The sequence below is a fragment of the Festucalex cinctus genome, chromosome 1 (genome assembly GCF_051991245.1).
Source record: "Festucalex cinctus isolate MCC-2025b chromosome 1, RoL_Fcin_1.0, whole genome shotgun sequence".
NCBI lineage: Eukaryota > Metazoa > Chordata > Actinopteri > Syngnathiformes > Syngnathidae > Festucalex > Festucalex cinctus.
Genome location: NC_135411.1, coordinates 6,145,793 through 6,367,697, shown reverse-complemented (window position 1 = coordinate 6,367,697; position 221,905 = coordinate 6,145,793). Strand labels below are relative to the sequence as shown.

The 221,905-nt window shown below is 38.3% G+C and overlaps 9 protein-coding genes and 1 long non-coding RNA gene across 19 annotated transcripts; 4 read left to right on the top strand and 6 right to left on the bottom strand.

Moving 5' to 3' along the window:
• Window positions 1-240: 240 nt before the first annotated feature.
• LOC144013850 (protein unc-13 homolog A) lies at window positions 241-58,427 on the bottom strand. 3 transcript variants are annotated; one of them, XM_077513168.1, is made up of 41 exons: window positions 57,949-58,427; window positions 49,024-49,053; window positions 48,808-48,907; window positions 45,215-45,332; window positions 44,956-45,079; window positions 42,867-42,937; window positions 41,200-41,254; window positions 40,803-40,832; window positions 37,752-37,965; window positions 32,449-33,504; window positions 31,179-31,281; window positions 28,899-28,942; window positions 27,831-27,909; window positions 25,618-25,692; window positions 25,319-25,538; window positions 23,443-23,670; window positions 23,218-23,359; window positions 22,968-23,137; window positions 22,735-22,850; window positions 21,099-21,262; window positions 20,852-21,005; window positions 20,585-20,653; window positions 18,886-18,975; window positions 17,904-18,038; window positions 17,689-17,816; window positions 16,521-16,606; window positions 16,282-16,408; window positions 16,107-16,203; window positions 13,843-13,926; window positions 13,657-13,734; window positions 10,647-10,724; window positions 10,474-10,562; window positions 7,849-7,992; window positions 7,647-7,770; window positions 7,439-7,495; window positions 7,292-7,372; window positions 7,047-7,194; window positions 5,659-5,715; window positions 5,489-5,575; window positions 5,262-5,418; window positions 241-2,034 (listed from the first exon to the last, which is right to left on the bottom strand). In XM_077513168.1, exons 1-41 carry the CDS (start codon window positions 57,968-57,970, stop codon window positions 1,746-1,748), a joined length of 5,520 nt encoding a protein of 1,839 aa, XP_077369294.1. In that variant the 5' UTR covers window positions 57,971-58,427; the 3' UTR covers window positions 241-1,745. The 3 variants fall into 3 exon arrangements, with proteins under 3 accessions (XP_077369294.1, XP_077369286.1, XP_077369276.1); XM_077513160.1 differs by having other exon boundaries at window positions 13,843-13,986; window positions 57,949-58,426; XM_077513150.1 differs by having other exon boundaries at window positions 10,474-10,724; window positions 13,843-13,986.
• A 2,468-nt stretch (window positions 58,428-60,895) lies between these two features.
• On the top strand, window positions 60,896-73,941 carry btbd2b (BTB (POZ) domain containing 2b). The gene is made up of 9 exons (XM_077513029.1): window positions 60,896-61,780; window positions 61,860-61,979; window positions 64,759-64,915; window positions 66,923-67,028; window positions 68,738-68,935; window positions 69,030-69,222; window positions 69,422-69,509; window positions 69,585-69,731; window positions 71,428-73,941. The coding sequence occupies exons 1-9, from the start codon at window positions 61,239-61,241 to the stop codon at window positions 71,587-71,589; spliced, it is 1,713 nt and encodes a 570-aa protein (XP_077369155.1). The 5' UTR covers window positions 60,896-61,238; the 3' UTR covers window positions 71,590-73,941.
• On the bottom strand, window positions 73,938-98,386 carry LOC144013842 (elongation factor 2b). The gene is made up of 15 exons (XM_077513113.1): window positions 98,264-98,386; window positions 93,828-94,042; window positions 93,384-93,395; window positions 92,135-92,304; window positions 91,850-92,066; window positions 89,532-89,705; window positions 87,696-87,801; window positions 87,383-87,635; window positions 85,243-85,438; window positions 84,244-84,367; window positions 80,399-80,641; window positions 78,227-78,580; window positions 76,474-76,656; window positions 76,156-76,288; window positions 73,938-74,544 (listed from the first exon to the last, which is right to left on the bottom strand). The coding sequence occupies exons 1-15, from the start codon at window positions 98,264-98,266 to the stop codon at window positions 74,351-74,353; spliced, it is 2,577 nt and encodes an 858-aa protein (XP_077369239.1). The 5' UTR covers window positions 98,267-98,386; the 3' UTR covers window positions 73,938-74,350.
• Window positions 98,387-100,492: 2,106 nt separating this feature from the next.
• LOC144013810 (cyclic AMP-responsive element-binding protein 3-like protein 3-A) lies at window positions 100,493-119,219 on the top strand. Of its 3 annotated transcripts, none has more exons than XM_077513040.1 (12): window positions 100,493-100,522; window positions 100,780-100,867; window positions 105,558-105,742; window positions 107,897-107,995; window positions 108,080-108,350; window positions 109,426-109,556; window positions 110,658-110,762; window positions 110,845-110,951; window positions 113,826-113,894; window positions 116,059-116,143; window positions 116,306-116,399; window positions 118,638-119,219. In XM_077513040.1, the coding sequence occupies exons 4-12, from the start codon at window positions 107,909-107,911 to the stop codon at window positions 118,826-118,828; spliced, it is 1,140 nt and encodes a 379-aa protein (XP_077369166.1). In that variant the 5' UTR covers window positions 100,493-100,522; window positions 100,780-100,867; window positions 105,558-105,742; window positions 107,897-107,908; the 3' UTR covers window positions 118,829-119,219. The 3 variants fall into 3 exon arrangements, with proteins under 3 accessions (XP_077369166.1, XP_077369185.1, XP_077369176.1); XM_077513059.1 differs by having other exon boundaries at window positions 100,501-100,522; window positions 105,647-105,742; XM_077513050.1 differs by lacking the exons at window positions 100,493-100,522; window positions 100,780-100,867 and having other exon boundaries at window positions 105,281-105,742.
• Window positions 105,353-111,277, bottom strand: LOC144013847 (uncharacterized). The gene is made up of 2 exons (XR_013282350.1): window positions 108,068-111,277; window positions 105,353-105,700 (listed from the first exon to the last, which is right to left on the bottom strand). It is a non-coding gene; the product is annotated as an uncharacterized LOC144013847 (long non-coding RNA).
• Window positions 119,220-124,558: 5,339 nt separating the features above from the next.
• On the top strand, window positions 124,559-130,173 carry LOC144013844 (relaxin-3 receptor 1-like). Its single transcript, XM_077513128.1, has 3 exons — window positions 124,559-124,997; window positions 127,694-128,143; window positions 129,500-130,173. The coding sequence occupies exons 1-3, from the start codon at window positions 124,800-124,802 to the stop codon at window positions 130,094-130,096; spliced, it is 1,245 nt and encodes a 414-aa protein (XP_077369254.1). The 5' UTR covers window positions 124,559-124,799; the 3' UTR covers window positions 130,097-130,173.
• sirt6 (sirtuin 6) lies at window positions 129,776-167,065 on the bottom strand. Of its 5 annotated transcripts, none has more exons than XR_013282332.1 (11): window positions 166,891-167,064; window positions 166,443-166,570; window positions 161,517-161,699; window positions 157,062-157,121; window positions 156,672-156,767; window positions 156,505-156,585; window positions 142,193-142,316; window positions 139,329-139,622; window positions 132,912-132,993; window positions 131,856-132,542; window positions 129,776-130,030 (listed from the first exon to the last, which is right to left on the bottom strand). XR_013282332.1 is itself a non-coding variant. In XM_077513082.1 (8 exons), exons 1-8 carry the CDS (start codon window positions 166,954-166,956, stop codon window positions 139,335-139,337), a joined length of 1,026 nt encoding a protein of 341 aa, XP_077369208.1. In that variant the 5' UTR covers window positions 166,957-167,064; the 3' UTR covers window positions 137,920-139,334. The 5 variants fall into 5 exon arrangements, 1 of the variants encoding a protein (XP_077369208.1); XR_013282333.1 differs by having other exon boundaries at window positions 132,912-132,976; XR_013282340.1 differs by lacking the exon at window positions 157,062-157,121 and having other exon boundaries at window positions 166,891-167,065.
• Window positions 167,066-167,130: 65 nt separating this feature from the next.
• On the bottom strand, window positions 167,131-178,155 carry cdc34b (cell division cycle 34 homolog (S. cerevisiae) b). The gene is made up of 5 exons (XM_077513100.1): window positions 177,133-178,155; window positions 176,949-177,035; window positions 172,856-172,953; window positions 170,355-170,489; window positions 167,131-168,814 (listed from the first exon to the last, which is right to left on the bottom strand). The coding sequence occupies exons 1-5, from the start codon at window positions 177,316-177,318 to the stop codon at window positions 168,604-168,606; spliced, it is 717 nt and encodes a 238-aa protein (XP_077369226.1). The 5' UTR covers window positions 177,319-178,155; the 3' UTR covers window positions 167,131-168,603.
• Window positions 178,061-191,691, top strand: cactin. Its single transcript, XM_077513016.1, has 10 exons — window positions 178,061-178,875; window positions 179,545-180,064; window positions 180,155-180,250; window positions 181,407-181,552; window positions 181,644-181,806; window positions 183,571-183,685; window positions 183,764-183,956; window positions 186,870-186,989; window positions 188,629-188,966; window positions 191,031-191,691. Exons 1-10 carry the CDS (start codon window positions 178,571-178,573, stop codon window positions 191,519-191,521), a joined length of 2,487 nt encoding a protein of 828 aa, XP_077369142.1. The 5' UTR covers window positions 178,061-178,570; the 3' UTR covers window positions 191,522-191,691.
• A 5,173-nt stretch (window positions 191,692-196,864) lies between these two features.
• LOC144013789 (semaphorin-4E-like) lies at window positions 196,865-217,523 on the bottom strand. Of its 2 annotated transcripts, none has more exons than XM_077513002.1 (15): window positions 217,023-217,523; window positions 209,917-210,176; window positions 208,011-208,156; window positions 206,532-206,594; window positions 206,349-206,447; window positions 206,150-206,249; window positions 205,133-205,240; window positions 204,871-205,031; window positions 203,169-203,347; window positions 202,920-203,073; window positions 202,627-202,822; window positions 200,186-200,301; window positions 199,901-200,058; window positions 199,760-199,812; window positions 196,865-198,766 (listed from the first exon to the last, which is right to left on the bottom strand). In XM_077513002.1, exons 2-15 carry the CDS (start codon window positions 210,017-210,019, stop codon window positions 198,294-198,296), a joined length of 2,109 nt encoding a protein of 702 aa, XP_077369128.1. In that variant the 5' UTR covers window positions 210,020-210,176; window positions 217,023-217,523; the 3' UTR covers window positions 196,865-198,293. The 2 variants fall into 2 exon arrangements, with proteins under 2 accessions (XP_077369128.1, XP_077369118.1); XM_077512992.1 differs by lacking the exon at window positions 217,023-217,523 and adding an exon at window positions 214,637-214,871.
• Between the last annotated feature and the right edge of the window lie 4,382 nt (window positions 217,524-221,905).

Genomic DNA, 221,905 nt, shown 5'->3' with positions numbered 1-221,905 from the left:
CTGTCACAAGGCAGGAGTAACGATTGAAACACAATGTAATGGGCTGCATACAAAAAAAAAATTACTGCTCCTTTTATTATCGTCTTTTAGCTTTTTATTTCGCTACCTTTTAGCTCAGTGTGGATTAGTGCTGTCACTATCGAATATTTATTAGAGATCGATTATTGATTATTCAATTGATTAATTGGATTCATTTTAATTTCACAGTAAAGTGTATTACCAAATCACCCCCCCCCCCCCCCCCCCGGATTACTGTTTATTAATCAGTGATTGGTGTTTATTTCATACTTCATATTCATTATTGTGATCAATAAAAAAAGGGAGATTGATGTTGTACTATGTTACCGCTTTGGTGATTGTTTTCCAAAGAATAAACAGATGCTTGCAAATGTCTTATTTTGATTAAACACAGAAGATAATTATTTATTATTTCACGAAAGACTTGCAGAAATCAGTGAACAATTACTGTTGATATGCTGAAATCAGAGGATTTGGGAAATTTTTAATAAAAAAAAATGTCTCCAAACAATTACTTGATTATTAAAATAGTTGCGAATTAATTTGATAATTGATTACTTGTTGGTTAATCGATTCATTTTGACAGCTCTAGTGTGGATGAGCACCTCTCGGGTGTTTTAAATTAATCAATGAACTTTTTTTTTTTTTTTTTTACACTTATTTTAAATTTTTCGCCTACTAGTCACCAATTAAAGCTAACTAAGTAAACATTTATGTCATGCCCTATGTAGCCTCCTGGAAAGTACTAGTAGCACCAAAATGCCCACTCGTAGTAAGTAGTAACATGTAGCTGTCCAACTAGTACACACAAGTACGTCTAGTGTACAAAAATGTCATACAGTAGCTTGTACAATTCAGAATCGATATTAAATGCACAAAAATATTTATTTAAATTATTTTATACTGTCTTGCCCTTGTTTGTGTACTGGGAACGCTGTATATGTTGTACCAGATTTGGCCACTTAGGGGCAGTGTGGTTCCGTGCGTTCTGATACACAGTTAAGTTGGAACCACATTAGAGAGTAGAAGAAGGAAATAGTCACGATCAATTTATGCCAATAAAAGTTGATTTTTTTGTTTCCCCATAAGCTGGTGATTAATGTGAAGATGCGTCTCTGTAAACATTCCTGAAGCATTTTGTACGAATAGCCGTTCTTTCTTTTGAGGGATAAAAGTGCCGCGAGTAGCGCGCTAATTAGCATTAGCGAGCCAGGCTGGAGGAGATCATGACAATTATTGAACTTGAGTTGAGTTGAGTATGGTTTGGACACCCCTGTTTAAGTGAGAAGCTGATCTCAGATCTGCGCCTGAGATCCACCGGACACGAGACGGGCAGACGCGGAAGAACGACAACGCACGTACACAAAGACAGACGTAGCGTAGCCTAGCCTAGCGTAGCGTAGCGACGCTCTCCTGAATATACGAACAGGGGAGGTCAAAGTGCAAAAGTGGTCATCCTCCAACTCTTCCACGTGTTTCTCGTCATTATTTCACATCCAAGTAGAAAAAAGTGAGACGTTAGTATCATGTGCGGCTAAACCTGAAGCGACGAGTCAAAACGCCTCAAAAAAAAAATAAAAAATAAAGAAATATGAATTTGTAGAAAGATATTCTGCCCTCAATGTTTGCCAAAATGTATTTACAAGCGGCGCGTTCGCAGGCGTGTGTGTGCTTGTGTACCGCACGCGGCGGGGCCCCTCCCCCCCACGGGGATGGGGGGGGGGCCCTCAGCTGCGGCCCTCCTCGGCCGAGCGCTGGTCCGACTTGAGCTTGACGAACTCTTTGGCCACGTCGTCGTTGTTGCGCTGCGACAGGATGCGCAGCACCGTCAGGCCCGTCTCGTCCATGTGCACGCGGCGGCCCAGCGGCAGCCAGCAGGTGGCGCCGCTCCGGCTGGCCATGTCCTTCACCTGCAGCACGGCCACGCCCACCGTGCGGTCCTCGCGGGCGAAGCAGTAGTCCTTCACGCACACCTGCAGCTCGTAACTCTCGGGGCCCACCTCCGTGCCCAGCGAGCTGGAAAAAGAAAAAAAAGAAAAAAGAAAAAAACGCCAGCGCAGTTGAAATTAGGGCGTGGACAGGAAGTAACATGCTAACGGGCAACTCGGCTCCACGTTTATGGAATATTGTTGAAGCATTAAGTGACTTTTAAAGTACTATTACATGTTTAATGTATGTGTGAACGAAATGGTAGTTATATCGTTTGTTTTTATGAAGTGAATGTTAAATATTTCTTGACAATAATATGTTATATGTGACCTCACTAGTCTAAACACGACATTCTGATTCATACATTTTTGCTATACGAGTTATGAAGCAAAATCCAGCCGTTTTTATCCATCTCAGGCGGGGCGGCCATTTTGCCACTTACTGTCGATGGAAGATGACATCACAGTTGCTCAGGCAACAACCAATCAGGGCTTATCTGTTAGCTGAAGCTGACCTGTGATTGGTTGTTACCCTGTGATGTCACTTTCAGGCAAAATGGCCGCCCCACCTGAGATGGATATAAAAAAATAAAAAAATAAAAAAATAAAAAATTAAAAAATAAAACACGACTGGATTTTGCTGCTTAACTCATATTTCATTAACGCAATATTAACCAGAATACCATATTTAGACTAGTGGGGCAGCATAGAACATATTATTGTCCCAAAAAAATTGGGGGGGGGGTTGACTTCCTCTTTAAATGGTAATCATTAGCGTGCTAATGCTAATTTTGATTGCTAACCGTTTAGCATAGGCTAATTTGGCTTGTTTTCAATAATGCAGCAATGCTCATGCACAAAAGATAAATTAGTAGTTATATCCACTCAATTCAACTCGCGTTCAACCTTAGTGGATTAAAAAAATTAAAATAAAATTAAGTACATTTTATGGCCAGGCGGAGGCGGTAGTTAATTATTAGATCAATCAATAGAACAATCATTTTAAAAAGATGAACGAGTGAAATCCTCAAATGGTGTATACACGCCTTCACCATTCGATATACGTCCGAACCTCCATTTAATGAATCCAGAACCAACTGACATAAAAAAAATGAGTAAAGTACTTTTTACAAAGTCTGCTCGAACTGGAATTGTCCGCATCGGACAGACAGACAGACACTGGCCGCATGTTTCCGAGCAGCACTGCACTTTTGTCACAAGATAAACAGACTGACAGTAAACTAGAACAGGCTAAAATACGTGTCAATATGGCGGCCATGTTGGCAGGGGCGACTTTCTCATCAAAGGTCATGGAAATCATTAGCTTAGCATCACTGTAAGGACGTAACTCAAAACGAGCGTTTTGTCGTATCTATCTACTCATATCTCTTCTTTTTTTCTTTTTTTTTTTAATCAGGCGCTAGTTGGGTACACACGTGTTGTAAACGTGCTATTTTTGGCACAGAACACCGTTGTTGTTTTTTTGTATCTGTGGCTCCTAATCATAACAGAAGTAAATATGAATATGAAAATGAATGTTGCCATTCATGTAACAGAATAATTCTTTTGTGTTCAACTGAACATTTTACACGACATACTGTATACTTAAAATGAGATGATCTCGCCGTGACGACGAGGCACTCTAAGGTGGCCACTTATTTCAGTATGTATCCTTTTTGTGACATGTTCGTTTGGCGTTGTGAGATTTTTTTCAAACACTAGCTGCTATACAGGAATGTGTATAAGTCTTAGTTGGCATTCTTAGTTATTTTAACAGTTCTATCATAACCATATTACTTGGCATGGGCAAACGTTTGTGCTCAATTTAATTAATAACCACACAGATGGGCTTGCTCATTCAAAGATGAAGTACAGTTCGCCCCCTGACTACGGTAAGCCGTACTTAACCAATATTGATCCACATATGAGGCGCATCTGATTAACTCATTCACTCCCAAAGACGTATTTATACGTTTTTTAGGTTTTCGTTTGCTAGAGTTTTTGTATGAAGGCTTTGATGCAGTTTCTGAAGTGGAAGCTGAAAGCGATGGTAATTATTACAAAAAAAAAGTGTGCTTCATCTGTTTCATAATAAAACAGATGAAGCACACTTTTTTTTTTTTGTTGTTGTAATAACTACTATCACTTTAAGCGACCACTTCAGGTCAGAAACTGCATCAAAGCCTTCATACAAAAACTCTAGCAAACAAAAACCAAAAAAAGGTATACGTTTTTGGGAGTGAATGAGTTAAAAGGCACACTGTCGGTTTTTGAAAAATAAATAAATAAATAACAGCCTTTAGGTACGCCTTATAGTGCGGAAAATACGGTAATGGGTTTTATTTGGTAAAAAAAACAACAACATAAATATATATTATTTATAGACCAAACCTCGGTTTTCGAACGCTTCTGTTCTCAACCAAATCGTTTTTCGACCAGAAAGTTCGAGAATTTTACGTCTCAGAACTCGTCCAAAAATTCGTCTCTCAACCAAACTGAAAAAAAGCCGAGCGTACCTGAACGCGACTCACTCGGGAGCCGAGCTAACTGGAATGCCCAGGATGCTTCCTCCGTAGCACATTCGTGTTCAAAGTTCGTTCGGAGCAGACCTGTTCATTGTTATTTACGCAAATCTTTTTTTTTAGTTTTGCATCGTGTATTAGCCCCTAATCATGGATCCAAAAAAAGCAAGTGCAAGTGGTAAAACTGGTGAAGAAAAGAGGAAAGTAGTGCACAGAACTATTGAATGTGTTTGCACAAATGTTTGCATTTTTTTTTTCATCATTTTAGATAAGATATCTAAATAAAACAGTGTCTATTTCTACCCTTTTCTATTTATGGTAAACAGTATACAGTGCAGTTTATGGTGTAAAATAGTAAAAAAAAAAAAAAAAACACTTGGAAAAAGTTTTTTTTAGACTTGGAACGGATTAAAATTATTTACATTAATTATAATGGGAGAAATTGTTTCGGATTTCGAACAAATCACTTTTAGAACAGCCGTCTGGAACGGATTATGTTCGAAAACCGAGGTTTGACTGTACTTTGTTTTAAATATACTTTTTTGTGATTCCTTTTAGCTGGCGGCAAAGCACTACTTTTCTAATAGGAAGGCTGACCTGACTAAATGAAGCTCCCTGCCTCACTTCAACATAGTTCCGTGGTGACATGATGCCACAAGATGGCAATACTTTTTTGAACTTGCAAATTTATGACTAGAGAATCCAAACCATGCTGGGAAATGATGCCGAGTATATCATAAAAGGAAGAAAAGAACAACTTTTTTTTTTTTTCTGCCATCAAGCAGATACTCACTACTGGAAGCTCTCGTTGAATTTCGGGGACCAGCTGTTGTTCTTGGATTTGGTCGCAAACTTCCTCTTCTTGTCACTAAGATGGGGGCCGATGATGTAGACCTCCACGAAGGGCCGAAAACCCTGCGCCTTCCATTTCAGGTCGTTCGCGGCCACCACTGGAGGAGGAGGAACATCGGTTTGCAATCGAGGAACGTTTGGCAACAACGAGACGGGCCGCTCTTGTACCTTTGATGCTGATCTTGTGCTCGCCGTTAGGCTGAGGTAGAATGTCCACATGCATGACCACCTCTCCCACCGCGTCCACTCCCGATGCTGCAAAAAACATGTTTCCGACTTTGTTCTAGTCCAAAGTTGTGGACAGTTCCCAATGACGAGAAAGGAGGAATGGCACGTACGTTTTTCTGGTGGCGTGTCTTCATTTGTCGTGTAGCGGATCCCTTTGCCTCCGTGGACTGAGAGGACACAGTTGAGGGACAGGTTAGAATGGAATATCCTTGACTAAAAATAGATCTCACTTTTATTTTCTGATATTATAAACCCATTCCCCGCCCCTATTTTTTTTTATTCCTCCATTTTTTGACATGCATCTCCTGCCAGATAATTCATCCCATTCACATCATTCCAATTTCAGCATATTCCAAAAATTCATGCCATGGGGGCTTGTATTTTTCTCATTCCAAATATTCACACTTTTTCCAATATTCAGGTTTTTCACCCCCCCAAAAAATCACCATTCATTTCCAATGAGGCCCAATTTCCCTCAAAAGTTGTTACCGGTATTACCATTCATTCCCAATGGAACAATTAGTTAACTCATTCACTCCCAAAGACGTATTTATACGTTTTTTAGGTTTTTGTTTGCTAGAGTTTTTGTATGATGGCTTTGATGCAGTTTCTGACCTGAAGTGGTCACTTAAAGTGATAGTAGTTATAAAAAAAAAAAAAAAAAAGTGTGCTTCATCTGTTTCATTCATTTTTATTTTTTTTCTAACAACTACCATCACTTTAAGCTTCCACTTCAGGTCAGAAACTGCATCAAAGCCTTCATACAAAAACTCTAGCAAAAAAAAACAACTAAAAAACGTATAAATACGTCTTTGGGAGTGAATGAGTTAAGTGGAAATTCAAATTATTCAGCTCATTCAGTTCAACTTGGGAACAATTTTGAAATTGTCCAAATTTCCCATTGACCGACAATTCCACATTTTCACTTTGAAAATACCCACAATAAATTCCCGATTCATTCTCAAAGGGATATTCAACAAAAAAGGGGTTCACATCACTAGGGCTGGGTCTAAAAGCCCAACATCTATTCATAAAACCATGAATCGATACTTTTAATACGTTTTATTCCCCTCCGTAAATTAATGTGCCAAATGCCGCTCAAAAGAAGCAAGGTAAGAATTGGACATAAAAGGATTCAAACCAGTCAAACTTCAACATGGTCACATCATTCAAGCTATCCCGTTTATTATTCCTATTCACAAAGCCCAAATATTTACCCAAATATTTACATATTCGCCTCCAGTTTCCACATATATTGACCGATTCAAACCATACCAACTTCAACATGAAGTGATGATGTCATTTAATATCATTCCACTTCCAAATCATTTGAAATAATTCCACATGCTACAATATTTTCGTTCATTTTCATTTCAAATATCTCGTCATTTTCCATCCCATAACTAATCAGCTGCGTGGACTGTAAGCACGCATCGAACGCATGCTGCAGTGATTACGTCATGTGGATGTACGAGTGCAGTGCACGCGTACGTCGTACCCTGAGCGTGCTGGGACAGGACAAACTTGCGGATGAGTTTGTCCGTGGCCTGCGTGTACAGAGACAAGGCGTAACGCAGAGATGCGAGATCCGGACTCTTTTCCAAGAAGGTCTTCTTCAAGCCCACGCCTCCGGCATGGAAGTATTGCTGCAAAAAATCAAAAATAAGGACGCTTCAGTCACAAAGGGAGCAGTTTTTTTTTGTTTTTAGCATTTGAGCTTTGGACTTGTTAGTTGCGTTTTACCTTAATGGTGTCCAGTGCCAGCTCGATGACGGCGCACTGTTTGGGAGTCAGCGCTTTGGCCTCCTCTCGGCCCATGTGCTCCTGCGAGAGCGCAAATGTTAGACTTGCTTCCAACTGTCGACTGCGTTCCGGATGTCACCCGATTACCTTGAGCTTCGACAGTTGGCCTAATTCCTTAGCAGCGTTGAAGATCATCTGAGTGCCCTGGGAAGACAAACGATAGGCGAATTCACAATTCAAAAATGCGGGAGGTATTTATTTAGTGTCATTCCTTTTAAACGTATACAAAATGTCTTCTTAACAGAGGGCACTTTCTGTCAACAAATTTGCGTGTATTTGACTTTGACTCACACACCGTTTGGTCAGTCAGCGTCGGAAGCACGATCGTTTTCTCCATCGTGTTCATCACCAGCTTCCACAGCTCCTTCAGCACTCTCTTCAAAACCGTCTTCTCGCAGATCTTAGCAAACAGCGACAGGCTGAAAGAAGCGGCAACGCACTTCACGTTAGGATCGTGACGCCGGCAAAATACGCTTTCCACCCGACGACGGACTCACTTGCTGTCCAGAAAGTCCATGATGGGCTGCAGAACATTGTCCGCTTCCTGAACCACGCTGCCGTTCGCCGGCACGGTCTGACCTTTGACCTGGGCCAGGATGTCCCCCATCTGTCTGACGTTGTCCTCAATTTGGGGCTGGAAACTGCGGCAAACAAAGAACACGTTGAGATCAGATTGTCGCGGCTCGGCCAGCAGCTGCTCTGAGTTATGAGCATCAACAAATGTATTCACGTTCTGGACTTAAAGGGGAAGTCAAGCTAAGCATTTTCTTTCCAATAAGATATTCTATGCAGCTTCTAAATCTAAAAGTATTATGATTCATATTGCACTTGCGGAATATGAATGAAGCAAACGAAATTTGTATCTATCTCATAGTTTGCCACATTTGCTGTCGACTGAAAATGACATCACAGTGCCTAAGACGTTAAAGTCATGCTGCATTTGAGGAACGTGGGAAGTTGGACGAATCCCAGTTGCAACTTCATAAGCATTTGAGGTCAATGTAAACAACAAAGATGGCTGGTCTGATAAATTGTTGGTGTTCTGCTTAACACAGGACAAATCATGCTGTGGTTGCATGTAGTAGGTACTTACTTTGAAACACTAAATTAATGAACTAAATTAACTAAATTTACTAAAATAATGTCGTATAGTAATAAATGAGATAAATATGTGTAAATAACGCGTTTGTGTCTCCATAGATATCACTTTTGTCAAGTGATGACAGATTGAAGCCGCTCCTTTTTTTAATGCAGCATCAGCTTGTGAATGTCATGTGACCAAATCAGGAAAACGAGGTGAGCCGTGATTGGCCTGAGCCACTTCGGCACCATGATGACATTTTCAGTCGACAGCAAGTGGCAAAATGGCTGCCCCCTGAGATGGACGCAGACTTATAAATGTAATTGGACTACCAATGGCGTTTACTCAACATTGGGAGGAAATGAAGCCACTGGCGGCCATCTTATGTTGCCACTCTGTCAGGCCGACTAACTTGAATACGTCGATTTCTCCGCCGTGTTTTCACGTTTTCTGTTTCTATGGCGAAATCGCCGGCGTGCATGACATACAGTTGTACCAGGAAGTCTGGGAGAAGCGCTACATCGCTAAGATTATGATTTTTAATTTTCTCTAATGTGGTATAACTCCGAGTGCTACAAAAAATTTGGTCTGCATCATACGGTCAGAAACATGAACAATTAAATGAAGTAAAAACCCATCCATCCATCCATACATACATTTTTCTATCCATCATCCATCCGTCTGTCCGTCCATCCATCCATCCATCCATTTTTCTATCCATCATCCATCCGTCTGTCCATCCATCCATCCATCCATTTTTCTATCCATCATCCATCCGTCTGTCCGTCCATCCATCCATCCATTTTTCTATCCATCATCCATCCGTCTGTCCGTCCATCCATCCATCCATCCATCCATTTTTCTATCCATCATCCATCCGTCTGTCCGTCCATCCATCCATCCATTTTTCTATCCATCATCCATCCGTCTGTCCGTCCGTCCATCCATCCATCCATCCATCCATCCATCCATCCATTTTTCTATCCATCATCCATCCGTCTGTCCGTCCATCCATCCATCCATTTTTCTATCCATCATCCATCCGTCTGTCCGTCCATCCATCCATCCATCCTTTTTTCTATCCATCATCCATCCGTCTGTCCGTCCATCCATCCATCCATTTTTCTATCCATCATCCATCCGTCTGTCCGTCCATCCATCCATCCATCCATTTTTCTATCCATCATCCATCCGTCTGTCCGTCCATCCATCCATCCATCCATCCATTTTTCTATCCATCATCCATCCGTCTGTCCGTCCATCCATCCATCCATTTTTCTATCCATCATCCATCCGTCTGTCCGTCCATCCATCCATCCATCCATCCATCCATCCATTTTTCTATCCATCATCCATCCGTCTGTCCGTCCATCCATCCATCCATTTTTCTATCCATCATCCATCCGTCTGTCCGTCCATCCATCCATCCATCCATTTTTCTATCCATCATCCATCCGTCTGTCCGTCCATCCATCCATCCATTTTTCTATCCATCATCCATCCGTCTGTCCTTCCATCCATCCATCCATCCATCCATTTTTCTATCCATCATCCATCCGTCTGTCCGTCCATCCATCCATCCATCCATCCATCCATTTTTCTATCCATCATCCATCCGTCTGTCCGTCCATCCATCCATCCATCCATCCATTTTTCTATCCATCATCCATCCGTCTGTCCGTCCATCCATCCATCCATCCATCCATTTCTTAACCGCTTGCTTGGTCCTCACAAGGGTCACGGGGATGCTGGAGCCTATCCCAGCCGGCACACACAGACGAACAACCATCCACACTCACAAGCACACTTATGGACAATTCGGAGCACCCAATTAACCTGCCATGCATGTCTTTGGAATGTGGGAGGAGACCGGAGTACCCGGAGAAGACCCACGGCACCGTGATGCCACAAAAGTAAAACTGATTAGAAAAAAAAAAAACAGAAATACAGATCATATAATGTGAATGGTCGATGCAAACAGTAATGCTTGTACTTTGTTAGGTCCCACCGCTGTGAAGAAAATGAGACGGGCGCAACCAACCTGACGGCAAAGATGCGGCTCAGGTCGTCCATGACGCTGTTGAGTTTATTCTGCAGTTCTTTCAGGAAGTCGCTTGCCTCCACATTGAGCTGGAAGAATTTGTTCAGGTGAATAATGAGGCACCATATCATCATGGTGTCATTATCAGAAGCAGATGATGATTTGCTACTCACATCTTTCCCTCCCATCGCTTCAAACATCTTCTCCAGCTGAACTCGGAGCTGCTGGATATTGTTGATGATGATACATGGCTGCGGGGGGAAAAAAATCATTCCATACACGTCTGAGTTTGACTTTTTTTTTTTTTTTTTTTCATCTGCCTGCTGCCAACGTTCGGCTGCAATCAGTCCACTCTAGCCCCTTGCGAAAACAGTCGTCGAGGCAGGAAAAGCTGGACTTCGCACTAATGAAATCCTCCTCTGAGGCGCTGGTCTCTCTGCGAGTGCCGCCCGCTTTCCCTCATCTTATGCAACATTCGGCTGACTTAATTCACGTTGGAAAAAAAAAAAAAACCGCAACCTGGCCATGTCAATTGCACTCACAAGTTGGGGGACGTCTGATGAGAAGTAATGCAGTGCTTCAAACTATAATTGTCATCATCCATCATCAAGCAGAATTTATGAGCAACTCTCAAACATTTTACACCAAGTACCACCATCATGACCAACATTAACTTGTGCAGTAGTAGTAGACCTTAACGTTCATCAAAAATGATAAGAGGTGTACCCAATGTTGTGGCCTGCATGTGACATCACAATATTTTTGTAGTCAACCTTTAAGGTGATGATAGTTGGGTCGACTTGGACTAATGTTGCATTCGAGGACGGTTGGAAGTCGGACTTTTCCGAGTTGAAACCAGGAAGTATGTACGCGAATGCCCCCTTGAACTTGGAAATTCCACTTGCAAAGTTGGAAAAAAAAACGACTATAAATATAAATATTGTAGTGATCAGAACATAATTCACCCACGGAACGTTGGGACGAAGGGGGAGTTTGTTGGGATGAAAGGATGAAAGGATGAAAGGATAAAAGAACAAAATGTTGGTAGGTCTGTGAGTTGTTGTTGCTGTTAAACGATGAGAAGCTGATATCAATAAACCGCCGGTCTTTGGCTCCGGACTTCAACACTCTGCCTCCGACTCCCGTCACTACTCGCTACAATATAAATAAATAATTCTAATTATCTCCGCCTGTCTTCTCAACCCTGTTAAATATTTTTTTATGGTGTCACTTGAGGGTCTGCTACACTTCATGGCTACACTTCATACTCATAGTTTTCCGTGCTGTGTGCAAAAACCCCTACACCACCGAGCTCTGCCAATGAGAGTGCCACTGCCCCCTAATGTAGTGGAGGTGCAATTGCACTTTATTGTAAGACAGTAAAAAAAATAAAAATTAAAAATAAAAGTAAAAAAGCATGTTCCCCGAGGTCAAACGCCGAAGCCTCAGGGGCTATTTGAGAAGCACTGCACTAACGCAACGTACGTGACAGTATGTCGCCATCTATGCATGAAATCATACGGTGAACTAATGAACTGTATGGAATGCTTATGAAATAAGACAAAAAACAATAAATGAAGCAAAATTAAGAGAAGGTAAGTTTGCTGGAGGTCAAAATGAGTTTTAAGAACCAAAATAAAAAACAATTTACCAGTATCCGCCATTTTGGTTGTTTACTATTGCCTCAAACGCTTTCAGGTCGAAACTGGTAAAAACAACTCGGATATATCCGACTTCCGACCATCCTCGAATGCAGCATAATAGATGACGTCATTGCTATTTTTTTCCCCCCCAAAGAGTTTTAAAGAGCTGACTGCTTGATCTGTGAATGGATGAGTGAGTCGGTGGGCGGGGCCAAGCAGAAGAAGGAAAAGGATAGCGAGCTGACGAATGCTGACGGCGGAGAGAAATGCGAGTTGGATTCTTCCGTTGGCAACAAGAAGCGTTTATCCTTACAATGAAAGAGGTTATTGATCCACCATCGTTTGTCTCCATTTTGATTGTGTCAGCGGACGTCAGGCTTTCTCTCACTGCTAAGCGAGGGCGTTTGGTGGATTTGCTGACGGCTGACGTGAAGATTTAAGGCCGCCTGCGTCAGGTGAATTGCGCTTTTGGCAGATTTGAGGCTGAGCCGGTGAGCAAGCGGCCACGCAAGCCCAAAGATTTGATATGATATTACCTCCTCCACCATCGTGCTTCACAGATGACATCGTGTGTTTTGGATCATTTCTTTCGCCATAATTTGGTCTTTCCACCACTTTGGTAGAGGTTCGTTTTGGTCCCATCAGTCCATAAACTTTGTTCCAAAACATTTTTGTTTTTGCCGATGAGTGTTTTGCATCTTGTGGTACAGCCTGTGTAAGTCTTCAAACACTGGATTATCTTTTTTTTTTTTTTTTCCTTTTCAGGACATTTTAAATTGTACTGGCTATGCTGGATGTTTGTGCAAAATCTCTGATCAATTTTCCCTCGTCCCTCGGCGTCAAAATGGTTTGCTTTTTCTCCCATCGACACCTCTTGGGGTCTTCATGGTTGCTTAACAGCAAATGCAGTTTTCACAAGTAGAAATTAAAGTTAAAATCAAGCACTTTCTAATGTTTGAGCAATCAATCTTTCAGGCAACACCTGAGCAACCGAAATAAATACTCATCAATCACATGTTCCAATACTTTTGCACACTTGAACAGAGGCTGGGTTAAAAAAAAATTAAATAAAAAAAAAAAAGAATAAAGTGCTGTTCTGAGTTGTTTAACACACACTTGACTTAAGTCATTCAGTGCCATTGACGGCTATAGACGTCAAAAATCTATTTTAACAGGACTGGCAATGAGTGAGTTAAATAAAAGCTGAAGTTCTTAACTAAGCAAACCCCCTTCGCTCCTGGCTGTTTTACTGCACTTTGACTGATTGTGCAAGGACCATAGACTATTGTGTTCTATTGCTCTAAAAACATGGAACCCACCAAAAGAAATATTTTCCTGTTGAGGAGTTTCGTAACTCGGAAATTTCGTATGAAGGGACGTTCGGAAGTAGAGGTACCACTGTACTACAAAAGCCAAAGAATTGACCTTTCCGTTACAATACTTTTGGAGGAGATTGCGTAAGAGTCATTGCGGAGTGGTACACGTCAACTGGTTGACTAGTTGACTAGTTTCGACCCCGAGCGTCTGTCTTGACACTTACCACCTTCTCCTTCTTCACATGATTTGGAAATTCCTTGGCTATGATGTCAGCGTAAGACAGCAGAACATTGCCAATGGTCTAAGGAAGAGAAACAGGAATGAGGATAGTGAAGTGGTAAAACACAAAAAAAAAATCTGTGGTGTTATCGAAGATGTCTGCAGAGAGCTTTCAGACGGCGAAGGTCACCTTGGCGAATCTCTTCATGTAGTTGCCAACAATCTGGGGGTCGGGACACTCCAGTTTGCGGATGATTTCGAAGCTCTGATTGAGCTGAGAGAACACATCCACCACCGAGCAGGAGAACAAAGCGTGTTCGGAAGTGACCTGGAACTGCACCACAAGAGCGAAGAGCAAAGCGCTTAACATGACCGGGTCCAATCCTCAATTAAAGCCGACGCTTGAGCGAGCGTCGCTCTCACGCGTCATCATTCTCCTCAATGCTGCACGTGGCCTCAATCCAAGAGGTTATCAGAAGGTCGTGATGGGGGGAGGGGCCCATTTTAGCAGTCCCGCCCGCCGTATGTGACGAGGGCCACCGATTGCTTTTTTTTTTTTCTCGCTGACGCGGCAATGCAGAAGCTGCCGCAGGCAACGGTAATTGGACCCAAAGGATTCCTGACATACGAGATGGAACAATCTTCAGCTGTTTCGTATCGACCTTTTTGCGGTGTGACCCGTATTGCGAAATGGAGTGAAGCCGCGCGTGTGTCATCTGTGTGCGTTTTTCTCATGTTTGCGTGCAGGAGAATCGGCGCTTCTCTGCTAGGGCTGTGCAATTAATTGACATTCAATTATAATTTCAATTACTACACTCTAAAATTACAAAATCAGCATAATCATTACAAAAAATATATATTAATACTAATTTTGATTTGCATCTTTTTTTTTTTACAATTTAAAATAACTCATTTAATACATTTAGTTTCATCTAAAAAGCAACTTGCATAATTAGAGTGTTTCATAGAATTTTATTTAATTCAATTTCATTTTTCAATAAAAAAATTTTATTATAATTTTTTTTATTTCATTCTTAAAAAAAGAAATGAAAGTGGACAGGAAGGTAAAAATTGAGTAAATAAATACTAAATAATACATATATATATATATACATATATATATATATATATATATATATATATATATATACTTATATATATATATATATATATATATATATATATATATATATATATATATATATATATATATATATATATATAATTATTTTTTTTTTTTCTAGTAATTTTATACATAAAAAAAAAAGAAAAAAGGAATGGAGTAAGATGATTTAGTTATATGATCCAGATTATTCCACAAACGTTTTATGTTTTTGTCTTAAGAATTTTGACAATTAAACATTTTCTAGTTTTGTACCAAAAAATAAATGTTCGTCCCAATCATGATTTCAATTATTACCAGAGATGGGCAAAGTAATGACATTCTGTGCTTGAATAAAAGTACAATTACTTGCATAAAAAATGACTTTGGTAAAAATAAAAGTACTCATTCAAATAATTACTCAAGTAAACGTAAAAAAGTACAGGCTCTAAAATGTACTTCACGAGTAAAAGCAAAAAGTATTTTTACCGGATGTTTCCTCCTGGTGTCAATTTAAAAAATCATCACTTAACAAACCCTTAAAACTGACTAAATCGCCTCGTGAAGTCCTTGCAGCATTTTTTTTTTACTCCTCTAGATGGTGCCCTTGTTTTACAGATGCAATGGAAATGACGTTTCCACAACTTGCCTTAAAAACACGTATAAATTATATGCTTAATGATGCCTACAGGAGGAAACTTGTCTATTTTTTAAATTAAATAATTATAACTGTAATTCAACAAAAGATGCCTCTGCCAAATCTAATTTTGGGGTTTAACGAACTGAGCAATAAACGGAAAAGGGGGTCTTCAAAGCAGCACATACCGTCCACTTTTAATTTAATTTATTTATTTTTTTCATGTTAAAAAATAGTGACCACTCAGCCACAACAAAATTACAAAGTACTGGGGAAAAAAAAAAACTACTCAAGTACAGTAACAAAGTATTTGTACTTTGTTACTTCCCATCACTGATTATTACCAAAATAACCGCGATTAATATTTTCTCCAAAATCGAGCAGCCCTCCTCTGTGCGGTGATGTTCTCGTTTCCCATTCGCCACTGGTGCCGACTCATCATTGAATCTTCTTCAGTCTAAGCATCAATTGTGCCGAGTCAGCTATGAATTTCCCGAATTACCACGAGACTCGCATGAATACATTATCGGGGGTCAAATCTGAATCACGTCCACATTTTGTTGCTGACGATTTAAAATTTTCCAGGACAGTTTTTGAGGAAAAAAAAAAAAAATCATATTTTTAAGTTTCTAATATGAGGTGTACAGTCGTGTTGTTTTTTTGTTTTGTTTTTAACGTTTGCAGAGATGAAATGATTCAAGAATGAAGTGCTTACGCCGTCTTTCTTGTCCCTCTCCAGAGCGCCATGCAGAAAATCTCTGGATACTTCCTCGTTTTCATCCAGCCACATGATGACAAATGGCTCAAACCATCTGCACAGGAAATATAACAGAAGGGGGGGGAGAGATTTGTTGCCTGACGCTACTCAAGGTCTGGATAAAAATACTCACGCTGGATATTCAGGTACGTGTTTCTGGAAGGTGGGCAGTTCCTTGCAGTACTCGTTATAAAGCCACTTCACCTTGAAGTGCAAGTTCATATAATCGGCGCTTTTACACAGACGATGCTTCTCGTGTTCTAAACAGACAGAAGAAGAAGATGGGATTTTTTTGTTGTTGTTGTTTCCCTGAACAGGCACAAATGTCAAATGTCACAATTTATGATATCATGTTATTCAAGCGGCGCTGACCTTCCATGGCGTATTTCATGTCTTGCGCAAACATATTCCACATCACCTCAGCACTGATCTTACCCACATTCAGTTCTTGTGGAAACCTGCAAGATGAAACGAGTTATTCAGACTAAATACAACAGTTCAAAGGGAATAGTTACTAAAAAAAAAAATAATAAAAAATAGGGATGTCAAAATTAGGGCATTAATTTTGAATTAATTAAAAAGTTCCTTTAACGCCACTTTTTTTTTTAACGCGCGATTGATATATTAAAGATATTTTATTGTACATGTTATTATACGTTTAGAACAGATATAAAATTTAAGATTAATTGTGAGTTAGCTATTGAAGTCATGCGATTAATTACAATTAAAAATGTCAAAATTCCTGCCACCCCTAGTTTATGGTAATAATAAATGTTAATTCATTTAATAATACAACAAACAATTCATATGAAAAGAAAAATGCACTGAGCTGCCACCAACATCTTACAAATGAAATTATGCCATCTAGTGGCAGAAAAATTACATCAACACAAATCAATATCACGCTCATTTTTTACAGTACATCTTTTTTATTTTAACTCAATTTTATGACTTATGAATGCATTAATTAAATATTATATTGTACATTTAGAACAGATATAAAATTTGACAGTAATTGTGAGTTAACTATTGAAGTCATGTGATTAATTATGACTAAAAATGTTAATCGCCTGCCACCCCTCGTTTATAGTAATAATACATCTTAATTAATTTAATACAACAATTAATATGAAAAGAAAAATGCACTGAGCTGTCACCATAATCTTACAAATGCAATTATGCCATCTAGTGGCAGAAAAATTACATCAGCACAAATCAATATCACACTTGTTTTTTTTTTTTACAGTACATCTTTTTTTATTTTAAATCAATTTTATGAATTATTAATTAATTAAATAAAGATTTTATTGTATATTTAGAATAGATATAACATTTGAGATTAATGGTGAGTCAACGATTTAAGTCATGTGACTACGATTAAAAATTTTAATCGCCCGACACCTCTAAAAAAAAAAAAAACCAACAACAACAAACATGCCTTATTTTCTGTATCACATACTGTAAAAATAAGACTGCCACAAATGAAGAGAAAATTTTCTGAGCCATGAACAAAATTCAAACACATGATACAGAGACTCACTGATTAAGGCAAGGCGTGTAGGAGTTTTTGTCCTCCTCTATAATGGACACGATGAGCGTGATCAGTTTGGACCAGAAGTCCAGGTTCTTGACACTTGGACCCTGCTCATCCGGAGGAACCGCCTTTGACTGGGGCGGGGACAACAAAAAGGTCACGACCTTTTCTTTCAACACGTTGCAAGGTGAAAAATGATTTGAGTGTTGACAGTAACTTACAGGATCCGTCTGATATTCCCTGTTGTAGAGGTCGTGACAGTTGTTGAAGATGTACTCGTAGGTGGAATTGAGACAGGCTTTGACGCAGTCCTTCACAACCTGGCTCGCTCTGGGGGGGCTTTGCAGTTCCTGGACCTAAAAGGGGGAGGAGCTCAATGGAAAAACTTCAGAATGTACTCAGAGCCAGCGTGAGCCAAGGTTATTTTAGTTCGGGAAAAAATAAAATTCCCCAAATTTCGTTAACGAAATAAAATAAAAACGAAAATGTTTCTTTAAAAAACGACGACTGAAACTACATTTACTATAATTATAGCAAAAATGTCCGTTCGTTTATAGTCTTTGCTAATTTAATTTAATGCATGAGCATGTGGGGATGATTTGAAATGTGATTTGAAGTCGATTTATTTTGATATTAACCGGAAAAAGGACGTTTGAAAGTGTGCCACAAAGAAGTGACATCATCTAGCAGCAGCCAATAGAAAAGCACCTTCAGATGATGTCACGCCCATGGTGTTTTTTTTTGTTTTTTTTTAAATATTGTGCACAAGTAATACACATTAAAAAATAAAAATAAAACTAATAAAAAACTAGCCACCCTGAAAATTACATACAACTAACTAAATTTAAAAAACAATACTCAAAATGAAATCAAAACCAACTCAAATGAAAATTTCCCAAACTGTAACAACCCTAGTGTGAGCTGAGTGAAAATATGTCATCGTGCACATGATGCAACAGACAAAAACAGCAAATGTGTTAACTCATTTCTACAACATGTTTGCTTCACTCGCTAACAGTTTCCATTTGGATAGGCTAATAATGTAAGCGGGTTATCAGAATGGCCCTCAGGCTTCTTGACAGAAGGGCTGGAAATTTGCGCGCATGTCTTGTTGAGTTGTATTTTATTTTTATTTTTTTATGCTTGCGTCAAGTAAATCCCAATTGAAATGAAACTTTTCCTTCATATTGCATTCCTTCTTACTTTCATCCTGAAGAATGTGATGCTGGTAAGCAGGTCCACAGTCGACTTGAGGTCTTGGAGTCTTTCAGGACTGCTGGCAGGAAAATTATTCTGAAAGTATCATTAATTAATTACATTTCTAACATCAAGAACATATTTATTAAGACGTCAATCACTGCACAGGTGCCAGCTCAATACATTAAAATGATGCGGGAAAACTCCATCTATGTCAAACCATATAGACTAACTTCAATTCACACCACATGAATTATTTTCCGACTCCTTGTATACTTTTGATGATTATTGCTGACCGCTATCAAAAACCCACAATTGATTGGTTGAAGAAATTTTAATATTACATAAGAAACAATCTAAAAAATTATTGTTAACTCATTGACTCCCAGCCATTTTCACTGAAGCAACCCCCTTCACGCTGGATTTTGACTGATTTTGCAAGGCCCACAGAATATTGTGTATTAAAAAAAACTATACTCATACTGCTATCAAAACATGGAACCTACGAAAAGAAAGATTAGAGTCTCTTCTTTCATCTGAAAAAAGAAGTATATTTCTGTTCTGTTTCCGTTTTGCAGCAATTAGTACTAGAATATAGCAAAGTTTTATCATTATTCACAAATCTGCTTCAAATTGTGGGCAAACAGCTTGTTTTCATCATGGCCCTGGTTGATCTCTTATACACTGCTGTCACCTGTTGGCCGTTTTTGTAATTACTACCATTTTTTTCCACCCGTTCTCTGCAGTTGAGAGGCTGCATTAAAGCCTTCTGTATGCTCTAGCATAACAAAAAACACACAAACACTGAATACATTTATAATAGAACGTATTTATACGTTTTTGGGAGCAATTGGGTTCCTGACATTCTCTAAAAAGTACTTCGCTGTGTATGTAATGAAACTATAAAATAAAAGGACTTACTCAATGACTTTGCCTTAAGTATCAGTGGCTGGTATCCAATCTGGTACCCAATCTTAACTCATTTGCTCCCAAAAACGTATAAATATGTTTTTTTTTGTTTTAAGTGCCCCAAAGACGTTTTTATTTTTTATTTTTGTCTAGTACATACAGAAGGATTTGATGCAGGCTCTCAACTGTAAAAAAAATGGGTGCAGAAATGACAGTTATTACACAAACGGGCAGCAGGTGGCAGCAGAGCAAAGGAGATCAACCAGGGACAGGTTGAAAAAAAAAAACCCTCAATTACTCACAATTCTAAATAGATTTCTGAATAATGACAAAACGTAGCTATATTCTAATGCTAATTGCTGCAAAATGGAAACAGATAGAAATATACTTTTTCTCCTGATGAAAGAAGAGACTCTATTCTTTCTTTTGGTAGATTCCATGTTTTTATAACAATAGAATACAATATTCTGTGGGTCTTTCAAAATGATTCAAAACCAGTAAACCAGCCAAGAGTGAACGGGATTGCTTCTGCGAAAATGGCTTAGAGCAAATGAGTTAATAGAAGGCTGGTATCGGCCTGATACTGATACTCAGTATCGGTACTCACCCAACCCTAATAGAATGTATACACTTTTTGAATTAAACTAATAAAGATCTTTTCTCCGACATGATATTCTACTAATTTGAGATGCACCCGTATCGAAGAAGGAACTTGCCCAACACTCGTGACAAACAAGTAAACAAAAAAAAAAAAAAACAAAAAAAAAAAAAAAAAAGAGTAGAGAGAATTCGATACCCGGTACATGGAGAGGTCAATCCTAAGGGAGTTGTGCAGCTGATCCAGTAACTTGACAAACCTCTCCTTCTGAAAATGTCAACGACAAAAAGCGCTGAGTAAGAAAAACACAGCTGACAGCAAGCAGTTGGTACCATTTCACGTCAGCGAGCCATGTTTGTCCAAGTGGGCCGGGCCACATTTTTTTTTATTTGTCTTCGCACACTCGCCCAGAGGGCGTTTTGATGCGCACGGACTGAAGATCATCGCAAAAGAACTGTGACTCACGCCAAAGTTGGATGCAGCAAATCTGTCGGAGGCGGAAACATTGTTGGAGGACTGGGTGGTGTGCGCGTAGTAAGCGTTGATGTTGGCCAGCAGGGTGCTCATCACGGCGGGCACTCCCGGGCACATGTATTTCGATGACAAGCAGGCAAAGTGGCTGTGGATTGAAAGCGGGGGAGAAAAAAAAAGAAAATTCATCAAATCAGTTTATGTGTGTTGAAGTTGAACGTGGATGCCGGGCGGCGCTGACGTCATGGCCTGGTAGATGGACTCCACGCCGTAACGCATGGCAAACTCGTCCACTATCTCCTGCGCCGTCTCCTCAAAATACACCTTCCAGGCATCGTCCCCTTTGGCGTCGGGAATCTTCACCACGCCGCCGTTCTGTTCCTCGGTGGTGTATTGGAACAGATGCTGAAGAACAGAGGCGCAATACAATCCGTTTGTTACAGAACAGATCCATTTTGGAGGGAGGGTTAACTTAATACTGCTCATAAACATCATTTCAGAATGAGTCTATTTCTGCTCTCAATGCAATAAAGCTTGCTTGATTTTACAAGCTATGCAAACAAAACAAAAATGCAACATAAACAGAGTAGAGTACATTTCTGCCCTGTCCTTGAATTTAAAAAAAAAAAAAGAAAGAAAAATAAACAACAATATGGATTTATTTTGTGGAGTCCTTTTGTCAGGCAATGAAGCATATTTAACTAAGGCTGGGAGGGTTACTTTTAAAATGTAGTCTGATACAGTTAGTAGTTACTTGTAAAAAAAATAAATAAAAAATGAAGCTAGTAATGTCATCCAAAAACCACAATATTCAAGTAGTATTATATAACATGATTATTTTAATTACTTTTAGCTTACTCCAATACCAAATACGTTAATGAGGACAAAATAAAAATTGTTATAATATCTACCGTAATTGTTTACAGTGGACCCAATTGACATGCAATTATGTAGGATGGATGGATGGATGGATGGATGGACAGATAGAGAGATGGATAGAGAGAGATGGATAGATGGATGGATGGATGGATGAAGAGATGGAGAGCTTGATGGAGAGCTTGATGGATGGATGGATGGACAGATAGAGAGATGGATAGAGAGAGATGGATAGATGGATGGATGGATGGATGAAGAGATGGAGAGCTTGATGGATGGATGGATGGATGGACAGATAGAGAGATGGATAGAGAGAGATGGATAGTTGGATAGATGGATGGCTGGATGAAGAGATGGAGAGCTTGATGGATGGATGGATGGATGGATGGAGAGAGATGGACAGATAGAGAGATGGATAGAGAGACATGGATAGATGGATGGAGAGATGGATGGATGGATGGATGGATGGACAGATAGAGAGATGGATAGAGAGAGATGGATAGATGGATGGATGGATGGATGAAGAGATGGAGAGCTTGATGGATGGATGGATAGATGGACAGATAGAGAGATGGATAGAGAGAGATGGATAGTTGGATAGATGGATGGATGGATGGATGAAGAGATGGAGAGCTTGATGGATGGATGGATGGATGGATGGAGAGAGATGGACAGATAGAGAGATAGATAGATGGATGGAGAGATGGAGAGATGGATGGATGGATGGATGGATGATGAAGAGATGGAAACCTAGATAGATAGATAGATAGATAGAGAGATGGAGAGACGGATGATGGATGAAGAACTGGAGAGCTGGATAGATGGATAAATAGATGGATGGACAGATAGAGAGATGGATTGATGGATGGATGGACGGACGGACGGACGGACGGACGGACAGGTAGGTAGATAGATAGATATTTTTTTCAAGCTACATGAAACTACGCCTGTTGATGTGTCATGTATTTGATGATGTATAAATGCAAACATTTCCTCCTGACCTCATGAAGACAAGTGTACTGGACATGATACGGAGCCACAGTCTCCTCCCCTTTAATCTCCACGCTGATGTGCATGCGGATGGCTCCCGACACCGCAGATTTATCCGTCCTCTTGTCTGTCGGATGCAAGAAAAGATAAGACAGCATCACCGACTGACAAAACGCGACGATCCGACTCACGTTTTCATATCCGTGTTATTTATTCGAAAAACAAATAAACATGGGAAACTCACCGAGGTTGTACCAGACGTCCATCTCGCCACTCAGCGTGCGCACTTCGATGATGGTCTGACCGAGGAAGTCGTCGCTCTCACGTTTGAAGCGCTGCTTCACGCGCGACTTGATGTCGTCGTCCTCGTCCCACACTCGCACCTTGATGCGATCCGAAGAGTTGTGGCATTCGCTGGATCCGGACCCCCAAAAAGGATTTTCGTGAGCGCGCGGACGCGGAGGCCTTTCAAAACGTGCCGTCGCGTTACTCACAAGTGGAAGTTCTCTTCCCACACCGGGTTGAGGTTGCCGTAGATTGTCTTGGTTCTTTTTTTGGTCTTCCCCACCTGAACCGTCACGTATGGATCACTGGAACCGGTTTTGTCTTTAGCCTGGAGTCCCTGCGCGCATACCACTGCGGAAAAGGGCGTTAAACGCCGACGTCAGGTGAGACGTCGCGAAGCGGAAACCAAACGGGGAACGCGCGACCGATCTCACCGGTGATGCTGATCTTTGCCGACCACTTGGACGTCCCGTCAAGCACGCTCTGCTTGATCTGTTTCATCTGGGTGCCGTGTGTCGACTTGTCGAGGCCGAAGACTTCCTGGATTTGCTCAAAGATCTCCGGCTTGTTCCGCTCCCTGATCTTCATGCGGTCCTTTAGGACCATGATGATGTTCTGGGTTCGGTCTTCCGCTCCGTGCTTGGAACTTTTCTCAGCAGCCCCTTGAATGAAAAGAAGAGAATGGGAGGAAAATAGAATTTAAAGGGATACTTGACTCATTGAGCCTTTTTCAGCAGTAAAAAAGTTCATATTTTGTCTATAATGAATGTGGTAACTTCATTATTTTTCATGTTCAATTAATACTTTAAAAAAAGTAATTGTTGGACTTGCTGTCGACTGATGATGACATCACCTGTGCTGAGGAAGTAGGTAACGACCAATCATGGCTCAGTTTACTGATCAAACTCAGAAAACAGGTGAGCCATGATTGGCCGTTACCTACTTCCTCAGCAAAAAAAAAAAAAAAAAAAAGTTATCAAATTCATTCTGAACAAAATATTCACGTTTCACTGCTGAAAATTGTGCAATGAGTCAAGTATCCCTTTAAAATAGTGATAGACTAATATGTTTTTTTTTTCAAGGCAGATACCAATACCGATTATTAGGGTTTGGTTTTAAAAAAATAATTAAATAATCAATTTCAAATCAATTTTTCTTTTCGAGCCCAATATCAATTCATAAACCGATTATTTAAAAGGATACTTTACTTATTTAGTCATTTTTGGCAGTCAAACATTAATATTTTATCTATAATAAATTTGATACTTTCATTATTTTTCTTGTACAATTAGTAGCTTTAAAAACACATTTTGCAGCTTGCTGTCGACTGAAAATAACATCACAAGGGCTGAGGTGACCAATCACAGCTCAGCTTGTGAATGTCACATGACCAAACCTAGAAAACAGGAGAGCTGTGATTGGTTAGCTGAGTCGAATTGAAAAAAAAAATCGAAATCAAATTGAACTGAACTCCTGTGAATCGAAATGGAATCAATTGAGGAAATTAGAATTGATACCTACCAATTATTAGTAGTCAAGGAGACCAATAACCGATATTTCAAGCCAATATTCATTTGCAGTAAAAAAGAAAATATTAGCGTCAAAATTAAAAAACAAACAAACAAAAAAACAAAAAAAACCTTATTCTTTTAAACAAACAAATAAAGAATTGACAACTTTGTTTAAAAATTCCAATAAAAATTGCAGGGATCTTCCAAGGTCATCAGCATGTGTTAAGCTAAATTAAAAAAAAAAAATGCAAGTAAATGGTTCCCCTAAAGTTTTCTATTATAAGTAAAGTTTTCCAAAATTTCAACATAATTTCTTAATTTTATTTTATTTTGTGATATTTTTAAAAGTAAAAAACTCTTAAGGACTTCCAGTGTCGTCATCATTTTATTTATTTTTTTTATAAAGTGGAAATTTAAATAAACCCGTACATGAAAGGTTTGCCACAAGTGAATGTAAGCTAATCTAGGGGTTTTGTCAGGGTTCGTAAAATATTCGCAGAAAGTAAAAAATTGTCTGAATATGTTCGAAATGTCTTTGGAACAAATAAATACTATCTGTGAACGTCTTGATGAAAAATTCGCTATGTTCGCAAGCACTTACCGCCCAGTGAGATACCAAATTTATCGGCCTCTGGATTCGTAAAAAGGCAGATGCCGACATTTGTCAAAATTCCAAATATCGGCACCGATAATTGGCCCGGCCGATAAACGGTCAATTTGTTAGGTTAATGGCACAATATGTCGACGAGCTTTTGTTAAGGTGCTTTTTTGCACGTCGGCGACCGAGCCAGCGACGTACTTTGCAGGCAGTCGGCGTTGAGCAGGTCTTGGCACTTGTCGTGACATTTGACGCCGCACTCGGAGCAGCGCATGCCTTGTCGGGCGATGCCCCACAGCAGGCCTTCGCATTCGTAGCAGTAGGTGGGGGTGGTGGCCGTCCACACTTCAAAATTGTGCGGCGTGGTGGAGGAGATGGGGTAGATGAGCGCCTGCAGGGTTTTCTTGTAAACGTGACTTTTCTGCAGAACGGGGACGGGGGAGAAGAATATTAAGAATGGCGCCGACGTCGGACAAGCGGAAACCAACATCGAAACCCACCAACTCCTCGTTGCCGAGAGTTGTTGAGGCCATCGCAGAGGTGATTCCCGCCTTCCGAGAGTTCTGCACGAGCGACTGAGGAAAATAGTAAAAGGGAAGGTTATTTCAGGAGAATCAGGGTGTGCCATTTCAAAAATCCATATTGGATGGAAAGAGTACTTACCATCGCCTGATGTAATAAAGCAGTGGGAATGATTTAAAAAAAAAAAAAAAAAAAAAAAAGAAAAAAAAGTCAGAAAAAATATATATTGTGGTCATTTCTGTCAGTATTACCGCAGTCTTTTGAATGTTAATGTGGGTATTATTTGTCTCTTATCTTTCCTTTCATCCCCTGTTATAACGACCGATGGACTTTAATTAATTAAGTATGATGCACGTGTGCTCACATACCAGTATAGACCCTTCTAGCGGACGTCACTGCTTAGTTCCTGCTCCGACTCCCCCAATAACAAATGAATTTAGAGAACTTGATTTTCAGTGAGCGTTTTTTTTAAACGGTGGGAAATGTGTCACGTGTCACAAAAAAAAAAAAAAAAAAAGTCCCGAGTAGGACACTACATGACTACGATTCATTGAAACCAGCCGTTTGGCCCACTAGCTACAAAGAAATTGAGTTGGTTGGAGGGCAAAGTGCAAGCGGAAGCTTAAGGTATGTTGTTTTTGGTTGAAACTAGGGATGTCCCGATCCGATATCAATAGGGATGTAACAATAAGGGCAACATCGTGATATTAAAACTGCCACAATATCGTCGTCAACATGTTCATGATACTTAAAAGCAACGCATCTGTTAAAAAAAAAAGTCAGGTCGATTTCCATTTGTGCAATTGTCGCACCCGCTGGTGGCTAGTTTGTTGGGTTTTTTTTTTTTTTTTGAGTGCAATTTAATTTTCATTAGGGATGTTTTGGCCCTCCTGTGTTTAAAATCTATGCTAATTGTCAGGCGAATATGCCACAATATTGTGCTTTTTTTTTAGTGCAATTTAATTTTCATTAGGGATGTTTTGGCCCTCCTGTGTTTAAAATCTATGATAATTGCCAGGCGAATATGCCACAATATTGTGCTTTTTTTTTTTTGAGTGCAATTTAATTTTCATTAGGGATGTTTTGGCCTTCCTGTGTTTAAAATCTATAATAATTGTCAGGCGAATATGCCACAATATTGTGCTTTTTTTATATGAGCTCTTTTTTTTTTTTTTTTTTTTTTTTTTACAATATCGGGACCTTTTTTAAATATCGCCAACCTCCCCACAATATCGTGATAATTCTCGTATCGTGAGCTTCATATCGTGACGATATCGTATCGTGATGTTTGGATATTGTTACATCCCTTCCGTGATCGGAAGTCGGGGTCAATCACGTGGTTGCTGGCTCGATCGGTATCGGATGGATGTTGTCTCACGATCAGGGACTCAGATAAATATATGAGGATACAATTTTTTTTTTTTTTATAACTAACTTTTTTATTCAATTTGGAGTTGGCCGTTGCCACAGAGTGATACTTCATTTTCCCACACAGCGCGTGCGGCATGGCGTCACTCTACTACAGTGACACGAGACATCGAGCGACGGGGCTAAACAAGGAAATGGCACCGAGGTATTTGGAAGTGAAGATACTAAAATGGAGGCGGTGCGACTTGCACTGTATGCAATGTGTTGCTAACCGCTGCGCCTCACTGACGAGCGGCCAAGCAGATGTTATTGATATGACCCACTGTATATGAAAAAGAGAAAAACTACCTGATATCAAATGATCTGAGCATATCCTCGTGCTATATTGTGGGAGCCGAAAGAATGATGTCATCTCCCTTTGCGCCATTTGAGCATCCGTAGGCCGCGCACAAGTTCACCATAGCATTGCTCGCCGATTTATCAACTGTTTGACCGATTTTCTGGGTCACACTGATTGTTTTCTAATTCACTCGTATTGACGCCCTGCCCTCCACCGCAAGTTGCGCACTTAAATGTGACGTCACACTGGAAGGGTCTATTGACTGAAAAAATCACATAAAATAAAACTTTTTCAGAAGGGGCGTAAAAACAACTGAAATAATGTGGTTGCACAAGTGTGCACACCCTCGAAGGGTCTATATTAGAAAGGTCATCATGGAAAGAACTCATCCTAAGTTTCGTTGTCCTGGAAGTGAACTCTGATTGAGAGGCCGATATTTCTCCAAACGAACGTGTGCGTGCGTGTGCACGTGCGTTTTCTTACCAGGTCCCTGACAAGAGGAATGGCTTTTCTCTTCCGAAGGTCTGGCATGCTGTCAATACTATAGAGTGCACCTCCCATTCTGCATACAAAAGGGAAGACCCATCATCGCATTTTCCACAAGCAGTGCAACGCCAGAGTGGAGACAACACTGAAGGTCTTTGCAAAAAAAAAAAAAATCTAATCTTCTCCCAAAAGTAATGGATTCCTGCTCCGCTGTTCCATCTGGTTCAATTCAGCCAAGTGTTCTTCTGCTTGAGAATACCAAGTAAATTGTATCATAAATATTCATCAAAGGTGTAGCCAATTTAGCACTGACTTGCCACACGTACATTAGTGTGAGTGTTTGTGCTCATTTGTCAACATTATATCAGTAAGCTCACTTCTACTCATCAATTATTTTTGCTAAAAACCCAAAACAGAAACTTTTACAAGCGCATTTTAAAGCTGCCGGCATGTCCTTGATGCTGTGCGATGATTCGAGTGGGTCTTGTGATTAACTCATTCAAACCCAAAAATGTGTAAATTCATTAATACTTTGTCCTTCACTCCCAAAAATGTATTTAGTTTTTTTTTTTATTTTATTTTTTGTTTTTTGTTTTTTATGCAAAAGCAAACAGAAGGCTTTGATGCAGCTTCTGACATGAAGAGGCGGCTTAAAGCGATGGTAGTTACAAAAAAATGGCCAGCAGGTGGCAGAAGAGTATAAGAGATCAGCCAGGGCCATGTTGCAACAAGCTCTTTTTGCCAGTGTTTTCAACAGGAATGTGAATAATAATGAAACTTAGCTATGTTATAATGCTAATTTCTGCAAAATGGAAACAGAAATACACTTCTTTGTTTCTGATGAAATAAGAGACTCTAAGCTTTCTTTTGGTAGGTTCCATGTTATTATAGCAATAGAACACAATATTCTGCAGGACTTGCAAGATCCAGTAAAACAGCCGGGAGCGAAGGGGGGTTGCTTCAGTGAAAATGGCTGCCGGTGAATGAGTTAACAGTTACATTAACTGCAATACAATACAATAAAAACAAAATTGTGTTATTTTGCATTTTGTAACAGACACTCACCCTCCTTTACCAAACCACAGTGAGCTGGAGGTTTCTCCTCGCGCCTGCAAAGAAAGAATTGAACAAGAGTTTTTTTTTTTTGGAAGACAATTCAATGCCTTACTAGCTATTTATTTCGGTTTACATAAACAACAATGACTATTTAAATAAGGTTTGAAATTTAATGGAACAATAATTGCTTCTTATTTGTGTGAAAAGGTACGTTAACTGACTAACTATGAGAGCTGTCAAAAGACAACATGATAAATTTTTTAGGTTTACATAAACAACAATGACTATTTACATAAGGTTGGAAAATGTTATCATTTAAGGCAGGGGTGTCAAACTCATGTTAGCTCAGGGGAGGTAAATATATTACCAAGTGGGCCGCATCGGGAAAATAACGGTATATAACTTAGAAACAATTCCCGTCATTTATACGCAGATTTGTGGACCAGCCCGAAATTACGGAGCTCAACTGTAATCATGTTCCGAAGAATAACACAAATGCAAATGGAACGCGGCGACGCTTTGCCGGTATACGTTCCGGACGTGTTAAATCGACCTGTTTTGCATATATGTTGTTCCCAGAATGCATTGCGTGACGCTGTTAATGACGTTATAAGGACGCTAAACCTTGTCATATCTATTTTTGTTAACAGTAAATGAATTTGTGTCGTATTTAACACGTTTATGTCGGTCTATGATTTAAAAAAAAATAAGAAGAAGAATTAAACAAACTGTAACTTTTAAGTTGTGTGTAAAATAATAACATCCAGGATGATTCCCCCGTACAAGTTGTATTGCTCATCTGAGGACTGCTTGTGAAATTACAAAATTATACATTATATATACAATTTTTTTTATTATTTTTTTTTAACTTTGCAAAATCATCTCGCGGCCCGGATTAAACCCCTTTACGGCCCTGATCCGGCCCGCGGGCCGTATGTTTGACACCCTGATTTAAGGGAACAGTAATTGCTTCTTATTTGTGTTGAAAAGTACGTTAACTCTGACTAACTATGAGAGCTGTCAAAAAACATTGACTATTATTAGATCTATCCAGAATTTACCTAAGGTGACATGGTAGCAAAAAAAACAAAACAAAAAAACAACTTTGCGTTCCCTCGCAAACATCTTTGCGTTCGCAAAGATTGCGTGCCCTCGCAAAAAAAGTTTGCGTTCTCTCGCAAAGATTGCGTTCTCTGGCAAAACAACTTTGCATTCCCTCGCAGTCTTCGCGAGAGAACGCAAAATAGTTTTGCGAGGAAACGCAAAGTTGTTGTTTTTTCGCCTACCATGTCACCTTAGCTGCGCCGTAAACACTTCCGGGTCATCTTCCATGTGAACAAAAGCGACGAGGATGGAACGTTTGTAAACATGAAACAAAGCAGTGGGAAATCTTTCCCAAAGCGACTAGGATGGAGCATGTATTTTTCCACTGCTTTGTTTACACGTCGCTTTTGGTCACATGGAAGATGACCCGGAAGTGTTTACGGCGCAGCTAAGGTGGGTTCTTCGCAAGAGAACGTAAAGTTGTTTTTTTTTCTACCAAGAGAACGTAAAGTTGTTTTTTTTTCTACCATGTCACCTTAGGGGCTCCGTAAGAATTGACATGGAGTAATTCTCTAAAGCCACCATCTGATTGGACCTACCTGTCAGCATGCTCCAATGATGGCCAAGAAAAGTGCATGCGAGTATCGCTATGGCAATGACATGAAACTGGAACAAAAACAAAGTGGGCCGACACATAAACAAAACAAGAAAAGACAAAAAAAAAAAAAAAAAAAAAAGGGGGAGGCCAAGTGTCGAAAAAAAAAACACAGTGACATACGCACATCAACATAAACATTGAAGCAAGTGATTAATACTGTGCACAACTCAATTTAAAAAACAATGAATAGCAACCAAATATGTGAGCAATGCAAGTGCAAACTGATAAAGCAAACCAAATATTTAGCAGCGATAATAATCAGGCAAGTCATACGGCAATCTGGTGTTCCATGGTGAACTAAAAAGTTTGTCTGCCAGGTCACGATATCGTGTTTTAAGACAACTAAAATATTTCTTTTATAAACACTTTTATTCATCCTTTCTGACATCTCGCTGCAAACACTTTCAAAATAGAACCTCAGAACCTTTTGGACTGTGTTTTTTTTGCATATAAATAAACAATGTACTTCACATACATATTTCAAAGACTTGGTAGAAAGCTTTAGAGTCTTATATTTTTTTAATTGAATAGATGAATAAATAAATAAATCAGATTTGAGCACCCCCCCGCAGCGTGTGTGCACTTACCTCTCGAAGCTGGTCTAAGACCTTGTTGTAGAGTCTCAGCCAGTTCTCTTTGGCTCGGACTGCAGGATCCACCGGCTCTTTGGGCTCCTCTGCAACTGGAGGACTGAAAAACGACATTACGGATGTGACACGTTGAACTTGTGATTGTGTATTTTTTTTTTTGTGTGTGCTGGTGACAAGATACTGAGATCGACAGGGTGTCCGAAAAGTCACTATATGCTTACTTTTTTTTTTTTTGTGTCTAGTTTGTTTCAGGTATCATTCAGACAGATGTGAGGCAAGCATCCGATACTTGATTACCACTTGACATTAGAACAAAATTTGAAAAAAAAAAATGCTGCCTGGCAAGAGGTTTTCCTGTCCCCAACTGTAGCTCAGCGCCGGTTTTTAGGATCTTAATGATGGAGGACCAAAATGAAAACTAAATAAATAACTAACTAAATAATTAAATAGAAAAATAAATAAATACATGACTAAAAGTGAAAATAACAATGGATATAAAAAAAACTATAATTCAAAAATTATATATAAAAAAAGAAATATAAATGGAAATAAAAAGAGCTATATATACATTTTTTTTTTTGCTCTTTTTATTTCCATTTATATTTATTTCTATGGATATAATTTTCAAATTATATTTGTTTATATCCATTTTTATTTTCACTTTTATTTATTTATTTATTTGGTCCAGTACTTCCTTCATGGGTGGAGTTTGCATATTCTCCCCGTGCCCGCGTGGGTCTTCTCCGGGTACTCCGGGTACTCTCCTCCCACATTCCAAAGACATGCATGGCAGGTTAATTGGGCGCTCCCAATTGTCCCTCGGTGTCTCTGTGTGCCCTGCAATTGTCTGGCAACCAGTTCAGATATATGTCCATCTTAACTGCTTCCTCCTCACAAGGGTTGCGGGGGTGCTGGAGCCTATCCCAGCTGGCTTCGGGCAGTAGGCGGGGTATTGGATGTATTAAGTGTATTTTATACATACTGTTTTATATTCATTTCTGTATTGAATATGTGTACTCAATATGCAGATTATGTATGAGGTGAGATCTTTTTATAAACCCGATATTGGTTTCCTGATCTATCTTGCACACTTTAATGTTACAACTGTTTTCATGTTGTCTTTTTGCCGTTGTGCGAATAAAATCTAAACCAACTATCATGGGTGGGCCAAAATGAAAGATGTGCTTAGAAAAACTGCAAAGCCTGGAAAAAAAAAAAAAAAACGGAAAGGGACACCATGTGCATGTGATTATTTTGTCTCTCCTACCTCTCAGGTGGCATCTCTTTTTCCTCAGGGGTCGGCGGCCTGCTCGTTTCAACTTCCTCCTTCTGCTCCACGCTGAGCTTCTCCTCTGGTGGCGTGGGGGACACCTCGGCCTCCTCCAGTACCCCTTCCTCCTCCAACCAAGGCTCCTCTTTCATTTGCGAACCCTCGTCCATCGAGTCCGCTGACTGCACAGCGGCCGACCCGTTGAGCAGAGTCGCGGGCTGAGCGGAATTTGCAACCTGCTGGGATGTGGCGGCGGAGGAGGAGGAAGGTTGTTGAGTCGCAGCTAAGGTGGCCGGGTGGGACGGCGGAAGATTGTTGGCTGCCGCCGATTGGTGTTGCTCGGATGCAGCTGGCGGCGGCAGCGGCTGCGACGGCTGAGGCTGGTGGGCAGGTTGGGCAGCGGGGACGGAAGACAGGAAGGTGGAGGCTAAGCCCGTGACTGCGGCTGTTAGGGGCTTGGCCATTGAGAAGAAGGAAGTGGCAGACGGCGCCGTCTGCGCTTGGGGCTGTTTCGCCGCTTGGGAAGTTTGATGAGCAGCAGGGGGACCCTGTCCGGATGTTTGAGTTGCGGGTTGTGCAGGGGCCACCTTCTCATGTACTGACGGTTGTTTCTCCAGCGGAGGCCTGGAGGCGTTTGGCACGTCGAGAGCCGGCGGCGCGGTTGACGTCGGCGTGGGCGTGAACGGCAGTTCCAAATCCTCGCTGAGGTTCCCATCCAAATTGTACGACTCGTCGTCGTCGTACATCAAGTCTTCGTCCTCGTAAAGGCCCTCCTCTTCCGCCTCGTACAAGCCGCCATCCTCTTCCTCATACAGCGCCGCCTCCTCGCCTCCATCTTTGCTGTAGCCGCCCTCGTCGCTGTACGCCCCCTGGGTCTCGTCGGGGTCCCAGTCCGGGGAACCCTTGCTGTAGCTCACCGAGGAGTGGCACGAGTGGTACGAGTCGTTCTCGTCGTAGGGGTCCCGCTCCCCGTATTCGCCGCCGTAGTCCTCTTCGCTCAGCTGGCTGCTGCATCGACTCAACTCTGCAGATGATGCATAGCTTCCGGTGGGACTGCAAGAAAAAAAAAAAGGGGAATAAGAGAGGGGAGAATGCACGGGATGAATACTGTCGGCAGGAAATAGACCGGAACAGAGAGCTGAAGGGCCTCAAGAGATGACAAAACATCAAGCATATAGAAACAACAAAATACAGGAAATGTATTTGCACTAGGATGAATGGGGCTCATAAAAACCGAATCAGCGAGTTTGGGTGGGCTGAGAAAGTGAGTGATAGTGTTCATTTTGTCTGCCATATTTTAGGGATGTAACGATCGTGATATCACGATATTAAATCTCCCACAAAATATCGTCGTTGTCATGTCATGATATTAAAAGCAGCATATCTGTTAAAAAAAAAAAAAAAAGTCAGGTTGATTTCCATTTGTGCAGTTCTAGTACTCTCTGGTGGCTGTTTTTTTTTTTAGTGCAGCTTAATTTTCACAAGGCATGTTTTGGCCCTTCTACGCTTCAAATCCACGCTAATGGTCAGATGAAGTGGAAACATCATACGCTTGTGAACCAAGTCAAGTATGTGGAGGAACTCAATGTGTGCGTGCATTAGCAATAAGTGCCTCAATATATATATTTATATATTTTGTATATATAGTATTTATGATATTTTTATAATGTTTTTCATTGCTGTATTGTACAAAAGCACAATATTGTATTTTTTGTAACAATATTGTAACTTTTGTATCGGCATCAATATCGAGATAATTTTCGTATCGTGGCCTTCATATCGTGATAATATCGTATCGTGATTTTTGGATATCGTTACATCCCTTCCATTTTTAAATGTAGTCTCAGTTTTTGTCCTATTTCAGTCACGCTTTTTAGTTTTTAATCACAGTTCGTCAATCTCATCCCATTTTTATTTAGTCAATTTTAGTCGAGTATAAATATAGCATTTTAGTCTTTATATTTTTTGCAAGAAAACGTAATTTTATTTGTCTAGTTTTAGTTAACAAAAACTGTCAACGTTTTAGTCTAGTTTTGGTCAGGACAGACATTTTATCTCTGTATTTTATTTTTTATTTTTTTGTCAGCAGATTATATTGAACCATTTTGGATTTAAAACTATTTGACATAACATTTTCTCAATCTTTTTGATGAAAAACAATTACAGTGGCTACTACAGTATGTGAAGGACATTTTTCTTCATTAGTCGTCAAAAATACATACTGATTTAGTCCCAGTTATTGTTTATTAGTAAGGTTTTAGTCTAAGTCTAGTTTTCGTCCGGTGAAAAATGTGTGTTGACGAAATGATTTTTGTTGACGAAATTAACACCAGTGAGTGGCGACAGAAAGGGAGGCGTGGCGACTGAGGCCCACGTAGCAGATGAGGAATGAAGAAGAATGTGGCAGGGTTGCCCCGTCCGATACACTCACGCAAGCAGCTCATCTTTTGTGCAGTATTGACCACGAGATTGCATTTTGAATTATTCATAAAGGGAGAGGCGGAGGGCGGCACACTTTCACTGCCAGTCTGCGCGGGAATACGTCAATACGCTGTGAGAAATGTAACCGTGGAGGAAACAACAATGAAAGACAAATCGCATTGAGTCCATTGAGGGGCTCACAATAAGCACATTTTGGATGGCAGAAATTCATTGACTATTTCACTGGTCGAACTGACATTCTGATTTGTTGTGTCCGTCACTCATATGTGTACTGCAGCTGAAAGTTGTTGAACTATGCAATGGTCAATGATCAATATTAGAAGGGATGGGTACTGTTTACATTCCAATCGGTTCGGCTCAGATTCCCGGCACCTGGGAATCAATAAACGGTACCAATTTTTGGTACTGTTGTGTTTATTATAGTAGGGGTGTCAAAATTAGTGCTTTAATTTTGAGTTAAGTTTCTTTACTGTCACTAATTGTATTTTTTAACACGAGCAGAGCACCAACAACTGGAATATTTATTTATTTATTTTTTTATTTATTTTTTCTCCTATTTTTCTGAGTAATCTTTCCTCCTGCTTTTCTGAATATTTTTTTCCCTGTTTTTTTTTTAATATTTTGTTTATGACAGAAAAAAAATATTCAGTATAAAAGAAAAAAATCAGAAAAGCAGAAGAATAAAAAAATACTCAAAAAACAAAACAAAGCTCCCCAAAAATTTGTCAGAAAAACAGTTTTGTTTTGTTTTTTCCCCAAGTGAATACAATACGGTTAGTTCAAAATTAGTGCTTTAATTTTGAGTTAATGTCAAGTTCCTTTAATATCACAATTATTTTTTTTTTAACGCAAGCAACGCACCAACAACTGGAATAATTTTTTTTCTGTTTGTTTTTTTTGTTTTTTTTAAATATTTTTTTTCTCCTATTTTTCTGAGTAGTTTTCCTCCTTTTTTTCTGAATATTTTTTTCCCTGTTTTTTTTTTTTATATTTTGTTTATCACAGAAAAAAATATTCAGTAAAAAAGAAAAAAAATTCAGAAAAGCAGACGAATAAAAAAAATACTCAAAAAAGAAAACAAAGCTCCCCCAAAAATTAGTCCGAAAAACAGTTTTTTTTTTTTTTGTTTTCCTCAAGTGAATGCAATATGGTTACTTCAAAATTAGTGCTTTAATTTTGCGTTAATGTCAAGTTCCTTTAATATCACTTTTTTTTTTAACGCGAGCAACGCACCAACAACTGGAATAATTTTTTTCTGTTTTTTTTCTTTTTTAAATATTTTTTTCTCCTATTTTTCTGAGTATTTGTTCCTCCTGTTTTTCTGAATATTTTTTCCCTGTTATTTTTTTAATATTTTGTTTATGAAAGAAAAAAATATTCAGTAAAAAAGAAAAAAATCAGAAAAACAGAAGAATAAAAAAAATACTCAAAAAACAAAACAAAGCTCCCCAAAAATTTGTCAGAAAAACAGTTTTGTTTTGTTTTTTCCCCAAGTGAATACAATACGGTTAGTTCAAAATTAGTGCTTTAATTTTGAGTTAATGTCAAGTTCCTTTAATATCACAATTATTTTTTTTTTAACGCAAGCAACGCACCAACAACTGGAATAATTTTTTTTCTGTTTGTTTTTTTTGTTTTTTTTAAATATTTTTTTTCTCCTATTTTTCTGAGTAGTTTTCCTCCTTTTTTTCTGAATATTTTTTTCCCTGTTTTTTTTTTTATATTTTGTTTATCACAGAAAAAAATATTCAGTAAAAAAGAAAAAAAATTCAGAAAAGCAGACGAATAAAAAAAATACTCAAAAAAGAAAACAAAGCTCCCCCAAAAATTAGTCCGAAAAACAGTTTTGTTTTTTTTTTTTTTTTCCTCAAGTGAATGCAATATGGTTACTTCAAAATTAGTGCTTTAATTTTGCGTTAATGTCAAGTTCCTTTAATATCACTTTTTTTTTTAACGCGAGCAACGCACCAACAACTGGAATAATTTTTTTCTGTTTTTTTTCTTTTTTAAATATTTTTTTCTCCTATTTTTCTGAGTATTTGTTCCTCCTGTTTTTCTGAATATTTTTTCCCTGTTATTTTTTTAATATTTTGTTTATGAAAGAAAAAAATATTCAGTAAAAAAGAAAAAAATCAGAAAAACAGAAGAATAAAAAAAATACTCAAAAAAGAAAACAAAGCTCCCCCAAAAATTAGTCAGAAAAACAGTTGGGGTTTTTTTGTTTTTGTTTTTTCCCCCCAAGTGAATGCAATATGGTTAGCTCAAAATTAGTGCTTTAATTTTGAGTTAATGTCAAGTTCCTTTAATATCACTATTTTTTTTTAATGCGAGCAGAGAACCAACAACTGGAATTATTTTTTTTCTGTTTTTTTCTTTTTTATATTTTTTTTCTCCTATTTTTCTGAGTATTTTTTCCTCCTGTTTTTCTGAAAATTTATCCCTGTTTTTTTTTTTTTTTTTTTATAATTTGTTTATGACAGAAAAAAATATTCAGTAAAAAAGAAAAAAAATCAGAAAAGCAGAAGAATAAAAAAAATACTCCAAAAAACAAAGGTCCCCCCAAAAATTAGTCAGAAAAACAGTTTTGTTTTGGTTTTTTGGGGTTTTTTTCCCCCCCAAGTGAATGCAATACGGTTCTGTAGGAACGTGAAGAAATAATCAAATTGCAATTAATTATCTAAAAAAAATAATTCTGCTGAGTTTTAACTGGCCTGGATGGGACATTTCGAAGAAGTAAATGTTGATTTTTGTCAACTGTGAGCTTGTGAAGTCCTTTTGATGATGATGGGTTTTATCAATCAACTTGACTGGACATTTCAAATGAGCAGGTTCCAACACAAGCCAGCGCAGGCACCCACCTAACAGTCCGCTGATGGTGGTAGTCAAGGTCATGGCTGTTGTTGGAGTGCGGGTACGAGACGCCTCTGGAGTTCCGGTGCTGGTGGCTGATTGGATACTGGTGGACGGAGGCGTTGGGCTGGGACGTGCTGTAGTATGGCGGCGGGATGCTGTTACTGGTTTCGCTGCGGTAGTCGCTGTCCCTGTCATCCACTGCGCTGTCTGGGTCGTCATCTGACACACGCACAGATACAAACAATGGCGTGACGATGTGGCACAAGAAACACGCAGGAGTAAAAAATATACAAAACGATTTCAGAGTTCGGTGACCTTGCTTTAGGATGAAAATGAAAACTTTAACAGGAAAGTGATGAGGGACCTTAATAGTGCTAATTTGGTTACAATTGGCAAACATTATCTATTAGTGATAGACAGATATGTTGTTGTTGTTTTTTCAGGGCCGGTACCCATTATTAGTAGTCAAGGAGGCCGATAACCGATATTTCAAGCCGTAAAAGAGAAAATACGTGTCACAATTTGAAAAAATTGAAAAATTTGTTAAAATGCCATTAAGTTTGTTTGTTCAAACAACTTTTCAAATTGTCAACACTTTGAAGGTTTCTCTTTTCATTTTAACCATATATAATAGACAAAAAAAATAGACAGCTTTGTTTAAAAATAACAAAATTATGATAACAATAATTTCGAATTCATAAAAAAATAATTAAAATTCTAACAAAATTCCAGGGTCATCAGCATGTGTTAAGCTACATTAAAAACTAAGCAAATAAATAGCTCCCTAAAGTTTTCAATTGTAAATAACGTTTTCAACGAAATTTCTTAATTAAAAAAAAATTAAGAATTTTTTAAAATAAAAAGTTGCAGGGAGTTCTCAGTATCAGTATTATTTTTTATAAAGTGGAAATTTAAATGAATTCATAAATGAAAAGTTCCCTGTGTTTCACTGGGCGACAAATGCATGCAATAGTAGCTAATTTGACGGTTTTCATCAGGGTTCCTAAAAGGTTTCTAAAGAAAAACTGTCTGAACATCTTCTAAGTTTCTTTTCGACAAGTAAAATGTGTCTGTGAAGTGTGAACATCTTAAGAATCCTGATGAAAACCCCAAATTTGCTACGTTTGCAAGCATTCACCGCTCAGTGAGATACCAGCTATATCGATGGTATAGGCCGATGGTAAAAGATGGTAAAGGCCGATGCCGATATTTGTCAAAATGCCAAATATCGGCACTGATAATCGGCCCGGCTGATAACCAGCTTATTCCTAGTATCGATTAATCATTCATCACTGTAAAAGAGTCTCTTGAACGCTGAAGAAGGCAGAAGATGAACTTCTTTGACAGTCTGGGCTAGGGGTGTTAAAAAAAAATCGATTCGGCGATATATCGCAATACTACATCGCGCGATTCTCGAATCGATTAAAAAAAAAACATCGATTTTTTTTTTTTTTTTTTTTTTTAAGAGCTCAGAATTGTTCATTCGGTAGTCTTACCGATTCAACGTCTTATCATCATTGCCTTTTTTTTTTTTTTTTTTTTTTTTGTGTGTGTGTGAATCGATTTTTAAACTTCCATTTTTAATGGAAAAATATTCAACAAAACGTCTGACTTCGGGTTAGGATTCACACCTTGAGCATGGAAGAATGTTATATGAACGGAACATTAAGCCTTAATATTTTATTTTAATGCTGTTCAAACATGAAACAGATTACAACCTCTATAAGACTGAAATTTCAGATAAATAAATAATAAATTTTCATATAAATCTTACACTCTACAAGCTTACTGATTAGTATTTTCTAAATTTGAATGAAAAAAAATCGCAACAATCGACTTATAAATTCGTATCGGGATTAATCGGTATCGAATCGAATCGTGACCTGTGAATCGTGATACGAATCGAATCGTCAGGTACTAGGCAATTCACACCCCTACTCTGGGCACGTAAAGACTATTTTAAGACCAGAAGAGATTTTTTTTTTCTGGCTCACTTTTCTGTTCCCACTCATCTCTCTTTCCTCTCTCTCTCTCTCTCTCTCTCTCTCCCACTCTTTCACACTCTCTCTCTATATCACTCTTTCTCTCTATCACACTCGCTCTCTCTCTCTAGCACGCTCTCTCTATCACACGCAGTCTCTCTCTCTCTATCATGCTCGCTCTCTCTATCACTCTCTCACACTATTATGCTCTCTCTCTCTCTCTCTCTCTCTCTCTCAACCTCTATATCACTCTTTCTCTCTCTATCACACTCGCTCTCTCTCTATCAAGACTCTCATACTCTTGCTCTCGCCCTCTCTTTATCACTCTCTTTTACGCTCTTTCTCTATCATGCTCTCTCTCTCTCTCTCTCTCTCTCTCTATCACTCTCTTAATCACGCTCGGTCTCTCTATCATGCTCGCTCACACTCTCTCACTCTCTCTATCACGCTCGCTCTCTCTATCACTCTCACTCTCTCTCCCTCTCTCACCCTCTATATTACGCTTTCTCTCTCTATCACACTCACTCTCTTTCTATCACGCTTTCTCACACTCTCTTGCTCTCGCTCTCTCTTTATCACTCTCTTTTACGCTCTTTCTCTATCACGCTCTTTCTCTCTATCACACTCTCTCTCTCTCGCTTGCTCCCCCTCTCTCTCCTTCTCCTGCCCTCTCTCTCACTCCTAATCTTATAAGATGTGCATCATCTTCCTTATTTGGGCAGTCATTTTTTTTTTTTTTATGTTCGTACGTCTCATCTCATATCTGCTGTTGGGCTTCTGTTTGAAAACTGACCTTGCAAGTGTGCACGAGATTTTTCTCTGCGTAGTCTCAATTGTTTGACATGATCCCTTCCGAGATGTTCATTTCGAAAGACATCCAAGAGGAAACGCTTTGTAAAAAACCACAAAGGACTGAAGAAAGGGCTCGCTTGTCTTTTTGTCTATTTTCAGTCTTGAATACATTTATAGAAACGTCAAGTCAAATTCCAGCTCAGATTCTGCTGACCGACTCAACGTCTCACTAAAGATGTGAGGAGTGTGTGTGCGTGTGTCATATGCTGCATGCACACTCACTCTGTTGATCTCCCCATAAACTCCAATTACCTGAAATGAAAGAGAATGTGGTGAGACGCATTTGTGAATGAACGGCCAAGTTATCCAAACGTAAGCAGACGTTCCATTCCAGCTTTTCTCTGGCAAAGCGAGCGAGCGCCGACACTGGAAGCCTTCGCAGACTGTTGCCTCAGCAGATTTAGTCGACTGAGACGATGACGGCGGAAGCCGAGCTTGCCTCCAGACACCCGATCCCCGCTATTGATCCCTTACGGTGCGGCGACGCCGACCGTTTTCACTCCACCGCACAACAACTCGCGCGTGTGGTTGCGAAAGCAATCGAATCACATGTCCACGGATAAACGCATAATTCTCTGGTTTACGAATGACTCATGACACAAACAATGAATGAACTTACAGCATTGGGTGCTTGGAACCCGGAGCGGGCGCTCCTGTTCTTCTTGGTATGCGTACTGAAACAAACGATACGTAACGTATGTGAGAGTCCCGACGAATCATGTTGCCATGCTCTCAAAATGCAAACTTGTATGGCTGGGTATCGATTCTAACTTCCCCAACCGTTTCGATTCACTTCAGTTCAGTCCAATATTGATTAATTATGGAACATCAATTCTTCTTTACTCATTTGCTCCCAAAAACGTATAAATACGTTTTTGTTTTTTAATGATTTAAGTGTCTCAAAAATGTATTTATACTTTTTTTTTTTTTTTTTTTATGCTCGAGCATACAGAAGGCTTTGATGCAGCTTCTCAACTGCAAAGAACGGTTGCAGAAATGGTAGTTATTACACAAACGGCCAGCATGTGGCAGCAGAGCAAACATCAACCACGACATCAACCAGGGCCATGTTGAAAAAAACCCTCAATTACTCACAATTCTAAATAGATTTGTGAAAATTGATTAAACTTAGCTATATTCTCATGCTAATTGCTGCAAAACGGAAACAGATATATACTTTTTTTTTTTCCTGATGAAAGAAGAGACTTTAATCTTTCTTTTGTTTTTAAAGCAATAGAACACGATATTCTGTGGGCCTTGCAAAATCACTCCAAATCCAGTAAAACAGCCGGGAGCGAACGGGATTGCGAAATGTGAAAATGGCTGGGAGCGAATGAGTTAAACGTCAAGGACATGATAAAAACTCCACAAATATTACATTTTAATAACAAAGTAAATTTTGCAGAGGCAGTAACTGGTCAAATTATTTATTTTATTCACAAATGTAACACGTGTTATAATCCACTTAGCTCATTGACTTCACTGAAGCAACCCCCTTCGCTCCCGGCTGTTTTACTGGATTTTGACTGATTTTGCAAGGCCCACAGAATATTGTGTTCTATTGCTATAAAAGCATAGAACCTACCAAAAGAAAGATTTTAAAGTCTCTTCTTTCATCAGGAAAAAAAAAAGCATATTTCTATCCACTTCTGTTTTGCAGCAATTAGCATTAGAATATAGCTAAGTTTCATCCTTACTCACAAATTGTTTAAAACTGTGGGGAAAAAAACGTGACCCTGGTTGATCTCTTACACTCTGCTGCCACCTACTGGCCATTTTTTGTAACAACTACCATCGCTTCAAGCATTCTCTTCAGTTCAGAGGCTGCATCAAAGCCTTCTTTATCCTCTAGTATAAAAAACAAACACGTATAAATACGGCTTTGGGAGCATGGTAATATTTAAAATAGAACATATTTTTTTGAGAGCAAATGAGTTAAGTGTTACACATACATTGACATCAGCAAGGATGATATGAAAATATTTTTATAATTCTAATTCAATCATTGTAAATCTAAACTAAAAAGATTCTGAATTGTCTTAAAGTGCAACAGGTCAGGTCTTCCATAAATGTAAGAAAATACTTTTGAAATTTCAAGAAAACAGTAAGATACAAAAGAAAAATGGCTTTTAAAATGAGATTTTCTGAAGAATTGATGGGGGGAAAAAAGGATATTTAAAAAGAAAAGGAAAAACGGTTTGATATCGATTATTCGATTTTTTTTTTCAAACCCAGCCCTACAAACTTGCGGGAATGTTGGGATGATAAACGCAGTGAAAGGCTTACATCTTGTTCCCTCATTGCATTAAGTTGCTCCAGTTTTTTGGCCCAGTACCTCGCCTCATCTTCTGGGATGTCTGCAAAGGGAAAATCAAACCCAGGTGAGACAACAAAACTGACGGACCTTCCACTGTATCGTCTTATCTAACCTAAAAATAGCAGCTCTCCTCTACATTATGTTTTTTTTTTTTGCTGATGTGCTCAAGCTAAAACAAGCCTTTCGTTTGAGCAGAAAATAAATAAAAAAAAATGATGGAAATTGCTCAAAGCCATAGAAGCTATAAATAGGCGCGCTCTGAAAACGAAGGAGTCAGATGTTCAATATCGCCTGGAGGAAAGGGAAACAGTAGGAAAATAAACACCTAATCAATGTTCAAAAGGAACACAGTGTGATCGATGAGAGGGAAAGGACACACAAGGAACAGTAAAAAGTAGGTCATGCTGATTGATTGGTCTTGTGATTTACAGTATCATTGCTTTAGTTTGGATGAGGTACCGGATGTAGTATGGACAAAATACACGCATACATGCAAAATACATGTTCTTAATACATTTCATTTTGATTTTACATTTCTCAATGCATGTACAGTTGTGCTCATGCAGTAAGTGTACATACACAATATGTAAACTTATGAGCACAACTGTGCATGTACAAAAGCTAAATGTTGCTTAATGTCACAAAAATGCTACCAAAATTCACATGCACATCATTTACCCATGTCAACTTGAACCTCTGAAAATATCAAAACAATTGCCACAGTATTTTTGGATTTATGGGAATTAATATTAAAGGGATACTTGAACATACATTGAACCAAGTTCATATTTTGTCCAGAATTAATTTGATAATTTCATTATTTTTCATGTACAATTAATACCTGTAAAAACTACTTTTTTTTTGCCTCTTGCTGTCGACTGATGATGACATCACCTGTGCTGAGGAAGTAGGTAACGACCAATCATGGCTCACCTGTTTTCTGGGGTCTTTGCCTACTTCCTCAGCACAGGTGATGTCATCATCAGTCGACAGCAAGTAGAAAAAATACTTTTTAAAAGCAGCACATTGTTAAAACAAAAAAAAAACAAAAAACGTCAGGTTGGTTTTCATTTGTGCAGTTCTAGCACCCTCTGGTGGCTAGTTTTTTAGTGCAGTTTAATTTCCACAAGGCATGATTTGTCCCTTATATGTTTAAAATCCAAATGAAGGGCAACGTAATATGCTTGTGAGTCAATATGTGGAGGAACTCAATGTGAGCTTGCATTAGCAAGTAAGTGCCTCTTTATATATTTTGTATATATAATATTTGTATAATATTTTTCATTGCTGTAATATACAAAAGCACAATATTGTGTGTGTTTTTTCTTTCGTATGAACTCGTTTTTTTTTTACAATGTTGTGACCTTTTTTTTTTTTTGTATCGCCAACTTCCCCACAATATTGTGATAATTATCTTATCATGACCTTTATATTGTGATATTGTATCGTGATGTTTGGATATCGTTACACCCCTGGTAAAACAGCCCGTAAAAAGGCAGAACTGGATGCACTTACCAATAGGGATGTAACGATATCCAAACATCACGAAAGGATATTATCACGATATGAAGGTCACAATACGATAATTATCACAATATTGTGGGGAAGTTGGTGATATTTAAAAAGGATCACAATATTGTAAAAACGCGAGCTCATACTAAAAAAAAAAAAAAAAAAAAAAAAAAAAGCACAATATTGTGCTTTTGTACAAAACAGCAATGCATATAAACCACCTACAATCTCTAATAACAATATTGAGGCACGTACTTGCTAATGCAAGTACACATTGATCGCTTCACAAGCAAATTAGGTGCCCCTTCATCTGACAATTAGCGTAGATTTTAAACATAGAAGGCCAAAACATCCCTAATAAAAATTAAATAGCACTAATAAACTAGCCACTAGAGGGTGCTAGAACTGCAAAAATGGAAATCAACCTGACTTTTTTTTTAACAGATGTGTTCCTTTTAAATATTGTGAACATGACGACGACGACGTTGTGGCAGTTTTAACATCACGATATTGCGATATTGCCCTTATCGTGACATCCCTACTTACCAAGTGGCAGCTCAAACCGCGTGTCGAGCAGCACCAGGTGAAGCGTCGGATCTTTGGTGCCGCAGATCTCATTGTCAGTCATGATGACCTGAGAGTCCAACGTGAGCCACTCACCTGGCCCTTCCTGCGTGCCACAATGGAGAGAGGAAAGAGTTGAATATGGAGATGATGAGCATCAAAAAAATAAATAAATTGCTCAAGCAAACTAGATACTGATCATCAACAACGGTTTGGGAGTGAGGGGTCGTTGGTAGCCAACCTCGTTTGACTGTCTGATGCTGTGGAGGGGAATCCACACTGTGCCAACCATAGTATCCCATATTAGCCCTTTGTTCCACACCTCGACGGTGAGACCCAAGTCTAAGCGGTTGATTTCACTACAGTGACAGAGAGACAGGGAGGGTGAGAGGAATTATTTGAAAGGAACACACATGGAGCCTTTACTGCAGGGGTGTCAAACATAAGGCCCGCGGGCCGGATAAGGCCCGCAAAGGGGTTTAATCCGGCCCGCGAGATGATTTTGTAAAGTTAAAAAAAATAAAAATAAATAAATAACATTGTAATGTCGGACTAATTAATCAGCCGGCCACAATCAAAATATATAAAATTTGTAATTTCACAAGCAGTTCTCAGACGAGCAATGCAACGTACGGGGAATTGTCCTGGATGTCATTTTTTTCACACAACTTAAAGTTATGGTTTGTCTAATTGTTATTATTATTATTTTAAATCATAGACCAACATAAATGTGTTAAATACGACACAAATTCAATTACTGTTAACACAAATCGATATGACAAGGATTAGCGTCCTTATAACGTCATTAAATACGCCAGGCAATGCATTCTGGGAATGCATACAATATATATGCAAAACAGGTCGATTTAACACGTCCGGAACGTATACCGGGAAAGTGTTGCCGCGTTCCATTAGCATTTGTGTTATTCTTCGGAACAACATAATTACACTTGAGTTCTGTAATTTAGGGCTGGTCCACGAAAATATGCGTATAAATGACGGTAATCGTATATAAGTTATATACCGTTATTTTACCGATGTGGCCCACTTGGTAATATATTTTCTTCCATATTTTCTGCCCCTGAGCTAATATGAGTTTGACACCCCTGCTTTACTGGAAGGAAAAATAGAAGTGTAGCTAATCGTGCTATAAGCTATTCAGCTAGGAGAGAAGAGGAAGACGCTGATGAATGAAAGCATGAAGGAGCATGGGCGAAGGCGTCGGCGATGCTATCGCACGCTTGGAGGGAACCCTAATGAAGACGTAGTAGGGCTGGTGGCCGTCCAGCCCAGAGTCACTTTAAGTCAGTTTGAAGGACAGGCGAGCGTCTCTCTGTGACCAAAACATTACGTAAGAGAGCTTCAGTGATGCAAACCTCACAACAATGCTGAACGCCTCCAAAGCATGGAGTAATGAGATGATTCTCACCAATCCGCCACGTGACCCATGCGCTCGAATGCCAATGCTACGCTAAACCGCACGTCGTGTTGTGCTGTAGTGATTGGAATTATTCTGATTGCTATTGAGGAACAAGCGCTAATAAACTCATTTAAAAGGATGCCAATAATGCATAAAAAAAAAAAACAATATTATCTCGTCATTAGTATTAATTTTGACAAGAAATTTTAACTTAGTTTTAAGTTATAGACTTGACTAAAGTTAATTGAGATCGACCGGCCGATAACCATTATTTGAAGCCTAGATTCATTTTTAGTAAGAAAACAAAAAATAAAATAAAAATTGAAGCCTTTTTTCATCCATCCATTTTCTTGACCGCTTATTCCTCACAAGGGTCGCGGGGGCTGCTGGCGCCTATCTCAGCTGGCTTCTGGGCAGTAGGCGGGGGACACCCTGGACTGGTTGCCAACCAATCGCAGGGCACACAGAGACGAACAACCATCCACACTCACAAGCACACCTAGGGACAATTCGGAGCGCCCAATTAACCTGCCATGCATGTCTTTGGAATGTGGGAGGAGACCGGAGTACCCGGAGAAGACCCACGCGGGCACTGTGAGAACATGCAAACTCCACCCAGGAAGGCCGAAGCCTGGACTCGAACCGGAGTCCTCAGAACTGGGAGGCGGACGTGCTAACCACTCATCATCATGCTGCCAAGCCTATATTCATTTTTAGTACAAAAAAAAAAAAGGGGGAGTCATCGGTAGGAGTGTGACGATATATCGATATCTCGATAAATCGTAATACCTTGTCTCCGAATGGATTATCGATACGCCTGCGCAAGTATCGCGATATTTGTCGTTAGTATTCAGCCACTATAACGGCTCCATTGTTCATGACTTATCGAGCAATTACTTGGCGGGCCACTAGGGGGAGCACCTCATAAGAGTGGCGGGGAAATGGACGGAAGTCTTCAGGCAAAGAAGACTCATGAGCTTAGTTTTATTTTTATATATATATATATATATATATATATATATATATATATATATATATATATATATATTCATATTATATTATATATTATATTTATATATTTTATTATTATTATTATAATATTATGATTTGTTTTTTAATTTTTTATTATCTATTTATTGATGATTGATTATCAGTCTAGCCCTAAAAATAAAAGTTTTAGTTATCATTTAGTCACCTGATTTTATTTTATTTTTAATACAATTCGATTTGACGAAATAAAAAGCAATTTTAGTGTAAAGTTTTCCTTCAGCATACATTTCAACTTTTACACAGAAAATTCAAACACATGTTTGTAAATGTCGTTTAACCCGCAAGACACATTTAACTCAACGGCATCTTTATTACATTTTTGTTTCAATGAAACGTGTTGAACTGACAATAATACATCATCTTAAATCTTAGTTTAGACCTAAAAAAAAAAATCATAAAAATACGCATAATTGCCTGAGATTAATTTTACAGTTAACTTTGGCTGCACAATGAATGGAAACGTTTGAAAATTGAAAGTGCAGTGACCAATTTCTGAGTGGTTCTTTTCTCCCACCCAAGTTTCATTCCTTCTTCGAGTTGGATTTTGTGAATTTTTGTCATTGTTGTTTTCGTTTAGTCATTGACAAAACTGTCGGTCAATTTACTTATCGTCATTGTCTCAATGAATGGCTTCTATTTTAGTTTTTGTTTTATTTTCATCTGAAAAAAAAAAAAAAAAAAAAATTGTGACAAAAATATGACAAAAAATTTTCCGGCGATGAATTTATCACTTTTTGTCATGATAGTTTTTCGGACTATGTATCTTTCTAAGAACTGTACCGTATTTTCCGCACTATAAGGCGCACCTAAAAGCCTTCAATTTTTTCAAAAGCTGACCCTGCGTCTTATAATCCGGTGCGCCTTATATATGGATCAATATTGACGCGCATGCGCAGGAGATCCCGCGCCATTTTGGATCGCTAGCTAATACTAATACTTTACCTCAGAGAAAATAATAAAACAGCAGTTTATTCATTTTGGGAGTGGATGGAGTTGTCAGAAAGCTGGTTTGTAATCTATTAATAAAGTTTGACTGACCTATCTGACTGTTTTGTTGACATTCCCTTTAGCGCAGCACCATCTAATGGATGCATAACGTAACCCCAGCCTCTACTGCAGCGCCTTATAAATGGAAAAAGTTTTAAAATATGTCATTCATTGAAGGTGCGCCTTATAATCCGGTGCACCTTATAGTGCGGAAAATAGGGTAATTGGGACATGCCTAGGAATGATGAAACTTAAAGTGGAGGAGTTCAAAGAAAAAAAAAAAGATGCAAGTGAGAGGGAGGGGAAAAAAAAATCTAGCATCTGCAATACAGTTAAGTAGTGAACTGAAGACAGACAAGAGACAGCGAAGAACTCACAACATGAAGTCTTGCTCCCAGCTGGGCAGGTTGCCCCTGACAGCGATAGTTGTGCTCTTCACATTTTGCACCTTCAGAGTCACGTAGGTGTTGAACTTCTCTGCCAGAAACAAAAGAAAACGTTGCGGAACCATTACGCTTGGATACGCTACCTACAATCTTGCCATGCCGTCCAGCAGCTCAATCTGTCTGCGTGCGATGGACCTGATGACTTACCTTGGGGCCCATCCAGCTTGGCTTTCTTCACTGTGGAACCACACAGAGGGACAGAATCACAAACAAGAACACCATCTGCTTTCGGTTGCAAAACAACGCACGGCAACTTATGTTCTGGAATTGGCAAATATCATACCACAACCCCACATACAGGAGTATAAAGTATAGTATAGTAAATATTTGTATTTCTTGCTTGCTCAAGGGTTTCTTCTATGGAGGATCAAAACTGCCAAAATTCAAATAAATAAATGACTAAATAAATGACTAAAAGTGAAAATAAAAATGGATTATATATAAAAAAATATAATTCGAAAATTATATCCTAAAAAAATAAATATAAATGGAAATAAAAAGAGAAAAATATATATAAATAAATATATTTATATTGAATTTATTTATTTACTTGGTTATTTATTCATGTAGTAATTTATTTATTTATTTAGTCATTTATTTCGTTTGAATTTTGGCAGTTTTGGGCCGTACTGTCAAGTCGAAATGTTATTCAAACGAGGGGGCGGTCCTGAGTGTGTCTTGGGTTGGATTCCGTCGTTGCAAACTGCCCGTCATTGGTCGAGTGAGCGGCTCGGCGAACAAGGAAGTCTCGCCGGCTTGCAATGGAGAGCGCCAGCAATGGACGACTTTCTTGTCCACTGTCCACTACAAAGCTACAGACATAAAGTTGAAACTTTGCACTTTGAAAAATATTTGTTGCTGTTGCATTTAATTTATGACCGAAAATGTCAAAACTTGATTTTTTATGCCTTATAAAAATGTGTAGGCTGCTGTGCCTCCTTTGTTTACATTTATTATTTTATATTGCAGCACTACTGGATTCATTTGTGACATTCTGTTTAATGTTACTTACAAATAAAGTGTGAAAATGTAAGCAAAGTATGTTGTATAATTTTTCATGGAAGAACTGCAAATATATCTATATCGTTGTTAGGGATGTAACGATATCCAAACATCACGATACGATATTATCACGATATGAAGGTCACGATACGATAATTATCACGATATTAGCGATATTTTCTAAAGATCACAATATTGTAAAAAAGAGAGCTAACACTTAAAAAAAAAAAAAAAAAAAAAAAAAAAAAAAAAAAAACATTGTACTTTTGTAGATAACAGCAATGCATATAAACCACCTACAATCTCTAATAACAATATTGAGGCACTTGCTTGGTAATGCAAGCACACATTGATCGCTTCACAAGCAAATTTGGTTCCCCTTCATCTGACAATTAGCATAGATTTTAAACATAGAAGGCCAAAACATCCCTAATGAAAATTAAATTGCACTAATAAAATAGCCACTAGAGGGTGTTAGAAGTGCACAAATGGAAATCAACCTGACTTTTTTTAACAAATGTGTTCCTTTTAAATATTGTGAACATGACGACGACGATATTGTGGCAGTTTTACGATATTGCCCTTATTGTGACATCCCTAATTGTGGTATATAGTAGGGCTGCACGATATTGGAAAACATGCGATATGCGATATACTTGCTGAACATAGCGATATCGATATTATTGCGATATTTAACATGTACCTAAAGAAATTACATTTTTATTACCTAATGAAAAAAAATCATTTTTCATGGGTCAAAATAAGCAACCTTCATGTAATCTTAGTTAATTAATTGTAATTATGTCTTGATCATTTTCAACTATTGAATGGCGATGCACATTTTAGTTAGCGTCTGACTGGTCAAATTCATATAAAAAGCATAAAATTCCATATAAAACTTATTGCGTGCCTTTGCGATATGCATATTGCAAGGGCCAATATCGCGATATCGATATTTTTTCGATATATTGTGCAGCCCTAGTATATAGTTATCGTGATATAAAATGGCCCATATCGTGATAGAACATTTTTTTCCCATATTGCCCAGCATTACATTTAAGCATTGAATGTAATAAAATATGAAAGGCGGTAGATGATCCCCCCATGTTGAAATCATGTAACAGTGTTCTGAAAAATGCAAACAGCCTGAAAGGGAGCATCAAATATTATGATTTCTTTATCCTTGTCAAGCATATTGTTTGACTTTTCCGTTTATAGTGACAGTCCTCACTGCAGCACCGCTTTACCAGCTTCGACCAAGCGTACGCATACATTTTTAATGCTCCGCTATTTTTAATGCCGCACTCTTGTTCTGTCCAATCTGCACATCACTCTCACTGTCAGTTCGCGCGACATGCGCACCAGCGCGCGCATACAAACGACATCCAACCTGAGTGTTATGAACTAAAACGTTTACTTCTATCACCTACTGGGATACGTGCTGTGAACACCAATATCACCTTCTCTAATAGTGGCCTGCCACATCACTACCTGTCGCCATAGTAACCGGAAAAAATGAAACGTTTATGTAAAAAAATCGCCCTGAGTCAGCAAAGACCTTTTTTGTGTTAAGTGTTACTGTTCCTGCTACGTTAGTGAGAGAACATCCATTTTACATACATATACATACATATATATATACACATATATATATATATATATATATATATATATATATATATATATATATATATATATATATATATATAAATGACTCAGACAATAATAATAATAATAATAATAATAATAATAATAATAATCCATAACATTTGGAAGCGCCTTTCAAGACTCTCGAGGATGCTGTGCAACAGTTAAAAAACTCAATTTAAAACAAAAATTCTACAGATTAGACAGAATTAAGACCAAAAAAATATATATATATGCTCGTGGGAGACTTTCAATCAATCAATCAATCAACTTTATTTGTATAGCACATTTAAAAATCCACAATGGAACCAAAGTGCTGCACATAAAATAAGATAATAAAACCAGATAAAATATAAAAACATACTTAGAAATCACAAAACACATCAAATAATATAAACAAATTCATGCCAGTCACAGATCGGATCGGCAGCTATTTTGAATTTTATGCAAAATCATAATCATCACTAAATGGGTTGTGTTTGACTTTGGACGTTTTACCGTATTGAGTCTCAAAACAGACGCATCAACAACGCACGGGGACGAGGATCAATATGAAGCAAAATTGGATTTTCGACCGCGAAAGGCTGAAGCTTAATTAAGGCTGTGATGATCATAAATCTCGATGACAGGGTGGGTTGTCACAAGAAATGTCCTCAAGACTCCATGAAGAATATTTTTGTCACGTGACGTCGTCATGCAGCGAGCACAACGGACAACGCATACGTTGCGCATGCCTTGAACGCAAACACTTGCCTGTGCAGGGTTGGAACATATCGATCAATTTACTAGAAGCAGGTTATGGTTAGGTAGCTTAGATTCAGAAGACGGGTCAAAGTCATGGCTGTTCAGTGCATAGAAAAAGTCTACACACCCCTGCTCGAATGCCGGGTTGTTGAGATATAAAAAAAAAATGAGCTCATGATAATTAATGTCAAAACTTTTTCCAGTGATAATTCCGTCCGTTGACAAAAATTTTCGTCAAGTAATTTTGAACAAAAAGTTAACGATTTAACACGATTATCACAATTAACACTTTAACTCAGGCTTGATCTCTGCTGAGGAATGTGTTGTAAGCAAAGTGCGGTCTGTTTGTTAGCAGCTAGCAAGCTAAGATAGCTTGAAGACTTTGATATATAGCAAAACGAGTATATCCGTACAAACGATTTAATGAACGACAATTTACACCATGTTTCAACCAAAAACAACATACCTTAAGCTTTCACGTCCACTTTGCCCATTTTTTTGGAGCTAGCGGCTCCAAACGACTGGTTTCATAGGGCTGGGAATCTTTGACGGTCTCACGATTTGATTCGATTACGATTTTTGGGCCGACGATTCGATTCGGAATCGATTTTCGATTCAAACGATTTTCGATTCAAAATTATTTGATTGACAAATGATTTCTGCTTCAATTTACAGATATGCACAACATTGTCATGATCGACTCCAGTAGGGGTGTTAAAAACAATCGATTCGGCAATATATCGCGCTACCACATCACGCAATTCTCGAATCGATTCAATAGGCGGCTGAATCGATTTTTAAACTTCCATTTTTAATGGAAAAATATTCAACAAAACGTCTTACTTTGGGTTACGGTTCACACCTTAAGCATGGAAGAATGTTATATGAACGGAACATTAAGCCTTAATATTTTATTTGAATGCTGTTCAAGCATCAAACAGATTACAACCTCTATAAGACTGAAATTTCAGATAAATAAATAATACATTTTCATACAAATCTTATACTCTACAAGTTTACTAGTTTACTATTAGTATTTTCTGAATTTGAATGAAAAAAATCGCAACAATCGACTTTAAGTTCGTATCGGGATTAATCGGTATCGAATCGAATCGTGACCTGTGAATCGTGATACGAATCGAATCGTCAGGTACTAGGCAATTCACACCCCTAGACTCCAGTCTGCTTTGCAAGACAAAATGACAAATAGAGACATTAAAGTGTTTTTTTGTGTTTTTTTGTTTAAACATTTATTAATTTTGTATTGTAAGTGCCTTTTTCCACAAAAACAGCATGTGGGCTTCAACTGCCTTTTCCCCTTCTTCTTCATTTCTAATTTAAATAAAATAGATTTTTGGATATTAAAACTCATTCACTGCCTTTGACAAGTATACTTGTCAATTGTATTTTTTAGAGTGGTGCTAAATGGGGGCGAATCTGAGCATGCTCCACTGTAAATATCAAACTTGGAAACAACTTTACTGATGCCCAACCACCGGTAGATGACATCATTGCCCCATTTTATAGGAAATAAACACAGTTTCAGAGTCCATGGGAGAAATGGCTGTATTTTGGCAAACCTACATTTTTCTGCTGTCAATTATAAAAGAACGGGACGGGACAAAAAGTAGGGAGTCTATTCTGTTATTTGGTAGATTCGGTTTATATATAATTATTGAATGTAATATCACGTGAGTATTGGAAATGTAAAAATTTTCTATAATGACTGGCAGTGAATGAGTTAATATCGATTCGATTCGATTAATAAATGAGAATCTCGATTCTTTTATGAATCGATTTTTTGGCACACCCCTAGTTTCAATGAGTCGCAGTAATGTAGTGTCCTACTCGGGACGTTTTTTTTTTTTGTGACACTTGACATATTTCCCACCTTGTAACGGAAATCAAGCTCTCTACATTCATTTGTTATTGGAGACCAGAGATGTGTCGACTTTTCACATCCACTGTGCTTCACCATCTTATTTGCATGCAAACCCATTTTATATGCCGGGCTTTCATTCATTAAATACCTGACACAGCAATCTTTGCCATCCGAGAATTGAGCGCCATGCCAAGTCAACAGCAAGCAAAACTACGAACTCTTGAGGAATATCAAATAGGGAGACCGTGATTTTGGGACCAGCAACGAAAATCAAACCCAACAAAGTGTCAAAATGTGTTGAAGTGATTTACCACAATCAATTCAAGAGCCTCAATCAGAAGTGCTTCACGAGCTTTGACGAGGGTTAAGTTAAGCGGCAAACCAAGAGCAAAGGGATTTGATTTTCGATTTCAAAGTTGGCCGGCGAGCAAGTCGGGTGTTCTCAAGCGTAATCCGTCTGCGCGTCTGCTTTTCTGCCTCGTCGACAGATAACTGTGAAGAAACGCGGCCTCTTGAAGGAGCGCAAAGTGCTGCGCGGGCCAGAAATAGCTCCAGTCAGGTAAGCATGAATGATGTAAGAGGAACAAAAAAGCCGGGCACTCCGCCAAGTCTCGTAGTCTACGGCTCCGACGGCCGCCGCGGCCGGCCTTTATGAATGGATCAAGACCGAGGGGCTTTAACGACACCCGGGGACTGACTCAGTGCAGCAGGGGGAAGTCAGTGGGCGGTCCCTCCCCGGTTAGAACGAGATGAGGTGGGCAGGCGTCGTCAACGGTGACGCACAAGAGGTGACTTTCAAGCCGTTACCTATCCTTGCCTCCCTGTTTGGCCGCCATTGCACGTCGACGGCAGACGCCGCGCGGGGCTCTGACACGCGGCCGCGATTACTCACATTGAGGGCGAGCGGGGAGACCTGTAGGGCGGTCGATAATGAACAGGAAACATTTCCGGTGATTCACGCGCACGTCCGTTCCATTCAGCCATTTTCTATACCGCTTGTCGTGTTCGGGGGGGCGTTTATCCGAGCTGACGTTGGGTGAAAGGCAGATGACACACTGGACTGGTCGCAGTCAATCACGGGTAGGGCTGAACAATTACTTGAATTCAAATTGACATTTGAAAAAACTGTCTTTCATATTCATTCATGGTTCATTTGTCTTAATTTTAGCGTAAGCCTAACATATAAAAGCAAAAAATTTACAGTTGTTATTGTAATATTTATTAATTTATTGCTCGTATTTGTTGGGGGAAAAAAAAAGACTTGGGGAGAGGACCTTGAAAAAATAATAATCTCATGCTAAATCGCACTATTGATAGGTGGGGTCAGGGAGTATCACATTAAAATTATTTCCTCAAAATTATTCAGCCACAGTCAGACCACATTTAGAGAGACAAATATATATATATATATATATATATATATATATTAGGGGTGTGAATTGCCTAGTACCTGACGATTCGATTCGTATCACGATTCACAGGTCACGATTCGATTCGATGCCGATTAATCCCGATACGAATTTATAAGTCGATTGTTGTGATTTTTTTTCATTAAAATTTAGAAAATACTAATCAGTAAGCTTGTAGAGTGTAAGATTTATATGAAAATGTATTATTTATTTATCTGAAATTTCAGTCTTATAGAGGTTGTAATCTGTTTCATGTTTGAACAGCATTAAAATAAAATATTAAGGCTTAACGTTCCGTTCATATAACATTCTTCCATGCTCAAGGTGTGAATCCTAACCCGAAGTCAGACGTTTTGTTGAATATTTTTCCATTGAAAATGGAAGTTTAAAAATCGATTCACACACAAAAAAACAAAAACAAAAAAAGGCAATGATGATAAGACGTTGAATCGGTAAGACTAACGAATGAACAATTCTGAGCTCTTAAAAAAAAAAAAAAAAAAAAAATTTATTGAATCGATTCGAGAATCGCGCGATGTAGTATCGCGATATATCGCTGAATCGATTTTTTAACACCCCTAATATATATATATATATATATATATATATATATATATATATACATTTTCTTGACCGCTTATTCCTCACAAGGGTCGCGGGGGCTGCTGGAGCCTATCTCAGCTGGCTTCTGGGCAGTTGGCGGGGGACACCCTGGACTGGTTGCCAACCAATCGCAGGGCACACAGAGACGAACAACCATCCACACTCACAAGCACACCTATCGACAATTCGGAGCGCCCAATTAACCTGCCATGCATGTCTTTGGAACGTGGGAGGAGACCGGAGTACCCGGAGAAGACCCACGCGGGCACGGGGAGAACATGCAAACTCCACCCAGGAAGGTCCGAGCCTGGACTCGAACCGGAGACATATATATATATATATATATATATATATATATATATATATATATATATATATATATATATATATATATTAGGGGTGTTAAAAAAAATCGATTCGGCGATATATCGCGATACTACATCGCGCGATTCTCGAATCGATTCAATAATCGGCAGAATCGATTTTTTTTTTTTTTTTTTTTTTAAGGATTCACACCTTGAGCATGGAAGAATGTTATATGAACGGAACATTAAGCCTTAATATTTTATTTTAATGCTGTTCAAACATGAAACAGATTACAACCTCTATAAGACTGAAATTTCAGATAAATAAATAATACATTTTCATATAAATCTTACACTCTACAAGCTTACTGATTAGTATTTTCTAAATTTGAATGAAAAAAAATCGCAACAATCGACTTATAAATTCGTATCGGGATTAATCGGCATCGAATCGAATCGTGACCTGTGAATCGTGATACGAATCGAATCGTCAGGTACTAGGCAATTCACACCCCTAATGTATATATAGGTGGGTGGGTAGGTAGATAGATAGATACGGACCCAAGGAAAACCATCTAAGGTGGACGTATATCAAAAATCAAAAGTTTGAAGATTGTACCCTCCAGTGTTGACTTTTTCATTTTCTTTTCTGGTGGCATCATAATCATACACTCGCCCGAATGCATCAACTGTCATATGCACACAAAACATGTCCAAGCAGTTTCGGCTGCAATGCCTTGCTCAAGGATCCAACTACCAATACGTCATTAAAGTATTTCTGTAGCACTTCATAAAATCAATGAGAGAGGCGGGAGGAGGAGTGTGTGTGTTTGGGGGGAATCACTTGAATCATTCTAGCTATAGCGGGGTTTTTTTTTAAATGGGCAATTGTAGCAGATGCTTATTCATGACTCTGAGGAGCACCAGCATCAGGTGCCTTTTTTTTTTTTTTTTTTTTTTTTTTCGGGAAGTCGGGTGGGAGGAGATGACGCATCGCTTCGGGGTGGTGGTGGGGGGGTCGTTGAGAAGTGACGCGCACCTCCCTCCAGCAGGCGAGTATTCCCTCACGACTACATCCGAGCGGCGGAAGGAGGGAGGCGGCAGCGGCACCGACACCGACGCGGCAACGGACGGCAAGGGGGCTTTTCCACTTTCCTGTCTCAACCCCGTACACGTCTGCCCACGCGCGTTACATTACACACTGAAGACAACCTTGTCAGTCACGTGATAAGGCCAGTCATACAATACACGTTTGCTCAACTCTATCTTTAAAGGTACTTTTGACGACATAGTCCGGTCATGACCGCCCCCCACCACCACCACCACCACACCAAAGCAGCTCCCAAACGTGTTTCGGCGACGCCACAAGAGTAAAGAGTTTGTCACACAGCTTGGTGCAGTACTAAAAAATAAATAAATACAACAACACACATACACGAGCAAGTGCGAAGCCAAAATAAACGCTTCATTTCCATCTTACCTCCCACGCATAGTAGGGACATCTCTGTTGCGTGGCCGTGAGGGTTCCCGGCTGTCCTCCGCTGAGCAGCCGCTTTACTTGCCTGGCCGAACCGTGATTTGCAGTCTCGCTCCGTCTGACTGCTGAAAGGCGAATTTGTAGAGAGGGGGGGGGGCAGGAAACCGAAGTGTTCTCTCAAATCAAAGCTCCTCGCCTGGCTACGCGCGGCTGTCGTCTGCTGCTCGGCACAGGGGTAGTAGAAGTACCCTGTGTCCACTTTTGGTAGCTCCCCTGCATTGCCTCAGCTCGCCGCCGCTCCTCCCGCCCGCACAGCCATCTTGTTTCAGCAGGACAGCTCCCCTCGCCGCTGTGACGTCACTGGCGGGATGGGCAACGTGATGGGACGTCAATGCGCTGTAAAAAGAAAAAAAAAAAAAATGCTGTTTTTACGGTAAAATACCGGCAGCTGTGGTTGCCGAAAAAGGAAAGTGGACCGTTAAATTACGGTAACACATTTTATACGTTTACTGTTTACAAAAAAAAAATGTGTTGACACTGTTGATTTTACAATTACTTAATCCAATATTTTACTGTTTGGAAAAAAAAAAAAGTTTTAACATTTAAAAAATAATAATGTTATACTGGAAAATTTACATTTGAAAAATGCTATTTCTATGGTAAAATAGTGCTTTCCTATCTTTCCCTCAAAGAGCTTTGCATTTTGACTACAGTGTTCCCTGGTTTTCCGCTGGGGTTAGGTTCCAAAAAATACCCGCAATAAATGAAATCCGCGAAGTAGTTAGCTTTATGTTTTACAACTCTTATAAATGTTTTAAGGCTCTAAAATCCCCGACCGCACAATTTATACACTTTTCTCATTGAGGCATTTACATGTTCTCACATTTCTCTCTTGTTCAAACATTGACAATGTTCAAACCTTCATAAATTTTATAAAATGGGTATATTACTGTAAAAAAAAAAAAAGCAAAATTGCACTTAAAAAAAAATCCGCGATACAGCGAGACCGCGAAAAGTGAACCGCGTTATAGCGAGGGAAGACTGTACTCCTTCCACATACTGATTACACAGCATTAGGAACAACTGTACTTTCATTACCTTGCTCAAGAATCTTTGATAGTAGGGGTGTTAAAAAAAAAATCGATTCGGCAATATATCGCGATATTACATCTCACAATTCTCGAATCGATTCAATAGGCGGCCGAATCGATTTTTAAACCTCCATTTTTGATGGGAAAAACATTCAACAAAACGTCTTATTAGGGTTAGGGTTCACACCTTTAATCATGGAAAAATGTTATATTAATTAATGGAACATTTAGCCTTAATATTTTATTTCAAAGCTGTTCAAATATGAAACAGATTGCAACATGTTTGTTAAATACAGTGGCTCACAGCTATAAGACTGACGTTTCAGATAAATAAATAATAAATAAAAACATTTGCATACAAATCTTACAGTGCACATGTACAAATTTACTGGTTAGTACTTTCTAAATTTGAGTTAAAAAAAAAATCGCAACAATCGACTTATAAATTCGTATTGGGATTAATTGGTAGCGAATCAAATCGTGACCTATGAATCGTGATACGGATCGAATCGTCAGGTACTGGGCAATTCACACCCCTATTTGATAGCATCACACGGCACTAGGATCGAACCAACAACCTCACAGTTGTAAGACAACCTCTACCACTGAGCCATCCTAAATTGTAGTTCAAGTACTCAGTAAAGGACTGTTGGATCTACAAGTTTAAGATTTAGAGGATATATAATATGCAAGTTGTTCTGTAGATTTGTTTATATTTGCACCATTAGTTTCTTTTTAAAAAATGATTCTGGTATCCACAGCTTCCAGTTTGTTTCTGTTCAAATAAACAGTATTTTTACACATGGATTTACTGTAATATGAATTTGTAAAATGCATGCTTTTTATGCGAGTATGTTAAAAAATGTTGGTTTGACTTTCAACATTGGATTTGTTCTAAAGGGACACAGATTGGTAATCTTACCATCACGGATATTAAATGTTTTTTTTTTTTTAGAGAATAATTATAACTTTTGCATAAACAATATTATTTTACTAGGTAAGCACTATATACACAAATGTCATTTCTTTAGAACAAAACTAAATATTGCTCATTGGAAAAAGGAATTGAAATCTTATAATAATTTGCTGTTACTTATTAATACCAAGAATGCAGCCAGACTGGCGTCATTTAGTGAAAAACTGTATAAAAATAACATTTGGTGTGGCTCACGTAGTTAAAAAAACAAACAAAAAAAAAACATGTTGAAAAAATAGTTTCCACTACGAATAATAAATTAGTTTATGTACTGTAGAGCTTTTTCTAGATATGCAAAGATATAAATAAACGCTTTACAACTAAAGAAACACAATTTCTCTTCATAATAATGGTGAATAAATATTTTTTGGGGGGCGATGTTATTACATGTCATGACAAAAGCTACAGTACCCTATCAAATCAAATTGTATCATACGCCAGTATATCAAGATGGATATGTATCAAATTGTCTTTCTTTTCATTGAAAGATACACACCCCGATTTAAAAATTATTTTGAGATTATTTTTTTTCCCCTGCAATTGGCTGGCAACCAGTTCAAGGTGTACGCCTACTGTCCGAAAACGCCAGCGACTCTCGGTTCATATAACGGATGGATTACAGTCTTCCCTCGCTACAACGCGGTTCACTTTTCGCGGTCTCGTTGTATCGCAGATTTTTTTTTTAAGTGCAATTTTGCATTTTTTTTTTTTTGCAGTAATATACCCATTTTATAAAATTTCTGAAGGTTTGAACATTGTCAATGTTTGAACAAGAGAGAAATGTGAGAACATGTAAATGCCTCAATGAGAAAAGTGTATAAATTGTGCGGTCGGGGATTTTAGAGCCTTAAAACATTTATAAGAGTTGTAAAACATAAAGCTAACTACTTCGCGGATTTCATTTATTGCGGGTATTTTTTGGAACCTCACCCCAGCGGAAAACGAGGGAACACTGTATTTCATTATACAGTGTACAATGGATGAGTGTCTACAAATCAGACAAAATTACAAAATATAAAATGAAGAAAAGGACAAAAAATAGCCAGCAGAAGTTTACATTTGACATTTGACTTTTAACCATGCACGGTGATCTTAAAATGTATTTATTTTTTTGAAATTATTGCATCGTCAAAGTTAGAGCTCGGCTGTAGGGGGCGCTGCAATAACGTGTTGACGTCGATATCAACAAGAAGAAGCGCGTTGTTTACGCCTATGCTACATGTAAGATGGCTGCTGGTGAGAACAGTGGCAGGCCTCCGTGCCTCAACTTCGCCGGCCCGGGTCCACTGGGCAACAGCCAACCCAGCAACAGCGTTTTCTCGATGCCGGCGTCCAACGGAGGAGCGATGGGTTCGGCTGGCGGTGCGCAGGGAGCTACTCGGCGCTCCAACCCGCAGCTGGGGCCTGGCGGCCTCGACGGCAACGGCGTCCTGACCTCCGGAGCTCCACCGAGCGCCCAGGGCTCCCTTCAGGCGCCGACCGCGAGTGCGGCGGCCACCGGGGGCATGGCCACCCCGGCGTCCAACATGGCAGCTATCGCGGCGTCGAACGCGACCCCGGCGGCGGCGGCGGCGGCAGCACCCGCCGCCGCCGCCGCCGCTCCGGCCGCCGCGTCCGTGCTGGTGTACCGTGAGCCGGTGTACAACTGGCAGGCGACAAAGAGCACCGTGAAGGAGAGGTTTGCGTTTCTGTTCAACAACGAAGTGCTCAGTGACGTTCACTTCTTGGTGGGCAAAGGGATGGGCGTTCAGAGGATACCTGCACACAGGTAAGCTGGAAGTTGACCGCAAAGCTTTCACGATGACACTTTTCGTCTGATCGGCCGGTTCTCACTTCGCACCGTTTAGGTTTGTTCTGGCAGTCGGAAGCGCCGTGTTTGACGCGATGTTCAACGGCGGAATGGCGACGACGTCGACGGAAATCGAGCTTCCCGACGTGGAGCCAGCCGCCTTTCTGGCGCTGTTAAAGTAAGAAGGACGTGTGCGTGTGCCACAAGGGTCGCAAAATAAAATCTGATTTGTTGAAATAGTTCCATTGCTATTATAGTTTAAGTAACACGGAGCAGCAGGACTGATTAAATTGACATGTAAACAAATCCTTGTTGGCCCTGTGCTGATGAAAATGTGATTCAGTAAAACAATTGGGTTATAGGATGCTGGAAATTAGTGTTCATTTCGTCAACGGAAACTACACAAAAATAATTTCGTCAACACATTTTTCAACTCACTAAAAGTAGACTAAAACCCTCATTAATAAACAATAAGTGGGACTAAATCAGTGTGCGTTTTCGTCGACTAATGAAGACGAGACGAAAATGTCCTTCACTTAATAAAAACTGGACTAAAATCTATGGACATTTTAGTTCATGAACAAAGACGAGACGGAAATTACATGATTTTGTAAAATCTTGCCTGTGCTAATCTGTCACTATTATCATCAAAAAGATGAGAGAAAATTTGATGTGAAATAGTTTTAGATCTGAAATGTTCAACATAATCTGCTGACAAAAAAAATACAAGAGTTAAGTGATTGTCCTGGCAAAAAGTAGACTAAAATGTTGACAGTTTTTGTTCCGATGGCATATTAGTGCCACGTAGAAATCTATATATTTTTTTAGAGAGCGGGGGCAATATGATGAAAAAAAAAAAAAGTTTTTAAAAGTGGCAACTTTTAACACATTCATTGCCAGACCAGAAAAAAAATGCATCATTTGACGTCTTTTCCCGTCAATGGCAGTGAATGAGTTAAACATGGTAAAAATCAATAAAGCAATTATAAATTGTTGATATAATGTACAGCAGGGGTGTCCAAAATTTTTCCTCTGAGGGCCACATACAGAAAAATAGAAAGCTGCAAGGGCCACTTTGATATTTTTTTTTAAGTTATTTATTAACACATTCATTGCCAGACCAGAAAAAAAAATGCATCATTTGACGTCTTTTTCCGTCAATGGCAGTGAATGAGTTAATATGATGAGGAAAAAAGTGGCAAATTTGCCACTTTTTAATAAGACGAGAAAAAGAGTGGCAAATTTGCCAATATTTAACTCATTCACTCGCCGCCATTTTCACATTTCGCAATCCCGTTCGCTCCCGGCTGTTTTACTGGATTTTGACTGATTTTGCAAGTCCCAAAGAATATTGTGTTCTATTGCTATAAAAGCATGGAACCTATCAAAAGAAAGATTAAAGTCTCTTCTTTCATCAGGAAAAAAAAGTATGTTTCTATCTGTTTCCGTTTTGCAGCAATTATCATTAGAAGAGAGCTAAGTTTCATCAGTTTTCACAAATCTATTCAAAATTGTAAGTAATTTTGCTTTTTTTTTTTTTTTCTACATGGCTCTGGTTGATCTCCTTTGCTCTGCTGCCACCTGCTGGCCGTTTGTGTAATAACTACCATTTCTGCAAACGTTCTTTGCAGTTGAGAGGCTGCATCAAAGCCTTCTGCATGCTCTAGCATAAAAAAAACAAAAATAATAAAACGTATAAATACGTCTTTGGGACACTTAAAACAAATTAAAAAAACGTATTTACACGTTATTGGGAGCAAATGAATTAATATGACTAGAAAAAAAGTGGCAAATTTGCCAATCAATAAACTGGCAACTATGATATTGTTAATCTCTGCTAAAGCAATTAGTATTTCCTTGTTTGAAGACCCGACCGAAAAGTACATTTTAATGAGTTCTTCTTTTGCAAACTGTGACTTGTGTAGCGTGACACATGCGTTTAATTTCTGCCGGCCGGCACCACACTTGACACAAACAGCCGCGCGACGAGAAAAAAAGTGGCAAATTTGCTAATTTATAAAGTGGCAAATTTGCCACTTTTGTTCTCATCATATTGCCCCCCGCCCTCTAAAAAAAAAATATATATATATATATATATTTGTACGTGGCCCTAATACGCCGTCGTATTTTGTTGTTTAAAACTAGACAAATAAATTTGTTTTCTTGGACTAAAATAAAGACTAAAATGCTAGCTTTATAGTCGACTAAAAATGGACTAAATAAAAACGGGATGAGGTTGACTAACTATGATTAAAAAACAACAAAAAAACACTAACAAGCATGATTGAACATGATTGAACATGAGACTAAATTTAAAAATGGCGGATAAAATGAACACTACTGGAAATGCTTGTGGCGTCGGAAAACCTTGTTCAATCAAAAATATGTTATAGAGAAAAAAATCCACATTTGAAGGCAATGAGTCGGGATGTTCGATACCACTTTTTTCAGACCGATACCGATACTCAGACCCTCAGTACTCACCGATACCGATACCAACTGCCGATACCAGTAGTACATTTTGACAAATAAAAAAAAAATCACTAAAATATATTTCTAAACAAATATATTTCCTTTAATTTGGACCCAAAAAAAAACGGGCACAGTCACTCTTCAATAGTCTTAATGCTCAAAATAAAACACAAAAATGCTCTTTTAGTTTAAGATTTACAATTTTGAAGTATTTCCAAACCGGTGAAGTTTTGGTGAAAAACTGCTGCAAGCTAGCGCCACTTACAGGCAAGGAGGACTCACTTAACGTCTTCGGTCGCTTGTACTCGTCTGCGTCACGAGTACTCGAGTACTTGAAAAAAGGCTGGTATCGGCCCGATACCGATACCTGGTATCGGTACTCGCCCATCCCTAGTAATGAGGCTTTCCAAGTGAGAGATGTGCGAGTGAAAAGTTTAGCCTGACTGAAATCCGGTGATGGTACTTAAAATGGATCCACTGTGCAGGTTTCTGTACTCGGATGAGGTTCAGATCGGGCCCGAGACGGTGATGACCACACTTTATACCGCCAAAAAGTACGCCGTCCCAGCCCTGGAGGCGCACTGCGTGGAGTTCCTCAAGAAGAACCTGAGAGCCGACAACGCCTTCATGCTGCTCACGCAGGTCAGACAATATTAGCAATAATATTAGCTATTAGCATTGATGAGGTCATCCAAATCAATTGAAACCGTTCCAACTAAAGTATTTTAATATTTTTCTATTGTGCGTTTTGAAAGCAGCTACATTGTTTCGTAAAAATCAAGTTCTGCTCGTTTGTTAAGGAATAAATGTTTCATATTCAAATCAATTTTTTTTTCTCATCAATTTCCTTCCAAACATTGGCAAAAAAGTTTGAGAATGCTTCTGTTGACAGTTTACACGTTTTACATAAAATTGTATAACCTGCCGTGGGGCTATAAATAGAAACAAGTCAAGGGCTATAATCTGGCATATGCACGTGTAACGTTCAATCATACACTTTCCCCATTTAAATCAATAAATACATCAAATATATAGTAAACAATAGGACTGGGTATCTAAATGCCTTAATTGGTTCACTTTTGATTCAAAAGAGTTCAGTTCGATTCGGTTTACTTCATCCGATATTAATTAATTATGTGACGTTAATTCTTCTTAAAGGGATACTTGACTCATTGGGCCATTTTCAGCAGCAAAAAGTTACTTATTTTGTCTATAATTAATGTGGAAACTTCATTATTTTTCATGTACAATTAACACTTTTAAAAAGTAATTTTTCTACTTGCTGTCGACTGATGATGACATCACCAGTGCTGAGGAAGTAGATAACGACCAATCATGGCTCAGTTTACTGACCAAACCCAGAAAACAGGTGAGCCAGATTGGATGTTGCCTACTTCCTCAGAACATGTGATGTCATCATCAGTCGACAGCAAGTAGAAAAATTACTTTGTAAAGGTATTAATTGGACATGAGAAATAATGAAGTTATCAAATTCATTCCGGACAAAATATGAACTTATTCACTGCGGAAAATTATTCAATGAGTCAAGTATCCCTTTAAAGATCGAGGATATGATAAAAAAGCCACACACATTAAATTACAAATAAAATTTTGCGGAGGCAATAACCGGTTAAAATTATTTTGTTTATTCATGAAAGTAACACAAATATTGACATCAGCAAGGATGCGATGAAAATAATTCCCTTAGTCTAATTCAATTGTAAATATAAATTAAAAAAATATTCTGAATTGTCTTCAAGTGCAGTAAGTCAGTTCTTTCAGAAACGTACAAAAATACTTTTAATTTCATGTGAACAGTACTAAATTTCCACAAAACAGTAAGATAAAAAAATGGCTTTTAAAATTCTATGGGAAAAGAGATTAAAGAGATACTTTACTTATTTAGGCATTTTTAGCAGTTAAACGTTAATATTTTGTCTATAATAAATGAGATTTTCATTATTTTTCATGTGCATTTAGTACCTTTTTAAAAAAAAACAACACATTTTGCAACTTGCAGTCAACTGAAAATGACATCACAATGTTGTGCCTCAGGGCTCAGGTAACCAATCACAGCTCAGCTTGTCAATGTCACATGACCAACCCGAGAAAACAGGTGAGCTGTGATTGGTCGTTGAGCACTGAGCACGTGATGTCATTTTCAGTCGACAACCAGTGTCAAAATTGTTTTCTAAAAGTATTACTTGTACGTGGGAAAATTAGTATTTAATTATCGACAAAATATTAATTTTTTATTGCTATAATGGGCTAAATAAGTGAAGTATCCCTTTAAAAATAATCGGTTCATGGTTTTGTGAGTCAATATCGGGCTTGAAAAGGAAAGTCGATTCAATATCAATTATACCGTTTTTTAAAACCAGCCATATAAGCCAAATAAGTTATTTAAATAGAAATATTGCTCCAGCTCGTGAACGGATTGGTAATCATTTTTAATACTCGCTAATCAGCCCCAAAAATCGTGATTGCGTAAAGCCTAAGACGCAATGTGTTTTGGACCTTTGAGGGAGGACTGGCTGACTCCAAAGTAAAAGTCAGATTGCTGTCATTTATCACAGACGCCTTTCGATTGTTTCGGTCTAACTTTTAAGTTCGGGCCTGCGCGTCTCCGTTCTTGTTTTCTTGTTTCAGGCCCGTTTGTTCGATGAGCCTCAGCTTGCCAGCCTCTGCCTGGAAAACATTGACAAGAACACAGGAGACGCTCTCGCCGCCGAAGGCTTCACAGACATTGACCTCGGTATTTTTCTGCTCGCTCTTATAACTCATTCAAAACCAAAAACGTGTAACTATGTTTTTTTAATGCTTTGTCCTTCAATCCTAAAAACGTATTTATACATTTTTTTGCTTTGTTTTGATACATGAGCATACAGAAGGGTTAGTTGCAGCTTCTGACATGAAGAGGTGGCTTAAAGCTAGTGGTGCACCGATCGATCGAGATTTATCGGCCCAGATTTCCTTCTTGTAGTACTCCGGTCTCCTCCCACATTCCAAAGACATGCATGGCAGGTTAATTGGGTGCTCTGAATTGTCCTTAGGTGTGCTTGTGAGTGTGAGTGCTCTGTGTGCCCTGCGATTGGCTGGCAACCAGTTAAGGGTGTACCCCGCCTACTGCCCGAAGCCAGCTGGGATAGGCGCCAGCACCCCCGCGACCCTTGTGAGGAATAAGCGGCCAAGAAAATGGATGGATGGACTTACTGTGCAGTTAAAACAAACTGTTTGCATGATTTCACAGATATTGTTGAATGTTTTTCAATAAAACAAGATAGGAACGCTGAAGGTATAATCTGCTTGTCATGAGAAAAATCGGGATCGGCCAAAATCGGGATCGGCAGGTCAGACCTTTTTTTTTTTTTTAAGAATCGGTGATCGGCTGGAAAATTATGATCGGTGTACCCCTAATTAATAATCACCGTGGGGGAATTTGGAGCAAAAATTCTGCCGAGTTCAACTTTGATGCAAACAATTCCAATTGTTCCACTGAAGGTGGCTGCTTATTATGGGGAAAAAAAATCTGGATCGGCAAAAATCGAGATCGGCAGATCAGACTTTTTAAAAAATCGGGGATCAGCTATCGGACGGAAAATTGTGATCGGTGCACCTCTACTTAAAGCGATGGTAGTTATTACAAAAAACGGCCAGCAGGTGGCTGCAGAGTATAAGAGATCAGCCAGGGCCATGTTGCGACAAGCTCTTTTTGACAGTTTTTTTTTACCAGGAATGTGAATAATGAAACTTAGCTATATTCTAATTAGGGGTGTTAAAAAAAAAAAAAAATCGATTTGGCGATATATCGCGATACTACATCGCGCGACTCTCGAATCGATTAAAAAAAAAAAATAGATTTTTTTTTTTTTTGGTTTTTTTTTGTGTGAATCAATTTTTCAACTTCCATTTTTAATGGAAAAATATTCAACAAAACGTCTGACTTCGGGTTAGGATTCACACCTTGAGCATGGAAGAATGTTATATGAACGGAACATTAAGCCTTAATATTTTATTTTAATGCTGTTCAAACATGAAACAGATTACAACCTCTATAAGACTGAAATTTCAGATAAATAAATCATACATTTTCATATAAATCTTACACTCTACAAGCTTACTGATTAGTATTTTCTAAATTTGAATGAAAAAAAATCGCAACAATCGACTTATAAATTCGTATCGGGATTAATCGGTATCGAATCGAATCGTGACCTGTGAATCGTGATACCAATCGAATCGTCAGGTACTAGGCAATTCACACCCCTAATTCTAATGCTAGTTGCTGCAAAATGGAAACAGATACAAATATACAATTTTTCCCTGATGAAAGAAGAGACTCTAATCTTTATTTTGGTAGGTTTCATGTTTTAATAGCAATAGAACACAATACTCTGTTGGCCTTGCTAAATCAAGTCAAAATGGCTGTAAGTGAAAGTGTTAATTATTTGACCTGGCTTGCAGATACGCTGGTCGCCGTGTTGGAGAGGGACACGCTGGGCGTGCGGGAGGTGCGTTTGTTCGGCGCCGCCGTGCGCTGGGCGGAGGCGGAGGCCCACAGGCAGCAGCTGCAGCCCACCCCGGAGAACAAGCGCAAAGTGCTGGGCAAGGCCCTCACGCTCATCCGCTTCCCGCTCATGACCATCGAGGAGTTTGCCGCAGGTGAGCGGAAACGGAGCGAAAAAAAAAAAGTTAGTTTTTCTTCAAAGCGCGCAGACGGGACGTCGTTGACCGCGTGCGTTTTTTGCGCCGTCAGGCCCGGCGCAGTCCAGCATCCTGACGGACAGGGAGGTGGTGAGTCTCTTCCTCCACTTCACCGTCAACCCCAAGCCGCGCGTCGACTTCATCGACCGGCCTCGCTGCTGCCTCCGCGGGAAGGAGTGCAGCATCACGCGCTTCGGACAGGTGGAGAGTCGCTGGGGCTACAGCGGGACCAGCGACCGCATACGGTAAACGGCGCCAGATGCTGAAAAAAACAGCAACGCTGAAACTCTTTTGGAGACGTACGCTAAAGCTAACAGGAAGTTAGTTTTTCAATTTACTTTCAAATAAGACCTCTATAAAAGGCCCAAACTGTCACTGTTTTTCCTGAAACGTTTTGCACTCCCACCAGGCCTGTCAAATAAACGGCTCGTTGCCCTGTTGCAGGTTCTCAGTAAACCGAAGGATATTTGTGGTGGGCTTCGGCCTGTACGGCTCCATACACGGACCGACCGACTACCAAGTCAACATTCAGGTACGACAAGCCAGTGGCTTTGTCCCTTTATGAGCCGCTTCATCGATGAATTCCGTCATGTCTGCCCCCGTGCAGATAATTCACACGGACAGCAACACGGTGCTGGGCCAGAATGAAACGGGCTTCAGCTGCGACGGCTCAGCCAACACCTTCCGAGTCATGTTCAAGGAACCGGTGGAGATTCTGCCCAACGTCAACTACACGGCCTGCGCTACGCTCAAGGTCTTTTTATTTATTTTTAAATTTTATTTTATTTTATTTATTTATTTTCCCCTCCAAGGCTGCACCTAGTGGTTGGTAGGTTGTGGGAACCTCTGGCTACCTCACGATACAGTGCAATGTGCGATACAAGGCTCACAATAACGATTATCTCTCGGTATGACGATACCACAATGATCAATATATTGCTCAGGTAATAAATCTACGATAATCTACGTTAAAACTAATCATAGAATAATAATATAGATAAATAGAAATAAAATAATAAAATAAATAATCGCTAAATAAATAATAATAAAAATGCAAAATGTATGTAAATACATAAATAAATAATAACAATAAAAAAAAATAATATAAATATTATATAAACACATATATAAACATGTTATATGGAAGCGTATTGCGTTCATTCACTTGACAAAAGAAAAATCTGTTTTTCTGACAAAAAAAATTTCGGAGCTTTGTTTATTTTGGGGTTTTTTTTTTTTAGTATTTTTTTTCTGTTTTTCTGAATATTTTTTTCCTGTTTTACTGAATATTTTTTCTGTCATAAAAAAAAAATATTCCGAAAAACAGAAAAAAAAATTACTCCGAAAAAACAGGGGGGAAAATTCTTGAAAATTCTCATCAATTAAAATGCTTGTTGGACATATTTTCAATTAAAATGGTTACTAATTTACCAGAATGCTTTTGGGACATTAAATGTAGCCAAGTTCAAGTACAAAATAGTTTTTTTTTTTTTTTGTTTTTTTTTTTTAATGAAAATTGTCATCAATTAAAATGCTTGTTGGACATATGTTCAATTAAAATGGTTTTATTTTATTTATTTTTGCTATGAAAATTCTCATCAATTAAAATGCTTGTACATTTTCATTAAAATGGTTACTAATATTTATCGGAATGCTTTTGGGACATTAAATATGGCCTGTCAAATGACCCATTTTTAAGTTAAAGTGCAATTTTTTTATCTTTTATTTTTGTTATTTTTTTTGCTATGAAAATCCTCATCAATTAAAATGCTTTAACATTTTCAACTAAAATGGTTACTAATATTTACTGGAAGTTGAATGCTTTTGGGACATTAAACATAGCTGGGTCAAACTGACCCATTTTTAAGTTGAAGAACTTCAAATTATTATTATTATTATTATTATTATTTGCTACGAAAATTGTCATCAATTAAAATGCTTGTACATTTTCAATTAAAATAGTTACTAATATTTACCGGAATGCTTTTGGGACATAAAATATGGCCGGTCAAATTGACCCATTTTTAAGTTAAAGTACAATTTTTATTTTATTTATTTTTGCTATGAAAATTGTCATCAATTAAAATGCTTGAAGATTTTCAGCTAAAATGGTTACTAATATTTACCGGAATGCTTTTGGGACATAAAATATAGCCAGGTCAAATCGACCCATTTCAATGTTAAATAACTACTGCTGATAGTATTTCATGATGAAATGTTAATTTAAATTATTAAACAGCTAATGTTTCTCGGGTTGTGTTTTCATCATGACAGAAAGCTTGGGTCAAATTGACCCGGCAATTAGTGTCGTTCCTGAAAAAATCAACCGAACAGGAGGGTTAAAAAAAAAAAGAAAAGTGTTGTAACCTCAGTTTGTGTTCAATCAAGTCCTAAAATAGATGAACAGAACGTGAAATGACCTCAATATGTTGTGGCTCCTCCTCCTCCAGGGCCCGGACTCTCATTACGGGACGAAGGGAATGCGAAAGATAACGCACGAGTCGTCCACGACGGGCACCAAGACCTGCTTCACCTTCTGCTACGCGGCGGGCAACAACAACGGCACCTCCGTGGAGGACGGGCAGATCCCCGAGGTCATCTTCTACACATAGTTCACCTCTGACCCTTTGTGACCACGTGACGCTCCATCAAAAATGTGACAGCCTGGAAGCGGTGGGCGGGGACGGGGGCGGGGCTCATCCGTCATCATACTGCCCGCCCCCCCCCCCTCCATATGGCGCACCACCAACATTGGGCCACAAGTCGCCATGAGGCGGTAGGTCACGATATTATCATGTGTAGTATGTCCTTTGAGGTGCGCGACTCTCTTTCCATCTGTGCGAAAACGATGCGACTGTCGGAGACCCCCACGTAACCGAAATGATGGGCGGCATTGATATCGGCGCTGCGGGGTTTGCTAGCAAACGAGCGTGACGCGGAACGTTAGCCACGCTAGCCAGCGCTAGCATTTCACGACCACCCATGCTAGCAGGTAGCCTAGCCAGTCACTTCCATCGATCTGCGGATTTCAAAGGCTTTATTCAAACCAAATTTTCTTCACCTTGACAGTCCCGTTCGAGAAGCAACTTGTGCCGATTTAAAAATAAAAAAATAAAAATGGTTTGATCATGTATCTTTGCTTGGTAGTCGCCTATATCCAAAACGACCGTGCACTTTCTTGGCCTTTTGCATAGTTGGTGGTTTGACGGATGCACATTTATTAACTCTTTTTTTTCTTCTTTTTTTTTTTTAAACGATGTAAATATGTGGGCCCGAGTCAGTCAGTGTTGACATTTAAATGTTGTACAAACCTCGACTCCCACAAAGTTGCTCGTGATGTCAACTATTTGTTCCCATCCCATATTCAGTCGTGCTAAGATGAAATATTGAAAGGGATACTTGGCTCATTGAGACGTTTTTCAGCAGTTAAAAAGTTAATATTTTGTCCAAAAATGAATTTGACAACTTCGTTATTTTTCATGTACAATGAATACCTTTTTAAAGACTAATTTTTCCACTTGCTGTCGACTGGAGATGACATCACGTGTGCTGAGGAAGCAGGTAACGACCAATCATGGCTCAGTTTTGGTGACAAGTGGAGGAAAAAAAAACGTTTTTAAGGTTGTTACAACTACTTTGATGCCTGCGTCACATAAAATGAAAACAAAAAATCTACAGTCGACTGACGTTGAACTTCAAATGAAGGCAAATCAATTAATAGGTCAGAATAAGAAGCTTCAAATTAACACGCAAATGATTTGTGACGGATTCAGGAAACGCATTAAGAAGCGATATACAGGACTGTCTGAGAAAATTTGAATAATGTGATAAAGTCCATTATTTTCTGTAATGCAATTAAATAAGCAAAAATGCCATACATTCTGGATTCATTACAAATCAACTGATTTTTTTATAAATACTTTGTCTGAGGAAATATTCTAATTAGGGATGTAATATCCAAATATCACGATACAATATTATCACGATATGAAGGTCACAATACAATAATTATCACGATATCGTGGGGAGGTTGGCAATACAAAAGGTCACAATATTGTAAAAAATAAAAAAAATAAAAAGTTATACTAAAAAAACACTATTGTATTTTCTTACATTACAGCTACGAAAAATATTAGAAATATTAAATGTAAATATAACATATATATATTGAGGCACTCCTACAAGCACACATTGAGTTCCTCCACATATTGACTCTGTTCACAAGTATATTGTTTAAACATAGGAGGGCCAAAACATGCCTTGTGAAAATTAAACTGCAGTAAAGAACTATCCACCAGAGGGTGCTAGAACTGCAAAAAATGGAAATCCAGCCTGACCATTTTAACAGATGTGCTGCTTTTAATATCGTGACATGACGACGACGATATATTGTGACAGTTTTAATATCGCGATATCACGATATTGCCAATATCGTTGCATCCCTAATTCCAATATTTTGAGATGGGATATTTGAGTTTTCTTAAGCTGTAAACCATAATCAGCAGTATTAAAATGATAAAAGGCTTGCAATATTTCAGTTGATTTGTTGAATGTATGACATTATTGCTTATTTAATTGCATTACAGAAAATAATGGACTTTATCACAATATTCTAATTTTCTGAGACAGTCCTGTACTTGACGTGACAGTTTTGTCATTCAAACAAATCAGCTCAGAAACAATTATTGGCCACATTCAGAATGATTGACGACTTCCAGAAGGCATTTCACTTTTTCTGTATATCAACATTGAATATAGCATACTGTAATATGGTATTTGCAAATGATTTTTTTTTTTTTTTTTTTTTTTTTTTTAATCAGGCATTTATGAGCATCATATGTAAATTGAGAAAAGTTGAATAAAGAGTGAGGATAAAAAAAAAAAGTCATAAATGATGTTGGTGCTTTCCTGGATGATTATTATTCTTATTTTTAACTTTCAAAATAAAAGCCACTTGATCTGCAGTTAAATGTTTTATTCATTAAGATCAGCGTAGTTGAATGGTGAGCTTGACCGATTGGGAAACATTCTTGCTTGCAGTCACTTATTTATTTATTTATGACATGATTGCAGCAGTGTCACAGTGCAGTGATGGCAAAAAAACTCATTTCAAGGAATTGATCATCTTAAAAGCAGTTTGACTGCAATTCTCCCCAGAACCTTTGGCCCAGGCACTTGGTGTAACTGTCGCTGTGAAATGAACAGGTTGCCCCCATACGCCTAAGCTTGGTTTGTTTGTTTGTTTTTTTGAAGTGGAGACTTCGAGTCGGACTCAACTGTGCACATTTTGTAAGCGGGTGCAACGATTTGTAAAGTGCCCACACGGTTGCGATTTAGTGATAAAGAGTTGAGCATATATACTGTCGGCAAGTCCTACAATTTGTCCAGGTAGTTGTCCAGAGCGGGGATGCCCTCCTTGAGACCTTTGCGCTTCCTGATTTCGGCAACAACCTGGAAGGGTTTGCTGGCGGGGTCTTTGGGGTCACCTTGGAGAATTTGCCAGTGGTCAAACACGCACTGGGGGAAGGCTTGGCCGCCCGTGTTGCTGCGCAGGTCAGCGGTGAAGCCTTGAAGGAAAAGCACGAGTCGCATTTTAGGAAAGTGCCCATACGTAACTGAAATCGTGCATTTCAGTTGCATTAAAAAAAATAAATAAATTGGTTAAGGCCATTTCAATTAAACAAAATAATTTAATCAACACATTTTTCACCGGACTAAAACGAGACTAGACTAAAACCTTCATTAACTCATTCACTCGCCGCCATTTTCACATTTCGCAATCCCGTTCGCTCACGGCTGTTTTACTGGATTTGGACTGATTTTGCAAGGCCCACAGAATATTGTGTTCTATTGCTATAAAAACATAGAACCTATCAAAAGAAAGATGAAAGTCTCCTCTTTCATCTGGAAAAAAAAAGTATGTTTCTAGATGTTTCCATTTTGCAGCAATTAGCATTAGAAGAGAACCAAGTTGCATCAATTTTCACAAATTATTTAAAATTGTAAGTAATTGAGCTTTTTTTTCTAGATGGCCCTGGTTGATCTCCTTTGCTCTGCTGCCACCTGCTGGCCGTTTGTGTAATTACCATTTTTGCAACCGTTCTTTGCAGTTGAGAGGCTGCATCAAAGGCTTCTGTATGCTCTAGCGTAAAAAAAAACAAAAAAAAACGTATAAATACGTCTTTGGGACACTTAAAACATTAAAAAAAAAACATTTACACGTTATTGGGAGCAAATGAGTTAATAAGTGGGACTAAATAAGTCTGCATTTTCGTCAGCTAATGAAGACGAGACAAAAATGTATTTCACGTAATAAAAACTGGACTAAAATCTATGGACATTTTACTTCATGAACATAAACGAGACGGAAATTATATGATTTTGTAAGATCGTGTCTGTGCTAATCTGTCACAGTTTTCATCAAAAGGATGGGAGAAAATTTGATGTGAAATAGTTTTAGATCCGAAATGTTCAACATATATAAACATATAATAAACCCAAAAAATATATTTATTAACGGGAAAATTAAAAAAAATAAAAATGCAGATTTCCATCATCACGGGTAGTTTTTGGAACATAACACCCGTGATAAACGAGGGAACACTATAAGAAGGCTGTAAACTTGTACTATTTAATGTTCTGTAAGATACCATATTTTCCGCACTATAAGGAGAACCTTCACTGAATGACATATTTTGAAACTTTTTCCATATATAAGGCGCTGCAGTAGAGGCTGGGGTTACGTTATGCATCCATTAAATGGTGCTGCGCTAAAGGGAATGTCAACAAAACAGTCAGATAGGTCAGTCAAACTTTATGAATAGATTACAAACCAGCTTTCTGACAACTCCATTCACTCCCAAAATGAATAAACAGCTGTTTTATTATTTTCTCTGAGGTAAAATATTAGTATTAGCTAGCGATCCAAGATGGCGGGATCTCCGATCGTGCAGGGTCACCGATAGCGTCTTGACAGCGAGACCTGTTGCGGATCAATATTGATCCATATATAAGGCGCACTGGATTATATGGTCAGCTTTTGAAAAAATTGAAGGCTTTTAGGTGCGCCTTATAGTGCGGAAAATACGGTAAGTCACAAAGGAGTAGGCATTTATAAAAAATAAACAAAACATGATGTATAATGGCTTGCATTAATGTTCCGCGACTAAAGTTCTTACCGAAGGATTCGTTGACGGGCAGGTAGGCTTTCACCACAAACATGGGAGTTCCGATCACTTGCGATTCCTCAAACACGTGACCTCGCTTCCTGTTCAGAACACCGTAGATCCCGCCCACCACCGCTTCGGGGCACTGAAAGGGGGCAAATGACAGTTGCTAGGAAATTGCACCATACAGCTTCCAGTTGTGTAGATGTTGAGGGTTTTTATTTATTTTTGTTTTTTTGTTTTGGCCAATCAGATTTGAGCGTCCGTGTCGCCGAGCCGATCGAATCTGCACAGGGCCTCCTTCCTGTCGGTTTCTTTGTTTACCCTCACCTGAATCTCCACCAGGTAGACGGGCTCCATGAGGCGAGGCTGCGCGGTGAGCTGGCAGGCGTAGAGAACGCGGCGGGCCGTGGGGATGATCTGCCCGCCGCCGCGGTGGATGGCGTCGGCGTGCAGCGTCACGTCGTGGATGTCGAAGCGCACCGCGCGCATGTTCTCCTCGCACAGCGCGCCCTGCGCAAAAAAACCAGCGGCTCGGAAATGCGTGTCGAAAAAATCGCAGTTTATTATCAATAAATACAAGCAGACACTTGAATTTGAATTGGTAAGGTCGGTTTGGATTGAACCAAACGGAATCGTACCGTTTTGACATTTTAAAATGTACCATTCGTCAATGGTAGTCTGTCACTTTTTATTCAGAATTAATCGCATGATTTCCAGAGCAATTTAATCGCAAATTAGTCGCACGTTATTCTGTTCTAAATATACAATAAAACATTTGTTTTTCATACTTTGTTAATTAACATAAAAGTGGACATATATAGTTATCAAATGCGATGGTATCTCTTTGGTCACGTAATTTTATATAGTAAGTAATTCATAGTTATTTGAGATTTAAAAAAAAATATTTACTAAACGGTTAAAAGGAGTGTGAAGTAATTATCTGTCACTAGGTGGCATTAGTGTTTCATGTTGGACGTTGGTGACAGGAACAGTACATATTTATTTTCAAATTCAGAGCAATTGTTTTTTTTTTGGAACAGGAAGGGACTCCAGGCCATTTTGTTCATTGGTAATTACAACTAGTCACCAGTAGTCATATTTTATTATTGATAAATTGTTTTAGTGACTCATTTGCATAACACCATATGTAAATGAAACCATAATAAAAATTGTATTTTGTTTTTTTTAAATGCTTATTTAAAGAAGTCAACACAAAAAAAATCTTGACAATAACATGTTCAATGCAGCCCCACCGATTGAAATATATTATTACAATTAATATTACATTTGTAGAATATGAATTATGAAGCAAAATCCAGCCATTTTTATCCATCTCAGGGGGCGGCCATTTTGCCGCTTGCTGTCACCTTAAAATGACATCACGGTTGCTCAGCTCTCAGGTAACAACCAATCACAGCTCAGCTGAGCTGTGATTGGTTGTTGCCTGTGCACCTGTGATGTCATCTTTAGTCGACAGCAAGTGGCAAAATGGCCGCCCCCTGAGCTGGATAAAAACGGCTGGATTTTGCTTCATAACTCATATTCCACAAATGTAATATTAATCAGAAAGTCATGTTTAGACTAGTGAGGTCGCATATAACTTATTGTTGTCAAGAAATGTTGAAAGTTGACTTCTCCTTTAATGTTTTTTTTTTTTTTGCCATTTAAGGCCTTCATTTGAGCAAAATCCATTTAATGGCTTTTAATGCTTTTTAACTCATTCACCGGCATATATATATATATATATATATATATATATATATATATATATTTGTATCTGTCTAATTAGCATTAGAATATAGCCAAGTTTCATCATTACAAAACTGTTTAAAAGACTGGCAAAAAGAGCTTGTCGCAACATGGCCCTGGCTAATCTCTTATACTCTGCTGTCACCTGCAGGCCGTTTTTTGTAATTACTACTATTCCTTTAAGTGACCTCTTGCATAAAATAAAAAAAATTAAAAAAAACCCGGATAAAACCGTTTTTGGGAGTGAAAGACAAAGTATTGAAAAACGTATTTACACGTTTTTGGGTTTGACTGGTTGAACCACAATTTTTTTTTTTTTTTTTTGATGCACCTCTTTGGTCGCCCACTGGAAGCCAGCCACCACGCTGTCCTTAATCTCGTTGAGGTACTGGACGCCCTTGGTGACGTCTATGAGCAAGTTGGGCCCGCTGCCGTCGGGGCCGAAGCACCAGATCTTCCTGGCTTCCGTCACCTCCCACTCGTACTTGTCGGCCAGGTAGCGCGCGCGGGCCTTGAGCTCCTGGCGGGCCGTCACGTCGCCCTTCTCGATGTCCTCGGCCAGGCCGTCGGGGAATGGGCGGGACTTCATGAACAGGCGGTTGTGCTTGTTGGGAGACTTGGAGAGGCACATCTGGTCCGACTCCTCCGTCACCGTCTCCCGGTAAGACACGACCGGGTCGGATTTCTGGAATTAAACAAAATATATATATCATATACTAATATGTATATTAATACTGTAACGGTCGCGTATTTTTTGGCCAAACAATCTGCGGTGGTTATTTTACTGTGACCGATCGACGTAATTCGCCGCCGAGTTGACTTGAGTTTGTGATAGAGGTGGGCGGATCGATCCAAATGTCGATAATATCGATACATAGTATCGATATCGGATCGATACGGGCACTAAAATATCGATCTATCGGAAAACTGCAAAAAGGACTGCAAAAAATATAGGAAAATATGAAAATAATTACTTCAAATAAGCAAAGTTTAGTTTTTAGTCATTGATACATAACTGAATTTTAAAAAAAAACATTTAAAATACGTAGTGTACGGTTAAAAAAAAAAACAAGTGTGAGTGATTTGATCATTTTTCTTTCACTACAACATGGCATAATTGCATTTGTGAGACAAAGCATTTTTCTTTTCATATTAAGAGCTGACTAATTTTTAACATGAAGTAACTTGTGAAATTATGCACATTTCTAAAACTGTAAAATACAACCTAGTCCCCAGAGTTTTATGCATTGTTATTGAATTTATTACTGCGAAATTGTGTTAGTGTATTCCTTTGCGGAACGCTGAATGCTTTTATTTTGTTAAGTTCAATAGGATGCGCATTGTAAAATGATGCTTCTTTACTGCATGCAAACCAGAGACGATCGATGTGTACTTTTCATATTAAGAGCCACCTAATTTTAAACAGGAAGTAACTTGCGATCTTCTGCACATTTTAAAATCGTAAAATACACCTTGACGCCAGTCCCCACAAATATATGCAGTATAACTTCATTGATTACTGCTAAATTGTGTTATAGTGACTCCTTTTCACGACGTCGGACGCTTTTATTTTGTTAAACATTGTGTATTGTAGCTCCAGTGCTGTACAGTGCATTTCTATCGGGTCATTTTGACGTGGACGTTTCTGCTGCTTCGCGACTGGAATTCTCTTAGAGGCTTTCCAAATAAGGAAGCGGTCGTTAATCGAGCGTTAAAATTTTTTTAGTGCCGTTTTAAGTTATTTTTAGTTAACGAGATAATAACACGATAATTTTGACACCCATAATATATATATATTAGAATTTTCAAAAAATATCAATATCGGTATCGGCGATACTTAACCTGGCAATAGCCAGACTGATATTGCGCGTCACTCAAGTGAGTTCTCCGCAATATCCATCTGGTATCTCTCCTAATTTGGTCGGGAAAAGGCGGGACATTCTGTACAATAATTCCAGCTGATTGGACGATGCGTCATTCTACACGTTTGTTTTGACAAATCACGGCCACGGGTGAAAATTCATCTTACCAGCTACAAATGCACGAAGCGCCTCTTGCTAACGTTCAACAAAGAAACGGTGAGTCATTCTGCGAGAACACAATTAATTGCAGCATCCATTCGTCCGTGTTAGGTTTGTTTGTTAGGCCCGGCATCAGTGCTGACTTCCTGGTTTCGTCACAGTTGCATATCCCGCCCCCAAACACAATGTGGCTCTATGATTGGTCCGAATCACTGGTGGCCCTGCATTTACTTGGTATCGGCCAGATACCAAAATTTGCAGTATCGCACGCCACTAGTTTGTGATGCTAACCGGCAGCTAAGCTAACGTGCACATTTGTGTTATTCATACCCGCAAGTATATGTCTCCAAGCAATCACGGCGTTTTCTCGCTCCTCTGATCGACCAATCAGAAACATTCACGGCGCTCGCAGGAGGGTTGCCAGTTCCCACTGCCGAAACAATCCCCGGGGAAAACCATTTTTCACCAATGCCTGTTGTCACCTTGAGCGGAATGCACGCGTGGTCCTCCTCCAAGTCCTTGAGGCAGATCTCCAGGTGCAGCTCCCCCGCGCCGGCGATGATGTGCTCGCCGGACTCCTCGATGATGCACTGCACCATCGGGTCCGACTTGGCCAGCCGCTTCAGGCCCTCCACCAGCTTGGGCAGGTCGGCCGGGTTCTTGGCCTCCACGGCCACGCGGACGACGGGACTGACGCTGAACTTCATCACCCTCATGTTGTGGGCCTGCAGGCGGATGTTTGGTTTACACAAGGATGAGAAGACAAGACTTTTGGTTTTTACTGGCAGCGAGGAGAGCGGAGTTGTCGGTTACAAACCGGCAAAGATGCTCTGACTATTCTCTTGCTTCCTCTCTTTTGATTTGGGATTGTTCCCTATCCGGTTATGAAAAATGCTGTTGCGCTACTAAGGGGTGGGGAAAGCGCAATAGTTCAACGCTGCATTTTCTTCGATTAACATATCTGTCCGCTTGGATACAAGTGTGTTGCAAGTAAGCATGTGATTATCTCTTTGCAACGAAAGTTCTCGTTTTTGCTTCTGCCCCAGACGGTGTGACTCATTTAAAACACAGCCACACTGTCTGGTTCAGTTCATTTCAAGAATTGGGTGCAAAATAGTTCACTTAACACATTCACTGCCATAGACGGCTTTAGACGTCAAAGATTCATTTTTTTCCTGCACACGCAATAAAACAATGTGCAAAAAAGCTTTTTCGTTATGCATCAACTTGGTATTAAAGCAACAGTAAATTGCAGCATTTACTACACATAGTAAAAAAAAAAATAAAAAAAAAAAATTTGTGTAGTCTCCAAGAATATTCAAAACATGCGGACATCCAACTTTAACACATTCACTGCCATAGACGGTTTTAGACGTCAAAGATTTTTTTTTTGTCCTGGACTGGCAGTGAATGAGTTAAAGTTTATATCAGTGTGAAGCATTTTAGCAAATATACAAGTATAATAACTTAGATACACTTTCAACCAGTGCTATCCAAACTACGGCCTGGGGGCCATTTGCGGCCCGCCGTCTATTTTTTAGTGGCCCGCGACATATGCTAAAAATGGCATTTGACTCAGTTCAAATAAAATAAAAAATAACAAAATGTTTGGAGATGGTCAAAGTAAGAAGGGAGGGTGTCGAAAAACACTATTTCTATTAAAGGTTATTTTTGTTTACTAAAACTAATGAAAAAAACAAAAATTCAAAAAACAATTCCGTGAATGAAATAAAATAAAAACAGAGATGCTGTTTAAAAAAAGAAAACTAACTGAAACTATGTTTGATGTTTACAAAACTAACTAAAATAAAACTAACTATAATTATAGCAAAAATGTCCTTCGTTTTAGTCTTTGGTAATTATTTTAATACATGAGCCTTTGGAGTTTATTTTTAATGTGATTTTTTGTAGATTTATTTTGATATAAACCGGAATAATGACGTCGTTTTTTTAAATATTCTGCACAAGTAATATACACTTTAAAAAAAAAAAAAAAACTAACTAAAACTAATACTAAAACTAAACATTTATCAAAGAACTAAAACTAATAAAAACTAACAGAACCACTCTGAAAACTAATTAAAACAAACTAAATAAAAACCAAAAAAAACTCAAAACGAAATCAAAACTAAAATGAAAAATTCCAAAACTATAATAAATCCCTACTGCCATAATACAAATAAATTATTTGTACAATTTTTAGGACTAAACACAATTTCTCTTCATAACATGATGTGGCCCTTGCGTCCTTCTGATTTTCTGGATGTGGCCCTCAAATGAAAAAGTTTGGACATGCGCTCATAACGATGAAATAAAATTTGTTTTATATTGCTTTGATGTGAAAAAAAAAAAGTGCCATCTGTCATTTCAACTGGCTCCGCCTCCCTTCTCAACGGACTCGTCCATTTTCTCACCGCACACATGCAGACTGGATTAAGGCAGATGGAAGAAACGAGCCAAATACGGAAGATTTTATTTTGCGGCCTTCTCCAAACGAGACAACCAATTAAAACGGGGTCGAATTAAAAAAGCCAATTAACGAAAACTGGAGAGGAAAGATCTGCCTCAAACCGCAGTTTGTAACAATTTGCCCCAAAATAGCTCGACATCAGCCTTTTTATTTAAGCATGACTCAAACATTTTTTGAATGAGTAGATTAACACCTTAGCTGCTCACAATGGCAACGCCGCTCTCGGGTTCGAATGTCCGTCTGCAGATTTGACGTCATGTGTATGCGAAGAAGGGAAAATGCAGTTTCATTTCTCGGCCACAGGTGGCAGTAGCCATTCGAAATTTAATTTTCTGCTTTCAATAGTCTAATATAAAGATGGCATTTTTTTCTTTTTGGCAAAAAATGATAAAAGTGTAAATCTGACTATGTCAGGCTACTTCCAGGTAGCAGAAAATGAGTGACTAAGAGCGTGCCGGCGATTTCAGTTTCAATTACTCCTCCTTGGTCAAATCATATCCGGGTCACTGCACCAATTGAAAAGCTCTGGAAAAACTCGACCAGTCTTTTTATCTTTATATAATCCGAATCGTAACTAGCAAAAGACCATATGATGTCAGTTTAACTATGCCACGAATGGCAAAAAGATGGCGACACGGCCGTGAAGCTCTTTTCTGCCAGAGGCGGAAGGTCTGTCCTCTCCAAAATGATCCCGACTCTTAAACTCCTTAACCGCTTCTCCATACACGTGTAGCATAATCGAAACAATGTGTCGGTTATCTTGATAAGGTGCAAGACGAAGAGCCAGGACAAAAGTCATCGCGACGCAATGGCCTAGTTCAGGGGTCAGCAACCTTTACTATCAAAAGAGCCATTTGAGTTTTCTGACTTTTTTTTGCAATCCCAAAAACATTTCATAGTCATTTTCTGCCTTTCTTCTTTTGTTTTTAGACATTTTATAGGTTTTGAACATATTTTTTTCTGCCTTTTTAAAAATAAATGTTCTGACTTTTTTGGCAATTTTGTATACATTATATGGTAGTTTTCTGCTCATTTTGGGCATTTTATGGCTATATATATTTTTTTTTTTTACATTATTTTCTGCCTTTTTTTTGCTATCATTTTTTTTTATATTTTTGGCAATTTTGTGGACATAGTGTGGTAATTTTGGGGATTTCTTTTCTTCTTTATGGAAATGTTATACCTATTTAAACAAAAAAAAACATTTTCTTTTCTGCCTTTTTTTTAATGACTTTCCTGACTTATTTTTTGGCAATCCCAAAAAAATTTGATGGTAATTTTCTGCCTTTCTTATTTTGTTTTTAGATGTTTCATATTTTTTTTTCTGCCTTTTTTTTTTTTTTTTGCAATTTTGTGTACATTATATGGTAATTTTCTGCTCTTTTGGATCTTTGTGGATTTTTATGGTCACTCTTTTGGTCACATATTTAGGTATTAAAAAAACAACAACTAAAAAACAAAAAACAAAAAACTTTTTCATCTACCTTTTTTGTCTTTTTCTGACTTACAAATTTGGACTGATATTTTTGTCAATATTTCATTAAGCATTTTTTTTTAAAATCTAAATCGTTAATTCATTCAATTCAATTCAATCTAAATAAATAAAATAAATATGTAAATTTTTTTTTTTTTTTTTTTTTTTTTTTTTTTTTTTTTTTAAAGCGATCCACAGGGAGCCAAAAGAGAGTGACAGTAAAAAAGCGGCAGGTTGCAGACCGCTGGCCTTCGTTCAAGTCACCTATAACAAGCCCAACTGGATTCTTGACCAGTGGTGCAATCGGGTTTTTGTCACCCGCAAGTACGTGTGACCCGGTGGTGAAACGGTCTACAGGACTAAACAAAAAACAAAAACGCTACTTGTTCAAAAGTGGTGATGGTCCCCGTCTTCACCAGGAACTGGTCCACTCCAACAAGGCCCACAATGTTGCCACATGGAACATCTTCAATCGGCTCCACATACCTGCCCATCATTAGGATGGTCCTGGATTAAAAAAAAACACACAAAAAAAAAACATTACGGACATGTTGAGAAAATCTTGCAACAAATTGATTTTTTTTTTAATGGCTGTTTTTTTTTGTTTTTTGTTTTTTTACATTATTTTCTGCCTTTTTTTTGCTATCAGTTTTCTGATATTTTGTGGACATATTGTGGTAATTTGGGGGATTTCTTATTTTCTTTATGGAAATGTTATAGCTATTTAAAAACTAAAAACAAAAAAAAACATTACGGACATGTTGAGAAAATTTTGCAACATATTGATTTTTTTTTTATGGCTTTTTTTTTTTACATTATTTTCTGCCTTTTTTTTTGCTATCAGTTTTCTGATATTTTGTGGACATATTGTGGTGATTTGGGGGATTTCTTCTTATCTTTATGGAAATGTTATAGCTATTTAAAAAAAAAAAAAACATTACGGACATGTTGAGAAAATTTTGCAACATATTGATTTTTTTTTATGGCTGTTTTTTTTTTTTACATTATTTTCTGCCTTTTTTTTTCTTTCAGTTTTCTGATATTTTGTGGACATATTGTGGTAATTTGGGGGGTTTCTTCTTTTCTTTATGGAAATGTTATAGCTATTTAAAAAAAACAAAAAAAAAAACATTACGGACATGTTGAGAAAATTTTGCAACATGATTTATTTATTTTTTTTTAAGATGAGATATAGCCAAAATTGACGGATTTTTAAGCAAAATTTGCCTTAAAAAAAGAAAAAAGGAGAAAGGGATGCTGCAATATAATCACAAAATATATTGGCACATTGTGTTTAACACATTCACTGCCAGCCCAGCAAAAATGCATTAGTTGACGTCTTTTTCCGTCAATGGCAGTCAATGAGTTAATAAATGGCTGACCTTTGTATGGGTTTGATATAGAGATCTTCTTTCTTGCCAGGCGTGAAGTTGGGCCCCATGATGCGCACCTTCTGGCCGGTGGACACGCATCCCGAAAACACGCGTCCGAATGCGTAAAAGCGACCCTTGTCGCTGGTCGGGACCATCTTGGAGATGTACATCATCAGGGGTCCTTTGGGGTCGCAGTTCTTCACACCTGCAAACAACGCAAGAAGCCGTCAGGAAACACTTCGCATACTTTTCAGTTAGTGATAGGCCGATGTGGGTTTTTTTTTGGGTTAGGGTTAGGCCGATATCGATTATTAGTAGTCGAGGACGCATTTTTAAGCATATGTATTGAAAAAAAAAAAAGTTTCTAGTTTTCATTAGTGATGAAGCGCATATAGAATATGTCAAATCTAAGGGATCCCAAACTGCATTAAACAAGAATTCCTTGTTATTGTTATATAATTCATTGATTGTTCCATACCTGACCTATTGCATTGAAGTGTGGGGGTGTGCTTGCAAAACCTACACCGAACCGTTTTTTTTTTGTTTTTTGTTTTTTTACAGAAACGTGCTATTTGTCGTTTTCGAATGTGGATGCAGAGACCACACTAATCCAAGATTTATACAACTAAAACCTTTCAAATGTAATGAATTGAGGGGAGTTTAACCGCCTTCAAATAATGCATATTTTACTAATTAACATGCAAATCATATTTTTTTTTAAAAAGGGAACGTGAGTACAAATTAAGATGAACCGATATTTTTTCCAAACCTAAATATAGAACATAAAAATAATGATGTATTTCAACTCAAGGTGTCAGTTTGTGGAACAATCTGGATTATAAATCCAAATCGTATCAGTCTAATTGTATTTTTTTTAATGTATTGGAAAAATATATTTAGCACAAGGGTTATGCTGTTAAATTATTTTGTTTGTTACTTTGAAAGCATCTTGACTGTTTGTTGTTTATGTATTTTGTGTTGATTTTTGTGTTTTACTTCTTTCTGTCCCCTTTCATTTCTTTTTCCTTCATTTTTTTAAATTGTTTTTATCGAAACATTTAATTGAACAACTTTTAGGGTTTGTAAAATACTCAATAAAAAAATAATCTTAGGCAATAGAAAACTTTTGTATTAAAAAGCTAACAAAAAGTTCCGGGATCTTGCAGGGACAGTAGCGTGATTTCAAAAGTTAAATATAAACTTAAAGGGATACTTCACTTATTTAGCCCATTATAGGAATAAAAAGTTAATATTTTGTCTATAATTAATTTGATACTTCCATTATTTTTCATGTACAATTAGTACCTTTAAAAACACATTTTGCAACTTGCTGTCGCCTGAAAATGACATCACAAGGGCTCAGGTAACCGATCACAGCTCAGCTTGTGATTGTCACATGACCAAACCTATTTAGCCATTTTTGGCAGTCAAACAATATTTTTTTTATAATAAATTTGATATTTTCATTATTTTTCATGTGCAATTAGTACATTTTATTAAAAACACATTTTGCAACTTGCTGTGGACTGAAAATGACATCACAAGGGCTCAGGTAACCAATCACAGCTCACCTGTTTTCTTAAGTTTGGTCATGTGACATTCACAAGCTGAGCTGTGATTGGTTACCTGAGCCCTTGTGATGTCATTTTCAGTCGACAGCAAGTTGCAAAATGTGTTTTTAAAGCTACTAAGTGCTCGCTATAATAGCTCTCTATAAATAAAGTTTTCCAAAATTTCTCTCTGAAGTAGTAAAATATGTGAAGTTTTAATTTGAAACAAAAACCGAAGGTGCCGAGAGTGAACATTTCAATCATGACTTCCACTTTTTTCAAACGGATCCATAACCGACTCTCCAAAACTGGCCGATGCCGATAATCGGCCTATCGCTGACTTATAGCGCTTTTCTCTCCAACGGACCCATGGCGGCCGATAATCGGCCTATCGCTGACTCATAGCGCTTTTCTCTCCAACGGACCCATGGCGGCCGATAATCGGCCTATCGCTGACTCATAGCGCTTTTCTCTCCAACGGACCCATGGCGGCCGATAATCGGCCTATCGCTGACTTATAGCGCTTTTCTCTCCAACGGACCCATGGCGGCCGATAATCGGCCTATCGCTGACTCATAGCGCTTTTCTCTCCAACGGACCCATGGCGGCCTCGTCGTCCCCGGGCCCCTCGTAGAGCAGCTCGCAGCGGTATTTCTGCGCGGTGACGGGCGAGGGCAGGTGGATGGTGATCATCTGGAGGAGGGCGTCGCCGGCCGGCAGCCAGCGCCGCATCACCGCCTTCAGCAGCGGCTTGCCTTCCTTTTCCTTGTCCTCCGAGTCCAGCCGGATGTCCAGCTTGTCGATCAGTTTGGCCGTCTCGTCCTTCTTGAAATTCATGATGGCGTCGAACACCTGACGATTTAAATTGATCGGTTGGAATGAGAATTCTTCAGTTCAGGTATTTGAACTCACCTTAAAGATGGGGTCCAAAATGAACTGGCAAAAGGAGCGAGGGCATTTCTGGCCATCGGGCCCCGTGGGGGTCTTGGTGAACTTGCCGGTGCTCGGATCGACGTATCTGCCACATGATGATGATTAGGGCTGGGTATTGCCGCCAACCTCACGATACGATACGTATCGCGATACGTATCGCGATACGTATCGCGATACAGGAACCGCGATACGATACATATCGCGATACATATGTGTTCCAGTACTCGATCTTCATGGTGATACGTATCTCAATATGTCACATTAATTTTCTTGCATTTTATAATAACAGTCATATGTATGCCTAAGGGATATGTTTGTTATGCTGACTGACAAAAAAATATTTTTGTTAGCAGCTCTTCTGGTTTACCACCAAAGCAGCGTGCCTGGTCTAAATTTGCAGCTTTCACAGACACACCGGGAACAATTATTAACTCATTTACTCCCAATAACGTATAAATACGTTTTTTTTTAATGCTCGAAGTGTCCCAAAGATGTATTTATACGTTTTTTTTGTTTTGTTTTGTTTTTATGCAGCCTCTCAACTGCCAAGAACGGTTGCAGAAATGGTAGTTATTACACAAACGGCCAGCAGGTGGCAGCAGAGCAAAGGAGATCAACCAGGGCCATCTAGAAAAAAAGCTCAATTACTTACAATTTTAAATAGATTTGTGAAAACTGATGAAACTTAGCTCTCTTCTAATGCTAATTGTTGCAAAATGGAAACAGATAGAAACATACTTTTTTTCCTGATGAAAGAAGAGACTTTAATCTTTCTTTTGGTAGGTTCTATGCTTTTATAGCAATAGAACACAATATTCTGTGGGCCTTGCAAAATCAGTCAAAATTCAGTAAAACAGCCGGGAGCGAACGGGATTGTGAAATGTGAAAATGGCGGTGAGTGAATGAGTTAATAGGCATGAGCCGATATGAGCAAAAATATCAACGTATTAAAATGACAGCGGGCGGCACGGTAGTCGAGTGGTTAGCACGTCCGCTTCCCAGTTCTGAGGTCTCCGGTTCGAGTCCAGGCTCGGACCTTCCTGGGTGGAGTTTGCATGTTCTCCCCGTGCCCGCGTGGGTCTTCTCCGGGTACTCCGGTCTCCTCCCACATTCCAAAGACATGCATGGCAGGTTAATTGGGCGCTCCGAATTGTCCCTAGGTGTGCTTGTGAGTGTGGATGGTTGTTCGTCTCTGTGTGCCCTGCGATTGGTTGGCAACCAGTCCAGGGTGTCCCCTGCCTACTGCCCAGAGCCAGCTGAGATAGGCGCCAGCAGCCCCCGCGACCCTTGTGAGGAATAAGCGGTCAAGAAAATGGATGGATGGATGGATGGATAAAATGACAGCTCTAAAATGTGCTTATTTGAAATATTTGGGGAAACAAAAACAGCATTTTTTTTTTTCATGTAACACATTTTACTTCGTTTTTTAAACAACATATAGGAAAGCTGGTACATTAAGACATGTGCAATGTTAAGTTTATAAGTAAATAAATGTTGATATTCTTCCTCTGCTTTAATTTTTCTTAGCAAGACACAGCGTCCAATCACTGGTGAGCTATTTTTTGCATTAATTGAAGTCAATTAACTTCAAAGACGCTGCTGGTTTTTATGTTTTTAGGTGCAATGCAAGCTGCAAAGGCAAACGTGAACTGCAATATTTAAAGTTAACGAGCAATATCGATTCTGACGCCTGCGTATCGATACGTGTATTGTAATGAGGCCCGCAACGATATATTGCCGTATCGATTTTTTGAGCACACCCCGAATGATGATGATGAATGATTGGAAAAAAAATGTGCGTCGACAAGTTTGTACCTTTCTCCCCACAGCTTCTTCATCATGTCTTCCACTTTCTTGCACCTGTCGGCCGGGCTCATCTGCGCGTCTCCCTTGGCGACGAACTTGGCCACGTACATCTCGGCAAACTGCTTCAGCGTGAACGCCCATCCGTGCAGGCCGGAGCCGAAGCCCACCGTGCCGACCACCGGGGTCAATCTGGCGGCAAAAAAGGGGACGCTTCGTGTTTCAAGATGCAACATTTAGCACGAAAAAAAAACCCCGGCTTTTGTACGTTGATGTTGCAGTTTCGAGAAGCCAAAAATAATAAAGCGGAGGTGGGTGGAGTAGCTGACAAATGTATTTACAATTAACAGTAGCGCGACTTTACAGTAATACGGCTCCAGGAAAAGTCAAAAGTCCTTCTCCAAGTAACGAGTAAAAGTATTCTGTGGAAAAAAAAATACTCAAGTACTCAGTAACTGGTGATTAACTTCAGAGTTGTTTATTTAAATTTTGAATGGATGTGAAATAGACAAAATTATAAAATTGGAAGATGCACATTTAAATAATGCATTTATTATTTGAATTTATTGTATTGTTTCAAATACAAATACAATTTTTTTTAATTGCATTGAAATTTGACAGGTGGGTTCACCACTAATATCTCATTTCTAATCTCTCTCCCTCTAATTCAAAATGTCTTCCTCTATCTTCCCCTCTCTTTCTCCCCTCCCCCTCGCTTCCCACTTCTCCTCTCTCTAATCTCTCTCTCCCCTCCTTTCCCTCTCTCTCCCTCACACTCTCCCTCCCTCCCTCTCTCTTCCCCCTCTTTCTCCCACCTCTCTCCTCTTTCACACTCTCTCCCCTTCCCTCCCTCCCCTCTCTCTTCCCCCTCCCCTCCCCCCTCTCCCTCCCTTCCTCTCCCCCGTCTCTCTCTCTCTCTCTCCCTCCCTCTCTCTTCCCCCTCTTTCTCCCCTCTCTCCTCTTTCACACTCTTTCCCCCTCCCTCCCTCCCTCCCTCCCTCTCTCTCCCCTCCTCTCCCCCCTCCCTCTCTTTCTCTCTCTCTCTCTCTCTCTCTCTCTCTCTCTCTCTCTCTCTCTCTCTCTCTCTCCCTCTCTCCTCCTCTCTCTCCCCTCTCTCACTCCTCTCTCTACCTCTCTCTTTCTCACACAATCTCTCTCTCCCTCCCTCCCTCTTCCCTCTCTTTCTCCCCCTCTCTTCTCCTCCCCCCCTCTCTCTCTCTTACTCTCTCTCACTCTCTCTCCACCTCCCACCCTCCCCCTCTCTCTCTTCCCCCTCCCTCCCCCCTCTCCCTCCCTTCCTCTCCCCCGTCTCTCTCTCTCTCTCTCCCTCCCTCTCTCTTCCCCCTCTTTCTCCCCCTATCTCCTCTTTCACACTCTTTCCCCCTCCCCTCCCCCCCTCTCCCTCTCTCTCCCCTCCTCTCCCCCCTCCATCTCTTTCTTTCTCTCTCTCTCTCTCTCTCTCTCCTCTCTCTCTCTCTCTCTCTCCTCCTCTCTCTCTCTCTCTCTCCCTCCCTCTCTCTCTCTCCTCCTCTTCTCCCCTCTCTCCCTCTCTCTTTCTCACACACTCTCTCTCTCCCTCCCTCCCTCTTCCCTCTCTTTCTCCCCCTCTCTTTCTCCTCCCCCCCCTCTCTCTCTTACTCTCTCTCTCACTCTCTCTCCACCTCCCACCTCCCCCTCACTCTTCCCCCTCCCCTCCCTCCCTCTCCCTCTCCCTCCCCTCCCTTCCTCTCTCTCCCCTCCTCTCCCCCCTCCCTCTCTCTCTCTCTCTCTCTCTCTCTCTCTCTCTCTCTCTCTCTCTCTCTCTCTCCTCCTCTTTCTCCCCCTCTCTCCCTCCTCTCTCTCCCTCTCTCTTTCTTGCACACTCTCTCTCCTCCCTCCCTCTTCCCTCTCTTTCTCTCCCCCTCTCTTTCTCCTCCCCCCCGCTCTCTCTCTTACTCTCTCTCTCACTCTCTCTCCACCTCCCACCCTCCCCCCCTCTCTCTTCCCCCTCCCTCTCCCTCTCCCTCCCCCTCCCCCTCCCTTCCTCTCTCTCCCCTCCTCTCCCCCTCCCTCTCTCTCTCTCTCTCTCTCTCTCTTTCCTCCACCCCCCATCTATACATGACTATCTATCTAATATCCATTGTATCTACTGTATCTCTCCATCCTGTAGGCTGAAAAGTTGTGATTTTTCGGCCGTCACAAGTGACAGCGTACGGCAGAAATGATAATTAAACACAGTCCACTGTTAGAATTCAACGTGCTACCTTTTAAGACGACAAACCATACATGGGTAAGGATGTGACAGGCTGTGAGCGGCATTCCAAATAAACCTTGTTGCCAGAGTCGGCCATCTTACCAGGATGTTGCCCATGGGTCCGCCCTCATCCTCGCCATAGGTGGAAATGATGACGTTGACGTTCTCGATAATGCGCTGGAAGGTGCGAAAGAGCTCGTCCGTCTCCAGCTGGAGTTCCAGCAAGGCCCGGTCCATTTTGTTCATCATCAGAACCGGCTTGATGCGCTCGGCGATGGCCTGCCGCAGGACCGTCTCCGTCTGCACGCACACGCCTGCCGCGGCAAACGGGCGTGAGGAGATTCGCGGAGGGGGCGGAGCTACCCGGAGGAGGAGGACTCACCCGAGACGCAGTCCACCACCACCAAGGCGCCGTCGGTCACCCTGAGGGCGGCCGTCACCTCCGACGAGAAGTCGACGTGGCCCGGAGAATCGATCAGGTTGATGAGGAAGCCGTTTCCGTCCTTGCACTGCTTGATGAAGGCCAAATCTTTGTCCTCCAGCTCGTAGTATCTCGTAGTATAACGAGATGGCCCTGCCGCATCGGCCACAGGAAACCCAATAATTAGGGGCAGACCGATTAGCATTCGCATTTTGACGAATATCGGCAAAGGCCATTTTGAAGACTCGTACGACCGATAATGGAGCCATATTAAAAAGTATTCATTTCAGGGAATTCCTTTTTACAATGCTGCTGACCCTTGGGAACTCTCTTCGCCTTCTGTTTTTGTTTGAAATTAAAATAAAAATTGTGGAAATTTTGAAAAATTGTATTTACTGCAAATTATTATTATTATTTTAAAATAGGGAGCTATTTATTTAAGTTTTAATTAACTTTTGAAAACATACTACTACCCCTGGGTGATCCCTGAACTTTTAGTCTTTTGACAAAGATTTTTTTTTTTTTAACTCCAATATTTTCAAACTCTAAAAGTTGTTCAATAAACATGTTTAATCACAAATTTTATTTCTGTTCTAAATAAAATTTACAATAAATATTTTTTCATAAGTTTTAATACTCTTGTTGACATAAAAGTGGGAAAAAATGTTGCATAAAAATATCGCTGCATCTTTTAGTCATTGAGACAGTAATTCATAATAGTTAACTCATTCACTGCCTTTGACAAGTATACTTGTCAATTGTATTTTTTAGAGCGGTGCTAAATGGGGGCGAATCTGAGCATGCTCCACTGTAAATATCAAACTTGGAAACAACTTTACTGATGCCCAACCACCGGTAGATGACATCATTGCCCCATTTTATAGGAAATAAACACAGTTTCAGAGTCCATGGGAGAAATGGCTGTATTTTGGCAAACCTACATTTTTCTGCTGTCAATTATAAAAGAACGGGACGGGACAAAAAGTAGGGAGTCTATTCTGTTATTTGGTAGATTCGGTTTATATATAATTATTGAATGTAATATCACGTGAGTATTGGAAATGTAAACATTTTCTATAATGACTGGCAGTGAATGAGTTTTAATAACATTTAGTTAAAATTAAAAACATTGTACTGTATTGTGCTGTAAAGAAAAATATAATAAAACGAGTGTGATATTGATTTGTGTTGTCATTTTCTGCCACTAGACGGCATAATTGCACTTGTAAGATGGTGATCGCTCAGTGAATTTTTTTCTTTCATATTAAGAGCTATTGAATGTTTAACATGAAGTAGCTTCTGAAATTCTGCACATTTTTAAAATTGTAAAATCGTATTTTCATTCTTATAAAATGTATGACTACTAAATTTTGACGCGGACGTGTCTGCTGCGGTTTCGACTGCAATTCCCCCAGTTACAGGCTTTCCAAATTAAGGGGCGGCCATTAATCGAGCTTTAAAAAAATAGTGGTGTTAAAGGAAGTTGAAATTAATTGAACGCACTTTGACACCCCTATTTTTTTTTTAATAAGACAAATAGCACTTTATAATTTAGTGTGATACATTTTGTGCTTCTATTCAACAAGAAATGAGATGAGCATTTGCTCTGTGGTTTGTCGCGTTCTCTCCATTTGGAAGTCGGGCGCCACCTTACGTGGATTTGATGGTAATGCAGCGCTCTTGCTCGTCCTTGCGCGTGTCGGTGAATCGCGTCTCTCCGGCGCGGGCCGAAGCGATGATGCCCGCCTTGGACACCAGTGAGTCGGTCAGCGTGGACTTGCCGTGATCCACGTGGGCGATCACCGACATGTTCCTGATGTTGGACTTCTTGTCCATGATGGCTCGGATCTGGTCCACCGTGAAGTTCACCTGGTAGGGGCGGGGCCACACACATCCTTCAACGTTGACTTCAAAATGGAGGACGGGGTGCGTTTTTATGTACGGAGCCTTGCGTTCCCTCCCAAAGATTGCGAGATAACGCAAAAGTTTTTGTTTTTTTGCGAGAGGATCCTTTTGTTTTTTTTTTAAACGAGTTAATGCACTTCCGGGTCATCTTCCGTGTGACCAAAAGCGACGAGGATGGAGCGTGTAAACAAATCCTCGTCGCTTTTGGTCACACGGAAGATGACCCGGAAGTAACTGTTTAAAAAACAAACAAAAAAAAAACAAAACAAAAAAAAAAACCTCTTGCAAAAAAAGAAAATAACAAAAACCGTTTGCGTTATCTCGCAATCTTTGCCAGTGAACGAATTATTTATTTATTTTTATTTTATTTATTTTTTGTTTTTGCGGGAGAACGCAATTTTTTCCCCCCCTACCGTGTCACCTTAGGGCAGGGGTGTCAAACTCATATTAGCTCAGGGGCCGCATGGAAGAAAATATATTACCAAGTGGGCCACATCGGTAAAATAACGGTATATAACTTATATACGATTACCGTCATTTATACGCAGATTTTCGTGGACCAGCCCTAAATTACAGAACTCAAGTGTAATTATGTTGTTCCGAAGAATAACACAAATGCTAATGGAACGCGGCAACACTTTCCCGGTATACGTTCCGGACGTGTTAAATCGATCTGTTTTGCATATATATTGTATACATTCCCAGAATGCATTGCCTGGCGTATTTAACTCATTCACTGCCTTTGACAAGTATACTTGTCAATTGTATTTTTTAGAGCGGTGCTAAATGGGGGCGAATCTGAGCATGCTCCACTGTAAATATCAAACTTGGAAACAACTTTACTGATGCCCAACCACCGGTAGATGACATCATTGCCCCATTTTATAGGAAATAAACACAGTTTCAGAGTCCATGGGAGAAATGGCTGTATTTTGGCAAACCTACATTTTTCTGCTGTCAATTATAAAAGAACGGGACGGGACAAAAAGTAGGGAGTCTATTCTGTTATTTGGTAGATTCGGTTTATATATAATTATTGAATGGAATATCACGTGAGTATTGGAAATGTAAAAATTTTCTATAATGACTGGCAGTGAATGAGTTGACGTTATAAGGACGCTAATCCTTGTCATATCGATTTGTGTTAACAGTAATTGAATTTGTGTCGTATTTAACACGTTTATGTTGGTCTATGATTTAAAATAATAATAATAACAATTAGACAAACCATAACTTTAAGTTGTGTGAAAAAAATGACATCCAGGACAATTCCCCGTACGTTGCATTGCTCGTCTGAGAACTGCTTGTGAAATTACAAATTTGATATATTTTGATTGTGGCCGGCTGATTAATTAGTCCGACATTACAATGTTATTTATTTATTTTATTTTTTTTTAACTTTACAAAATCATCTCGCGGGCCGGATTAAACCCCTTTGCGGGCCTGATCCGGCCCGCGGGCCTTATGTTTGACACCCCTGCCTGAGGGGCTCCGTACATTTCAAGTCCCTCATCTCTTCATTCATGTCCGCCAGGTGGCCAAAGTGTTCCCAGTTGAGTTATAAAAAGAAAGTCATTTTGAAACTGAATCTATCAGGCTGGCAACGGCGACTAAGACAAACGTCGTAACTTAGCACACTCAGGCTGCAGACTTTTGCTGTGTGACCAGACTTAACAATTATTATTAGTCAACGGTAACAGAAAAAAAAAATATATATGTAAATATTATGAAAGCCTTAAAGTCGCCCAGTTTCAACCATTATATGTAAATATCTCAAAAACATGTATTTTCAAAGTCAGAGAATCTGCACTTATTACTTTTGTTGTAGTGGTTAAAACAAAAAAACAAAAACAAAAAAAAACAAAACACTATATTACTCTCATGACAAACTCTTTCAGAAAGAGATTCTGGTTTTATCAACTTATTTCAAGTTCTTTGTAAAATTTCAAATCAGAGAGATTAACAATACAGTAGGGTTGACCATAATAATAATAATAATGATAATAATAATAATAATAATAATAATACTTACACATATACAAATTTTCAGCAGTGAAAAGTTCATATTTTGTCCAGAAGAAAATTTGATAACTTCATTATTTTTCATGTACAATTAATACCATTAAAAAGTCATTTTTTCTACTTGCTGTTGACTGATGATGACATCACCTGTGCTGAGGAAGTAGGTCACCTGTTTTCTGAGTTTGATCAGTAAACTGAGCCATGATTGGCCGTTACCTACTTCCTCAGCACTGGTGATGTCATCATCAGTTGACAGCAAGTAGATAAAAAAAAAAAAAAACTTTTTAAAGGTATTAATTGTACATGAAAAATAATGAAGTTACCACATTAATTATAGACAAAATATTAACTGCTGAAAATGTCTCTATGAGTCAAGTATCCCTTTAAAGTTTCATGTATGTAAAGCAAAACAAATCTGTTTTCCCAACCAATTTTCAATTTGGGGTGTCCTCACTTTTGTTGCAAGGTATTGAACTATTCATGGCGGTTTTGAGTTATTTTGAGGAAAACAATAAATTTACAGTTATATGAACTGTACACTGGCAAAGTCTCATTTCTTCACTGTTGTAGGGGTTGTACCATAAAAAAGATTTTAGTAAATATTAAGATTAAATATTAATATTAAAATGTGAGGATTTTTTGTGCGATATGTAAAAAAAAAGACAAAAAATAAAAACACTTATTCAAAACTTGTACAATGTAACGTTAAACTATCTCTACTGTTACTTTTTGTTTACAAAGGTCAAATGTTCAGTTCCTATGGTCACAGACGGTAATGTAATTTTGCGTTTATTACTGTGGTTGTCGTTTGCAATCGCCAATTCATTTTCTCCCAAAGACGTATTTATACGTTTTTTGTTTTGTTTTGTTTTTAATGCTAGGCCATACAGAAGGCTTTGATGCAGCCTCTGAACTGAAGAAAACGCTTGAAGCAACGGTAGTTATTACAAAAACGGCCGGCAGGTGGCAGCGGAGTATAAGCGATCAACCCGGGCCATGTTGCAAAAAACTCTTTTCCCCACTGTTTTAAACATTTTTGTTATGAAACTTAGCAAAATTCTAATGCTAATTGCTGCAAAACAGAAACAGATAGAAACATACTTTTTTTTTTTCCTGATGAAAGAAGAGATGCTAATCTTTATTTTGGTAGGTTTGATGTTTTTATAGTAATAGAACATAATATTCTGTGGGCCTTGCAAAAGCAGTCAAAATCCAGTAAAACAGCCGGGAGCGAAAATGGCTGCAAGCGAATGAGTTAAGGTGGACTAAAGGTGTCTAGCGCGTCTGCCTCACAGTTCTGAGGTTCACGGTTTTGAATCTGGGCTCCTGTTTGGTTGGTATCCTCTCGGGATTTTCTCCTGGTAGCAAAAATCCCCTCATTATCATCTTAAAACAGTTTCACCGGTGTTCAATTACATTATTATTTACAAAAAATGTTGTCATATCTTTATCGTTGAGATGAAACTGTGCAATTTTCGTCATATATTTGAGCACAATTCAAAGTAGATCGACACACATCGCTTGAGTGTGCCATATAATATGACGTCACGGGCTTGACATGGCCCTCAAGTTTGTTCTCGTTTAACTACAAATCACGAGGAGCAGAAGATTGAATGACGTCAATCAAAACTGAGCACCCCAAAAAAAAAGTCACACGTGTACCAAATTGTGTTAGTAACTGACGTCCTTATTTGGACAACACACGAACTTTTATTTCCGCGGTGAAAGTCTCATTTAATCGGCGACATTTCGCGCGCGACTTCCCGCATTTTATGCAAGCGTCTATTTTTAATCACGTTCTGTTATGAACTCCCGAGAGTCCGTTTGCTAATCACGTGTTTACGCCCGATATGACGACATATCAATAATAACGCTTTGGGCTAGAGCAGGCCGAGGGCACAGCCTAGCATCGTTTTCTATTCTTTTTTTTTTCTTCATTCTTTTGAAATCAGTGGACCCAACATGCCATCACGCATCGGCATTCAAGTCCGCCACACTCACACACACACGTCCATAAATACGCACACACCTAACAGGCTGTTATATGTGCTTGTTGCGTCCATACAACGTGAAGGATTATTTTGGTTGTTAGCGACTGACAAAGCCACGACAAGATTGTTCGGCGGGTACACGAAGACAACGAGGAGTCGACGGCAGACTCACCATTTTGACAATTTGTGCGTGTTCGTCGCGTTATTTGCTGCGGAACGAACGCGGTGGGGGAAATGTGCGTGCAGGGACGCCGCAGTTCACGCCAGGCTGCCCGTGCGGCGCTGGAGCAGCAGAGGGCGCTGCTGTGCGAAGACTTACCGGACGATTTTCCTCATGGAAAACAAGTACACGGTTGATGTTGGTATTTAATAACTTGGAGAAATTACTGTCTGATTAGACCTCTTTTTTTTTTTTTTTTTTTTATATTGTCTTTGTTCGACAGCACGATTCTGTTTAGTGTGCTCAGTTTGATTGGAAGGTTTGTTGACTTTGGAATTATATGGAGTTAAATTGGGGCCAAAAGTTTTGTACTTGAAAAAATAAAACTTGAAACTGAAAATTGTTGTGTTGATCTTGAATTTCACAAAATATAAAAAGGTATTCAAAATAAAAATAAGCATGTGAAAAGTTTTTTCGTGTCAAAATTAATTTTGATTCACTTCGGTCCTGCCTTTGAATAAATTATTTATTTTCATTTTTTGCTTCCATATATATTTTGACATTTGAGGTCTTATTTTTTTCAGTTGCATACGTCAAAATTAATTTTGACACGAAAAAACTTTTCACATGCTTATTTTTATTTTGAATACCTTTTTATATTTTGTGAAATTCAAGATCAACACAACAATTTTCAGTTTCAAGTTTTATTTTTTCAAGTACAAAACTTTTGGCCCCAATTTAACTCCATAGAATTAATAAAGGGAAGGAAAAAAAAAAAAAAAGTAAGATGTGATCGGGCTGACAGATGTTTTTTTATCGGGGTCGCCTAACGAACACGAACACGTCCCAGTTGACGTCAAACCTTGGAAATAAATGATTAAATATGTAATTGAAATAACAAAATGTACGTACTGAAATTGTAAAAACGTAAAGAAACCAGAGAATATAAACGCAAAATATTGAATAAATAATATATTTTATTATTTATTCAATATTTTCCGACCAATTGTGACCAAATTGACCAACGATAAATACACAAAATAATTGTCTCAGATATGACAAATATTGTCAGTTTATATTGTTAATGTGTTCCTATTATAATTAAGACTGAGGATTGTTGTTATTGTGATTGATTTGTGAACAACTAAAAAAGAAACCAAACCGAAGCTAACATACGCTCTGCTTTCATGACGTCACAGGCAAGCGCGAAGGCGCTTCAATCTATTTTTTCTTTTCACTCTTAAAGTATCATGCTTTTATATTTTTAGGTTTATTTAGGTTTTTACAATTCTAGTCCATAAATTTTGTTTTGTTATTTTGAACAACTGTAAACGGACAATTTCCGGACAAGCCTGTAGCGTGACGTCATCTGCAGGCGACCCCGATACAATCTGGCGGCCCGATCAAAACATAAACGCGCAACACTTTTGTTTTTGATCCATTTTTTTTTTACGTGTAGAAATTCAATCTAAATGCTTTTTTTATGTACACAACGGGCCCATTTCCTCTCAAATAGTGTTCATAAATCTGTGTCAATTTGTTTAAGTGAGTACTTCTTTGCTGAGATATTTCATCCACCTCACAGATGCGCCATAACAAGATGCTGATTGGACGTTTTGGTTATTGCACAGGTGTTCCTTAAGTCACTTTGTGAACGCTGGAATTCTGAATAAAAACATGAAATCGTGGAATGAAATGGAAGGAGAATTATATTGAAATAGATGAAATGATATGGATCAGCGAAGTAGAATAATCTTGGTGGAAAATTGTACAATGGGTTTGAAAAATGGAATGTGAAATTACTCCCAAGATGAATTTGAATGAGATGAACATTACGGATATAAAAATGGGAATGATGTGAATCAGTTATGCTGAATGTGTCATTGGGAATGAATGGGGCATTTTTTTTGTGAAAAATGAGGAATTATTTTTGGGAAAAAATGTCATTTTTGGAATGAGAAAAATAATAGCCTGGATGATGTGATTTTGTTTTTTTTAATATTTGGAAGTTTGAATGGTGAGAATTGATGGAGAAACATTGAAGAAGAAGAAGAAGCACATCAAAAAGTGAGGAGAATAAAACATGATTAAGTTCAATGGTGAAAAATGACGTGTGAATGCCTGACAAAGAGAATGTAAAGAATTTTACACTGCGTATAAAGATTTCATGCTTCACTGTCCATTGACATTGTGTTCTTTCACCACCAGGGGGCAGCATAATGCAGAAATTCATGAGAAAAAAAAAAAAGCGTTTCACAAGCGAGCAACCCAGTAAGTTGCTTAAAGCTTATATTACTGTTAGGATTGTTTATATTATCTGTCTGCGGTGTCACTGCACTGTTTGTGTTCAAATATCATTTGCTTAAATGGTAACTAGATGCTTTGATGCCGGTTTTGTTAGGCCATTTAACACTTGACATCGTATGCTAGCTTTAAGCTAGCAGACTTCCGTAAAGCTAGGTGGTTTCATTAAATTCACCGTGTCATTATTTTTTGTTTTATATTGAAACTTCATCCTTTTATTTAAGGCGTAAACAACCACATTGAGCCTTCCAACACAATCATAGGAGGACTTTTCTTGGATGAACAAATGCTGCAGTAGCAGACCTCCACCAGGTGAGGGCAGAGCAGGGCAAAGCAATGGTGGGATGGGGGGAAAAAAAAAAGGAGGATTGTGTATATGTTTCCTCACATTTTAGAGTTCAAAATTACGCTACTGTCTTATGTGATTTTACCGATCATTTATTGGTTACCACCATCATCATCTCCACTGTGGCCTCTATTCCCAGAGGCTACTGGAAACTAAATATACAATGTCTTCAAAATAAAGCTATAATAGCTGAGTTAAAACAAGAAATTAATAAAATAATTCAGTTAACGGTTTTAACCAAATCAAATATCAAATTATGGGAAGTATTGAAGTATAGAGTGAAAGATTTTTTCAAATTTAAATGTAAAGAATTAAATAAACTTAAAAATCAAAAGCATGTAACATTAGTACACAAATATGTTGATCTAACTGAAAATAAAAATAGGACTATTGATGAAGATAATATGATGTCAGATATAAAATCACAAATAGATTATTTGAATAACGAAAGAAAGAAATAAGGACAAAAAGAACCTTTTCCCCTGGCATATTTTACAGTTGTAAAATGTTTGGACTATTGAATTTTGTGTGTTTTAATGGATTGTGTATTTCGTGTGTAGATAATGTTTTCTTGTTTTGTACTTTGAAACTGTTTTGTAAATGATGTGAAACTAAATAAAGTTTTGTAAAAATCGGGAAAAAGGAGGACAGAAGCAGAGATGGAGCTTCTTATCTGACGCATCACACGTCTTCTAGACGAATATTTGTCCATGGAGTCCGCTTATCTCAATTTAGATTAAATGCTGTCATTGACATTCCAAGTAATATTTTGTCCAGTTCTGATAATTACTTTTATCACGTTTATTTCCCCTGATGTGCATTTCAACGACGGCGTATTTGGGCCACGTAGAAATACACTTTTTTATTTATTTATTTATTTATTTATTTTTTAAAGAGGGCGGGGGCAATATGACGAGGAAAAAAAAGCGGCAAATTTTAATACTTAATACTTTAATACACTTTTTAATATGCCCCCGCCCTGTAAAAATATTATATATATATTTCTACATGGCCCTAAGGTGTTGGGACAAAAAAAAAAAAAAAAAAAAAAAAAAAAAAAAAAACATTTTGTATACATCTGAATTGCCACACGACATGCATTTCATGGCTATTAGTGGCTTTATTGGTGTTTATATATTTATTGTACATAGATTTAATTTCCTGTTATTATTTTACACCTCAATCTCAAGCAAATGTGGGTGATCTTAGTTGAACCGTTATAGCGTTTAAGGTCGATTCTGAAACGACACAAAAGAAAAATGAGAGCGCGCATGAAGTGTGACTCGAGATCAAATGATCTGAGTTATTCTTGGTATTGATCAATGTGCTTGACATGTCCTGTTTCGATCATATCTGCGTGTACTTTGAGACGCTTCACAGATAGAGCGACAATAAAGATAGCACAAGCTTGTTATTATCCTGATAATATAAGTATGTGGATGCATATAAGTGGATTTTAAATGCAAGTCAATACATTTACGAGAATGATATTAATCAGGAGGAGTTCATACGGTGGCCACCTTCATGTAATGAGTTTTGCATCATGAAAATGCAATGAAAGCACCATTTTTTTGGTCTTCTTTATTCTTTCATTTCAAGTATTTTTGAACACGAGTTCTTCAATGGCAGAGATCGCGTATTGATATATACAGTATTCTGTTTAGGCTGAAAAATTCATGTCATATATCAAAGACTTGGGGTCATTTTAATCTAGCAATACATTAAAAGTCACTCACGCAGCAAAAATTGTACGCTAAAAACAAAAAGTAATGAAATGAGGACTGTATTGTTTAAGATATATGAAAATTTGACAAGTCATGTTATTGTGTTTGAAAACATTTGGAAATGATGTCAGTGTTAATAGTCATGTGCCAGATGATAAAAAAAAATATTTTGTGAAACCACTTCTTTCTTGTTCTTGATGCTAATTGTAATACACTCAAGTCAAGTGAAATTAGGGGTGTCAGGCGATTAAAATTGTTAAACGTAATTAATTCATCTCATGATTAATCACAAATTTTGTTAAGTGTTCTAAATGGACCATAAAATACACAATAAAATATTTTTTCCCTAAGTTTTCATACTCTTGTTAACATAAAAGTGTGTGGGGGGGGATTTTCAACTAATAGAAATATGGCTGGATCTTTTAGTTATTAATACAGCAATTTCAACAACATAACATAACAATTCATAAAATTGAGTTATTGACTTGTGTTGAGGTGATTTTTCTGCCACTAGATGGCATAATTGCAATTGTAAGACGGTGACAGCTCAGTGCATTTTTTTGCCCTTGTCATATTATGAGCTATCTAATCTTTAACATGAAGTAACTAATGAAATTATGCACATTTTTAAAATAGTAAAATACAACTTGATCCCAGTTCTCCACAAATTTTATTTATATATATATATATATAAAAAAAAAAAAGATTACTGCTAAATTTTGACGTGGCCGTGTCTGCTGCGTTGCGACTGGAATTCCTCCAGCACAAGTAAGGGACGGTCACTAAAACGCGTTACAAAAATTTGTAGCATTAAAGGAACTTTAAATTAATGCAGTAACTTTGACACCCCTAATAAATATAAATAAATAAATAAATAAATATATATATATATATATATATATATATATATATGTCTTGAACGATCCTTGTGTTTTGTCACGCTCAAAAGACGATAATCCATCATTTGCAAGCGCGCATGTTCCTGAACATCTTATGTAATTCCTGACTTAATTGGGTGTATCCTTAATAAAAAACCTGAGACAGATGGCCTTTATTATGGCAGTAAAGATAAGGAAGGAGACAAGGCGCCTAACCTCTGACTGACAGGAGATTATAGCATACACACACACATGCAGGGAAAACAAAACTGATGGATTTTCAAATAGTGACTATGATGAGTACTTATGACTATAATACTTAATAATACTACTTATGGTATAATTTCGACCAATACAGCATACAGATAGCTAGCAAGCTAGCTAGATAGCTATGCTCACAACCTGAAAATGCATCTTTCCTGGATGCCACAATTTAAAGAACTTCTCTGTGTTATTAAAATTCCCAAGTAGTTTGGGTTATTCAGCTAGCTAGCTATGGCTAAAGCCAAACTGTGCCCCTCGCTAGCTAGCTAGCCAGCCATGGGTAGCTATGGCTTTGCTGTGGCTAGCTAGCTAGCTAAAGCCTAACTGTGGCCATAGCTAGCTAGCTAGATAGCTATGGCTAAGGCCAAACTGTGGCAGGGTTTTTACTTTCTGGAACTCAATTTACCACCTCAGTTCCCAAGCCTGTTACTCTGCTACAGTTTGGCTTTAGCCATAGCTAGCTAGCCATAGCAAAGCCATGGCTGGCTAGCTAGCTAGCTATGGCCACAGTTTGGCTAGCTAGCCATAACAAAGCCATAGCTACCCAAACTGTGCTAAAGCCAAACTGTGGCCCTAGCTAGCTAGCTAGCTAGCCAGCCATGGGTAGCTATGGCTTTGCTATGGCTAGCTAGCTCGCTACGGCTTTGCTATGGCTAGCTAGCTAGCTATGGCTTTGCTATGGCTAGCTAGCTAGCTATGGCTTTGCTATGGCTAGCTAGCTAGCTATGGCTTTGCTATGGCTAGCTAGCTAGCTAGCTATGGCTTTGCTATGACTAGAAAGCTAGCTAGCTAAAGCCAAACTGTGACCATAGCTAGCTGGCTAGATAGCTATGGCTAAGGCCAAATTGTGGCAGGGTTTTTACTTTCTGGAACTGGATTTGCCACCTCAGTTCCCAAGCCTGTTACCCTGCTACAGTTTGGCTTTAGCCATAGCTATCTAGCTAGCCATAGCAAAGCCATAGCTAGCTAGCTAGTCATAGCAAAGCCATAGTTAGCTAGCTAGTCATAGCAAAGCCATAGCTAGCTTTCTAGTTATAGCAAAGCCATAGCTAGCTAGCTAGCCATAGCAAAGCCATAGCTAGCTAGCTAGCCATAGCAAAGCCATAGCTAGCTAGCTAGCCATAGCAAAGCCGTAGCGAGCTAGCTAGCCATAGCAAAGCCATATCTAGCTAGCTAGCCATAGCAAAGCCATAGCTACCCATGGCTGGCTAGCTAGCTAGCTAGCTAGCTATGGCCACAGTTTGGCTAGCTAGCCATAGCAAAGCCATAGCTACCCATGGCTGGCTGGCTAGCTAGCTAGCTATGGCCACAGTTTGGTTTTAGCTAGCTAGCTAACTAGCTATGGCTAAAGCCAAACTGTGTCAGGGTTCTTACTTTCTCGAACTGGATTTGCCACCTCTGCACCCTCCCAAGCCTGTTAGCTTGTAAGCTAGTGCCTAGATAGATAGCAAGTAAGTTCAATCTTGTCGTAAATTGAGACGAGCTCATCAGTTGGCGTAGCAAAAAATTTCCCCATTGTAAAATAAAACATGTGCCTTGGCTCATTAAGGTTGGGAAGATCTAAATCTAATCACTGGCCACTTCATTAGCTAGTAGAACAATCTTTAATTTGAGACGTACATGAAAGTAACGAATGTGAAAACAAAAGTCAAACTTGACTGCTCGTTCCGTTGAATGCGTTGCGATTGGCTAACGGCGCCGTCCACCAAACACCCGATTGGCCGCTGCTCAGCTGTGATGACGAAGGACTGATATGAAACTTTCAACTTTGTCCCCTGAATCATACTTAGACGTTCTTCTCACGCTCAAGCCAGCAGACGAGCGTATTGACGCGGCCGCGGCTTTCTGATTCTGCGTTCTTTCGCCGACGTTTCATCAGCTCGCCGGATTATCGACACCGGACACGGTTCGAAGGCGACACAATCGCCTTCAGCTGGAGAGGAGAACGGAACCGTTTGAGTTTCAGAGGAGAACCGTAAGTACATGGATGACAATTAAGTGGATTTAGCGCTGTATCTTACAAAACTGTAATTCAACTTTTATATTACTTATAAAAAAAAAAAAAAAAAAAGTGAAGATACCAGAAAATCTCGTTTGTGTCAAAATTGCGTCAGACATAAAATCTCAGTCATAAAAACAGTCGTTACTGAGCCTGACAATATATATATTTTTTTTCATACTGTACTTATGTACTCATAGAAAGTAATTTTAGAAGTTCATATTTCATTGTATACTCATGTAGTCAATGAGTAATAGCTAATTAATTACTATTGAAGTCATATAAATCTCTCATCGGTTTCTGAATGGTGGTTTGGTATTCGGAAGATTTGAATTCAATTCCGCAATCATTTTACACGTTGTAATAGTTGGACATTATTACACAATATATTATAATATATTTATACTTAAAAAAAAAAAAATCTAGCCATACAAGACTTAATTTTGTATGAATTTACATTGCCTTTTAGCGACTTCCTTCCTTGCAAAAGTATTTAAATTTTTCATTAATTTTATTTTTACTGGGGGTAAATTTTTCCAAGGACCTCCTCATAAACATTTTATACTCCTAAATGCCATACGAATGAAAAAGTTGCCTATCTGACAATTGTTATAATAAAAATCATATTTTTTCCTGAGTAAAAAAATTGGTCATCCTAGGAGAGAATCAAATGAATGTTTTTCTGAAATAAAGTTATATTAAAATAAAAGCTTAACCCAGGAAAGTAACATTTTAATTGACTTTTTATTGAAGTGAATTCAAAAAATAATATTTCACCTTTTATTTCACAAAAGATGCAGTTATTCGTTAAATTGGCCAATATTCTCAAAAATAAAACATGCCATTTGTTTTTGAAAAAATGTATATATATTTTTTGTTATAATACACACTATAATATATATATATATATATATATACATATATATACACGTATATATATATATACACATTATAAATAAATAAATAATGTAAAATATAAAAATACAGAAAATGAAAACTCTCTTGCAGGATGTCAGATTTATGATATGTGAGTCACACCATAGCTTTTAATTGGCGCAAAACTAATAATAATAATCAATTTTCATAACCGCTTATTCCTCACAAGTGTTGTAGGATAATAATATTAATGATAATAATTATTATTATATTTATTATACATATATTTATATATTACTACTTTCATGTTGAAGAACGTAGCTAAAAGGCACTATAAATAAATATAATAATAATTATTACTTTCGTGATGAAGAAGTAGCTAATAGGCACTATAAATAATTATATAATAATAACTATTATTATTTGTATTATATCTATTATACATACAATACTTATATAGATTACTTTCATGTTGAACGTATAGCTAGAAGGCACTATAAATAAGTATATAATAATAATAATAATAATAATAATAAATATTATTATTATTATTATTATTATTATTATTATTATATTTATTATACACATGTTTATATATATTAGTACTTTTGTAATCAAGAACGTATAGCTAAAAGGCACTATAAATATAATAATAATAATAATTATCTGCGATTGGCTGGCATCCAGTCCAGGATGTACCCCTCGCCTACTGAACCAAAGCCGGCTGAGATAGGCTCCAGCACCCCCCGCGACCCTTGTGAGGCATAAGCGGACAAGAAGTTGGATGGATGAATAATAATTATTATTATTACTTTCGTGATGAAGAAAGTAGCTAAAAGGCACTATAAATAATAATAATAATAATAATAATATTAATATTTATTATTACTATATTTATTATACATATAATATTTATATATATTACTTTTGTGATGAATAATGTATAGCTAAAAGGGACTATAAATAAATATAATAATTATTATTACTTTCATGATGAAGAAAGTAGCTAAAAGGCACTATAAATAATAATATTTATTATTATTATTATTATTATTATATTTATTATACATATATTTATATGTATTATTACTTTTGTGATGAAGTAGCTAAAAGGCACTATAAATAATTATGTAATAATAATAATAATATTTATTATTATTATATTTATTATACATATAATGTGTCCGAATTTTTTTCCGAGTTATTTCTTCCAACAGTGTGCATAACAGTGGGCCTGATTTTCCTTCTTTTCAGGTGCAAGGCGGGATGGATCTCGTTGACCTGCTGTTCAGGACCAAAGATGACACCAGCAGTTGCCACGGCAACCCACCGTGGACCATCACCATGTTTGACGTAACTACACCGCTGGTCCCAGGCCGTTGAATTTCATTTTTTTTTTTTAAATCATGGCATTTTGTAACCTACCCTGGTCCGCAGACGCTGATCCCGGAGGCGAACGGCAGCGAGGACTTTCTGGACTCCCTGCTGGCTGCCAGCGAGTCGTCGTCGTCAGCGGCCAGCGCGACCTCCCCCCCGTGGTCTCCGCCCACACCGGACAGCGACATGATCGACGACGGCCGTCGGCTGCCCTCCTGCGCTTCCTTCACATGCCCGGACGCGCCTCCGCCGCCTCACCTGGCGTGCGCGCCGCTTCCGTCCTACAGGCGGCAAAATGACATCGCGGCTGATGTGTCCATCGATCTGCAGGGTAGGAAATTGCCTTTCAAAAAATTCACAAGTCATGAAAAGCTGCCATTGGACTAAAACTACATATTTTCCAATATTTCCTGTCGAATAATATCAATTTTGACACCCGTTTTTTTTTTTTTTTTTTAGTTTTTAAAGACTGATACCAGTACAAGTAGTCTTGAGTAGTCATCCATCCCGATACTAAATACCCGATACTACTCTTACTTTTGATTCCCAAAATGTCTATTAAACCAATGACAGATACAATAATTTTAAAGAAGGAACTATTTTATATCCCAATATAGAATTTTCCTTTAAAGCGCATCTAAACAACCGATCGGCCGCCGATTATAATCGGCCAATTGAGCCAAATGGCTGATTATTTCCCCCTTAAATCGAAGAAAACCGACGTTTCCGACGTTGTGAAAGTAGCCTGAATGCACCATTTTGCTTGCGTAGCATTAGCAACTAGCAAGTGTGTAGCGTATGTTATTCTGTTGTCACCCAAGCGTCCTTTAAGCTGTTTAATGAAATCACAGTTGGACTTAATTGTAAAACTAAAAGACACGACAATAAAAATAACATCCACTGTGTACTTTAAAAAAAAAAAAGGTTTGTTTTTAAAACATCGCTAGCCGGGCGCTAACAGGAAGTTGACGAATGCTAACAGGAAGTTAGCATCGACTTGTTGGAGTGTTTTTCCTTCAAATAATCAATATCAAAACACAAATGTTGTGAACACGCGCCCACAGATGAGATAACACTACGCAAAGGCACAAATTTCTTCTGTACTCACTTTAAAGAGCACGCCGTGGATGCACGGCACCACACTGCCCCCAAGAGGCCAAAACGCACAGGAACAGTCAGTATTTGTTCTTACTGGGGTTTTTTTTTTCAGTTGCTATTTTTTAGTTTATTCTTATTTCACATTCTTATTGTTTTTATTTTGTCATTGTCCTTTCAAGTTATATTATAAAGTTGATATTTCAAGCATTCAAAGATTTTCTTTTCCTCAAAATTCAAGGATGCAAACATCAAAATAACACAATATAAAAATGAAGAAGAATTTGCGTTTCCTGCTTTCCTGTTTCCAGGCTGGGAGTGCGACGACCTCCAGGAAAAGTTGGGAATGGCGTATTACCTGACATCCAATCAGAGTTCCACAAGCTCCACCAATCAGACGCTCACTGTCAAGGACCTGCTCTTATCCAATCTGGGAGAGAAGGTGAGCAAAGAAACATTTCTGGAAATTCATTGTTATTCTCGACTTTCCTGTATTCAAACAGCTAATATGTTTATTTATTTTTTTTATTTTTTTAACACATTCACTGCCAGCCCAGCAAAAATGCATCGCATCATTTGACATCTTTTTCCGTCAAAGGCAGTGAATGAGTTAAAGAAGAAATTATAGTTAATTTTTATTTCATTTGAGTTTTGCCTTTTAAATGTAGTTCGTTTTCAGGGCGGCTCCATTAGTTTTTATTAGTTTTAGTTAAAAGAAAAAAATGCTTAGTTTTAGTTTAGTTAGTTTAACTTGAGTATTTAGTAGTTTTCGTTGAAAAAAAAAATGTGTATTAACTATGTGCAATATTTAATAAACACCATGGTAAAATGACAAAAATAAATAAATAAATAAAATCAAGCATGCAAAATTGTCGCCCAGGAACGACGTCATCTGAAAGAGCTTTTTTTCCCCCCTATTGGCTGCTGCTAGATGACGTCGCTTCAGGGAGTGTGACGATGTATCGATATCGCAATAAATTGTGATACTTTGTCTTCCCGATAGATTACCGACACAACTACGCAAGTATCAATATTTGTAGTTAATATACAGCCACTATAACGGCTCCATTGTTCAAGACTTATTGAGCAATTACTTGGCGGGCCACTAGGGGGAGCAGCTCATAAGAGTGGCGGGGAAATGGACGCAAGTCTTCAGGCGAAGAAGACTCATCAGCTTACTGTGACTTGTGGAAGACATTTTATCTGTCCAGCAACTGAACTCACTTGTGCAAACGTTTCTATGAAAAGTGTGGATTATATCGTCAATGTTAACTTTTTAAAAACATATTTTATGTTTCGACTTTTTGAAGCACACAATTTATGAGGAATATTAATATTGATTTAATTGGATTTAACGTATTATAAAAATATATGACGCCAATAAATCTTGAGGCCTGAACAGATTACAATTACAATTTCTTCATTAGGTGCCTTTTTTTTTTTTTTTTTTTATCATGAAATAAAGAAGTTGTTTATTTCAGGCGGGCTGATTTAATCTGATCATTTCATTTATGTATTCTATCCGCCCATTTCCACATAACAGAGAATTCCTCAGCATCCTCTGCAGGAGCTCGTTCTTAACGAAGACGAGAAGAAACTTCTGGCCAAAGAAGGCGTCAATCTGCCCAGCGAGCTGCCTCTGTCCAAGGTGAACGAAATTTGCAACACAACCTGTGGCGGAAGCCGACACGTATTCAGGATTTATTTTATTTTGTATTTTCCCTCTCAAGTGTGAAGAGCGCGTTTTGAAGAAGATCCGTCGGAAAATACGCAACAAGCGCTCGGCTCAGGAGAGCCGCAAGAAGAAGAGGGAATACGTGGATAGCCTGGAGGAAAGGTATCAGGTGGCCTCTCACGCATACTGACAAAAAATAAATAAATCATCAAAAACTCAACGCACGTTACAAAAAACAAAAACAAAACCTCACTCACACGTACCAAAAATCAACAATCATCACGCATCAAAAATCAAGGCACACTTACAAAATGTCTTCTCGAACGCAACAAAAAAAAACAAAACACACAAAACAAATCACAATCACTAAAAAAAATCCTCATGTCGCTAACCATCTTTCGATCTCTCCCCATCTATATATCTATCATCCATCCATCCATCCATCCATCATCCATCTGTCCGTCCGTCCATCCATCTATCATCCATCCGTCCATCCATCCATCCGTCCATCCATCTGTCCGTCCGTCCGTCCGTCCTTCCATCTATCATCCATCCGTCCATCCATCCATCCATCCATCCATCCATCATCCATCCATCTGTCCATCATCCATCCGTCCATCCATCCATCCGTCCATCCATCCATCATCCGTCCATCATCCATCCGTCTGTCCGTCCATCTATCCATCATCCATCCGTCCATCCATCCATCTATCCATCCATCATCCGTCCATCCATCCATCCGTCCATCCATCCATCATCCGTCCATCATCCATCCATCATCCATCCGTCCGTCCGTCCATCCATCCATCCGTCCATCATCCATCCATCATCCGTCCATTATCCATCCATCAGCCATCCGTCCGTCCGTCCATCCATCCATCCATCCATCCACTCTCATGGTAACCCTCCCCACCAATAAGGAATAGTACTAGAGGTGTGCAAAATTTCCGATTCTTAGATTATTCACGATTCGGCCGTGGAACAATCGAGAACGATTCACAAACGTCCAAATTCCGATTATATAAATATGCCAAGGGAAGCGAAACGAGCGAAAAGTACGCGGAACTGAAACGCAGTAGCGTGCGCGGTCTTCGGGACGCTTTTTGGGACGGACCGAGAGTACACATCCACAACTCACGCCTCGAGATTCAAAACAACAACAAGCATGGCTGAGCTGACCAACCCACCTCTTCGTGACATCAGACCTGCTCCGAAAAGGCAAACAACTTGAGGCGGAAGTATCAGCTAGCTGGCTGCAGTGCGTCGGTTAGCGTTCTACAGGGCGCCGCGCAGTGATACGAACGAACGAACAGAAAAGTAGTGGCTGGCGGTAATGGCGTCTGACTTTATTCAGAAAAGAGTATTGTGGTGGAAATGTATCACGCTTTTGAAAACAAAAAGTTTTTAGAAGAAAAACGCTTTATTTCCGAGACCCCAGCCATCTTGCTGGACTATTTTCTTTTTTATTTTCTTCTCGTCCAACGTCGAACCAGAACTGGTGTCACCGAACGCTGTCAGAAAGAAGTCAGTGCTGATCGCACACACGGGAGGTGAGGATCAAATTGAGATTCATGTTAAAAAAGCCGAACGATCCCATTAATGTTTACACGTTCATGTTTACACAAGTTAAAAAGCAGAAAAGCACTTGAGGGTTTTTTTTTTTTGTACCTCTGAGAAACTTTAATGTTTACATGTTCATCTTTACACAACTTAAAAAGCAGGAAAGCACTTTTGTATTGAAGTAGTAGTTCACATTGTCTTTCATTTATACCTCAATGCACTTTTGAGTGGATAAAAATAATATATTTTTGCTCAATGCTATGTTTTATTCTGTTGAAGACTGAATATACTTAAAAGCTGTTGTTACAGAATGAGGACTTGAGTATTTTATTTACTGTTTTGAACTGTTAACTTGATACTGAAATAGTAGTTTATTTAGGCCTGAGAGGACTTTTGTACTATTTTTGTAACTAATGTACGAAACATTAAAAGCACAAAAATACATTGTTTTTTTTCTGCTGCCTGGGGGGGAAATCAATAATCGTTTTATAATCGAATCGTAGCCTCTGAATCGTAATCGCAATCGAATCGTGAGGTGCCCCAAGATTCCCACCTCTAAATAGTACCCTCACAATTACAAAAAAAAAAATTAACTAAATCAATCAATCAATCAATCAAGAAATAAAATGCCTTTCAAGCACACCAAAAATTCTCTCTCTCTCATTCACACACTAACAAAAAAAGAAAAAAAAGTCAGCACCCCAAATTCTCTCATACATAACAAAAAGCCTCTTACACTTAGCAAAAACTTCTCTTTGCCACCAAAAATATCACACACAACAAAAAACAGCAACAAAAGAAAAAAAACTCATCTGCAAAAATAAATAAATAAATAAATAAACACACACTTAAAATTACACACAACCACAACAAAGACTCATTCACCAAAAAAACCCTCTCACAATAAAAAAAAAAAAAAAAAAAAGTCACCAAAAAGCAAGCTGTCACCACCAACAAAAATACTCACACACCGAGAAAAAAAAACTTTACTTCCTGTGTGAGCCTTTTATTATTATTATTATTATCAATGCCAATGTGAGATTCAAAAATGATGTGTGAAAGGGAGGTGAAAAGTATCACAAGAAGCATTTTTTTGGATGATATTACTCAAACATGGTCACGTTTGTAATCACGAGATTTCACACCCTTGCCCGTCAGACATGATTTGCCGACGTAGCCAGCCACAAGGCAGAGCACATCGGCAGGGTGCTGTTATCAGCCGTGACTCAGCTCAGCCAACGGGCCGTCATGATGGATGACGCAGAGAAGTGATGAAGAGAAACAAAAGAGACAGCAACAGAAGCAGAAAGGAAAAAAAAAAAAGGGGGGGGGGGGGGTGGAGTCATTGCAAGGCCGAGATAACGCTCAAACTGATATTGGCGAAAGAGAGAGAAAAAAAAAGGGCAGACAATGAAATGTCGTATCTCTCACGAGATTTTTGATACCCTTTTCCCTCTTTGTATCTGCCTCCCGTAGGATGTCTGCATGCAGCGCTCACAACCGCCAGCTGCAGAGAACGATCCAAAGACTGGAGGAGACCAACAAGTACGTTCAATACATAAATACATCATATTTCTGAAATTATTATTTTCTTTTTAATCGTCTTCATAAGTTTTTTTTTAATCATTATTATTATTATTATTATTATCATTTCAAATAAAATAAATAATAATAATAATAATAAATACATAATAATAATAATAATAATAATAATAATACAAAAAAATCCGTCTTAAGTCATACTAGTTAGCTAAAAGTTTCACTAGGGGTTAAAAACTAAAATAAAATAAAAAATAAATAAAATAAATAATAATAATAATAAATAATAATTTTTTATTTTCTTTTAGTTTTTAACCTCTTAGCTAACTAGTAAGACTCAAGACGGATTTTTTTTCTTCTTCACTCACTCATTCACACATGTAAGCTTCTGTGAGTGAGTGAGTGAAAAAAATAAAAAATAAAAATCCGTGCGTGCTTTCAAATTGCCGTGGGAGTGACGTCACGTCACGCAGCCAACACGTTCGCCCGGCCCCGTTTGCGACCCCCCCCCCCCCGCTCTGCGATTGGCTGGAGGGTTGTAAACATAAACGTCCCGCTGTTTACAAAACAAACACAAAATGGCAAAATACAGGCTAGGGGGGTGGGTGGGGCTTTTTAGGACGAAATTACCACAAAAGATGAACAAAAACACAGATGTATTTAAAAAGTGCATTTTCCTGAGTGAATCCGGCAGACAGCCCCTTTAAAACGTTAACTCTGGAGATTATTTTCAATAGATTTTTAAACCGTTAAAAAAAACAAAAAACAAAAAAAAAACAGTGTGCAGTCTAACTTGAGAAGATGACTAAACATGGAATATTGGTAGTATTACTTTCTGATTAGACTTGATTTTATTGATCCCTTTGGGATGGCTCCCTCTGGGAAAGAACAGATAAAAAAAAAAAATAATAATTCAATCAATCAATCAATAAGGTTATTACACCAGAGATTGAATTAATAATAATAATAATAATAATAATAATAATAATAATACAAAATAAAATGAAAAAAAAATAAATTCAATCAACCAATAAATAAGGTTATTACACCAGAAATTGAATCAATAATAATAATAATAATAATAATAATAATAATAATAATAATAATAATAATAATAATAAAAATTCAATCAATCAATAAATAAGGTTATTACACCGGAGATTGAATTAAATAAATTAAAGTACAGTAGTAAAGTGCCATATTTGTGACTTGCCCGTTGCTTGTTGGAGACCTTGAAAGTAATTTGCACACTTTGCAGAGCCAAATTCAAACATAGCATATTATTTGTACACCGTTGGCAAAGGTGTACAAAATTGCCCGCTCAAGTTACCTCCACGGGGCCTCGCAAACCAACGCTGCTGGATCGCGGCGCTCGGGAGCACAACTAAAGTTCTTTGATTCGAAATATGCATTTCTGTTTGATAATTACTCAAGTACATAACTGTTACAAACTTTGAAGAAAAAAGTTGAAGCAAACGGAGAAAATAAACAAACCAAATTGTGATTATTCGCAATTAACTCATTCACTCGTCGCCATTTTCACATTTCGCAATCCCGTTCGCTCCCGGCTGTTTTACTGGATTTTGACTGATTTTGCAAGGCCCACAGAATATTGTGTTCTATTGCCATAAAAGCATGGAACCTATCAAAAGAAAGATTAGTCTCTTCTTTCATCAGGAAAAAAAAAAGTATGTTTCTATTTGTTTGTTTTGCAGCAATTAGCATTAGAAGAGAGCTAAGTTTCATCAGTTTCACAAATCTATTTAAAATTGTAAGGAATTGAGCTTTTTTTCTACATGGCTCTGGTTGATCTCCTTTGCTCTGCTGCCACCTGCTGGCCGTTTGTGTAATAACTACCATTTCTGCAACCGTTCTTTGCAGTTGAGAGGCTGCATCAAAGCCTTCTGTATGCTCTAGCATAACAAAAAACAAAAAACGTATAAATACGTCTTTGGGACACTTAAAAAATTTAAAAAAACGTATTTACACGTTATTGGGAGCAAATGAGTTAATTACAAAAAAATGGTGCAATTAATTAGTTAAAAAAAAAATAATAAATATATATATATATATATATATATATATATATATATATATATATATATATATATATATATATATATAATATATTTAAAAAAAAAAGTTGCTTTTATGTGTCTTTGCACGCCAGCGCCCTATTGGAGCAGCTGAGCCAGCTCCAAGCGCTCCATCCGAACAGCAGCAACAAAACAACGCAACGAGGGACCCGCCTCTTGGTGAGTTACGCGCCGCACTCAACATTCATTTATCCAGACGCACTCTCGGCAAAATCGAAATAATAAATGCGAGCGGCCGACCGTGTTTTCTTTGAGCTCTTAATCAAATGAAAGGTTGGAATGCACGCAGGATGCGTATAATAACGTTCGACTCCTCTGCAGGTTTTGCTCCTTTCCTTGGCTCTTGTTATTTCCTCCAATATGAAGGCCGATCCGTACGGTCAACTCAGCCAACGAGAGTACACAGACACCTCAGGTGTGTATTTTGACGTACCTGGGCTGTCAGTGGAGACTTAATATGTACTACTATCACGTCGCAGTTATGGAAGCCATGAATACGATCCAACAACACAATATAACGCAACGATGACATGGTTCCTCATCGGGAGCACTTTGGAGTCAATATTTATTTCATAACATGACAAAAACATCACTAAACTATAAAAATGTTTTGTTGCTGACCGTGCTCCGGAATAATGTCAAATGTGATTGCTTCATGAATCAGAAACAGATCCACAACTCAACTAATTTAACTCAACTTTACTTATTTAGCCATTTTGTCAGTCAAACATTAAATATTTTGCCTGTAATAAATTTGATATTTTAATTATTTTTCACGTACAATTAGTACCTTTTAAAAACACATTGTGCAACTTGCTGTTGACTGAAAATGACATCACAAGGGCTCAGGTAACCAATCACAGCCCAGCTTGTGAATGTCACATGACCAAACCTAGAAAACAGGTGTTTTTATTGAAAAAGTGCTTTTTTTTTTTTTTTTAACTATACTGCCATGTCTCTCACGTCTGCATAGCAACTGCCTCAGCCAATCAGAGCTGTCTGTCATCTCTCTCACTGTTGAGCTCAATTCACCGCCTTTTTTTCACCTTTATTACTGCAAAAACTACTGCCTTGGACAAATGATTAGGTACGCCCAAGATTCCCGCCCCCTCGTCCACCCAGTGCGGCGGCCATCTTGGCCAATTTATTAGGTACACCTGGGATTCTCGCACCCACGCCCACCCAGTGCGGCGGCCATCTTGGCCAATTTATTAGGTACACCTGGGATTCTCGCACCCACGCCCACCCAGTGCGGCGGCCATCTTGGCCAATTTATTAGGTACACCTGGGATTCTCGCACCCACGCCCACCCAGTGCGGCGGCCATCTTGGCCAATTTATTAGGTACACCTGGGATTCTCGCACCCACGCCCACCCAGTGCGGCGGCCATCTTGGCCAATTTATTAGGTACACCTGGGATTCTCGCACCCACGCCCACCCAGTGCGGCGGCCATCTTGGCCAATTTATTAGGTACGCCTGGGATTCTCGCACCCACACCCACCCAGTGCGGCGGCCATCTTGGCCAATTTATTAGGTACACCTGGGATTCAAGCACCAGGGCCCACTCAGCGCGGCAGACATCTTGGCCGATTGATTAGGTACGCCTGGGATTCTCGCACCCACGCCCACACAGAGTGGCGGCCATCTTGGCCAACTGATTAGGTACGCCCGGGTTTCTCCCACCACCACCCACACAGGGTGGCGGCCATGTTGGCCAATTGATTAGGTACGCCAGGGATTGACCTGATTTCAACAGGAAGTGACTTGATTTCAATAGGAAGTGACCAGTGCTCAGCTTGTGAATATCACATGACCAAACTTACAAAAGAGGTGAGCTGTGATTGGTTACCTGAGCCCTCGTGATGTCATTTTCAGTCGGCAGGAAGTTGCAAAATGTGTTTTTAAAGGTACTAAATGTACGTGAAAAATAATGAAAGTATCAATTAATTATACACAAAATATTAACTTTTTATTGCTTTAATGGGCAGCATTTCCCCCATAACAGAATGGTTTAACCCGAACTTGTCATATAGAATCACCTGCCAATCACTTATAAACTTAACTTTATTTAAAATTCGCTTAATTATTTCTTTTTGACAACAGAGCTTTAATATGATCCCAAAAGATGACACTTTATGTTGAGAATAATTTGTATGTGCACAAATCTTTATTTACAATTAAATGTATTCTTTTTTTTTTTTTTTTACTTATATCTTTTTAAAATGAAAATAGTTCAAATACAAATAGAGTTCCAAGTTTTTTGTTTGTTTTTTTTCCCCTTCAATCAGAAATGCTTTGCGCTGGCTCGGGGGTACTTGGCTGAAAAAATATTTCACGAATGGTACGTCACTGAAAAAAAGATTGACAACCACTGGATTAGAATGACATGTCAAAACAGAGGCTGAAATCTGATTGGAAGATGAAGTTAACATCCACATACAACTACTGGCAAAACAAATGTTATAAAACAAATAGAATAGGCTGCTGAGAAGAAATTCATACAATTTTACAGACCAACTATTTGAATTTCATCTGTAAATTTGCTACCAATCATGTTTACGGCCTTTACTGTCCCTGACTTTTTTTTTTTGTCTTCTCCACACACCCCGACAAACACGTGCCGTACCTGCCCTCCACGTGTCCGTCCCACAGTGGCGTCACGCTCGCTGCAGTCAGTCAAGCGAGCGGAAGAGGTCGCACCCGCACGTCCCGCCCTCGCCTTCGCCTTCTCCGGGAGCGTGTCGGCCGTCGGCGGTGCAGCGGAGCGACTTTTCAAACGTCCGCCCAAGGGGGAGCTGCCGGCATCCCGGCAGCGTGATCACAGGCCAGGCAACGGCGACTGAAGTCCGACGAGCGTCCTGGAGGGAAAGAACGCCGCAAAAAAAAACAAAAAAAAGGATGACAGGCGCGGCATCCAATGAGTCTGATTGCTCTTCAGCACGGCGTTTTCACTGACGGCCAATTCAAGTGGTTGGCATAACATGCAAACATCATGTTAAGTTGCTAAAAGGTCAGAGGTTGCTTCTGACGTTGCACTTTGACCTGGCAGATTACGGACGGCGCTGATGATAGTCGGCCGATTGCTTGTTTTGGAGGAGAACTTGTACCATCGACATTAAATTTACAAGGATTTTTGTATCGGTCCTCGCTGTTGGAAAATGTGAAGAAATGTTTTCAAAATAACTGGAGTATATTTTTATTACTCTTGCTTTTACTTTTTCTTTTTTTGTCTGTTTTTACTTGTGTCCATTAAATCGGGAGTCGGTCGGTTACAGGACTGTCTGTCTGTCTGTCTATCTATCCCTCTGTCTATCTATGCATCCATCCATCCATCCATCATCTATCCATCCATCCATCCATCTATCATCCATCCATCTATCATACATCCATCTATCATACATCCATCTATCCATCTCTCCATCATCCATCCATCCATCTATCCATTCTCCATCCATCCATCATCCCTCTATCCATTCATCCATCCATATCTCCATCCATCCATCCATCATCCATCTCCATCATCCATCCATATCTCCATCCATCCATCCATCCATCCATCCAATATCTATCCATCCACCAAATATCTATCCATTCATCCAACTATCAAATATCTATCCATCCATCCATCCATCCATCCATCTATCAAATATCCATCCATCCATCCATCCATCCATCTATCAAATATCCATCCATCCATCCATAATAATAACAATAACAATAATAATAATAATTATTATTATAAAATGATGATAATAATATAATTATAATGATAATTATTGTAATGACAATAATTAGTATGATATTTAATAATAATAATAATAATAATAATAATAATAATAATAAGATTGGTTGGCAATCAGTTCAGGTTGTCCCCCGCCTACTGCCCAAAGCCAGCTGGGATAGGCTCCAGCACCCCTGCGACCCTTGTGAGGAGCAAACGGTTAAGAAAATTTAATAATAATAGTAATAATAACAATAAGAATATATAATGATTAATTAATTATGACTTGGCAGCTCAGATGGATGAATAGCTGCCACTTTCAATGCGCAGATCGCTCGCCTCCCTATCGTCGCTCTCACTTCATCGTGGGGAAACCCGTACCGATGGGGTGAGCAGTGGATCATTTTCATGAGACGGGAGCGTCGCCTTATAAACAGACCGATTCCAGCGGGGGCAAAACGAAAATGTTGTTGTTGATCTTTGGGGTATTTTGACGAAAACATGCCACATTTAGGAAAACACCTATTTGACAAAGCGTGTCGTTCAGAATTTGAAATCCTAGATTTGTCCCCGCCCCTTCGTAATTGCATTTCCATAAGTCACGTCAACCGTATTGATGTAGCGCCAATTCACAAGCGATGTCATCTCAATGCACTTTACACATTGAGCAGGTCAGGAAGCACGACAGACCTCATACATTATAAATATGCATACAAGAGACGCGACTAATACGACATGGGAAAGCACTTTGGCGATGGAGACGAGGGAAAACCTCCGTCGAAGAAAGAAACCTCGATGGGACCCCAACTTCCGTGGGGCGACCATCTATCACGTTGCTTTACCATTCAGAGGCAAAGTAGAAGGACAAGAGGATAAGATGAAGGGAGAAAACGTGGTGAGAGCAGCTGGGGGGGGGAGCGAGAGAAAAATGGCCGCAATCAAACAATGGTAATTGTCCCATGATCAAGACAACCTGAGGCAGAAAACAACATCCTGCGGAAAAGGATAAAGAAAATGAAAACATTTTGCAAACAACGAGACAAGACAATTTAAAAAAAAAAGAAGTGAAAATGCCGAATGGGAAAAATATGGAAACGTGGAATGATTTTGAAAGATGTGGAATGATATGGAATAATGTATTGTAGAATGAGATGCAATACTAATATCGGTGAAAAAATATGAAACAACGGTGAAAAATGTGGCAGGATATTGCATGATATGGAATTATATTGAAAGATATGAAATTATGTAGATTGTAATGGAATGATGCGGAATGATCATGGTGAGAAATAAGTAATTATACGAAATGATATTGAATGATGTGGAATAATATATTGTAGAATGATATGCAATAGTGATATCAGTACAAAATAAATAAATAATATGAAACAGTGGTGAAAAATGTGGCAGGATATTGTATGATATGGAATTATATTCAAAGATATGAAATTATGTAGAATGAAATTGAATGATATTGAAGAATATAGAATGATGTGGAATGATCATGATGAAAAATTAGTAATTCTAAATTATATTGAATGATGTAGAATAATATATTGAAGAATGATATGATAATAGTGATACCAGTAAAAAATGAATGAATAAATAAATAAATAAATAAAAAATGAAACAGCGGTGAAAAATGTGGCATGATAGAAAATTATGTAGAATGAAATGGAATGATATTGAATAATATAGAATGATGCGGAATGATATATTGTCTGAATGATATGCAATAGTGATACCAGTAAAAAATATGCAACGGTGGTGAAAAATGTGGCAGATTAATGAATGCTATAGAATGATATTGAAAGATATGAAATTATGCAGAATGAAATTGAATGATACTGAATGGTACTGAATATTATGGAATGATCATGTTGAAAAATATGAAATTATACTGAATGGTATTGATTGTGGAACAAAGTTGAATGATATTGAATAATATGGAATGATACTGGTTGAAAATGTTAAAACAAATATATGGAATGATATTGAAAGGCATGGAATGAGGAGGAATGATATGATTTGGAATGTATTGGTGAAATATCAAATGATATGGAAAAATATGGAATGGTCGGGATTCATTTGGAATGATATTGAATGCTGTGGAATGATATTGTTGAAAAATGTGCACTTTTTGGTAAGCGGAAATTGTGCGACGGCTGCAAATCGTTCGGAAGGTTGAACGAAATGAGAATATCCCATTGGAAATGAATGGGGAAATATTTGGTGAAAAATGTGTCAAAATGTGACTAATGTGATGAGAAAGTTCATGTTTTGCGCAAATTTTTGGAACATGTTGAAGTGCACAGTGTGAATCAGATGTATAAATAGTGATAACAGCTAAAAAAAAAAAAAATAGTGCCAAAGTTTGCATTTAGCGTTGAATTATTTCTTTCATTTCCGCATTGAGTCTTTTATCTCATTTTCACTTGAGATCCATTACGTGACGGGTCAAGGACAAATATTTTTTTTTTACATCCTCTACTTTGTTTAACACGTACCAAAATCATTCACAGTGTGAATGAAAAGCTTTTATTTTTTATTTTTTTTATTTATTTTTTTTAAATTTTCTTGGCATCAGATGAAAATTCTGAATGTCCTTATGAATGCTCGTATGAGGGCGCTAAATGAGACGTAAAAGCAAATGTTAGCAGGCAATTTTAGTCACTCGAGGGCCATTTTTCTTCATCGAAATCATTTGTGTGCAGCCAATAGCAAACACAAAAACAAAACCAGCATATCAACTTTTGTTCTATTTTTGCACACATTTGGCCTCATTTAAAGAGCATGGCGTGACACTTTTATCCACAAATAAGTGCGGCACACGACAACAACAACAAGAAAAAATTATGAAAATTATTGTATGCTAAAGTGCTACGGAATTCTTTTGGAGAATACAAATGAGCAGCTTGATTCCATCTGTCGCTCAAAGTAAAAAAACAAAAAAGACAAACTACATCAGAAGTGAGTCAAGCTGGAAAATGTCAGCCGCGTCCACGTGACATTCCGACTCGCATCAACTGGGCGCATTGATTGTGTTCATTTGAAAACACAACAGTGCGTCGTATGAAATGCAAATCAGCAACCGACACATCTCGCTCGCTTCTTTTTTCTCTCTTTGACGCGACGTGTTTGAAATGCATCACTCTGATGATGATGATGATGATGATGATGATGTGCATCATTTCATACGCACGTTACAAAACCCCGCGGTCCAAAAAGTGACGTTCGACAAATGTCAGCGCGTTCGCATCATATCGTGAATATGAAGAGTAAATATTTGCACATAACAATGCAAGCTTATAGAAAAAGATGACGTCATTGATTTTGCTTTAAACTGATTCTCGCAAAGTGTTGCACAAGTAGCGCTAGTGGTATGTGGACGCCCTCTAGTGGTACATGAACGCATCACTGAATTAAATGGTTGCATAATGTTGCATAATGATTTTTAAAATGTTTTTTTGGGCAATTTTGTGTACATTATATGATAATTTTCTGCTCTTTTTGGACAGTTTATGGTCACTTTTTAATTTAATTTTATTTTATTTACATTTTTAGGTTTTTATTCAGCAAATTTTAGTGTCAAAAGAGCCATTTTAGGCCAAATAAAAAAAAATCTGCCTGGAGACGCAAAACTTTTGAACATTGTGATGAATGAAACTGTATGGACGTATTGTGGTCTTTTTTTTTTTGCCTCTTCTTTTTTTGGACATCTTATGCTATTTTTTTTTTAACATTATTTCCTGCCTTTTTTGTTATCAATTTTCTGATATTTTTGGCAATTTTGTCGACATTTTATGGTAATTGTCTGCTTTCTTTTGTTTTTGGACATTTTAGTTATTTCTTTTCTTTTCTTTTTAAAATATTTTTTGGCAATTTTATGTACATTATATGGTAATTTTCTGCTCTTTTTGGATATTTTATGGTCACTTTTTTGACATTTTTAGGTTTTTATTCAGCAACATTTATTGTCAAAAGAGCCATTTTAGGCGAAATTAAAAAAAATCTGCCTGAAGCCGCAAAATCTTTGAATATTATATAGAATTAATTTTTGTGGTCATTTTCTTCTTTCTTTCTTTTTCTTTTTTTGGACATCTTATGGCTATTTTTTTACATTATTTTCTGCCTTTTTTGCTATTAATTTTCTGATATTTTTGGCAATTTTGTCAATATTTTATGGTAATTCTCTGCCTTCTTTTGTTTTTGGGCATTTTAGTTCTGCCTTTTTTTAAATAATATTTTGGGCAATTTTGTGTACAGTATATGTAATTTTCTTCTCTTTTTTTGTACATTTTATGGTAACTTTTTTATACATTTTTAGGTTGTTTTTTTTTTAGAAAAACTTTTTCATTTACCTTCTGTCTCTTTTTCTGACTTACAAATTTGGACTGACATTTTTCGAATATTTAATTATGCATTTTTTTTCTTCTAAATCAATTCAAATAATATTTTATCTAAAAAATTTAAATCATGGGTCACCTGTTTTCTGGGTTTGGTCAGCAAACTGAGCCATGATTGGCCGTTACCTACTTCCTCAGCACAAGTGATGTCATCATCAGTTGACAGCAAGTAGAAAAAATACTTTTTAAAAGGTATTAATTCAATTGTACATGAAAAGTAATGAAGTTACCACATTAATTATACACAAAATATTAACTTTTTACTTCTGAAAATGTCTCAATGAGTCAAGTATCCCTTTAAATCAGTAAAAGTGGACGTGAATCCCGTCTGAAGTGTTTGAATTTCAGCCTGCTTGAGTATTGCGCCCCCACATGACCAAGAGCGGAACACCAGTGAGTATAAAAAGGCTGAGGACGGCGTGAGCGTCACTCCAAGCAGACAGGAGAGAGGAGGCGACCACAACACGTGTGAATATTCCGAGTTAGGCTGTCATAATTACATAGTAATATTTGCTTTCACTCATTTCATCAGAAATGACTCACTAAACATAATGACAAGGACTATGGAGATGTATTTTTGCCCACGACAAGCCACTTTGGAAATTAAGCTTCCTCAAGAGGAGAAGGCGGTTGCCAAGTTGCGTTAAAAAAAACAAAAAAAAAACAAAGTGACTCACCGGCGGAGCCATGCAGAGCAACGGCAGCGCGTCGGATGCGGCGTGCGGAGGAGAGGAGGACGAGCGCGAGTTCTCCAAACTGGTCAACCCCGGCGGAGGGGCCGGCGGGTCCAACCTGGCCGCCTTCAACCTGTCGCTCAACTGCTGGCTCCACATCCTCTCCAAGGAGTCGTCCGCGGATTCGCACGGGGACGGCGCCAACACGGCGGTAAGCGCGGCTACAAAAGAAAGAAATGCAACAACTAAACATTGGATTTTCAAGGTACTCATTTTGCATTGATTAAATAACGATAATAATGAAAAATGTTCAAATGCGTGTAAGAATGCTGTGAAATAATTTTTTTAAACTAATTCGTTATTTTTAATTATATTATTTAGAATTAGGTACAGATTTTACATTGATTAAAAAAAAAATAAAAAAATAAAAAATAATAATAATAATAATAATAATAATAATAATAATAATGAAAAATGTTCAAATGCATGTAAGAATGCTGTGAAATGAATTTTTTAAACTAATTCGTTATTTTTAATTATATTATTTAGAATTAGGTACAAATTTTACATTGATTAAATAATAATAATAATAATAATAATAATAATAATGAAAAATGTTCACATGCGTGTAAGAATGCTGTGAAATTAATTTTTTTAAACAAATTTGTTATTTTTAATTATATTATTTAGAATTAGGTACAAATTTTACATTAATTAAATAATAATAATAATAATAATAATAATAATGAAAAATGTTCAAATGCATGTAAGAATGCTGTGAAATTAATTTTTTAAACTAATTCGTTATTTTTAATTATATTATTTAGAATTAGGTACAAGTTTTGCATTGATTAAATAATAATAATAATAAAAACAATAACAATAATAACAATAATAATAATAATGACAAATGTTCAAATGTGTGTAAGAATGCTGTGAAATAAATTTTTAACTAATTCATTATTTTTAATTATAATATTTAGAAGTAACTCTGTACAAATTCATTAATAAAATAAAAAATTATATATATATATATGTATATATATATATATATATATATATATATATATATATATATATATATATATATATATATATATATATATATATATATAGATCTGCGATTGGTTGGCAACCAGTCCAGGGTGTCCCCCGCCTACTGCCCAGAGCCAGCTGAGATAGGCGCCAGCAGCCCCCGCGACCCTTGTGAGGAATAAGCGGTCAAGAAAATGGATGGATGGATGGATGGATATATTTAAATTATTGTCAAATTATTCTAGTTGCCCATGTTTCATGTTGTCTTTACAAATATTGAAAAATAATAATAATAATAATAATAATTGCTTTGTTAATTAAATGAATTTGGTATCAAATTGTCAGTCTGGTCCAGATCCGGTTTCAAACCAGTTACAGATTGTGAGCGGGCAGTGTAAAAACAGTTGGGTCAAAAATAACCAAATATGGGTCAAAATTTTGACTGATTCATTTAACCCCAAAAGTTAGTTCAAATGAATAATCCACAAAACAACTCAATTTTTTCGCCTTTTTTTTTTCTTTTAAACAAACCAATTTTATGTAGTGTTTTGTAGTTATTGATTTTGACCCAACGCTTGATCACTTTTTGACCGTTTTTGAGCTATTTTTGACCCAATATTTTTTTTTAGAGTGTACTATAAATTCTTGCCAGTTGAGGCCGTACAATTAATCAACAAATACAACTTAGAAATTCATCTTGATGTGAAACCTGTAAAATATGCTTTTTTAGTTTTTTTGTTATTAATAAAACAAAATCATGCACACTGTAAAAAACACAATTAATATTGAGGCACTTAAATGCTAATGCTAGCATACATTGAGTTCCTCCACATATTGACTCTGTTCACAAGCACATTAGTTATTATTCATCTGACCATTAGCATGGATTTGAAAAATAGATGGGCCAAAACATGCCATGTGAAAATTAAACTGCACTAAAAAACTAGCCACCAGAGGGTGCTAGAACTGCACACATGGAAATCAACCTGAAGATGTGCTGCTTTTAATATCATGACATGACGACGATATATTGTGGCTGTTGTCGCGATATCACAATATTGCTGTTATCGTTACATCCCTAATAATAATAATAATAATAATAATAATAATAATAATGCATATATTTGTGGGCAAGTTATATTTTCCATCCATCCATTTTCTTGACCGCTTCCTCACAAGGGTTGCGGGGGGTGCTGGAGCCTATCTCAGCAGGCTCTGGGCAGTAGGCGGGGGACACCCTGGACTGGTTGCCAGCCAATCTCAGAAAGTTGTATTTTATAATTTAAAAAAAATGTGCAAAATTTAACAAGTTAGTTCATGTTAAAGATTAGATAGCTCTTAATATGGAAAGAAAAATGCATTGAGCTGTCACCAACGTCCTACAAATGCAATTATGCCATCTAGTGGCAGAAAATCACCTCAATAAAAAAAATATATCACACTATTTTTTTTACCACAATACATCTTTTTTTTTTTTCATTTTAACTAATTTTTATGAATTAATATGAAATTACTGCATCAATGCCAAAAAGATGCACCCACATTTCTATTTAACTTTTTGTTTTTTTTTACCACTTTTATGTTAACAGGAGTATGGAAACGTAGAAAAAAAATGTATTGTACATTGAGGATAGATAAAATTTGTGATTAATCGCGAGTTAACTATTGAAGTCATGTGATTAATTACGATTAAAAATGTTAATTGCCTGACACCCCTAATAACTCCTCGCCACACATCAAGTGCATTAGCACCACAAGCCTACTTCTGTATTGAACCACAAAAACATGGTGTGATTGTCAAGGAAGAAGCTGATGGCCACAAAAAGAGAAACAAAAAGTGTAAACCGCGACGTTTTGGTTTGGTTCTTTCAGGTGCGAGTCCTCATTGCTCTGGTCTACCTGGTGGTGTGCGTCCTGGGTCTCGTGGGGAACCTCCTGGCGCTCTTCCTGCTTCACTTCCACCGCCGAGGTCACCACCAGAGCCACTCGTCCATCGACTGTTTCGTGATGAGCCTGGCGCTGACCGACCTCCAGTTCGTGCTCACTTTGCCCTTCTGGGCCGTGGACACGGTCCTGGACTTCCGCTGGCCCTTCGGCAGAGTCATGTGCAAGATGGTGAGCTCGGTCACCACCATGAACATGTACGCCAGCGTCTTCTTCCTCACCGCCATGAGCGTGACCCGCTACCGCTCGCTGGTCACCTCCCTGAAGATCGCCAGCCCCAGGACGGCGGCCACTCGAGCCAAGTGGGCCAGTTTGGCCATTTGGATGGTCTCGCTGGTGGCCACCTTGCCGCATTCCATCTACTCCACCACCGTTCAGGTTTGTTGACCTAGTAAATCCATTGAGCCGGCAGATAGGGCTAGGAAAAAAAAAAAGAAAGTCGACCAAGTTTGTTCGGTCGACTAAAAATGTCTGCCGCTGTTTGCGCCGCTAATAGCTCATTGTAGCTAACAAATAGCACCACTCGTTACTGACGTGCTATTGAAGCATCGTTTATAAGTGACTTTTAAGACATTAATTACACGTGTAATGTACAATGCCGTATGTGTGAACTAAATGGTGGTTAGTGTTTGTTTACCTTCAATGTAATCGCTAGCGCGCTAATGCTAAAGACGATTGCTAGCCATTTAGCATCAGCTAATTTTGTTTCTGTTTAATAATGCTCATGCACAGAAGATAAATGATTAGTAGTTATATCCAGACCTGTCACCAGAGCCCAGGCTTAACCGCTTGCTCCTCACAAGGGTCACGGGGGGTGCTGGAGCCTATCCCAACTGGCTCTGGGCAGTAGGCAGGGTAGAACCCGGACTGGTTGCCAGCCAATCGCAGGGCACACAGAGACGAACAACCATCCACACTCACAAGCACACCTATGGACAATTCGGAGCGCCCAATTAACCTGCCATGCATGTCTTTGGAATGTGGGAGGAGACCGGAGTACCCGGAGAAGACCCACGCAGGCACGGGGAGAACATGCAAACTCCACCCAGGAAGGCCGGAGCCTGGACTCGAACCTGAGTCCACGGTAACTGGGAGGCGGAAGTGCTAACCACTCATCCAACGTGCCATTTGCTGATGTAATGGCAAATACAATTGCCACATCCAATATGGCGGATGCGCTGACATATCGCCTCGAATGGGCCACCTGTTTGAACGGTGTCTGCAGCAGAATTAACAAGAAAAAAGGAAAGCAAAATCCTACCTCAATGTAGATGCCCAAACGATATGTGGGTCCCGGGGTTATTTTTTTCAAGTGGCTCTTTAGTTGCCGACACGAATGTAGTTTGGAGAAAACAGGTGCGCTGTGATTGGTTACCTGAGCCCTTGTGATGTCATTCTCTGTCGACATCAAGTTGCAAAATGTGTTTTAAAAGGTACTAATTGTACGTGAAAAATAATGAAAGTATCAAATTAATTACAGACCAAATATTAAGTTTTTTATTGCTATAAAGGGCTAAATAAGTGACGTATCCCTTTAATTTACAGGGGGCAAAAGCCGTATTAAAAGTATCGATTCATGGTTTTATGAATCGATATTGGGCTATGAAAAGGAATATCAATTCGACATATCGATATTTTAGACCCAGCCCTAGTCAATACTGACGGAATTCCCACATCTGTCGTGTATATTCTGTTGAGATTGAGCCGACTCACCCGCCCGTGTTGCGTTGGCAGGTTTCCGCCGACGACGAGCTCTGCCTCGTGAGGTTCTCCGAATCCGATTCCGGCCACTCGGACCCTCAAGTCCTCCTCGGGCTCTACCAGTTGCAAAAAGTGCTGCTGGGATTCGTCTTTCCTTTGATCATCATCAGCGTGTGCTACCTCCTCCTCCTGAGGTTCATCCTGAGCCAGCGCGCGGTGGGCGGCGCGATCGGCGACGGGGGCGGCCGCCGCCGCAGCCACCGCCGCCGCCGCTCCAGAGTCACCCGCTCCGTCACCATCGTCGTCCTGTCCTTCTTCGTCTGCTGGCTGCCCAACCAGGCTCTGACGCTGTGGGGCGTGCTGATCAAGTTTGACCTGGCGCCCTTCAGCAAGGCCTTCTACAACGCGCAGGCCTACGCCTTCCCGCTGACCGTGTGCCTGGCGCAGGCCAACAGCTGCCTCAACCCGGTCCTCTACTGCCTCGTCCGCCGGGAATACCGCGCCGGGCTCAAAGAGCTTCTCCTCCGCGTGTCGATCCCCGTCCAAAACGTTTTCAACAATGCCCTGAGGGGGAGGAGAGCAGAGGTCGCACCCACCGGCTTGGTCATGACACACAAAGACAATATGTGATTTTATGTGGGTTTATTCTAAAAGGGAATACAACCATTCGCAGGGAATAGCGTGAATAGCAACAAAAATAAATCTGAGTAATTGAGGCCTCATCTTGATTATTACTATGTTGATAATTGTATATATTAACTCTTTGACTGCCAAACGTTATCCAAAAAACAACCCCGACAGTGCCAGCTGATTTAGAGCATTTTCACTCATTTTTCAAGGCAAACAAAATATTGTGCACTTCGACTACATAAACATAAAAAAAAAAAAAAGTATGTTTCTAGCTTATTCCGTTCTTTAGTAATCACCATTTGAAAATGGGTAATTTGAGTGACATAAGCGAAAATACAAAAACAAAATGGAGAAAACAAGCTTTTTGTCAAGATCTTTTGCACAACCGTATTTTTTCTTTAGTGACACTCTGTGAATTAGATTTCAAGTGACAAAGACTTTGTTGAAAACGTTCTCCTTCATCAGATTCGTCATGTTTCATTGTAATTTCATACACTTTGAGCCCATTGAAAAGATATAAAATGCTGCCATCTGCTGGCCATAGTTAGTGGGTGTTTTTGATTCCACAACCCATTGACCAGGCAGCGCTCCACTTAGCCGTTGCACTACCCAATGATTAAAAAAAAAAAAAAACGTAGTAAACGTCAATTAACGTTTATGGCGGCACTCATTAGGATTTTAGCATCCGTCATTAAACGTTATTGGCGGTCAAAGAGTTAATACTTAAAGGGATTTCAGCAGTAAAAAGTTCATATTTTGTCTACAATTAATGTGGTAACTTCGTTATTTTTCATGTACAATTCGGACCTTTAAAAAGTAATTTTTCCACTTGCTGTCGACTGATGATGACATCACCTGTGCTCTGCGCTAAGGAAGTAGGTAACGACCAATCACGGCTCAGTTTACTGATCAAACCCAGAAAACAGGTGAGCCATGATTGGCAGTTACCGACTTCCCTCAGCACAGGTGATGTCATCATCAGGCGACAGCAAGTAGAAAAGTTAATTTTTAAAGGTATTAATTAGGGATGGGCGAGTACCAGGTATCGGTATCGGGCTGATACCAGCCTTTTTTCAAGTACTCAAGTACTCGTGACGCAGACGAGTACAAGCGAGCGATGGCAGAGGGGGAAGACGTTAAGTGAGTCCTCCTTGCCTGTAAGTGGCGCTAGCTTGCGGCAGTTTTTCACCAAAACTTCACCGCTTTGGAAATACTTAAAAATTGTGAATCTTAAACTAAAAGAGCATTTTTGTGTTTTATTTTGAGCGTTAAGACTATTGAAGAGTGACTGTGCTGTTTTGTTATGTTTTTGTCAAAATGAAAGGAAATATATTTGTTTAAAAATATCTTTTAATGATTTTTTTTATTTGTCAACATGTACTACTTGTATCGGCAGTTGGTATCGGTATCGGTGAGTACTGGGGGTCTGAGTATCGGTATCGGTATCGGTCTGAAAAAAAGTGGTATCGAACATCCCTAGCATTAATTGTACATGAAAAATAATGATGTTACCACATTAATTATAGATAAAATATTAACTTTTTACTGCTGAAATGAGTCAAGTATCCCTTTAAACACTTGCAACCATTCGTTGCTCAGTGGGTTTAAGGAAGTGTGTGTGTGGGGGGGGGTAGTCCCAAAGTCTGCTCCTTTCAAACTCATCTTACAAAATTCCCCTTCAAAATGAATGGCTGATTTGATTAAGAAAAAAAAAATGCACCAGAAGTGCATATGTTGCAGAGCAAAAACATACACGTACCGTGCGGCGAAAATTTTCTCCAACTTACTCCTTTCCTATTCGCAAGTGTTTGTCAGCATCTTGTGGCGTCACAGAAACGCTGCAAATAGGAAAAATTTACTCTCCCCCCCCTATTTAACTCATTCACTCGCCGCCATTTTCACATTTCGCAATCCCGTTCGCTCCCGGCTGTTTTACTGGATTGTGACTGATTTTGCAAGGCCCACAGAATATTTTGTCCAATTGCTATAAAAAGCATGGAACCTATCAAAAGAAAGATTAGAGTCTCTTCTTTCATCAGGAAAAAAAAGTATGTTTCTATCTGTTTCCGTTTTGCAGCAATTAGCATTAGAAGATAGCTAAGTTTCATCAGTTTTCACAAATCTATTTAAAATTGTAAGTAATTGAGCTTTTTTTCTAGATGGCCCTGGTTGATCTCCTTTGCTCTGCTGCCACCGGCTGGCCGTTTGTGTCATAACTACCATTTCTGCAAGCGTTCTTTGCAGTTGAGAGGCTGCATCAAAGCCTTCTGTATGCTCTAGCATAAAAAAACAAACAAACATATAAATACGTCTTCGGGAAACTTACATTAAAAAAAACAAACATATTTAGACGTTATTGGGAGCAAATGAGTTAAACAAAGATCTGGCCTGACTGAATGAAGCTCCTCCTCTCACTTCGGCTTGAGCAGGATATTTCAGTTCATATCTGGGGAAAAAAACGAATAATTTGCGAATAAGTGGGTGTTCAGTTGGCCAAATGACTTGATATCACATTGGTTGCTTTTTGCATAAAATCAGTTTTGAACTCTCAAGGATGACATCGTCTTTTGGCACAGGTCCGATTTTTTCAGTTGCTATGCACATTTCACCAGAGTTCTGGATGAACAAGTACAGGTATCATTTGCATCAAAACAAAACAATGCAAATCTCTACTTTTTCTCAGTCTAACCAAGAAAAAACGCACAAATGTGGTTGAATGTTGTTTTTCCTCTCCATTTTGATATCACTCTGATGAAAAACTGTATTTTATGGTGCTTTTAACACTTTGATGTCATGTCTGACTGCCTCCATTTACCTCAAAAATACTGCAAGGCCCCACGGGGGGATGATCAGCCACATCCATGTCTAATGCGCGTGACGCTGGAATTTGATGTGTTCTGTGAAAACATCATGTATACGTCATATGTGTGTATTGGTATCAATTAAATAAAAAAAAAAAATGACAAGAGTGCTGTGATGAATTTTCAAGCCATTTTTGCCCTTTTGCAACCTTTCAAGTCCAGAACGTGGATAATCATCTTTAGCTGGCCATAGATGGCGGTTGACATGTAAATATCATCACGACACGACGCCTGCTCCGCCATTGTGTGCGCTCTGGCAGTAATTACCTCGCCAAATTGCATCCTTCCTCTGTCGTCATGACTGCAAATGAGGTCACTCGGAAAACTGGTCACCATTGATGGTGGATATTAAAAGTCCACACACCCCCCAGGTCAAACGCCTTTTTTTTTGTGATGTTATTTAACTCTTTTACTGCCACAGGTTATAAAAAAAAAAAAAACTTTGATATGACAAAGGCTTTGATCATTCACGAAAAGAGATACAATGCTTCCATCTGCTGGCCATAGTTAGTGTTTTTGATTCCACAACCCATTGACTGGGCAGCGCTGCACTTAGACGTTGCACTGAGAAAAAAAATAAATAAATAAAAAACGTAGTTGACGTCATTTAACGTTTATGGCTGCATACATCATGATTTTACTGATCGTTATTAAACGTTTTTGGCGGTCAAAGAGTTAAAAAAAAAAAAAATCACTTCAAAACATTTTTTGAACCATTAACTCATTCACTCCCAGCCATTTTCACATTTCTCAATCCCATTCGCTCCCGGCTGTTTTACTGGATTTTGACTGATTTTACAAGGCCCACAGAATATTGTCTTCTATTTCTATAAAATCATGGAATCAAAAGAAAGATTAAAGTCTCTTCTTTCATCAGGAAAAAAAAGTATGTTTCTATCTGTTTCTGTTTTGCAGCAATAAGCATTAGAAGAGAGCTAAGTTTAATCAGTTTTCACAAATCTATTTAAAATTCAAAGTAATTGAGCTTTTTTTCTACATGGCCCTGGTTGATCTCCTTTGCTCTACTGCCACCTGCTGGCTGTTTGTGTAATAACTACCATTTCTGCAACCGTTCTTTGCAGTTGAGAGGCTGCATCAAAGCCTTCTGTATGCTCTAGCATAAAAAAAACAAACAAACGTATAAATACGTCTTTGGAACACTTAGAACATTAGAAAAACGTATTTATACGTTATTGGGAGCAAATGAGTTATTAGGGATGTAACGATAACAGCAATATCGTGATATCACGATATTAAAACTGCCACAATATCGTCATCGTCATGATATTGATTTAAAAATATTTCATAATTAAAGGAATGTGAAAAATGCACCAATTTTAATACATTTTTGTCCTTGGTGCTGACATCACTTCTGTTGGCAATTTATTCCATTTGCGTTCAGCACAACAGCTACAACGCCGCTTCACCGTGTTTGCTTTGAAAGCTGGGCTCCACGAGTTAAGCCGAGTTTGCAGACCTCGTTTATATTCAATCAGCATTTCGTTTAATGTTTTCCGGACCCAAACCACTCAGTGATTCTTAGGCCAGAAGCAGAATTTTAACATGGCTGACTGGGAGCAAGTTTAAAGCTTGTAAGTCATGTCAATGGTGGGGGGGGGAAATAAAAGGCTAGCAATGAATTATCTTCTTCTATCACAAAAGACCTGGCATTTGAGCAGGGGTGTTCAGACTTTTTTTTTTTTTGATTTCCATTTGTGCAGTTCTAGCACCCTCTGGTGGTTAGTTTCTTCGTGCCGTTTAATTTTCACAAGGCATGTTTTGGCCTTTTTTTTTTTTTTTTTTTTTTTTTTTTTTACATCGCCAACCTCCCCACAATATCATGATAATTATTGTATTGTGACCTTCATATTGTGATAATATCGTATCGTGATGTTTGGATATCGTTACATCCCTAATAACAAATGCCATATGAATGGCTGTTTTAAAACGCTACATGCAACGTTTACATTTTTTGTCTCGTCAAATAATGACCTCTACTAGACAAAATAAAAGTTACACAAAAGTAAAATTACTCACCAATTGAAGATGATTTGGAAGGGCGGGCACGTTGTGGTGGGGGTTGCAAATGGAAAGTAAAAATACATTCATAAAAGTTCATCCTTGACATGCTCACTGGGCTCAAGTCTTTCGCGATGTTGCCTTTTGAGGCCTATTCTTCTGCAAAAATTGTGGTCCAACTCCAAAATGTATGACTACAGAAACGTAAAAAATTGTACAGTGGATAGAACAGTCTACACACCAAAAGCCAGGGTTTTGTGATATACTAGTAAAAATAAATAAATAAAAAATAATGAGCAAATTATAACTCATCCCAAACCTATTTTCATTATTAATGTGACCATTAAAAAAAAAAACAGTCCAACTCAATTGAACATTTTTGAAAAATCTTTTTGAGAAGGCAAATAAAAATATACAACCACATTTCCAAATGTTTTTGGCACAAACACAAAACTGCTCATCAGCAAAAATACCAAACTGACAGTGAAGCTTATTTCTGACAGCATTAAATTTAGTACCTGCACTTTCGTGGGTTTTTAGCATTAGCTTGGAGACCCTCCCATCAGCCCCCCCCCCCCCCTCCCAAAAAAAGGGGGTAGCAAAAATCCTTGTTTATTTACCACTCTGTTATCTTATGGTTGATTAATTGTGATAATGTACAACATGCAATACAATGCATTGTACAGCCTGAAAAGCTTATGCAGGCTCGTGAAACAATATGGGGTTTGTTTACAAAATATCATTTATGATGAACTAGCACTTCTACCATGAAGTTTTGGTGTACAAACCTTGGCTTGGGCGTTCCTTTGTGGAGTTTACATTTTGTTTTACATTTGTTGTTTTTTTCATGTGTAGGTATATAGGTCATGTGACATTCACAAATTTTGACACTTTCAGTCAACAGCATGTGGCAATATGGCCGCCTTCGGAGATGGATAAAAACGGATGGATTTTGCAGAATTAATAGCCATGAATAAAGATTTATTTATTTATTTATTTTATTTTTTTACAATATTAGCTTATATTGGACTCCTCGTTTGTGTCCATCTTTAATTAGATGATTTTTTTTTTTTTTGGTTGGTGCATCCGCGCTCCGTGTAGCGCTTTCAAAATGTCCCTCGATTGAGTAGCAGGTTTTCTGACCTTAACTGGCTCAACTCAACTTCGTCTATTTGGCAACACGCGGCTAGCAAAGCCTTGGCAAACATGACAGCCGCCTCAGCACTTTCACCATGGGGGCATTGCTAAATGTTTCATGAGCTGTGCCTGTCACTTAGCAGACAAGTGAAAATTCTCATGTCCTTGACAGAATACTAACGCTGATGCACAGACTTGGACTGCTATCGACATGCAATGGGGGAAAAAAAAATAGTTTTGCTCAGGTTTTCAGCAACCTGATTGATCGTTTTCTAATAAAGTCAGCTGCACTTTGATTGGTTGAGCAACATTGATGTCATCTCCAGTTGACAGCAAGTGGGTCCGATCCCACGCCAGTGTGACTATGTTAAAGTGTCCTTGAGCAAGATACTGAACCCTCGGTTACTACTGGTGACACAGCATCAAAATGTAAAGCGCTTTGAGAGCCCTGCAAGCAGGAAAAATGTGACATAAATCAAGACGATTTACCAAATTGAAGTGTAGTTTGAGTAACACTAACACTAGTGCAATACCTGTACACTTATAAGTGTAGTGTAGTTTGGCAGAATTAAATGTTTAGCACTGACACTAGTGTACAGGACTGTCTCAGAAAATTAGAATACAGTCAAACCTCGGTTTTCAAACATAATCCGTTCCAGAAGGCTGTTCCAAAAGCGAATTGTTCGAAATCCGAAACAATTTTTCCCATTATAATCAATGTAAATAATTTTAATCCGTTCTAAGTCTTAAAAAAAAAAAAACTATTTCCAAGTTGTTGTTTTTTTTTTACTATTTTACACCACAAACTGCACTGTATACTGTTTATCATAAATAGAAAAGTGTAGAAATAGACACTGTTTTATTTTAATAGAAGATATCCTATCTAAAATGATGAAAAACAAAAAACAAAATGCACTTGCTTTCTTTGGACCCATGATTAGGGGCTAATACACGATGCAAAACTAAAAAAATAAATAAAAACAAAAACAGTCAGATTTGCGTAAATAACAATGAACGGGTCTGCTCCAAATGTACTTTGAACACGAATTTGTTACGGAGGAAGCATCCTGGGCTCGAGTTAGCTCAGTCAATAAACAAACCAAATTTATATATATATATAAAAAAAAAAAAAGGGAACGTGAGTATAATTTAAGAGGAACAGACATTTTTTCCAAAACTAAATACAGAACAAAACAAAAAGAAGGATGTTTTTCAACTCAAGGTGTCAGTCTGTGGAACAATTTGTATAGTAAAACAAAATCTTTTCAGTCTGTCAGTCAGTTTGTATTTAAAAAAAAAAAAATGTTTCAAAGCACAATTACTGCAAAAAAATAAATATATTTCATAGACATGCAGTTGAATTATTTTGTAGTATTGTTACACTGAAAACGTCTTGACCGCTCGCTGTCATTCATTTTGTGTTGATTATTTTTTATTTCATTTTGTTTACTTTAAAGAGTGAATTAAATTGAATTGAATTTACATAATGGAACAAAACATATGACATAGAGTAAATCTGCACTCGATGACCTGACACAAACGCGTGAGCTCTTCATGTGATGTTTATGTTTCGGAAAATGTGGATGGCAGCATATTAAAGATTGCCAGGTGATATCAGCGCATAACGAGCTCCTGTCCGAGCTGACATGTTGACCTAAGACATGTTCATGAGGTTCCCATGCACAATAAAAAAAATAACATATCATTATGTCAGCTGAATAATTACCTGATAAATTTTCCTCCTCTTGGTGTTAAGTAGGCCATGACTGACTGACAACATGCTACGGATAGCACATGACCAATGACTGCAAAGTTGTGCCTCAATTTATTACCAAAAGACAAGTATAAAAAAAATACAACAACATTCTTCCTGAGATAAAAATGTCACATAACTATTTACAACAAAAACATTTTCTTGTCTCATATTAAAATGTAAACTTAAGGCTGTATTGTACATGCATCACTCAAAGAAGGAGATGCTTCTTTTCCAAAGGGATGAAATGTGGAACGCAAAGCTAAAAATGTACAAGAAGGTGCGGACACCTCATTGCACTTTATTAAAAGCTGTACTTATAACCAAATGCTCTACATTTGACTTTTTTATTTTATTTTTTTTTAACTGTTTTGTGGAGGCCGGTGGTGCTTCATGGCAAACATTACCACAGAACTGAATATTTAAGAGGAAAAAGTGGAGATCAACAAAGTACTGTAAGTTCCAGTGGGCAAAAAGAGGTAACAGAACTTGCATTTACGGAAGTGTATTGCATTCACTTGAGGGGGAAAAAAAAAATGTTTTTCTGACAAATTTTTTGGGGGAGCTTTGTTTTTATTTTGGACTATTTTATTTTTCTGTTTTTTTCTGAAGATTTTTTTTTCTGTCATAAAAAAAATATTCAGAAAAGCAAAACGGGGTAAAACATTACTCAGAAAAAAAAACAAAAAAACAACAACAACAAAAAAACAACAACAACAGAAAAACAATACTAAAAAAAAACAGAAAAAAAAAATGTGCCGGGGTGGTCACTATTTTTTAACAAGGAAAAAAAATGGTACGACCCCAATCTCCAAACATTTTTGTTTTGTTTATTTTATTTGAACTGAGTCAAATTTTTACCAGATGTCGCGGGCCACTGAAAAATGGACAGCGGGCCGCAAATGGCCGCCGGGTCGTAGTTTGGACACCACTGCCGTATAGTTTTAGTCTGCTTGCGAGGTGGGAGTAACAAGATGGCTGCCCTGTGACTTCAACGGCTTGCACTAGCAAGTATGGGCTATCGGCTATCCAATCATATATACAGGTCAGTGGTCTGCAACAAGTCACTTGGAGTTTAGGAGGTAAAAAAAAAAAAAAAAAAAAAACATTAAAACAAGCTCTGTTTTTGGAACACTTTTTTTCTGTTTGTTTTTTTTTAATAACGTTTTTCCCTGTTTTTCTGAATATTTTGTTTTTTCTCCTGTTTTTCTAAATAATTTTTCCCTTGTTTTTCTGAATATTTTTTTTTATGACAGAAAAAAATATTCAGTAAAACATAAAAAAATATTTAAAAACAAATAAAAAAACCAAAAAAAAACCCCAAAGCTTCCCACCCCAAAAAACTTGTCAGAAAAATAGGAGGTTCTTTTTTCCCAAGTGCAATACGCTTCCATACTTTGTGATCCAACTTGTAAAAATAAAAAAGTTAAGTTTCTCGAGGCATTTTTGACGAGGATGGTACCTGAGGCTATTTGTCATCCTTGATCCCCACCGGAGGATCTTTCCTCTCCTTCTTTACTGTCACAGTCTCTTGTTTGACGGCGTCGCCATCTGCTGCTCGTTTCTTCTCCTCCTTAACGAGCTCACCTTTGACCTTCACATCCGCGCGCAGAGCGTGCGCGGGCTCGGGTGCAGAGCTGGAGCTCTCGCACACCGTTGGCCCTTCCCACTTTGGGATGTCCAAGTCCAGGTGCTCCATCAGCTGCTTCATGACGTCGTCCACGTAGCCATTGATACGCAAGTGGGCATGCTTATCCTGCAAGACGACAAGTTAGAACAAACTTTGCATATTTATTAGGGCTCGGTATTGGCGCCAACCTCATGATACGATACGTATCACGATACAGGAGTCACGATACGATACGTATCGTGATACATATGTATCCCAATACTTGATACTTCAGGCGATATGTATCCCGATATATTACATTAATTTACTTTCATAAAAGTCATATGTATACCGAAAGGATATGTTTGTTATGCTGACTGACAAAAATATTTTTGTTAGCTGAAAATGTATTAATATGCATGAGCCGATATGAGCAAAAATATCAAAGTCATGTTAAGTTTCTAAGTAAATAAATGTTGATATTCTTCCTCTGCTTTCATTTTTCTTAGCAAGACACAGTGTCCAATCACTGGTGAGCTATTTTTGCATTAATTGAAGGCAATTAACTTCAAAGACGCTGCTGGTTTTTCTTTTTTAGGTACAATGCAAACGTTAACTGCCTACTTAAAGTTAATGAGCAATATCGATTCTGACGCCTGCGTATCGATACGTGTATTGTAATGAGGCCCGCAACGATATATTGCCGTATCAATTTTTTGAGCATACCCCTAATATTTATGTACCTGTACAAGCAGCACTAACACCATAAAAGGGAAACAACAACGCTTTAGTATGGTCGCTATTTTTGTAACGCTTATCAAGAATGATACGAGCAACACAAAAACTGGGGTATTTTGTAGATAACAATAAACGTGAAGCCACATTTTTATGTAACAGCAACAAAAACATAAAACAAATATAAAATCCATGAATAACTCACCATAACGCTAAATCAAGAGCTGCCTGCCACATATTGTGCAGAGTTGTTGTAAAACATATTTATTGTATATACCGTATTTTCCGCACTATAAGGCGCACCGCATTATAAGGCGCACCTTCAATGAAGTACTTATTTTAAAACCTTTTACGTATATAAGGCGCACCGCATTATAAGGCGCATCTTCAATGAATGACATTTTAAAACTTTTTCCTTATATAAGTCACTAAAGTAGAGGCTGGGGTTACGTTATGCATCCATTAGATGGTGCTGCGCTAAAGGGAATGTCAACAAAACAGTCAGATAGGTCAGTCAAAGTTTATTAATAGATTACAAACCAGCTTTTTGACAACTCCATTCACTCCCAAAATGAATAAACAGCTGTTTTATTATTTTCTCTGAGGTAGTATTAGCTAGCGATCCAAGATGGCGGGATCTTCTGCCGATCGTGCAGGGTCACCGATAGCGTCTTGACAGCGAGACCTGTTGCGGAGCAATATTGATCCATATATAAGGCGCACTGGATTATAAGGCGCATGGTCAGCTTTTGAAAAAATTGAAGGCTTTTAGGTGCGCCTTATAGTGCGGAAAATACGGTATTGCAATTTTATGACTTTGGCGAAGACCGGCGGGCGCCCGGCGGGCGCTTCTTCTCTCGCTTAAAACAAGGGAATGGGGAGGGGGGCACGCCGTCGCTTGAGGTGGCAGCGGCGTTGCTGTCGGCCAATCAGACGACAGGTGACGTCACGGCCCCGCTAGTCCCTCGACGACCGGCGCTGCAGAACTGCTGCCGAAAGGGTTCTAAACAGTAGGGGTGTGCTCAAAAAATCGATACGGCAATATATCATTGCGGGACTCATTACAATACGCGTATCGATACGCAGGCGTCAGAATCGATACTGGTAGTTAACTTTAAATAGGCAGTTAACAGTTTGCCTTTGCAGCTTGCATTGTACCTAAACAATAAAAACCCGCTGCGTCTTTGAAGTTAATTGCCTTCAATTAATGCAAAAATAGCTCACCAGTGATTGGACACTGTGTCTTGCCAAGAAAAATGAAAGCAGAGGAAGAATATCAACATTTATTTACTTATAAACTTAACATGGCATGTGTCTTAATGTCTTAATGTACCAATTTTTGTATATTTTGTTTAAAAACAAAATCGAACGTGACATGGAAAAACATGCTGTTTTTATTTCCCCAAATATTTCAAATAAGCATATTTTAGAGCTGTAATTTGAATACTTTGATATTTTTGCTCAAATTGGCCCATGCCTATTCAAAATGTTTCCCAGTGTGTCTGTAAAAGCTGCTCCTTGCTCTGTAATGCGTACACATTTTGACCAGGTATGCCGCTTGGTGGTAAACCAGAAGAGCTGCTAACAAAAACATTTTTGTCAGTCAGCATAACAAACGTATCCTTTAGGTATACATATGACTGTTATTATGAAATACAAGAAAATTAATGATATATATCGAGATACGTATCGCCTTGAAGATCAGGTATTGGGATACATATGTATCGCGATACGTATCGTATCGTGACCCCTGTATCGTGATACGTATCGTATCGTGACCCCTGTATCGTGATACGTATCGTATCGTGAGGTAGGCGGCAATACCCAGCCCTACTAAACAGCGGTTACAACGGAACGGCTCGCCCCCGAAAAAGTCCCCTGGAGACACTAACATCCGGGGACAAAAATTGCCGCTTCGGTGTGGGACCTCTACGGTGGAAAAGCGCCAAAAAGAAAGAGTTTGTTGCCGGGATGAAACGTACGTGCTTGGTGGGCTGCAGGTTGACGATGACCACTTTCCCGCCTTTGCGCTTGGTGACGAGCGGAAGGTCTCCGCTGGGTTTAATTTGCATGGAGGTGCCCAGCGTCAGCGCCAGGTCGGCTTGTCTATATGGATACACAGTTACGACAGATGCAAGTGAAAACGTGAGCACGGATCCAACAAACCACAAAGTGGCCGCATGAGTCATTTTCTGGTCAATTATGCATGCAATAAAGTGCAACAAACAAATAGTTCACAGCTCCTCCACCATTTTTTGTAAATGCATAATAAAACTTTTACCAGGATAAAAGGTTGAATATTGACACTAAGATGGCAAATGGGGACATTAACGGACACTGATGTGTATCAATTAAAGCTAAAGACGGTTTTTAAAGGCGAGATGTCAGGGCCAGCAATACATCATAAACACTCACCAACATTTACAGCCTAAATTCCATCATTTGTTCCATGAAACTGTAACATGTACTCTCACCTTCAGAAAACAGCTGAGCCGCGATTGGTCATTACCTGAACAACGACCAAAATGGCTGCCCCACGATGAATTCAAAACCGGTATTTTGCCACTGAACTCATATTCCACAAATGCAATATTAATCAGAAAATATTACTGTAAAACAGGGTTCTTGAAAGAATCACTCAGCGAAATTTTAGACCTTTTTTAGACCTTTTTAGACCATTATGAGATTATGAGAAAAACTTCACGCCCGACCGAAGACCCCTAAAAAAAAAAAAGGGGGGGGGCTTGGGGGGACATCAACAAAAAACATTTCATCTTATGAGGACGACTTCCACATTTTTTGATCCACTGCACGCTCTAATCCTCCTCATTTTTTTTAGTTAATTACGTGCATAATTTTAAATGAAAAAAAAAAAAAGACCCCAGGAATTTGACATAAATATTCTGAATGTCATACACAAACATTCCTTAAATTTTTTACATGTCCTTACGTTTATTGCTCAAACACAAGCTGTGCTTTCTTTAACGTAAACATCCACTATCAAGCTAAAGGCTAATCTGTGGTTAAAATGAATTGTGCAATTAATCTGCATTATTACATGATTAATGCGATAAATTTCTGTAATTAATTAATTAGTTAACACTTTAAATTTGACAGCACTAGTTATTAGATAAATACTGATTCAGAACCACTCCAAAATGATGTATTGAATGTGCTGTTCGATTGTATCTTTTCACATAATATTGATTGTTTCTATAACTGTGACATGAAAGTGCTAATAAGAGGCTGATTAAGTCAGGTACATCTGCACTGAAGACTCAGTTACAAAATGCCACTTTGGGTTTTTACATATGCGGTTACTTGCTAGGGCTGGGTATCGATTCAGATTTCCAAAATTGATTCGATTCAGAAGGGCCCGATTTGATTCGTTATTTGACGGAAAAACACGCCCACAAAGTTCCCATTAGCATTTGCTAACTTCCTGTTCGCGCTAGGCTAGCGATGTTTTAATAAGGAAGCGTGTTTTCTATTTAAATATACAGTGGATGTCATTCTTAACGTTGTGTATTTAGTTTTACAGTTAATTCCAACTGCGGTGTCATGAATAAGCTTAAAGAATGCTGGGGGACAACAGAATAAGCAGAATAACATACGCTACACACTTGCTAGTTGCTAATGCTATGCAAGCAAAATGGTGCATTCAGGGTACTTTCACAGCATCTGAAACTTCAGCTTTCTTCGGCTGTTGTTTTAAGGGGAAAATAATCAGCCATTTAGCTCAATTGGCCAATTGTTTTGGCTGATGTTTTAAGGCCAATAATCGGCCGATTAATCGGTCAGGCCTCCCTATTTGACTCATTAATTTACGGGGAGAAAACTGAATTAAAAGTATTGACTCATGGTTTCATGAATCGATATTGGGCTATGAAAAGGAATATAGATATCGATATTTTAGACCCAGCCTTATTACTTGCACCTGGAATGAAAATTTACAAGGTTATTTAACTCATTCACTCCCAGCCATTTTCACAGAAACAATCCCGTTCGCTCTTGGCTGTTTTACTGGATTTTAACTGATTTTGCAAGCCCCACAGAAAATTGTGTTCTATTGCTATAAAAGCATGGAACCTATCAAAAGAAAGATTAAAGTCTCTTCTTTCATCAGGAAAAAAAAGTATGTTTCTATCTGTTTCTGTTTTGCAGCAATTAGCATTAGAATAGAGCTAAGTTTCATCAGTTTTCACAAATCTATTCAAAATTGTAATTTAGCTTTTTTTCTAGATGGCCCTGGTTGATCTCCTTTGCTCTGCTGCCACCTGCTGGCCGTTTGTGTCATAACTACCATTTCTGCAACCGTTCTTTGCAGTTGAGAGGCTGCATCAAAGCCTTCTGTATGCTCTAGCATAAAAAAAACAAACAAACAAAAAAACGTATAAATACGTCTTTGGGACACTTAAAACAAAAAAACAACAACATTTACACGTTATTGGGAGAAAATGAGTTAATAGTGTCACAATAATAACTAGAGCTGCGAGCAGCTATAAAGGGCCCTCGCAGCCCGGGCCACGTTGGGGTCCTTGCACGTTGGGGTACTTGCACGTTGGGGTACTGGCACGTTGGGGTACTGGCATATTGGAAGCAAAATTTCTTTGAAAATGGCATAATAAACGTTTACATGTAGAATATTTTTTTTGCCAGTGTCTGTCAAGCTCAACGGATTTTGGTGATTGTTAAGACCTGCAAAAATCAGCGTCCTTATTTATTTTTAGGCAATGAGTTGCCCTGATTGGTATTTTTTTTGTAAAAGTGTATATACACATCATCGCTCGTTGTACTCATTGCACAATGTTTACTTTTATTGTCCAAAGGGGCAATCAAAAATGAATAAAACAAAATGGAAACGTACATACGTTTGGATCGGTGTGAAGCCAGTGAACAATTTGAGTGGTGGAAACTAAAAGAATATTCATAAATGACTTAGTTATCACACTTAGAATGAGTGTACATTTTTTGTACAAAATACCGTATGTGGGGTATTTTTTTAATTTTTTTTTATATAAGCCTCAACGGCTAGGTGGCGCTGTATTTATAACTGAATGTTGTCATAGAGATACCTTCAGGCCTTGATTATAAGCATACATGTCAAGTGTGGGATTTTTTTTGGAGCATGTACCGTGGAGTTATTAAGCATATCCTTCATTCACGATATTGCTTTTAATGTCCATAGAGGCTATCAAAAATAAATAAAAATATATATATGTTTGGATAAGTCTGATGCCAGTGAACATTTTGAGTGGTGGAAACTAAAAGAATATTCATAAATGACTGAGTTATCACACTTAGAATGAGTTTACATTTTTTGTACAAAATACCGTATGTGGGGTATTTTTTTTTCATGCCTCAAGGGCTAGGTGGCGCTGCATATATAACTGAATGTTGTCATAGAGATAACTTCAGGCCTTGACGATAAACATACATGTCAAGTTTGGGATTTTTTGGAGCATGTACCGGGGAGTTATCAAGCATATCCTTTTTCATTGCGAAACACAAATTTTGATGCCACGCCCTCATCATATAGTATTTCGAAAAGTCAAGATTTTCCCCCCTGTCGTTGGCTCAGGTCTTGACATTGTCCAGGTCAAGTCTTAACTCAGTCGGATGAAACGTGGAGAAGAAGTGGGCAAAAGTATGCCCCCTGTAAATGTGCAAAAATCATCAAAAATGGGACATTCAAAAATGCGTAGCTCACTTCCTGTTCATTTTAGCATATGGGTCCAAGAGACTTTTATGTAGGTCTTGGGCTCCCTCATACACCTAAAATTTTTCATAGATCTTGCTTAAACGTACAACCGGGGCTGCTTCGTTAAAATTTTCTAGGGGTCGCTATTGAGTCATTTTTGTAAAAATAGCACAATCAACATTAAAATATTGCTCATTTTACCAGGCCAGATGTGTGTGCCAAGTTTCATGAGTTTCTGTGCATGTTTAGACCCTCAAAACCGGCGTTGTTTTCTTGGCGAACAGCGCTTAGCCACGCCCACAGCAATTCACGAAAACTCACAAACTTCGTGTTGTGACATCATGAAGGCCGAAACCCTCATCTGAGCAAATCTGAGGTAGGTCCAGTTCACGTGTTTGGACAAAAACGTAGAAGAAAATTCGTAAGAAAAAAAAAATGCCACTAGGTGGCGCTATCAGTAAGATGAAATATAAGTTCGTAGATGTCTTTAGGGCTGGACTCTCATCAAATGTGTGAAATTTTGAGAAGATAGGATCATCTCGGTCAAGTTAATGCAGCTTTTATTGTCACGAAAAATCTTCAGACTTTGCGTCACCGTAGCGGCCACGCCCTTTGGCGAAAAGTTACAATATTCGGTGTGGGGCATGATCAACATCTTAAGGCTTTTCTGACCAATTTTCAACTGGATCCCTTCAACGAGCTCAGCACTGTAGCTAAAAACGTAAAGTATGACATTTATTGTTACCACTAGGTGGCGCTATATGTATAACTGAATTTTATCATATAGATGTTTTCAGGCCGTGACTATTACGTTTTCTGAGAAGTTTGAGATTTTTCGGAGCTTGAACATGGGAGTTATTAAGCATTTGCTCTTTCTGGACAAATGAAATTTTCAAGGCAATATTTGATGCCCCGCCCCCGTCATATAGTATTTCAAAAAGTCAAGGTTTTTTGCCCAGTTGTTGTCTCAGGTCTTGAGATGATAAATGCCAATTTTGAAGTCAACTGGATGAAAAATGTTTGCAAAGGGGGAAAAAGCATGACCACAGTGAATGTGCCAAAATAGGCCAAAATTGGACATTAAAAAATTCATAGCTCATTTCCTGTACATTTTAGCTACATGGTCCCAATAGACTTTTTTGTGCGTCTCGGGGTGCTACACGTGCCTGCCAATTTTCGTTGCTCTAGCTCAAACGTGCCGGGCTTGGTTATTATTTTTCTACGCTAGGGGGCGCTATAGAGTCGCGTTGTTATGACGCCTTCATAATATCAAATTTTTCGCCGGGCCCGAAGAGTGCGCAAAGTTCGGTGAGTTTTCGTGAATGTTTAGGTACCCAAAATCGCGATCGTTTGCGGAGAATAAAGAAGAAGAAGAGGAATAATAATAATAACTAGAGCTGCGAGCAGCTATAAAGGGCCCTCGCAGCCCGGGCCACGTTGGGGTCCTTGCACGTTGGGGTACTTGCACGTTGGGGTACTGGCACGTTGGGGTACTGGCATATTGGAAGCAAAATTTCTTTGAAAATGGCATAATAAACGTTTACATGTAGAATATTTTTTTTGCCAGTGTCTGTCAAGCTCAACGGATTTTGGTGATTGTTAAGACCTGCAAAAATCAGCGTCCTTATTTATTTTTAGGCAATGAGTTGCCCTGATTGGTATTTTTTTTGTAATAGTGTATATACACATCATCGCTCGTTGTACTCATTGCACAATGTTTACTTTTATTGTCCAAAGGGGCAATCAAAAATGAATAAAACAAAATGGAAACGTACATACGTTTGGATCGGTGTGAAGCCAGTGAACAATTTGAGTGGTGGAAACTAAAAGAATATTCATAAATGACTTAGTTATCACACTTAGAATGAGTGTACATTTTTTGTACAAAATACCGTATGTGGGGTATTTTAAAAAAAAATTTTTATATAAGCCTCAACGGCTAGGTGGCGCTGTATTTATAACTGAATGTTGTCATAGAGATACCTTCAGGCCTTGATTATAAGCATACATGTCAAGTGTGGGATTTTTTTTGGAGCATGTACCGTGGAGTTATTAAGCATATCCTTCATTCACGATATTGCTTTTAATGTCCATAGAGGCTATCAAAAATAAATAAAAATATATATATGTTTGGATAAGTCTGATGCCAGTGAACATTTTGAGTGGTGGAAACTAAAAGAATATTCATAAATGACTGAGTTATCACACTTAGAATGAGTTTACATTTTTTGTACAAAATACTGTATGTGGGGTATTTTTTTTTCATGCCTCAAGGGCTAGGTGGCGCTGCATATATAACTGAATGTTGTCATAGAGATAACTTCAGGCCTTGACGATAAACATACATGTCAAGTTTGGGATTTTTTGGAGCATGTACCGGGGAGTTATCAAGCATATCCTTTTTCATTGCGAAACACAAATTTTGATGCCACGCCCTCATCATATAGTATTTCGAAAAGTCAAGATTTTCCCCCGTGTCGTTGGCTCAGGTCTTGACATTGTCCAGGTCAAGTCTTAACTCAGTCGGATGAAACGTGGAGAAGAAGTGGGCAAAAGTATGCCCCCTGTAAATGTGCAAAAATCATCAAAAATGGGACATTCAAAAATGCGTAGCTCACTTCCTGTTCATTTTAGCACATGGGTCCAAGAGACTTTTATGTAGGTCTTGGGCTCCCTCATACACCTAAAATTTTTCGTAGATCTTGCTTAAACGTACAACCGGGGCTGCTTCGTTAAAATTTTCTAGGGGTCGCTATTGAGTCATTTTTGTAAAAATAGCACAATCAACATTAAAATATTGCTCATTTTACCAGGCCAGATGTGTGTGCCAAGTTTCATGAGTTTCTGTGCATGTTTAGACCCTCAAAACCGGCGTTGTTTTCTTGGCGAACAGCGCTTAGCCACGCCCACAGCAATTCACGAAAACTCACAAACTTCGTGTTGTGACATCATGAAGGCCGAAACCCTCATCTGAGCAAATCTGAGGTAGGTCCAGTTAACGTGTTTGGACAAAAACGTGGAAGAAAATTCGTAAGAAAAAAAAAATGCCACTAGGTGGCGCTATCAGTAAGATGAAATATAAGTTCGTAGATGTCTTTAGGGCTGGACTCTCATCAAATGTGTGAAATTTTGAGAAGATAGGATCATCTCGGTCAAGTTAATGCAGCTTTTATTGTCACGAAAAATCTTCAGACTTTGCGTCACCGTAGCGGCCACGCCCTTTGGCGAAAAGTTACAATATTCGGTGTGGGGCATGATCAACATCTTAAGGCTTTTCTGACCAATTTTCAACTGGATCCCTTCAACGAGCTCAGCACTGTAGCTAAAAACGTAAAGTATGACATTTATTGTTACCACTAGGTGGCGCTATATGGATAACTGAATTTTATCATATAGATGTTTTCAGGCCGTGACTATTACGTTTTCTGAGAAGTTTGAGATTTTTCGGAGCTTGAACATGGGAGTTATTAAGCATTTGCTCTTTCTGGACAAATGAAATTTTCAAGGCAATATTTGATGCCCCGCCCCCGTCATATAGTATTTCAAAAAGTCAAGGTTTTTTGCCCAGTTGTTGTCTCAGGTCTTGAGATGATAAATGCCAATTTTGAAGTCAACTGGATGAAAAATGTTTGCAAAGGGGGAAAAAGCATGACCACAGTGAATGTGCCAAAATAGGCCAAAATTGGACATTAAAAAATTCATAGCTCATTTCCTGCACATTTTAGCTACATGGTCCCAATAGACTTTTTTGTGCGTCTCGGGGTGCTACACGTGCCTGCCAATTTTCGTTGCTCTAGCTCAAACGTGCCGGGCTTGGTTATTATTTTTCTACGCTAGGGGGCGCTATAGAGTCGCGTTGTTATGACGCCTTCATAATATCAAATTTTTCGCCGGGCCCGAAGAGTGCGCAAAGTTCGGTGAGTTTTCGTGAATGTTTAGGTACCCAAAATCGCGATCGTTTGCGGAGAATAAAGAAGAAGAAGAGGAAGAATAATAATAATAATAATAATAATAATAATAATAATAATTTTTACAAAAACAATAGGGACCTCGCAGCGGTCGCTGCTCGGGCCCTAATAATAATAATAATAATAATAATAATAATAATAATAATAATAATTTTTACAAAAACAATAGGGACCTCGCAGCGGTCGCTGCTCGGGCCCTAATAATAATAATAATAATAATAACTAGAGCTGCGAGCAGCTATAAAGGGCCCTCGCAGCCCGGGCCACGTTGGGGTCCTTGCACGTTGGGGTACTTGCACGTTAGGGTACTGGCACGTTGGGGTACTGGCATATTGGAAGCAAAATTTCTTTGAAAATGGCATAATAAACGTTTACATGTAGAATATTTTTTTTGCCAGTGTGTGTCAAGCTCAACGGGTTTTGGTGATTGTTAAGACCTGCAAAAATCAGCGTCCTTTTTTATTTTTAGGCAATGAGTTGCCCTGATTGGTATTTTTTGTAAAAGTGTATATATACATCATCGCTCGTTGTACTCATTGCACAATGTTACTTTTATTGTCCAAAGGGGCAATCAAAAATGAATAAAACAAAATGGAAACGTACATACGTTTGGATCGGTGTGAAGCCAGTGAACAATTTGAGTGGTGGAAACTAAAAGAATATTCAGAAATCACTTAGTCATCACACTTAGAATGAGTTTACATTTTTTTGTACAAAATACCGTATGTGGGTTTTTTTTTTTATATAAGCCTCAAGGGCTAGGTGGCGCTGTATTTATAACTGAATGTTGTCATCGAGATACCTTCAGGCCTTGATTATAAGCATACATGTAAAGTGTGGGATTTTTTTGGGAGCATGTACCGTGGAGTTATTAAGCATATCCTTCATTCACGATATTGCTTTTAATGTCCACAGAGGCTATCAAAAATAAAAAAATAAAAATATATGTTTGGATAAGTCTGATGCCAGTGAACATTTTGAGTGGTGGAAACTAAAAGAATATTCATAAATGACTTAGTTATCACACTTAGAATGAGTTTACATTTTTTGTACAAAATACCGTATGTGGGGTATTTTTTTTTTATGCCTCAAGGGCTAGGTGGCGCTGCATATATAACTGAATGTTGTCATAGAGATAGCTTCAGGCCTTGACGATAAACATACATGTCAAGTTTGGGATTTTTTGGAGCATGTACCGGGGAGTTATTAAGCATATCCTTTTTCAGTGCGAAACACAAATTTTGATGCCCCGCCTTCATCATATAGTATTTCGAAAGGTCAAGATTTTTCCCCCTGTCGTTGGCTCAGGTCTTGACATGGTCCAGGTCAAGTCTTAACTCAGTCAGATGAAACGTGTAGGAGAAGTGGGCAAAAGTCTGCGCCCTGTGAATGTGCAAAAATTGTCAAAAATGGGACATTCAAAAATTCGTAGCTCACTTCCTGTTCATTTTAGCATATGGGTCCAAGAGACTTTTTTGTAGGTCTTGGGCTCCCTCATACACCTAAAAATATTCGTCGTTCTTGCTTAAACGTACAACCGGGGCTGCTTCGTTAAAAACTTCTAGGGGGCGCTATTGAGTCATTTTTGTAAAAATAGCACAATCAACAATAAAATATTGCTCATTTTACCAGGCCAGATGTGTGTGCCAAGTTTCATGAGTTTCTGTGCATGTTTAGACCCTCAAAACTGGCGTTGTTTTCTTGGCGAACAGCGCTTAGCCACACCCACAGCAATTCGCGAAAACTCACAAACTTCGTGTTGTGACATCATGAAGGCCGAAACCCTCATCTGAGCAAATATGAGGTAGGTCCAGTTAACGTGTTTGGAGAAAAACGTAGAAGAAAATTCATAATAAAAAAAATTGCCACTAGGTGGCGCTATCAGTTAGATGAAATATAAGTCAGTAGATGTCTTTAGGGCTGGACTCTCATCAAATGTGTGAAATTTTGAGAAGATAGGATCATCTCGGTCAAGTTAATGCAGCTTTTATTTTCACGAAAAATCTTCAGACTTTGCGTCACCGTAGCGGCCACGCCCTTTGGCGAAAAGTTACAATATTCGGTGTGGGGCATGATCAACATCTTAAGCCTTTTCTGACCAATTTTCAAATGGATCCCTTCAACAAGCTCAGCACAGTAGCTAAAAACGTAAAGTATGACATTTATTGTAACCACTAGGTGGCGCTATATGTATAACTGAATTTTATCATATAGATGTTTTCAGGCCGTGACTATTACGTTGCCTGAGAAGTTTGAGATTTTTTGGAGCTTGAACATGGGAGTTATTAAGCATTTGCTCTTTCTGGACAAATGAAAATTTAAAGGCAATATTTGATGCCCCGCCCCCGTCATATAGTATTTCAAAAAGGCAAGATGTTTTGCCCAGTTTTTCTCTCAGGTCTTGAGATGATAAATGCCAAGTTTGAAGTCAATTGGATGAAAAATGTTTGCAAAGGCGGAAAAAGCATGACCACAGTGAATGTGCCAAAATAGGCCAAAATTGGACATAAAAAAATTCATAGCTCACTTCCTGTACATTTTAGCTACATGGTCCCAATAGACTTTTTTGTGCGTCTCGGGGTGCTACACGTGCCTGCCAATTTTTGATGCTCTAGCTCAAACGTGCCGGGCTTGGTTTTTATTTTTCTACGCTAGGGGGCGCTATCGAGTCGCATTGTTATGACGACTTAATAATATCAAATTTTTCGCCGGGCCTGAGGAGTGTGCAAAGTTCGGTGAGTTTTCGTGAATGTTTAGGTACCCAAAATCGCGATCGTTTGCGGAGAATAAAGAATAATAATAATAACTAGAGCTGCGAGCAGCTATAAAGGGCCCTCGCAGCCCGGGCGACGTTGGGGTACTTGCACGTTGGGGTACTTGCACGTTGGGGTACTGGCACGTTGGGGTACTGGCAAGTTTAGGTACGGCACATTGGAAGCAGAATTTCTTTGAAAATGGCATGATAAACCTTGACATGTGGATTTTTTTTTTTTTGTAAAAATACCGTTAAGTTGGTGTATTTTTTTTTATGCCTCTAGGGCTAGGTGGCGCTGTATATATAATGGAATGTTGTCATAGGGATACCTTCAAGCCTTGACTCTAAACATACATGTCAAGTGTGGGATTTTTTTGGAGCATGTACCGTGGAGTTATTAAGCATATCCTTCATTCACGATATTGCTTTTAATGTCCATTAGAGGCTATCAAAAATAAATAAAAAAGTACATGTTTGGATAAGTCTAATGCCAGTGAACATTTTGAGTGGTGGAAAGTAAAAGAATATTCATAAATGACTTAGTTATCACACTTAGAATGAGTTTACATTTTTTGTACAAAATACCGTATGTGGGGTATTTTTTTGTTTTGCCTCAAGGGCGAGGTGGCGCTGCATATATAACTGAATGTTGTCATAGAGATACCTTCAGGCCTTGACGATAAACATACATGTCAAGTTTGGGATTTTTTGGAGCATGTATCGGGGAGTTATTAAGCATATCCTTTTTCAGTGCGAAACACAAATTTTGATGCCCCGCGCTCATCATATAGTATTTCCAAAAGTCAAGATTTTTCCGTCTGTTGTTGGCTCAGGTCTTGGCATGGTCCAGGTCAAGTCATAAGTCAGTCGGATAAAACATGTAGGAGAAGTGGGCAAAAGTATGCCCCCTGAAAATGTGCAAAAATCGTCAAAAATGGGACATTCAAAAATTCGTACCTCACTTCCTGTTCATTTTAGCATATGGGTCCAAGAGACTTTTTTGTAGGTCTTTGGCTCCCTCATACACGTAAAAATTTTCGTAGATCTTGCTTAAACGTAGAATCGGGGCTGCTTCGTTAAAAATTTCTAGGGGGCGCTATTGAGTCATTTTTGTAAAAATAGTACAATCAACAATAAAATATTGTTCATTTTACCAGGCCAGATGTGTGTGCCAAGTTTCATGAGTTTCTGCGCATGTTTAGACCCTCAAAACTGGCGTTGTTTTCTTGGCGAACAGTGCTTAGCCACGGCCACAGCGATTCGCGAAAACTCACAAACTTCGTGTTGTGACATCATGAAGGCCGAAACCCTCATCTGAGCAAATATGAGGTTGGTCCAGTTAACGTGTTTGGAGAAAAATGTACAAGAAAATTCGTAAGAAAAAAAATTGCCACTAGGTGGCGCTATCAGTGAGATGAAATATAAGTTCGTAGATGTCTTAAGGGCTGGACTCTCATCAAATGTGTGAAATTTTGAGAAGATAGGATCATCTGGGTCAAGTTCATGCAGCTTTTATTGTCACGAAAAATTTTCGGACTTTGCGTCACCGTAGCGGCCACGCCCTTTGGCGAAAAGTTACAATATTCGGTGTGGGGCATGATCAACATCTTAAGGCTTTTCTGACCAATTTTCAACTGGATCCCTTCAACGAGCTCGGCACAGTAGCTAAAAACGTAAAGTATGACATTTATTGTTACCACTAGGTGGCGCTATATGTATAACTGAATTTTATCATATAGATGCTTTCAGGCCGTGACTATTACGTTGCCTGAGAAGTTTGAGATTTTTTGGAGCTTGAACATGGGAGTTATCACACTTAGAATGAGTTGACATTTTTTGTACAAAATACCGTATGTGGGGTATTTTTTTTTCACGCCTGAAGGGCTAGGTGGCGCTGCATATATAACTGAATTTTGTCATAGAGATACCTTCAGGGTTTGACTATAAACATACATGTCAAGTTTGGGATTTTTTGGAGCATGTACCGGGGAGTTATTAAGCATATCCTTTTTCGGTGCGAAACACAAAATTTGATGCCCCGCCCTCATCATATAGTATTTCCAAAAGTCAAGATTTTTCTGCCTGTAGTTGGCTCAGGTCTTGACATGGTCCAGGTCAAGTCTAAAGTCAGTCGGATGAAATGTGTAGGAGAAGTGGGCAAAAGTATGCCCCCTGAAAATGTGCAAAAATCGTCAAAAATGGGACATTCAAAAATTCATAGCTCACTTCCTGTTCATTTTAGCACATGGGTCCAAGAGACTTTTTTGTAGGTCTTGGACTCCCTCATACACCTAAAAATTTTCGTAGATCTTGCTTAAACGTACAATCGGGGCTGCTTCGTTAAAAATTTCTAGGGGGCGCTATTGAGTCATTTTTGTAAAAATAGGACAATACATGATAAAATATTGCTCATTTTGCCAGGCCAGATGTGTGTGCCAAGTTTCATGAGTTTCTGCGCATGTTTAGACCATCAAAACTAGCGTTGTTTTCTTGGCGAACAGTGCTTAGCCACGCCCACAGCGATTCGCGAAAACTCACAATACTTCGTGTTGTGACATCATGAAGGCCGAAACCCCCATCTGAGCAAATATGAGGTTGGTCCAGTTAACGTGTTTGGAGAAAAATGTACAAGAAAATTCGTAAGAAAAAAAATTGCCACTAGGTGGCGCTATCAGTTAGATGAAATATAAGTTCGTAGATGTCTTTAGGGCTGGACTCTCATCAAATGTGTGAAATTTTGAGAAGATAGGATCATCTCGGTCAAGTTCATGCAGCTTTTATTGTCACGAAAAATCTTCAGACTTTGCGTCACCGTAGCGGCCACGCCCTTTGGCGAAAAGTTACAATATTCGGTGTGGGGCATCACCAACATCTTAAGGCTTTTCTGACCAATTTTCAACTGGATCCCTTCAACGAGCTCAGCACAGTAGCTAAAAACGTAAAGTATGACATTTATTGTAACCACTAGGTGGCGCTATATGTATAACTGAATTTTTTCATATAGGTGTTTTCAGGCCGTGACTATTACGTTGCCTGAGAAGTTTGAGATTTTTTGGAGCTTGTACATGGGAGTTATTCAGCATTTGCTCTTTCTGGACAAATGAAATTTTAAAGGCAATATTTGATGCCCCGCCCCCGTCATATAGTATTTCGAAAACGCAAGATTTTTTGCCTAGTTTTTCTCTTAAGTCTTGAGATGATAAATGCCAAGTTTAAAGTCAATGGGATGAAAAATGTTTGCATAGGGGGAAAAAGTATGACCACAGTGAATGTGCCAAAATAGGCCAAAATTGGACATTAAAAAATTCATAGCTCACTTCCTGTACATTTTAGGAAATGGCTTCCACTGACTTTTTTGTGCGTCTCGTAGTGCTACACGTGCCTGCCAATTTTCGTAGCTCTAGCTCAAACGGGCCGGGATTGGTTTTTATTTTTCTACGCTAGGTGGCGCTATAGAGTCGCGTTGTTATGACAACTACATAATATCAAATTTTTCGCCGGGCCCGAAGAGACTGCAAAGTTTGGTGAGTTTTCGTAAATGTTTAGGCCCTCAAAAATGCGATCGTTTACGGAGAAGAAGAAGAAGAAGAATAATAATAATTCTTACAAAAACAAGAGGGACCTCGCAGCGGTCGCTGCTCGGGCCCTAATAATAATAATAATAATAATAATAATAATAATAATAATTTTTACAAAAACAATAGGGACCTCGCAGCGGTCGCTGCTCGGGCCCTAATAATAATAATTTTAATTTATCAGCACATCAAGACACCCAAGGATACTTTACAGGGCACAGAAAACTACGACAGTTAAAAACAAACCCCAAAAACTGAAATAAAATAAACAGGTGAAGAAGTAAACAAACTTAACCTGCTTGCATTGTCTGCTTTGTTCAGATCTTTGTCAGGAAGCGCGTCCTCCCAGTCCAGTATCGTGCCGATCAACTTCCCTCTGTTTTTTGATAAAGATCACAAATAAAAAATAAAGATCATCAAATTCTTCGTTTGTACCAGAGAGCATCGTGCGTGCGCGTTAACCTGCAGGCTCGGAGTCCTCTGGAGCGCACCTCATCGCAGTAACGTCCTGTTGGTTTGAGGCCCATCACGCCGATCACCTTTTCCCTCACAAACTGCCTGAGAAAAAAAAAAACCCCAAAAAAACGTATTAATACGGTTTTGGGTACATGGCAAATTTTAAAATAGAACGCATTTATACGTTTTTGGGAGCAAATGAGTTAATGGGGGCTTTAGTACAGTCTCGTCTAGTTTTTGTCTGGTGAAAAATGTTAGTTGCTGAAAATATTTTCATTTAGTTTTTGGCAATGAAATGAACACTAATGCAGAAAAAAAAAGGTCTTGCCAACAAACCTTATGTGTTATGCAGCAGCAACAATCACATCTTAAAAAGCTTTGCGTACGCGCACATACCTGCAGCACTTCTCGCACTCCTCCACAAACATGTTTCCATGAAGCTCCGACAACAAGTCCCTGTCAGGGCCAGAGACGAATCCCCCTTAGATCGCAGTGCATCATACATTTCAACATGACAAGTTGAGCGCGAGAGGGCAATTTCATGAATATTCCGCACGCTGCTCGGATTGATTTGTGCGCTTACAGCCAGGCCATTCTCTTCCTGCTGTGCACTCCTTATTAGAAAAAGGTGGAGCAAAACCAAGTGGAGGGAGAAGGAGATGTATGGAAGTGCTCCCAGGGAGAGCAGCGGCTCTTTCATTACAGGCAGGATGCTCGGATTGAATGGAAAATTTGCTGCTTGAGGTCGGCGCATTGCAACAGAAAAAAAAGTTTTCCATGAAGCGATCCTTTCAGACTTTTTGGGGTGTTGTTTCATCAGTTGAAAATAACATTTCTATGTTCATCGTAGTGCGGATTTTACACCTAAATTTGGAACACCTCCCAGCTAGATTAACTCATTTACTCCCAATAACGTATAAATACTAGGGGTGTTAAAAAAATCGATTCGGCAATATATTGCGATACTACAGCACGCAATTCTCGAATCGATTCAATAGGCAGCCGAATTGATTTTTTTTAACATCCATTTTTGATGGAAAAATATTCAACAAAACGTCTAACTTTCATACCTTAACTCATTCACTGCCAATGACAACTATAGACGTAAAAATCCAAGCAAACAGTGTTAATTTTGGAAAAAAAAAAGAAAAAAAAAAAGAAAAATTCAAATTCAAATTTTCATATAAAAAATAAATACATTTAGTTTTAGTTATAGTCTTCTGACTAAATTTAATTAAAGCCTTAGTCATAACTCAGTCACCTGATTGTATTTTAGTTTTAATCCAATTTTAGTCAACAAAAATAAAGAGCAATTTTAGTCGACTAAAATTGACTTTTGGAGGCCTAGACCCAGTATGTGGTCTCAGTAAGACCAAGACCAATCACAAGAACGTCAACGCCCGTGTTGTAGGGTAACAGGAATCCGTTCTACGCACGATGGTAGCACTTAGCAATGAAATTGTTGTCATCGTTGTTATTCATAACGACAATGATTTATAACTATGAATGAAAACAATGAATAACTAAAATTAAACTCAAATTTCTTGTCAAAATTTGCACTGGCTGTTTGCTTGGATTTTTGACGTCTATAGTCGTCATTGGCAGTGAATGAGTTAAGCATGGAAGAATGTTATATTAATGGAACATTAAGCCTTAATATTTGATTTCAATGCTGTTCTAACATGAAAAAGGTTACAACCCGTTTGTTAAATACAGTGGCTCACAGTTATCAAACTGAAGTTTCAGATCAATAAATAATTCAACTTCATACAAATCTTACCGTGTACATGTACACGTTTACTGAATGGTATTTTCTAAATTTGAGTAAAAAAAAATCGCAACAATAGACTTGTAAATTCATATTGGGATTAATCGGTATCGAATCGAATCGTGACCTATGAATCGTGATACGGATCGAATCGTCAGGTACGAGGCAATTCACACCCCTAATAAATACTTTTTTTTTTTATGTTTTAAGTGGCCCAAAGACGTATTTATACTTTTTTTTTGTTTTTTTAATGCTAGAGCATACAGAAGGGTTTGATGCAGCCTCTCAACTGCAAAGAACGGTTGTAGAAATGGTAGTTATTACACAAACGGCCAGCAGGTGGCAGCAGAGCAAAGGAGATCAACCAGGGCCATGTAGGAAAAAAGCTCAATTACTTACAATTTTAAATAAGATTTGTGAAAACTGATGAAACTTAGTTCTCTTCTAATGCTAATTGCTGCAAAACGGAAACAGATAGAAACATACTTTTTTTCCTGGTGAAAGAAGAGACTTTAATCTTTCTTTTGATAGGTTCCATGCTTTTATAGCAATTGAACACAATATTCTGTGGGCCTTGCAAAATCAGTCAAAATCCAGTAAAACAGCCGGGAGCGAACGGGATTGCTTTTGTGAAAATGGCTGGGAGTGAATGAGTTAATATATAAAAAGACCCTTTAAATTGCCCTTCAAAGATGGGATTTAGCTTCCTTTTTCTGAACTCATAAAAATGATTAAAATAATCTTAAAGGGATCACACAACGTTATGGTTTTATGTCAACAGGCTCCACTTGCATTTTTTTTAACATTATATTAATATTAAGGTAATAGTAACACAACCTGATGTATTGGGACTGTGTGAAACGGGTTGACCGAAAAATATAAGTTGCAACTGTTTTTTGTCCCCCAATTGAGATTGTTTACAAATAAATTAAATTACAGGGGTCCTCGATTTACTGTGGCAGTCGAATACATTGCAAGGTGTCTGTGGATCTCACTCTGCTTCATCTATCCTTCCCTCCTTTCTCTCTTTGGTTTTTCCTCTGGTCTCTTGAGATCTCGCTAATCTGTTGGAATTTAGAAGTTTCTGGGGTTGGCTTAAGATTCTGGTTTTGTAAACATACGGGTGGCGGGTGGTGTTTACTTGGTGCTGTATTTCACTTTGATTTGTCTTTCTTTCCTTTGACCTTTCCTCTGGTCTCCTGAGCGTCTGAACTTCACGACTCTGGCGAGAATCTGAAGTATCCGGTTAAGGTGAAGAGTAATGGGATTTTTATTAGGTTTTAGGTGAACTAATGAGTTCAAATTTACACAAATTCACACGCACATAATGCGCACGCACAGACATAAAAAAAAGACAGAAAGCAATAATGATATGTTGAATCTGTAAGACTGCCAAATGAACAATTCTGAGCTCTCAAAAAATAAAAAAAATAAAGAATACATTAAAGGCTATGAATGGCGTGTAATAAACTAGCTTACACGGCAGTCTGCAACTGTGAGAAAATGCATGAAAACTTGCAGTTTTTAATTTTACTATTTTATATTCAAGGCCTGTAAGTTTTTATTAATTACAGTCAAACCACGGTTTTCAAACGCTTCTATTCTCGACCAAATCGGTTTTCGACCAGAAAATTTGAGAATTTTATGTCTCAGAACTCGTCCAAAAAAAAATCGGCTCTCGACCAAACTGAAAGAAGCCGAGCCTACCTGAACGCGATTCACTCGGGAGCCGAGCTAACTCGAATGCCCAGGATGCTTCCTCCGTAGCACATTCATGTTCAAAGTTCGTTCGGAGCAGGCCCGTTCATTGTTATTTACGCAAATCTGACTTTTTTTTTTTTTCTTAATTTTTGCATCGTGTATTAAGCCCCTAATCATGGGTCCAAAGAAAGCAAGTGCATTTTGTTTTTGTTTTTTCATCATTTTAGATAGGATATCTTCTATTAAAATAAAAGTGTCTATTTCTACCCTTTTCTATTTATGGTAAACAGTATTGTACTGCCTTCTGGTGAAAATGTTGATTGATATTAATTGTTAGTTCGACGACATGTGATGCACATTTATGATACAGACGTAATCATTGATTTTGAATAGTGATAGTGCTTGTACTGCCCTCTGGTGGAGAAAGTGATGTTTGCGCCTTTGTGTGTTTTGACCCTCGAGTGCTGCCGTAGTGCATTCTACTACAAGCAAAGGTCCTACACGGCTACACAACGAATCCAGTGTTGAGGCTTAGAGTTTAATTTGGCTCCATAAATATCTGTCTGTAAGTGTAAGTATATTATTCTGAGGAGTGTTTGCCTGTAATGTGTTAGTGAGTCGGACGTTTAAATTGTTTTTTTTAAGTTTCAATGTGGCATAGTTACTAGGCGCTAGTGAGCGTAGCATTTCGATGGTAGCACCCATGTAAAGTAGCATTATGCTAACAGCTATTAACGATCTCGTTTTGTAGGAATTGCAGCTATATTTAGTAAATGATGTTAATTTATATTGTTGAAAACTTTATATAACGTGATTGTAATGTATCTTTATTTTTTGTATGTTGTAGTTTTACAGTTTCATCCAGTAAATTGCCAAAACAGCAAGAGGCTTCCTGGTGTTTATTGGAAAAGCTGTTCGCTATCTGTAGAGCTAGTTCTTAAACACTAGTGAAGACAGAATAAGTATACAGTGCAGTTTATGGTGTAAAATAGTAAAAATAAATAAATAAAAATAAAAAATAAATAAACTTGGAAAAAGTTTTTTTTTTAGACTTGGAACGGATTCGTATTATTTACATTCATTATAATGGGAAAAATTCGCTTTTGGTAGAGCCTTCTGGAACGAATTATGTTAGAAAACCGAGGTTTGACTGTATTTACTGTAACCATGACTTCACAACTTCATTAGTGTGGGTTATTGAGCGACTGCAGTACGTTCTGATTCATGTACAAATTCAAATTATGATGCAAGCACAGAAAGACGAAACGCCGTTGTCAACCAAGGACGCCCGGGTGACCACTAAACCATTCATTCGTCTCCTACCTAAAGTCGATTTCGTTCACAAATTCATGAGCGTCTAGAGCGGCCTTGAGCCAAGTCACCTTGGGAAACCGGATCGCACGTGCAGGCCGTCCACATTTTGGCTGATGAGATACTTGAGGTACCCGGCCCTCTGGAGTCCCAGCAGGGCCATGTGAGTCAGGCTGGGTCGGGCCTCTTCAAACGTCGTCTCAAAGTGAGGCGTCTCGCCTTTCTCCTCCAAGGTCCACACACCCTTTGGACCCCTGGAAGAAAATTTGCGATCAGAATACACAGTGAGGCCTCATTATTAAAGGAAAACGGGGACCAAGTGCTGCCGTGAACAGTGAAAATCTGTGAGTTGAAGCCCCGCCCCCCCCAAAAAAGGTTCATAATTGCCTGTAGATGCCAGAAGATGCTAGCCATGTACTACTTTTGTCTAAATGAAGCCCCTCAATTGACTTCAACATAGTTCTTTGGCACCAAATGGCAGCAAAGCTCTACTTTTGTCGACATGAAGCGCCTCAACTCACTGCCACATCCTTATTTTGCACAAGGAAGCCACAAAACACTTTTTTTCACCTGCATGAAGCTTCACAACTGACCTCCGGATGGTGACTTGGCACCATAAATCCAACAAGATGCCGACAAAGCAACACTTAAATCAGCTAATATGCAAACGCGGCAAATCCGCACGATAGGCGTGCTAATAAATTCTATGCAATATGTCAATAACTGCAATTTAAGATAGAACACAATCAGTGTCTTCGGATTCAGTTTCTTTTTGTTTTGTTTTTTTGTTTCTGAACTTTCCTTTCATATACAAGTAGTGTTGTCATAATCTTTCAATTATTCAACTAATTGGATTTTAATTTTGCATTAAAGTGTATTACAAATTCATTTCCCCCCCCTGATAACTGCTTATTAACCAGTGATTGTTGTTTATTTTGAACTTTGTGTTCATATAGTGATTTAAAAAAAAAAGGGGGGGGGGGGGCGTATTGACGTTGCACTGCGTTATCGGTTCGGTCATTGTTTTCCGAAGTAAAAACAGTTTGTGTATGGCTTATTTTGATTAAACACCGAAGACAATCAGTCTTTTTAACTCATTTGCCCCCAATAATGTGTAAATACTTTTTTTTTTTTTAAATGTTTTAAGTGTCCCAAAGACGTATTTATACATTTTTTATTTTTTATTTTTTTTATGCTAGAGCATACAGAAGGCTTTGATGCAGCCTCTCAACTGCAAAGAACGGTTGCAGAAATGGTAGTTATTACACAAACGGCCAGCAGGTGGCAACAGAGCAAAGGAGATCAACCAGGGCCATCTAGAAAAAAAGCTAAATTACTTTGAATTTTAAATAGATTTGTGAAAACTGATGAAACTTAGCTCTTTTCTAATGCTAATTGCTGCAAAACGGAAACAGATAGAAACATACTTTTTTTTCCTGATGAAAGAAGAGACTTTAATCTTTCTTTTGGTAGGTTCCATGCTTTTATAGCAAAAGAACACAATATTCTGTGGGCCTTGCAAAATCGGTCAAAATCCAGTAAAACAGCCGGGAGCGAACGGAACTGCTTCTGTGAAAATGGCTGGGAGTGAATGAGTTAAGTGATTCCCCTTATTATCGACAACTTCATTAAAATAAATACAACAAAAATGCAAGGATCGAAGCAATACCCTATTCCCTCTGTAATCTTTCAAGCACAACTGCAACTATATTAAAATAAATGCAAAATAATGGTCTGTATGTAGAATTGAGATTTGAGCCATAAATAAATCACAATTTAAATTATTAAACAAACACACAAAAATGTATATTTGGCTGCAGTGGCTAGATAATTTATTGCATATCGATATTTTGTCTCATCCCTTGTAAGTAGTAGAGAAGCAAGCATCTTAACTGAGATTTTTTTTTTTTTCCGGTAACATCCCCCACAGGTGCTCATTTATTACAAGACTTATCTTCATGCACCAGAAAGGACAATTCAGCATGTGAAAACTTCACAACTGCTTATCGCCATGAGCGAGATGTGCTACAGGATGTGAGAGGGCCGCATTCCCATCATTTGGAACTTTTAGTCAGGGGAAGCGCAAAGGTTGTCAAATTGCTTCGCGGAACAGCCTGCAGAATGCGACTGCATTTGTGCATGTGTCAGCAGCAGCAGCAGCAGCAGCAGCAGTTCGAGGTTGAACTGACTAGCGGGTGGGTCAAATCAAATATTAATATGTCCAGTGGGAATAATAGTACTGGTGGACGAACAATTGGAAACATACAAGGTCAGAAAGATGAAGATGTTTCCAGGCCAAACCCCGGAGACTTGAAAACAAGATTGAAATAATAATTTAAAAAAAAAAAAAAAAAAAAAAAAATATGTGCTTTCTGATGTCCAGCGTATATTGAACATCTACTACCCTCTCCTGCTCAAAATGAGGAACTACACGACGGAAATGTAAACTCAAAGTCAGCCAAGAAAATCTATTTATGCCACATGATTCCAACACATTCATATGACGTGCAGAGTGAGACCCTTATAAATTCTTGCTAAGTAGTTTCAGAGGTATTATATTTATATGAGGAGTTGGTAAATATTGTTTTTGAGAGCAGTATCAATCAAAATGGGATTTGGATTTGGATTTTTTTTTTTAAGTAATTTGAACTTATTTTGAATAAAAGATAACATTAACCCATAAAGTTTATAGACATGTTAATGTTGCTAAAAATAAATAAATAAATAAAGGGCCCGACCGATATGCATTTTTTGAGGCCGATCCCGATTTTTGGCAGAAAAAAAAAAAATACCAATTACCGATTAATCTGCCGATTATTTAAAAATATATACATAACACATCAAATTAACCCCTTCCCCAATTCCTTTTCAATGGGTGCCATTTATGCAAAAACTTTCACAAGTCTTGGGACTTACTGGGCCAACCTGGGACCATAAGAAAGTGAGATAAGAAGATAGAATAAACTAAAATAATAGCAATTGAAAAAACAGTAACAACTACTGACTGTTCCTGTGCGTTTTGGCCTCTTGGGGGCAGTGTGGTGCCGTGCAACCATAGCGTACACACTTAAAGTGAGTACAGAAGAAAGTGGCAATTGAATTCTCTTAAAATAACTCGTTTTAGCACACATTTGGAAGAATTTGTGCCTTTGCCATCTGTGGGTATGTGTTCCCACAAGATGTGTGTGTGGATATTTGTTATTTAAAGGGAAATCACTCCCGAAGTCGCTGCGAACATCCTGGTAGCATTTGCGAACTTCCTGTTAGCGCTAGGCTAGCGTTGTTTTAAAAACGAAGCATATTTTGTATTTAAAAATACAGTGGATGTAATTCTAAACGTTGTGTTTTTAGTTTTACACTTAACTCCAACTGCGGTGTCATTTAAACAGCTTAAAGGACGCTTCGGGACAACAGAATAACCAGAAAAACATACGCGACATACTTGCTAGTTGCTCATGCTACGCAAGCAAAATGGTGCATTCATGCTACTTTCACAGCGTCGGAAACTTCGGTTTTCTTTGATAACGTTTTAAGGGGAAAATAATCCGTCATTTGGCCCAATTGGCTGATTGATTTGGCCAATGACTGAAGGCCAACAATCGGCCAATTATAATCGGCATCCAATTAATCGGTCGGGCCCTAAATAAATACATAAATGACATTTATATGAGACTCTACTCTCACTTTTGAACAGTAGTGTTTAAACAAGGGTTTTTATTAAAACATTTAAGTCATGTATGTACGTTAAAAATGACCTAAAAATTTAGAAGAAAAAAAAAACAATTCATACATTTCACATTTCCCCCCATGCAATCAAAATGTATACAGCACTTAGTTAACCTTCAATTCTCCAAGTTTAGCCATTCTCGATAAAGCAAGTCTATATAATATACCATGCACATTTTCTCAAATACAGTTATAGCCTGCTCTGAAATAAGAGCGTCGACATCTCGAAGAAACGTCGCATCTCAAATATTCTTTCCCCCTCAGTAACGGAAAAAAAAAAAAAAAGGAATACAATGGCATAGAACAGAAATACAAATTTACTGGAAAAATGATCACAATAATCCAGCTAAATTATACTGTATAATATTGTACATGATACAATGTACCTACTATTTTTCAAATCGCTATACAGTCTATGACATATGTGGGTACAGTTGCTTATCTGTAAGGACTTTGCTTTGGAACTGGAACTGAACTCTTCTTCATGACTACTATAGAGGTGCCATTGAGCAAGGCACTGGAACCACCAACCAAGCTCAGGGCTGTCCAAACTACAGACAAGTGGTTAAAAAAATGGATGGATGGCATTATATTTAATGTAATAAAAATTATAAACCCGCATCAAAGTTCTACCAGAGAATATTGGAAAGACAGTGTTTTTTTTTTTTTTTCTGAGAGTGCTCTTGATGCATCTCCACCAGGACATTCTAAATGTTACACAGTATCATCATTTCTTATTCAATTGAAATCAGCCAAACACAAGTGAAGTGTAATAAGGGCCTTGATTAAATATCCATCCATCCATCCATCCATTTTCTTGACCGCTTATTCCTCACAAGGGTCGTGGGGGGTGCTGGCGCCTATCTCAGCTGGCTCTGGGCAGTAGGCGGGGGACACCCTGGACTGGTTGCCAACCAATTGCAGGGCAGACAGAGACGAACAACCAACCACACTCACAAGCACACCTAGGGACAATTCGGAGCACCCAATTAACCTGCCATGCATGTCTTTGGAACGTGGGAGGAGACCGGAGTACCCGGAGAAGACCCACGCGAGCACGGGGAGAACATGCAAGCTCCACCCAGGAAGGCTAGAGCCTGGACTCGAACCGGAGTCCTCAGAACTGGGAGGCGGATGTGCTACCCACTCGTCCACCAAGCCGCCCTTGATTAAATATATATATATATATATAAACATTGGTGCTTGTGTGTCAAAGTGGAGTCCAGAAAAGGTAAATGTCAAACGCAAAAGTTACAGTGAGAATTTCTTACCTGAAGTCAGGGATGCCAGCTGAAGTGCTGATTCCTGCTCCAGAGTGCACGACCATGTACTTGGACTCTTTGACCAGCTTAGCAAGGGTTGCCACCTTTTCTTTCAGCTCTTCGGGGCTATCGAATGCCTGGTTCAACATGTCATATATTGATTAACAAGAATGAATAATAATCTTGCATTCTTTATAAGCATTTAATGAATGTAGTTTAATTAACACAAAGGGAGGAGATTGAACAGATGTAAATGTAATGGCCCCCCATTTTATTTATTTACCAACAATAATACCCAAGCGTTTAATTACAAAAAAAATACCCTTTTAATACGAACGTGTTAGTGTGTACATTCGAGTCTAGCTGGGGACCCACAAGTAGCAGCTAACTTGCGCTAGCTAAAGCTTGTAAGAAAGCGAACAACCAGTCATAATGTAGTTTTGTAGTTTCATATTACCTCTGGCAGTCCGCACACACCCTTGTCTGCGTACGGCGAAAGGCCGGCCGCATAATTTACAGACATTGCAGTTTGTTTCTTTGACTAAAATGCTCCGAAAGCAGCAGGTAAGAATTGGGTCTCCAAATCCGAAGCGACCGTCGCCTTTCGTTGACGTCATAAAGCTGCGACCAACAAGGTGCTTTCACTGACAAGGGGGGGGGGGTTCGGGTGGCAGGCAACTTGTTCAATTCACGTCGATTTTGTTCCAATAAATCTTTATTTTTCACTTTTAAATAGCCAAAAATTAAAAAATAAACAGGTGGAGAAAACAAGGTGATCATCCATACAGCTACATGTGCATATCCGTCAAGGTCTGTCACTCTGAAAACGACCCACTAATGTTGAATGTACGTCATTGAATAATCCTGAGAAATTCAGTGAAGTCCAATTGGAGCAGTTGAAACAATCAATACTGGTGACGAAAATTACACACGAGGAAACACACCAACACTAAAAAAAAAATATATCAAAATACTTAAAACTCACTACTAACACAAACAGTAAAACAAAAAAAATTGTGGCGGAATTGTTTTTTTTCCACTTCCACTGACTTCCAAGGCTGAAAATCCTTTAATAAATCCTGACACTTGCAACATCATTTCTCGGACAAATTTTCTACACACGTTTAGTTGTCAAGCCTAATAATCTCATCACATGAAACATTCTCAAGCAAAAGGTTGCAGGCATTAATTCTAACCATAAAGGGGGAAGGGAAAAAAAAAAAAAAGACTAATATTGCTTGCGAGAAGCAAAAAATAAAAATAAAGACAAGAATACAACAGCATACATTTCAGGGGCATTTAAAAGAACAAAAAACATTTTGTTTAGTCAGGCATCAAACCTGAGGAGACAATTTTGATGAGAGAGTACTGTCCTCCCGCAGAAGCCATGGTCAAACTTACACTTCCTTTATCTGGTGGCCTTATCCTCCATCAAAACGACAACCAGAGGCGAACCAAGCGAAGATTATTTTCTTGACAGTAAAAATGGTGAACGGCTATTTTTTTGACACAGCTGGCAGTCCCCTTGAGCGAGTTTTCTCGGTTCTCTGTAATCACACGCTTTTGTTATCAGAGCTGTAAAGCAGATCACCATTTGCAAACAGTTCCCCAGAGGAAGAAACTCAAAAATATATATTCCAATGTTTTCTGGCATGCAGATGACGTTTGAGGAAAGTCCCATCCCATTATTTTTTTTTGTAGTTCACCACTGCAGGAAGAGACTTAATATCGGTGAGCAAAAACTATAATTAGTAACAATGAAAGAAGTTGTGAATGATTTGTAAGTGTTTGCATCAGTGCAAAGTGGCGTCACCCCCATTTGACCTTTAACATTTGAAGCAGTATTTAAGTTAGCCTCTCCGGTTTCGGGTCAAAACCAAAACTTTTTGTTCTGTTTTGTTTTTTGTTTTTTGCTGGTGCAAATCTCAGCAAAATCCACATGAGCCCATCAATTCAGCTTTAACAAAGAGCGCGCAAGCTAAGGTAAAATCATCTCATTTCGTTGCTTTACAAACAGGAGGCGTCAAATATTTCTCACTTGCAGACCACAGACCTCTCGGACGAGCCCCACCCGGGCAGTAAAAGTGGGGTGGGTCGTCGTCGCGTGTCAGCAAAGATTGGTCACGCTGCGGGGAGGAAAAAAAAGAAAAAAGAAAAAAAAAAAGGCATGTCACGACTCTTCGTTGCCCGAGTCGTCCTCGTCGTAACAGCAGTCGCCGTCGCCGTCCTCCACGTCGTCGTCGTCGTAATAATAGTCATAGAAGAGGTCGGAGCCCTCGTCAGGGGGCGGGGCACGCGTGCGGACGCAGTACTCGGCCAGCGTGGTGGGTACCTGAACCCCGTCGCGTTCCGCCTCCGCCTTGGTGGCCAATACTTGTTTTCTGCAGGACACAATCAACGTCGATGAGGTCATTAATGAGTCGAGTGTCCCTTAATTCAGCCGTGTCCAAACTTCTTCATTTGAGGGCCACATACAGGAAATCAGAAGGACGCGAGGGCCACATCATGTTATGAAGAGAAATTGTGTTCAGTCCGAAAAATTGTACAAATAATTTATTTGTGCCTTTTCATATTTAGAAAAAATGCTACAGTATATAAACCAATTCATTTGTAATATGTCAGTAGGGTTATTATTAGGGATGTAACAATATCCAAACATCACGATATGATAATTATGAGGGGGGTTGGTGATATTTAAAAAAGATCACAATATTGTAAAAAATAAAATAAAATAAAAAAATAAGCACAATATTTTACTTTTTTACATAACAATGCATATAAACCACCTACAATCTCTAATAACAATATTGAGGCACTTACTTGCTCATGCAAGCACATATTGATCGCTTACAAGCAAATTCGGTTCCCCTTCATCTGACTTTTAGCATAGATTTTAAATCACATAGAAGGCCAAAACATCCCTAATGAAAATTAAATTACACTAATGAACTAGCCACTAGAGGGTGCTAGAAGATAGAAATCAACCTGACTTTCTTAACAGATGTGTTCCTTTTAAATATTGTGAACATGATGACGACGATATGGTGGCAGTTTTAATATCACAATATCACAATATTGCCCTTATCGTTACATCTCTAGTTATTATCGTTTTGGAATTTCTCATTTTAGTTAGTTTTTAGGGTGGTTCTGTTAGTTTAGTTCTTCAAAAATGCTTACTTTCAGTTTAGTTTGTTAGTTGCAGTATTATTATTATTATTATTATTTTTTAAATGTGTATTACTTGTGCGCAATATTTAAAAAAACACCATGGGAGCGACGTCATCTGAAGGTGCTTTTCTATTGCCTGCTGCTAGATGACGTCACTTCCGTGTGACATAATTTCAAACGTCATTATTCCGGTTTATATCAAAATAAATCTACTAAAAATAAATCACATTTAAATTCATCCCAAAAGGCACATGCATTAAATTAATTACCAAAGACGAAAACGAAGGACATGTTTGCTATAATTATAGTTAGTTTTAGTTAGTTTGGGAAACATAAAATGTAGTTTCAGTTAGTTTTCGTTTTTTTTAAAAGAATTTTGTTTTTTTAATTTATTCCGGTAACAATATTGGGTTTTGAATTTTTGTTTTAGTTTTTTTCATTAGTTTTAGTGAACTAAAATAACCTGTTTTTCAATACCCTCTCTTCTTACTTTTATTTTCCTCATGCGGCCCCTGAGCTAATATGAGTTTCACGCGCCTGCCATATACCATTTCGGTTGTTTAAAAAAAAAAAAAAAAAATCTGAAATTTTCTCTCTGAATTTTGATGCAAATCAAAAACTACTACTTCCTCATGTTCACTTAATTTGCCCCTAAAAAACAAAAACACAAATTCCAATTTTTGTACTTTTAATTCAACGCGTAACCATTTTCCAATTTGCCGCACGTGAACTCGTATCGCGGGTACCGCTCACCTGATGATCTCGACATATTCACGGTCCTTGCCCTTGCTGTCCCTCCATTTGCGGTACATGACGGAGGCGTCCACGTTGGCAGGGGAGAAGGTGTTTGGCTCGTTCAGCAGTGAGATGACACTCAGCAAAATGGTTCTGAAAGCGCAAAAGGAGGCTCACAACGTGATATAACTTGACACAAAAACATATCGGATGGCTGATAAGGAGCATGTAAGCCTCTTTTTTTTTCTTTTTTTTTTGGGCCTCCTCCCACATGAGAAAACATGCATTGGTTAATTGAAGACTTCAGCAGTGATAAACTAATTTTTGTCACAGGCCACATTATTGTGGTTATGATTTTCCTCAGAGGGAATTTACGACAGGGAAAGGGAAATATACAATCCCCTCCAGAAATATTTGAACTGCAATTATTTTTGTTGTATACTGACAAAGTCATTGTGCGTTTTAGATCAAAAGATGAAATCAAAGATCAGAATTTGCAGTGGTTATTTGATGGTATTTACATCTAAATATGTACAATTATAACAACTCAGGACAGGGCAGCATTTGAAACTGCAAACTTTTCAAGTGAGCAAAAGTATTGGATTGCACATTCTAATATTAACTTAAAGTGAATAACATTTAACATTTGGTGGCATAATAACCCTTATTTGCTAATAACAGCATCAAGCCTGTAAGTTACCCAGAAGAATTGAAGTTATTCATTTGAAAGTCCCTGTAAAGGGCAAATAGAATGTTTTATAAAATTTGACACACCATAGAGAAATGCCGCGAAAAAAGCCTGTCAAATCTGATTAAAAACAAAAACAAAAAAAAACTATGACATCAGGCTCCCAAATAATGACAAAGGTTGTGGGCGTGTCCACTGAAAGCCCTGGGGGAAAAAAATGCTCTGCTCAGGTTTGCCCTGTAAATCCAGTATGTGCGTTAGCCGCTAGCTAGCTAGCTGGCTTCCCAGAAACACTGACTGCTATTTGGTGCTGTGTTGGTGTTAATTTCGTCAACAAAAGCTAAACAAAAATCATTTCGTCGACACACATTTTTCACCGGACTAATTTGACTCGACTAAAACCCTTATTTATAAACAATAACTGGGACTAAATCAGTATGCATTTTCATCGACTCATGAAGACGAGATGATAATGTCCTTCACTTAATAAAAACTGGACTAAAATTGATGGACATTTTAGTTCATGAACAAAAATGAGATGAAAATAATTTTGTAAAATCTTGTCTCTGCTAATCTGTCAGTGTGACACTGTCATGTGACACACAACCTGCAGCTAGCGAGTAGCGAGTGCAACATGCATAAACACATGGGACAGACAGGAGGTGGCTTCAAGGTGAACGGTAAAAAAAAAAAAAAAAAAAAGTAAAATATAGTTATAATGTAGCATCAATCCAACAGCTATAACGTTCCAACAATAATGTTATTCCGACCGCAGATAAATGTCTTCCACAAGTCAAAGTAAGCTGATGAGTCTTCTTCGCTTTAAGACTTCCGTAGATTTCCCTGCCACTCTTACGAGGTGCTCCCCCTAGAGGCCCACCAAGTAATTGCTCAATAAGTCATGAACAATGGAGTCGTGATAGTGGCTGTATATTAGGGGTGTTAAAAAAAAATCGATTCGGCGATATATCGCGATACTACATCGCGCGATTCTCGAATCGATTCAATAATCGGCAAAATCGATTTTTTTTTTTTTTTTTTTTTTTTTTTTTTAGGATTCACACCTTAAGCATGGAAGAATGTTATATGAACGGAACATTAAGCCTTAATATTTTATTTCAATGCTGTTCAAACATGAAACAAATTACAACCTCTATAAGACTGAAATTTCAGATAAATAAATAATACAATTTTCATATAAATCTTACACTCTACAAGCTTACTGATTAGTATTTTCTAAATTCAAATGAAAAAAAATCGCAACAATCGACTTATAAATTCGTATCGGGATTAATCGGTATCGAATCGAATCGTGACCTGTGAATCGTGATACGAATCGAATCGTCAGGTACTAGGCAATTCACACCCCTACTGTATATTAACTACAAATATGGCGAAACTTGCGTAGGCGTATCGATAATTATCAGGAGACAAAGTATCACGATATCGATATATCGTCACACTCCTATTGCTAAAAGTTGAAGTGTTACTTAAAAATATTGCTTATGCAGTATATTGTTAAAGTTTTTACGACGCCGGCGTCTTGACTCTGTAATTTCTGTTGTAATCATTCCCTCGGGCAGAACGAGCTTTGCAAGCAGTGTCTCGGAAATGACTGCGTTTTAACTTTGGAGTCTCTCCCCCGCCCGTACTTCGCAGGTAAAGCGAAGATGTCAGCTGAGAGACCGAGATCATTTTTCACGGATGGTGTCCGATCGCACCACGTGGCGTCAACACGCGTCCGTTGAGAAGCGACTCCTCCGAAGACAAATGTCATGTGATAAGGGTTCGAGTCCGAGACAGTAACCAGATCGCGACGATTCATGCTAACCGGACATTCTGGGTGGGATTCCATCTCTCCGAAGGCAGCTCTCCACTTTGCGGGTCGTCCACGGGCGGGTGCAGTATGGAAATACACACGTCTCCGTTCTGGAAGACAAGAAATTGATTATGGATTGATTGCCATGTGAAAAACAGAGTTTTTTTTGTTTTGTTTTTTTAAATAGAGGTGGCAAAAGTACGTACTCCAATTGTGTACTGACAATTTCTATAAACTCTATTACTTCAGAAACAAACTAAAAAGAATACTCAGAAACCTACTTGAAGGAATACTTGACTCATTGAGCCATTTTCAGCAGTTAAAAAGTTAATATTTTGTCTACAATTAATGTGGTAACTTCATTATTTTTCACGTACAATTAGTACCTTTAAAAAGTAATTTTTCTACTTGCTGTCGACAGATTATGACGACATCACCTGTGCTGAGGAAGTCGGTAACGACTAGGGGTGTTAAAAAAAATCGATTCGGCAATATATCGCGATACTACATCGCGCAATTCTCGAATCGATTCAATAGGCGGCCGAATCGATTTTTAAACTTCCATTTTTAACGGAAAAATATTCAACAAAACGTCTTACTTCAGGTTAGGGTTCACACCTTAAGCATAGAAGATGTTATTTTAATGGGACATGAAGCCTTAATATTTTATTTCAATGCTGTTGAACATGAAACAGATTACAACCTGTATAAGACTGAAGTTTCAGATTAATAAATAATACATTTTCATACAAATCTTAGACTGTACAAGTTTACTGATTAGTATTTTCTAAATTTGAATTTAAAAAAATCGCAACAATCGACCTATAAATTCGTATCGGGATTAATCGGTATCGAATCGAATCGTGACCTGTGAATCGTGATACGAATCGAATCGTCAGATACTCGGCAATTCACACCCCTAGTAACGACCAATCATGGCTCAGTTTACTGACCCAGAAAACAAGTCAAGTAAGCCATGATTGGCCCTTACCTACTTCCTCATCACAGGTGATGTCATCATCAGTTGACAGCAAGTAGAAAAATTACTTTTTAAAGGTATTAATTGTACATGAAAAATAATGAAGTTAGCATATTAATTAGAGACAAAAGATTAACATACTTTTTTTTTTTTTTTTAATCAAGAGCTAGTTGTGGTGACTCATGCATTTATGCAAAAAAAAAAAAAAAAAAAAAAAAATGATAACCACTGGGGGGGGAAAAAAAAAAAAAAAAAAAAAAAAAAAAAAAAAAAAAAAAAGATACCTTACTTGGATGTGTGTTTAAGATTTGATTTTTATTTATTTTTTTTAACACCAGAAGCTGGGGGTTTTTAAGGCTGGCACAAACAAAACAAATGATTTGCCTAGGGATGCACGATAATGCTATTTTCAACCGATACAGATAAATCAATAATTTAGAAGTGCCGATGTCAATAACCGATAAGCAAGCCGATAATTGTTTGCAAAATTAAGTTGAATACAAATGTACCTTTGAGTCCTACTATAAGTTTAACAAATACATTGAAACATTGTATAAACTTTGCACAATGTTTCAATGTATGTAAAGCACCATGAAGCTGAATTTTATTGATGTGAGCCACAACCAGATGGACCAACGGGGCATGTCGATTATTATTGATGGATTTATAAAATTATTCTGGTTTATCTGTATAAAATCAAATTGCCGATAATTATCGGCAGATTTCTCTATTATCTGGTTTATCTGTTTGACGTCAAATTGGTCGATAATTGCCGATAATTCACAAAGTTGACAACGTCAAATAATCTTCTTAAATAAAGCCATGAAAGTTTCTTCTCCAAATCTGTTGCCATGTTTCCTTTGCATTTATGTCTTATTTATAATTTATTTATATATTTTTTACATTGGGTCTTCATCTGCACAATACATAAATTGAAAAAAAAGTAACAAGAATATTTTGATAAATTAAGAAGTAGAAAGCACGTATAAATGTTTTTTACATTTAGGGAGTATTTTTATATTTTGTTGCTTTTCTCTGTATATAATTTGAGTCTAATCCGCAAAGGCTGGAATTTAATCGATACAACTGGACTTATCTTGTTGGTTGATGTTGAATTATTATTATTTTTTTGTTTGTTTGTTTGTTTTCTTGTAGAAAACTTTCATAATAGATTTAGATAAATTACTGTATGTCATTTGGCTAAATAAACGTGAACATGAGTTAACATCACCATAAGGTGCCTTTGAGAATTCCGCATTTCACCTCCCCAAAAAGTTATGATTTTCCATTAAAATTCTTATTAAGTTGATATTACGCTGTTAGAAATGTTTGTTTTGTCTTATTTTAATAATAAAAAATACATAAATAAATAAAGTCCAAGCAGACAATCTACATGCATATTGCAAATTGCAAAATATATGAGCCAGGATGGACGACGACGCGGTAGACATTTTTGTTTAATGTTGCCGTTGATTGAGCAACATTATTTAGTAGGGGTGTGAATTGCCTAGTACCTGACGATTCGATTCGTATCACGATTCACAGGTCACGATTCGATTCGATACCGATTAATCCCGATACGAATGGTCACGATTCGATACCGATTAATCCCGATACGAATTTACAAGTCGATTGTTGCGATTTTTTTCATTCATATTTAGAAAATACTAATCAGTAAGCTTGTAGAGTGTAAGATTTATATGAAAATGTATTATTTATTTATCTGAAATTTCAGTCTTATAGAGGTTGTAATCTGTTTCATGTTTGAACAGCATTAAAATAAAAATATTAAGGCTTAATGTGCCGTTCATATAACATTCTTCCATGCTCAAGGTGTGAATCCTAAAAAATAAATAAATAAAAAAATAAAAAATAAATAAATAAAAAAATAAAAATAAAAAAATCGATTCTGCCGATTATTGAATCGATTCGAGAATCGCGCGATGTAGTATCGCGATATATCGCCGAATCGATTTTTTTTTAACACCCCTATTATTTAGTAAGCAAGCTGACTGTGGTGTGTATGTGTAGTGTCTAACAATTATATTTCAAGTTTTTGAAAGGTTGTTATTTCAACTGATGTTCCACTATGACAGAGTGGGAATATTAAAGGCGCAGTCTGCCAGCTTGACTCTGGAAAAGGCACTTTTTAAATACAGGATTTAAACAAACAAACTACTTCTCAATTTACAGCTATGGGCTTCTCTTAATGTCTGATGGTGATTTTGTCCTAATTTGCGATTGGCTTTCCAGAGAAACGTCCCACTGTTTACAAAACAAACACAAAATGGCAAAATACAGGCTGGGGGTGTGGGGGTTTAGGACAAAATCACCCCCACACGTGAAGAAAAGCCCAGATCTGTAAATTGAGAAATTGTTTGTTTAAATCCTGTATTTTAAAAGTGCCTTTTCCAGAGTCAAACAGGCAGACTGGGCCTTTAATAAGATTGACAATATTCAACTAGTTGCATAGAATGAAACGCAAGCATTTATTCAGCAAATCTCCACTATCTCTTTACAGGAAAGACCAAATTCTGTTTGCAAGTCACTAAAATACACATTATCAAAATTAGGGCTGGGTATTGCCGCCAACCTCACGATACGATACGTATCACGATACAGGGGCCACGATACGATATGTATTGCGATACATATGTGTCCCACATGAGACACGTGCCATGTTTAGCTTATAAGTCAATAAATGATGATATTCTTCCTCTGCTTTCATTTTTCTTAGCAAGACACAGTGTCCAATCACTAGTGAGCTATTTTTGCATTAATTGAAGTCAATTAACTTCAAAGACGCTGCTGGTTATTATTTCTGAGGTACAATGCAAGCTGCAACGGCAAACGTTAACTGCCTATTTAATGTTAACAAAAAATATCGATTTTGACGCCTGCGTATCGATACGCGTATTGTAATGAGGCCCACAACGATATATTGCCGTATCGATTTTTTGAGCACACCCTTAATCAAAATACCTCATTATTAAATAACTTGTGGACAATAAAATAAGGCAAAAAACAACAATTTAACTCTAATAAAATAGGAGGTCACAAGTTTGAATATGCTGCTACAGTTCCATGATGACTGAGTGATTCTGATGAGGACGACTAATGACCCACCTCATAAATGTTGGGATGCCACATCTTGGTGAGGAATCTGAAGGAGGGTGGGGAATATGGGTAGTCCATGGGGAACTTGATCCGGGCCTAGAACGTATAGGACGCCAACAAAAAATATTTTATGTCGTTTTAATGTCTCATATACATATCATGTCCCAGCAATTTGCCTCGAAATGAGTCTTACCTTGAAATAGCCCCCCTCGTAGTGTGTATTGGGGGGTCCGAAAATGGCCACTTCCCAGTTGTACATATCCGCCTCGTCCACCAGTGTTATTTTAAAGCCCTCGACGGGTTCCTCCTGAAGGCTCTTCATTTCCAGCATGAGAGCCTTCTGCGAACTGGCGACGTGAGAGCAATCGTGCTGCGCCATACTTGACACTTGGCTACCCTCAAGTTATCTCCCCGATCGACAGCTGCTGACTCGTTTGTTGACGGCAACGCAGCTAAATTTGACGCCGCACTCACTTGGTCGAACAACCCGACACTACCCGACGCGAGGATACAATGAAAACAGGCCAAAGCGAATTGGGCTCAGTTTGTGGCCAAAAATCGGATCAATTATTTAACGTCCACAATTCTCGGTGGCGTAAACTAACCAAACCATCGTGGCCCGCCGAGTAACCGAAAGCTTGAGCTGGTCTACTTGGAAAAGTAGCCGCGGATATAAGCCGTAAATCTACTGGTAGCTCCTGGCTAAATAAGCTAGCTAACGAAGACCGCCTCACAACCAGATGGAGACGATTTTTTTTTTTTTTTTTTTACCTTGTCGCGAATAGATTTTTAACCCGCTGGTTATTAGAAAGCAGTAGCAGATTTAACAACAAACCACAGCGACCGACTGTAAACTATTATAAAGTACAATCACCACTGTGGACCCTTCTTGTCATGCGAACAGAGCGAAGAATGTTGTTGAAAAGAAGTCCTTTCTCCCCTTAAAAACAGGCAATTGTGCAATGAGCTGCTATGGGATTTGTAGTCCGGTTATTGTTTGTAAACATTGGCTTCTAAAACTCAAACGCTAAAGAATCTAGACAAACCCGTCAATAAAACACTATTTTATATCCAACAAACAGTATAAATCGAAATTGAGTAATATACGCCTTATATTATTATGCATTCTATATTACGGAAATAATGCCTAAAACTACATTCACCAGTTACAGGATGTAACACGAGCGCGAGTGTCGTTTGCGTTTGTGAGAAGCTGCGTTGACCTATTTTTCGAACGAAGTTATTTTTATTTAATTACGTAATGGCGTGTTAAAGATTTAACTTTGGACGTATAATGGCGTAAGCACCAGCGCAGTCAACTTTTCCATTTTAATTTATATTACGTGAGACCAGTGTGACGTAATTATCTTGCGCCACAAGTACAGAATGTACCCGTTTTAGCTGCCCCTGTTTTGCCTGAGTGAAAACGTTTGGTGGGGGAAAAAAATACAATGTAGCACAAATTGGGTTACTTATGTCATGTATTGATTTTATATTCGGATATTTAATATTTATGTGACAGCGTGGCTATTATAGAGTCTTTAAAATAATAATCATCATCATCATTGCATGTCATATGGCATTAACGCGACGAAATCGTATCAGGACCCCGCGTGAACGCAAAGTTCGCGATGGGTTCGAAATCAAGACGACGATCCCGCTCCGTGTCCCGAAGTCGGAGCCAGGACCGGCGAAATAAGTCCAGAGCGAGCAGGTCTAAATCTCCAGAGAGAAGGACGAATCGCTCTCAAATTATGGACACCAAACGACCCGCTCAGGGCCGTGCACGGTCCGACAGCCGCGATTCCGCCAGCAGCTCACCAGACAGACGACGGCCTCAACATCGGGGCCGTTCAAGTTCTCGAAGTGGCTCGGAGAGTGACAGGAGGCGAAGAATGCAACGCGTGAGAAGCAAATCTAAGGACATTTCGTCAAGGTACTGATACAAAGTGTATATATTGTTGTTGTTGTTGATCGTTTTGTTGACAAGGTATGTCTTCATGGGCTCAAGCAGCCCTTAACATCCAAAATGTATTTTTATGCACCGTTACGGAAAAAAATTAATCTACTACATTTTGAGTCGGGATGCACGATAATGCTATTTTCAACCGATACCGATAAACCAATAATTTAGAGGTCCCAATGTCGATAACCGATAAGTAAGCCGATAATTGTTTGCAAAATTAACTTGAATACAAATATGCTTTCGAGTCCCTCTGGAAGTTGAATACAAATGTACCTTTGAGTGCTATTATAAGTTTAACAAATATATTGGAACATTGTATAAACTTTGCACAATGTTTCAATCTATGTAAAGCACCATGAAGCTAAATTTTATGGATAGGAGCCACAACCACAAGAAATGGACCAACGTGGCATGTCTGTAATTGTGCTGGATTTCTTTATTATCTACTTTATCTGTATGAAATCAAATTGCCGATAATTATCGCCAGATTTCTCTATTATCTGGTTTATCCGTTTGACGTCAAATTGGTCGATAAGTGCCGATAATTATCGGCCACCGATATTATCGTGCATCCCTAATTTTGAGCCTTTAGTTTTCAAAACATCCATCATGTTTATTGAATCATTTGTTTTGTCTCAGTTCTGATTCAGATCATCCTCGAGAAAGAGGGAGAAGAAGCGACTTGCAGACCCGAAGAGGAACATCTCGAGAGAGAAGGTCGTCTTCAGGCTCCCGGGATGGAAGCGATGAAAGAGAGCGAGGAAGACGGAGAAGCCTCAGTCGAGATAGACAGAGACAGAAGGGGTGGGGCAGAGATAGAGAAAGGAAACCTGAACGAGACAAAAGCGAAGGGGAAAGGAGCGGGAAAGGCCGAGACCGAGCGAGACCTCAGTCCAGTTCGGCCGACTCCTCTGACAGCTCCGGCTCCGATCGGGAGAGCAAGACCGCCAAAGACAAGGAAGCCAAGAGGAAACAGAAGGAGATGATGAAGGCTCTGGAGACTCCAGAAGAGAAGCGTGCCAGGAGGTTGGCCAAGAAGGAGGCGAAGGAAAAGAAGAGGAGAGAAAAGATGGGTTGGAGTGAAGAGTACATGGGATACACCAACGCCGACAACCCTTTTGGGGATAATAACCTGTTGGGCACGTTCAAATGGCAAAAGGTACGTTTGGAAGCTGAGCAGGTTCGATGAGATCACTTTTTCTCAATTGCCTTTTATATGAGATGCTCTGTCTTGTTTTTATGTTGTCAGGCTTTGGATAAGAAAGGTATCGGACACCTCGGGGAGAAAGATCTTAAGGAGAGGAACAAACGCATCCAGGAGGAGAATCGCAGAGAACTTCAGAAGGTTGCTTACTGCATGCTTTGGCTGAACGAGGAATCGAATAATCTAATTGCAATTGTTTTTGGGGGGTTTTCCCCCTCGATATTGCTATTAGAAAATGTGATTTTTTTTTTTTTCAAGGTCCTCATCCTGTGTATTTTTTTAAATATTTTTATTACATAACACGATTACATAACATTACGTACCAATAAACAAACATCTTGTGTATTTTTAAACAAACAGGACATTTATCTGTACTACAGAGGTGTCCAAACTACGGCCCGGGGGCCATCTGCGGCCCGCCGTCCATTTTTCAGTGGCCCGCTACATATGCTAAAAATGGCATTTGACTCGGTTCAAATAAAATAGAACAAAAATGTTTGGAGATGGTCAAAGTAAGCCATTAAAGTTTATTTTAGTTAGCTAAAACTAATGAAAAACAAAACAAAATTAAAATAAAAAAATCAATATTGTTGCCGAAATAAAATAAAAACGAAAATGCTTATTAAAAAAACAAAAACTGACTGAAACTACATTTTATGTTTACAAAACTAACTAAAACTAACTATAATTATAGCAAACATGTTCTTTGTTTTAGTCTTTGGTAATTAATTGAATGCATGAGCCTTTGGGGATGATTTTGAATGTGATTTTTAGTCGTTTTATTTTGATATAAAGCGGAATATTGACGTTTGAAAGTATGTCACACAGAAGTGACGTCATCTAGCAGCAGCCAATAGAAAAGCACCAAAAGATGACATCGCTCCCATGGTGTTTTTTTAAATATTGCGCACAAGTAATGCACATTTAAACAAAACAAAACAAAACCTAATACTAATACTGAAACTAACAAACTAAACTCAAACTGAGCATTTTTTTAAAGAACTAAACTAATAAAAACTAACAGAATCACCCTGAAAACTAATACTAACTAAAATGAAAAATTCCAAAACTATAATAACCCTACTGCCATATAACAAATAAATTGGTTTATATACTAAATATGCAAAAGAACAAATAAATTATTTGTTCAATTTTTAGGACTAAACACAATTTCTTTTCATAACATTATGTGGCCCTTGCGTCCTTCTGATTTTCTGCATGTGGCCCTCAAATGAAAAAGTTTGGACAGCCCTGCTGTACTATATTGCTAACGTAATGTATTATGAATTTGTTGTAGGTGAAGCAGCTGCGTTTGGAGCGCGAGCGAGAGAAAGCAATGAGGGAGACGGAGCTGGAGATGCTGCAGCGAGAGAAGGAAGCGGAGCATTTCAAGACCTGGGCCGAACAGGAGGACAACTTCCACCTGCATCAGGCCAAACTGCGGTATGCGGCTATCACGGCTGAAATCAAAACGGCAGCCAGATTGTCATATTTTGCAACCCAAACGTTGAGTTCAAAACGTGCGTGTGTGCAGGTCTAAGATTCGAATCCGCGACGGGCGTGCGAAACCCATCGACCTGCTGGCCAAGTACATCAGCGCCGAGGATGACGATCTGGCGGTGGAGATGCACGAACCGTACACCTTCCTCAATGGGCTGACGGTCACAGACATGGATGACCTTCTGGAGGATATTAAGGTGGGTGACACTTGAAGGAAGAGATGTAACGATATGCAAACATCACAATGCGATATTATCACGATATGAAGGTCACCATACGATAATTATCACGATATTGTGGGGGTGGGGTGGTGATATTTAACTCATTTGCTCCCAATAACGTGTAAATGCGTTTTTTTTTTATGTTGTAAGTGTCCCAAAGACGTATTTATACGTTTTGTTGTTTGTTTTTTTTTTATGCTAGAGCATGCAGAAGGCTTTGATGCAGCCTCTCAACTGCAAAGAACGGTTGCAGAAATAGTAGTTATTACACAAACGGCCAGTAGGTGGCAGCAGAGCAAAGGAGATCAACCAGGGCCATGGAGAAGAAAAAAAAAGCTAAATTACTTACAATTTTAAATAGATTTGTGAAAACTGATGAAACTTAGCTCTCTTCTAATGCTAATTGCTGCAAAACGGAAACAGATAGAAACATACTTTTTTTTTCCTGATGAAAGAAGAGACTTTAATCTTTCTTTTGATGGGTTCCATGCTTTTATAGCAATAGAACACAATATTCTGTGGGCCTTGCAAAATCAGTCAAAATCCAGTAAAACAGCCGGGAGCGAACAGGATTGCGAAATGTGAAAATGGCTGAGAGTGAATGAGTTAAAGAAGGTCACAATATTGTTTAAAAAAAAAAAAAAAGAAGAAAAAAAAGAGCTCATACCAAAACAATCACAATATTGTGCTTTTGTACATAACAGCAATACATATAAACCACCTACAATTTCTGATAACAATATTGAGGCGCTTACTTGTTAATGCACGCACACATTGAGTTCCTCCACATATTGACTCACTTCACAAGCATTATTACGTTCCCCTTCAGCCTGATTTATGCCTCCGCGTTTGCTCTCGCGTTAATGACCGGCGGAGATCACATGATCTACGCGAGCCATGAATTTTTAAGTGCTGCGTAGCTCGTGGCCGGCTGCGGCGCACACGTCGCCAATGGTGGGGCGTAGCTCGCTCGTGATTGGTCCGTTCGATGGCGTACTCGGTTTTGGTTTTTTTGCTCCCCCCCCCCCGGTATGGGAGAGATGCTGGCTTTTTAGGATACTGATATTGAATAGAACATTAATTTTCTGAACTTATATATTTTTTAGAAATATTTACATATACTGTAAAAATATTTTTTAAAATGTCACGTGCCCCGATTTTAGAACCACTGGTATAAATAAATATAAATGATATACATATAAATATAATAAATATATAATATAAAATATATAATATAATATAAATATTAGGGGTGTGAATTGCCTAGTACCTGACGATTCGATTCGTATCACGATTCACAGGTCACGATTCGATTCGATACCGATTAATCCCGATACGAATTTATAAGTCGATTTTTGCGATTTTTTTTCATTCAAATTTAGAAAATACTAATCAGTAATTATATGAAAGTGTATTATTTATTTATCTGAAATTTCAGTCTTATAGAGGTTGTAATCTGTTTCATATTTGAACAGCATTAAAATAAAATATTAAGGCTTAATGTTCCGTTCATATAACATTCTTCCATGCTCAAGGTGTGAATCCTAAAAAAAAAAAAAAAAAAAAAAAAAAATCGATTCTGCCGAATATTGAATCGATTCGAGAATCGCGCGATGTAGTATCGCGATATATCGCCGAATCGATTTTTTTAACACCCCTAATAAATATAAATAATAACAAAAGACTCAATTTAGCCTGACACTTTTGCAATTGTACACTTGAGTGTTGTTGTGCTCTCAGGTTTACATGGAGTTGGAGCAAGGCAAGAATGTGGATTTCTGGAGAGACATGACCACAATCACTGAGGACGAAATCAGCAAACTGAGAAAACTGGAGGCCTCCGGAAAGGGACCCGGTACGTCATTTTTGCCCTTTTTCATCGTGCGCGTCAACCAAACAGAAACTGACCGTCATTCGTCGACACGGCGCTCAGGTGACCGGCGCGACGGCATCAACACGGCTGTGAGCAGCGACGTGCAGACCGTGTTCAAAGGGAAGACGTACAGCCAGCTGCAGGCGCTGCACCTCAACATTGAGACCAAGATTCGGGCCGGTGGGTCCAACCTCGACATCGGCTACTGGGAGAGTCTGCTACAGCAGGTCCGAGTCTACATGGCCAGAGCCAGGTAGGAATGTGGTCATGACATTTGACCCTATTTTTTTGTATTTAACCAAAATTTTAAGTACACCATAATATGTTATATTCAATGGGGAACCACACGATATATGTCACCACACTCAACTCATTCATTCGCCGCCATTTTCACATTTCGCAATCCCGTTCGCTCCCGGCTGTTTTACTGGATTTTGACCGATTTTGCAAGGCCCACAGAATATTGTGTTCAATTGCTATAAAAGCATGGAACCTATCAAAAGAAAGATTAAAGTCTCTTCTTTCATCAGGAAAAAAAAAAGTATGTTTCTATCTGTTTCCGTTTTGCAGCAATTAACATTAGAAGAGAGCTAAGTTTCATCAGTTTTCACAAATCGAATTAAAATTGTAAGTAATTTAGCTTTTTTCCTAGATGGCCCTGGTTGATCTCCTTTGCTCTGCTGCCACCTGCTGGCCGTTTGTGTAATAACTACCATTTCTGCAACCGTTCTTTGCAGTTGAGAGGCTGCATCAAAGCCTTCTGTATGCTCTAGCATAAAAAAAACCAAAAAAATTTATAAATACGTCTTTGGGACATTTAGACCATTAAAAAACGTATTTATACGTTATTTGGAACAAATGAGTTAAAAATAAACCGATCTTTTCCAACAATCTCATCTCCCTCCTCAGAGGTCTGGAAAAAGTCAGCCACTGTCCTCTTCTGCTGTGATGACTCATCAGGCTTTCATTTTTATTTGAGAGAACTACTTGCTATGCAGTTAAAACAAACCATTTGTATTATTACACTGATATTCTTCAATGTTTTCTAAGGGTGTCACGATTTCGATTTTTTATCGAAATCGATCGAAATTACGTCACGATTTCGAGCATCGAAATAGAAGAGAGGACACACGATTCGATGCCCCCCCCGCGCCCGCCGCCACCGCCGCCACCGCCACCTCCCAGGAAAGCAAATGAGACGCAGCCATTCAGCTAATAGCTAACGGCACTTGTTAGCTGACTTCTCCTGCAGTCATGATGGCAAGCGCGGACAGACACAGCAATGGTGCTTCAAGCCGCTCCCGCTTCTCTCGTCACCAGTTTGGAAACATTTTGCGTTCCCGGTGAGTTATGTCGACAACGTTCACGTTGTCGATAAAAAGACCACAGTTGCAAGATATGCTATGTGCGCGTACTGTACTCGGCCACGGTGTTACGCCCGGCTCGTCAAGGGGAAGGGAAGTAACACAATAACAGAAAATATAGAGTAGATAAACACGGGTCGACTTTAACATCTGAGTAGTTTTAATTGAAATTTCAGGCAGGGGTTTGACAAGGGAGTGAAAGTGGAAGGTGAACAAATAATAACCGCATTTGACAGAACTGACAGAACGGAGGAGAAACAACAATAACCAATAGGGGTATAATACACGGATACACAATAGCGTCGCGCTGGCACAGTCGTCCAATCGGAGTGTCGCGCTGGCACAGTCCTCCAATCAGAGTGTCGCGCTGGCGCATTCAAACTGAAGTACCATTATACAGGCACCAGCCGACACAAACACACACATACATACTAGGGGAGCGGAGCCGGCGGCGGGCCCGAGCCGCCAGCCGTAACAACGGGAAACACGACAAACATGACGGGACATTTACGCAGGCATCACAAAGATTTGGATTTATCAAATTCAACTAGAAGTGGGAAAACAACGGTCCAACCAACTATTTCATCCTCATTTACAGTGAAACTTCCACACACTTCAGCTCGCGCGAAACGCCAGATCCATAGGTCTATTTATAGCAGCAGACCTGCAGCCTTGGAAAACGCTGGATTCAAACATTTAATTAGTGTACTTGAACCACGCTACAGTATGCCCAGCAACTGTAAATGTTGGGATATAGTTTGTTCAGGCTGTATTTGTTCCATGACTTTGGATACAATATATTTTTTGTTGTTGTTGCACATTGCACATTATTTTAAGAGGAACGCACAGCACACTGTTGTAACCAAAAACAGTCAATAGATGGCAGGCACCCACTGTGACTTTTTGTTTTTGTTTTTTTATTTTTTATTTTACACTTCAGTAAGAACAAGACGGTTAACTTTATATTGTAAATAAATTCTTTGAATTTGATCATTCCTGCCTAATGTCAATTATCATATATTACATAAATTTACACAAAAATAATATGGAAATTGCATCACCTATATGTAGCCGATCTTTTGAAATAAGATTTACTGTACAATGAATAGAACCAATGATCATAGACTAGCCTTAGCCTACAGAAGCATATGCCTCTGTGTTATAAAGTGGGGGAGCGGAAAAAAGAAAAGAAAAAAAAATCGAAAAAAAAATCGAATCGTGACCCCAAAATCGAAATTTAAATCGAATCGTGGAGTTGGCGAATCGTGACACCCCTAAATTGTTTTCCAATCAAACAAGATTGGAACACTGAAGGTATATGCTGCTTGTAATGATAAAAAAAAAAAAAATCGGTATCGGCAAAAATCGGGATTGGCAGGTCAGACTTTTGAAAAGATCTGCGATCGGCCTAGTTGTTGTTTACTCGTGTCGTTTTTCCGGAGATAAATGAGAACAAAACAAGCACTATCCTATTTGCATGGCTTGTCAATGAGCGAGCTTCTTTTTGACCCACTTCCGAGTTCAAGCTGCTGAAGTCACGTGGCCTTGCAGTCTAAAAATAGCATTTGTGCAGTTCCCCATTGACTTCAACTTCAGTACACAAAAAATGTCCAAAACGGCAACCAGCTTTCGGTCTTCAGATTGCCCAAATCCAATTTTCAACCCGATCTGCTTGCTCAAAATAATTAGCTAACATTACTATCCAGCGAGTGGGTTAGGAAAACAACCCAGCATTTATTTATGTATTTATTTTGAAGTGTGTAACAATTTGTTGTGTACATGAAGATGTGTTTGTGTGACAGGCTGAGAGAGCGACACCAGGATGTGCTGCGTCAGAAGCTGTTTAAGCTGAAGCAGGAGCAAGGCGTAGACAGCGAACCTTTGTTCCCCATCGTTAAGGAGGAGCCACTGGGCGACGCCCCGTAAGTCAATTCGTCGACTCGAGCCACTCGCGTTTCATTTTTATCAGACGTCCGCTTGTTAGTTTTTATCATAGTCAACTTGGTCCCGTTTTTATTGAGTCAACTTTTAGTTCACATTAAATCTCGCATTTTAGTTTTTATTTTAGTCCAATAAAACAATTTTATTTGTCTAGTTTTAGTCAACAAAAACTGTCAATGTTTTACTCTAGTTTTAGTCGGGACAATCATTTGACCCCTGTTTGTTTTATTTTATTTTATTTTTATTTTTATTAGCAGATTATGTCGAACATTTCAGATCTAAATTTTATTTCACGTAAAAATTTCTCTCGTCTTTTTGATGAAAAACAACTTCACACAGCATTCTTAGCCATTCTTAGATCTTAGCCTAGAGATTAACATTATTGTTGGAACGTTATAGCCGTTGGATTCATGTTACATTCTAACTATAATTTACTTTTTTTTTTTTTTTTTAAAAGGTTTGTGCATTTTGCACTCATTAACTGCAGATTTGAACGTTTCATCATTATTCATATTGCTGGTGAAAACACTGACAAAAAGAGCTTGTTGCGACATGGCCCTGGCTAATCTCTTATACTCTGCTGCCACCTACTGTCCATTTTTTTATATCTACCATTGCTTTAAGCCACTGCTTCACGTCAGAAGCTGCATCAAAGTCTTCTGTATGCTCTTGCACAGGGGTGTCAAACATAAAGCCCGCGGGCCGGATCAAGCCCGCAAAGGGCTTTAATCCGGCCCGCGAGATGATTTTTGTAAAGATTAAAAAAAAAAAAAAAAGTTACTCTAGCCCCCCCCAACCCCCACCCCACTCCCAATATATATGCAAAGCATGTGATTTAACACGCCCAGAACTCAGTGTTGCCGCGTTCCATTTTAATTTGTATTATTTTTTGGGGGAACAATATGATGACAGTTGAGCTCCGTAATTTAGGGCTGGCCCACAAATAGCGAAAATCTACGTAGAATTGACGGCAACCGCTTTGAAGTTATATACGGTTATTTGACCGATGCGGCCCGCTCGGGAATATATTTTCCTCCATGCGGCCCCTTGAGTTAACATGAGTTTGACACCCCTGCTCTTGCATAAAAAAAAACAAAAAAAAAAACAACAAAAACACACACACAAAAACACATTTTTGGGAGAGAATGACAAAGTATTAACTCTGTTACTGCCACACGTTATCAAAATGTTATCATTCACGTCATCCTTGAAAACGTTCCATTTCATCAGATTTCGTCATCTTTCATTGTAATTTGATACACGGGCAGCCCCATTGAAGAGATACAATGCTGCCATCTAGTGGCCATAGTTAGTGAGGGTTTTTGATTCCACAACCCATTGACCAGGCAGCGCTGCACTTAGATGTTGCACTGGCCATTGATTTAAAAAAAATAAAAATAAAATAAAATAAAAAACATAGTTGACGTCATTTACCGTTTATGGCGGCATACATTGTGATTTTATTAATCGGGATTAAACGTTTTTGGCAGTCAAAGAGTTAAAACCCGTTTTTACGCCTTTTTGTTAGAGTTAACTGTACGACATTTGGGGCATTCCACCTCATATTACTTTCCTTTATTTTTACTTTATTACTTTTTTTTTTTTTTGTGTGTCTTTTAGAGCCGCCAGATCAGGAGAGTCGACATCAGAAGAGCCCGGCCAGTCGTCTTCCCCCTCGTCCCAAAACAAAGCGCCCGCAGGCGAGGACGGCCCGTCCACATCTTCAGCGGGACACGCCGAGCGCGGCGAAAAGAAGGATGAGGAGGAGAAAGGCGAGGAGGCGGAGGCGGTGCTGACGGAGGAGGACCTGATTCAGCAGAGCCAGGCCGAGTACGATTCGGGTCGCTACAGTCCCGCGCTGCTGGCCACCGCCGAGCTGCCGCTGGACACGCACACCATCAGCCCCGAGGAGGACGCGCACAGGCTGCAGTTGGCGCGCAGGCAGCTGCAGGTCACGGGTAGGACATGAACCCGTTATTGGCGTTAGTAGTCGTTTTAATAGGATAAGACTGCGGCTCTTTAGTCCCTCTCTTGTGGCTCCCTGTGGATATTATAAAAAAATACAAATAAAAAAAAATATTTTTTTTTACAATTTTATTTATTTATTTTAGTGAAAATATTGGTTAAATGAATTAATGCTTTAATTATATTTAATATAAAAAATGAATACAATTTTTTTTTAAATGTAAAAATATTGAAGTTGTCAGAAAAAGACTGACTGACTCCTTCCCTCCTTCCTCTCTTTAGTTTTTCTTCTGGTCTCTTGAGATCTTCTGGGGTTGGCGTAAGACTTTGATTTTGTAACCATGGGGAAGGCAGGAAGTGTTTGGTTGGTGCTGCATTTTACTTTGATTTATCTTTATCTTTTCTGACCTTTTCTCTGGTCTCCTGACCATTTGAACCTCACGACTCTGGCGAGACTCTGAAGTACCTGGTTAATGGGATTTTTATTAGGTTTTAGGTGAATTAATGAGTATAAATTTATACGTATTTGCACGCACGCCCATACGCACACATACAAAAAAAAAAATACAAAAAAAAAAAGCAACGATGATAAGACGTTGAATTGGTAAGACTACCGAATTAAAAAAAAAAAAAAAGTGATGAAAGGTCGATGAAAACGTTTTTAAAATTACTTAAAAATTAGGGCTGTGCAATTCAATCGAAATTCAAATAATAGTTTTAATTATTACTAGTGCTGTCAAAGTTAAAGCGTTAACTAATTAATGAATCACAAAAAATTATCGCATTAATCACGTATTAACGCAGATTAATCGCACTATTAATTTTGACTGCAAATGATCCTTTGGCTTGACAACGGATGGCTACGTTTAAGGTAGCACAGGTTGTGTATGAACAATAAACATAACATGCATTAAAGTGAAGCATTTCATAAATGTTTGCATGTGACATTCAGAATATTTGTTGATGTCAAACTATATGGGTCATTTTTTTCTACTCTAAATTATGCAAGTAATGTAACTGATTAGAAAAAGAGGAGAATGAGACGTCCTCTTAACATTAAATGCCGAAAAAATTAACACATAAGAGGTGCATTTTAAATTTGGCAGGCAAAAAATGTTGTTAAAAAAGCCTTTTTAAATAAGCGATTAATCGCGATTAATCAAAATGTTAAGATGTGATTAATCTGATTAAAAAATTGAATCGTTTGACAGCTCTAATTATTACATTCCACAGTTACAGAATCGACATAAACAGACAAAAAAAATATTATTAATACTAATTTTGAGTTGTTTAAATGTATATATTTACGTTTTTTAAATTTTTATTTTATTTTATAATGACCTATTTAATGAATCTTGTTTGGTTCAAAAGGAACTTGCATAATTAGTGTTTCAAAGAAATTTATTTGTCTTATTTATTTATTTATTTTACATGTTTAAACTTTAAACATTTTCTTGTTCTGTACCAAAAAACAAATAATTGTACTAATCATGATTTTACTGAGCAGCCCTACTAAAAATGTCCAAAAAAGGAAGAGGAAAAGCTGAAAATTACCATAAAATGTCCATAAAATTGCCAAAAAAAAAAGGTCATAGAATTTAATTAAAAAAAATTAAAAAATAAATAAATAAAAAACATTCAAAAAGTAATCATAAAATGTCCAAAGACAAAAGCAGAAAATTATCCTAAAATGTCTTCGGAATTGTAAAAAACAAAAAAAAAAAAAAAACAAAAACATAAAACACAACATTGATTTTTATTTTTTTTTAGAAAGGGAAAAAAAACATTTAAAAATGTCCAGGGGGGGGGGAAATGAAGAAATTCTAATAACAAAAAATGTCCACAAAATTGCTGAAAATATCAGAAAATTGATAGATAAAAAGGTTTAAAAAATAGGGAAAAAATTTGTAAGGCAGGTAAAAAAAATCCAAAATTATGGAAAACGGTCTGAAAAATGACAACAACAAAAAAGACAAACGGTCGAAGAAAATGAATCTCAAAAGTAACACCAACTCAACTGGTCCCTCAAAACTGCAATATCGTTTTTTTTCCTCCAGGCGACGCCAGCGAGAGCGCCGAGGACGCCTTCGTGCGGCGAGCCAAAGAGGGGATGGGCAACGACGAGGCGCAGTTCAGCGTGGAGATCCCCGTCACGGGCAAGATGTACCTGTGGGCGGACAAATACCGGCCCAGGAAACCGCGTTTCTTCAACAGGGTCCACACGGGCTTCGAGTGGAACAAATACAACCAGACGCACTACGACTTCGACAACCCGCCACCCAAGATCGTGCAGGGCTATAAATTCAATATTTTCTACCCGGACCTGATCAACAAGCGCTCCACCCCTCAGTACTTCCTGGAGCCCAGTCCCGACAACAAGGACTTTGGGATCCTGCGCTTCCACGCCGGCCCCCCGTACGAGGACATCGCCTTCAAGATCGTCAACCGGGAGTGGGAGTATTCGCACCGGCACGGCTTCCGCTGTCAGTTTGCCAACGGCATCTTTCAGCTGTGGTTCCACTTCAAGAGGTACCGCTACAGGAGATGAAGCCGCATCGTCATCATCATCGTCGTCGTCAGCGTTTTCGCGTTATTTCAAGCGCAACTCTGCTTTCTTGGTGGTTGGGGGTCCACGAGTCGAAAATTGTTGCATAATGTACTCTGTTCCAAAAAAACACAAATTCGTACAATAAAGATGTTTTTTGTTTTTTTTTACCATCCTGTTTGCTTGTTTTTCTGTTTTTGGATGGTTCAGTTTGTGGCCTGCTATTCATTTATAAGTAACCCACAACATATACCAAAAATGACATTTGATATGGCCCGCAAGGCTAGTTTAAAAAAAAAAAAAAAAAAAAAGATGGAGGTGTGCTTCTTTTTTTTTTCTTAAAAATTACAAAAAAAATCTCTCTTCAAAGCACTGGTGAATAAAGATACAGTCATTCAATCGTAGACGCAAATATTTATTTTTTTCACTTTCTAATCTGTGTCTAATCTTTGCTCCAAAAAAAAAAAAAAAAGCAAAACAAACAAAAAAAAACATACAGTATAATGTATTTTAAATTTATTAAGTGCCCCAAGGACATATTTATACTTTTTTTTTTTTTTTTAAATGCTAGAGCATACAGAAGGCTTTGATGCAGCCTCTCAACTGCAGAAAACGGGTGGAGAAAAAAATGGTAATTACAAAAATGCCCAACAGGTGGCATCAGAGTATAAGAGATCAACTAGGACCATGATTAAAAAACAGGCTGTTTCCCCCACAATTCTAAGCAGATTTATGAATAATGATGAAACTTATTATATTCTAGGGGTGTCAAAATTAGTGCATTACTTTTGAGTTCATTTAAAATTCATTTAATGCCACTAATTTTTTTTTTGTAAACGTGCGATTAATGACCGCCCCTTACTTGGAAAGCCTGTACAGACACGTCCACGACTCCACGTCAAAATTTGTACTAACCATGCATATATTTGTGGAGACTCGGGTCAAGCTGTATTTTACAATTTTCAAAATGTGCAGAATTTCAGAAGCTACTTCATGTTGAACATTAAGGGAAAAAGAAACAACAGAGCCGACGACAATCTGCAGTCTGACCGCAGAGGGACCTTCCGTTTCCCTTTCCTCTTCCCCTTGTTGTAATTCAGGACTGCCTGTCAGACTGAGCTGATACTCTGCGACATTGGCAGCGCTCTACCAACAACAATCGGTAACAGCCGACATCACAGTCTGAGGAGTCCATCTTGTTGGAGTACTTGTAGGTTGGACGGTGAAGGGCGGAGCTTTCTTTTGTTTTCACATGCTTTACATTCTGGCCTTAAATAAGTTCTTTTAAAATAAAAAATAAAAAAAAAGTGCAAATATATAAATTTAAACTCAAAAACACTATTTTTATTTTATTTTTTAACTTTTATTTATTTTACGATAATGCCCATTTTGTAATTGTGGAGTTTAATCATTGAATTTCAATGAATTAAACTGCTCTCCATATTAACCACGCCACTAGTGTCACTCCCACCACCACCCACATAGTGGTTTCCTACGGTCTGGAGTACGGAAGCGTATTGCATTCACTTGAAAAAAAAACAAAAACAAAAAAACTCCAGTTTTTTTGGGGGGGGAGCTTTGTTATTTTGAGTATTTTTTTTTCTGTTTTTCTGATTTTTTTTTCTGTTTTACTGAATATTTTTTCTTTCTGTCATTAAAAAAAATATTCTGAATAACGGGAAAAAAGTTTTTTTTTCTATTTTTCTGATTTTTTTTCTCTGTTTTTCAGAACATGTTTTTTTTTATGACAGAAAAAAAATATTCAGTAAAACAGAAGAAAAAAAATATTCCGAAAAACAGAAAAAAAATTACTCAAAAAACAAAGCTCCCTAAAAAAAATTAGTCAGGAAAACTTTGTTTTGGTTTTTGACTAATTTTTTTTAGGGAGCTTTGTTTTTTGAGTAATTTTTTTTCTGTTTTTTCGGAATATTTTTTTTTCTTCTCTTTTACTGAATATTATTTTTCTGTCCTAAAAAAATGTTTCTGAAAAACAGAGAAAAAAATTCAGAAAAATAGAAAAAAAACTTTTTTCCGCTGTTATTCAGAATTTTTTTTTGAATGACAGAAAAAAAAATATTCAGTAAAACAGAAGAAAAAAAATATTCAGAAAAACAGAAAAAAAAATACTCAAAAAACAAAGCTCCCTAAAAAAAATTAGTCAGGAAAACTTTTTGTTGAGTTTTTTTGTTTTTGTTTTTGACTAATTTTTTTAGGGAGCTTTGTTTTTTGAGTAATTTTTTTTCTGTTTTTCGGAATATTTTTTTTCTTCTGTTTTACTGAATATTATTTTTCTGTCCTAAAAAAAATGTTCTGAAAAACAGAGAAAAAAATTCAGAAAAATAGAAAAAAAACTTTTTTCCGCTGTTATTCAGAATTTTTTTTTGAATGACAGAAAAAAAATATTCAGTAAAACAGAAGAAAAAAAATATTCAGAAAAACAGAAAAAAAAATACTCAAAAAACAAAGCTCCCTAAAAAAAATTAGTCAGGAAAACTTTTTGAGTTTTTTTGTTTTTGTTTTTGACTAATTTTTTTAGGGAGCTTTGTTTTTTGAGTAATTTTTTTTTCTGTTTTTCTGAATATTTTTTTTTCTTCTGTTTTACTGAATATTATTTTTCTGTTCTAAAAAAAATGTTCTGAAAAACAGAGAAAAGAATTCAGAAAAATAGAAAAAAAACTTTTTTCCCCTGTTATTCAGAATTTTTTTTTTAATGACAAAAAAAAAAAATCAGTAAAACAGAAGAAAAAAAATATTCAGAAAAACAGAAAAAAAATACTCAAAAAAACAAAGCTCCCTAAAAAAAATTAGTCAGGAAAAATTTTTGTTGAGTTTTTTTGTTTTTGTTTTTGACTAATTTTTTTAGGGAGCTTTGTTTTTTGAGTAATTTTTTTTCTGTTTTTCTGAATATTTTTTTTTCTTCTGTTTTACTGAATATTATTTTTCTGTCCTAAAAAAAATGTTCTGAAAAACAGAGAAAAAAATTCAGAAAAATAGAAAAAAATCTTTTTTTCCCCTGTTATTCAGAATGTTTTTTTTAATGACAGAAAAAAAAAATTCAGTAAAACAGAAAAAAATCAGAAAAAAAAGAGAAAAAAAAATACTCAAAATAACAAAGCTCCCCTCCAAAAAATAGTCAGAAAAACAAGTTTGTTTGTTTTTTTTTGTTTTTTTTCCAGGGGAATGCAATACACTTCCGTACTGGAGGGGCTGTGAAGACAACATGAGACTTTTTTTTTAATGCACTATTCACCGTTAGCGTGTTATTTTTTTAGCGCTGCTAAGCTAACTGTTCCGAATTGTCATTAAAGAGTTTTTGTGAATAATTTCTATTTTACCACTGACGACATTGAACTCTAACTCAACAACTCGGGTTAGAAATCTTATTATATAGCTAAAAGGGTGAAAAAGGAGTATCGTTTTGATTGGCTATTAGCCAGAGGAAAAACTTTAGCCATCCAGGATAAGCAGTGCTTATCATGTTCAGGGTCACAGGGTGCTGGATCCCATTCCTGGCTGACTCCTCCCTAAAAACTGGCTGCCGGTCAATCGCAGGTCACGTAGACAGATATGGACAACTGTTGACACAAATTGCACTCACATTCATACCGTCACTGAGTGGGAAGTGACAAGGAACTTTTAAGGCTCGATAACTGTAAATCTCGAGTTTACAAAGCACAACCAGCAGTAAAAGTCCCATTATGACCTTATTATGCTGTCATAATGGGACTATTACTGCTGTTTATACGCCCGTCGTCGTCACCATTGTTCTCGTTTCCGGTTCCTCAACCCCTTTATCCCATTTCCTTTTCTCCAGCTGTCCTCCGTTTCCTCTCATCTCAACCCAACCAGATGATGCTTGCGCCACAGACCAGACTCGAGTTCTGTTCCAGGTTTACAAGATTTTGAAAGCTCGGGCGTCCTACTTCACAGTCAAGTTTAAAATGTCGGCAACTCTGGCCACTCATTTCTCGCTTAACTCTTTTTACTGCCACACGTTATAAAAAAAAAAAACAACAATCCCCAATGCCAGCGGATTTCGAGCATTTTAACTCATTTTTCGAAACAAACAGGATATTGTGTTCTTTTGCTACGTGAACAACATGGGGACCACATGAAAGATCACATTCCATTCTTTCATTAGAGAAAAAAAGTATGTTTCTACCTTATTCTGTTCTTGAGTAATCACCATTTGAAAACAGGTCATTTTCACAAAAGATACATTTTCTCCACAACAGTGACTTTGGTACTAATATTTTTTTTGTTTAGTGACGCTCCGTCAAATTGGGTTTGATGTTACAAAGGCTTTGGATCATTCACGTCAAACTTGAAAACGTTCTATTTCATCAGACTGCGTCATGTTTCGTTGTAATTCGCAGCTCTAGTTAGGGCCCGAGCAGCTACCGCTGCCATCTGCTGGCCGTAGTTAGTGGGTGTTTTTGATTTCACAGCTCATTGACCCGGCTGCGCTGCACTTGGACGTTGCACTGACCACTGATATATTAAAAAAAAAAAAAAAAGAAAAAGTAGTTGACGTCACTTAACGTTTATGGCGGCATACATCGTGATTTTATTAAACGTTATTAAACGTTTTTGGCGGTCAAAGAGTTAATGTGCTTACAATGTTTAATACACAAATCTCATATGACTTAAGCCCGCAAAATGCTCAAAAGTAAAAAAAAAAAAACAAAAACACAGAGGGCATCAAGGTTAACATTGTTTACTGTGTGGGTTTAGCATATTTGCGAAAAAGAAAACGCCACTTTATAAACAACTGGGCAACCAAGAATGTCACAAACAATTGAAAATATTTACCAAATGTGTAAGAAAATCTGCTGGGGGAACATTTGGGATGAGAGTTTTAAAAACAGCCACCTTGAGAAATACACAAACGTCGATATCCGTTTTTTTAACAAAAGTGGCAAAAAATTGGAGACAGTTGAGAACTCCCAGAGCCATTTAGGAAAACAAACAAAATGCAAGTTGTGAATGAAGGAATTGCCTCGATTTGAAAAGAAACATACACGGTGGATGGGTGCTATTTATTTGTTTCAGCCTCAAGACTGAAGATTGAGAATAAAAAAAACCCGGCAAGCGTTAAGACGGCATCAATCGGATTTTCTCTCGTGCACTTAATCACCCAGCCGCCGAATTACACTGCTTAAAGGGATACTTGACTTATTGAGCCGTTTTCAGCAGTAAAAAGTTAAGTACCTTTTAAAAAGTATTTTTTCTACTTGCTGTCGACTGATGATGACATCACCTGTGCTGATTAAGTAGGTAACGACCAATCATGGCTCTGGTTACTGATACAAACTCAGAAAACAGGTGAGCCATGATTGGCCGTTACCTACTTAATCAGCACAGGTGATGTCATCATCAGTCGACAGCAAGTAGAAAAATTACTTTAAAAAGTATTAACTGTACTGTACATGAAAAATAATATCAAATTCATTCTGGACAAAATATCTTTTCACTGCTGAAAATTGTTCAATAAGTCAAGTATGCCTTTATTAATGGGTAACTTATTGTTTTGCGTTTTTTTCCCCACACTTAATGGGGGGGGCAGAAAATCAAATGACCCGCCTATTAGTATGCAAAAAGTCCATAATTTCCACAATATGTAAAAAGAAAGAAGCAATTTCATCCAGCTTTGACAGTCTCCTTTGCTGAAACCGCTCAACATTTGGCTCTTAAAAAAAAAAAAAAAAAAAAAATCATATTTACACACAAAAGGGAAGTCAACCCAAAAAAAAAAACTATTCTTGACAATAATATGTTTCTATATGACGGTGGTTCTCGCCGCTTTTTTTGGTGTCGTACCCCCTGTGAAATATTTTTTCAGCTAAGCATTTCTGATTGGAAAAAACAAACAAACAAAAAAAACAAGGGTGCTGTGCTATCATTCAGATTTTTTATTATTTTTTTTTAACTTTGGAAGTTCTCTCTTTGTATTTATGTGGTCTCGAATTATATGGAAATAAAAATATTTAACAAAAAAAAGGAAGAAATTATGTAATCATGAATAAAGATTTGTGCACATAAAAAAATATCAACGTTGTCATCGTTTGAGCTCATCGTAAAGCTCTCAAAAAGAAATATTAACTCATTCACTGGCAGCCATTTTCACATTTCGCAATCCCGTTCGCTCCCGGCGGTTTTACTGGATTTTGACTAATTTTGCAATGCTCATAGAATAGAATAGAATATTTCTATTGCTATAAAAACATGGAACCTACCAAAAGAAAGAGTAGAGTCTCTTCTTTCATCAGGAAAAATAAGTATGGCGAGTGAATGAGTTAATATTGTGTTAGTGGAATATGAGTTAAGCAGCAAAATCCAGCCGTTTTTATCAATATCAGAAGGCGGCCATTTTACCACTTGCTGTCGAGTGAAAATGACATCACAGTTGCTCGGGTCTCAGGTAACACCCTATCAAAGCTCAGCTTCAGAACACAGGTGAGCTGTGATTGGTCGTTGCCTGCGCAACTGTGATGTCATCAAGTGGCAAAATGGCCGCCCCCGAGACGGATAAAAACGGATGGATTTTGCGGCATCGCTCATATTTCCGCAAATGTAATATTTATCAGAATTTCATGTCTGGACGGGTGAGGTGACATGTGACATATTATTGTCAAGAAATGTTTAAGGTTGACTTTCAAATTTGAGACTGCAGACAGGAAGTTGATTGTGGGGGGGCGTCGCCTTCCCCGAAAGAACCGAAGCTGCCCTCAGTCCTGCGTGGATTTTGTTAACGCTTGCCGTTCTCGCTCTTGGCTCAGAGTGGACCCGGATCCTCTTGGCCATTGGACTCGTAAGATTTCCCTCGCTTCTTCCTGCTGCAGTTCCAGGGCAGAGGTAGGTGACCTTTGTAAAAATTCCAGGCCAAAAGCGCCACGAGACAAACCACCAGAAGCCCGACGACCACCTGCAGTCCGACGGCAGAGGGGCCGTCCCTCTGAGCCTGAGGTAAGCGGGGCTCGCCCTTCACGCCGAGCTGGTACTCGGCGACGGCAGCCGAGTACTCGGCGGCTTTGGAGCGCTCCAGCGACAGGCAGCGGTAGCGGCCGGCGTCCGAGTCCGAGGCGTTGAGGATGAGGAGCCCGTCCGGCAGGATCTGATGGCGAGGCGAAGAGGCCACGCGGCCGCCGTCGTGCTCCCACTTGGTCGTCGCCAGCTTGGACGGCGAAGGGCAGACGAGTTTCACGCTCCCGCCGGGCAGGAACGAGCGGCTCGCGACATGCACGGGGTCTGAAAATAAACAAAAACGTTTTAGGTAAAGTGTTTACAGTGGGGAAAAAAAACATGGCGGGGCACAGAGAAAACGTGCCTTTCCTCACATGGTTTCGCTGTGCCCCCAACATTTATTATTATTATTTTTAATTGTATTATGGATGTTTTCATTGTTAAGCACTTTGAGTTGCACTTTAACTCTTTGACCGCCAAAAACGTTTAATGACGTATTCTAAAATCCTAATGAATGCCGCCAAAAACGTTAATTTCCGTTTATTTTTTTTGTTTTGTTTTGTTTTTTCTCTCAATGGGCAGCGCAACGTCTTGTGCAGCGCTGCCTTGTCACTAAACACAAAATATTCGTGTCAACGTCACAAAAATGTATCTTTTCACAAAAAGTTTGGTTTTCTCGTAATATTTTTGTTTTTTCGCTTATGTCACTCAAACGACCTAATTTCAAATGGTGATTACTAAAGAACGGAATAAGGTAGAAACATACTTTTTTTTTCTCATGAAAGAATGGAATCCAATCTTTCATATTCTATTTATGTCGTCATACTGCACAATATTCAGTTTGCTTTGAAAGATGAGTGAAAATGCTCCAAATCGGCTGGCACCCTTGTTTTGTTTTTTTTTGGCAGTCAAAGAGTTAATATATGAAAGGTGTGAAAGGTGCTATATACATAAAGTTTGATTGACTGATGAACAAAATGACTTTCACAAGTTTTCATTCCAGGCCAAAATTGTCGCGCATCATTACCGGGGCTGGTTTTGGTGTGCATAGCTTGATAGCGCCTACCTGAGGGAATAACTTGAAAGAGGTAGTGACCAGGATGTTGGAGGGTCAGAGAGGGTACTAATGTATTGGGATACATATGTATCGCGATACGTATCGTACCGTGAAGTTGGCGGCAATACCCAGCACTACTTGTCACTCAAATAAAAAAGGAAAAAAAAACAAAAAAAAAACTGTCCTTCCCGGTGTCCCAATATTATCGTGCACCAACTCACCAGCTGTTGGGCAGAGGGAAGCGTTTCCATCACTCACACTCTGAATGAGTTGCCTACAAACAGATCAGAACGATTTCACTCTGTTTGTGTCGTGGCCAACCGTCATGATGCTCTTCACATGAAGACAAAACGTGCACTTACCTGTGCGTACTGGAAAGGGCGACGCAACTCCCAGCATGCGTGTCCCAACCACAGTAGGGATCTCTGGTCAGAACACAGTCCATGCAGGACGAGGACCTCCCGCAGGCGGCTCGAGGTACCTGCACCGCTCCGTAGTCTGAACCGGCGTACAGCTGCCCCTGTGAACGTCGATCGGCGAGCACGGGATTGGGACGAATGCGTGTCGGCTGTCGTGCAGCACGCGATAAGCACCCCCCAAAAAAAAAAAAAAAAAAAAAAAAAAAAAAAAAAAAAGATGTATATTACCGTGACGCCGGAAAACATCAGGACCTTGATCGCCTCGGCAGATGGGAAGAGCTGAACTTGCTCGATGATGAACATCTCGCCGTCGTAGTTTACCGCTTTCAGGAGGGTACCATCCTCTGGAAAATAATTGGGAAAATATTAAGGCCACACAGGAAAAAACAAAACAAAACAAAAAACACTTCAATGATACGGCATATTTTGCTATGACTTGATAGACTAGACTAAGTGCAATTTCTGAAGAAATTGCGTGGGAATGCTGAAAGCCCGAATGCTAATAGCTGAATGCTAATGAAGGAAATGAAAAGATAAATTCTGTGAAAATTACAAAGTAATTAACTATTAATTACTAGTAATAGTAGTAGAATCAGTATTACTAGTAGTAGTATTCCTAGTAATTATTTAGTAACTTGTAGTTAACGCTTTGATCGCCAAATACGTTTAATGACGTATGCTAAAATCCTAATGAATGCTGCCATAAACGGTAATTGACGTTTACTACATTTTTTTTGTTTTTGTTTTGTTTTTTCCCTTCAATGGGCAGTGCGACGACTTGTTCAGCGCTGCCTTGTCTTTGGGGTTGTTAAGTCCCAAAACAGCCACTAACTGTGGCCAGCAGATGGCAGCGTTGTATATAAATTTTCAATCAAATTCCAATGAAACACGACGAATCTGATGAGCGAGAACGTTTTCAACGATGACGTGAATGATCAAAGTCTTTGTGACTTTAAATCTAATTCATAGAGTGTCGCTCAACAAAAAAATATTCATGTCAAAGTCACTGGTGTGCAAAAAATGTATCTTCACAAAAAACTTCTTTTTTTTTTTCTTTCTATTTTCGCTTATGTCACTCAAATTACCTATTTTCAAATGATGATTACTAAAGAACGGAATAAGGTAGAAACATACTTTTTTTTTTTTTTATGTTTATACAGTCGTTGAAAGATGATTGAAAATGCTCGAAATCAGCTGGCACTGCTTTTTGGATAACGTTTGGCAGTCAAAGAGTTAAATAACAAATGCAAACCCCTTTTCACTTAATTAGCTTCACTTTAGTATCTGCAACTTGCGTGAAGTCGAGCTGCATCAGGCTACTGCTTTGCTATGCTAGCAGAAAACAGGAAGTGACATAATCGAGCTCTAGAAGTTAAACATGTCAATTTTACCCTTTTAATTTTACTTGCAGAGTTAATCCAAAGTGTCTTACCTCATTTGCTCCCAAAAACGTATAAATACGTTCTATTTGAAATGCTCCACATGTCCCAAAGACGTATTTATAGGATTTTATTTTTTTCTTTTAATGTTTTTGGCTTTGGATGCAGCCTCTGAACTGCAGAGAGCGGGTGAAGCAATAGTAGTAATTACCCAAACAGCCAGCAGGTGTCAGCAGAGTATAAGAGGTCAACCAGGGCCATGTTGAAAACAAGCTGATTTTCCCACAATTCTAAACAGATTTGTGAACGATGATGACGCTTAGCGATATTCAACTGCTAATTGCTGCATAACGGAAACGGATAGAAATATACTATTTTTTTTCCTGATGAAGAAGAGATCTAATCTTTCTTTTGGTAGGTTCCATGTTTTTATTTCAAGAGAACACAATATTCTGTGGGCCTTGCAAAATCAGTCCAAGGAGCGAAGGGGGTTGCTGATTTAATATATTCACTTTGGATTAACTTAACTCTTTAACCGCCAAAAATCACGATATCTGCCGCCATAAACGTTAAGTGACGTCGTCTACTTTTTTAATATATCAGTGGTCAGTGCAACGTCCAAGTGCAGCGCAGCCGGGTCAATGAGTTGTGCAATCAAAAACACCTTCTAACTACGGCCAGCAGATGGCAGCGGTAGCTGCTCGGGCCCTAACTAGAGCTGCGAATTACAATGAAGCATGACGCAATCTGATGAAATAGAACATTTTCAAGGCTGACGTGAATCATCAAAGCCTTTGTAACATTAAACCTAATTTGACAGAGCGTCACTAAACAAAAAATATTAGTGTCAAAGTCACTGTTGTGGAGAAAATGTATCTTTTTCTTTTCAATTTTCGCTCAATGTCACTCAAAAGACCCATTTTCAAATAGTGATTACTAAAGAACGGAATAAGGTAGAAACATACTTTTTTTTCCTAATGAAAGAATGGGACGCGATCTTTCATGTGGTACCCATGTTGTTTATGTAGCAAAATAACACAATATTCTGTTTGCTTCGAAAAATGAGTTAAAATGCTCGAAATCCGCTGGCATTGGGGGTTGTTGTTGTTTTTTTTAATAACGTGTGGCAGTAAAAGTTAATTCAATGGTGTGTTACCACTTGAAACAATTTTATTAAAATTCAACAATTCTGTATTACGATTGTATTCTCATTATTTTACTCATATAAATGCAACTTTATTCTGAGTAATATCATTTGTTCATGTCAAATGAAGTTTGTCGTGTACGCACCCGTGCCTATGAACATTACATGGTACTTGCGGCCGTCGGCGGCCTCCACTTGGTCGACAACAATGCACGTAAAGGTGGCCCCCCTTCTCTCCAGCAAAGGCTTGGCGCCGATCGGCTGAATGATGTCATCCATCAGCGGGTTGTCTTTGATGAAGTTAAGGGTTTGGTCGGGGAGGTTCAGAGATTGAGTTTCACACTGAGGGGGGAAACAAATAAATAAAGTTGCGGTAAAGTATCCTTTGAAGGATCAATTTATTTATTTTTTTTTAAATCACAGATTTGTATGCACTCACAGTTCCGGGTCGAGGGTCAGGGACCTCCCCGCTATACGCCACCCAAATGAAGGAGGTTTCCACCTGGACCAGCGTCTTGAACTGGCCCTCGGCAAACACTCGGTCGATTTCCGATATGCTGTACGCGCACACCGCAGACACGTCGGACGTGTCGCTGAAGCAAAAATACACACACAAAAAAAAAAGATGAGCTTTCCAACGAATACAGACTGAACCAAAACACTAAAAAACAAAAACAAAACAACTTACGACTGTGGTGTAAAGACGGCGTAGAATAAACATTGACTCCAGTGCTTGTGGGGGTCACACCAGCGATACGTATTCTGGATGATGTTGGGCAGCTGCGAGCCCGCGACGGGACATTCCAGCCTGGCTTTCAGGAAGGACGTCCACTTTTTCTGCAAGGTCCTCCGACCTCCCAGGTCACCCTGGGAAAACAAACAAACAAACAAACAAAAAAAGAGTCAACATTCGCGCCAGATTACAGCTCTTAAATTTTTTTCTTTTTTTTTCTGTTATGGAAAAAAAAAAACAAGGAAAAATACCAAAGGTATGTAGGCAAATTGTTGCTAAAATGCTTTTTATTTATTTATCCAAATTGCAAAAGAAAAGTCATTGCTGGGAGAGAGGAAAACAAAAAAAAGGTCAGATCTGACAACACTTTTTTTTTTTAATTCATTTTTAATTTTGTTTTGTAAAACTGAAGAGTTGAAACAAAAGCTGACAAGCCTCATTTGGACAAAAATAGAGCCACGCCTACTAGCAGCATCATTCAATCTTGTATGACCACATTCTGCAAAAGTAAATAACTACTTGGGTTGGGTTTAAAAAATAAAATAAAATAAATAAAAAATAAAAAATAAATAATAATAATCAATATCAAATTGATTTTTTTTCCGAGCGTGATAGATTCTTAAAAGCATGAATCGATTATTTTAATGTCTTTTTTCCCCCCATAAATTAACAAGAAAATAGAATTTTAAAGGCCATTTTTTTGTATCTTAGTGTTTTTTGTTTTTTTTTAATTTACTGTTCACACAAATTGAAAAGTATTTTCTTAAGATTTATAAAACTGATTTATTGCACTTTATGACAATTCAGAAGTGTTTTAATTTATATTTACAATTATTGAATTTGAATTGTGAAAACATGTTCATCTCATCCACGCTGACGTCAACGTTTGTGTAACATGTTACTTTTTATGAACAAATAAATAAATAAAGTAAAAATGTAACCAGTCACTGTCCCTGCAAAATGTAATGTTTGTGGAGTTTTTTTTTTTTTTGTTTTTGTTTTTTTAATGTCCTTGATATTTAACAAGAATTAAGTTTCCATAATTAATCAATATCGGATTGAGCTGAAGTGAATCAAATCTAAAATCAAATCTAAAATGGATTTTTTTTTTCACTCACTCATTCACACATGTAAGCTTCTGTGAGTGAGTGAAAAAAATAAATACATAAAAAAATCTGTGCGTGCTTTCAAATTGCCGCGGGAGTGACGCGGCAGCCGACACGTTCGCCCGGCCCCGTTTGCAACACGACACGCCACCCCCCCCGCTCTGCGATTGGCTGGAGGGGTGTAAACACTGTCTTTCCACAGAAACGTCCCGCTGTTTACAAAACAAACACAAAATGGCAAAATACAGGCTGGGGGTGTGGGACAAAATCACCCCCACACGTTAAGAAAAGCCCAGATCTGTAAATTGAGAATTAGTTTGTTTTTAAATCCTGTATTTAAAAAGTGCATTTTCCTGAATGAAACCGGCAGACTGCGCCTTTAATGAATCATCACTCTAGAGGAAAAAAAAAAAAAAAATCAAGTCGTTCTCAGAATTTCAAGCAATGGGGAAACCAAGTACAGGAAACGTGAAGAAACCACGTTGCGCTACAAAGTTGTGAAAGTGTTGCGATGAAATGCGAACAAGGAAGTTTCGTTTTGCTTTGTTCACCTTGCAGACGCGGGCGACACGGGAAACCACCACCGGTTTCTTGTAGCAGTCGTACTCGACCGCCGTCTCGCTGAAAAACAGGTAGACCTTGTCGTCGTCGTCGTCGTCGTTGCCGCCCTGCTCGCTTTGTGGCATCTGAGCCAGGGAGACAAAGTTGGGCTCTGATATGGAAGAGGAGAGCAACAACAATACAACTTGTCAGCTTCTGATTCCTTTCAAAAAAAATTTTTAAATAGCATCCAAAAGATCAAGCGCACGTCACCATTGAGCCAGGAGGTTTTAATCTCGGTGCGAATGGGAGGAGAGCTGCGTATCAAGACCAGTTCCGAGCCCAGGAAGTTCATTGTCGTGGCCGAGTACAAGCTGTCGTCTGCCAAAAACGCACACATACTTACATTTACAGTCGTGTACAACAACACGTGGGTGTCAAAATTACTGCGTTCACGTCGAGTTCATTTGAAGTTCCTTTAAAAACACTATAAAGCCTGAACCGTGAAATATATGATTTGGATTCTTTGTATAAATATAGTAATTATTGGTCATTTTGAACAAACAATTTATGTGTGTTTTTGTTTTGTTTTTAGCACCTTCCACATATGACTTTTGATTTGTATCACATTTGATACATCCGGTCACAATGCTTTATATTCGTACATTTAGAACTGTCAAAAATATAATAATAAACAGAGATCCATCCATCCATTTTCTTAATCGCTTGCTCCTCCCAAGGGTCGAGGGGGGTGCTGGAGCCCATCCCAGCTGGCTTCAGGCAGTAGGCGAGGGTAATAAACAGACATATCAAACATATTTTTATTATATTATATATATATTATTTATTTACTGATGTATAATGTATTTACTTGTAAAACAAAAAAAACTGTATTCGCACTTCAAAATGTTTACTTTGTTCTTGTTTACTGCAAAACTGATGTTTATGTACAGCACTTTGTATACAACAATGCCTGTTTTTTTTTTACAACTTTTTTACAACTTACAACTTTTTTACAACTTACAAATTTTACAACTTTAAAAATGTGCCGAATTTCACAAGTTACTTCATGTTAAGGATTAGATAGCTTTTAATATGAAAATAAGAATGCACTGAGGTGTCACCAATGTCTTATAGATACAATTGTGCCATCTAGTGGCAGAAAAATAACCTCAACACAACTCAATATCAAACTCATTTGTTACAGTACAGTACAACTTTGTCATTTCAACGCCATTTTGTGAATTATTATGAAATTTCTGTATCGACGACTATCGACGATCTACTCACCAACCATGATGGAGGCATGTCTTTGGGAGGGATTAAACGGACATTTCGTTTTCCCATCTTCACCCCTCATCTCCCGAGTCAGTTTGCCATTTTCGTAGGACTACCAAAGATCATTGCAACATTTATTTTCCTGACTTTTTTTTTTTTTTTTTTTTTGCAGGAAAGACGAGAACGTTAAGAACGTGAAGCGGTCTCTCACCAAGAAGTCGCACTCGGGATCAAACGCGTTGGTTCCGCACACGTACGTCCTGTTGTCCGCCATCTTGTGCAGGATCTTGATATAGTTCTTGCACTCGGTCTGTTTTGGGAAGAAAAAAAAAAAAAAGCAACACGTGTGTTTGTTCAACGTTTGAAAATAACCCAAAAAATATTGTAAACTCACTTCAAGATCTCTCCCTTTGTTGTGACAGTCAATCTTCTGCTGTTGCGTCACCTCCCATTTCACCTGTGAAATATTCATAATGTCACCCTTTTTTTTTTTTTTTTTTTTTTTTTTTACTTTTATGTCATAACCGGGACACATTTTGAATTGCTAATTTCAATTTGCTCCAAACGGCACAAGATGCTGTTTTTAAAGTAAAACACAGTTTTCCTTACTTTTTACATTTTGACAAAAAAAAAAAAAAAAAAACATTTCTTGACAATATGTTATATGTGACCTCACTAGTCTAAACATGACATTCCGATTAATATTCCATTTGTGGGAATATGGCTTATGAAGCAAAACCCAGCCATTTTTAATCAATCTCATATGGCGGCCATTTTGCCACTTGCTGTCGCTTGAAGATGACATCACAGAGCTCAGGCAACAACCAATCAACAGCACACCAGTTTTCTGAAGCTGCGCTGTGATTGGTTGTTACCTGAGCGACATTGAAGTTATCTTCAGTCGACAGTAGTGTTCATTTTAGCCGCCATTTTTAAATTTAGTCTCAGTTTTAGTTCAGTTTCAATCACGGTTGTTAGTTTTTAATCACAGTTAGTCAACCACATCCTGTTTTTATTTAGTCCAGTTTTAGTTGACTATAAATCTAGCATTTTAGTCTTTATTTTAGTCCAATAATTTTATTCGTCTAGTTTTAGTAAAAAAAAAAAAGAAAAAAGAAGAATGGTGATATACAACTTAAAACTGCAGTCAATGCATATACTGTAGTTTGACACCTTGCACATTTGCAATTTTCCCCTCAATATTAAAAATAAAATATACTGTTCCTTTTTTTTCTCCCTGGATTGTTTTCGCCATTTACATATTTTATGTGTACCAGCATTTTTTTTAAAGAATTATTTGGACTTACAGAAAAAAATTATCAAGGGGCACCCGAGGCTTCAATAAAGTGTATGGATGTAACGATGTGATTAATCTGTTTAAAAAAAAAATCATTTGACAGCTCTAATTTATATATTTTTATATAGAATATTTATAATATTTTTCATTGTTGTATTGTACAAAAGCTCAATATTGTGTTTTTTTTCTTAGTATGACCATTTTTTTTTGTTTTTTTACACTATTGTGACCTTTTTTTGTATCGCCAACCTCCCCACAATATCGTGATAATCATCATACGGTGACCTTCACATTGTGACAATATCATATCATGATGTTTGGATTTCGTTACATCCCCAGTGTACAGGCCGACATTATTTGTCCCACTTCTGTTCCATTCCAACAAGGAGTCAGTATATGAATAACTGACGCTAAACGTCATGTGTTGATACAAAGCCACACCCCCCCCAACCCTGGAAAGCTTTATTGCGCCATAAAATCGTAAATCATTGAGGATTTATGTGGCGGGTTTTCAAACAACAAACGAGCGATGTTTGCGAGGGCAGAGGAGGCCTTCGCTGACCCGGTCATTCTTACCGAGGCGTGTTCCTTGGAGATGTCGTGGAGGTCAAGCGCGAAGAGCGCCTCCCTGGCGCCCAGCAGCAGCATACCGGTGTCCTCGCGCAACAGCATGACGCTGTAGTTGGACACGCCCTCCTCGCGAAAGAGGCGAGAGTCGCTGCCTGACACACAAAAGGGACAGATGGACGGGGGTGGGGTCAACTCAAGCATGTTGTTTGAGTGGAACAGCCCGAGTCGAGTCTCAAGTTGAATCAAAACAAAAATATGCACGCAAAAGTTGGAGTTGTCGTTTGGAATCCGGTGAAGGAGGATGCTAATTGCTAATTGTCGCATGTAAGGGAACCTAATTTGCTTGTGAAGCGATCAATGTGTACTTGCATTAGCAAGTAAGTCCCTCAATATTGTTATCAGAAATTGTAGGTGGTTTATATGCATTGCTGTTATGTACAAAAGCACAATATTGTGCTTTTTTTTTTTGTTACAACATTGTGACCTTTTTTTTTTTTTTTTTTTTAATATCGCCAACCTCTCCACAATATTGTGCTTTCTTTTCTTTTTTTTTTAGTATGAGCTCTTTTTTTTTTACAATATTGTGACCTTTTTTTTAATATCGCCAACCTCTCCACAATATTGTGCTTTTTTTTTTTTACAATATTGTGACCTTTTTTTTTTAATATCGCCAACCTCTCCACAATATTGTGCTTTTTTTTTTTTTTTTTAGTATGAACTCTTTTTTTTTTTTTTTTACAATATTGTGACCTTTTTTTTAATATCGCCAACCTCTCCACAATATTTTGCTTTTTTTTTTTTTTTTTTTTACAATATTGTGACCTTTTCTTAAATATCGCCAGATTCCCCCCCTAATATCGTGATAATTATCGTATCGTGACCTTCATATCGTGATAATACCGTATCGTGATGTTTGGATATCGTTACATCCCTAGTTATTACTCCCATTTTTTCACCCGTTCGATGCAGTTGAGAGGCGGCATCAAAGCCTTCTGTATGCTCTAGCATAAATAAATAAATAAAATAAATAAATAAATAAATGAATAAAAAAAATGAATACATAAATAAATAAATAAATACATCTTTGGGTCACTTCAAACATTTAAACTACAGTCAAACCTCGGTTTTCGAACGCTTCTGTTCTCAACCAAATCGGTATTCAACCAGAAAATTTGAGAATTTTATGTCTCAGAACTTGTACAAAAATTCGTCTCTCAACCAAACTGAAAAAAGCCGAGCGTACCTGAACGCGACTCACTCGGGAGCCGAGCTAACTCGAATGCCCAGGATGCTTCCTCCGTAGCACATTCGTGTTCAAAGTTCGTTCGGAGCAGACCCGTTCATTGTAATTTACGCAAATCTGACTTTTTTTTTTTTTAAGTTTTGCATCGTGTATTAGCCCCTAATCATGGGTCCAAAGAAAGCAAGTGCAATTGGTAAAGATGGTGAAGAAAAGAGGAAAGTAGTGCGCAGAACTATTGAATTTAAAAAAAGAAATGTTTGCATTTTGTTTTTGTTTGTTTTTTTCATCAATTTAGATATCTAAATAAAACAGTGTCTATTTCTACCCTTTTCTATTTATGGTAAACAGTATACAGTGCAGTTTATGGTGTAAAATAGAAAGAAAAAAAAACTTGGAAAAAGTTTTTTTTAGACTTGGAACGGATTAAAATTATTGACATTAATTCTAATGGGAAAAATTGTTTCGGATTTCGAACAAATCGCTTTTAGAACAGCCTTCCGGAACGGATTATGTTCGAAAACCCAGGTTTGACTGTAGAACGTATTTATACGTTTTTGGGAGCAAATGAGTGAAGCTTGACTTCCCCTTTAAGTCGAGGCACCGTCGTATTTTTTTTGGATTTATGATTTTCATTCGATTTTGGAGGCTGCACAAAGCAGCAACACTCACTGTGATAGGGCACATATCTGCGAGGGACGCAGTCCAAGGTCGAGTCGTCCTCCAGCATCAAGGCCAGAGGGAGGAACCAAAGCACGCTGATGGGGGGCCGCATGGCTTCTTTTGTGTGCTGCTGCGGGCGATTTCAGTCGTAGCGCAGGCAACCACTCGCGTCATCTGCGAAGCGCCGACAGACGCACCGAGCGAAGGGCCCCTCCGGCGGTGCCGCTCGGCAGGCGGCCCATGGCGAGATGGATGACACGCACGGAAGGCTGAAAGACAAAAAAAAAAGTTGTACAGGCGTCAAATTCTTGTCTCGCGGAGCTTGAAAAACGATCTCGAGTAAAAAGGAGCCGGGAAAGCGCGGCAGTCATTCTGTCATGCGCTATAGTGATGTTAATGCGGGGGGCAGTGAAAAGCGTTCAGCGGGGGGGCGTCGACTTCAGCTCCCCTGCAAAAAACCAACAGCGATTCACACGCACATACACATCGAGCAAAGGCTCGGAAGACACGCACGAGGCGTGTTTGCATCGTCGCTTTTTGCAACCGTGGTTTCCTGAACGGCGCTCTTTTACGGAGCCCCTAAGGTGACATATGGTAGAAGAAAAAAAAACAACTTTGTGTTCCCTCGCAAGGATTACGTGCCCTCACAAAAAACTTTGCGTTCCCTCGCAAAGATTGCGAGGGAACGCAAAGATTGCGTTCCGCAAAGTTGTTTTTTTTTTTTTATTTATTGAAGGAACAATAATACAAAACACAACAGCCAGGGGGAGACAAATACATATGAAAATAAACTTCTACAAAAATAAATTGTACAATTCACATAAATATAGGGATTTGCTTGCTTGCTTATTTGTGGAATGACCAATAGACTTAACTCATTCACTGCCAATGACGACTATAGACATCAAAAAAACAAGCAAACAGCCAGTGCAAATTTTGACAAGAAATTTGAACTTAGTTTTAGTTATTCATTGTTTTCATTCATAGTTATTAATCATTGTTGTTATTAATAACAACGATGACAACAATTTCATTGCTAAGTGCTACCTTCGTGCGCAGAACGGATTCCTGTTACCCTACAACACGGGCGTTGACGTTTTTGTGATCGGTCTTGGTCTTACTGAGACCACATACTGGGACTCGGCCTCCAAAGTCAATTTTAGTCGACTAAAATTGCTCTTTATTTTTGTTGACTAAAATTGGATTAAAACTAAATTACAATCTGGTGACTGAGTTATGACTAAGGCTTTAATTAAATTTAGTCAGAAGACTATAACTAAAACTAAATTATTTATGTATTTTTTTTAATTAAAATTTTAATTTTTTTTTGCAGAATTAACACTGGCTGTTTGCTTGGATTTTGACGTCTATAGTTGTCATTGGCAGTGAATGAGTTAATATATTGTTTGACTTCATTTTCGAACATGAAAAAACTAGGTCTCTGCTTAATGTATCGACATTTGTGTATGTGCCATTTTGCCAATATGAGAACAAAATTAATTATATGAAAAGCGTCTTGAGATCTAGATGGATAACTATTGAACCAACCAGTATATTTTCAAAACAATGAGAACGTTGTGGTTCTACAATAATGAAAACAGAATTATAAATATCTTTCCAAAATGTTTTGGAAAACGGGCAATCCCAAAACAAATGAAATAGATCCTCAGGAGAATTTTCACAAAAAGAGCAGTCGGTGTTAATATTTTTCTTCATCCGCTGGAGAAAAACTTTGCATGGATAACATCTATGAATTATTTTAAAAGATAATTCTTTCAACTTTGTCCGCAAAGTTGTTTTGCGAGGGAACGCAAAGTTGTTGTTTTTCGCCTACCATGTCACCTGCGCTGCGCCGTAAACACTTCCGGGTCATCTTCCATGTGACCAAAATCGACGTGTAAACAAAGCAGTGGAAAAATACATGCTCCATCCTAGTTGGGAAAGCTTTCCCACTGTTTTGTTTCATGTTTACAAACGTTCCATCCTCGTCGCTTTTGTTCACATGGAAGATGACCTGGAAGTGTTTACGGCGCAGCTAAGGTGACGTAGTAAGCGAAAAAAACAACTTTGCGTTGTTTTGCGAGGGAACGCAAAATGTTTTGCGAGGGTACGCAAAGTTTGTTTTGTTTTTCTACCATGTCACCTTAGGGGCTCCGTACTCTTTCAATTCCAGCACCATTTTGAGTTGCATGCGCAAGCCCGGGCTCATTTTCTTGCCGTTGTTTTCCTGACTGGTTTTAAGACAAAGTGCTGAAGTGGGCGCGCGCTGGCGTCGAGAGCTGATGAGCCGCGACATGTCGGAGAATGCAGTCCTGATAAGGAAGTTCACATTTTTTCGGCCTGAGGCCAAAGTCAGCCGTTGAGAACACACACACGCACGCGCACGCCGCACCTTGACTTTCACATCGTAACTCAAAATGTCGCCCGGGGCATCAGAGGATAGAGGACCAAAAACTGTCAAAATTAAAAAATAAATACAGTGTTCGATCGTTTCCCGCTGGGATTAGGTTCCAAAAAAAAAAAAAATACCGGCAACAAATGAAATCTGTGAAGTAGCTAGCTTTATGTTTTACATTTACTATAAATGTTACAAAAAAATAAAAAACTCACCACACAAGTTTTACACTTTTCTCATTGAGGCATTTACTTTTTCCTCACATTTCTCTTTCGTTGAAACATTCTCAATGTTCAAACTCAAATTTTTATAAAATAGGTCGGTACATTACTGTAAAATAATAATAATAATAATAATATGCAGAATTGCACCAAAAAAAAAATCGCATTACAGAGAGACCGCAAAAAGTGAACCACATTATAGCGTGTGAACACTGTAAATGAATAAATAAATAAATCTGAAAATTAAAAAAAATATATATAATGTAAATAAAAGGACCACAACATTTCGTCCAGACAGAGCATCTGCAACAGGAACTAAATAAATGTGAGAGCAGAGCATTTGTATTAATTGATTGATATTTCTATATTTATTTTTGGAACGTTTTTTTTTTAATTCAGTTTTTACTTGTATTTATTTATTTATTTATTGATACACACACACAGAGAGAGAGAGAGAGAGAGAGAGAGAGAGAGAGAAAAGAGGGAGTGATTAAGACCACATATAATGCAAACACAAATGACTTTGTAATGTGCGTTGTCCTTATAAGGAAGAAAAAAAAAAGTGTCTGCAGGTACTAGTTAGCCCCAAGGACAACATGAGTAGCCCACTGGTCTTTTCTTAAACTAACTCACCATTGATGGGGTACTGTGACTTGCTAAGATTTAATTAAAAAGGAAAAGTTATTTATTTGTGTAAGTTCCTCCTCAATCCACTTTAAGAAGCAGTTGATCAGGAACTGCAAAATGCAGTTTTGAGAAGCGATAACTTGCACTGGCTAACCAAAAGGGATAATACATGTGCCAAAGGCTAATAGTTGCTATTCAGTGTTTCCAACTTTTATTGGGCCAAGGCACGTATTTTTTTACCAACGGGAATATGAGAATATGTGGCTCTACTGAAATGAGGAAGATTTGGTGGCAATTTGTGTGAAATCTGGGAACCGGTTAGCTGAATTTGAACACAAAACTTTTGGTCTGTTTGAATGAATGGCAACAGGTGGATGAGCAAATTAGCTCTAACTACTACACAGCATTTAATTGTTCAGCCTGTCATTAAATGTCAGACACTGATAGATGAATATTGGATTATTTGTAGTAAATTAACATTTTTTGGACCAATTAAGTTTAACTGGATCCCTGTGGCTACACACTATTTAAATACTATAGTGAATAGTGGTGGGTGGATCGACCCAAATGTCGATATTATCGATACCAAATCAATATCGATATCGGATCCATACTGTCACCAAAATATCGATCTAGTAGTTTAGTGTCAGTTTGGCTCTTTTATGCACTGCTGCAGTTTGGGCAAACAGATAACAGGTAGTAGCTAGTAGATAACAGTAGCGTGTTTCCATCATGTTCCATCACCTGACTCACCATCTCATATTTTTGCATGAGCACATTAGGTATTGTACTTAAAAAATGATTTATTTTTTTTGCATGATAATCTTTAACATCTTTATTAAACAAAGTGTTGAAGGTAGAATTTCTTATTTTTGTATTTACAGTTTGATGATAAAGTATTTGTTTAAATTTTCCTTCCTGTGATCACTTTGTTTATGAACGTTCGAAAAAATATTTTGTTATGGTTGGAATGGGGGGGGGGGGGGGTGGATTGATAAAATATCTATTCATCAATAAACTTTGTTCTAATTTTGTCCTTTGTTTAAAAAGAAAACAACACAAAAACACTTAAAGGTTGAAATTTGATTGTGAATAAGCAATTCAATGATATAGCGACCTTAATCTGAAAAAAAAAAATTAAATACTATAATTAAAAATTTAAAAAAAGTATCGATTTTGGTATCGGTGATACCGGGCGTGTATTGACTTGGTACCGGACCGATACCAACGTTTACAGTATCGCACACCACTATTAATAGTGAGCTTAAACGATTGTCAGATTGACCCACAGTCAAAAATACACAAGGAGGGCGCATTAATCCATTGTGGAGTCAACATTAGACGTTAATCGCTCACCTGAACACGCCCTCAATATAAAAAATAAAAAATAAAATTTAAAAAAAAAGCGTCCCGCCCCCGATTTACTTTCCAGACAAGGATCGCGCATTAATCCAAACATGTGAACAGTCAATAACAAATTACTCACCTGCGATTCGACACGCCTCGAACACCACTGGAGAAAATAGTCCACGGACACCTGTTTTACTTTAATCATCAAAACCACCGATGCTAATCACATTTCGGTAGTCGGTGAAAAAAAAAGGCGTTAAATGACGACTTAAAAGTCGTTTAAAAATGAAGAAAACAATCACAATAGCTAGTCGCGCGCCAAAAGGTGATGTGTGTCGTTGTTACTTCCTGTCTGAAGTATCGTACCAAAAAAAAAAAAAAAAAAAAAAAAAAAAAAAAAGACCAAAAAAAAATTAAAAAAATAGGTTTCGGTTTTGTTTTGCCCTCAAAAAGCAGCAAATATTCCTTCTTACAGAAAAGCGTCCGGTATAGTCTTGTGGTGGATAGGAAACGCGGAGTTAATGTAAATAGTTGCTGGTGCGCGTCGTTTCCTCGCAGTCTTTCTTGTGTCTTGTCAACAAGGAAGCGTTAATACGACAAAAGGTGCTGAACTCTCGAATCGTTTAATCCCACACACACACACACACACACATTCTGGCACTCTACACTACTACGGCGTGTGTAGAAGACAACTGAGATCAAGCGTGTGTGTGTGTGTGTGTGTGGGGGGGGGGGGGTAGTGTATGGCCCCACCTTTTCTTTTTGCACAACACACCCGAGAGAGAGAGAGAGAGAGAGAGATAAAGAGATAAAAAGAGACAGAGAGAGAGAGTCGAATTGCTCAACTTGTATATTTGCATTGAAAATCGAATCTGAATTGCACTTTTTATGTTCTAAGTAAATGCATTTGTGATCTGGCATCCAATAATATAAACTTACATGTAAAAAAACAAACAAAAAAAAACAACAAAAACAAAACTGAAATCTCAGCCTCAGAAGGCCACCGTGTGTGGACGGATGTCCAATGTATATATGTATATAATATAACAGAACTCCACAGACATCCGTCATTGGACTCATGTCTGTCCCACAGCGCCCTCTGGTGGATCATCATACAACCCGAGCAGCCCCAAGAGCCTGACTGTAAACGTTATTTCATTCCCTGTTAAGCCGCTTTCATCCATTCCATTGATTTGCAGAATAAATAAATAAATAAATAAATAAATAAATAAATAAATATATATATATATATATATATATATATATATATATATATATATCACTAAAATTAGCAGTTAAACTTTAGACAAAAAAAAAAAAAAAGTCGACTTTACAATGAACTGTCGACAGGAACCAAACTTCCCGTGTCTGTTTTTATTAGTGGATACGCTGTCAAGGTGGTTAGTTGTTCACAAAATAACGTAATTTTTATTTTCTCAAATTTGCAGCCACTCCACACAAGTCACCCCACCAACACAAAACATTTCCTAGATATCATATTGACCACCAAAATGTCAAAAAAAAAAAATGTTCAGCTTTTGAAAAAAAATGAAGGCTCTTAGGTGCGCCTTATTGTACGGAAAATACGGTACTTTAAAAAGACTATATTGTCCATCCACCCGTCAATTTTCTTAACCGCTTGCTCCTCAAAAAGGGGGGTGCTGGACCCTATCTCAGCTGGCTATGGGCAGTAGGCGGGGGACACCCTGGACCGGTTGCTAGCCAATCGCAGGGCACAGACACCCTCACAAGCACACCTAGGGACAATTCGGAGCACCCAATTAACCTGCCACGCATGTCTTTGGAATGTGGGAGGAGACCGGAGTACCCGCAGAAGACCCACGCGGGCACGGGGAGAACATGCAAACTCCACCCAAAAAGGCCGGAGCCTGGACTCCATTTTGCGTCCACAGTACCGGGAGGCGGATGTGCTAACCACTAGTGTTGTTCCGATACCGATACTGGTATCGGCAGAGGTGCCGATACTGCATTAAAACAGTGGTATCGGTATCAGTGACTACTCACAAGTAACATGCCGATACCATTAATTCCAACGCTAATATAGGATTTTGAATGCAGCATCTTGTGTCTTGCTGGTGCTCGACATTCACTGATATGTGACATGTTCACTGCATGCCGATGTAAGATATCCTATTGGCCCTTGAATGTTCTGAACCAATAGGAGGACAGCTTTTTCATTTTGAGGAAAAAAAATACTCACGTATCGGTATGGTATCGGTATCGGACGATACTGCATAGCTGTGTATCGGTATCGGGGGGCCAAAAAACGGTATCGGAACAACACTACGAACCACTCAGCCAGACCGACTCTATATTAGTCTTTTCAAATTATTTTTGACATTATTATTATTCTTTTGTTTTCAGTGAACAAAACAAAACAAGGAACAGAGCCAAAAAAATCTTGAAATGTATTTTCACTTGACCCCATGAGGATTGCACTAAAATACAAATATGAACTTTTTTTTTTTTAATGCTTGAAAGTAGTAGAGAAATATACAAACCTGCTGTGTGTGGCAATCCCCGAACCTCCTCACAAACATCGTCCAACCGCTCAAGATGTTTCTCGTGCTCTTCTTTTAGTCCAAAAAGTTCCTCCGCGGACTTTGGTGTCCTTCTTGCACACATTTTCACACGAAAACCCCAAAACAAATCCGCTTTTGATCTTTGCTTGACGACGCGTCGTTCGCTTCTTGTTAGCGGCTAGCGAGCTAAACTAAGCTAACTTAAACCGAGAAGCGTCAAAACATTTGAGTGGCATCCGTATGTGCCGAGGCAGCGGTACGTCACTTCCGCATTGTTTCTCGTGCTCTTCTTTTAGTCCAAAAAGTTCCTCCGCGTACTTTGGTATCCTTCTTGTACACATTTCCACACGAAAACCCCAAAACAAATCCGCTTTTGATCTTTGCTTGACGAGGCGTCGTGTGCTTCTTGTTAGCGGCTCGCGAGCTAAACTAAGCTAACTTAAACCGAGAGGCGTCAAAACATTTGAGTGGCATCCGTATGTGCCGAGGCAGCGGTACGTCACTTCCGCATAAGGCGTGGCATTTTCACTAGCATCTGTTTGGCGTCTTTAGGAATTACCCAGAATACCCGATACAGAAAATGGATGCTAATGGAGTAATAATGCATGTGTACACCTGAAATAGCCAAATGTATCATTATCAAGTGTTGACAGTTTTACAGCGCAGGAATCATGACACATGCTGGTCAGGTTTGCAGAGATTATATCAGCAGGTGTCATAGTTTGAAAACAGTTTGTTGAAACACATCAGTGAATTTTGTGCAGGCATGAATTATTTATTCAGTTATTTATGACTACAGACATCGCATGCCTTTTATTTATTTGTTACAGTTTACAATTTTGTATTCTCCCCCCCTCTTTATTTAAATTTCGTTTGTGGTTCCTAACTCCAAATAATTAATATATTTTAATTAATGCAGCATTTAAAAACAAAACAAAACAAAACAATGGACGAAAGTTTTGTGTGCACTGCGGCCCTCCCGCCCATCGACTATCCTGACGCTCGACAAGAGTGACGTCAGCGACGTCATAATTGCATTACGTAATGTTCTACAGTTTGAACGTGTGTGTAATTGGACGTGTCACGGAAGACGTTTCATTTATAAGAAAGTTGATGTTATCGCCTACACAAACTTGTCTCAATTCGAGGTGAGAGCAACATATGTGACAAAAAAGAAAAAAAAAAAAGAAAAAGAAAAAAAATGGATAAAATGTGGCGATTCCAATCCCGTGCTCGCTTCGCGGAACAAGGTTTGTTTGTTTGTTTGTTTGTTTGCTTCTTTGTTTATTTATTGAACATATAAACAAGTAGCAAGATCTTTAGTCACGGTTTCCATGTTCAAAATGGAGTAGGAAGAAGTTGAAAACTTATCTAGTTCTACCCCTTATTCTTTATGTTTTGACTTATTTCATTATTAATACAATAGGTTAATATATATATCAATAAAAAAAATGTATAAACCTGCTCGTGCATACAACTGCGCTTAGCATATGTACATGAAATTCATAGTCATACACCATAATACATTAATAAATCATATTCTCATACTCACATATGCATTTTTCATGACACTCGTAGTGATACAGCCCAAAATTTTGCAATTGTACCAGCTCATGCCTGATTCAAGTCATTTAAACTTTTTTTTTTTTTTTTAACTCAATAATTGACTTGCATCTTTTCAGGTCAGTTCCAAAATGATTCCACAAAATTAGCACCTCTTACAGAAACACACCTTGGCTTAATATTTGTTCTTGTTTTTAATTTTTTTTGGTAGACATTTGTACCCCTTATGTGAAGAAGGACTCTTGTCTAATCTCAAACAGCTTCTGAGCACTGTGGCAGAGTCGATTGTTGTACGCATTGTACATTATTTGTGCTATTTTAAACTCAACAAAATCATAAACATTTCATAGTATTTACTTTAGGAAATAGTGAATTTGTTGGGTCTGTATATTTTGATCGATTAATCATTATTTTTGCTCTTTTTCTGCCGTTTGAAAACACGGTTGGAAATTTTATGTTTTCCAGATTTCCACACAAATAAGGTCATATATGGTAATATTACATAATAACAGTATAATGTGTATAATGATTTTTTTTTGTGACATTTTCCTTTTGACATCGCATGACTTCCAACATAATTTGTCATAATTACTCCAAGAAATTTATTTTCATAAACTCTTTTAATTTCAATTGAGTTTACCGTCATTTTGTCTTGATGTGTGATTTGTCTACTGCCAAAAACTATGAACTTTGTTTTGCTCAAGTTTAACGATCATTTGTTTGTATGAAACCAATTTTTTTTTTTTTACGTGTTCAATTCATACTCCACAGTAGTCAGAAGCTGCTTCAGGTTTTCTCCCGAGCAGTCGAGAGTTGTGTCATCGGCAAATAAATCACTTTGGAATATTTTTGAGACACAATAGAGATCATTTAGCTACAATGTAAATAGTTGAGGGCCGAGCACAGACCCTTGGGGAACCCCATGAGTAATCTTCAAGTGTTTGGATTGTTTATTGTTCAACTGGAAGTGTTTGCCAATGGTTTATAATGTCAAATGTTTGTTTTTTTAGATCTATAAAAACAAACAGTATTTATTTTTTATTTTTTGATAATCTCTGTCGGTAGATATTGCATGTCCGAGTTCCATTTGTCTCTAAACCCCTTTTGCTTTTCATATTGAGCTCCGACCCTCGCTGCTGCGGACATGTTCAACGGACCTCAGCCGGTCATGCCTGTGGTTTACATGAATAATGCTGCAGCCTATTACAGTCATGGCCAGGTAAGACCTTTGACTCGGTGCATACGGAGTGACATCATAGGAAGATAAGTGGTGTATTTGGGAGTGCGTTGATGCATTCAGTCAACTAAAACACGGATGGTGAGAAGATATATACAGTTGCTGATATTGTAAAAGTAGAGTCAGTGGTAAACTTTTGGCATACTTTTAGCTAGGGATGTTCGATACCACTTTTTTTTCCAGACCGACACCGATACTCAGACCATCAGTACTCACCGATACCGATACCAACTGCCGATACCAGTAGTACATTTTGGCAAATAAAAAAAATCACTAAAAGATATTTTTAAACAAATATATTTCATTTAATTTTGACAAAAAAAACAGCACAGTCACTCTTCAATAGTCTTAACGCTCAAAATAAAACACAAAAATGCTCTTTTAGTTTCAGAGTCACAATTCTGAAGTATTTCCAAACCGGTGAAGTTTTGGTGAAAAACTACTGCAAGCTAGCGCCACTTACAGGCAAGGAGGACTCACTTAACGTCTTCCCCCCTCTGCCATCGGTCGCTTGTACTCGTCTGCGTCACGAGTACTCGAGTACTCGAAAAAAGGCTGGTATCGGTACTCGCCCATCCCTATATATAAAAATATATATACATCCATCTTTTTATTTAATTTGTCTTAATATTTTTTACATTTAAACATTTTCTTGTTGTGTACCAAAAATAAATGATTGTCTTAATTAGGATTTCAATTATTACCAAAGTAATCGTGATTTAATATTTTCTTCATAATCGAGCAGCTCTAAATTCAGTTATTAAAAAAATACAATAAAATAAAAAAAGCCAGGTTCCAGAATAATGCACCAGTACAAACTACTTCAAAATTATTAGACTGGGACCGTGTCAAACAAAATGAGATTATCATTGAACAAAATGGTTACTTCTGTATTATTATTATTTTTTTGTCCAAAAAATTATTAAAGATTAATTTGATAATCGATTACTTGTCAATTAATTTTGGCAGCTCTAAAAGTGCTATATATGCAAATCTGACCTTGACACTCAAAGTGGAGGAAGACATTTTTATTTTCCAGTGTTATGAAGAGAAATTTTGCACCTCTCTTAGCTGTGAATTTGTCTTTGCATACCTCAAACTTCATTTTTATTACTCGGGATGTAACGTGATCCAAACATCACGATATGAAGCTCCCGATATAATTATCACAATATTGTGGAGAGGTTGGCGATATTTAAAAAAAAGGTCACAATATTGTACAAAAAAAAGAACTCGTACTAAAAAAAAAAAGCACAATATTGTGCTTTTGTACATAACAATAATGCATATAAACAACCTACAATCTCGAATAACACTTAATATTGAGGCACTTACTTGCTAATGCACGCACACATGAACTTCCTCCACATATTGACGCGCTTCACAAGCATATTACGTCATCAAACAAACATGCGAAACTTGTGAACACTAAACTGCGCTCAAAAAACTAGCCACCAGAGGGTGCTAGAACTGCACAAATGGAAATCAACCTGACTTTTGAAACGGATGTGCTGCTTTTAATGTCGTGACACAACGACGATGTTGCGGCAGTTTTAATATCGCGATAGCACGATATTGCCGTTATTTTTACATCCCTATTTATTAGTAGTGGTAGTAGTCCCCATTACTCACGCCCCCCCCCCAGACACCCCCCCCCCCCAGCTCTGTGCTTCTCAATTATTTTCTGCCATTCCCCCACGAGTAAGAAGAAAACATCTCGCAACAAGACTATAAATAGTATCATTAGTCTATAAATTTGTTATAAGCACACCTCTGCAAAACACTGTATCCGCATTAATGTATAATAAAAAAATAAAAATAAATATGGACCAAATTACAACAAATAATAGCTTTATTAACGGTAACAGAAAAGGTTTAAAGTGCATCTGAAATTCAAAAATAAAATTAAATCCTTAATTAAACTCAAAACATTTTTTGACTGACCATGTCAAACCATATGATACGGAAAAATAAAATGACATAAAATCAATAAATAATAATGCATTCAAACTGATCACCAACATTAACTCAGAAGCACAATATTAAAACAAACAAACTTTAA

Excerpts from the sequence above, each read along its gene's own strand:
- sirt6 (XM_077513082.1), bottom strand. The coding sequence starts at position 166,956 with ATGTCTGTAAATTATGCGGCCGGCCTTTCGCCGTACGCAGACAAGGGT. Across the intron at positions 157,122-161,516 it reads GTGCGATCCGGTTTCCCAAG|GGACTTGTTGTCGGAGCTTC; the intron begins GTGACTTGGCTC and ends TGGCCCTGACAG. Across the intron at positions 156,768-157,061 it reads GAGTGCGAGAAGTGCTGCAG|GCAGTTTGTGAGGGAAAAGG; the intron begins GTATGTGCGCGT and ends TTTTTTTCTCAG.
- btbd2b (XM_077513029.1), top strand. The coding sequence starts at position 61,239 with ATGGCTGCTGGTGAGAACAGTGGCAGGCCTCCGTGCCTCAACTTCGCC. Across the intron at positions 61,781-61,859 it reads CAGAGGATACCTGCACACAG|GTTTGTTCTGGCAGTCGGAA; the intron begins GTAAGCTGGAAG and ends CGCACCGTTTAG. Across the intron at positions 67,029-68,737 it reads CTTCACAGACATTGACCTCG|ATACGCTGGTCGCCGTGTTG; the intron begins GTATTTTTCTGC and ends CCTGGCTTGCAG.
- LOC144013842 (XM_077513113.1), bottom strand. Across the intron at positions 92,067-92,134 it reads GGTGGTGGACTGCGTCTCGG|GCGTGTGCGTGCAGACGGAG; the intron begins GTGAGTCCTCCT and ends TTGCCGCGGCAG. Across the intron at positions 74,545-76,155 it reads GCCCGTCAACGAATCCTTCG|GCTTCACCGCTGACCTGCGC; the intron begins GTAAGAACTTTA and ends TTTTCCTTCAAG.
- cactin (XM_077513016.1), top strand. The coding sequence starts at position 178,571 with ATGGGTTCGAAATCAAGACGACGATCCCGCTCCGTGTCCCGAAGTCGG. Across the intron at positions 181,807-183,570 it reads ACCTTCTGGAGGATATTAAG|GTTTACATGGAGTTGGAGCA; the intron begins GTGGGTGACACT and ends TTGTGCTCTCAG. Across the intron at positions 188,967-191,030 it reads CAGGCAGCTGCAGGTCACGG|GCGACGCCAGCGAGAGCGCC; the intron begins GTAGGACATGAA and ends TTTTTCCTCCAG.
- LOC144013789 (XM_077513002.1), bottom strand. The coding sequence starts at position 210,019 with ATGCGGCCCCCCATCAGCGTGCTTTGGTTCCTCCCTCTGGCCTTGATG. Across the intron at positions 206,595-208,010 it reads TCTCCAAGGAACACGCCTCG|GTGAAATGGGAGGTGACGCA; the intron begins GTAAGAATGACC and ends AATATTTCACAG. Across the intron at positions 203,074-203,168 it reads GCCGTCTTTACACCACAGTC|CGACACGTCCGACGTGTCTG; the intron begins GTAAGTTGTTTT and ends TTTTTGCTTCAG.
- cdc34b (XM_077513100.1), bottom strand. The coding sequence starts at position 177,318 with ATGGCGCAGCACGATTGCTCTCACGTCGCCAGTTCGCAGAAGGCTCTC. Across the intron at positions 172,954-176,948 it reads GGCATCCCAACATTTATGAG|AACGGAGACGTGTGTATTTC; the intron begins GTGGGTCATTAG and ends CTTGTCTTCCAG. Across the intron at positions 168,815-170,354 it reads GAATATGTCGAGATCATCAG|AAAACAAGTATTGGCCACCA; the intron begins GTGAGCGGTACC and ends TGTGTCCTGCAG.
- LOC144013810 (XM_077513040.1), top strand. The coding sequence starts at position 107,909 with ATGGATCTCGTTGACCTGCTGTTCAGGACCAAAGATGACACCAGCAGT. Across the intron at positions 108,351-109,425 it reads TGTGTCCATCGATCTGCAGG|GCTGGGAGTGCGACGACCTC; the intron begins GTAGGAAATTGC and ends TCCTGTTTCCAG. Across the intron at positions 110,952-113,825 it reads GTGGATAGCCTGGAGGAAAG|GATGTCTGCATGCAGCGCTC; the intron begins GTATCAGGTGGC and ends TGCCTCCCGTAG.
- LOC144013844 (XM_077513128.1), top strand. The coding sequence starts at position 124,800 with ATGCAGAGCAACGGCAGCGCGTCGGATGCGGCGTGCGGAGGAGAGGAG. Across the intron at positions 124,998-127,693 it reads GGGACGGCGCCAACACGGCG|GTGCGAGTCCTCATTGCTCT; the intron begins GTAAGCGCGGCT and ends TGGTTCTTTCAG. Across the intron at positions 128,144-129,499 it reads TCTACTCCACCACCGTTCAG|GTTTCCGCCGACGACGAGCT; the intron begins GTTTGTTGACCT and ends TTGCGTTGGCAG.
- LOC144013850 (XM_077513150.1), bottom strand. The coding sequence starts at position 57,970 with ATGTCCCTACTATGCGTGGGAG. Across the intron at positions 21,006-21,098 it reads TCCATCTACCAGGCCATGAC|CCACTTTGCCTGCTTGTCAT; the intron begins GTCAGCGCCGCC and ends TTCAATCCACAG. Across the intron at positions 7,195-7,291 it reads TGGCACTGGACACCATTAAG|CAATACTTCCATGCCGGAGG; the intron begins GTAAAACGCAAC and ends GATTTTTTGCAG.